The sequence below is a fragment of the Phlebotomus papatasi genome, chromosome 2 (assembly GCF_024763615.1).
Source record: "Phlebotomus papatasi isolate M1 chromosome 2, Ppap_2.1, whole genome shotgun sequence".
Lineage (NCBI taxonomy): Eukaryota > Metazoa > Arthropoda > Insecta > Diptera > Psychodidae > Phlebotomus > Phlebotomus papatasi.
This window is the reverse complement of record NC_077223.1, coordinates 107,792,852-108,066,569: the sequence shown is the minus strand read 5'-3', so window position 1 is coordinate 108,066,569 and position 273,718 is coordinate 107,792,852. Positions and strand designations below refer to the sequence as shown.

The following is a 273,718-nucleotide window of genomic DNA, read 5'->3' as shown; positions in this document are numbered from 1 at the left end:
AACATTATTGACTAAATTTTATTTTTGACTAACTAATTTCCATCTTCTACAGGGCCTCTACGCATTAGGACCAATTAAAAAAAAAATTTTTAAAGAAAATTTCCATACCTAGACAGAAACGTCAAACTTTTTTTTAATAAGCCAATTTTTGACGAAATTTGCTTCTAGTGTCTAGACGCTATTATACGTATCAAAATAGGGCCTTTTATTAAGTCTCCGACTTACGCACGGAATATCAACATTTAAGTTAGTGTGACGCTCAAAAGAAGAAGAAGAAGATAAAGAAAGGGTGGATTGGGGTGGATGATATAGATCTACTACAGTAGGCTCTCTCTCAATCGGGCATATGGGGGCAAAATGTCATCCAAATTATCGAGAGATTTGGTATCAAAATTATTGTAAATTCCACAAAAAGCGCTCAAATATAAAGAATCACGATAAAACAAAACGAACTAGAGCGAATTTGAACAAATTTGCTACAAAATCAAGCGTGAAAATTGCCAACAAAGTTTTGTGCCCAATTGAAAAAGAGCCGATTGAGCGAGAGACTACTGTATCCCAATCGAATTTATTTCCCCATTGCACACGGCTCTTCGTTATCCGTCACTTCATTATCCGGGTGACAGCTGCCAAACGCTGGCGGTTGATGTATTCAAAACGATTTTTTTACGAAACATGTAGGTTGTCCAGAGTAAATTAATGCATTATTTTCATTTTATCAAAGTTTTTGACACACAATTGTGCTACAAAATGAAACATAAATACACCACAAAGAAAATTCTGTTGTTTTTTCGACAGAACACAAATTCACACAGCAGAAAATATAAAAAAAAAGTTGACAAGATTAAAAAAACCTAAATGTCATTTTGTCCCCACGTCAGCCGGATAACGAAAAGTCGAGTGTACCTATAATCATCTTTTGAGCATCCCACCAAATTAATTTTTGATTTTAGCGCGAAAGAATAGGACAGATTGCACTACGTTTAAGAACGAAATAGATGGGAAATTTAATTTCTTGATATTCACCTGATTTAAAAGGTTAGCTAGCGGATGCATAAGAATTTTTTATTGGAATTGTAATACATGTCTTTCTTTTAATTTCAAATTAACAATACTGTTGCTTTTTTAAAACCTATTTTCCTTTGCTTTCATTAGTTCAACTTTTTTTTTTATCAAAGTTTCACCTTTTTCATGGAATTTTTTCTATTTTGGAAAATTTCCATACCTTCAGACTCTCATTATATACGATCTTTTTGTGAACAAATCAATGAAATTCCAAGATTACCGGTAACAATTAAATATATTTAATTCATTCAGATTTTTAATAATAAAATACATTTTTTAAAATAAAATTATAATATTACATAATTTTGAAAAAAATATCTTACAAATATAATGGTCATAAAGTTTAATTCGGTTCTGCAAGAAACAGTCCAGTCTTCCCCTAAATGCTGCGATCCTTTGGATAAGGAAGTCAAGATCATTTATAAAATTGTCTCTTGGAGGAAGTTTACTGAATCTCTCGGTTAATTTGTGACACCTAGACCTCGGGAAGCTCCCCCCTTGATCACCTGTTTATCTTCTGGTGATCCCCACCACCAGATTCTTTTTTTCAGAAGCTTCAAAAGCGCCACAATTGAGCAGTTTCGGTCGTATCTTTAGTCTCTCGGCTGCACTCTCAACTAGGAGCTGTATAAAAGAGAGTGCCTGGCCAGCTAAAGAGTTAGTTGGGGATTAATTGTTGTGCTGTGAATTGTGGAAAAGTGCCTTACCTTAGCACAGCACCGAGGCGTCAAAGAATTATTCTCGGGAGTAACTTTGAAGAAGATTTTTGTATGAAGTGCAAGTGACTTGAGATGCATCACAAAATGAGTGCAAGTGCTATTTTTCAGGCAACAATTATTGGAATTTTATTGTTGGAATGTGCAGTTCTTTCGTAAGTGCTTCTTGCGCAATTTATCCCACCAATCATGCCCAAAAACACGGAGTTTTTTTATTCGTGCCACATCACGTGCTGCTTAGAAAGCTCATTCAAAAGCCTCTTTGCCATTGAATATGATGATTTTAGAGTTTTTTTTGTCTCTTGGGGTGATATTTCGAAAATCTCAGCATTATTTATGGCTGGCAGAGCTTGATGATCGCTGTGACATTCACCTATTAAATTAAATTTCAAATGTTTTATCGCACTGTGATAAGATTGATAAAATAACCGTCGTTTAGAGCCATCCTCTCAACAAGTTTATATGGTATTTGCACAATTGCTCTCATAAAATTTAATTGCTGTCCGATAACAGTGGCTTTTACTCGAATCTACCTGTGTTTAATTTTATGCCACATTTGCTAGAATATTAAATGAGATAATGTGCAATTATCTCTGTTTCTTGTGACCGAAAACTCTGTAGTTTTTCTTTCAATTTGGCATTGAACATTAATTGAAAATTGAATGAATTCAATGTTGCGTTTCTCGCTGGAAAATGAGCCCACCTAAGATGGAAAAGTTGCTGGAAAAATAATTCATCATGAATTATAATTTTTCTAACTTAACCCAGTAATTAGTATGAGCAACTTGTGGTAGAGCAAGTCTATCTCGATGCTAATTGCAAGCCACACTTCTTATCTGTCTGGGAACTCCTTCTAGAAGCAAGTATCTTATTTGCTAAACAATTATATTATTTGTATTTCTTTTGCAAATTTACATTGTTGTTATTGTTTGGGTGGAGATTACTCTAAATAGAATTATTAACTTAGTAATTTTTGTTTATCTTGAGCAATTTAATATTATATGGAAGGAAGGTGAAAAGAATATTCTAATGGTTATGCTAATGATTTGCTTCTACCCCTGAATTTTTACCATATTTTGAAAGTCATTCAGCCTTCACACATCCTCTGGTTTCGAACACTTCATATTATTTCCCATATTCCTTTACTGATTTGACCTAGTAGCAATTAAAAGTAGTGGGATAGGGAATATGGTGAAAATATGAAATGTTCGAAGCCAGAGTATGTGCGAAGCCTGAAATCCTTCTCCTATGTACCGCAGTCAGATAATTGTAGTAAGAGAATAAGGTGATAATAACCCGTCAAATAATATCTGCAGATATCTTTAAGATTTCTGTAGAGAAAATCTACACCTCTACAGAATATCTGCAGATAAATTCTGTAGATATTCTTACGAATTTTATTTGGGCTTGGGACAAAATTCGTCAGAATATTTCGGCAGATTTTCTGACGAATCTCTGACGAATTTCTGTAGATATTCTGTAGATTTTTTCTACATTCCAGACTTTCCAGACAAGATGTGTCAGAAGAGATGGAAAAATTTTTCACTGAAGTTTGCAAAATTCTATAGTTATTCTTAGTGATATCACGGTGTTTATATAAAATAAAGAATTCTGCGACGCCGTGTTACAAGTAGAGAAAAGTGAAGTGAAAACTTTAAACAGAGTGTCGACCAAAATTTCGTGTTTTTGTATCATTCGATTGGCGATTTTTAAGAAATTAGTATTTTTGCTCGCAGTTTTTTTACTTATCTAAAATGTGTACTCGGTAATGCTTGTTAAGCAGAGCATACAATTTTCTTTATAACTTCTACAGTTTCTTCATAAATCAACAATATTTTTGTGAAGTAATGGAGGTTATGCAGATTTTCTAGGGAGAAATTCTGCCGAGAATCTGCAGATTTTCTCTGAATGTACTAGAATATACCGTTAAAATTCAAAAAAACCTCCGAGTAAAATCGGCAGGTAGAGCAATGATTTGACGGGAAGTTCGGAAGCTCCTATCTAAAAAAAAAGATGCTAAAAGTACCACTAAAATAGCGGAAGTGCAATACGGGAGATCCCGGGATTATACACTCAGTCCCGGGATTATGCACATTTTCGGGACCGAAAAAAAACGCGCAAAATGGCATTATGCATTGAGAAAATTTGCATACTCGCAGGGGCTTTCTTTTGAATAAATCGGCCGCAGAACGAATTTCGCGCGGAGTAAAAGTAGTTCAAACAAAAAGATTCAGTTGTTTAATAGAAATGAATTAACAAACAGTACTTTTTGGCCAGAGTTCTTCAATAAATGATTAGAATATTTAAAAAATTTACCTTAATGAAAGAAATTAAAGTTTTATTCTAGAAAAGTAGCAAAATGTTTTCAAATTTCCCGCGTCGCAACATAGTATACATTCAGGAGTATTTCAAAAATGATTTCATAAGTTGACTCCCAATGGTAGGCAAATTTTGTATAATTGTATGTGCATAATTCCGTCAGGTGCATAATCCCGAAGGACTTAATGCCGGAACTGAGTGTATACATTTTGGGACTTAAAAACCGCGACAAATATCACTGTCCACCTAGAAAATTGGTGTACGGGCAGGAGATTTCTCTCAAATAAACTACAGGAACGCCGTGATGTATACACTTGGCGCTAAACGTTCGCGTTATTTTCAGCGCCAACAGTTTTCTATAAGTACATTTCAAATTTACTCCGTAAAAAATTGCATACGTTTAGGGGTATTTCAAAAATGATTTGACAAATAAGCTCCTAATGGTAAGCAAAAACGAATAATTGTGTGTGCATAATCCAGGGACCTCTTGTATCACGATATTCGGAAACTTACGTTCGGATAGCGTTCGGTGCGGCTATTAACAAACTCAAGACCGTAGTCCGCGTTAAAGATAATTACGTAGAAAATTTCAAATAGTTCTCGAATATTAAAAAATATCTGATTTTTATCTTGTTTGCACAAATAAAATTAATTTTGAATTAAAAAAAAACAGCGTTTTGAGAAGGTTACAGTTCAATTGATCAATCCTGTATATAATCCCTTGATTATGAGTTATACATTTCGACTTCTTACCCTCTAAAAAGCATAGGTGAGCAAGAACGGTTGAAACCGAACAAATGTCAAATGAAAATTGTACGTTAATGGTCAAAACCGTCAAAACGCTACCTGGACAAAATTGTTTTGACGTTTATTCGGTTTCAAACGGTTTTTGCTCACCCCTGCTCTTCTTGCGTTTGAGACGATATTTGAGAAAAGTCGTCACTCTGTTTCTCCGTCTTCTCGTTTGTCCGTCCGGCTGTCATCAGCTCCAGAGGTGAAACGGTTATAGATAGAGACTTGGAACTTTCTTAGATCCCCCATAAGTCAGCCCAAAGATCGTTAACATGGCCCTTATTTTCCTCCCACCCCTGCCCTTCGATCCAAAATCATGTTTGTCGGGATTGATCACAAACGCGCCGTCCGATTATGTAACGTTTTTGTTATGTTGCGAAAAGAGTCCAAAAAAATCTTCGAAGATTAACTATGAAACCAAGAGGTAGACTACCTAAAAGGTGGTAAGAGTCTTGGACGTCAGAATCACAACTCCAGATGATTATAAGCATTGTCAGTATCATGCCACTTTTAAACAGTCAACCGATAACATGCAATCCGTAGACCTACTCTGGAAAAATAGGCAATTGCCTAATTAAAGTAGAAGAGGAAAAGAATAAGAAGAAGTAGAAGAAGCACAAAATTATATTCCAGAGTATCTAGGCAAATATTTCGTCCGTAAGGGAAAGTACGAACGTTTATAACTTCGAAAAATATGATTTTTTTATTTAATAATTAAATTAATAAGCTAACTAATATTTAATAGAAATGTGTAAGTCTATTAGGAAAACTATATGAAAATTCACATTATTCGAAGACGTGAGCGTTCGAAGGAAGAGTATTTTCCCCTTCGTACATAACGTTGAATCGTTCCTAATAACAATTTTTCAAGTTCAAAGGAAAAAAAGGCCTCTAGAGAACATATTTTTCAACCAAATAGAGTTATATTTTGCTTTTTGGAAAGGTCTCTAAATTGCTAACAATTGTGAACCGATTCCATTCCAATCAGTTATGAATCGGTAATGAACCGGTTTTGAATCGATAGGCAATTTTTGCCCCAAAATCCACTGTCTTACTCCGAAGTTATTTTTGGTGATCTTTTGAGTGATTTTTTAGTCAGTTGAAATCGGTAGTGCATCAATAAATGGTAGAGGGAAGTGGGGCACCTTTGTAATTGGGATTTTTCTCCTATGTTTAAATATAAATGACCCATATCATAATGTAATTTAATTTTTCAATCCGTTCAATTTTATTTAAAAATAGGCGAAAAATTCTAATTTCAAAGCTGCCCCACTTCCCTCTATATGATACAAAAGATCTTTTGAGGTATAGCATTAAAGTCAGTTCGAGCATTTCGCAAAGCACGGAACGCTTTGCTACCCCTTTTAATATGACGATGATCTCAAGATTATAGTGAAAGATATTTCACGTTCTGTCAATTAAAACGCCAATCAATTGATTGCTAAAGATTATTTATTGCTGCATAATTCGCTGTGTCCAAAAGCGAAAGGAAGTGCACTGGAGAATAAATTTTCCTTTTATGTCTTATAGCAGGATCTTTTTCATAAGTTTTTTATTATTATTGCTAAGTACTTATTCTAATGTGATCAGACCGTTCAGAATAATTAATTTTCATGACTCAATGTGATTATGTTTTTTTTTCCAGAATTCATGCTGAAAATGTCCATAGGAGATTCCCACCGGATTTTGTTTGGGGAGTGGGTAGTTCGTCTTATCAGATAGAAGGGGGATGGAATGAGGGTGGTAAAGGTGAATCAATTTGGGATCACCTGACTCACAATCATCCCGAGAAAATTGCGGATCAGAGCAATGGAGATATTAGTTCCGACAGCTATCACCAGGTGAGTTCAGATGGATCAACTGGGTCTCAGACATCACCTGCCGGCATTTTATTGCCATTCACCTTGAGAATCACCTCAAAATGATGTTTTTTTTGCATTATTGAAGAATTGTGAATGATTTTATTCTACGTGCCAAACAGATCAACTCTCCTTACCTTCCCAAATGATTGTTAGAACATTCCAAATTGAGGGTTTCAGCTGTGTACAATGGGGTAATTGCAATGCTCAATAAAAATTGTTAATATTTTCGTAAATATTCTGAAGATCATAAAAATCCCAGTAGAACACGATCAGTAATTATCCATCAAAGAATTCTTTAGAAAATATCGTGATTCTAGGAGTCACGAAACTACAAAAGCCTCTCTACAACAATTTGCAACGCAATATTTGAGGAAATTTTAAAGAAAAAGTCCCCGAAAAGAGCATAAATTCAAGTGTCTCTTCAATAGCAATTTGTACTTAAGGATTTATCAGTCAGACTGATAAAATTCTAATTACCACGGGTTTTTCGGCTGAGAATTAAGACATAAAATTAATCATGATTATCTAATGAGATTATTCTCGGATAGATTAATGGTTTCATCCAAAAAGTCGTTTTTATTTTGGGGCAAAAGGCACGATAAAAATTGATTAGGGATTCTTTTGGTGTAAAAAATTGAGATGTTCCGTAAAAACGCTAAAGAATCAATTTTTGATCGTGAAGACAAAATTGAGAAATCTGTCGGGTAATTATGTACAAGAAATTTATGAATGTATAAAATCAATTGGTTTCAATCATAGATATTCTCTTGACTTCTTGTGTTCATTGTATCGCAAATGCTGAGAATTTATGGAATATTTCATGTGAAAGAGTCTTTGACGTGCTTCAAGACCTTGAAGTCGTGCAAATAAATTTAACCCTTCATTAACTTTAGGACAATTTTTAACACACATTGAGAGAAATCCGAAAAAGTTAAAATAACATTCCGGAAATGTTAATTTTACCCTGCATTATTGATCCGAAATCGGTGTAAATATTAAGCTTTTTAGGTGTATTGGGCGTTAAAGTTACCCTTTTTCATGTTAATTTTACCCTTAAAAAGGTGTAAAATTTACGTTAATGTTGATATGTTTTTACACCTAAAAAGTGTTAAAGTTATGAGGAAAAAAGTTAATCGGACCCCTGTTTTTTTCTCAGTGCAGGAAGTCTTAATAACACTGTGCAACAATTTTGAACTTTTTTTTGTCCCTGGGTTCTCATGCTATTTTTCTATTTTCTCGTCAAATGATTTACGAAAATACTTATCATTTTGATTTCATTTGGATTTTGCGCCTGGAATCTAGGCAAAATCGTTTTTGCCGTTTTTTGATACTTGGGTGCCTATATCTCCGATTCTGCTGAACCGATTTATTTCTCACTACGGAATAATTTGGTCTCCTTTACATGCCCGATAAATCCTCTGAACAGATGAAGTTCGTACAACTGAAACTAGGGGCACTGTGGTCTCAAATATGTCAGAAAACATGGAAAAATCGAACTTTTTAGCAACTTTGATCAAATATATCTCGAAAACTAGGACTGTTCCTAACAATCTGTTTTGTGGGTTTGATAGAGAATTTAATCAGCTACATTTTTATCTATGTACAACAACTTTTCTCTCAGATTATTTTTTAACCTCGATATTGAGGTTCAAACGAAAAACGAGCACTCAGCCAACTAAAGAAAAACTTCTTTTAGAAAAACTTTTTTTTAGAAAAAGAAAAACTTTTAAAGTATTTTCGTAAATCATTTGACCCTAGCAATAGAAAAAATAGCATGAGAACCCAGGGACAAAATCATCGTTGCACAGTGTAATAAATCAAAGTCTTGATATAAAAGATAAAGCTTGCTTTTGTCTATTGATAATGCTAATTTGGGGAGGTTTTCAGGCTTTGTACACACTCTGGTTTCGCACACTTCATATTTTAATATAATTACTAAAGAAAAGATATTTCTCAGATACAGTATGACCTCGATGAAGTCAAACCCCCGATAGAGTCAATCTCCAATAGAGTCATCAGGGTAGGAAATAATTAGTTGACTCTGTCAAGGTCACACTGTAGGGAAATGTACTCTCCTTTCGAACGTTCATGCCTTCGAATAGTGTGAATTTTCTAGTTTTTATAAGAAACTTACACATTTCTATGAAATTTTAGTTGGCTTATCATCAATTGTTGATAATTCCGTGATATTTTAGTGTAGGGGAAACTGGGGCACCACCAAACACGGGGTACCACCAAACACTAATTTTTATTTCTAAACTACTTGGACTATCTCAACCATTCCTTCAGTAGACAAGCATCCCTTACCTATAAATTCCTATAGGTCTTATGCTCTGAAGTCGAATATCTGATTAAAAAATCGCAGTGTTTGGTGGTACCCTGTGTTTGGTGGTGCCCCAGTTTCCTCTTAATCTCTTACGATAAACAAAAGAAATTCACATTATTCGAAGGCATAAACGTTCGAAGGGAGAGCACTTTGCCCTACTTTAAAAAAAAGTCAAATGCATTTCACATTTAGCTGCGATTTCAATATTTCGAGAGTTCATTGAGGGTTGATCAAATATTTTTCATCCTACTTTTCTGCAGTGGCGAAGAGATGTTGAGATGGTAAAGGAATTAGGTGCTCATATCTACAGATTTTCCCTATCCTGGCCAAGGATTATGCCCACAGGGATAATCAATACGGTTAATAAAGCTGGAATACGGTACTATAGCGATTTAATTGATGAGCTCTTGCGCTACAACATTACACCAATGGTCACAATATATCACTGGGATCTGCCACAGAGGCTCCAGGAGATGGGTGGCTGGACAAATCCTGAGATTATCAATTACTACTTAGACTATGCAAGAGTAGTTTTTGAGCAATATGGGAACCGTGTCAAAGTAAGAAGTTGGAGATTTTTTTGCTGAAAAATTTAAATTTGTAATTAACGTTTTTTAATGTTTAAATTTTGCACAGATCTGGACAACATTCAATGAACCATGGCATGTATGTGAGCAGTCTTATGGACAGGACTATCTGGCACCATCCTACGATTTCCCAGGGATCCCAGGTTATTTTTGTGGACACAATTTGCTGAAAGCTCATGCGGAAGCTGTTCACATGTACAGGACACGCTTCCAGCCAACTCAAAATGGTGAGTTGAATCACCTGGCCAAAGTTTACCTTGACTTTGAGACAGCTGCTTGCCTTCCGGATTTTTAGTGCTCGAAATCAATGAGTTCCACTGTTTCTTTTATTAATGTTGTTGATTATTTTAGGTAAAATCGGCATAACTGTAGATACATCATGGCAGGAGCCAAAGACTGATAGTGATGATGATAAAGAGGCTTCCGAAATGGGAATGCAATTCTATATTGGATGGTTCGCTCATCCAATCTTCTCAGCCACAGGAAACTATCCTCAAGTAATGATTGATAGAATAGACGCTTTAAGCAAGCAGCAGGGATTCCCAAGATCCCGACTGCCAAAGTTCACTCCTGAGGAAATTGAGAGGATCAAGGGAACGTCTGACTTCTTTGGAGTAAATACCTATACATCAGTTCTTGTAACGAAAAATGATCGGAACAATACAGTTGGTCACCGAGTGCCATCCTTCCAGCATGACATGAATACCGTTGAGAGCAAGGATCCAGTCTGGCCAAGAGGTGCCTCCGTGTGGCTTCATGTGAGTACATCTAAAAAGCTACTTGAAACTTGCTATCGTCATTATGTGGGAAACGTGGGAAATTTGATAAATCAACAATGAAGTGAATTAGTAATCCAATTAATTCAGTGTCAGCGTGTCATACACCGGATATATTTGTGGCAAAACATTAATTCATATGCAAACATTCCCACTTTTTTATTTGCCCACAACTGATATTATTACAATGTTAAGAGCAGCTCAATCATTTGCACTTTAAAGCAGCTTAATGAATTAAAGATTGGCAAATGAGCTAAGATGCTGATTATAGAGACATCAATATTTTTTTCTTAATTAATCCTTTTGCAGTCTTGCAATAAATTTCCGATTGACCCTCAATTCAAGATAATCAGAGATTATTGTATTTACCTACATTGTTGTTTTCAAGAGGGAAAGACTTTAATGTTATTTATAATATCTTGCGACAATGTAATTATCTGTTGAGAAATGGCCCTCATTTTAATACAAATTGCTCTACATCGTTGTAGAAATTGAAATAGCGGTTGAAAAAATGCACTAACTAATCTGGATTTAAGGTAAATTTTGTAGCAGGTCAATTTTAGTACAATATTATATATCAAATGATTAGAAATAATGCATTGAAATTATCAAAAGAAAGAGATTGATGAGATGAGCTAGATTTATACAGTACAGTACAGTTTTTTTGCTCACAGTTTATCGAATTTTCGTTTTATTTCTTTAATTTTCTTATATTATTTTCACCTAGTGCCACCGAGTATGAGATAAGGTAATACGGTAATTGAGAATTTTCTTAAGAAATGCACTGAAAATGCGTAAATTAACGAAATACGGTGAGGCTACGGCGAGCATTTTATTGTCAATGTGATTCTGCCCTTATTCGGATTTGGAGACAAAATGACAGATGTCTGCTTTATTATTCGGATGGATTTTTTTTAATTTTATTTATTATTTGTTATATTTATTTATTAAAAAGATTTTATTAAAGAATTCTTGGTTTTTATAATCCATTTATAATCCAAGATGTAATCTGAATAACTCCAATCCGGAGAAGAAGGCGAAAACTGAATCATTTTACATTAAACCTAACCTCATTTTAGGCTTCTAATGGTAAGCTGTCTTATTTTTCTTATTTACTAAAAAGAGAGTTGAAAAATAAGATAATTTTGTATGTATATAAATAATTTGAGGGAACAAGAAAGAATTTATTATAAAAATTGGCAATATTATTCCACAGAAATGCTGGATATTATAAAAATTCTACCTAGAAGTTTTGAGCAACGTTTATAACCTGATAAAAAAAGTCTTCCCGTCACAAATTTAATTCATTCTTCACGTTTTGATGTAAACTGATAAGATTAGGTTCGGATTTTGGGACAATTTCAATTCAATCCGACGGTGTTAATTGCTTCTATATTTTAATTTTGTCAATAATCGGATAGACCGTTTTTGTTCGCAGAAAGTGATTTGATTCTTTGCGCTCCAGATAAATTTAAAATCAATTAATATTGACAAGTTTTAATAAACAAAATTCTATTTAGAGTAGATTCTGAATTAGGCTATTCTTCATTCTTAAAGTTCTTTTTAATTTTTATATTTATTAAGGTTATTTATGTTGAAAATTTGAAGATTTTATCTCTTTTATATTGGAAGATTAAATTCGTTTCAATTTTGAAAAAAATACAGTCAAACTTTAATAATGTTAAACTTTGTTTATAATTTCAACGATAATAAATTGATAACGATTGTGTTGCACGTGGTAGATACCTAATAAATTCATTATAATAACGCGTGCGAGAAAAATTAAGAGTAAATCACAACTTATGAGAAACCTTCAAGATCACCGGAAGATAAAATAATTTATAAAAAGATCATAAAATTCTTTATCTTGTAATTAAATTGTTTAATAAAAAAATAGCTCAAGGCATAATTGATATAAAAATGAAAGTCAACAGGTATTTAAGTTTACGGGAACGTACTTATCTTCAATTAGGCATTAAGGTGTGAATAAGACGTTAAAAAATCTTCGTGGATGAGTGTTGATTGAAGATAAATATTAAACTGGTTTTGAGTAATCTTCATGAAAGTCCAAAATGAATTATAATTTGTAGTACAAGCAAATAAATTAAGATAACAACCATTTTACTTGTGAGTAAATTCCCCAAATTAATTGTTGTTTAAAGAATATTTTAAAGTGACACTCAGAATTTCCTAGAATGCATATCTTGTTCTTAAGATGCATTACTGATGGGTAATTTGGATATATTTCAGTGGAAAAACGTTCTTAATATATTAAATTTGGAGCTTTTATCGTCTCTTATATTAGAAATTTTAAAGTTTCAAAGTAATTATTTGAAACTTTATAATAGAATGAAGGGTAATTATATAATATTGATGTATTATTATTAATAAAAAAATGTTGTAAATAATTATAAATCATTTACTCCTCAATTTCCTATAAAATATACTTCATTTCAGTCGTTTATTATTTAAAAAAAAACATACAGGTTTTTTTAGAACATGATGATGTTCTAAAATATATGTCATGTTCTAAAATAAATTTTAACCTTTTTACTTATTAGTGAAATTTTCTCATTCATTTAAAAATGACACAATGGACACAACGAATAAACAAATAATTAAAATTCTAGTTTTCTTTAATTTGTCAGTTTTTTTCACTACTGTTTATAACTTTATTGGTCAATATTTTATAACATATAAAATTATAATTTAAAAAATAATTGAAACATAATTAGGAATCATATAATTTTGTTATATTTTCTTTTTAATTTACCATAAAATATACTCTTTTTCTTTGATTAGTACTAAAAATACCATCCAGGTTTTTTAGAACATGTTCATGTACTAGAACAGATTTCAACTTATTGTTCAATTCAACTTATATATTTATCAATAAAATGCTCTTAGTCTTTTAAAAAGTAAACAGTTAAACATCGAATTATTATAATTCTAGGTTTTTTTTCTAATCAGTTTTTTAAATTTAATTTTAAAAGCTTGTAGGCTTGACTTCCAGAATTTTTTAGGCTTTATTGTGTACCAAGTATATTTTGAAATTTGAAATATTTTTATTTATTTTACATCAAGGGGTGTGTAACTAGCTTTCAAAGTAAACCGTGAGAGGCGATCGACAAAATTGTGCCGATATGAAGCTAAAAATCGACCGATCGGCATTATTTAGCTAAGAAATCAACAGATCGGCACAATTTGGCCAGAAAGCGACAGATAAATAAAATCGGTAGATCAGCACGATTTTAGGGAAGAATCGGTAGACTTCAATGAAGTATAGCGTTAGGTTAAACTCGTGTGACATCATAAATTTCTTAGACTTACTCGGCAGACCGACACGATATCGACGGAATATTTTTACAAGAGCTCGACGGCAATCAAGTGCACTGAGAGAAAAAGTGGGTACGATTTACTTTTTTTCCTCGTAACTTTAACACTTTTTAGGTGTAAAAATATATCAACATTTTTTAATGTTAATTTTACACCTTTTTAAGGGTAAAATTAACATGAAAAGGGTAACTTTAACCCCTAATACACCTAAAAAGCATAATATTTACACCGATTTCGGATCAATACTACAGGGAATTAATTAACATTTCCGGAATGTTATTTTAACTTTTTCGGATTTCTCTCACAGTGTGAACCCTGAGCGGCATAGATATCTACCCCTGGTTTTACATTTATTTGTTAAACTAATTCTAAGTAAAGCACTAATGAAGTAATGTGTTACATATGAGAGAAAAGACATGATACGGCTGACTATGTATAATTCTTAACATATTTTAATACACTATAGGCCGATGATAATTCCACTTTCACATCTATAAACCTGAAATTCAATCTACATGCATGTCCACGGATCATTGACATTCAGTATAAAATATATTATTTAATTAAGTTATTGCATTTCATAAAAGTCTCTCGCACTTCTTCAGATAGAGATCTTGAAAGCGTTTCTACTTTGCAATAAAGTCTTGAATTATATTGCAGGTGGTGCCATTTGGAATGTACAAATTGCTGAATTGGATCCGGAAGGAGTATGACAATCCTCCAGTTTACGTGACTGAGAATGGGTACTCAGATTATGGAGGCACGAAAGATATCGGTCGAGTCAATTACTACAATTCCTACCTCGAAGCAGTCCTCGATGCCATCGAGGATGGCTGCAATGTTAAAGGATACATTGCATGGAGTTTAATGGACAGCTATGAGTGGAAGGCTGGCTTTACGTGAGTTTAATTAATGATAAGGTAAAGTGCTCTCAAGTCGACCGGTTTTTTAATTCGACCAGTAGAGTTATTTATTCAATTTACTTATATTTGAACTAATATTTGGCGTATTATCTAACATTATAGGTCAATTGTTCCATAAATAAATACGAATTCACCATCAACAATTCAAAAATTGAACACCGGTTGACTCGAGGGCACTTTACCTTATAAGTTTGATTTTAAAAATGTATTTCTACAATTTGATTTAATTTCCCAGTGAGAAGTTTGGCCTCTACCACGTTGATTTCAAGCACCCAAATCGAACGAGAGTTCAGAAGACGTCTGCAAAGGTATTCGCCAAGATAATTAGCACAAACAAAATTGATTGGGATTATCAGCCAGAGCCAGAAGTTTTTATACCATCCGAACCCAGCAGTTCTTGCCAAATTTCTTTGAGGTTTTCTTTGCTCAGTGTCGCCCTTATTGGGATGATATGGCGAATGTGAATTATCCTCCGTCTAGAGAAGCTTTTATTGAAACAAATCGGTATTGCACTTAATGTACATTTTTGTGATAGCGTGACAAATAAAAATGTAAATTCTTTTTTTAAATTCCTTTTTTGGAGACTGGTCGTTGCTTTTAAATTCGTCACAATCCCTTATACTCCGGAATGTAGGCAAAATTTCTTTCAGGCACCCTATAACAATTTGTCTGTCCTATGGATTGTCGTGGGACGAGTCTTAGGAGGGAAATAGCGTTGAATGATCTGATTTTGCCCAGTTCGTCTCTGAGCAGAGGGTTCGTGACGTTTTTAGTTTCAGTTGTAGTTCGAAAGCCGAAGCGGTCGCATCGTTTTGTTGAATGTTCTCGTGAATAAAAAGCCCAAATATATCGAAGGGACAAAAAAAATCCCTCCAAGGATACTTTTGAGTGGATTATTCCATGCTGTGCTGATTGGTGTGTGTGTGAAGTCCTGTTTCTCCTGTAGCACTTTTCTGTGGATTATTTGTGCGTTGTTGAAAGAGCGTTTGCGTCCCAAGGAAGGTTTGTACCGTTTTTATCTTATACCAATTTTGCCCAACTTTGTGCCCTGTGAACGTTCTTGCCCTTAGAAGAGCATTAACAATTGTTTGCCCAATTATACAGTGGGACAGTGTATGGAAAATGCCGCGAAAAACAAATTTGAGGAAAAGTCAGGGTGGGAAAATTGTGCGCCATTTCCCTTTGTCGGCTTCTTCCCTCGCTTTTTTTTCCTCCTGTGACGCCTGTACTCCCCCCAAATTCACCAGGGGTGGCCAGGAGTCAGCGTGAAACATGAGCTAATGGTGCAAAGTTACTCATTTACGGTGGAAAAGACGATGAAAATTGGTGTACTGAAAAAAACGCCGCAAAAATCGATAATAGGGGTGTAATTTTTCGTGAGTGACGCCGTCACACTCATACACTCAAACTCCTTTTGGTGCAAGAAAATAGAGATGGCGCAGTGTCGTAAATTGATTCCAGTTGCCCTGTGAATTTGCTTAAAGGGTTTCCTAGGGAGATTGTTAAGTTTACGGCTCGAAGGATCAAAAATGTATTATTTATTAGGTAAGAAGACTGAGGGGATTGCTAAGTTATTGTACTTGTCAAGGATATACTCTTAGTTTTGAGTTATTAAGGGTAAACACTTGGATACACAACTGGTGTTTGGAAGATGTGAATGCAATTGCGCAATGACCCAATAACTAAAGGATATTTTGACAGTTGCATCTTATCAGCGATTGCGCCACCTGCAATTTTTAGCACTCACGAGTCACCCTTGCGGTGAGTAGTGAATGCAAACCTACCCCTACAGTTACAGGGTATTTTACAGAAAAGTACTAAAAGGATAATAGGGGTCAAGTTTTTGCGCCAAAAAAGCCAATGACTGTAATCCATATTAGGCTGTCTGCAATCCTTGATTTTCTGGTGGAAAATCCTGTTCCTCCCCCGTGAAAAATTTGTCAGAGAATTGGTACACGGTTGAAAGTTTGTCGACACGTTTTTCCCCCATCCCTTTGAACTTTGCTACCCTCGCGGATTATTTGATCTCTCGCTTGCACCCTTGCAGGATAGTTCAAAGAATAGTTAAAAAGAAAGAGAGGGGAATACCATTACTTGGTCTGCCTATGTGTTAGAGTTGTGTGTTTTTTCCGCTTTGTCCTGACGAACTATTGGTCTACTACAGGACATAGAAAAATGTTAGAGACACTATTTTCTTTCTCATTTAAAATACTTCCAATGCAACCACAAAAGGACTAGGATTTCGTGTTGACGTAATATCCATTAAAAGCGTGTCTGCATTTGTTCCCGCAACTGTACAAGCCTTGTACCTTTCCAATGCACATCTGAGCAATTGTTCACATTTTCCATCCCTTTTTCTCCTTGTTTTTCACATCAAATACGAGAGTCACAAAAGGCCACAACAAAAGGCATTTTATTTATTATCATTCTGATTTCCCTCATCGAAGTCTCTCTTTCCATCATCGCTAGTCGTTTGTATGTTTCTTTCGATTAGGACTGGGAATAAAATAGGGGTTCCAAATTGATATTTCGTGATTATCATACCAAGAGTGTTTTATTTTTGAATCTAAATCGTCATTCTCAGGATTCCAGTTTCTTCTGGAGTTTCTGTGGTCTCAGGCAAAAAAAAAGAAGACTGTCGTCTCTGGTATTTGGAAGAATATTTAGAAATTCCCTTATTTTTTTGTAAATACACCAAGACACCTTCTCCATTTCACCTTTCTCCTTCCGAAGAAGCAAGTGAAAGAATGGTTTCTCTGAATATCCCTTTGGTTTCCCAAAATTCAATTTTGCATGGAGATTTTGTTAATTTGTCCGTAGTTTCTCACAGTCTTTAATGTTATTGCACTTTAAATTAAAATGTATGGAACAATAAATTGGAATTGTGCAACGTCACGAAAATTCCCAGATTCAAGAGGAACCGTTTTTTCATCCATGAGAAAATCCATTGTATTCCTGATGCACCGAAATCTTTGCTGTATTTGCATAAGTTAACAGAGATATTTAGTGCAATTCAGTTGATTTCGCTTTCTTCTTTCATCACCTAATTTTTTCTTATGCACTTCCAACGGGACAGCTTTAACTGTAATAGCGCAAAAACGGTTCATTCAAATTCATAGAATTAGTTTGTTGATGACAATTGAAAGTCAAAAGGAATGAAAAAGGGATAGGGTAAGTGTGCCAAATTCCGGCCAGCTTGCAATTTCGGCCATATTTTTTGTTCCTCGAATTTTCATGAACTTTTAGATTTTACGTACACTCTAGAGATTATACAATGCAAAAAAAAATAACAAAAAATGTAGCTACGACAAACGAGATGACGCGAAAAAGGCATTGGAAGAATTCCCGAAGGGCAAGGAACTATGAGAATGAAGGTGGCCGAAATAGGCCACCAATGCTATGTCTACATTTTTATTCATTTTAAAATGTATTGAGAATGATTTTAGAGAAAATAAAGATGATAAATTGTCTGCAAGGCTCCAAGCAACATTCCTTATAAAAGAGTAACAAAAATATTCAATTTTTATTAAAAATATTACATTTCAAACTTGAGACAAGTCTTAAATGGGTAGATTGACATTTTGATTTGCACTGGGCAATACTAATTCTAGCAGTCAATGTTTTTTATTGGGTAGTTTGAAGTGTGCTAGAAAATATCAATAGATAAAGTAGACAGAAAAAAACAAAGCCTTTTTATCTTTCTCTATTTCACAAAGCAAACTTGTACATTTTAGTATGCGTGATCCGAATGATTAGGAGTAAAAGTGCACGTGTGAATTTCTCGTGTATTTGACAGCTGTCATTTCGATATCTCAGGGCTTAGTGTATATCAATTTAACATGAATTTTTTTATTGTTTCAATACATGTACACTCCTTCATTCTTGTTTAGAATCCACCAAGATTACGCAAACTTCTAAAATCATTCTTCTAAAACCATTCTTAATACATTTTAAAATGAATAAAAATATAAACATAGCTTTGTGTAATATTTCGACCACCTTGATCAGTTCCTTGTCCCTCCGAAATTCTTTTAAAGTCTTTTCACATCATCTTGTTCGTCGTAGCGATATTTTTTGTTTTTTTTTTGTATTGTATATAATCTTTATGAAAAAACTAAAAATTCATGGAATTTATAGGAACAAAATAAGTGGACAAAATTGAAAGCTGGCCGAAATTAGGTACAGCTACCTTATTTTTAAGGAAATTATTTATTAAAGTTTCATTTTCGATCATTTGGATTTGAAAATGCTTTTGGCTAAAGTTTTATCCCACGTGCTTCTGAAAATTTGATATGTTTATTTGTTTTTTTGATACCTCTGCTGTATTCCTTAATTTTACCTAGGTTATTTTTCAAATTACTTTTATTAAAAATACAAATTTGAAGAAAAATACAAACGGAATATAGCGAATGTTATCTCTTACCGCATGAAACGGCTATTTATCACGCAAACCGGAAATCCTAAATTATTATCCTTCCGAATGTGTCGTCATGAGAATTATTTATGACAATAAAAAAAAACCATTCGGTGGATCAATGACCCAGTCCTAATGGAAAAGTTGAAGTTTCCTGTCATTTGCCAATTTTTTCCCGCCAAAAGATATGCCAAAAGCAGTTTATGCAACTTATAACTAAACCGATTAATTATCCCAACAACTTTTTATTGTTATTGGTGTAAATATAGTGGAAAATTTTAATTTTTACTCCATTCTCGTGAAACGAACCCAGAAATAATGCTAAAAGAATCTGGCAAGATGTGTTGAGAAAAAGAGCGCCAAAGGGAAATCTGCAAGACCATTGAATAAACTCAATATTAAAGATATCCACAATGGCACTCTTATTCACAGTTTCTTACTCATACACTTCAATGATGTTGTGAATTTCTTATATTCTTTTGCCCATTTTCATCCTCAACTAATGCCAAAAGCCAAGAGAACCAAGAGAGTGAAAAAAGACTTCTTTTCATCCTCATGCATAAGCCATTTTTATATAAAGAAAAAAAAAGAGAACCTACCTAAAGAAAGAAAGAGGAAGGCAAAATAAGAAAAATTGTAAACTAGCGGCTGCTGCCGGAGTTGTCTTATTTTCTTTTATAATTCCGTACTATTAAAAATATAGTTCATTGTGTATTACAGGGGCGTATGCCGATTTTTGTCGATTTTGAGAAATTATTGCCTTACGATAGGACATTTCATTAGGGTTGCTATAATGTTGACATTGAGCTTAAATTCAATTTATTAACCCATTTGATTCATTTACAGTCGGTGGGTAAAAAAATTCGAGGATCGGTTTCGAAAGCCAAATAAAAGACATTTTATTTGTGATTTCCTTTAATCACAACTATTGTAATCCTTCGATTTTCTCAAAGTGCTCAGATCGAGCTGAAATTCACAGGGTATAGGTTTTGAATATCCCTGATTCTAAAAATCATAAGCTGGCAATTTCGGGCCAGACCGTCCGTAGGACGCAATATCTCTGGTTTTACTTCTCGTTTCGTCCGCGTTGTGGCCAAAGATAAATATATTTCTTTACAAAATAGAGGAAATGACTTTCACAAAGTTGAACCGCTCTAATTAGACATATAATAAAATATCCATTTTGTGACTTTTTGCCCCAGTCTCCTCTACCTTCATAATTACTGTTCAAGAAGCAAAATAACTTCCTTACAGAAACAAGACTTTAACAATTTTAATGTACATTTGAAAGGCTTTAAGAATATTGTTTTTAAATTCCCGAAAAAGCTCTTAAAAAGTGAACCATTGCAATTTTAGTGATTACAGAAACGAAACCAAGAGCGCTATAAGCAAATTATAAGAATTTTGGCTCTATACTTTTATCAGCTTTTTCGAATGATATTTCATAAACTTCCCCTACTTTGTGCGAAAATTTGACTAGAAAATTCGAAACTGAGTTTGAATTTTCGAATATCAAGGACTTTTTGCGCAAGTAAGGGAAAGTGCCCATGCTTGATACCATGGTAAGTTCGTAATGACTAAATATTCTACGTTTCACAATATACAGGGTGGCTGAAAAAAAGTGCAACAAACTAAAGCGCTATATTATCTTCATTTTTTGTTCAACTTTTTTGAAATAAAGAAAAAATAGTAGTAAATACATCAAAATTTTAGAATATTATCGGTTTTGTTCAATATGATCCTTTTTTTGACTTAATTATGGTCTTAAGTTTGTCGGAAGCGCTATGTCAGTTTGCACGAATGTCTTAATCTTGCACGAATGTCAGCCTTCTGAATGTCCTTCTGTTCACGAGGAAGGGCTGTCTTCAGCTCATCGACACTTTGCTACTTTTTAGTCCTAACCTTGATCAACAAAATGCCTCTTTTGGGGAAGTCAAACGATTTTGCATCCTAAAATCGTTGAGGTCATTGTACTCCCAAAATAAACTGCGAAACTTTTTTTTTAGCCAAATCTTGTTTGGCGCGTGATTTCTGCGACGTTGTCGCGTCTTAATCGAACTTCCATTACTTCTTACTAAAATTTTTGTTTGTCCACGACTCCAACACTCCTTCCAGGACAATTTCCAGAAACACATTGGCATTCATTTTGACGGTATAGCCTAAAAAGCCCAGTGGAAAGCGATAATTTGTCTTCAAGGAAGGCCAGACCTTCAAATAAGGTGTTCCTTGATTTCCGGTGGTTATTCGAACGTCTAAATTATCGTATGATCTTTCCTTCAGATAGACATAATCAGTTTGTTTCCACATCTAATGCTCAATTGAAAATTTTTCTTCTAAGAAAAAATGATATTCTGGAACTGACCATGAACGTGCAAGCGAATTTACTCCTTCGTTGATCAAGCATAACTTCTTTATGAGGATCGACGATGTCTCTTCCTTTTCAGGGTTATTAAGGCTTCATATAGAGGTCCTTTAACAATATTTATTTCATGGTTAATTGCGATCTATGCGGCTCAGAGATCGTTTCTTTGCAGATGTGACGCAGATTTTGTTCAATTTGTTTCTTCACTTTAAGAAAGATGACTAGGGATGAAGCAAATTTTTTTAGACCTTCACCAAAGCATTTTAAAATGCTATTAGTATCCCTGTACCAAGTTAAATTTCGAAAAACGGAAAGTTTAATTACATTCAGGGTTTTGAAGAGCCCTAATGTTAGCTGCTTCAGTAATTCCTGCAAAATATAGCGACATTAAATTGTCACGTTTGTGTTCCATTACGATTTAGAAAGTAGGAGAAACTAATAGAAATGTAATCTGATCATTATTTTGCTTATAATTACTTTAAACCGTCTCTCGGCTTAAGTCATGAGAGTATCTAGGGCAGAGGTGTGCAAAAACTGTTTGAAACCGAACAAACGTCAAATGACACTTGTACGTCAATTGTCATGAAACAACCTGAACCAACTTATTTTGACGTTTATTCGGTTTCAAACGGTTCTTACACATCTCTGATCTAGGGCAATACATAGTTAAAAATAAAAAATAAAGTAAATCCAGGGGCCCATCAAGCCTAATAAAAAGTGAAAATATTTTTCACTTTTCCTTGTAAAAATGTTGTAGATATTGCACCGCGACTTAAACAAATTTGCTCGTAGTTCTTGTATTATTTCGGCGAGCATTATGAAATATGTATTTTTAGATAGCTTTTAATGCACGATTTCGAAATATATCAGTCTGATAAGTCAATTCTCTTTAGGAAAAAACTTGCCAATAGTCTTCAGTGCCACTATGCAAAAACGTATGGAAAAATGAAATGTTGAGAGGCCCCTGGTAAATCTTTAAATAATATTTTCCCGTGCTAACGGAATAAAACCACCTAGCAAAGGGCATTAGACAAGTTTTCTCTATATCTTCAATAATTATCTAATTTAAAGTGTAAAATGTAGGCAGAAAATGCTGCAAATGTGTCATTAAAGTATTAGCAACATGTAAATTAATATTTAATTCTTTGAAATACTTAAGACTCATCTTGCAACTTAATTGGCTAATTTTTGAATGGTTAAACGCATTCAGGGCTTTAACTAATTAGAAATGGTAATTAAATATTTTATGTGAGTAAATATTTTATTACTTGTGGATGAAACATAAGCATTAAGTGACCGTCTTCTTATTATTGTTCCTATGCTGAAAGAGATGAAAATAGTAATGTATTTTGTTAAAATAGTTTCTAATAGTTTAGATAATGAAATTGATAATGAAATGTTTTAGAGTTGCTTCCTGAAAAATTTCTAATAAGGACGTACGTCTCTGGTATACTAAATGAGCGATAATGTACAGCTGGATTCCCGCCTTCTCATGCTCTCAATTTTCTGCACATTTTCATGTCGTGATCGAGACAGAAGTCCATGAAGAAAGATCTCAACATATTGCACATTAGAACTTTGCAAGAGAATTTTCTCCATTGTCGAGAGTTGATTTAATCATCTGTCTCCGGGTGATGACTAAAGATCTTCCAAATGGAACAAAGCCACTTGCATCTTCCATATTTTCCAAAAAAAATCCAACAAACGATAGAAAAAAGTAATTTGAAAATATCTTTCACTCCTGACATGATGAGAATATTCTCTCTGGAGGGGTATGATATCTCTCAATGTCTCGTTAAATATAGCACGATAAAAAAGTCAGCAAGTTCAATGGTGGATGTATTTATCTTTCGCCAACGCCTGGTTTAGAAATTTTGTCGCCTTTTGGTGGGTTCCCTCCAGGAAAAACAACCAAATTTATGGGAATTTTCTTCACGACACCACAAATTCCCATTTCTCACTGGCTTTTCATCAGCCCCTGGGATAGTGAAAGAAGTTCTCCAAATGTGCCATCACCTTGCGTATTAATTAACAAAACCATCTTCTTTCAAATGGGTAGTCATTAATCCAAATAGGTTCATAAATTTTACTTCAGGAGTAATTCAAAGTTTGACCTTGAAATACCCTACAAAATCCTTTTTGTTTTGCAAAGCAATTTCAATTAAATAAAAGTAAGATATTGAAATCATTAACCAATAAAAAAATAAATACAATCTCAAATTTAATTGGTTTAATTGATTTTTTTATGGATGTAACTATTGATGCTGGTTTTATAATGAAATGCAGGAGTGGTAAAGAACTTAATAATAACAAGTTCAAAGCCACTGAGGCCATCCCAGAGAAAGTTGCTCCGGTGTTTTAATTTAAACTAGAAGAATATAAAATTTTATAGCTTTTATTTCACGTGGATTATCTCTAACTTCTGAAACTGAAACTATCATCTTGGTTAATTAGAAAATAGAGCGCCCGGAGTTAACAAAATTTATCGGGCAGATGATCATGCAAATGCTCCTGATTGCACTGATCATGCATTTTCTACCTTATTAAAATTCAACCTAGACTTATTTTTACTGCTTTCTGGGGAGTTAATTAGAAAAATAAATGGTTAGGATGTCGGAGGGCGTTCTTGGAGGTGAGAAAATAGTTTTATCTAAATTTTATCGTTTTATTTGAATTGTCACGAGGCAGCATCCTCCAAAAATTCCAAATGGAATTTCTTACATTCTTAAAATAGATATATTTGGGGGAGATTTCAGAGAGGATATTAAATGATCTTGAAGCCACAAACATGAGTAAATACTAAAGAATTTTCTCACAGTAATCCTAAAATTAGCAACAATCGAATGGCAATGGCAAAAGAAATGCATTTTGATGTGATCTTTATGCGATCTTCATGTGATCTTCGGCTATGTAATGTGATCTTTGGCCCCTTGATTGTCCATCCCAGAAAAGATCTCTCACAGCAATGATGATGTGAGAAGGAGAAAATCTCCAAGTGCCATAAATTAAGTGCATAAAGTGCAATGGAGTAAATAAACTCAATTATTGATCATGATCATGAAAGAGGAAGAAACTTACCCTATAAAAAGTGGTACGCGTAGATCAGAATGACATGGACATGTCTGCAAGGAGGCGTGGAGATTTCTGTGTCGTATCCACACAAATTCTCAATCTTGTTCCGATGATTCCGATGATTGTAAACCACTTAAGGGCCATTTGCCAAGCATGGAAACACTTCACTGTCAACAGAGGAACTATAGCTAAATTCAGTGGAATGTCCATGGATTATCCACACTAATTCCTAAAGAAAGTGCGTCGGTCGTAGAAAACAATACCTAATCCTGAATTCTGACTAGAACAGAAAACGATTAAAGGTAGGAAAAATTCCTGTCTCTATTAAGGATTGAACTGGGAACACTGGGAACCTGTCGCTAACTGGGCGTGTACACTATCTACATCTTGAGCTATGAATTCATGAAAGATGACTTTCTTAAATTATAATAGTGATAAATTGTAGAGCACAAAGCAAAAGGTTGAGGTCCGTAGCATGGTTATTCGAAGGGTGAATTTAAGTGATTCAGAATTTAATTGATAGATCATTCAGTTATATAGAAGTCACCAGTTCAATTCCCCCCTTTTCGTTGGCTCCCAGTCAGAATCCTGAAGGCCAAGATTCTAAAACGATCGAAATCCCGAACGTTAAACGTTTACGATTTTGTTAAACGTTAACGATTGGACAAAAATCCCGAAAGCCAAAATACGGAAAGCCAGAATTCCGAAAAGCAAAAAACCCGATTGAACCAAAATTTCGTGTGGACTAAAATCCCGAAAGCCAAAAATCCGAATTCTTTAAAGTGACATAACTACTCCCGCGATTGCATCCGTGCTTTTTGCAGACAAACGCAATTATTCTATACATTATCTCCAGTACAATTTCGTCCTTTTTAGGAGCTTTGCCATTGAAGATTATGACTCTTCCAATTTTGGGTTTTCGAGATTTTGGCTTTTCGCGATTCTATCTTTTCGGGATCTTAGCTTTTCGGAATTTTGGCTTTCGAGATGTTGAGTTTTCGGAATATCGACCCATTCTTTCCGTACAGAAGTAGATCTTGAAAAATTCGAAAATCTATTTGAAGGTCTAAAAAAGAGACTTTCTTACGTTTTTATAATACCGCAAGGTGGCAGAGATACATCCTGTTCAAATTTCAAAGTGCTCAATTGTCAAAATGTGACGGCCTTCACATTATTGTGAGGAAAAAAACAGAACAACGACGTTTACTGTTATTGCCCCGGTATTTAATCACTCCATAATCACTGAGTAACTCTTTTGCCAGCTCTTTAGCGTGAAATTTGATAAATTTTCCCCACCTTGTTCGAAAATTTAGTATGAAAATTCGAAATTGAATTTGAATTCTTCGAACTTCAACGATTTTTTGTGCAAATAGAGTACCATTTACCTTTCATCCAAGACACTATTGGAGAATCAAAATCTACTTGTGATCGGGCTCAATCCTGAATTCTGACTAGAACAGAAAACGATTAAAGGTAGGAAAAATTCCTGTCTCTATTAAGGATTGAACTGGGAACACTGGGAACCTGTCGCTAACTGGGCGTGTACACTATCTACATCTTGAGCTATTAATTCATGAAAGCTAACTTTCCCAAATTTTAGAGCACAAAGCAAAAGGTTAAGGTCCGTAGCATGTTTATCCAAAGGGTGAATTTAAGTGATTCACAATTTAAGATAGATCATTCGCTTATAATATAGAAGTCACCAGTTCAATTCTAGGTCAGGACAGAGATTTTTTATATGTCAACTCTAGTAACAGTTGGGATTGGGTATCTTTTGCTCTTCGTGACGGTCTTTCTAAACAACAAAAACCCGATTGAATCAAAATCTCGTGTAAACTAAAATCCCGAAAGCCAAAAATCCGAATTCTTTAAAGTGACATAACTACTCTCGCGATTGCATCCACGCTTTTTGCAGATAAACGCAATTATTCTATACATTATCCTCAGTACAATTTCGTTCTTTTTAGGAGCTTTGCCATTGAAGATTATGACTCTTGGAAATTTGGGTTTTCGAGATTTTGGCTTTTCGGGATTTTAGCTTTTCGGGATCTTAGCTTTTCGAAATTTTGGCTTTCGAGATTTTGAGTTTTCGGGATATTGGTTTTCGGAATATCGACCCATTAGGGATTTTGGCTTTCGGGATTTTCGCTTTTCTGGATTCTAGCTTTTCGGGATTTTGGCTTTCGGGATTTTGGCTTTCGGGATTTTGGCTTTCGGAATTTCGACCCACTCGAGATTTTGTCTCCTCAGGATTTTAGCTTTTCGGGATTTTGGCTTTCAAAATTTTAGTCGGCACCGGAAAAATCCTGATTATTTCCACGATATTCTTGATTTCATAAAAAAAATCCTACAAAAATATCCACAAAAATAATCATACAATTGAAGTTTGTCTATTAATTAGTTGATGTATATCGTTTATTTGAGTATGAGATGCTCAAATGGATTATAGCGTTAGAATAAAAACACAAGTGCAGAATTTTCATCTTCAATACCATGGAACACTGTCCGGACCAATATCGGAAATTATACTTAGAATATTCAGGGGAAACTTTTCAGTCTATTTTAAGGGAATGTTCTTGGCATATTAGCTAGTTTTTCCATAAATTCGGATTGTGGAAAAATGGCAGAAAAATTCCATGGAGTTTCCGCCCATTCTGCTGCGGAAATTCGACAGAAACTCCACGGAACGGCATTGCCTCTTTTATAGGGCATCTTCTAGCACTGATCTTGCGATCTCCCCTCAAATTTGAATTGAGCCAAAAAAACATATCTCTGAAAAACCAAGATGATCACATTTCAAAGTTTAACGATGGAATGTGATTGCGATGGAGATCACTTGAAAAAATCAATGCCACATTGCTCCTGATGCCCTTTCTTTCCCACTAATGCACGCCCTAGCACTACAATTAAATAAACATTGAGTCAATGGGATTCCGGGTGTTATCTGAGTCATTTCTCTGTGGATCGTCTGTGATTTGTAACACAGGATTCTTTCTCCCAAGCTCTTATGTGGTGGCTCTTCTAATTGCATTAATTGTGATAAATTGCTGAAGAAATCTCTGATGTGAATACAAAAAGCCCGAGAAGTGAGAAAGGAAAATTGGTGCTGGAGACAGTGAAAGTGTAAATGCGGGCATCAAGTGTATAATTTTTTTGTTTGACGACCTATGAACAGCTCTTAAGAGAAATGTGCGGGAACATCTCTTCTCCATCGAGATCACAGATCATGGTCTTTTCCGATCAAATTAGAGAAGATATGGAATTCATTGCCTGTCATCATCAATAACGTGAGAAATGGCTCTCAGTAGAATTCTTAGTGTCTAATGAGATTTTTTATTTTGAGTTTTCGGGGAATGATTAGTTATCAGGTAATTTAGATTTTCTTCCTCCATCTGCAACAACTTTTCCGGAGGCCTTTCTATTAATAAATTTGTGGTCTTGCGGTGTGATCTTTCGTGATCTCTTCCCTCAATGAACTTTCGCCTTGAGGCCATGCGAAGATTCAGAGTTCATTTCTCTGGTTTGAGGCGGTAGAACATTCTTTGAATGCTTTATCTAATTTTAAAGCCATTCCCATTCATATGCCTTTAGCTGTGAATTAACCCTGAAGGGGAGATGCATTTCCCAGAATGAAACGACTAAGCAAGATCTAGAAGGACCTAGAAAAATGTAAAATTTTCAAAAAGGTGAAAATCCCGTTTAAAGTTTGAGGATGCATATAATAAAATACCAAAAAAAAATCAATCTTGTAAAATTGTTCACTGAGAGAAATCCGAAGAAGTTAAAATGACATTCCGGAAATGTTAATTTTACCCTGCGGTATTGATCCAAAATCGGTGTAAATATTACCCTTTTCAGGAGTATTAGGGGATAAAATTACCCTTTTCATGTTAATTTTACCCTTAAAAAGGTGTAAAATTAACATTAAAAAACGTTGATATATTTTTACACCTAAAAAGTGTTAAAGTTACGAGGAAAAAAAGTTATTCGCACCCTCTTTTTTCTCAGTGTTCGTAAATATTTGTGAATTCTCACTTTGGATGTATGAAATGCTCGTAACTCGTATAATTCACAAACAAGTTTGTAAAAGTTTGTATTCTTTCACAATTTTTGTTCGTAACATGATCGTTAGTATATTTTTGTTTGTCTGACGAAACTTTACGAATAAAGTACAAAATTTTACAAACAAATGACAAAATTTTATGAACCCTTTTGGGTATTTATGAACATTTAAAAACATGTGTTTGTAAAAAAGCAAACTATGTTCGTTAAGTGATCAAGTTACAAACAAGGTTTGTGAATAATTCCAAAAATTTACCAACTTTTGGCTGGGTTATACGTTCTACGAACATTTCATAACTCCCCAATAGGTATTCACAGACATTTACGAACAATTTCACGAAATATTTTTTTTCTGTCTAGGGTGGAATCATCACTTCTCGCCAGTAGTGCCCCATTTTTCGCCACTTATATTGAAATCGCAGTTTTTCCATTATTTGTGAAATAAATTAGCAGTAAAATTATTGGTAACTCTACTGCTGTTATTTATAGGGTCGAAAAACACTAATTTTTAGTTTTGAATTTAAATGTTTGAGCATTTTTTAGAGGAATATTTTAAGCAAGTCCATTGAATCCAATATTTCTTACCAAATATAGTAAGTGTCATGAAACTTTTATCGAATAAAATTTACGATTTTGAATAAATAATTTATCTGTTGAACAATTAATTACATTCGGCGAATACATAAAATTTGTATTTATTTAGTTAATGTTTAATTTTATATTATTTTTATATGAAAATGAGCCATGGCGGAATGTGGTAATATTATAAAATTGATTCACCACCTGTCGCCATTGCTTTTCAATAGGCGACGCTAACTTCACTTCATAGATTCTCAGTTGTCAAATCTGCTTTGTTTACTTTCTGCAATAGTCTAATAATTTGATTTCTCAAATAAAAGTGAAAAAAAAATCATTTAATGTGAATAATAATAAAGTGATCATGAGGAAAAGAAATGCTGAATGTGTGTTTTTCATAACATTGCCAAAAATAATCGAGTTTGAGTCTTTTTAAGTGGGTGGCGAGAAGTGGTTACAGAACTGGCGAAAAATGATAAAAACTGGCGACGAAGTGGTTATTTTTGCATTGTTAATAAAAATCGGTTTTTTATGTACTCCCGCGTTGTATTGTAGGACTTTTGTTTTGACGAATGTAGAGCCAATATATCTAAGTAATTTTGTGTCAAATTTGAGTTATCTGATAATAAGGGGTCAAAAGTTACAATACAGTTAATTTCACTTTTTCCTAAAAGTGGCGATAAGTGGTTACTCCACCCTAGGCTTGGAAATGATAGGACGTACAGAGTTATCCTACTTACAACCGCCAACTCTCTTCGATCACTTCTGTTTACAAATTGGCAGCCCTTTTGGGAAACTGTGTCCCCAACTTTAGTAAAATCTCTTTCATTTAGAGACTGTGGGTTTTCCAAAATGATTTACTGTATGATCTATTTGTGTGTTGTTTCAGGAGTTTTTCCTGAGGAAGTTGAGGGGAGAAAATGTGTGAAGCATTGCATGATGGAGAACCTAAAAGAGCTTTTCAAATATTTGTTGATTCAGTTGTGAACTGTTTAGAGAATCTGAGGATGATTCTCAGTGACAAGTTAATTTAGTGTTTATGGGAAAATCATATTATATGATATGATCCAATCTTCGTGCACGCTTAGTTCATTTTTCTTACATATCCTCCATGTTCAATTTCATCCTCACTCCAGGTGCAAAATTAATATTCACGTCACATGGCATATAATTCAACATCAATCAAATGAAGACCTACCACACAATAATAGGTACCCATTTCTATTGAATCTTTCTTTTGTGTACCTGGCCGATGGCAATCAAAGTGGATGGCAAATGATGGGGGACCACAGGGGGGAAAAGCAGGAGGCAATTGAAGAGGACAGAAAAAAAATGTGAATGACTGCTAAAGAAACTGATTAAAAAACCTTCGCGCTAGATTCTTTCATTTGATGAGATTATCAGTAATCTTATTTATCGCAATCCTTAATGGATTTCACGTCTCCAGATTGGGTTCAAAGTTCGCTGAAGAATGTTTTAGAACTCCTTGATCTTAATGACCTTCCTCATAACTTTAACACTTTTTAAGTGTAAAAATATATCAACATTTTTGAATGTTAATTTTACACCTTTTTAAGGGTAAAATTAACATGAAAAGGGGTAAATTTAACCCATAATACACCTAAAAAGCATAATATTTACACCGATTTCGGAACAATACTGCAAGGCAAAATTAACATTTCCGGAATGTTATTTTAACTTTTTCGGATTTCTCTCACTCAGTGTAGAACCCCTTTTTCGAAAATTATAAATCCGGAAAAGCAACTATAGGGACACTTTATTTAAAACAAAATCCTTCTTACTTACCTGATTGCGAGGTATCGAGTATTCCAGAACCTCAAAAATCCAGTAGTCCCGAGAGCCTCGGAATTTTGAAAACCCGATGTCCCAAAAATAATTTTTATCAATTTACGGGACGGGACCTTTTAACTCTAAATCCAGGATTCCAAAAATCTCGGGGCTCCTAAAATCCCAGGATTCCGAATATTCCTGAATCCTGAAAACCCAAGAATACTGAAAATCTTGGAGTCCCTAAAATCCCGGAAGTCCGGTGGATCCCTGAAACAAAATCTTGAAATAGTTAGTACAATTTCGGGGTCCAAAAAACCCGGAATTCGGGATTTGTAAGACTAAGTCTATTTAATCCCTGGGCTAAACCTTAAGTTTGAGTCTATTTTAACCTTAAGATATAAATTGTTTTTTTTTTGCTAAGCTGCAAATAACTGTATATTTTTAATAATAAAATTTTCTTTATTTCTTTTCACTGTAAAAAAGTTCTACTCAATTTTTTTAATCCTTTAGAAAGGTTACTGTAAAAAATTGACAAACTAATTTAACAATCTTCTAAGTTTAATTCGTAAGGCACAGTACGAAATGATTTTCAACACTAATATCCAAATTAGAATAGCGATAACATCCCACTTGTAGTTATTCTTAACCATGTCCATCTCTTCTAGAAGTTTATCAATGGAATTCAAGTAGCAATGGTCATTGTCGCATGTGAGGTCTTCGCGACCGAATCCATAGAGGGCCTGAAAGGATCCTTCGTAGAGATATCTAAAGAACGGAATGTAGGATAACGGTCTCATGATCGATGGTAATTCATTGTAGCGTACGAAGAATCCACAGAATATTAACATCGGCATAGATGTAGCTGGCAAGATGAATATTCCCATCTGCAGAAAGTTTAGTTATAATAATTTTAATAACCGGATTTTAAGGAATCTAAATTGCAATACCAACCTGAACATTGAATATTGAACCAACAGCAAAACCGTAAAATAGCGAATTTAGGCTCAAGAGAAAGAATATTAAAGAGATCAGTAATATTCTGTTGATCTCATTTGGTTGGCCGGATATGAAGTACGCTGGAATAAGTGTTGCAAATGTACATATCGTCAGAGTTGGTAGGTCTGCAACAATCTTTGAGAAGAAGTATGGAAAGAAGGCATATCGGTTGTTCAAGTATTCTCTTTGAAAAATATTCGATTCCGAAGGATCTATAAATTACAATTTAAATTTACAGAATTTTATAAAAAATCAAATATTATTAAATAAGGCTTACATAGCAGTATTATAGGTAGAGAATTGCCGAAGAATGTCAGTAATATAAGGATGAATAAAAGTGAGATGTTTGCCATAACTCTGCTCCCATCGTTCCCGATATTGTAAAATGCAAAACCAAATAGGATTCCCGAAAATAAATGAATTACTATTTTTAACTGAGTAACAATCTGCAAAGACAAGAGGAATCAATTCTAAAGATCATGCTTCATAATGCTTATTGCTACCTACAAACTCTCTCCTGTTGCATAAAAAAGCCCTTCCGAGTAAGATATAGAACTGCTTCCATTGGGATATGGGATAAGGGTAGGCGAAGTTCTTATTAACTGGAACATTCTTTTTGTTGTCATTGGCTGATCCTCCTGAAAATTCTAAAGTTAACAATCTGGCTTAGAGCTTCATTCTCAATTTTCTAACCTTGTTGACCTATTCCATATTCATAAACTGAACTACGCCTCTCCCTAGCTTTAGAGATTAATAGGTCTAAATTGCCATTGCGTTGCTTACTCGCGACTTCTAGTATAAAATCAGCACGATTGTAGTAGTGAGGACAAGCAAATCCGGCTTCTTCGAATGTTGAAACGATATCCCCTACGGGTCCGTTGTACAAACACTGACCCTCGGAAAGTAAAAAGACGTCATCAAAGAGTTGCAACACGTACGAAGACAGTTGATGAATAACACATATAACTGTTCGTCCTGAATGCGCCAAATCCTTTAAGTGAGTGACAACTTGAACGGTTGAGACACTATCAAGGCCGCTTGTAGGCTCGTCGAAAATCATAATTGGAGGATTTGTTATAAGTTCTTCGCCAATTGATACGCGTTTCTTCTCACCTCCTGATAGTTTCTCAACGTAGTTGTTTACGCATTTTTCTAAACCAAGTAGTTTGACTATATGAGTAACCTAGGGGTAGGATGGGTAGGTTACGTATGAAAAAATAGGCAAAACAGTAATACATTATAAAGGGATAGGGGAACTGTACCAAATTCGGAATAGGTTGTATGTAAGCTTTAGTGTCCTAAGTTTCAAGGGTCAGTTTCTGCTTGAATTCCACAGAGAGAGGATATACATATAATCCTTCTCGACTCCTTACCCCCCAAGGGGTATATTTGGGTAGAATTTTGGAATTCTGAAGTGTCGTGTTTACGCTATTTGTCCGTCTATGCGTCCGGAATTCGTTCGCTGTAGGGGCCAAACGGTTAGAGATAGAGACTTGGATCTACAGAGTACTATTCTATCAGTCGACGTAAAACCCAAGCGGAAATTTCGTTCATAGGGGAGACTGGGGCAAAACTTGTCAAAACGCATATTTAATTCTTTCACGAGCTCTGAGAAAACTTAAACGTTTTATAATGAGTATATTCTTATGGGGAAATTTACTGCTCTACAACATTGCAGAAGACTATTTTCCTCTGTCTCGAAAGAAATGTGATTTTCGAATCTTTTTCTAAAAGTCGATTGTGTGGAAATTCTCAAAATTGCTGGGGCAAATTTTGTCAGTCTTCGGATAATTTGTGACGTTTTACTCTCGCAAACGTTAAAAATATCAAATAGACATATTTTTATAGGAAATTTATTCCTCTACAACTTTGTCGAAAATAATTTTTCTCTATCTTAACGAGAAATGTGCTTAAATTGAGCTAATCAGTATTGATATTTTCTGTAAGCCAAATATTTCAAAAATAGGGCTCAAAATTTCATTATTTTTTATTTTACATAATCCTTCCTCGAATCCCTTGAAACTTTGTAAGTTTAAGAAGGTTCATGAATGCTATCTATAATAAAAATTTCAAGCCTCAGTCTCTTTTACTTTAGAAAATAGTGAATATTGAAATTTTCGTTTTGACAAATTTTACCCCAATCTCCCCTATACGAAAATATCGTTGAACAGAATACGCAAGGCCCTCAGATCAATCATGGCTGGAGGCAGAAATTTTTCCTATGTCCACTCCTGAGAAGATAGCGTAGTTTGAGTGTCACTTACTCTAGTTAACGATTCCCTGTACATAAATACTACAATTGATATGGAACAAAACAAAACTCTCACAATACCTTTGAATCATTCCTAAAAACCGTTTTTCAAGGTCAAAAAAACTCTAGAGAGCGTATTTATCAACAGAATACTTAATGATAATTCTGAACCGGTTGCAATCGGTTATGAACTGGCTATGAACCGATTAGTAGTTTTTGCCTGAAAATAAATTGCTCCTTCTATCACTTCTCAACTATTTTGAGAGCTCTTTTAAATGATTTATTTAATCGGTTTAAATCGGTTATAGGTAAAATATGCGAAAGTACTTTTAAAATAGAGCAGAGGAGTGCAAGAACGGTTTGAAACCGAAAAAACGTCAAAAGAAACTTGTACGTCAACTGTCAAAACACTACTTGAACAAACTTATTTTGACGTTTATTCGGTTTCAAACGGTTCTTGCACACCTCTGAAATAGAGCATCTAAATCACGAGTCCAAGCATTTGCCCAGTGTTACTGTCTCAAACTGTACAAAGAAAGGGAAGTTCTGAACCGGTAATGCTTAGATTCAATCAATTTTATTACACCTTGAACTATTTTGTGGGATCTGTTGAGTGATCTATGCGATCTATGAATCGGTTCAAAACGATTGAAAACCGGTAAACGCTAAATAATGAGAAAGTACTTTTGAGAGCATCTAAGTCACGAATTTCAGCACTTCAGGATTGTTATTTGAACCTTGAAGAGTTGTTCATCATCTCTGTCTTCCTTAAAATAATTCTTGATACATTTAAGACTTACTGTGCAATATGGAATATAAAGTTTCTTGAATTTTCTTGCCTTACATAAGCTTTTTTAAGACCTTTTCGTAACATCTCGTTCAAAAAAAAACTACGCTTTGAAGCCTTTTAGTTAATTCACAATCTCTAGTAAATAAAAAAATAAACAAAAATTTATTGAATTTTGAGAAACAAATAAAGGGTCCAAATTAAGCTGTCCGGAATTAGGTACAGTTCCCTTATTTGTCCGACCTTACCATTTCTGATCTGGTAGATTTTTCAACCGTAGTTGGTAATTTTAATCTTGCTGCGTATTCTAAAGTTTCTTGAACTGTCAATTTTCCGAAAAAAATAAGGTCTTGAGGGATATAAGAAGAGTTTATACGTATATAACTCTGACTGACACTTCTACCATTGATTACCAAAGTGCTATCTCCAGAAGGTTTTCTTTAAAATAATAATTAGAACCAATAAGGAACTTAATCAAAAAAATTAAAACTCAATAAAATTACTTAAATCCCGATAAGATATTCAGTAAAGATGTTTTCCCTGCTCCAGATGGCCCTACAATGGCACAGAGTCTTCCAGATTTAAAGTTACCGCTCAATTGTTTAAGGATGTCCACTTTAAAGCAATAAAAGAAAATCAATTAAAAAATGTTATATCACTTCAGATAAGAGAATTTACATATTTAGGTAAATTAACCTTTTTCTGGCTTAGTGACGGAATACGATAAATTATGAAAAGAAATATTCAATTCATCAGTGTTATTAACAGAATTCATTTCAATAACTTCTCCCATTTTAGACTAAACAAAATATTGTAATTTTCTATATCTTCACTGAACGACGTCTTTCTACTGACTGGCTTATTATTCGTCTTGGGAAGAAAGATCAGTTGCTTTTCTAATTAAAATCATGCAAAGTCATGAAACTTTGATTACGTTTTAATGTTTTGTTACTCGACTGTAGTAAAAACATATTGGCATTAACATTGGCAAAATCTTGTAGCCTTTACTAGGACCCAAGAGACCTACCTATATGAAAGAAATAACAAGGCTTAAAAAAAGACCTTTAAAAAAGTGTTAGACAAGCACATTAAAATTTTATTGCTGCGACATTCTTCTTTATAGGGGCCTCAGAATAGAAGATTAATCCCATTTAGGTTTATCTTTAACTTCTATAATAATAGTCAAACAATTTATATTAAATATGTAAAGGAGTTACCTTTGTCAAATTACTCAAATATTCACATTCTTTAATTTATCGATCACATTTTAAGGCCTTGACAGATCCGAGAATTAGTCGAGAGATGGCCTAGGGTAATTATATTCGAAATAATGGTTAAACTACTTTTCCATTATTTTCCACTAAGCCATGCCTCGGCTTAAGTCGTAAGTCAGTCAAGGACCTTAGTGTGTTGTGACTTAAGCCGTGCATTTTCCAAAAAGAAAAGAGTTTTCATAGAACAGGTGATACCGGTAATACAAGGTCAAACTTTACGAAATTCAAATCACCGGTATTTCCGTCCGATTCTATTTAAACGAATTTGATGATTAAATTTGTTTCCATGACTTAATGCTTAAACTGAAAAAATACGGTATAGTTTCATTTTTTCGTTTTTAGGTTATAATTCTTGCGAGCAATACATAGTACAATTACAATTACAAGAATGTGAAATATTTCACTCAGAAATTATGTTGATTTGAGAAAGTTTTGGGTTTAGTTTAGAGATCTACTCCGGTTTGTTCGTGATCGATTTCTGAGCACCCCCTTATTGTCGGTATGAAGTGGTCCAAGTGGACCATCTAGTCTCTAGTCTAGAGGAATACTAGTGTTTTCCTGGACGTAAGAGCTCCATCTTGCCGTCCGTTCGGTCGTGAGTCAATTAAGGGTGGTTGTGAGGAGTTGCTAGACCATACCCCATACCCTACCTCCAGAATTCTAACAGTATTATGGATCTTCGAAACGTTATATACTTGATTCCTTTCAATCGAATTTAATAACCCAAATGCACAAATAAAAGGTCTTGGAAGATAGGGGGAGGCTTTGATGTTTCGCATACAAAAATGATGTCCAAGTTAAGTAATTTTTTCTGACTACAACACGAACCGTATCAATTCACCAACTATGCCAAAAAAACCTCTTACTTACTAGGTTCAAAATCCTATCTCACAAAATCCTGGGAAATCCTCACATTTTTCTCTAGAAGAAAATGAAAATTTAATGGCGATTTATCCGATAGTTCAATCAAGTTTCTATTTTCGCATATAATTTACATCACTCAAAAACGTCCCATTTTCACCGTAAATTTTGCACCCGACATTAAAAGTTACACATCATTGTTTAGACGGAACTCTAGTCTATCTGATTAAATAGTTTATGTGAGGAATAATATCTTTTAATATTACTTTTATGAAGATTTGTAAAAGGCATAATTTTATACACTGAGGAATCCATTTTCTTTCTTTGATTTTCAAATTCCATGAAAATGTCACTTTGGCAACCCCAAAATGTATGTGGAAATTTGAAGGTTATGTTGCATCTTGACGTCCGCAACACACAAGTGAGGTTATGTTAGAACATTAAAATTATAGTGTTGCCAGATTCACTATGCGATACATAATAATTCTTAATATCCGATCGATGAATATGGGTCAAGTTTGCGAATTTTTTTCCACCCACAAAAACGGCCTTCTTCATTCCAAGAGGTTTTTATACAAATTTAAACCCTAATAACCCCTCTACATCCTGTGATAGTAGTTTTCCAAAAAAAGTGATAAAAATTGTGCAAAATTGTACAAAATATTACACATTAAAATTACAGTTTTGCACCTGTTTTTAATTTTTGTTTCCTGAAACTAGGAAAAAAGAATTAGACACCCAATTTTTTCAGGAGAGGTGGGATTTAAGAGTAGCTATTAAAATATATAGCCATATGTGAGATTCATAAAGGAATACGGAAGAAATACGAAGTGTTTGATGGTAGCGTATATGCGAAACATCAAAGCTTCCCCCTACTAAAAACTAAAACAGTTTTAACTATTTAAAGTACGTAGAGCCAGTTCTTTAGAAAATCAAGATTTTTTGATCGAAAAATAATAACTATTTAGAAATTGTCCTGTATAATTTCAGATATGACACGTTTTACAAAACTTAATGATTCTCTGAAACATTTCTAGTTTATCAGATATGCACACTAATGCTATAGTGTCGAAAACGAATTTACGTATAATAACCTCAAATATCCAAACTAGTTCTATGTAGCATTAATTTAGGGCTTAATACTTAAATAAATTTCTCCTTCAGGCAAAAATCTGAAATTCAAATAAAAATTACGGAAGGGACATGTGGACCGTTTTTAATAAAACTAGTCACGTCTCAAGTTATTGTTTAGTTATATACCGAATTTCATAAATTGGAGTTTATTGTATTGTGTTTCAGGAAAAATCATTTCATATAAAAATACCTTTTGTTTTCTTATTTCCTTAACTTCAGCTTCAAATCAAATTGTCAGGCATTTCGAGATGGTCGTAAAAATCTCAACTACAGTAACCTGATCTAGGCTTATCACTGATTTCTTATCGATGATTCTTTCTTAAGCTTTCTGGACCTCTCTCGCGATGGTCAAGCTCAACACTTGCTCTCAATTGTGGAGCCGCTCGAAAGGTGCCACAGTGATCTTGAGGTGTTTCCAGGGAATTGAAGTAACAACCCAAGAAAGAGGAAATTGTACATGTTGTCCAGTTCCTTGACCCTTTCCACGAACGAGAATTTAATTTATGTTTTTGTTCCTTCTCCTTTGCCATCTCTTTCCCTCTTTCTATGCAACCCATCAATAAAGGCTGAAGCACCAGCGATCGATCAATCTTCTCCGGAGTCTGTTCATCCCTAGAGATGATCTTTTGTCTACAATCTGTTTTTGCCCACACAATCTATTTGCCAAGATGAGGCTCCCTTCTGGCGAGCCAAATCACAAGGGTTTAGGATCTTAATTAGAAATTTGTCAAGATCATTTGTTAACACTAGTCGATGGGAAAGTCTCTGTGGTTCTTCTTACCACTTTTTATTTCTGGCTTGAGATGAAGTGAAAGAAAATTCTTCGATCATGTTGGGATCACAATTGAACATCATCAAGAGATCTTGAAAATGTTATTTCTTTCTTTGTGCCTTTCTAAACGCATTCTTGACATTGTTACATGCAGTTGGACATGAAAAGTAAATTATAAGACTCAATGAAAATGCTATATACACGATTTTACGATCTCGTGGGATTGAAACTAAATAAATTTTGATGAGTTTTTGAATCGCAACGCATGAACATTCAAAAGGCTTAAAAGCGTTGATAATCGAATTTAAATTGACAGCTTAAAATGTCAGTAATCTGTCAAGTGTTTCATGTTTCGCGTTTTTCAAAAATTAAAATGAAACTCAAATGGAAAAAGTTTTGCTTTGAGTTCTTGACTGTCAAGCTTGCTATACAAGTTACTAATCAGTTCAAATTTAAAATGACAGTTTGAAGTGTCAATAATCTGTCAAAAGTTTCATTTATTTCTTAGTCAATTGTAGAACAACTGAAACAAGGTTTAGGATCTTACGCCCGGTAACTAATCTTCTCTTTAAATTCAAGTTGACAGTTCAAAATGTTATTGATCTGTCAGGAACTACTTCATATGTAAAAAGGTTTATATTTTGTGATTCTAAAATTTAAATTAGTTATTTAGTAATTTTGCTTAAATTTAAATTGACATTTTTATGTCAGACATCTGTCAATTGGCGTTATTAGTAACGCAACCGCATCTTTTTTGCTTTAATTTTTATAACACTTAGCCAGGTTCTTTCAGCTGAAAACATACGTATTTTCAAATTTTATCTAAATCCTGCTAACCTTAAAACGACACTCGCGAGGCAGTGCCATATCCATATATTAGGTTAGCACTTTTTGTTCAAGAACTGCTAACCAGTCAAGATATTTTTGCTGATCGACTAAGCAAAAATATGCTGAAAGCTCTGCTTTTTTTTAAGCTAAATGTGCTCCTGGGTTGCGATCAAACGGCAGTTTGTCAGCAAAGAATCTCCCAGCAAAGACACAGTTTGACAGTTCAGTGACAACTTAAAGTGACAGTTTGACTATTTTCTTCGAAAATTATGGCAATTGAGATTGGTAAAATTTAATGATTTCCAGATTTCAAATCCGACAACAGTATGTCAGCCATTTTGCTACTTAAATCATCGATTGTCGTAACTAAGTCATCACTTATATTAGTTATTTATTTATGATCTGTATATTTACATGGTGTTTCAAAAATTGCTGATAGAGGTAGTGAGTAAAGTGCGACACTTGCTGATGCAAGCAACGATTTGACAAAGACGTCAAATATGTAATTTTAAAAATTGAAGGAATTGATAGCTCGAAACGTCATAATTACTGTACGTAGATAGAGGTGATGAGTAAGTTACAACAATTTCTTATTAAAGATCCTAGCGACGATTTGACAAATATGTCAAATATGTAATTAAAAAATTGAAAAACATTGAAAAAAATTAAAAACATATTTAATAAGATTTTGGTTTGCGATCAGTCGAACGACGCAAATGTAATTCTGTTTAAAATTAAATTGACAGCTCGAAACGTCATTCATTTCTCAAATGTCAAGTAGACTTAAGTGGGATAGTTTTAGAGGAATTATTTACGATTTATTTAAGAATATAAACTAATTTTGGGTTAATTTCTATACGTTTTTCTGATACAGGTGAAAAGTAACACGATGCAAATGTGATTGTCTTTAAAATTCAATTGACAGGTCAAAATGTCATTCATTTGTCAAATGTCAAATAGAGGAGGTTGGGGTAGTTTTTGAGGTGTAATGGGTATTATTTACAATTTATTCAAGATTATAAACAATATTCGAACTAACTCCTATACGTTTTCCCTTGCTATTCCTACACTGATATGAGAGAAATCCGAAAAAGTTAAAATAACATTCCGGAAATGTTAATTTTACCCTGCAGTATTGATCCAAAATCGGTGTAAATATTACCCTTTTTAGGTGTATTGGGGGTTAAAGGTATCCTTTTTCATGTTAATTTTACCCTTAATAAGGTGTAAAATTAACATTGATAAATGTTGATATATTTTTACACCTAAAAAGTGTCAAATTTCTGAGGAAAAAATGTTAATCGCACCCTCTTTTTTTCTCAGTGTAGTAATAATCTCTTCTTCGATATATTTTCTAAAGACATGTCTGTGAAACTGCCTCTTCTTCTCCTATTTGAAATTTGTTATTCAGAAAATGATGCAAATAAAGAAAGTACAATTTAATGAATTGTCGAGTCGTTTTGATGTTAAGTCTGTTTTCTTTAAATTTAAATTGGCATTTATAACTGTCATTAATCTGTCAAATTTGTCAAGTATTCTTATCCATTAAACAAATAAATAAGTAAATATGCTTAGTTATAGTGGCTTTTCGGGTTTTTCTTTGAGTCCTAAACATTTAAAGACATTTGACACCGCATAAAGATATTCCTGAGAATTTTAGCCACTCAACAACTCAACATGTAAAGAATAGGAGCACATCTCTTGGACTATAATCCTCAACTTCAGCTCTTGTGTATATTATTTCTGTGGAATAAGAGCAAAGAGATTTTCACTGTTAAACATTGTTATTGAGTATGAATAGTATACAGAGTTAATTTCTCGATTATTTTCTTTCTTCTTCTATTTTCTGTGCCGTAGAATTGTTTGTTCAGCAAAAAAAAACTTATCTAGGAGAATGAAAGAGGTGGAAGAGTATGATTCATGGTCATGGGCAAAGGATTGGGAGAATACAAAAAAAATTAACAAGAAACACTAAATGATTTAAACTAGCATCTTCGTCAAATTTTATTGTTTCTCCAGGAAAATTCCAGTTGAAATTGAAACCCCAAAAATAACCAACTCTTCTCTGTAGTTTGTATCTCATTTTACGATTTTTTTTTGTCCTGGACTCTCTGTGGTATTTTAAGAGTCATTTTTTTGGGTGATTATTTTCAAATTTTCTGTGCATCGAAGCGCAAATGAGGAAAGGGGAGGAGGAAGTGGATCAAATTCATCAATTCCCAAATGCAGAGTTTGTTTAAAAATTCCTCACCCACTCTTCCGAGAGTTCTCAATTGCTTCGTGACTCAGGGAAATTTACCCTGGAAATCGATACTTTCCATGCAGATGCTGTGGCTGGGTGCCTCTTTTCTAGGTCCATCACGAATTCTGCATTGTTGGTCAGCCACAAGTTTCTCCTGAGTTGAAAATTGTTCACTTGATTGCTAGTAAACGAAGAAGTTGAAGGAATAAAAAAAAAGAACACCCTCAACATTCATGCAGAACTCCAGAGGAATATTTATGAATAGTAAAGTCTCGATTGTAGATAGGAAAGAATTTATTTAACTGTCTGCCCATAAAGGGCCTCAAACGATTGTGGGGCATAAAATCTGAAATATCGTAGGCACTGTCTAATAATTCAGAGCAAAATTGTGCATTTTAAATGCAGTGTTGAGACCGTTGAGCCTTTTTAAAACAGATACAACACTCAGAGAAATTATTCTGGAGGAACAATCGTGGGTATTGACTTTGAATAAGAGATAAAGAAAAAGAATCCTCAGTTTTACGATCAGGAATTAATTTTCTCGAATTTCCGCTTCGTAAAGGAGCAATTAGTAGACAATGCTGAAATTCACAAAATAATGGTGTACGACGTACTCGACATTTGTTAACCCAGTCGACAGACCAACAAGGAGAAAAGGATTTGCTGGTAAAAAATTATCTTATACTGATGGTTTTCAGTTTACAAAATAAAATATAGCAGTATATACCCATTTAGGGTAAAGTGATATTATTTGGAATTAGTGTTACAAGTTAGACAATTCGCCGGTACAATTTGGACATGGTTTTTTTCTTGATAAATACAGTACAAAATTTGCTTTTAAGTACAAGGAACCAAATTATAAAACTGAAGCATTAAAAATATACAAAAAAAATGAAGTACTAAATTTATCAAGACAAAAAGCCCTGTCAAAATGGTACCATCGTCCAACTTGTACCACTTTACCCTACTGTTAAAATTTATAATCATCTGATTGGATCATATTCAAACATCCGGATGACTTATTTCTAATATTGTAAATTTAAAAACCCTGGATAGTATTTTTTTCTATTCGAAGTTCGGTTTCGAAGATCAGGAAGTTTGATACTTTTGAGAAGATGGAAATAATGCTTTTTAAGTATGAATTTTGTAATAATTTTTGGACCCTTAAAACTAGGATAATAAAGCAAAACGTACGGTCGAAGGAACACCTGTTCAGCAGGGAAAACCTATTGACAATTTCGTCAATATATTGAAATTTAATTATTAATCTACTTCTTGCTATAAGAATATGTGTTCAAATTTAATATCCCAAATGGTTCTTCTTGAATTTTTAAAAGTTAAAGTCAAACGTCAAATGAAACTTGGACGTCAATGGTCAAAGCGCTACTTGAACAAACTTATTTTGACGTTTATTCGGAATTATGACGTTTCAATGGTTTTTGCACACCTCTGGTTAACAGCGGTCTTGAAATTATTAATGAAGCGTTTAAATATCCGAGGATGACTTATCTTTCTCGTGTTTACATTTTTTGTTTGTCCATATGCTTCACTGAGAGAAATCCGAAAAAGTTAAAATAACATTTTGGAAATATTAATTTTATCCTGAAGTATTGATCCTAAATCGGTGTAAATATTACCCTTTTTAGGTGTATTGGAGGTTAAAGTTACCCTTTTTCATGTTAATTTTACCCTTGAAAGGTGTAAAATTAACATTAAAAAATGATGATATATTTTTACACCTAAAAAGGGTTAAAGTTATGAGGAAAAAAAGTTAATCGCACCCTCTTTTCTTCTCAGTGTTGTAATGACCAGCGCACAATAACTTTTGTTTGCTTTGTTTTCAAAATTTCGCATGAGAATGAGCGAAATGACTGGATCTAGATCTCACTCACTCTTATTGAAATGTCAAAAACATGTTTACTAAACAAAAGTTATTGTGCGTTGGACATAACTCATGCCAGAACAATCTAAGATCATTTCCTTACCAATTTTTAATTTTGAAATGTTTTTGTGATTTATGAAGCAATTTGATTTCTAATAGACCACTAAGCACAATGTTTCCATGCTAAAAAATAATTCACGAAGAGCTCTATCTCGTGAGTTCGAACATTTCACAAGGCTGCGACGTTTCGCCATCTTTTTTTCGGACTATTTAGAGGGCAAAATAATGTTACGACACATAAATAGAACATTTAAACTTAAAGATAAAATTCATGCGAGCAACCAATATATCAACGAGTGGGGAACATCGGAGGCAAAAGAACAAACTGAGTGAGTGAGGAGTACACGGGATACCTAGATTATGCACATCTTCTGGACCGAAAAAAACGCGCTATACGCCATTATGCATTCTGAAAATTTGCATACTCCCCGGAGCTATCTTTTAAATAAATCGGCAGTAGGGTAATGTGTGATATTTCGGGACGCTTTTTAGCACTTTGCAATTTCAAACAGCTTAACGACTTGTCAAATAATTTTTTTCTTTGATGATACAGATAGTTATGTTCCTTATGCTATCCAGGATAAGATTCTTATCGAAAAATGTTCAAAAATGCATCATATTTTATAGAAAATAGCAAAAAATGTGAAAAAGTAAGAGTGGTATATTTCGGGACAGACAAAACTCGATATTATGCAAATAAATTTCACCAAGCCTGATTATTTACCCTTAAGTAGAAGGTCTAAACTGCACTCTTTCATAAAAGTTTTGTTTAAATTTCACTTTTAAAGTTACTTAAATCGAAAAAACTAAGCACTGTTTGTGTTAATCTGCAAAATTGACCACTCTGAAGGTCTTGTAACAGGTGAAATGTGACACTCATAATTCACGCGTATTTCACGCTTTAAATCAAATAAAATTTCAGAAGTTTCATGTTTATCTGATATGTAAAGAGCTTAATATTTCATATAAAACTTAAAAATAATTAGAAAACAAATATTTATTGAATTTTTGATGTGTCCCAAAATACCCATATTATGTCCCAAAAAGCACCTTGTCCAGAAATACCACACATTACCCTAGAACGCATTCCGCGTGGAATAAAAGAAATCTGTGAATTTTTCGCAAACTTTTCAGGGGCATACAAGTTTCTTATTGATCTGAATTTGTCTATAAATCATCATAAAATCATATCGAAGTTGAAAATCATTCAAGACATAGAATTAAAAAAAAATCAATAACATTTTAATTCATTATTAGAACAAATCGAGTGAAAATTAGGCCCCTTAATCTTAAATAATTCAAGATGACGATTCAACTGGATCAACTGGGCTAACAACGAAACATATCCGAAAATGAACGAAATCGCCTAGGCCAATTTTTAGATAAGTCAAAAAATCATGCTTTGCAGTGGATGAAAAGGGCTGGGGGAATTTGGGTAAGTTAGTTCGCTAGAGAATGTTGAGTTGTATATAATCTTCGCAATTTTTAATTGCATTTACTGTATTGAAAAATGGTGTTATTAATATTTAAAATTGTATCAATAAAAATAACAATGATTTACTCTAAATATTAGACTATATTAGGTGAGATTCTTAACAATCTCACCTACTATAATCCTAACAAAATTTCATGTCCTCCGATCGCGCTCAAACTTGGCCAAAATGTGTTTCGCCACTTCCTGATCACGAATATATGGGGGGCTAAGTTACGTTCCCGGCCGGCCGGCCGGCCGGCCGTCCGGCCGCTCTTTGGAGCTTAATAGCTCCTAAACTAAAAAAGATATCGACTTGCGGTTTTCGGCAAAGGTTAAATATCGTATGAAAATTGCAACATGGTGCATTGACCCCCCACCCCCCACCCCTCCTTCCGCCATTTTGAAGACCCCCCTTTTTTTGTTTTCTCAATAGCTCCGCCCCTATGGCATCGAGCGGGCTCAAATTTTAGTATGTTATAGCTGGGCCTTAGAGCTTTCCATCAATACCAAACTTAAGGTCCCCCGACCCCCCTGACCCGAGCTATAAGGGTCCAAAAAACAATTCTTAAAATGGCCATAACTCCGGTTCTAATTGTCAGAATTTAAAAAATGAGGGCTTTTTGGAAAGCTCTCGTGAAATGCCACTTCCCCTTCTAACATTGCAAGTTCATAAAACCACCGCTAGGGGCGCTATTATTAAAAAGAAAATTTTTAAATCTTAAAAGTTAAATATCTCAAAAATTCCTTATGCAATCGGGCTGAAATTTTAGTATGTTGTAGCCGTTGATTATACCTATCAAACAAAAAAAACCTTAAGTCGATCCATAACCATAACCCCTGACCCGAGCTATAAGGGGTCAAAGTTCGAACATTGACCGGCCTCTATCTCCGGTTTTAATTAACATAGCGACCTAAATTTTACCTTTTTGGTTTCGTCTCGATGAGCACTTTCAGATGGAAGTTCAAAAAGTCACCACAGGTGGCGCTGTGATAGCGTCAAAATTCATCGAAATTCAAAGTCACTTTTCTCAAAAACGGCATTGTGCAAGTTAATGAAATTTTAGTATGTTGTAGTCCAGTCTAGGACGTTTCCAAAATGGTGCGTATGCGCGCTGTGGTTTCAATAGAACCGGAGATATGAGGGGTCAAAGTTCACGAAATTCAAAAAATCATATCTCCGGTTCTATGTGACCGATTTTGATGAATGAGGGCTTAAACGAAAGATCTCACCAAATGCTACAACTTTCTAGAACATTTGAACTTCGTGGGACCAACACCAGGGGCGCCACAGTCAAAAAACCAATTTCAATATCACATAACCTCAATTATCTCGACTGTCGCTGAACCGATTTTGATGATTGCTTCGACATAATTGTAGAGGACATTTGTCTCTACATTTCGTCCATACATCATTTTCCGGTCAGACTACGCTATCACTCCGATTTTGCCGTTTAAGTGTGAAAAAATTGATTTTTCCCATAATAACGCTTTGAAATCACTCAGATGCCAATTTGACTGCCTCTACTCCACCAAGACACTTAAAATAGGGTTTTAAATGGAAAATCTCACAGAATACAACAATTCTTTGATATAGTTGAAGTTCAACAAATGACTACTTGGGGAACTCTGGATGAAAAAACGAGTTAAGAAACAAAAAACCTCGATTATCTTGGCTTCTGAGTAATCGATGAGATCATGTTCTATGGAAAAATTATAGAGAACATTCTGGTCTACATTTCACCCATATAACACTTTTCTATCAGTTCATCCAAATCCTTGATATTTTGGTTTAAATACAAAATTTGTATAATTTCACGAATTTTATTCAAGATAACTGAATGGCGTCTCCCTACTTCAGCATCAAATCGAATTTGCATGCACTCCGAGTTAGCTCACGTTAAGAATCTCACCTACATAAGCCGGTTAGGATTATCTGTCCCTTTAAATATATCCCACAGTGTTCATCAATCTCGTGGAATTTTCATTCAATGAATTTTTCTGATGTGGAAAATATTCTCACAGTTCTTGTGCCATTCTGATTGGATTTGAAAATGCTTTTGACACAAATTCGAGGCAATTACATAAGAATAAAAAAAGCACATAGACGTATTTAATTCTCAGAGGTACAATAGTCAATTGTAGGAAGTTCAAATGATTTGTTGAACATAATCTAAGTCTGTTTCATTTCAATCTCATTGAAATCCACCGTGAAAATGTGCGGGAAATATAGAAAAATCTCATGGAATGATACTTACTGGCAATTTAATTTATTTTAAATATCTTTTTGGTAGTTTTTTCCCTGCTACTTGTGCGTGTTCTGATGGAAGAAATTTGTGAGAGTATTGAAGAATTCTGGAGGGATTTTTTTTATAGTGATTCGAAGCCCATGAGTTGTGTTCTATAGTCGAAATAATTGCGTGTTACGCCTTCTGAACACGAGAAGATCCCTTTGCTTGATACTCCTCTTGGTCACATAATTTCCATATTAAAGTATATGCCTCTGGAGGTGGTAGTGAGTTGCTGTTTGGTGAAAAAAAAAGTCCAGAGTCAAAATGAGAAACTTATTGGTTGTTTTGTGAGCGATGGTTGGAAAATATAATGCTTTTGTGCGTTAACACAAAAAAAAAGTCGAGCACGATGGCTAGAATAGGGCACAGAAAAAGAGATTAAAAAAGTTAGTTCAGGAAATAACCCGTGTTTATTGTGTTCTGAACTCTTTATCTACTTGACTCATTTGGATTTTTCATCCAGGAAAAATAATAAATGGGCTTGCAAAGCACCTGAGTTTTGGCAAAATGCTCGAAATGGGATTTCCATGGTATGCCTATACCTTTAAAGTTGGTTTTGTTTAAGGTATTTAAGGTTAATTGGCCTGATTGAACATAATTACCCAGAATAAAGAACATTTAAGATAAATTAATACTGATATATAATTTAAAGGTGAGCGTAAGACGTCAAAAAAAGATCGCCATAAGTCTAGAAACGCTTCAAGAAAGTTTCTACTTACGGCCATACCTAATTTTCGCTATAATTTTTCAGGAATGCACGTGAAATTAATAAATAAGTTGCTTTTATTTAAAATAGAACGATATTCATATGATAATATTAAGTATTTGAGATGATAAATATTGATTTTTGTCATAAGGCAATTTAAGTTCATTTCTTAAGGATTTCTCTTAATTCTTTTAAAACAATTCTCATATTTTTCATCTTTAAAACATCTTAGTTATAACTTTCGTAATTCAAATTAATTTTCAAAGGAAATAAGTTTTTTTACGTTTTATTTGATGAATATACCACCTCAAAAAGCGCCTGAAACTATGTAGAATTTAAGGAATCAATATTTGGGCAAAAAATTAATTGAATTATTTATAATCAATACAGAATCAGTCCAGAATGATTCAGGATTCAAAGGCCTTTTCAATGATTCCACATTTGTCCAATTCTGTTGGAAAATACGCTCTACAAAGCCTTTTAAACTTTGATTTTTAAAAAGTGTGCGAATGAATTAGACTAAGAACATAGAGTGAAAGGAACACCTACAGTCGAGTTCCTCAAATTTGAACGACGGTTGAGTTCAAAATGTAAAATTTGAGGTTATGTGAAGAAAGTTTTGCGAGGAGTGCCATTTTTCTCTAATGTTTCCTCAATATTATCGTATTATATTAACTTCCGCAACAAATTCCATGTATTTCACAATAAATTACATTGATATATTCTCTAAAGTTGTTTATATTAATTTAGCGAAAGTGAATTTTGCATGAATTCCGTTATGTTTTTGAAAATATTGTTCAAATTTGAGGAACTCTACTGTATTACTTTAAGAACTCCTGTCAAAACCTATTGACACCCTACTCTATTCAATTTGGAATACGAAATTTGAACAACTATCCTTATCGAAACATGTAGATTAATGAAAAAATGCCATTTTACTTACATTTTATTTGATACATTAAATAAATTTGAATATTTTGACAAAAGTGTCAATAGGAGTTCTCTGTTGAAGAGATGTTCATTCGACCCTATCTGAAGGTGAAACAAAATATTGAAACTGTTTTTTTGAGATCTCTCGAAGACCTCAAATAGTTATCTTTTACCGTTTTGCCTCTAGGTCTGGCAACTGACTGATAAACAAGGGGTAGATCTGCCGGTCACGGTACATTCCGGTGAACATTATTTTGTAATGAGCGTTCCGATCTGTCGATTTCTTAGCAAAATAGCGTCGATCGGCAGATTTTTAGCTTTTGATCTGCACTATTTTGTCGATCGCCAGTTGTGATACACTCTGAGAGCCACTTATTTACCCCGTGGGGTAGGTAACTGTCGATTTCGGGCCAAATTGTGTCGATCTGTCGATTACTTAGTAAAAAAGGGTCGATGTACAAAATCTTAGCTACATATTAGCACTATTTTGTCGATCACCGATCGCGGTCCACTCTGAGAACCACTAATTTATCCCTTGGGGTAGATAACTGTTCTAGGTTACGGTTCACTCGACTGCCGATCTGTTAATCCAAAAGGAAACTAAGGGAAAGTTTCTAATTGGAGACAAACAGTGTAAGTGAAACCGCGACGAAATGCTTCCAAAACCATGTTGAGCTGCTCCTGAGTGCAGGATTTGTTCTTATTCTTGGTCTTTTCTCCTTTCCCATCAAAAACAATAAGAAAATCTCTCCTAAAAATCATACTTCCGGAGATTCCTATTGAAGCATTTGGAGACACTTCAGGAAAACCCTTTTTGTTCACGAAATAGGTAGTTATTTCATTTGAAAACTTCACGTACCGTTAACAATAAAGATTAGCACTTAATTTAACTAAAATTAGTCAGAAATAAGACATAAATGTTAAACAAAACGAATAAACAAAAATCACCTCATTGTGTTTTTCATTGGAAAACATGGCAAATCGATTAAAAATTCGATGGTGAAAAGGTACACTTTTAATTTTTCTAAGAAATTAACAAACTAAAATTTGTGAATATGAATGGATTTTCGCTTTATTTGGAGCAAACTTAACTAAATAATGAAACTATGGTATTGAACATAAGGGAAGTGTACCAGCAATCGGCAGTGTTCCTCGGATCGTCAGGTTATTACCATATTGTTGCACCAATTCAAATGACTTTTTAAAAATTATTAGCTACTTTTTACTATTTAACTCTCACAAGAATGCGCAGTGCATTAGTTCAGATTTAATTTATAAAACCAATTTTCCGTGAGAGACCTGATTAAATTCGTGACGATCCGAGGTACAGAATACATAGCTGCACTGCAATTAGACCTATTTTTTATTAATTTACTGTAAAAATTTAAAATTCAAATGCACAGGTATAGCTAAATGGATCACTAATATATTGATTAGCATACACAAAAATACCAAATAGTATTTTAAGGCTTATGTTTTCAACTAAATATGGAGCATCTCTCTTAACATTCCGATCCGGGGTGCTCTTCCCTTATATAAATATAATAATTTAATACTGTATTTATCATGAAAACAATGACGTTTCCATTTGGAGTAGCGAAAAATTTCCATTTGGAGCAGATTTTGAATTAGCTTAATTTACTCTACTTCTTGGAATAGATATCTGTTCTAGGTCACGGTTCACTTGACTGTCGATCTGTCGATTTTTAACTCCAGATCGACCGTATTTCGTCGATCACCGCTTACACTGAGAGAAATCCGAAAAAGTTAAAATAACATTCCGGAAATGTTTATTTTACCCTGCAGTATTAATCCAAAATCGGTGTAAATATTACCCCTTCAAGGTGTATTAGGGGTTAAAATTACCCTTTTTCATGCTAATTTTTCCCTTAAAAAGGTGTAAAATTAACAATAAAAAATGTTGATATATTTTTACACTTTTAAAGTTCTGAGGAAAAAAAGTTAATCGCACCCCTGTTTTTTTTCTCAGTATAAATATGATGTCACAATTTTCCTTTCGGATTGTGAATGAAAATTTCAATGTAATGAGAAAGTAGATAGATTTATATTGCTGTTTCCATGGAGTTCGAGCAAAAATAAAGAACCCGTTTTAGTTGCTGGAACTTTTAAAACAGAAAAGGGTATTCAATTTATCATTTCAGGTGCCATCGCTGGGTGTCAGGTGATTAATTTACGCACGTGATTGTTTTTGTGGGAAGACATCCGGAGAATGGGCGAAACTGAGGAGAAGGAAAATGGGCCGAATGAGGCACAAGAAGGTGAGGAGCCCAAAGAGACTGATAAGATGCTCAATAAGGATGATGGTGGTGCCAAAAAGAGCGATGATACATCTCCCGAGGCCATTGCCACTGAATCAGCCGAAACGGCTGTAAATTCACCGGAAAATGGGGAGGAGATTGTCAAGATAGCCGAAGAGCCAAAGACAGAACAGACAAAGGAGACGGTTCCGGTGACTGCAGAAGGGCGAGAGGTGAAGCCCAAGAAGATACCAATTGGTGGCATCAAAATGCCTGGGTTCTTCACTCGTGGCGGTAAGGGTCAGGTGACCAAGAATGAGGGTGATGGAGCCGATGGTGAATTGCTGGAGACGAAAGAGAAGGACAAACCCACCGAAGATAACATTAACAATGAGAATAGGGCAAGATTGAATTTCTTCAATAATTTGCGCATTCGGAATCCATTCAAGCGACAAGCTGATCAACAGAAACTTGCAACAGAGAACGGAAATGCCGATCAAAAGCCAGAAGGTGAGTTTTTGCTTTTATTTTCTTTTGGCACAGCTATTGCCATTTGATAAAAACTTGATTTGGATTAATTTTACATAAAAGTGATGAGAGTTTACGGGTAATTGGTTTGTGTCTCATCTAACTTTTTTTAGCCTTGACTGTCAATATGTTTCGGTTATGATTAATATTGACGGACACGTAATTCCAATGGTAGTCCCTCTAATCGTTGACTTTTAGTAATTTTTGTGGTAATTCGAAGATAGAGATTTTTCGTTTACCTGGTAGGTGTCTTAGCTAATTGTTTCTTAATCTTAATCGCGAAAGTGTTTTGATTTTGAAAATATTTAGGGACTCGTATTTTCTAATACTAATTCTCTAAAAAAAACTCTCACTTCCTATTTTTTTTACATTGAATAAAAGGTAAATGTTTTCGGTTATCTGGTACTTGTCCTGGCTAACTGTTTTTTAGTCTTGCCCGTGAAAGTATTTTGACTCTGAAAATATGTAAGGACTTATAATTCTGATAATATTTGCTCACGAATCTCTTGTTGCAAATCTTACACTAAATTGAAGCTAGATATTTTTGTTTATCTCGGATATCTGGTAAGTGTCTTGGCTAACTATTTCTCAATCTTGATCGAGAAGTGTTTTGACACTGAAAATATTTACGGGCTTCTAAGAATATTTCCCACGTGAATAATTTTTTTGGAAATTTTGCAGTAAATTGAAGCTAGATATTTTCGTTTACTTGGTATGTGTCTTCGCTAACCGTTTCCTAGCCTTCATTGTCAAAGCGTTTTGGCCTTTAAAATATTGAGGGACTCATAATCCTAATAGTATTTCCCTAAAAAATCTCTTCCTGTAATATTTTAAGCAAATTGAAATCCTCGAGACCTTTGCAAAATTTCTTTTGGTAACTTGTTATGTGTTTTAGCTAAGGGGGTGACATTAGCTCTGAAAAATGCGACCAGTTTTAGTATAAATTTTTCCACTTTTCGTACACATTTCACGAGATATCTCCAAAACTACGTAAGTTGCCAATTTGGGGTTTTCGGTTGCCTATTCTATATTAAATTGGCTTTTATTTTGTATTTGTATTATTTGCTAATTCATTCTACAAGGATAGAAAACACCTAATAAACTCAAAAGTATTTTCGGCTCGCTAGAAATACATGGGAAACATAGGAAACGTCATGGCCCTGGTTTTAGCTAACTATTTCTTAGTCATGACTGTCCATGCATTTTCTCCCTGAAAACATTGATGAACTCAATAAAATATTTTAAATGCTTCCACAAGAGTCGTTCCCTAACCGCAATTTCTGTTATAAATTGAAGCTCAAGATTTGTGTTTACCTGGAATGTGTCTTAGCTAACTGTTTCTTAATCTTGAACATGAAAGTGTTTTACACCTTCAAATATTGAGGGATTGATAATTCTAATAGTATTTTCCTTTTCACAAAATTCAATCTAGATTTTTTTCGATTATCTGGTAAGTGTCTTAGCTAAAGGTTTTCTAGCCTTGACCACAAATACGTTTAATCTCTGAAACATTGATAAACTCAATGAATTATTTTGATTGATCCCACAAGAATACTCTACGACCTGCAATTTCTGCAAGAAATTAAAGGAAAATATTTTAGATTTCCTGGAATGTGTCTTGGCTAATTATTTTCTAACCCTCCCCTGAATATGTTTCAACTATGACTTAAAGGAACACATAATTCTAATAGTAATACTCAAGAGAACTATTTTCCCACTATAATTTTCGCAAAAAGATGCTTGCGGTTGCGGTATATTTCTTTCTACCAAATGTGTGTCTTGGCTAACTATTTCCTAGTCTTGCGCGTGAAAGTTTTATTCCTGAGGGATTTAAATTTCTTATTGTAATTCTTGCAAGAATATTTTACCTTCTGCAAATTTCAAAGCTAGGTTTTTTGCAAGAACTTTTCGGTTACCTGGTACGTGTCTTGGCTAACTATCTTTCAGGCTTGACCGAGAAAGGACTTCTGTTTTGAAAATATTAGTGAACTCAATAAATTCTTATGAAAGGGCTCAGAAGAATCTTTTACTTTCTCTGGCTTTCCTAGCCTCACCATTTGTTTCTCTTCCAGAGGAAAAAGTTACAGTTGAGGAGGAAGGTGCAAAGGAACAAGAACCTGCAGACCAGTCGCAAAAGAGACGAATACTCAATGCCATTAGATTGCCACAGATTAGCAACATTCTGCCGAAGCGTCTGAGATCAAGTGGGGCAAATGATGATGTGGAATTGGGCAATGGGCCTCACAATAAGGCAGGATTGGCCTCAATGGAGACCCTAGATGACTCAACAAAAGACCCCGAGTCCAAAGACACCACAGATCGTGCCGCTGTCTCGAAGCCAGCCGAAGAGGATCTCGAGACTGTTAAGTTAGATAGCAAAGATGTGAGTATTTTTTGGCAATTCTAGAAATATCATTTGGTAATCTTCTGACATATTTCAATGACTAAATTGACAAATAGGAGAAACCTCAAGACAAGGCCGAAGAAGCTGGAGCCGCAGATAAACCCAAACCTTGGCTGGAGAGAATACGATCATATCACTGTTCAATTGGTAAGTGGATATTATCTTCCAAATGGACCATTATCACTCACTTAGCACAGCAAATTGAATGCAATTAAATATGAAAAGACGTTGTTCAATTAATTCACAACAATATAAAAATTCTGCCACATTCACGCATTGCTTCCACTTCGGATGATGAACACACTAAAGTTGCTAAAGGTTTGGCTTCAATGCTTCTCTTTGTAATTCTTCTCCTCTTCTTTTTTTCTTCTTTTGTCAAACACATCACTTTCCTTTTATTTTTCCATTCATGCCTTTTTTGTGTGATCCTCCTCTTCTTCCTCTCTTGCATGCCGATTTGCCAAAAGGAGAGACATTTTGTCTCCTTTTTGCTACATTTAATTCAGTGGTTCTCAAATAAGAAGACTTCGGTGTGTTTGACGATGGTCACCATAAGAATCACTATTTTTTTGTATCCTTTAACCCATTAAGGACGATTGGAACACCGGTGTCCCATAAAGAAAATAATTTTTCATGACTACCTAAAGTTATGTTTTCTTATGTCTGTACATAATTGTAAAAAAAGAAGGTTGAAGGAATCTTGAATATTTTTTGCAAGCCTCTAGCTCTAGCTATTTGCTATTTAGAAAATATTTAAGCTCAAAAAAGGCGAATTTTTAAATTCTCAAATTCATAATTGATTTTATTTATTTTTTATTCTTCCAATTTTTTTTAAGCAAAACCCTTTTGGCAATAAAAACTACAATACTCATACGTAATATTTTTCATTAAAGCGAAAAATAATATTTATTGGTATTGTCAGAAAAATTACTTGAATTTTTGGGCTATTTTTGTCCCTATCGTTCATAGAAGCACAAAATACACCGAAGAGATAGACACCTCAAAGTTGGCACCAAAAATATAAATTTTTAGGCCTAAATTGTATGCAAATCTTTAAACGCGAATATCTCCTAAACTAGAAGAGATAGACCCCCCAAAGTTGGCACCAAAAAAATAAATTTTTAGGCCTAAATTGTATGCAAATCTTTAAACGCGAATATCTCCTAAACTAGAAGAGATAGACCCCCCAAAGTTGGCATCAAAAAAATAAATTTTTAGGCCTAAATTGTATGCAAATCTTTAAACGCGAATATCTCCTAAACTAGAAGAGATAGACCCCCCAAAGTTGGCACCAAAAAAATAAATTTTTAGGCATATTTTGTATGCAAATCTTTAAACGCGAATATCTCCTAAACTAGAAGAGATAGACCCCCCAAAGTTGGCACCAAAAAAATAAATTTTTAGGCATATTTTGTATGCAAATCTTTAAACGCGAATATCTCCTAAACTAGAAGAGATAGACCCCCCAAAGTTGGCACCAAAAAAATAATTTTATAGGCCTAAATTGTATGCAAATCTTTAAACGCGAATATCTCCTAAACTAGAAGAGATAGACCCCCCAAAGTTGGCATCAAAAAAATAAATTTTTAGGCCTAAATTGTATGCAAATCTTTAAACGCGAATATCTCCTAAACTAGAAGAGATAGACCCCCCAAAGTTGGCACCAAAAAAATAAATTTTTAGGCCTAAATTGTATGCAAATCTTTAAACGCGAATATCTCCTAAACTAGAAGAGATAGACCCCCCAAAGTTGGCACCAAAAAAATAAATTTTTAGGCATATTTTGTATGCAAATCTTTAAACGCGAATATCTCCTAAACTAGAAGAGATAGACCCCCCAAAGTTGGCATCAAAAAAATAAATTTTTAGGCATATTTTGTATGCAAATCTTTAAACGCGAATATCTCCTAAACTAGAAGAGATAGACCCCCCAAAGTTGGCACCAAAAAAATAAATTTTTAGGCATATTTTGTATGCAAATCTTTAAACGCGAATATCTCCTAAACTAGAAGAGATAGACCCCCCAAAGTTGGCATCAAAAAAATAAATTTTTAGGCCTAAATTGTATGCAAATCTTTAAACGCGAATATCTCCTAAACTAGAAGAGATAGACCCCCCAAAGTTGGCATCAAAAAAATAAATTTTTAGGCCTAAATTGTATGCAAATCTTTAAACGCGAATATCTCCTAAACTAGAAGAGATAGACCCCCCAAAGTTGGCACCAAAAAAATAAATTTTTAGGCCTAAATTGTATGCAAATCTTTAAACGCGAATATCTCCTAAACTAGAAGAGATAGACCCCCCAAAGTTGGCACCAAAAAAATAAATTTTTAGGCATATTTTGTATGCAAATCTTTAAACGCGAATATCTCCTAAACTAGAAGAGATAGACCCCCCAAAGTTGGCATCAAAAAAATAAATTTTTAGGCATATTTTGTATGCAAATCTTTAAACGCGAATATCTCCTAAACTAGAAGAGATAGACCCCCCAAAGTTGGCATCAAAAAAATAAATTTTTAGGCCTAAATTGTATGCAAATCTTTAAACGCGAATATCTCCTAAACTAGAAGAGATAGACCCCCCAAAGTTGGCACCAAAAAAATAAATTTTTAGGCCTAAATTGTATGCAAATCTTTAAACGCGAATATCTCCTAAACTAGAAGAGATAGACCCCCCAAAGTTGGCACCAAAAAAATAAATTTTTAGGCATATTTTGTATGCAAATCTTTAAACGCGAATATCTCCTAAACTAGAAGAGATAGACCCCCCAAAGTTGGCACCAAAAAAATAAATTTTTAGGCATATTTTGTATGCAAATCTTTAAACGCGAATATCTCCTAAACTAGAAGAGATAGGCCCCCCAAAGTTGGCACCAAAAAAATAATTTTATAGGCCTAAATTGTATGCAAATCTTTAAACGCGAATATCTCCTAAACTAGAAGAGATAGACCCCCCAAAGTTGGCACCAAAAAAATAAATTTTTAGGCATATTTTGTATGCAAATCTTTAAACGCGAATATCTCCTAAACTAGAAGAGATAGACCCCCCAAAGTTGGCACCAAAAAAATAAATTTTTAGGCATATTTTGTATGCAAATCTTTAAACGCGAATATCTCCTAAACTAGAAGAGATAGACCCCCCAAAGTTGGCACCAAAAAAATAATTTTTTAGGCATATTTTGTATGCAAATCTTTAAACGCGAATATCTCCTAAACTAGAAGAGATAGACCCCCCAAAGTTGGCACCAAAAAAATAATTTTATAGGCCTAAATTGTATGCAAATCTTTAAACGCGAATATCTCCTAAACTAGAAGAGATAGACCCCCCAAAGTTGGCATCAAAAAAATAAATTTTTAGGCCTAAATTGTATGCAAATCTTTAAACGCGAATATCTCCTAAACTAGAAGAGATAGACCCCCCAAAGTTGGCACCAAAAAAATAAATTTTTAGGCCTAAATTGTATGCAAATCTTTAAACGCGAATATCTCCTAAACTAGAAGAGATAGACCCCCCAAAGTTGGCACCAAAAAAATAAATTTTTAGGCATATTTTGTATGCAAATCTTTAAACGCGAATATCTCCTAAACTAGAAGAGATAGACCCCCCAAAGTTGGCACCAAAAAAATAAATTTTTAGGCCTAAATTGTATGCAAATCTTTAAACGCGAATATCTCCTAAACTAGAAGAGATAGACCCCCCAAAGTTGGCACCAAAAAAATAAATTTTTAGGCATATTTTGTATGCAAATCTTTAAACGCGAATATCTCCTAAACTAGAAGAGATAGACCCCCCAAAGTTGGCACCAAAAAAATAAATTTTTAGGCCTAAATTGAATGCAAATCTTTAAACGCGAATATCTCCTAAACTAGAAGAGATAGACCCCCCAAAGTTGGCACCAAAAAAATAAATTTTTAGGCCTAAATTGTATGCAAATCTTTAAACGCGAATATCTCCTAAACTAGAAGAGATAGACCCCCCAAAGTTGGCACCAAAAAAATAAATTTTTAGGCCTAAATTGTATGCAAATCTTTAAACGCGAATATCTCCTAAACTAGAAGAGATAGACCCCCCAAAGTTGCCACCAAAAAAATAAATTTTTAGGCCTAAATTGTATGCAAATCTTTAAACGCGAATATCTCCTAAACTAGAAGAGATAGACCCCCCAAAGTTGGCACCAAAAAAATAAATTTTTAGGCCTAAATTGAATGCAAATCTTTAAACGCGAATATCTCCTAAACTAGAAGAGATAGACCCCCCAAAGTTGGCATAAAAAAAATAAATTTTTAGGCCTAAATTGAATGCAAATCTTTAAACGCGAATATCTCCTAAACTAGAAGAGATATACACCACTTTCCCCTATTTATTTTTCTAATTAAAAGCATGCGCTAAATTCTAGTGCAAGAAGTTTTTCCTTATTTTCTCTCATGAAGAATATACGAAAGAAAAACAGAATAAATTCTGTCTTACTTGAGAACCACTGACCATTCCCAATGAATTTCACTGAGTTCTCTGGGCATTGTTGGGATTTATGGGAATTCAGTGAGAGCGCCTTGAGAGAAAAAAAGAGTCGTTCTTTCGTCATGCATTTTGTGTGTTCCGCCGAGTCGAATAAAAGCGGATTAATTTGTAAGATGAATTGTTATTCGTCTCTCTTTCAGACGACATAGCAATAGTTGCTGGAATTTTGGTCTTTCTCCTGTTGGTGGGCATTATCTGTGCATTTACATTCACCGGCAAGACAGAACTCACCTCAGCTCCCATCAAGGATGGTCGCTACGTGGAAGCTGTGACTTCCTGTGGCCCCGTAGAGGGACTCTATGACGACGGAGCATTTGCTTTCCGAGGCATTCCATACGCTGTTCCACCTGTAGATGAGAATCGCTGGACACCCTCGAGGCCCATCGACAACATCGATCACTGCTGGAATGGCACGTTCAGGGCGCACAATTCTACTCCCGTCTGCCTCCAACTCACGGCTAATGGCACAGTCGATGGAGTGGAAGATTGCCTCACGCTCGACGTGATGACCCCTCATGTGCGCTATGACAATCCACTTCCCGTCGTGGTGCTCATTGGAGCCGAATCACTCTCAGGTAATTCAATTTTGATATTATTGCAAATTTGCACAACATTTCCAGTTAGATTGATTGCGGAGTGGCGGGAATTGCCATTAGTTGGAAAGATGTACTTTCGATAACAACTTTCGAAATTAACTTCGAAATTTATTATAATTTGTAATCATTATAACAAATATTGTCTTTAGAAAAAATTAAATTAAAAAAAAACGATTGTAAGGATCATTTTCAATCAATTTTAATTGTTTTGGAAACAAATTTCTATATAGAGGAAAATCGGGAAGGTGATAAGCTCTCGAATATAGCATTTTTTGGATTCCTCCGGAAACGACTCTTAAATGTGTGGCATATAATTTCTTGATCGAAAGCAGACCACTTGCTCATAATAGTGAGTCGATTCTGAAGTCGATGCTGAAAATATACAGTAGAGTCTCTCAAATCTGAATCTCTCAAATTCGAACGCCGTTTGGATTCAAAATGTCAATTGTGAGGTTATGTTAGAAAGTTCGTATTCTAGGTGAATGAAAATCATATTTATGTGCTTCTTCCTGGATGTTTACATACATTATTATCGTTTAAAATGAAAAGGAAGTATGTTACCACTAAAACTTGCGAAAAAGTACGAGAATTTGATTCAAAGTACAATTTAATATTACACAAATTTCGTTAGTTTTGAAAAAATCGTTCGAATTTGGGAGGTGAGAAATGTCAAAAATATCCCCCGAGCGTTCGAATTTAGGAGACTCTACTGTAAAATCTTCGAAAGCTATTCGTAGGCTAACCATGTTCTCTTGTTCGAAAGAACTGTTGAATTTTTCAGAGTGAATTTCGAATGATCAAAAAATGTATTTTAAAAATTTATTCTTTTGAAATAAATATATCAAGTCATCACAGTCTGACATTTGCTGCCTTTGACTGTTCGAAAAACAGTTTATGCAATTCGCAAACTATTTTACGAGGCTTTTAAAAAAAAAAGCTCTCCTCAAAGGGTTTGGATCACTCTTATTTTAACAACCGAGAAGAAAAACCTTTGAAAAATGTAATAAATGTACTTTCAGAGATGACTTTTAAATAAAAGCACTTAAACTAAGAAAATAAATAAAATAATATTCGTTACATAAATTCAAAAATTCTAAAACATAAAAATATTTCCGAAATTAAATTGAGATATTATTGCCAAAGTAAAATCTTAAAAGTTCGAAAATCTATTTGAAAATTCGAAAATGGTCATTCTCACATCTTGATAATTCCGCAAGGCGGCTGAAGTACTTCCTGTTCGAAATTCGAAGTGGTCGAGTGAGTGTCAAAATGTATCGGTCTGCACTTTGTTATGGAGAAAAAATGAAAATAACGACACTTATACTATTCCTGTCTAATTAATAAATCCCTTCATAATTACTGAGCAACTCTTTGATCAGTCTTCAAGTGCTATATTTCATAAAATTTCCCGATCATGTGCGAAAATTTTAGTTTGAAATTTCGAAATTACGTTTAAAAACTTTCGAAGATCAATGACATTTTGCGCAAATAGAATTCCTTTTATCTTTTAGTAAGAGAATCAAGCTCTACTAGTGTGTGCACCTATTAAGTCATTACACACAGACTTTTGCTCTTTCGAAATCAGTTTATGCAATTCGAAAAGTGTGTAACAGGGTTTTTGTTTTATCCCTTTTGGATTGTCGAAGTGAATAAACTATTAAATAAAAATTAAAGATAGTTTAGTTTTAAAAATCATTTAGTGATTTATTGAAATAATATTTTATTAATAAACTGGGATTATTTGCTGAAAAAGAACTTTACAGAAAATGATAAACACCCTTTCGGATAAAGTATAAAAACAAATGTTCGTTATGAGTTCAAAAATTCTAAAACCTAAAAGTATTTTTTTTTTTTGAAATTAGAACTCAGGGATTAACAAATTAAAGGTTATCGGTATAGATCTTCCTAACGTCATTTATTTCGTTTGTAGTTCTAATTTCCTCTTAATTGGTTAAGGCTTCTTGAATGAGACATATTTCGAAAATTCGATTACCGAACAATCTATAAGATCATGTGATGGATTGTTTTTCTCTTCTGTATTTCGATATTCATAGTTTTTTTTTCAACAAAAATTATGAAGTCTTCTAGTAAAGAGGCGAAAAAACACATTTCCTATTTTCTTATGTTCCATTGATTTGAATTTTCGAACATCGAACGGTTTTTTAGTTAGTAAATCTAGTTAGTAAATTTTAGTTAGTGTCTTTCGAAAAGACACAGCACACTACTCAACAAATTATCGAAACTTAAAATAAAAAGGTCGCTTATGAATTTCGAAGTTCAACAAAGATAATTTTTGGTTTTTATTTTGAACTTTTAATCACAACAAGCAAATTTCTAAAGAGCCCATTGTTTATTACAAAATGCTTAATAAATATTTTGTGATCAGTTTTAGAAATCTTTCGTTTTTTTTCGAAACACATTCGAAATTAGTTTTCGAAAGGTAAATTTATGACGCACAGTAACGCAAAGTAACAAGGCCAATAACTCTAATTCTTTGAACATAGTGCTGAATTTTGAATGAGTTTACGCGGCGAAAGTTTATAACATTTTCACTGGAAATTCCATCACAACATCCCAACATCAGCCAATAATGTAAAATTCAAGAATTGAATTTGTTGTTCTTCCATCTAACTCCGAACATTCATTTTGCGACTTTCCTCAAATAACTCGCAATTATTTTGTCGGAGATTTGTTGAACATCTCACGTTACGCGCTGTTTGAGGGAAAACAACCATCAGCAATGCTACTGAAAGTGGCCAAAAGCGGAAAAAGCTGATAGAAACACTTTCTTCCGACCTTAACACAAGATTAAATTGCTTCTGTTTTCTTCAATATTTCCAAGGCAGAATATCTTATTAAATTAGAGAATCATTTGGAACATTTCGCTTTTCTTTTCTCGCCAATTTATTTTGATTTTTTAATCTTCAGTGGAAAGTATACACCAAGTGTTTCAGTTTTAAATTGTTTCTTTTTTGTTGTTCACTTACACTCGGTAGCCTCATTTAATAATGCGAATTAATTGTCTGAAATTGTTTCAATTTGTCTATTTTTTTATTAAGTGAAATAATAGAGATGTAACAGATTTAAAAGGAAGTTGTTAGTATTATAATTTCTTATCCGAAAAAATATGTACTTCGTATTTAAGGTAGTAAAAGTTCGTGCAATTTATTAAGGCAATAAAAAGAACTTAATAAGCTTAGTTACTAAAATTTTTAAGTTCGTAAATTTACATTTAATTTAAATGAGGACACCTAAAACACTTGTCTAAATTTTCCCCCTTACATTGTAGAAAATTTCATCAGTTTATCAAAATTTAGTTCTAATGGCTCCGGCACACCTTTTAGATCAGGAAAATTTCATGAAGTCGAAATTTGCATCCCTTTCTTTTACACATGTTTTACATATGACTATCTCATTCTTTCGCATACCAAATTTGATTGAAGAGAAGAAGAAGAAAGCGAGAGAATGAGATAGATATATTCAAAGCAAGTGAGAAAGAAAGGGATTCGAATTTCGTTTTCCTGATTCAAAAAGGTGTGCCTGAGCCATAAATAAATATTATCAGACGTTTTAAATATAATTATTTTCGAATTTTTATATTGGTATTTCTTTTATTATATGTATCTAAATTTAATCCTGAGTAAGAGCCATACATTAGTTAAAAGAAAATGGAATTCCAGTTAAGGGGTTATGTAGATCACTCAGACTAAAAAAGCAACATATTTTCTCAATATTCTTTTTTTTTTAATAAAAAAGGAACTTAATTCAGGCCCTTAAGCTTCTAAATTACAAAATTTAAGCTATTTTTTTTTAATTTTCATTGGAAAAATTAAAAATTTAGCCGTTGAGCCTTGATTTTCAGAGACTTTGTTTTGAAAAAAAAAACTGTGACGATTGTTCGAAGTGGAGTCATTAGTAGAATTCCAAAAATCAAATATTTCCCATTAGAAGATGAGCTAAACTCGTTAAATTCGTATTTAGAGGAAGGATTTTTGAAAAAAAGAAATGAAATTTCAATATTTAGGAGTATTTTATACAAAAGTTAACACTTTCGGTAATGAAAATGAAATGTTTTTTACATTTTAACTTATAAAGTATGTTGTGATAAAGGAAGTAGAAAAATCCTTAGTTAGCGTAGAAGCACTGTTCCTAAGTGCTTCTGCGTTATCGACTTTTCTTTGTATTGGTTCCTATCTCGTTCAGTCGTGACAAGCATCAGCCCAAAGAAAAATCGATTATACAGAAGAATTTGGGAACAGTACAGTGCTAAAAAAAAGATCATCATTCTCCTGAACATATTTTTTTAGTACACGACAACTCTCATATGCTTCTGCATTATTGACTTTTATTTGATTTCTTTCTTGCCACGACTGTTTTCCCAGGTTTCGTTGCATTTTAAAACCGCCAAACAGTCGTGACAGGAACCAATACAAAAGGAAAGTCGTTAATACAGAAGCACTTGAGAACAGTAAAGTGCTAAAATAAACGGTTAGGAGAAAGAATTCTCCTTTTATTTGGAATGATAACATAACTCATATTTTAACAGGAAATATTTGTTTTTTTTATTTCTTATGAATCAACTCTGAGTAATCGTGACTACCGCAAGGTAAGGTTTTTCGAAAAATGTCTCCGAAAACTCAGGTTACGTTGAAAAAACATAGGAAATATGTCGTTTTTTACTCTTCGTAGCCCACGTAACCCCTTAAATTAATTGGTTTAACCTTTAAATCTAGTAATAATGCACTTTTAGAGTGCTTTGATGATTATTTCATTGATTTTTTTAAACAAGTTTTAAGAAAGTCGAGTGAATTTTAAATTGCTTTGTCCGGAATTTTTCGTTTTTCGGAATGTCAAATTTTACCCTATAGGGGAAGGTTTCCAGCTTCGCACATACTTTGGCTTCGAACACTTGATATTTTCCCCATATTCCTTTACCGAATCTGGCCCAGTTTTTTTTCAGGAAACGTTTGACTTTAAACTGGTTATTAGAATTGCTATTGGGTTAGATTTATTGGGTGTAAACACAAGTAGATTTTGATTCTCCAATAGTGTCTTAGATAAAAGGTAAATGGAACTCTATTTGCACAAAAAGTCGTTAGTGTTCGAAGAATTCAAATTCAATTTCGAATTCTTACTAAATTTTCGAACAAGGTGGGGAAAATTTATCAAATATCACACTAAAAAGCTCGCAAAAGAGTTACTCAGTGATTATGGAGTGATTGAGTAATGGGACAAGAACAGTAAGCGTCGTTGTTCTGTTTTTTTTTTCTCACAAAAAATGTGAAGACCGTCTCATTTTGTCACTTGAGCACTTCGAAATTCGAACAGGATGTACTTCAGCCTTTCTCTTTACCAAACTCAAATTCTGTATGGAAAGATTAAAGAAGGAATATAGAAAAAATATGAAGTATTTCAAGCCAGAGTGTGTGCGAATTTTGAAAGTCTGCCTCTATAGTTTATTCTATTCAACCTAAACCCTTGCAATCTTGGGAACAAATCTTCAGGTCTCTCTTATAAAAAATAGACCACGCCCTCTATAAAACTTTCGTTATCCTGTACGATTGTAGGAACTGCTGAATGAGGTGAAATTTTGCCAAAAAACATTCTAATTAAGTCCTAAATATTTCCCACGGAGCGTGGCTTCTCGTTTGATCATAACTAAAAAAGGGGGCGTGTCCTAAAATTATTATTGTGTGAGACTGATCCCGAATTCTCATTATTCTAGTGCAATGAAACCATTAATAAAGGAATTAGATGATTCTAATTGTACTTAACGAGACTGTTGCATACTTTGAATAACAAAAAACTTGCTAATCCTTTAAATAGATTAGTGGAAAATAACGGGTGTGCCCTTATGGTATCATAGGTCTCGTCTTCATATTTGATACAAACATCTCGCATTGATACTTCATCGTACAGTTGCTTAATTCTCTCTACGCACAAAGGATCAGTCTTTCCATAATTCTCCTTGAAAATTTCTTTCTGAGAGGGTGTAGCTAACTCTAGAAATTTACAGGCTAACCATGTACACGCCCCTTTTTGAATATCTGTTCCTATCTTCCCACTGACTTTTGGATCACCGTAACAATCGATGAAATCGTTCTGAAATTGAAAAAAATCAAAAGTTTCCAAGCACAAGGACTTTGCTGTTTCAAACAGATCAGGATCAGTACATCCAGCTAAATGTAGGCCTGCAGCCATTGGAACATATGCACCGGGATATGTAGCTTTATTCTGCGTTATTTTCTTGTATTGCTCCATTGTAAAAGTCGTAACATCTTCATGTTGTGCCCGAATATCCATATATTCTCCGATAGGGCCGACAAAAGTTGTTTCTCTGAATAACTCAAGAAGCTTAACGTAGCAGTCAAGATGACTAAAATACTTCTTTAGAATCACATAAGTAGCTGCTTCAAGAATAAGTGCATCATTAATGGCACTTAATTGAATATCTTCCAATTTATGCCAACAAGGTTTCTTTCGTCTAGTGGGGCTATCATCTATAATGTCATCCACGATAAAAGCCATTCCTTTGATCTGAAATTTTAATATCTGTCACCAGTTCGTTAAAGATCGTGAAACTTCGTAATTAAATTTACCATCTCATAGCAGCATCCCAGATATGTGGCCAATTTAATATTTTCTTTAGTTTGCATATTTTTCGGCGCATATATCTCGAAAGTATGCATCACGGCGAAACCACCATGCATTCTATTATTCGGATCTGCAACATTGTAATTTAGAATCTGAAAATTCATATAGTAAAACCAATGAAAATTCTGGAATCAGCCTTTTAAATTTCAACATTACGCGTTCAAAGTGGTTTTCGGTTCTCCCAGATGAATCATAAGCTCTAGTTGCATCTTTTACATCCTCAATGATATCTGTCAAAGTTTTTTTTTTAAGTAAGTTGACATTTGAAATCAAAATTTAAGTTTAATTCAAATAAAATAGAGAATAAATACTATAATTAAAAAGAAATACCATTGAAATGTGTAGAAAGCAGGTCCTTTTTCTCTTGCATAAATATTACTTCAAGTATTTGGTTAGCACTGTCGGAGATATACATGTGAAAGGGACGTACTAGGGGCAGAGCTGTACGGACGGACATAGCGGTACGGACGCCCTGTCGGACAGGGCGCCGACTGTGGAGCCAATCCAGTGATACCAAGTTTCTTTTTAGAAACATCAATCTCTGCATATTTGTCATTGATCTGTTCAATTAAAATCGAAATGTTTTTATTTATTTATTTATTCATAACTATTATAGCGGTAATAATTCAAGAGAATTATTAACTTTGTAACTTCAGAGAAACGTATTAGGACACGAACTATATCCTTATAGAACTTTTCCATTTTAGCTTTCGTTACTAGAGGAAACTGGGGCACCACCAAACACGGGGTAGAACTGAACACTGCAATTTTTTAATTAGTTATTAGACTTCAGAAGACGAGACATGTATGAATTAATAGATACTGTAGTCATACTTGTCCACTGAAGAAATGATCGTCGTAATCCAAGTAGATTACAAATAAAAATCAGTATTCAGTGCCACCGATGCTACATCATGTTCGGTGGTGCCCCAGTTTCTCCTATAAATTTTTCTTAAAGTGAAGTGAACATTACACTTTAGACGCTTTGAAATTTAAGCAGCAAAATCTAACTATTGTTTCATAGTAACATTGTAAACTCAGCTTTCTAATATCGGAATGACAGCTGTCAAACACTGGATAAATTCGGAAATCCCTCTTATGGGTTTTTCTCTAATATTTTCACTCCAATAATCCAGATAACGGAGAGCTCAGTGTAGTTTCTTTGCATTTGCAATGCATGCGATGTTGCATTCTTTTTTTTTACATAGTCAGAATTAACTAATTAAATACTACAGGAGAAGTACCTCAAATATACTTGATCACTAAAATGTAACTTCTTCTTTACACGATTTAGTGAAACGTTTCTGAAGACTGAGATAACTTTCATTGGCTATTTTCCTTATATATAAAGAAAATTATAGTTTTAATGACTGAAAAATGGATTTAATTAGTTAAGTAATTATTTTAATATTTCACTTTTTGTGAAAAATTATGATAATGGAAGAAAAAGTGTTGTTAATTACATTGTTTAACATGTTTGTACACTCTAACTTTTCTAAGCAGATTTGCTTTAATATGCTATTTTGAGAAAAGATCTTATAAATTTTAGAACAAGTACTAAAAAACAAATAGCTACATAAGACATCTCTTAGGTCTTTAACCTCTTAATAAGGAAGTTGATTTATTTGAATTTGAGATTAGGGTTAAAGGATTGCATATTTCAAAATCCTGTACTAAAATCCAAAAAAGGAAAGCCAGTCAAAAAGCTTTGTTTTTCTTATATTAGCTTGTAAATAATTATTAATTATTTATAAATTAATAGGCTATTGATTCAAAAATACCTGATTTCGTTTAAGTTTTCAACAATGTTTTTTTTTAACTATTAGAACAAGTACGGAAAACCATTGAGCCAGAATTGGGATCTTCAAAAAGAACTTAAGTAGAAATTCAGTAGAAAAGAACTTCAGTAGAAATTGTACGTATACTATTGATACTAATTATTAAAGGAAAGACTGGACACTTTTTCAGCACGTTCTCGAATTCTGTACTAAAATTTGGAGGAAAAACCACTGAGTTTAGGTTTAAATACTGGATTAGAAAATTGATAATGGTTCATACTCCATAGAATCAGTACCAATTTTTGAAGAAAAGACTAGATTTTTCTTAAGTACCTGCTAGAATTCTGTACTAAAATTTTAAGGTCATAACAACTGATCCTGAATACTAGAATAATTTAAGAAAATTGAAAATTATTCCTACTCTATGGAATAAGTATTAATTTCTCAAAAAAGCTTGGTTCTTCTTTAACATGTTTTAGAATTCTGTACTAAAATTTTGGGCTCAAAACCACTGAGTTTCAATACTGGAATAATTTAAGAAAAGTGAGAATGGTTCATAGTCTGAAAAACAATTACTAATTTTTAGAGAAAAGGCTAGATTTTTTTAAGTACCTGCTAGAATTCTGTTCTAAAATTTTAAGGTCATAACAACTGATCCTGAATACTAGAATAATTTAAGAAAATTGAGAATTATTCCTAGTCTATGGAATAAGTATTAATTTTTAAAAAACACTTGGTTCTTCTTAAATATGGTTTGGAATTCTGTACTAAAATTTTTGGCTCAAACCACTGAGTTTAAATATTGGAAAAATTTAAGAAAAGTGAGAATGATTCATAGTCTGTAAAACAAGTACTAATTTTTAGAGAAAAGGCCAGATTTTTCTTAAGTACCTGCTAGAACTCTGTACTAAAATTTCAGAGTAATATCAACTGATCTTGAGTACTAGAATAATTCAAGATAATTGAGAATTATGCATACACCATAATATAAGTACCAATTTCCAAACAAAAAACTGAATTCTTCTTAAACAGGCCCTAGAATTCTGTACTAAAACCTCAGGGTCATAACTAATCTTGAATACTAGAATAATTCAAGACAAATGAAAATTATCCCAACTCTATGAAATAAGTACTAATTTCTAAAAAAAAACTTGGTTCTTCTTAACCATGTTTTAGAATTCTGTACTAAAATTTTTGGCTCAAACCCCTGAGTTTAAATATTGGAAAAATTTAAGAAAAGTGAGAATGGTTCATAGTCTGTAGAATAAGTATTAATTTTTATAGAAAAGGGTAGATTTTTCATAAGTACATGCTAGAATTCTGTACTAAAATTTCAGAATAATAACAACAGATCTTGAATACTGGAATAATTCAAGACAATTGAGAATTATGCATACACCATGATATAAGCACCAATTTCCAAACAAAAAACTGACTTCTTCTTAAACAGGCCCTAGAATTCTGTACTAAAATTTTAAGGTCAAAACCAAAGAGGTTAAATACTGGAATAATTTAAGAAAAGTGAAAATGGTTCATACTCAATAGAATAAACACAAATGTGTTAAAAAAAAAAATTGGGTTCTTTTAAGGCATGTCCTGGAATTCTGTACTAAAATTTCGGGGTCAAAACAATTAGGTTCGAAACTGGAATTATTTTATAAGATAAAACATAGCGACTCTTTTTAGTTTAATTTGGAATCTTTTGAAAGCTTTTAAGCCTAGAACGTGTGCTATTTTTTTATGCTCTCAATTCTTCCGCTGTTCGTCAGAAGGGTATTCCTCTTTTCAAATTAAAAGAATCTGTTTTTTCTCCATTTTTTTTTGCTTTCAACCCTTGGTATGGGTCTTCTTCAGTGGGCTGAGAAAATATTTATTTGTTTGAGAATAATTTTTAACAATTTTTCATCCTCTCACTCAAGACTTACTCAAAGAAACTTTTAAATATTTAAAAAACGTCTAACGTCTGACTAACTTTATGCATCGCCACATTATTTTTTTTTAGTACAAGTACTAAATTCTCCCAAATTTTCTAGGTGACTCTCCCGGAAAGATGCGTCCATCGAAGAGATATGCTCGAGCTCGTGATGTAATCTTCGTCAGGCCCAATTTCCGCGTTGGAATCTTTGGCTTCCTGACCCTTGATGCTCTATCTAGGTCTACCCATCCCCCTAGATCTGGAAACTATGGTCTCTCAGATATCATTACAGCTCTGAGGTGGATTAATCTGAACATTGTGAACTTTGGTGGGGACCCGAAGTCTGTTACACTCTTTGGGCATCGTGCTGGAGCTACTTTGGTGTCAGCCGTGGTGGCTTCGCCTCAAGCTAAGGATCTATTTCATCGTGCCTGGATCACCTCTGGGTCAGCAATCTTCCCCGGGAAGACACTACAGGAGTACGAGAAGGAGAATCAGGCTTTTGCTGAGGCTGTTAATTGCCGGGATGCTGAATGCTTGAGAGGGGTACCTGGAAGTGCTTTGCTAGATGCAGTTCCGGATACCTGGCGTCGTGCATCACTGGATCTGCCCTCGAGGACGGAAAATACGTCGACACGGCATGAGTATTTGGCTCTGGATGGGGAGATTTTGCAGGAACATGCCATTGATGTGTGGAAGAGGGAATTGGGACCACTGAAGATGGTTATTGGAGCAACAGCCCATGAGGCGCATTCGGAGAAACTGTGGCTGAAGCACAAAGAGTGGACACCGGAATTGGTGAGAAGGCATGTCGATGACAGTCTGATTGGGCAGAGGGGCTTGACGGATGAGGCCCTCAAGCGATATGGGGAAACTTATCAGGGATTGGTGGCCATGATCTCAGACATCCGGACAGTCTGTCCGTTGCTCACTGTGGCCAGATCTCTGACATCTGTCCCATTCTATGTGGTCACCCAAGTGGCTGAACCCATAAATGTGGCAGATGCTGATGCTGATGTCCAGGCCATCTTTGGACGCTACGAACCTCATACACCGGAACAGAGGCGATATGTTTCGGCCATTCAGCAACTCTTCTATCACTACGTGTCTCATGGAGAGATGAAACAGTACGAATCCCGTCGGCCAGTCTTTCTCATTGGCCAGGATGCCCTTCCGGCCGAAGATTATCCCAATTGTGATTTCTGGATTGAGAAAGATGTCGTTCCGCGATACGGAAGAGTCGACTAAAACCCACCGGTGAGTCAAGCAGAAATTCAGAGTTCAATTTTTTCTCTAGTAATGTCTTTTTTATAAAAAAGAACATTTTCCCTACAAATCCCTTTTTTTACAAAAGCAAAAAAACAACAAAAATTTGCATAACGAGAAATTCTTTTTGATAAATGTATAACTTTTAAGTATTTGAAGGTCCTTTTTGATAAGAAATATTTCATTTTTCGATATTTTATATACAAATCATTGAAAAAATGAAAATTCCATTTTTTCGTAGATATCAATTTCTTAAAGAGAATTTTTTGAAAGAAACTGAGCGCAACAAAAAGACAAAAAAAATGTCTTTTTTCATTATGTACAAGGTTTTTCCTTTAAAATATCTTCCTTCGGACACTCATACGTATTTTTCACTCATTTTTTTTAAAGTACTATTATTAAGTGTTTTTTAGAAATGACAAATTTTTAAAAATGATGGAGGAAGAAACAATATACGAAAGAGAATTCATTCCTTATGGCTCCGGCACACCTTTTAGATCAGGAAAATTTCATGAAATCGAAATTCGAAACCCTTTCTTTCTCACATGTTTTGCATATAACTATCTCATTCTTTCGCATACCAAATTCGATTGAGCTAAATTGAATTTAGAATGATGTTTAAGAGAAAAAGAAGAGTGCGAGAGAATGAGATAGACATATGCAAAACATGTGAGAAAGAAGGGGATCCGAAATTCGACTTCATGAAATTTTCTTGATCTAAAAGGTGTGCCCGAGCCATTAAAATCAAGAAACTGCCGTTTTTTGCGAATTTTTAACAATAAAACCTTTTTCAATAGATTAATTCAAAAGTTGTAGCCATTACAAAAAACTATTAATAAAATAAATTTAAAAAATATACAAGCAGGTTATCACTTTTGTAACAAACACTCAATTTATAAAGAATTAAATAAAAAAGAATAATCCAAAAAAATATAACTTCCAAAATAAACTTTAGGACATTTTTCTCAATAAAATAAATAAAGGAAAAAATCCCAACGTTAAAACGAAAGAAAAAAAAATCTTTTCTCATGCTCTCTAAATTATTCCTCCTTTTTTTAGATTATTGTAATTTTTAGTAAGAATATAGAGAAAAAAAATCTTCACACAGCAAAGAGATGTTAATTTAATTTATTGCCCTCCCGAAATTAAATGTTTTCTTTCTTGTAATTTAATTTTACTATAAATGGCTGTATTTTATTTTAAATTTAGTTCTTCTATTTTTCAATCTCAATAAACATAAACAATTTTAGCTTTTGTAAGTCAACACAATCCCCTAAGAATTCTTATTATAAATAATTGTATAATTTAATAATAAAAAAAAGATAAAATAGAGATGGATATTATATTTAGGTAAGATTGATACAAAGTAAAAAAAAAGAATGATATGCAATTAGATAAAAATTCACACACACCCCACATTAAATTGTTGTAATTGTAATTGAATGGATTGAGAGTAAATTTGCGCGTATTTTGCAAAAAAAAAATGATATTGAAGTAAAAGTAATTCAAATTATTACCAATAATGGAATACAAAATAAAGAAAAAAAATACTCTGTATTGCGGTTTTAGAAATTACAAATAAAATATATGATGTAATAAGAACATGGAGTTTTACTTTTTACCTAAACTTTTTGTTATTCTGTTTATTCTTGCAGTTATTTTTACAATTATTTATTTATTGTCGTCTCTCTATTTTTTTAACCTACGATGGAAAATCCATGCTCAGGATGTAGGTCACTAAAGCGTGTCCACGATAAAATTGTTCCCAAGAATAATGCTTTAAAAATAAAGTACATTATATTGAAAAAAAAGAAAAATATTTTTTCAAACTTTAATTCATTGTAGATTTATTAGATATATTAGAATTTTTTATTCAAGTATTTGATTGGCAAAATCTCGAATCTTCTTCTTGAATCCTACCATCAAGGTCTGTACATGATCATCTTCTCGACGAGATCAAGTTCTCGATGCGTTTAGCCTTCTTCTTCAGATCGTATTTAATAATAGCCCAATATGTTTCAACTGGACGGAGATTTGGAGTGTTTGGCGGATTCATCTCCTTGGGTACATAACGAACGTCGTTCTCCTTCGAAATGTCAAAGGATTGTTCTTGTAGCGCATGATCACCTTTTTCTCCAAATCTCGATCTCCAATACCCCGATTTTTTTTCACTTCCAGGTTTTTGGGCAGTGGTTTTACTGTCGAGGAATCGAAGAACCACCCTCCGGACGGTCTGGAGTGAGGTATTTGTGAGTTTTCCAAAGTCCGCGTAATTGATTCCAGGATTTTTTAGATACGTTTACACGATCAGTTCCCTTCTCTTTTCCATTATTATTTCGTATCTCAGTGAAAAATGAACAGAATTTTATGAGAGTTTCACCAAAAGCAGAGTTTGGCGAATTTTTTACATTTTACATCATTTTTTTTTACATACTAAAAAAGTCTTTAACATGTGCTACATTTTAACATGTAAAGTTAAAATGTAAAAAAAATTAAAATTGATTGATACCCATCAAATAACAAGTTCAAATTTTTTTTACTCAACCAAAGATTTCGCTGTAAATCAGTCACTGTGTTATCACACTTGCACATTAAAATTTTAATATGATTCACATTAATTGTCGCTGGTGAGAGTCCAAATGTGTAATTTGTGTGTTTGAATCATTTTATATTCAAAATTTGATCTATTTGTTGATAAAAAGGTAGACTTGGCCCGCAAAATTTGATATAAATTGATTTAGAGCATTAATGTAATTTTCTCTTTAATTTTTTAATGTGAAAAATGTTGATGCTTTAGGTAAATTTAAACTTATTTTTGCAGGCCAAGTTCACTTCTTTATCAATAAATAGAAAAACCCCAAATATTAAGTGACTCAAAGACACAAATAACATATTTAGACGCTCACAAGCGACAATTAATGTGAATCACATTAAAATTTTAATGTACAAGTGTGATAATGCCGTAAAACCCATGATGAAATTTACTGACAATCACTATTCAAATTTTCTACTACCTGGTTGAACCAATATAATAGTAACCATCTAAACAATTAATAATTTTTGAGCTTCTATCTACATGCTCAGGGAGTTTTCCAATTGTTCCTTGGTTTCTTCTAATCATAAATATTGTAATCATTGAAATTGAGATTTATTACCTACTCTCTTCATAACGATAATTTGTTTGGGGGATTTTGCTATATACCTTGTCCAAGACATCACATTCCAGAAAACAATGTTCACGAAGACAATCAGTGTCTCCTTGCTAACACTGATTCTGTGGTAATGAATGTTTCTGTGATAATATTCTAAAAAACCATTGCGCTTTATTACTAAAATGAGACTAACGTATTAAATAAAAATTCACACAGAAATTATGATATTATATCGATTTTCAATAAAATCTGCACAGAATCCGAGTAATAACGATCTAAATTGCTAAACGTTTCGTTTGAGAGCTGTGAGGATTTTATATTCAATTTTAACCGTTTCGTGCTGAAACTGTGCGCTCTTTACTTGCGATTTTAACATTTTCGTGTGGAAGCTATGAGTGTATTACATACAAGTGAAATCATTTTAAGCTCAAGTTGTGTTAAATTTTGTTCATGGTTCAACAATATCAATATTGATATTGCTTACAGGAAATATTTAAAAGATTCAAAAATGCTTAATTTTCCTTTTTTACATTTTACGTATTTTTTACATATTTACATATTTTTTACATGTGAAGGCACAACCCTGACCAAAAGAAAAGTAAAATCACGTGTTACAATGTTTACATACATCGAAAATGCTGAGCTAGAGACATCTGTCATAAAAATATCAAATCATTTGGAACAATTTTATCATGGACACGCTTTAAATAAAGAGAAAGTATTGTTGTGGATGAGAGTTTTGCAAGAGGTTACTCAAGATCGAAAATTTGTGTCCACATTCCGTTTATTCCATGGAATTCAAATGTGATTCTAATGATTCCAAATATGTGATTCTCTTAATAATTCAATTTGGTCTTCTGTGATTTTCAATTATTCCATTGTGTGATTCCGTATCTCTCCGATATCTTCAAATTTGTCGAATTTCGGATGTTATTAAATACGATCAATTTCCTTTATTTTTGGATCAAATTAAATTTTTCTTTCTGCCACAATTCGTCGCTTCCAAAATCCAAACATAAATACATAATATTGTAGGTCTAAAATGCAATTTTATAAGAGAAGCAAGTTTAAGAAGTTTGAAGATTAATATACAATATTGAGCTATATTTAAATATTTTATTACAATTAGTAATATCTCCAATTTTTGAAGTTTATCGTAGAAAAATCCAGTGGTGGGTATAAGGGGGTAGCAAAGAGGAAATGTTGACGTAACTCCTATCCCATAAAGGTGCTCCCAATGAACCGTATACTTTTTAAGTGTTTTGAATTTGATTACATATCGTCTCCTGAAAATGCAAGTGTTCTAACTCACAATAAGTTAATTCACGAGAAAAGCAATTTAAAACTGTGCTCTTGATCCACAGTTTTGACACCTTAAAATCGTTCTTTTTATGTTTAAATCTTCAAAGCAACTAATAAATATGATATATTAAATATACGAAGCTTATTCGATTTTTGGTTATATTTTGTTGTACAATATTATCGTGCCATTGTCAATATTTGCAAGAGTAAATTCTGCTCAATCAAATTTTATTCACCGATTTTGATGATGCTGACCTCATTTACCGTTATCAAAAGCTTATGATGTATTTTAGCGATCACATTGATCCTTCTCCGGTTCCTTAAAACCTATATTAAAGTACATATTGTATACGAAATTGAAATTTATTATTAGATGCTCGGTCAGTAGATTAATTTTTGAATGACAAAAAAACACGGATTTGACCTAGATCCTTCTCCTCCTTTATTACTCGGACAACGTTTCGGAGCTTGTTGGCCCCTTCATCAGGTATGCAAAGTAATGGGTGGGAAATAGGGTCTGGACACAAAATAACTACGTATATACACACTGCTGGTGGTCAGAATGCGACTGAAAATTGAAATTTATTTGCCCTTTTCACAACGTAAATGCGTGAATCGTCACATAGAACAATTTCATTTAATCATATTAGAAAAACAAATGGTTTTCGGGGAAAATTTTATGAATTTTCCGGTAATATTGGGTTAATATATTATCACTATGGCAATAACTCAAAATCGACCAAAATGTGAGTTAGAACACTTGCATTTTAAGGAGACGATATCGATCCCTCAGAATATAAACCGAATAACTCGCGAATGGCCAACTTTTCAGGAGAGCGATTTGAAGCTGAGATTTTACATGCTAATCATAGGATTTTTAAGATTTAGAACCCATATAACTTTGGGAATAATTAACTTTTCGGTATAATATTCACGGGGAAGGTAAAGGGTGTTAAGGAGTACACGAAAAGCAAAAAAAAAACGATTTTTGCAAAAAAACGAGTTGTTCGGATTATATTCTGAGGGATCGATATAAACCAACGTAATATATTTTGCATCAGAAAATGGGTAAAATATAATTTAGTAATTTTTTAAGCATTCATTTTATCTTGGTGGATGATCTGTTCTGCAGATTGGATGATCCAAGACACATGGTCGATATGTGCTTCTCTTACCTTATTATCATCTTACGAATTCCAGTGAAAAATTAGTAATAAAACATTATTGCTAGAGACAAAAAGGGTGATTGGTCAAGTTTAATTGGCTCAAGTTTAAGTTTGATTTTAAGCTTTAAGCAAAAACTAAGCTAAAAACAATAAAAAGCAATAACATGATAAATGGCATAAAAATATTTATAGTAAAGAGACACAGAATATAAAACATAAAAGATCCTAAATAAAGTAAAAAGTAGAAGAAAAGAATAAAAAATATTGCACTTTTTTTTAAATAACACTTATAATAGAAAAGTAATTATAAACTAAAGAATTAAAAAATTAAAAAAAAAATTGAAATCTTAAGACATAAATTGCATAAAACAGTCAGAGGCGTGCAAGAACCGTTGAAACCGAATAAACGTCAAATGAAACATGTACGTCAATTGTCAAAAGGCTACCAAAACAAACTTATTTTGACGTTTATTCGGTTTCAACGGTTCTTGCACACTTCTGGAATAGATGATGAACATTTCAGAAAATTTATTGAAATTGTCCAAAAAGAATTTGCATATTTTGAAATGAACTCACTTCTTACTCGCAACAGGGGATAGCTTTCAATTTATAAAAAAATTACAACGCACAAATAATCTTTTTATTGATTCTTTTTTCTTTCTTTTTAAATTCAAACATTCATTGATTTTTAGCTAATTATACTCTATGATATGTGCCTTTTAGTAAAGTCCCTATTCGCCTTTTTATTGATCAAGTTACTACAGTATTTTAATGTTTTTCCACATATTTGTGGCACGTTTTTAAAAAAAGATGCATATATGGTTTAGTTGTTTTGCTGGAAAATTCTAAATTTTTGTTTAGTTTTTCATAGATCTCATCCTCGTACTTAAGACAAATATCTACCATAGATACTTCGTCGTACAGTTCCTTAATTCTCTTTACGCACAATGGATCAGCTTTTCCGTAATTCTCTTTGAATATTTTCTTCTGAACCGGAGTGGCTAACTCTAAAAATTTACATGCTAACCATGTACATCTTCCCTCTTCAATGTCCGTTCCAACTTTCCCGATTACTTTTGGGTCAGCGTAACAATCGGTAAAATCGTTCTGAAACTGAAAAAATGCCCCAAATTGTAAGGAGAAGGAACGTGCTTCTTGAAAAATATCAGGATCAGTGACATTAGCCAATTGCAATCCTATTGCCATTGGAATATATCCTCCGGGGTATACTGTTTTCGTCTCTGTAATTTTCTTGTATTGGTCCATTGTAAAGGTCGTGAAATCCTGATGCTGTGTCTGAATATCCAAATATTGTCCGATAGAACCAACAAAAATTGTTTCTCTGAATAACTCAAGGAGTTTAACGTAGCAATCAAGATGACTAAAATGCTTCTTTAGAACAACATAAGTGGCTGCTTCCAGCATAAATGCATCATTAATGGCACTTAACTGAACATCTTCCATTTTGTGCCAACAGAGTTTCTTTCGCCTAGTGGGACTACCGTCTATAATGTCATCCACAATAAAACATGATCCAATAATCTGAAATTTGATGCATTTAAATAAAGTAAAAAGAATATAATGCCTAACGCACAATAACTTTTGTTTAGTAAACATATTTTTGACATTTCAATGAGAGTGAGTGAGATCTTAATCTAGTCATCTTGCTCATTCTCACGGGAAGCTTTGAAAACATGTTTACTAACCAAAAGTTATTGTGCGTTGGGCATAATTCTTGGACAGAATTAAATTTACCATTTCAAAACAATAACCTAAATACGTGGCCAATTTTATATTTTCTTCTGTTTGCATGGCTTTTGATGCAAATAACTTAAAAGTATTTGTCACAACAAGAAAACCATGCATTCTTACATTTCCCTCTACAACATTGTGGTTAAACATCTGAAAAACCATAAAAAAATATGTTGAAATTACAGGAGTTTAACTTTTGATTCATGAATTACGCGTTCAATGTGCTTCTCAGCTCTTCCAGATGTATCATAAGCTCTAGTCGCCTCTTTTAAATCATCAATAATATCTAACAAAATAATGTATTCTTAGTAAAATTGTGTCATGATAAAAGGGAGAAGAAATATTTAAATTAAAAATTACCTTGGCATTGTATAAATTGCTGCCGGTTCTTGTGGAATTCCTTTTGGTCAGCTTCATATCCTTTATGCATTTTGTTTGCTTTCTTCACTGTGGTATCACATATTAGTATTAATATTTAACCCTTTAAGGACGATTGGAACACCGGTGTCCCATAAAGAAAATAATTTTTCCTGACTACCTAAAGTTATTTTTTTCTTATGTCTGTACATAATTGTAAAGTAGAAGGTTGAAGGAATCTGCAATATTTTTTGCAATTCTCTAGCTATTTGATATGTAGTATATATTTAAGCTCAAAAATGGCGAATTTTTAAATTCACAAACATTTTGAATACATCAACCGCCAGTGTTATCTGAATCGAGCAATTTTCCATGAATGCCAACTGTGTTTCGGGCAGTTTTTTCGAGTAGTTTCCATGACTGCCAACTATTTACTGTAACGGGGAGGAAGTTGACAACCTGCACGCATCTCGAAATCCACGCAATTTGATTTTTTTTTCGGGAGGCCCTCCCTGCATGCGCTGGGAGCTATAATAGTAGTTTCGCCTCCGTTTTACAAACGAAAGAGTAAATACTATCCCAGCGTGACCAATGTCAACAGTCGACGCCATGTCATACGAAAGAAGAAGATTTACTGTAACGCCGGACCGGTTTAGGAAGCCGGCTTGTAATGACGTATCTTGTGCGAGTGTTCTGTATTTAAAGTGAGATCTGAGTGTATTGTGCTGGTTTTTGCCTGATTTTTAGTGCAAAAAGACTGCAGTGGATACAGTGTACACACCTGTGTTGTAGAACTTCAAGAAAGTTGCTAATTTTTAGTATAAAAGAGGATTTTATCTACACTAGATCCCGGCATTATGCACATTTTCGGGACCGAAAAAAACGCGCGAAATGGCATTATGCATTGAGAAAATTTGCATACCTACAGGGGTTTTCTTTTGAATAAATTGACCGTTGAACGAATTTCGCGCAGAGTAAAAGTCGGTAAAAGTAGTTCAAACAAAAAGATTCAAATGTTTCAACTAATTCAACAATATAAATGCATTAACAAACAGTACATGGCCAGAGTTCTTCAATAAATGGTTAGAATAATAAAAAATAAATACCTTAAAAAAAAGAAATTAAAATTTTGTTCTGAAAAAGTAGCAAAATGTTTTCAAATTTCCCGCGTCGCAACATAGTATGCATTCAGGCGTATTTCAAAAATGATTTCATAAATTGACCCCCGATGGTAGGCAAATTTGCATAATTGTGTGTGCATAATTCCGTCAGGTGCATAATCCCGAAGGACTTAATGCCGGGACTGAGTGTACTGCATCTCTACGAATCCGTCAGGGGAATTGATGTGATAGCGGTATTTGTGAGACTTCTCACAATAGGACACTACAAATCACTAAATTGCATAATTCTTGGCGATTTGGGGATTAGTGGAAGACAAAATCTTTTCTTCCTTTGAGCTCGCGATTTCTTTTAAGTGCAATCGCGCATGTCTTATATAAGACAAAGGCGACAAAGGAGACCGACGTCGAAAGTCGAACACTGGACTGTGAGAAAGGCATAAACACTTCATGCGGAGAAAAGGAGGTTTGGCGGTGGAACTCTTTGGTAGGCTAGGCGTAATGTTTCCACGTAAGGGTCTATTCAGGGGCCTCTCAACATTTCATTTTTCCATACGTTTTTGCATAGAGGCACTGAAGACTATTGGCAAGTTTTTTCTTAAAGAGGATTGACTTATCAGTCTGATATATTTGGAAATCGTGCATTAAAAGCTAACTAAAAATACATATTTCATAATGTTCGCCGAAATAATACAAGAACTACGAGCAAATTTGTTTAAGTCGCGGTGCAATAGCTGCAAAATTTTTACAAAGAAAAGTGAAAAATTTCTTCACTTTTTATTAGACTTGATGGGCTCCTGGACTATTTGTCCAATTCTCCTCACCGCTGAAGGATGCTTTCGCTCACAAGCATCCTCATCGGAGATCAGGGATATAAAGCAAATGAATTAGAAGAGTTTTATGGAAAAGAAGTGGAAATGGTGTTACAGTAGACTCTCTCAAATTCGGGCATATGGGGCCGAAATGTCAGCCAAATTAGACAGAAATTCGGGCGACAAACTTTTTGAAATGCAACGATTTTTTATTCATGTGCATATAGATATTGAGTTTGCACACTCATATATAACGTAAATTGCATGAAAATCCCTCAATAATGCAAAATCACATCAAAACTAAGACAAACCATGCCATAATAATAATTGATAATCATAATCGAACTTGAAAAATGTCAACAAACTTTTTTGAAATGTAACCGCTGCCCGAATTGAAAAGTAGCCCGATCTTAAAAGAGCCGAATTTGCGAGAGTCTACTGTATTGCTGGGAGGATTCAAAGGGAAAACCTTTTAACTGATTTTTTTCCAGTTATACAGTACCATTCCACAAATCGCAGCGCACCAAAAAAAGTTTAAAATTTTTCCACATGTGTTCAAATATTTTCAGTTGTTATGGAAACAAGATGTTTCTTGACTCCTAGCTGGATATTTGAGCCTTAAATAAAATCTTATAGAGATACTTAGAATGTCATAAGTGTGGAATATCGGAGTAGATGGTGTCTCATTTTTAGGCACTTATCTCCGATATACATGTTTATATCTAATGGTTTTCTCAAGAATGTAAATTACGTATGTGAAATAATACATAAACACAAGCTTTATGTGTGTATTAAAAAAAAACTTTACTAATATGAAATGAACTAATTTCTTACGAATCAATAATGAATAAATACTTTTCAGCGCTTTAGCTTTATTTAATAAAAAAGAAAATAATAAAATTAATTTACTTTTACAAGAAATTATATTGACTACAGTAGACTCTCGCTTATCCGTGGACTCTTTTTCCGGGTGACATAAAAAAATCCGTGAGACAGTTGAATTTTAAAAATTTTGTTGACATATTTTCCCCGTTTTGGGTTTTTTTGTTAAAGCAAATGTGCTCTATCTTGTTAATTCTTTCTCATTGTAACTTTTTTGGACAGTACGCATGTTTAGAGAGAATGTCGATTCAGTCAGATCAGAATTCACTCCATAAATTTGCAATGTAAACGAAAAATCGTTAGATTTCAAACAATTTGATGTGTATCACTCTCAAAATCCGTGTGACATTTCGGTCCCGTTCCACGGATAAGCGAGAGTCTACTGTAGTTCTTTATTTCAAGTCAGATATTTCTTGTATAAAGGATTTATTCGGAATTTACTGGCAATGATGATATTGGAATTTGGAAACAGTTGAACACATAGTATTATAAAACTGTTTTCATTCCATCCAATTGATATTAAATTAGTAAAAATAATGTTATAAAAGAAAAGATTGTGTAGGGCCTCATCGTAATAAAGACATAAGATTCTCTACAATTCAATTATGGAATTAATTATGGGATTTTTAACATAATTGGAGTTGAGATTGTCGGGTAGACTAAGGGGCTCAAAAGAGCCTAGATTTCTGATCACGTGCAAACTCAAATACACTCCGTTTTTTTTTTAATCTAAATTTGATCTTGCCTCTCCCATTCGCAATTTCCATAGTTACAAATTGGCGTTACAGCAATTTGTAACTATGGAAATTGCGAATGGGAGAGGCAAGATCAAACACTTCTTGCTATCTTTTTTTTTGTCATTCTCACAGTTCAAAAAGTATTATTAATTAATTAATCAACTTAACTAATTAATTAATTAAAAATTTCATTTTTGGGTCACCGGTGACCGAATCAAAGGGTTAACACCCCTGATGGAAATTCAACAATAAAAATAAAACTGACAAGCCAAAAGAATGAAAGGTCTAACCTTAAAAAATTTAACAGTCACATTCAGTGTTTTTATTATCTATATGGACAATTGAAGTATATTTTATAACCCATAAAATTTAATTAAAATTTCTTGAAAAAAATTTATAACGTATTTAATTTATATAATTCAAGTACTATGTAGTTTTATTTCATTTTAATCTCCTTTTTGCTAAAAGAACAGATGTTCAAACTTTCTGTCCTAAAGGGCACAGAATAGGGTGCCAATAAGTCGCGACGGGGTCTAAATGAGAGCGTTAGAGAGGTAATGCGACACATAGCCTCTTTTCTTCAATTCTTATGCTCACCTTAGTGGGCTAGATGCCTGGTAGGCGTAGGCCGCAGTACACTCAGGTGAGTGATAGAAGATTGGGTAACCAACCGTAGTGGGAATGGGAAGTCACGAACCTGAGGCTAACAAACAAGGGATCTAGTCCTTCTAGAGAGGGTTGGGCGAAGGGCTTTCACAAGTCACCACCGTGAACAGAAATGTATCGTACTTTCGTTCAAAAAATTCCAGATGATTTTTTTACGCAAAATAATAATTGAGTTAATTTTATTCAAGCCTTTAAGAACGAGAGGGTAAAAAGTTGAGGGTTAGGGTTTAGAGATGGATGTAGGATAAAACCTTTTTATTATTAAATCGTCCTTAAAGGAGTCACTAGCAAAGACGGTACTATTAATTAAGTGTGGGTGTCGAACTAAAGAATAGCCGAGCTAGAATCACTATGAAATAATACTACACTGTATGTAGTTTTCTTCACTTGATTTTGCGAATCTTGTCTAAAGACTGAAATCATTTCCGTAATTTCAATGCTTTTATATGCGATATGCGATATTACGAAATCACTATTTTATGTATAAAGTTAGTACGCACAGATCAAACTAAATTTATGGGTCATTTTTTGGATACATCTAATGGCTTGTGAAAATACGACATTAGAATACTATAATAGCATTATTAGCATCAAAAAATGTTAAACCAAAAAACACCTGTAGCGGTAGATGGGTTTTGAGCACTTAAATTTTGAAGACTCATCAACGTTTACGTTATCCTACTACAGTCAAGTTCCTCAAATATGAATGTTTTGGGGAAATGAATGATATTTCTGAATCTCTCGCGTCTGACCAAGTGAACGTAAATTAAAGCCTGAATTAACCCCTATCTTTCATACGTTACATTTAAGAAGCTCCCATAGAAAATACACGTAATATATATAGGAAATATACGTAAAGGACACTGTTTTGTGCTTGTTGCGGTGAGCATTAGAACTACGAAAATAGTGTTGCCGACCGTGTTTCTCAGCTGTCACTGTCAAAATGTAATATTTTCCAAGAGATTTTATTTGATTTCTAAATTTATGCAAAGATTTTCAGTTATTATTATTAATTGTATCGAGACGCTTTATTTGTATTACAATGTGATCTTTACAATGTTCTCGGGGGGGGGGGGGGGGGGGGGGGGGGGGGGGGCGGACTCTAACTCACCACAACACTGAGTCAAGCCGGGGATCGACCCGCCCAAGATCTTATGGTCTTGCCTATTGCGCCACTGAGATCCCCAGATTTTCAGTGATTTTAGTGATATTATTGATAATAATAAATATAAGTCGGTGCGTTTAGTGTAGAGAAGAGTGTAATTGGAATTTTTGGAGTTATGTAATTGGATTCTGGGTGATTTGTAACTTCTACCGTTTATAAGAATAAGGCCTAAAATAGTGCCTAAACCTGGAAGTTATCAGTGTGTCAGACGGGGGGCTTCGACCGATATTTTGATAAACGTAAGGGAATTTATGTGGCATTCTTACGACACTTACCAGAACTTACACTAAATTGAGAAAAAAACAACAACTTTACAGAACTTATCATTCTAATTTACTCTTTAATAAACAGAATTTGTCGACGAAATTAATATATAATGCAATAATATTGAGGAGCCACTAGAAAAAAATTGTTCCAATTCAGACTGATTCTGACTCTACGTAAAAGAATTTCTTTTGGATAACCTGAAATTTTACATTTTAAATTCAACTGCAGCTGTATTGTTCATTTTGAGGAATTTTACTGTAACTTTTTTTTTACATTCATTTACACTTTTATTATTATTTTTATTATGTTAGAAGTGCAGTTTAGATCGTTTTAAAACGCTTTGAAAAACCGTCAAGATGTTTTAAAGATGCAGCTTTTTTTTACGTAATTTGACCTAATTTTAATCTATTTTGATATTTGATTTTGAAAAGAATGCATAAAAAAATAAGATTAGGATTTATTTTCAGTAGAATTGTTTCTGTTGTAATTTTTTCCAAACAATTTTATTCGCCCAACAACAGAAATTTCAATACAATATGTCGGAAACGGATAATAGTAATAAATTTTCGGCTAAAATAAATTGAGAAAAAAATGGCGTCAGTTCTACAGAGCGAAAAACTAAAATTCCCTCTACTTACATTCTAAAGCAATTTGCTCCTCCTATAAAAATCCTATCCTTTCCCTGTCCTTGTCCTTTTCCTTTGTATCCCTAATAAATTTCAATATTATTACTTTTAAATTCAAAATTAATTCCTTTCCTGTACTTACAAAATATATGTCTTGCTTGATAAAATTTTGGACACAAAATGGCGTACGCCTATTCTCTATTCAATATAGTCCTTTCCAAGAATTCCCTTATTTCCAATAGACTTCTACAAACTTTCAATGAATTCCAACTAAATTTGAACTATAACTGACTGCCATTTCAAATATTAATTCAATTAGCAACAGTTTCGCTGCATTTTTTTTATTACCAAATTGAAAGGGTTGACAAGGCGTTTCAGCTTTGAGAAGTGCTTGAACTTGTAACTGAGATTCCAAATATAAAAAAAAACACTTGGAAAAATATAAATCAGATTCTAAATTTAAAAAAAGAAGATCATGTTAATGGTTACTGGGATGATTTACATGGATCTAGCAAATTTATAGGAGTTAATTCAGTCTATAATTCACGCTTACCTGGTCAGACGGGAAATGAAAAGGTATTTAGTTTGAAATGAGTAGGTAATGTTTTATATGAGTTTCTACGCAAAATTTGTAACAGCAGATGTCTCTGTCTCGCTTGCCTTCTAAACGTCATTGTGTAAGATCTTATAATGTATACTGCCACTCACCTGTAGAGGTCTCGCATCGATTTTATCAGTCATTCTAATGATGTCACTGCAGAAGGACGCGTGGGATAATGGCACTCCAATTTTTGTATTTTATTTCTGAGATGAGCGCTATCGACAGACGTAATGTCATTAAGTAAATACAGTACGATAATAAGTTGGTACATATGGATTAAAGAACCCAGTCTGGAAAGTTTTGTGATAGAATTTTATGCTTCAGGGAAACGATATGACGGATTCCAAAGTGCTGAACAGTGCTACATAACAGACTTCGATGGCGACGAGTCCCGAGTCAGGCCAAGAACAGGAATTGGTTGTAATATTATTAATCGAATCGACAGTATTTGCCGTCATGGATATCCCCAGGAGAGAAAGGACTCATGTTGAAGGTGAGAAAGGACAAACAAAAAAGTGATTATATATTTTTTGAAGGATTCACAAGAGCTTAATTCCCATAAAAACAACTTGGAGTCCTTGAAATCTACGGTCTTAACCAACTGACTCCTTCAACCAAATAGAAAAAAACACAGTTCAATCTCGAATTTAATTTATTGAATGTTGTAAAAGTCTTTAACAAGGGCTTCCTCCTCAAGAACAATCATTGTAAAGCGCGATGCAAAAGAAATATTTTTCCGAGGAATAAGTGTGCAATTAACAATCTCTGGGTGTCACTCAATTTTGTAGAAGCGACATTTGGTGTCAGTCAGAGCTCCGAGGTAGGTTTGTGCCTCTATCGTGAAAGGACAGAGATCCAGAATAGGATCCGACACAGAAATGGTCTGTAGCTTCACTTGATCCCGCGTTGACCAAGTGGTGAGCATCTTTGAGCTGTAAACGTAGGCTGCCACTAGTGCGTCGTCCTCCAGATTAACAAGGGCTGAACGGTACAAAGACGGCATGCTGGTGGAACCCGAGAAGCTGTTGGTGACTTTGAAGAAGATAGCGTCATCCTGTCTATCAAGTTTTCCAACCATATACTGAGCTGTAAGACGATTGATGGCCTGGCTTGGTTTCAGGGTAACCAGAATGTACTTGGTAACGTTATCGTAGACCATGGCAGCGAAGGGACCATCGAGGGGAAGCGACGTAATGTCACTGGGCATACCGTCAGCTGCTAATTCGTAAAGCCAGAGATTCTGAAGCGTACAAACGAGTACACCTCCAAAAGGCAGTGTGAAGTCAGGTGGGATGCTCACAATGTTTATCACAGGGCACCTATCAATGGGTTGAGCTCGAAAGTCCTGCGGACTACTCGGGCTTCGCATATCGAAACGACTTACTCGCCCATTCTGACAACCCACAATCACCGACTGCTCTCTAGAACTATCGAAACAGCACGACCAAATCATCTTGGATATCGAAGTATCATCATCTGGACACTTCAGCGTTGCTGCACAAAGTTTCGACGTCACATCGAAAACTTTGACCACCTGATCTGCCGATGCTGCCGCCAGCCATTCCCCCTCTCGGTCAAAGGCCACATCCCTGATCGATCGACTCGTCATATGCATAAACGTCGTTGGCTTGAGCGTTCCCACATCCACAAACCTTACACCATAGCCCGGAAATAACTCCTGATTGGATTTCTGTGATACCACCAGAGATCTTGTTTTTCTGCCAAATTCTATAACCCTACACCCAGATTCTCTGCTCAACTCAATATTCTTCTCCAGGAAGAGCTTGTACATTGACCGAATTACCAGTCTTTCGTGTCTCTTCGGCACAAGATCTTCCGAATAATTGCTACCGTTCCTCAGTGCGGCAATCTCCCGCGTCAGACGAGTATTCTCACTCAATTTCTGCTCATACTTATGCCGTAGCATAGACATTTCAGCTTGCATGCGAGTTTTCTCCCGTACAGACTCTTCCAGGAGCATTTTCAGACGCTCCATCTCGCTATTGTCCACCATTCGGAGGCGCTTAGCGTAGAGGAAGCGCATATCGCGCATGGCGGCTTTTGTTTTGCAAGAAGGACATACTCTGGCATTCGAGGGGCACTCATTCAGCCATCTGCAACATGGAATATTTATTTAACTTTGCATAATATTGCAAAGTGCAAAGTGTGAAGTGCCGAGTTATATAAACATTGGAAAGTTCGAGTAATAACGCAAAATGAAAAGCAAAAAGACAATTTTATTCTGTTATAGTTGTTAAGGAAGTGAGGGATAATAGCCTTAACGATCCTCCTAGCCGGCGTCTTCATTCCTGGCGATCTAACACAAACTGGACTCTAATTGGTCAACCTCGTTACAATACTCTTCTCAAAGGAGTAGATTTCTAACACTAGGAGCATCCTAGGGAAGACCAGTGCCACACAGTGCTTACAATTCAAAGATTACTTAAAGTAAGGCGAGGAGACTAGGTGTTGCTTCAAATGTTTGTCTATGCTGATGACATCAGTGTCATGAATCGCTGGCAGTGTGCAATCACGGGGTCGTTTATTGAAGTAGCCGCAGCAGTAGACAAAATTGGGCTCAGGATCAACGAAGCGAAATCAAAGTACATAATAATAATAATAATAATGGTGGCACAACGTTTCATGAAGAAACTTAGGTCTTCTTGCAAGAAGAGTTCGGGATATCCATTATAATTTCTCTTATACAGAGATGGGTATACAGTCCCATGCTCCGTGGAATCAAGTGCAGTGAAGCTCACTCGATGCAATACGAACACTTTTAACACCAGAAAAATTCCTGGTGATCTAAAAGGGATTCGAACCCGGGACACTTCCATCATATATGATAGAAGTTGTATATATAGATTGTAAACTCGTGAAATAGCTTGAGGTTGATGAAAGCAAACGCAGACCGTTTGAGTTTAAGTAAAAATCGCATTATCTTATTTAAGGAAATGAATTGAAATATAGGTTATATTTTAGGAACGATCAACAGCCAACACACTCGGTATTGTAATTTATTGAAATATTCAGCCAATCAGTCACCGCCATATTTATTCAAGTCCTTGCAGTCCGCCACGTGTGACATCCAGTTGATAAAAATAAATACAGTGTCCATTATCTCTTGATTTTGTTTAACACAGGGGACTTGATCCCCAACAGAGAGAGAGAGAGTAATTCTCCAGGAATGGTAGTGCATTCCGGAGGGTTACATTTACACAGCTGTCTCCGCATTTTCCGACCGATTAGGGCAATTTTTTAAGCAAAAAGTAACCGAATCAAACAGCAAAGTTCCCAATGGTGGGCAAAATTGCACATAATCCCGGAACAATCTTAACTCTTTCGTCTTCTTTGGGACTCTGGGTTCCCATGGGAAAAACAATTTTTAGACTATCTAGAATCGATAAAAATCCGATTCTTCTGGATAATTACAAACTATAAGGATGTCCAAATCTAGGATATTTTTTTGCAGGATCCTAATTAACTCCTGAGCTTAGATATTTTTGGTCAAAAATCGTGAATTTTTTATTTTCAGCTTCCTTGCAGATATTGTGACTTTTTGATATTTCTAGACCCGAATAAGGAAAAACCTCTCGGGGCCAATAAGTATGATAACTAACAATAACAGATTACATAAACTCGAAAAAATAATTTTTTCTTAAATTTTCAAAAAACTTGTTCAAACTTTATGGGTACTCTCGTCCACAAAAATTTAGAGGTCAAATGTAAGGTTATCCCGCCAATGCTCGCCATTTGCTTTTTGACACCAACCTTGTACAGTGCCTGCTCTCTAATCCGGATCGCCATAATCCGGACGAGTTATCGACGGTTACATTTAAAATCATTATGAGGTTATGTATGCACGAGTATTCAGCAATGAAAATGAATTATCCTGTGATGTTTTTGTTTAATAAATGAAGTATAATAGCATAGAATTATCTAATGATGTCTTTTTAAACTTCTTTAGAACTTTTATTCTAATTCTAGAAATAAACCTTGTATTATATTTTCGAGACGTTGAACAAATTCAAAAAATTCATCCGGATTACGAAGCGGACATCTGTCATATTGTCTCCCAATCATCCGGATTACGAAGTGGCCACTCTAACAAAATTCCAAACGGGGAACTACTTTTTTGCCAATATGGCCGATAATTTTGACATTTGGCAGCGTGGGAGATTGCTTTCGGGGAAGTTTTTCCTGTTTTTCCTAATTTTAATGAATTCTGATTGTCGATGAAGTCTTTTTTTGGCTTTTGAGAAAGCTTAATGTGTCTGTAATAACATCGTGTTGAGAGAAATGTGTGTCAAAGTATTGTTGTGTGAAATATCTTGAGGGATCTGCTGGCAAGCAGGAATTTGGTGTCTTCTTGACCACTTTCAGGACATCCCACAAGATACTGGTCAATAATTCTTCTTGTTTTAGTGATCAACATTGTAAAGGAGTCATTTGACATTCAAAAATTATTCACAAAACTGATATTATTGACTTTTGGGAAATTGAAGTTTGTCTCCTTTTCGTTCTTTTGGGGACGAGAGTACCCATGAGTTTTCCAATTTCCCAGAGGCGGAAAAGAATCTTTGTCTACAAAAGTATCATATATGACCACTAAGACTTACAATAAAGTGAGTTTTACTGAAATTCGTTCGCTGGATGTTGTGGTCCGGAAAGAGTTCAAAGGCACATAAGACAGGTAGAAATTAGTAATAGAGTTAGATTTAAAGAGAGTTTGTTTAACACTTCGAAGAACCCTAACTAAAAGTGTCACGGAAGGACCAAGTGGCAGCCGCTGCCACTTATCGGATTTTACATAATATTTTAATATTTTTACATATATTTTAACATTCGGAGCCTCAGTCAGTTCTTTTCTGGTGTCTGAATCAGAAATTTCATCTCCTTGGGTACTGTATCTAAAGATTTTTAACCATTCGATGTTTTCATTTTTATCAGAATCATGGCGTCAGGGAAAGTGGTGTGCCTTTTAATACGGCAGCCTTTGAATATTTCAATTTTTCTCTTATTTTTCAAAGCAGAAATTCTACATATGAACAATAGTTAATACTATTAACTATTTTCTATTAACTTCGCTTAACAAAATGGATTTTGAGCTTTGGTAAATAAGAGAAAAATTGAATAATTCCCATAATTATTCATATTTCATACATATTTCCCAATTCAATATTTCCCATAATTCTTCTCAATAATTTGCAAAAACACTTTCAATTTGTTCTTTTAAGGCTTTTTATACACTAACAATCAAGAAAATTACATCTGCAGAACGTCAAACTCCCATATAAAGTGCATATGGCAGCAACTGCCACTTGGTCCTTCCGAGTGCAGTTTTTTGTTTTTGCAATATATTTACACTAATATTTAATTTTTATTAAAAATTTTATAACGAAAAAATAGCCAGATAAATTCTGCACGCATTCAATCGGGTCTCCAGGCGAAATAATATATTCTTCACTATAAAGAATAAAATTGAAAATTAAATTGGCAGCGGCTGCCACTAGGGTCCTTCCAAGTGTTAAGTAAATTTTTCAGGTTATGGTTAAAATAAAAGATTGCTCTACAAATCTTTAATCCTTTGGTCTCTAAAAAGACCTCTAGGAAGAAATTTATCGCCAAAAATTGTCGTTTGAAAAGATTTTAACATTTCCCTCTTACAGTACAGTTCCTTTTACTTATATACTGATAAAATAAGAGATAAAAAATACCATGAGTTAAGGGGACTTTTTTTTACTTTATCGTGTTTGACAGTTGTAGTCCGAATATTGGAGACTTCTACGTATAATGTATATTAAATGTGCTCAAAATGTAAGATATCGGGCTTTAGGAAGTTAATTTCAACGAAGGTTAGTAAAATAAATTAAAAATTTCACATTAAAAATTAATTTAAATTTCCTAGCTAATTGTTTTTTTTTAATCCAGCATCGATTTATATAATTTCTTAGTTATCATAATTGTTCAAAAATTTCCCACACTTTTTTAAAGTCAAATATAAAAGAAATAACGTAATTCGAAAGTTTCAATAGCCGCTTAGTTTAGTGGCGCCGTTTAATTCTATTTTTGACAGCACTTGAGCCGCCGTTTGACGCCGCTTCGACTCTCACTTTCTTTATCTACGATTTTTATGGATTTTTCTTAGAAAACTGCACATGATCCTAATTTTATCTTACTGATAAGAGAACAACTTTCCAGGTCCCTTGATCAAATGCACAATTAACCTGATTTTAGGAAGAATTTTTGGCGGAAAAATGCAAACAAAGACTTGCACTTACCTCTTGATGCAAGAGTGTCCAAAAAGGTGCCCACACTTTAGTGATGTCAACCTGTGCAATCCGGACATGTCCCATTCCTCATAGCAAATAGGACACAGGACCCCATCGTCATCCCGCTCATCCTTCTTTTCCTCCACGGATTTTTGCGTTTGAGTTGGCGATGGGAGCTTCATAGCACCACGCTTTTTCCGCTTCTTCAGATTCTCCATTACAAAATCTTCCTCTGATAGAGGTGATACCTCCCGGGATTCTGAATGACGTCTCCTACTACCCCGGACATTCTCATTGTCCACGGAAGCCTCTGGATTTTGTTCTGGAGCATTTGAGGATTGCTGCACAATGTCATAGAGAATTACACGGGGACTCAAGGCAGAGGGTTGATTGGTGTCTTCCTCATCCATTTCCACTGAGAATTTCAATTATTCTTCCCAGGAAATTAATTTAATTGCGTATAAATTATCCCAAAGAAACATAACCTGCAAGGAGAGGGATTTCGCAAAGTTAGAGAAGTCCTGGGGATTGAGCTTCTTGGAATTTTGTTTTAAATGGAAGCTGAAGATCCCACTTACCTAATCTTAATACTAATTTACACTTTAATAGCCGGAAAACTTTAAACAATTAATAATTTTGTAAATCCTGGAGCTTTTGTTTATTTTCTTCTTCTTCTTCTGTTTCATACACCTGCCTGCTTGAAGTTTGCAGCAAGCAGGTGGGATTTCAAATTTAAAACCGTTACAAGATTTTTTCTGGGAAAACAGACTAATTTGAGTAAAAAATTCAAGAAAATTTTTTATTACAGTAATAAGTGAAAAAATAAGAAAAACATTGACTAAGAAAAGCATCCTTTGTTGCGGAAAACCTTCTAGATTTGATAAAAAAAATTGTTTTTTTATCGCAGTCTTTTGGGTTTGATTTTTGTAATCCGATAAAAATTCCATTTCATAGTTTTTCCGCTAGAGGTCGATAAGAGCAATTTACCTGTCAGATTTGCTAAAAAAAAGTTCACAAAAACACGCAAACTTCCCGTGAGTTTTGTAGGAAATTTGTGCTGATTTTACGAATAATAAAGTGCCGGTTTTGACGGAGAAGAAGATGTCGTGCCAAGAATCCAATAAATCCGCAGCAAAGCCTCCGCATAACCCAACGCTTCAGCTGCCTGACGGTGGCTTCCGGACCAAGAGGACCAGAACAGCTTCGACGTAAGTTTAATTGCGCATCTCTTCCTCCCATCATGCCCTCTAAAAATCCTCCAAATCTTCTGCTTCACCCTCGCAGGTCGGCTCGGGCTCTGGAGAATCCCGTGGAAAAGGGCACCATCAAGTCCTTCTGCCGGGGCAAAGGTCATGGCTTCATAACGCCTCAAAAGGAGGGCGAGGATATTTTCGTCCACATTTCCGAGTAAGTCCAATTCAGTCAGCAAAGAAAATTTTGGTTGAATAATTAAAACGGAAGCTTGAGGAGGCGTAAGTGCCTCCAAAACACGAAATTCTCACATACAAAACATTAAAAAAAAAGATAGAAATCCCAAAACGCTAAAATCCTCCAAAACTTTTCCATTCAATTATGAGCAGAAGTATATCGATTTGTCGGGTCAGGAAGCTCAGTTCAGTTAATTTATTAATGCTCTGGCATTGAGTCAGGTGGCCGGGAAGGCTAGACAAGAAATATATTTCCCACAGGGAAGGATAGAGAGGACAAGAAGGGTGAACCATCTTGAACAAATTCAGCTGAATTTTTCATGGACAGGGAGAAATTTGGACAGGATTCAACAGCTTCATTGTAAATTTATAAATTGGGTAAAATAGGAAAAATATTGGGAAGGAAAATGACAACAGTGCCTTTAAAAAAAATTAGGACAGAAGATTGACAGTCAAAACACATTTAGGGGAAAGCCGAGCTATTCGAAGATGTTTTGTTCAATTAAATATTTTAGGGCTTATAAAATAAATTCCTAATCGAATTACATACCAATGATAGAATTATAATATTTTCAGAAATTAAATATTTCTATATAATTAAAATTATTTTCCAACTGAGAATAAATTCAGAATACGTTTTAAAATGTTCGAATTCGAAAAAGAAATGAATTTTTTTCGAAGAATTTAAAGAAAAAAAGAATAATTTTCAAGATTCTATGAAACCATTTAGCGATATTTTCTGATTAGTTTCTAGAATTTTTCGTCAATTTTTGAAATAGATACCGTCATTTTGTGATTGATTTTTTTTAATAATTTCCCTGATCACCTTATGTTCGAGAAAAGAGCATTTTTCAGAATGAAAAGTCAGACTTAGTTTTTCTGATGGCCTCTAAAAACTAAAGAAATTGACACTAAAGAGCCATAGTGAGCCCGATCACAAGTAGATTTTGATTCTCCAATAGTGTCTTGGTTGAAAGGTAAATGGAACTCTATTTGCACAAAAAGTCGTTGAAGTTCGAAGAATTCAAATTCAATTTCGATTTTTCATACTAAATTTTCGAACAAGTTGGGGAAAATTTATCTAATATCACACTTTAAAGCTAGTAAAGGAGTTACTCAGTGATTATGGAGTGATTAAATACTGGGGCGAGAACAGTAAACGTCGTTGTTCAGTTTTTTTCCTCACAAAAATGTGAAGACCGTCACATTTTGACACGTTTGACACTTGAGCACTTCGAAATTCGAACAGGATGTAACTTCCGCCACCTTGCGAAAGTATTAAGAAGTAAGAAAGTCTCTTTTTTGGAACTTCAAATAGATTTTCGAATTTTTCAAGATCTACTTCTGTACGGAAAGAGTGGGTATTTAAAAAAAATGTATACAGTTTTCTTAGATGTAAACAATATGTTTCAATATGCCAAATATTGACAAAAATAATACATTTTCGCCTGCACTCAATTCGGGGCCGTATCCTCTAGATGTGACTGTGTTATCACACTTGCACATTAAAATTTTAATATGATTTACATTAATTGTCGCTGGTGAGAGTCCAAATGTGTAATTTGTGTGTTTGAATCATTTTATATTCAAAATTTGATCTATTTGTTGATAAAAAGGTAGACTTGGCCCGCAAAATTTGATATAAATTGATTTATAGCATTAATGCGAAAAATTAATCAGATTTTCTCTTTAATTTTTTAATGTGAAAAATATTTATGCTTTAGGTAAATTTAAACTTATTTTTGCAGGCCAAGTCCACTTCTTTATCAATAAATTAAAAAAACCCTAAATATTAAGTGACTCAAAGCCACAAATAACATATTTGGACGCTCACAAGAGACAATTAATGTGAATCACATTAAAATTTTAATGTGCAAGTGTGATAACGCCGTGAGATTTTGATACAGAAATTAGCAAAACATTGGTAAAATTGTAACTATGCACTATGAATATTGCTTCGGCCATATGAAATCAGATGAAGAAGATATCAGCCGATAGTGGAGCAGGTATCGGTCGAAAAATAAAACCCTTCGAAAATAATACAAATTTGAATATTTTTCTTATTGATTACGATGTACTCGAAGAAACACTCTCTGTCATCCGTCCCTTATAAGAACCGATAATTGCCCAACTATCAGGAGCAGTTTTTATCACTTTACAGGGAGATTGTTGGTGAAGGGATGTCTGAATCTTCTAATATTTCACCGTAATTATGATCCTATTCTGGACGACAAAGTATTAATGTAGTAGATTTAACGACAAAAAATCCAGTTTCGGCTTGTGTCATGATTTTCCACAAGCTTAGATTATTCTTTTTCTTGACTTAGTACTGACTTAACAGTGATTTTCCTTTTGATTGTCTTCCGGAAAGTTTATCATTCAGGGTCAGTCTGGGCACTCCATACTTTGCAGACATTTTCGACAGGATTCACTTGTCATCATTGCATCTAGCACATCAGTCAATACTCCCTCTGAATATTGTAGTTTCTAAGACACCCTTCAAGATGTTTAATATTGATAAAATGCAAAATTTAGACTGGGGAAGTCTTTTGCAAAATAAAAACACAACCTTAACTGCTCGCGAAAATGACATCGAAATGCGATGAGAAATGGCCGATGACATCTACACTTGGCACAAAAAATACTTGTTCTCAATTAACAAATTAATTCGTATTATGAGTAGCGAGACAAATTAAAAGCGTTCTGATACTAAAAGCAGAATAATTGTGTAGTATATTTTGAATCACAAAGGCTTGTAAATCATTTAAATAAGGTATAATTTCTTATTTTGTGTCACTGAAATTCTAGTATAAAATCACAAGAATTTGAGAAATGTCTCCTTTTTGATTAAGACTCCGATACAGTGATTCAAGAAATTAAATGAATAATTATATTTTCTTAAAAAAGTCGACGAAAAACTTAATTCAGAAAATTATATACGAACAAACGCAATATATTTTGCATTAGGTAATTGTTAAAACGTAGTTAGTAATTTTTAAATATTCATTTTATCTTGGTGGTCGATATTTTCTGCAAGCTGGCCGATACAAGGTGCATGGCCGATATGTGCTTCTCTTACTTTATCGCGTTTTTTAAGTTTTAAATGGTTTTTAAATGATTATTTCATTTAATAAATACAATTTCCGTATATTTATTATAATTTTCAATGAAGTTTTTTTTCTCAATAAACTGTGTAGGTATTTCGAACTTTTTTCTATTATCTATTATTATTTTTCTAATTTTTTGAGTTTGATACCAATCATTTCCCAAATTGTTTATTATTTTAATATTATTTTGTTTCAGCTCTCGTAAATAAGAAAATGGTTGTGGCCATTTATTGATTAAATCTTTGATTAACCTATTTATATTCTTAATAAATACGAAATTGAGCAGATTTTTAGCGGTTTACTTGACCGTGAACAACTCTTTAAAAGTCTTAAATTTTGTTTTAACTAAAACCGGAGAAAAAAGATCGCATAATTTTTAGGGAGCTTATCGGGAAAAGATTCTTTTTTAGTATAAATTGAAATTGTTATTTAGATCTCAAGTACCAACAAAACAAATATTTAAAGCAGCAAAATAATACCATTTATTATAAAATTAATAAATGGATAATAATTGAACAAATATTTAAAAATTGTGTAGTTACGTATTTCTTCCTTAAATTAAAAAAATATATATATATTAAATGAGATTCTTGATATTCGCATCTATATTATCCTTTTTATTTGAATTGAAATTGAAGAAAAATTGTAACTTCTCTATGAAAAACTATGCTTGCAACGCTTTTCTTCAGGTTAATGAAGTCTCTATTTGAGATAATTCCTTCAAATACTTCACGTAAAAGAGAAAAGAAAACGGATAATGTTATTCTTGAGTGATTGTATGTATATCAGTGTCTTCTAAATTTAAAATTTGCAATTTCGAGAGAAACTCTCGTAAAATCTTCTCTCACAAAGTGGAGGATACGGCCCCTTGTGGTCAGCCCCACCTTCCTCTAAATTCAAAATTATAAAAACCTCAATTTTTTTTTTTAAATGCTTCTAAAAACTTTTATAATGGCAAAATGTTATGAAGAAAAATCAATAAAGATTCTCTGTCGACAGTTGACAAGATTATTTTAACTTGGGACTAAAATAAATATTAACAATAGATATTGCTCCCGAAATATCTCGCCTTCTGACTTAATTAAATTTTCAATTTCCTCGTCGATTGATAAGAAAGGTGAAATGATTATTTTGCTTTGCAGCATCGAGGGCGAATATGTTCCTCTGCCAGGGGACGAAGTCAGCTACCGACTGTGCTTCATTCCGCCAAAATACGAGAAAACTCAGGCCATTCATGTCAACATCACCAATTTAACTCCCGAAGTTCACACGAAATGGGAGGAACCTCCCTACCATTGAGTTAGTATTTTTTCTTTCAGAAAAATCCTTCATTTTTGCCAGGAAAAAGAAAGTTCAATTATAGTGAAACTATTGCAGTGTTCTATCTCTCTCAAAATAATTCCATTCTTTCACTTTTGTAGATAAAAAATAGGTCGTAGATAAAAAAAACTATTAATCACACTCTTATGAGCCATAGAAATCATTGCAGTGCACAGCAAATGTTTAAGAGTGTTGTATATTTTTCTGCCAATCTTTCCACAAAATAAAACCCAACGTACTTAAAATTTACAAAAAAAAAAAAAATAGAAAAGAGGAAAAGCTCAGCTTTTGCGCGCTTACCAGGTTATTGAGGCACAAAATATTTACATTAAATAGAAATTGTAGAGAGAAAATGTCCTGAATATTTTGCTGTGTAGTGTAATAATTCCAAAATAAACAATAAAACAAATATTGAATTTAATAGGTGTTAAAACTTTTCTTATACAATTTTATTTGTGCAGGAATTTATAGCAACAAAAAGTATTTTTGAGATGATAAATCAGTTAGGGGATTATCTAGATTAATTGAATATTTATTCCTATAAAATATTTCAGGTGAATCCTGTTCTCTGATTGGCTAGAATTTTGACAGCTCCCAAAGCTGTCAAAGCTCCAGCCAATTAGAGAACGCGATGGAACTAGAATATTTTATAGGATTAAATATTCAATGCAGATAATCTTTCAATGAAAAAGTTATATATTTTTTTTAGTAATGAATTAGGATAAAAGCCAGATTTAGATCCAGAATTTATATAGAACAAGATATAAAAGCCATAATTTTTTGGAAGAAAATTATTAGAATTAAAATCAGATTAAATGCTGAAAGTGAAGCAGGTGTAGAATTATTCCATTATACAATTTTTGTGCACAGGAATTTTTAGCAAAAAATAAATAAAAGTCAGGAGATTTTTGAGGAGAATACCATTCAATGCAAAAAAAAAACTGTTACAATTTTGTAGTGAAGAAGAAATAGAATAAAAATGATTGAATTTACAGTGGAAAATTATTTTTCATTTATTCCTTGTCCAGAAACTGAAGCAGTTTAAGTTTGCCTTTATTTCAGGCATAAAATGGAATTTTAAAAGAGGCTGCCGCAGACTGGTAATTTGGTAAAACAAAATTCATGAAATCAATATTCACATCCCTTTCTCTCTCAAAAGTTTATATGTCTATCTCATTCTTTCGCACTCTAAATTCGATTGAGCTAAAATGAATTTGTTCTGATGTTTAAGAGAAGAAGAAGAGCACGAAAGAATGAGCCGTCTCCATAGCCATTGCCGCTCTGAATATGGATAGGGAAGTGAGTGTGTAGGACAGCCCGCTGATACGGTTTTGCGTTAGTGTGTGAGTTTTAGAATGCTCAGTTGTTTGCATGCTCCCACATTTTGTTAGTTTTTCGCTAATTTCTTAAGTTTTTGTGAAAAAATTACATTCAAATTACTTAAAACAAGTGATTTTTTTAATATATTGTGATGAAAAACTAGTGAAAACAGTCCAAGAAATGGTTAAAATTGCTAAAAGAACGAAACATAACCTAATTTTGAAGTGTCAAATAAGTGTACGAATCTCTCAAATCTGAATCTCTCAAATTCGAACGCCGTTTGGATTCAAAATGTCAATTGTGAGGTTATGTTAGAAAGTTCATATTCTAGGTGAATGAAAATCATATTTATGTGTTTCTTCCCGAATGTTTACGTACATTATGATCGTATAAAATGAAAAAGAAGTACGTTACCACTAAGACTTGCGAGAAAGTACGGGAATTTGATTCAAAGTACAATTTAATCTCACACAAATTTCATTAGTTTTGAAAAAATCGTTCGAATTTGGGAGGTGAGAAATGTCAAAAATACCCCCCGAGTGTTCGAATTTAGAAGACTCTACTGTACTTCGAAAATTGGGCTTCGAAATCGATAAAACTTGGTTGTGTTATTCATGTGAAAGTAAGTCTTCAGTGATTTTTACTCGAAATTAAGTCAATTTTTAATAGTTTTAACGCAATCAAAATACATCAATAACTCCCTGATATTTAACTCCCGGACGGACTTTATGCAAGAATGGGGCCTCATTTGTTTAGTGGATCGTCAATAAATGTTAGAAAAGTGATTCTTTCGATAATCTAAAATAGGTTTTAAGTAATTTTTGTGTAGTTTTGAAGTTTTTTCTACAAGATTGAGGCTGAGTTGCACAATTAATAGTGATTAAATGTTGAAAAAGTAAATATCTGGATAACCTAAGACAGATTTTAGTGATAAAAATATATGACGATTCTGGAGAGAGGAAATCTTGTTCATGGATCAGATAACGTAAAGTTTATGGTCTTTCACATTGCCTGTATTGTTGAAGAACTAGTGGAAAGTGACTGTAAACTTGAATTTTTCAAAGACAATACCTTAAGTGCATTGATAGAAGTTACATTAGAAAGTGTTCGGTCGGAAGCTTTTGTAACTGATATTGAACAATTCGTCAGATAAATCAGCATTTGTCGTAACTACGACTTTATAAGTTACGGCTTTATAAACGATGGAAGTTACGATAAAATATTATTGTGTTTCTTCTAACATATATCTCAATGTCTCAGCTTTTAAATCATTTTATAAAGATTTTCTCGAATTAACTTATAGTTCATTAGTGGCACTTTTATTATTTTGACTCTAAAGTATCGCATTCTAGGCTCATTTTTAAGAAAAATAATATTGAACTGAAAATTTCGTCTCCTGAAAAGTTGTCAAAAGGAAGTTACGACAAATGCGATTTAACTGACGAAATATGTTCAGTATGTGGAGTTTTTAGCATGGGCGTACCCAGCTAGGGGCAGGGGGGCAGCTGCCCTCCTGCCCCTAACAGGAGTAAAAAAAGTAAAAAAAAAATATATATATTTACTCAGCAAAAAAATTTAGTTTGACCAGTAAAAAACGTAACACAGTACGAACAGTAAAAAGACGTTTCCAAAAATTAGGTGCTAAGTTCCAAGGAGTAAAGGTTAAATAAAAATTTAAAAAAATGCAGTTCAAATGTTGTATTTATACATAAGGGCTTTTCCTTTAAATAATTTTATTACGTTAACAAAAATGAAAGAAAACATGCTACTTTTAGGCTGCGTGATCCATGTAACCCCTTAAGGGGTTACGTAGGTCAAACTGACTAAAAAAAAAGCATATTTTTCCCTAATATTTTTACAACATAATAGAAAGTTTATTTAATTCAAGCTCTTAGGAATATAAAAGCACAACATTTAAAGTATATTTTCTGAAATTTTCTTCTAAAATTTCAGCTGTAGGGATCTTATTTTCGGAATTCGGAGACCTTTTTGAAAAAAATTTACTTTTCAATGGACAAGATTGCTTGAAATAAATTCGTCCGAAATCCAAAAACCAAATATTTCCTGTTAGCTAATGAGTCGAACCAGTCCTTGATGTAAATGAGTAAAAATGCACTGTGTTCTACGGATCAGAAGGGGCTTTATCAGATGTTTCCCGGGTAGTTGATTCTATAGATTAAATATGAACTAAAGGAATGCATCCTTGCTGTAGTTATTTGGTAAAAAGTTGCGAATAATTTCTAAAAATTTATTTTATTTTTGGCCAATAATATGGGAGACAATGCACTGGTCCGAGGAACACTGATGATCGTCCCTTAAGCAAAAAAATAACGAATTTTTAAATTCTCATAATGAAAACTAATTTTAATTATTTTTTATACTTCCAATTTTTTTTAAGCAAAACCGTTTTGGAAAAAGAAACTACAATATCCAAACATAATATTTTTCATTAGAGTAAAAATTATCATTCATTGGTATTGTCAGAAAAAATATTTACATTTTTGGGCTATTTTTGTCCCTATCGTGAGAAAGCTATTCGAATTTGGACTTTATGAAATTTTCCTGATCTAAAAGGTGAGCCGGAGCCATTTTTACCATTTCGCTGAAGTCTCTTGAAATTCTCCTTATTTGATCACGCCTTGAGGGGCGTGGTCAAAATTTTATTTCTAGAAATAAGCACAAACATTGCCAACGTCGCAGGAAGAAACCAATCCAGAATGCTCTTTACAAAACCCCTATTTTTTCAGTAAGTAAAATAAATTAAATAAAAATCTGAATATTTTATTAACAATGTAGATTTTTTTTGCATACGTTTCATACAATCCTTTGTGCATTGAGAACTAACCAAAAATATTACAGAAGAAAAATCTAGTTTACAATTTTTGCACTCAATAAAATCTCTCTCTTAATAAACTTCAAATTTACCTCCTGGGGTCTCTTCCAATGCGAACGGGAATGGAAATGACTTGATGGGCAACCTTCAGTGTGATTGTGATGGAACTCTTCGGCAATGGTCCTGGAATTAACTTCACGCTGATGCCAGAGCGGTCTTTCGCATGAATTTCTCCCCCATCCTGAGAGAATTTCACTAAATGCGGTTGATTTGTTTCAATTTCGAAGATTTCCATATTCCTTGACATGGACGTCAACATGATCCTTCGGGTTTCTCTCTTTAGAAACTCCCAGACAATTTCCTGCGGTTCCACTTTGAACAATTCAATCTCCTCACACGTAGCTTCTATTTTTTCATCCTCCGGCTCAGTCCCTGGCGTTATTGTCCGGAATAGGATGGTCTCCTCGAAGTCTGCGTCCCATCCGGATGTATCCATGACTGTATCATCAGTGCTGTTGTTGAGAGTCAGAGCGATTTCTGTGCTTCGGAACCCTTGGGTCAGATCAATAATTGCCAGAGCATTCTCCTTCAATTCCTCCAGATTATCCGTCTCCTGTTCCCTCGGAAAGGTATTCCAGAGACTCGACAGAGCACTCGTGGTTGTCCGAGAATGATTCGGCATCATCTGAATGAGATGCTTCACACGATGCCGCGTCGGTTCATCTCCCGTAAGCACAATAAGATTCGCAATCACAATCACATCCATATTCTTCTGCATCTTCACCAATTTCTTCAGTTCATCCTTCTGCGGCTTAAACTGAACGGTAATACTGGCACATCCCGAAGGTGGAATGATTATTTTGGACGGAGACACAGTGACGGATGTTGTGAAGTATCTCTGATCCGGACGCGCATTCTCCACACTGACATTGACAAAGGCACTCAGTGGTCCTCGATTGAAAGCAGTAATTGTCTCCTCGAAGCACCTCATGACCTCCTTTATGTCACCCATTCGCAGGAATTTCGATCCAACTGGTCCCTGCTGCAATCCCTTAATGGTAACCGTCGCATGACCCCCGTAGCCGTACAGAGGAATCACGCGATTGGCTCGAATGTTATCAGATGTTGGAGGCTTAAACACCAATTTCCCAACAGCCGGACCTATGACTGTCGGTCCAAAAACAATCCATAGGGACCGACATTCTTGTGGCTGGAGACTGAGGGTCATTTGGGGTGCATCGGCACTTCCAAATTGAAATCCAGGCCCGTCTATAACCGCCCGGAAAGTCAATCTACCGTGGGCAGGAAGCAGGCATAAACGCATAAGAAAAATATGGTTACAGATTTATTCAGAATTCCAAGACCTTTCAAATAAAACCAATTTTGACCGAATCGGTTGGGAAATTATCCTCATTAAGAGGGCTTTAACTTTAATCTAGAAAAAAAATTGTAGTAGTTTGTAGGAAGAACAGATGGAGCCAGGGAAGTCAGATGGGTCAAGTGCTAGAGTACTCGCTCTATGATGAAAATATTCGTTAAAATCGTTCAAGTAGAACCGGAGACATGACGTTTTGAACTTCGCGAACAATTATGTCTACAATTATGTCGATGATTTTGAATCATCAAAATCGGTTCAGTGACAATCGAGATAATTGAGGTCATGTGTTATGAAAATTAATGTTCGACTGTGGCGCCCCTAGCATTAGTCCTACAAAGTTCAAATGATCTAGAAAGTTGTAGCGCTTTGTAAGACCTTTAATTTGCGCCATCATTCATGAAAATCGGTCCTATAGAACCGGAGATATGAACTTTGTGAACTTTGACACCTCATATTTCCGAAACTATTTTGACCACAGCGAACCTATGACACTTTTTGGAAACTTTATAGCCTAGGCTACAACACTCTAAAATTTGATTAATTTGCACAGTGCCGTTCTTGAGAAAAATGAGTTTGTATTTTGATGAATTTTGACGCTATCGCAGCGCCACCTGTGGTGACTTTTTGAACTTCCATCTGAAAATGCTTATCGAGACGAAACCAAAAACCCAAAATTTAGCTCAAAATGTTAATTAGAACCGAAGATAGAGGCCGGTCAATTTTTGAACTTTGAATCATTATCATTAATCGATTTTAATTAAAAAGGCTTTTAGTACTTGTTCTAAAATCCATACTAACCCTGGGATTAGTTGATAAAAACTAATGCAAAATAATTTTTGAATCATAAACCAATTACAATTTTACATAAAGCAATGTAAACAGTATTTTATGGACTAATCTTTGATTTTTTCTTTTTATTTTAGCACAAGAATGTGGATTAAGTTTTGATCCTAATGTAACTGTATTAATTAAACCAAACCTTGTGAAAAAACGGTAAAAAGACTTGAAAAAATATATTTGAACTTGTTCTAAAATCTGTATTGTTTTTCAAAGCGTTTTAAACCAGATCAGACAGCAGTAAAATTTCCATCAAAAATATTTTCTGAAACGTATTTTTTGTCATTGACATTTTCTTATCTGAAATTTTAGTACATTATTGTTGTGATCTATGATTTGATTAATCATTCTTGTTAAAAAAATGTAATGTGATTTAAAATGATCCAGTTTAAATAAATCATTACACAATTCCTGTTCGAAATAAGATTTTTAGATTTTAGAACAAGTACTAAGATATTTTTATGGTTTAACAATATTCACAGAATTACGCAAGTTATTAGCATTAGAGTAAATCCAAAAATCCTGTACTAAAGCCAAAAAAACTAATCTAAAAAATATTCTTTGCATATGGCGCTAAATATATTTTATTGTTCTAAAATTACTTTCCTTTAGTTTTAGCGTTTCTTGGTTTTTGGAAAAAGTTATCTATAAAAAAGTGTTTGAATTATTGTCTTCATTCTCAGTCATATTGGGGAAATTGTTTATTTGGACATACTAGTCGCAAATATTGAAAAATTGATCTACAGATTTTCGTAGAAGTACTAAGACATATTTTTATGGTTTAACAATATTCACAGAAAAGCATAAGTTCCCTGAAACATATGTTTTAAGTCTTTAAGCTATGACCAGGAGACATTTAGAATTGTGTACTAAAATTAAAGAAAGAAAAATTGTCTAAAAAATATTGTTTGCATATAGGGTAAATTAAGCTAATTTAAAACCTGTTCCAAATTGAAATTTTTCGCTACCCCAAATGGAAACGTCACTGTTTTCACGATAAATACAGTACTAAATTATTATATTTATATATTTTCTATACCTCAGTTTCAATATTTAGGTAATTTTGCTCCAAATAAAGCGAAAATCCATTCATATTCACAACAAATTTTAATTTGTTAACGCTCTAACGGTGTTTTCCTTAATATTTTAATGGATAATTATGATTCAATAAAGTCGAAAAAACCATCCATTCTTCATTATCTTTTTAGTTTAGGCGCTAGGTGAGAAATTATAATTTTTTTTTTAACTTTTTGCTTCTAAAATTCACATTTTTAGTTTTTTCAAATTTTTTAAATAAAATATACAAAGTAGAATGACATATCTTTCAGTAAAAAATAAATTTATTTTAGTCAGATAACTTCAAATCGGTATTTTTATGGAAATTGGAAATGAGTTCTTTTGCACCAATATTTTTTGTTGCTTTTTCTTTGACCTGTTACACAAAACGTCTGGAAATTGTTTTAATTTAGGACAATTACCCTAACGATAAAAATATTTTATTATTCTAAAATAAGTTTCTTTACCTTTCAGCGAGTTTCTTAATTTTAGAACAAGTACTAAAACTTCCAATAACAGTTATATAGTTTTAAAGATTATCTTTATTCTCAGTCATATTGCAGAAATTATATATAAATATATCTACAGATTTTAGTACAAGTACTAAACATATTTTTTTATAATTCACAGAACAACGCAAGTTCTTTTAAATATTTCTTAAGGATTTAATCACTTACCAAGATGTTTGGTTAACTTTGAGATAGGGATCAAAGTATACACAGTAAAAACAAGATGAAATTGGCAAGTTGAATTCTATTAGTTGAACTGAACTAGTTGAAATTTCGAATAACAACCATTGAAAAAATCAACTTTTAATTGAAAAAGAATCAATTAAATTGCAAAATTAGTAAAATTCAACCCTTAGTAATGGTCCAAATGCAATAAATAATGGTAATAATTATTATAATAGTACTAAAATGAAACAATAAAATAGCTTAAACTTCATTCAATTTACTGGTTGAATATTTCTACGATTATCGTGTGTAATAGAGTCAATACGATTATTGTAGTAATTTTCAATCGATTATCGCAGCAAAAAGTTCAACTTTCAACTAATTTCGTTTGAACTCATTCTTCTTCTTTTTATATTTTGTGTAATTTCAGTGGAACTTTTAAAGGAAAATTCAACTTACAGTAGAGTTCCTCAAATTTGAACGATATTTTCAAAAACGTAACGGAATTCATGTGAAATACACTTTCCGCAAATTAAGATAAACAACTTTAGAGAATATATCAATGTAATTTATTGTGACATAAATGGAATTAGTTGCGGAAGTTAATATAATACGATAATATTGAGGAAACATCAGAGAAAATGGCACTCCACGCAAAACTTTCTTCACATAACCTCAAATTTTACATTTTGAACTCAACTGTCGTTCAAATTTGAGGAGTTCAAATTTGAGGAACTCTACTGTTACTTTGCTTTTCAACTTTGCTTGCTACGATAATCGTTTGAAATTTACTACAATTATCAATGCTCTCCTATTACACGCGATAATCGTAGTAATTATTTTTTACTGTGTTTAGTACAATCCTGTACTAAAGCTAAAAAAATAGCTGAAAATATATTGTTTGCATATTACGGTTGATAGTTCATTATTCTAAGTTTCCTGGAGCTTTTAGCATGTTTCTTGATTTTAGTACAAGTACTAATTTGTTAGAAACTTTCCGGAGAGCATATTTCACAATTGATTGGGACAAGTTTATTTGAAAGGTCTTTAAATTCCGGATAATCCCCAACCGATCATTTTTTAGTACTATTTTAGTACTAGTACTTTTCAACTTTTTTTAGCACTGAAAAGAAAAACGAATGAGAAAAATCTTACCTTTTTGCTGATGTGTTCTTGATCTGGATGGACTTCTTGACGGACGTCCTGAGTCTCACACTGCCCCAGGACAGCTCCCCGTGAGTCGCCTTGAGCGGCAAGTATCCCTCTCGGTGGTTGAATTCACTGGCCGTGCTTATCTGCGAAGTGGTCCTGGTTAATCCTGCACTCCCAGCCGGACTCATTGCATCTCCCTTCACGAGCGCATAATTGGGCAGGGATATCTTCCCCGAGTCCATGGGCGTCTGGCAGAGGAACATGCGATCGCCAGTGACAGTAGATTCTGCCGAGGGAGACCCCAGAGTTCCAGAGATCGCTCTCAATTCTCGAACGTTGCTGGGTGACTTTGCTCGACGATACTCAACCACAGCAGGAGCCAGAGCAGCCTTCCCGTACACACTCGATCGGGATCTCTTGCGGGCACCAATGGGCTCAACCCGGGTGCTGGAACGTTGATTCTCCGTCTCCTGGGTGGAATCTCCGGAAAGCAAAGTTGACTGAGACATATTCCTTCTTGGAGATTTACTAGAGTTGAATTGACAGAATTCCTGATATTCCTTCTCTTCTCGGCGATTCTCCTTGCCACCTCGTGGCTTGTCCTTACTAATTCTCTCCCTCACCCTGACATTGGCATCCTTGGTAGTGATATCATCCAGAGGGGCTTTCCGGAATGGCTTCCGGGAGTCCCTCTTGAAGATATCAGCCAGAATTTTGTTTGTTGACTCTGACAGATTCAATCCCTCAATCAAATGCTCAACATCCCTGGAATCCCTTGTGTATGTCCTTCCAATGGCCGATGCTGCTGATGCTGCAGAAGCTTCAGAAGCCACAGAACTCATGCTAGAACTGAGTAGACACTGTGCTTCCTGCGTAGGACTCCCAACTCTAATGATATTCCTCACAGATTCACTCTGTTTATTGCAGAAGGCCCCCAGGGAAAATTGGTCAGAAGCAGCTGAGAAATTGTGAATAAATCCGGAAAATCCATCAAAATCCACAGGAATCTCCTGTTGTTGCTGCTGCTGCTGCTTGAATCCCGGAATGGCAAAATATTCCTTCTCCCACTCCCTCTCATCCTCTGACAGCATATTCCTCTTCATCTGGAAACCAATTCCCACCCAAAGAAGTATTTTAATACCCCTTCTGAACATACCTCGTTCTCTTATTTATTCAATAAATTAATTACAAAAGTTTTAGGTTATGTTAGACCTAACCTTTAAAATTCAAAACATTTTATTTTCAGGATGAATTCTTCAATCTGCTTTACAGTGAGTTTTTGATGGGGATTTCAAGCTAAATGAGTAGTAAATGTAGTAAATAAATCTAAAGGATCTAAAGGTTCCTAAAAATGCATGTGAAATATATTCTAACCTCAATTTCCGGAATACCGGGTTTTCTACACCTTTTGGGATCGGGATCAATTCGAAGACCAAAACATTGAATAAAACGAGACTCAGGAATCCCGAAATTCATTAAAAGAGTTGAGTTCGATTGAGAAAAGCCGTAAATTAAAAAAAAAAATCATGGCTCGAGTACATCCTTTGCAAATTATCGACAATTTCGTGATGCAAAAGTTCGGGATCAATCCTAGGTTACAGCCACTTTTTTTTAAAAGTATATTCTAAAAAAATTTAAATAAATTTTGATGTCATTCAGTGGTATTTGGTTCGGATCGGACCTGCTGAATTTGTCTTAACTTAATTAAACTAAGCAAAAATAAGAGGTGCCAAAATGGTCTGTCAATGGCAAAGTTCGTGCAAAAATAAAAGATCTCTGGATCAAATCTAAACTGCGGCGGATTTTCTTTTTCTATATTGCGATGCAGGAGCTCAAGATCAAGTCCAAGCTCTGCCAGTCCAGTTTTTTCTTATTTATTTATTTTTTTACCTCTTAATTTTTTTCTTTGCGTTTGGCTTAGGATATCTACTAAATTTACTTGGCATTGAATAAATGAGCAGTAAAAAGTCAAATTTGGTCAGCAAAAAATTCGAAATGATCAGTAAAAAATAAAAAAGGGCATTAAAAAGTTAAAAAAGTGACACATGATCAGCAAAAAATAAAAAGTGATCAGCAAAAAATAAAATATGATCAGTATAAAAAGTAAAAGATGACCAGTAAAAAATGAAAAGTGGTCAGCCAAAAATAAAAAACAAGCAGTAGAAATAATAATAAATTTATTCAAGCTCTAATATTCGAAATATTCAAGATGATCTTTTTATTTTTTACTGACCACTTTTCATTTTTTGCTGTCCCCTTTTTATTTTTTACTGCTCATTTTTAATTTTTTACTGATCGCCTCTCGAATTTTTCTTCTGCTCATTTTTAACTTTTTGCTGACCACTTTTAATTTTTTACTGACAAAAAATTTTGTTTTTCTACTGCTTTTTTTTAATTTTTTGATGATCACTTTAATTTTTCACTGATCAATTCGAATATTTCTGCTGATCAGTTTTAATTTTTTACTGACCACTTCATTTTTTTGGTGCTAATTTTTAATTTTTTGCTGATCAACTCGAATATTTCTACTGATCGATTCGAGTTTTTTACTGACCAAATGGACCAAATTTAACTTTTTACTGACAAAATTGAATATTTTTACTGATATTTATTTTTCCCAATTTACTTCAGCAAAAGAATCTGAATACCTGTTTTATTTTTTTTTTATAATTAACAAAATTAGTTCACGCTTATTCAAGCACAATATTAAAGGTCCTTTACATGATTAACGATCGAGATCAAATCTGATCTCCAGCAGCATTTATTGTTTTTTTTTTCTTTTGCGTTACGACTTACTAAGTTGACTGTAACTTTATTCCAGAAAAAAAACTCTAAGTAGGTCCTCGATAATTTCGCTATTCAAGATCAATTCTAAGCTCTGAATATTTTTTTTTATTTTGTTTTTTTTTCTTTGAATTTCATTCGAAATCTTACAAGGGAAGTACTCGAGTCATCAAATTACTATAAATCTGGGGCTTTGCTCAACTACGCAGAAGGGCATCAAATTAAACGTGATATATTCAAAAAGGGCGAAATTGGGTTAATTTTTTTTTTTAAATTCCCCAAAGTTGAAAATAACACCTTACGCAGCACATAATAAAGAAAATTCGAATGAGACTGCATGCAGCGATGGCAAATCGCTGTGAATCCCTGGGAGGGGGTATTCCTCCAGATAGTTTGTTCCAGTTAGGGTAAGTGTGCTAAATTCCGGCCAGCTTACAATTTCGGCCATCTTTTTTGTTCCTCGAATTTCAATGAATTTTTAGTTTTTACATACTCTAGAGAGCAGAGGCGTGCAAGAACCGTTGAAACCGAATAAACGTCAAATCAGCAGTGAAGAAGCGTCAAAGCAGTGAAAAATTTAAAAAAATATTGAAATAATGAGATAAGTGTGATATTGCTGAGACAGGACAAGTAACTAGAGATTGTTGAGACTGATAAAAACAATGAAGTCAACGGGACAGAGTTAGACGAGAGAATCAGAGAACCAGTTTTTAAAATAAAATACAGAGGACATTGGATATTGAATACTGGTTGACTCCAATATTGATGACGCCAGATGCATCTATTTTGGAGACCGACAGGAGATTCAAGGCATTTCGGGGCTCAAAGAAATGTAGGGCCTGCATTTTATGACCAGACCCTGGTCTTCTTTTGATGAAATTTTTGATCACTTGGAATACTGGGATCACTGGAATATATTTGAACTGAAGTCTTCTTTTTTTAGTTAAAAGTTTCAGTATGTAATTTGTACAATAAACAATTAAATTTAAAAAAATATTTATATGAAAAAGTTTCCAAACTTCATGAAGGGCATTGATGGGTTAAAGAGACATAAAAAGTAACCTAAAGGGTTAATAGAAAAATGACTTACATTATCCGATGAGACGAAGTCATCTGAATGGAAGGAAATATTGCTGCCCTGCCTCCCTCCATCGCTGATCAAACTCTCCCTGCAGCTCTTACTCAGCTCCCGGACATTCTGGCACCGACTGGTAGCCAGAATGTCCTCAAAACTCTCCTCAATGACACTAGCTGCAGTCTTCTTGGGCATCCGCCTCTCCCCTTTTGTGAGCATCGTGGAGCGTCCTGTTATCTCAGTTGGGTCAAATATGAGTTTCTCAGGGGAATCTTCCAAATCAAGTGTCTTGTCTTCGGCCAGGTCACTGAGATTCACGGACAAAGGATGGGGATCCCTCGTGTTTCTTCCTGAGGCCCCTGAGCTTGCACTACTGCGCGGACGGAACAAATATGAAATATTCCCTCTGATCTCTCTCATCGGTGACTGCGATTTTTCCAGCAATTCCAGAGCTTTTTCACGCTCTGTTCGCAATTTTTCTGCAATTTCTCGAACCGGCGATTTGGCGTCTGCCATTGTTTCTCAGGACACTACCGTTATATTCTCTCTGGGATTTTTCTTTCACTTTTATTTTCACACCAATTTATAAAAACACTTACCAGGAGAAAATTAATAGGCAGGACAATAAAATTAAATAGATAAGACAGGAAAATTTATAGATGAAATTTGCGGACTTTTTGTAATCGAGCCAATCGAATTTGACGCTTTGTTTTTGGGGTTGCCAGATTCCACTTGACTTTACCCAGCAGCGAAAGTAAAGCTTACGTTACATCTTACATGTAAGTGATAGTGATTTGTAAGGCTTCCTGTAAGCCTTACTTTTCAACGACATGAAAGCCATATAAAAACTTTGTAAGTGTATTGCTTTCAAAATGACTAACCAGAGGAACCAACATTTAAGGAAAAAGTCGTTTTTTCTGCTTTTGTAGTGGTAGTCGCCAGCATTTGAAAAAAAAACATCGCCAAGATTGCTTTTTAAAGCCAATTTGTGAAGTTTAATTAATGAAATTTCACTAAAAATTGATGTTAACATAAAGAAAATAGTTTTTAGAATTAGTTTAGTGACACAGAATTGGTTAAAAGGCGTGATTTGATAGTAAAAATAGGCTAAATATAGGTCACCCAGCGACGTTTGCAACATTTCATAATTCGTAGAAAATTATGAAAAATATGTGGAAAATCGGTGATTTATGAGTTGAAATACAAAATCGGAGAGTTTTAGAAGCATTTCTGACTATTTATTTTTTGAATTGTTCGTGGAAAATCCTCGGGAAAATGACTTAAAAAAGTGCTTGCTTTGCTCGAAGAAATGCACCAAGACGGTTCAGTTGTGAAATAGAAGATGGCGGACAATGCCCTTTTGCGACATTTGTGGTGATGTTTTGTACGCAATTTTGCACGGAAATAAGCAAATTTCCGTAGTAAGTTCATTAAAAATTATTAAAGAATTGGCCAGTAAAGAGATTTGTGAGAAAATTCTGTGATTTTTCCTGTTGTTTCTTGTGTATTTTTAGTGTGAAAATTTCCCTGCAAAAAGAGCATGCAAACAACATTTTTCATTTGTTTTGGGGCTCTTGAGGGCTTTTTTGGGGCATCTTGGCATTCTGTCTTCTCAGGAAGAGGCCCTAGAAGGTCTAAGTAGACTTCCAGATAATCTGTGCACTTGTAAAAAACCTTTCGGACACTAAAATTCATTCCATTTGATCACCATAAATGTCACTGACTGGAAAAATTCCTTTTTATCCTTCTAGAATTGGAAAAATTTCACATCCTTTGCATTGTAAGGATTTTAGAATAGTTTCCTTTTGTAGAGGAAGAAAACAATAAAAAACTTAGAAGAAACACAAACATTTCTTTTTATGGATTTTCTAATAGACCAGTGAAGCTAATTTTGGAAACTGTGTTGGAAAGTCTGTAAGAGACCAAAAGTACGAGTTCTACGACTAATTTAGCATTTCAGAAGTAGAGTATCGGCCAAAGAATTCTTGACTAAGTTATATTCGAGAAATCAGGTGGAAACAATGATAAAAAAAAAACTTTTTAAATGTTTTCTATGTTTTCAAATGAGTTGCCTGCAATCCATGAATATTATTTATGCATTTAAAAAAATATTTGATTTAATATCGTATCAAAAGTAATTGGTTTTCAATAGTTGATTATTTTTTATCAACTTAAAGTTTCTTGTAACGTTTGAAAAATTACTTAAGTAACTCTGAAAAATAGATCATCCGACAGGTCAGATCAGTGAGATGTCTTTAAGCTTAAAACCCAATGCTCCACCACACTCTTACTTCATTGCCGTTAATCCCAACCGTTCAACCACAGTACAAGATCCGGCAAATCCTGTACTCCGGAATTAGATAGATATGTCTTTTGTTAAAATATTTCCCCCAAAAGTACCAGTAATACAGTTCATAGAGTTCCTACAGTTCCCCTTATTCCTTTCAGTGAAAAGATGTGGTATCCATATATCGATTTTTTTTTAAAAACATCCAAGCTTTTCTAAATTGCGAAATACTATCGAATTATTGTTTTTCAATTAACTTTTAGATAATAATTAATAATTTCTATATCGAAATTTTCAAACCACTTTTCAATCATTTAAACACAATCTAAATTGTGGAAGTCAATCACTTAGGCGTTTCCAAAATTCGACTAACATTAAATATTATTACAAAGGCACCTTTTTGTCCCTTACATAACTTTGAAACTCCTGTAAAAATGAAAGAAAATTATATTATAATGTAAAAGACACATTTTTCATAGAGAATTAATATTGTGAATACAGCGAATACAGTAAACTCTTGCTATCAAAGGAAGCCAATATGCTGAAATTTGCAATGATTTGTCTTAGTTCTGATGTAATTTTGCATTATTAAGGGATTTTCATGAAACTTACAATATATCGTCAGTTAAATCAGCATTTGTCGTAACTTCGTTTTCACAACTTTTCAGGAGACGAAATTTTCAGTTCAATATTATTTTTCTTAAAAATGAGCCCCGAATGCGATACTTTTGAGTCAAAATAATAAAATTGGCACTAATAAACTGTAAGTTAACTCGAGAAAATCTTTATAAAATTATTTAAAAGCTGAGATATTGAGATATATGTTCGATGAAACACAATAAGATTTTATCGTAACTTGCATCGTTTATAAAGCCGTAACTTCCAATGTATGGAGATCTTGGAAGTTACGACAATTTTCAAAAACACATTATATCAATTTTAATTACTTTAGTGATAATGAGTGCCTTTATTTCACTAAATTAGTCAATTAAACTCTTATCCCTGTCCCTAAAAGCTTAAATTTTATAAATTTTATTTAATAAATTTTGTTCGCCACGTCGCTTGTTTTGTTTTGAATTAATGACAGATGGGTAGGGATTTTTTCTCAATTTTTCTCACAAATATTGAATTAAAATGATTTCATGTTACACTATTCGCACTGTATTTCGATATTTGGAAGAGTTTATAAACGTTTTGTTGAGAAATATTGCAATTTTGATGCAAATTACAAGTCACGCAAGTGAGCAAAAGAAGTTACGGCAAATGCTGATTATTGAAAATTTTGTATGGAAATTTGTCGTAACTTCCCCAAAAATGGAAGTTACGACAAATTCTGATAAATTTTTCTTAATTAAGGGCACTTACGATAATTTTTATTGGGCTTATAAAAGTTTTTTTTTCACAAGTGCTTTTAATAAACAATATTACGCTGATTTCAAATATGTATATATCTCAAAATCGCAAAAATGAAGTTACGATAAATGCTGATTTAACTGACGATATACCGTGTTAAGCGTTAAGCCTCCATAAGCGATAGTGATTAGTAAGGGCTTACATGCACTAACATGTAAAACTTATGTAAGGCATCTTTGTGCTGCTGGGTCAGGACCTCTTGCGGAATTTTTCACTTTTAAAAATCAAAGTTAACCTAGAAAATTTTTGCAACATTTCTTGGAAACACATTTTGACGGGAATTTCGCAAAATTGTGCTTTTTAGGTAGTTACAGTGCATTCAAGTAGTCCAGGATGGTGAAGGCACGACGTGGGAAGAAGGAGCTGGCCAAAGATGAGGAAGTGTGAGTAGAAATGCAGTATTTGAGCTTTGCACATTTTCCTGAGTCCTTTCACCTTAATTTTCTGGGCTTTTCCATCGGGATCATTGCAGGGAGAGTGATGTTGAGGTTCAGCAGAATGCTGCAGCATCCTCAGACACTGAGGATGCCTCGAGGAGCCGGAAGGTGAGGAAGGAGAAGAAGAAGACGGTGAAGGAGAGTGAGTCTGAGGAGGAAAACACGAAGAAATCGACAGTTTCGGGAAAGGAAAAGGGTAAGGGATGCAAAGATGAGTCGGAGGAGGACGATGAGGAGGCTGTCATTGTGCCGGCCAAGGGGAAGAAGGCCAAAAAGGGTGGATTTGCCCTGCTAAATGTTGACTCTGACAATGACGTGGACAGCGAGGAGAAAGCTGAATTGAGTGAAGAGGAGGACGTTGGGAGGAAAACAAAAGGCGGGAAGAAGGGTAAGGAGCCCAAGAGGCAGGGTAGTGTTGAGGAGGAGGCACCTAGAGAACCCCAGGGTGGGAAGAAGAGCAAAAAGTCCAAGAAGAAGAGGAATGAGGATGATGAGGAGGATATTGAGAAGCTTCTGGCAGAGTTGCAGATTGAATATGCTGGAGGGAAGCCGGCTGGATCCTCCGAGGGAGTAGCCGATGGGGAATCTCAGGCTGAGAGGAAGAAAAAAGTTGCAGGTAAAGGTCGTGATCATAAGCTGAGTTTCTCAAAGCAAATTGATGAAGCTCTTGATGATGATTTCAATGCAGACAATGATGTGGAAGAGGAAATGGCAACAGTGAAGACGGCAGCGCAGAAGAAGAAGGAGAAGAAGGAAAGGCAGAAGAGGGAGGCAGCTCTGGCCAAGCAGGTACCGAAGGAGCCGGAAAAAGTTGAGGAGGAAGCACCAGTTCCAGAGGATCCTCAGGGAGACGAGGAAGAGAAGACCAGCAAGGAGGATAAGAAGAAAAAGAAGAAGGAAAAGAAGGAGAAGGCAGAAGCAGCAGAGAAGGCCAAAGAACCGGAAAAGGGGAAGAAGGGACCGAGTAAGCATCTTGTGGCTGCGATGCAGGAGCGTCTGAAGAAGCTGAAGGAGGAGGAGGAACGGGCAAAGCAGGAGGAGGAAGAGAGGATAAGAAGGCTGGAGGAAGCTGAGCAGCAGCGCCAGGAAGCACTGAGGCAGGAGCAGGAGCGCAAGGAGAAGAAGAAGCAGAAGGAGAAGGAGCGCAAGGAGAGGCTCAAGGCTGAAGGGAAACTCCTGTCTGCGAAGCAGAAACAGGAAAAGGCACGAGCTCAGGCAATGCTGGAAGCTCTTAAGGCTCAAGGAGTTGAAGTCCCGGAGGCAGGAAAGAGAGCTCCAAGGCCGGGAACACGTGTCCGGACGAAGAAGAAGGACCAAGTGGCAGCCGATGGGGAGGAGAAGAAGGAATCATCGCCGGATGAGAAGCCAGAGGAGCCAGAAGTTGAGGCAAAGCCTGAGAAAGAAAAGACTTCTGAGGATGATGTCAAAGACGCCTGGGATGCCACATCCTCAGAAGATGAATCCGAGGAAGTGAAGCAGGAGGCAAAAGTTGAATCTCAAGTCAAGGGATCGGCTTCGGAGGAGGAAGAGAGTGAGGAGGAATCTGACGAAGAAGAAAGTGATTCTGAGGAGGATTCCGATGATGATCACCGGACAGATGCCGAACGGAAGAGGGAGAAAGCAAGAGCCAGAATTGAAAAACGTCGGCAGGAAGCAGAGAAAAAGAGGACAACAGACAATCTCCGGGCAGCTGTGGTTTGTGTCCTGGGCCACGTAGACACGGGAAAAACCAAGATTCTGGACAAACTCCGTCGGACTCATGTCCAGGACAGTGAAGCTGGTGGAATTACCCAGCAAATTGGAGCAACAAATGTCCCAATCGATGCCATAAAGGAGCAAACGAGATTTGTCCGAGGAGCCTCAGAGATGGACTTCAAATTGCCAGGATTGCTGATTATTGATACCCCTGGGCACGAATCCTTCAGCAATCTCCGGAGTCGTGGATCATCTCTCTGTGATATTGCCATTCTTGTTGTGGACATAATGCACGGCCTGGAACCGCAAACAATTGAATCACTGAATTTGCTAAAGGCTCGAAAGACGCCATTTATCGTCGCCTTGAATAAAATCGATCGGCTGTACGATTGGGGTACGATGGGCAGGAAAGATGTCCGGGATGTGATCAAAGGGCAGCCGGAGAATACTCAAATTGAGTTTCAGAAGCGCGCTAAGGAGGTAATCACGCAATTTGCAGAGCAAGGAATGAATGCTGCTCTCTTCTATGAAAATCCCGATGTCAAAAGCTATGTCTCCTTAGTGCCCACTAGCGCCATCACGGGAGAGGGAATGGGAAACTTGTTATACTTGATCGTGGAATCCTGCCAAAATCTCCTCACGCGTCGCCTCATGTACAGTGAGGATCTCCAGGCCACGGTGTTGGAAGTTAAAGCCATCCCTGGCCTGGGAACCACTATTGATGCCATCCTCATTAATGGGAAACTCCGCGAGGGGGTGACGATGATCCTGGCGGGAACTGAGGGGCCCATTGTAACTCAAATACGATCTCTGTTGATGCCGCAGCCACTGAAGGAGCTCCGAGTGAAGAATGCCTACATTGAGTACAAGGAAGTTGTGGCTGCTCAGGGGGTCAAGATTGCTGCCAAGGAATTGGAAAAAGCTATTGCTGGACTCAATATGCTTGTTGCTCAGAAACCCGATGAAGTTGATATTCTCAAGTGAGTTTCTTTTCTGTTTTTTTTTTGGGGAGGGATTGGGAACTAATCAGGAGCTCAATGAACACTTTGATTGCAGGGAGGAAGTGGCCAAGGAGCTGAAATCTGCTCTCAGCAGTATTAAATTGAGCGAACGTGGTGTTTATGTGCAGGCTTCGACGTTAGGATCCCTGGAAGCTTTGCTGGAATTCCTGAGAACTTCCAAAATACCGGTGAGTGATTTTTTATTTTATATTATCAAAAAATTATTAAATCGATTATTGAATACAAATTTTGCAAATTCTACAAATATTTAAAAAAAATATTTACTTGATTTTGTTGTAAGGATATTTCTTACTTTCAAGGGGTCATTCATTGCAATAATTTAATGATAAATGTTTCCTGTTTCTCAAAATTAGTAAATTAATTCAAGATTTATCATATTTTGAGACATTTTTCTCAAGGAAATTTGAGTTACAGAAAATCCATATCATGATTCTTTTGGGTTTCGCGAAACTATTTGTAGGGTTTCGGATAGTTTCATAAAACGAATACTAAGGTTCATGATTTCCCTGGGCTTCCTGAAACTGTTTCATGAAACATTTTATAACAGTCTTCTGTGTTTCACATCACAAAACTCAGGGCAGAGCATTCTCATACATTTTCCGTACAAAAATGTGGTATATTTTTTCTTAAGTGGTTTTTTAGTTTTGGTATAAAACTAAATGCAATCCTTTTTAAACTTTTACCAAATGAAAGAGTATGTAATGTTATGTCATCAGCACAAAATTTATAATGATTGCACGAGGATAATAGTTCCTAAAACCTTTATGAAAAAGACGTAAAATTCGTAATTTTCTTGAATTTTTCTGAAAAATTTTCTATCTAACACCAATAAAATTTTAAATTCAATAAAAATATATTCTCTGTTTATGTGGCTACCATTTCGTGTTATAATTATTTTTGTGGGATCTAAAGCTTAAAAATTATAAAGAATTTAAGAAAAATAAACCATTTGGGAATTAAAATGCTCCATTCGTTAGTTAATCATCTTAGACAAAACTAAAGATTTTTGAAATTTATTTTTCTAAGGTTTCAGGAAACATTTTTTTCAATTCAAGTGAATTTTTCAAATTTCAAGCCATTCACTTACCTCGACTCTTTGCTAACTTCTCACGCTACCCACTATCCTGCTCTGAACCTTTTATAAATTCACAATTAAAAATTTATGTAATATAAATTATGTAAATTCTGTGATTCGGTCTGAAGCAGGGTTTCCGCCGTTTACCCGTGGAAGCAGTTGTGAAGACGGCGGCGGCCGCCGCTCGAGTACCAGCGTCAGGGTAGGGGTGGGTTGTGGGTTTTTAGTGGTATGGGGCGCATTGGGCTCGAGTGTATGAATAAATAAATAAATAAAATAAATAAATAAATTTTCCTGGTGCCTAATGAAACATTTCGTCAATTTTTTTTTAGGTTTCGTTGAACCGATTAGCAAGGATTTTCAGGTTCTGCGAAACTGTTTTTGAAGATTTTATCAAAAGTTCCTGAAATTTTTAAGACTGCTCCGATTTTTCTAGAATTTTGATGATATTTTTCCAGATTGGTTTCGTTACAAATATCTAGGTTTTTCAAAACTTTATTAGATTTTTAGGTTTATCGGAACTGTTTCATGATTTCACTGGGTTTCCTGAAACTGTTTCATAAAACATTTTATAATAGTTTCCTGAGTTTCATAAAACTTCTCAAAGATTTTTGAAACTTGTTTCATAGGTTGTAAAATTTCAGGAAACATTTTTTCAACATTTCTGACGCCTAATGAAACAATTCGCCAATTTTTTTTTAGGTTTCGTTGAACCGATTAGCAAGGATTTTCATTTTATGGTTGGTTTCGTAAAACAAATATCTAATATTTCAAAACTTTATTAGATTTTTCGGTTTATCGGAACTGTTTCATTATTTCTCAAGGCTTTCCTGAAATTGTTTCATAAAACATTTTATAACAGTTTTCTGAGTTTCATAAAACTTTTTTTTAAAGATTTTTGAAACTTGTTTCATGGGTTCTAAGATTTCGGGAAACATTTTTTTCTACATTTCTGGCGTTTAAATGGAACATTTCGTCAATTTTTTTAGGTTTTGTTGAACCAATTAGCAAGGATTTTTGAGTTTTGCGAAAGTTTTTTTTTAGAAGATTTTATCAAAAGTTTCTAAAATTTTCTAGATTGCTCCGATTTTTCTCGAAGTTTAGTGACATTCTTTAAGGTTTTCCGCATTTCAAGAAATATTTGGTCACAGTGCACCTTTTCTTGAATCTTTTTCCTAGAAACTGAGTTTCGCTGAACAATTTTCAGTGTTTTTTGCGTTTTAGAATACAATTCTGAAGATTTTCGGATTTTCTGAAACTTATCACAAGATTTCTCACTTCTCTGTATCCTTTTATATTTTTTTTGGGTTATGAGACAGTTTTCTGAAGTTTTGTTGGAGTTTTTACTGTTCTTCACTGGTTTTTCTAGAATTTTGTTGACATTTTACAAAATTTTTGTCATGGATTTTCAAATTCAGGTGAAACTTTTCTGAGGATTTCTTAGCGTTCTTGAATCCTTAAGAAATAAAACGGGTTTCGCTAAATACTTTTCAGGTTTTTTCGTTTTACGGTACTTTTTTGGGTTTTGAGAGACTGTTCTCAAGATTTTTCAGGTTTTGTGAAACTTATTACAAGATTTCTCATTTTGTTCTAAATCTTTTCATGATTTTATGTCTTTTAAGTTAGTTCTCAAGACTTCTCCGGTTTTCCTGAAATTTTATAAATTTTTGGTTTTTGCGACACATTTTTTTTAAAGCTTCTGGCGTTTCATGAAACATTTTATCGCAGTTTGTCAAGTTTCGTTAACTGTTCTCAAGGTTTCTTATGTTTCTTGAATCCTTTTCTTGGATTTCACAATAGTAACATATTTTTCGAGATTTTTTAAGTTTAATTCCAGTTTTCAAAATTTCTCAGTGTTTACCCAAACTTTATTTGTTTCTCGCGTTTTGCAAAACATTTTTCAATTTCAACAACTCTTGTGTTTCACGAAACTGTTTTCGTGAAAATGTTTTCAAAGTTTCTTTAGTTCATTGAAAACTAATCGAAAACTTTTGGGTTTCGTTAAATTTTTTCAAAGGTTCTTGTATTTCATTTTGTTAGGTTCAGCAAAGTATTTTTTCAAGATATCTTGAAACGTTTTTAATAATTCTTGGATTGTCAGAAACTCATGGGAATCATGGGAATTCCCATGATTTACTAGACTTTCCAAGATTTCTCGAATTTTACGAAACATTAATTTTTCATTTTTTTAAGTTTTGAGAATTTTAACAGGGTTTCTCGGTTTTCGTGAAAGGGTTTTTAAAGTTTCTTGGATTATTCAAAATATTTTATCTCAGCTCAGTGGCAAATAACTGCTTAACAGACTAGTTCTAAACTTTAGTACTAAAAGTTTTCAAAGAAGTTACTTTGAATTTTTACATGATTTTTACTTCTCTAGCCGATTTCACAAAATTTAGGGCGAGAAATCTGAAGAAGTTGTGAATTATTTAAATAATTAAAGAGTTATTGAAAGATGTTCTAAAATTTAGAACTTCATTCATTAAGTAAAAGTCACCTAAATCTACTTTATATATTCTTCTATTCTAAACCTCTACTTAATACTTATAATATACTTTGTATTAAAGATGTGGCAATTAAATCAAAATTGGAACACTTACTTAAATTGTATATATACTGTACTTTTAATGGAATAAATATAAATAAATAAAATTTAGAACTGATATATTTAGGAAGGATATCTAATTACAAGAATTCTTTTTGAATTTTAAATGGTGTTGCAACTATTCTGACTGACAAAGTGTATTGTCCTCTGATAAATGTGATTTTAATGTTTTATATAGTTTACTTTTAGTACATATCTGTACTAAAATTGTCGGATTCGCAAAAGTTTGTCAAAATCGAGTAATAAAAATGACATTTTGTCAAGTTATGCAATAGCGGAATAATTTTTAATATCTTTTTTTAGTACTTCAGTTCGTTGTTCTAAAACTCCATATTTTTTTTAATGAGAGTTATAAAAATTTCTATAATTATTCATTATGAAGAAGATAAATTGAATTCAACTAAATTGATCATTAAGATTACCGGAAGATCATTATAAAAACTACAAATCCCTTAATGAATCCGCTTTTATTCTCTAAATTTCTCCAATTTCCTCTTTAGCAAAGAGAAGTTGTTTATTCTTCCGATCTAATTGCAAGTTTATTTCATTGAGAGATCATTCAAGTCTCAAATGAGGTGATTACGATTGGACATTATGAGCGAGGAAATTAGCATAAATAGCTTGTGCGAGGAAGTATTCTTTTTGCTCGGCTTAACAACACCGGAAAAGCTGATTTTTCTTGTACTGTTAACATTTAGCTGGATAGGAGGATGTTGAGATGTAAAAGAGAAAAAAAAGTTAGCAACTTAATTGCATGTATTGCTTCGGATGTTTGATGTTTTGAGGGAGATAGAAAATTAAAAGGCGGCCTGTTGCTAATTTCAATTTTCTTCAGTTTGTCCCAAATGTGACAAGAGAGATGTGATCTTTTTTACTTCCGCTTTTTGCTCCTTCTTTCTCGTCAATTTTTCTTGAATAATCTGGTTAATCTTGCCGACTTTGCTTGAGGTGTATTTGGCTCTTGAGAAAGAGGGACAAAATGCAGAAAGATCCTTGTGAATATTTTTTTTCTAACACTTTTTGGCTATCGTGTACATTGAGGAGAGTCCTTTCGGAGATCAATTGTTGAAACTCCTTGAGAATCTTTTGGGTTTTGTTAAAGGTAAATTGTCCAAATGGGGTGTGTAAAATTTGTAAAAGAGGGAGTTTACACCGAAGCCCTCTTAAAACTTCCTGTTTACACAGAAACAGGATTTTTTCTGCCCCAAAAGCCTTTCAAACTCCAATGTTTGACTTCAAAATACAAATCTCTCATTTTGCAAAGGTTTTCTCTTTAAATCCATTGAGAGTTTTTTTTTTGTTTCTACCTTGGTGTTTTTTTTTTTCGGGAGGTGAAAACGTCTGAAGAAATCTTCTTAAGGGATTAAATTGCAATTATTGAAATTTATGTTTGTTCAACAGGAAGTATTTTTGTTTACGGTTTCACATTACATTCATACATTTTCTCTCGGAGAGGTTGAAACTTGTGTTGAAGAATGCGAAAATCAATTGTTTTATTTTTAGTACATTTATTAGTACACAAAAAATCTTTGGAAAAACTGTGTTTTCTTTAAAAAAAGGGGACTAAAGTATAATCATAATTACTCTCATAATCATAATTTAAGTCCTTTTATTAGTACTAAATTTTAGAACTACTCCATAGATTAAAGTTCATATTTTTTGTGGTACATTTTAAATTAAATTATTAGTACACAAAAAATCTTTGGAAAAACTGTGTTTTCTTTAAAAGGAGAATTAATGAGTAATCATTATTGCTTTAGAGTCGTGCTCCTTCAAGTTCTTTTATTAGTACTAAATTTTTGAACCGCTCTATAACTCAAACATCATTATTATTGTGATACATCTTAAATTAAATTATTAGTACAAACAAAATCATAAAAAGGGGACTAATGTAATAATCATAATTACTCTTAAGTTGCACTTCTTTAACTGATTTTATTAGTACTAAATTTTAGAACTAGTTCATAGGTTAAAGTTCATAATTTTTGTGATACACTTTTAATGAAAAATCGAAAAGATACCATTTTTAAAATTTGTTTTTCACATTATAATTTTCTTTTAAGTAGCTTAAGATTGAAAGAAGTGTACTAAAAATTACTATAGCCTTAAATACCCCACCCTCATCCAGGAGAAATGAACTAAGTACCTTTTTTTTATTACTCTTTATATCATTAAAATATAAATTTAGTAAAATTAACTATAATAATTAGTGTTATAAACGAAAACACTAAAAGTCCTAAAAGTCTCTGTACAAAATTACTAAACCCGGCAAGAGATCTTCTTGCCCAGATTCTTTTCTCATGGGAAAACAAGTATTCTAATGGAATATTCCTCGACATGATCCCTATTCTGGAATATATCAACATTGATCTTTGGATTTCACAAAATTCTTCATTAAAAGAAAATTATTTAAAATTAATGAATTCTTGCAAAATATTTGCGCTTTTAGTACTCCACAAAAATTCCTTCTACTTTGTAGTTTAGAAATTTAATTGTTTTTTTTCTTTCTCATCACGTACCTTCCCTTTCTAAAAGCCAATAAATAATCGTGGAGTATTTTTTTTAGTACTTTACGAAATTTAGCAATTCTTCTTGTTCTAAAACTCCTTGCCATTTCTTACCTATAGTTCGTAAATTTTTAATACTTGTCCAGAATTTATAATAAATAGTTTAGTTTACTAAATCTCTTGTTCAAGAGACTTAATAGAACTTCTCAATCAATAAAGAATTAACTAAACGTAGGGGAAAGTACTCTCCCTTCGAAATGCTTTCGAATAATGTGAATTTCTTTTACTTTTCCTAAGAGATTTGCACATTATCGTCGCATAATTATCAATAATTCATAATAAGCTAATTAATATTTAATAGAAATGTGTAAGTCTCTTAGGAAAACTTAAAGAAAATTCACATTATTCGAAGGCATGAACGTTCGAAGGGAGAGTACTTTCCCCTACTAATTTTTTAGACCAATTCGTAACGATTCATTGATGTGTCTTATGATGGAAGTTCTCGTGGTGTTTGACAATAATTGTACAACATGTACTAATAAAATTATTTTTAGTACTTGTTGTAAGAAGGAACCTGTGCTATATTGCAAATATAGCACTAGTTAGAGCTTCAAATAGAATCATGAAAGAGCCCTATTTGTTCAAAATTTGGTTTTCAAAATTAGGAATTAGGTACTTATATTATGTACTAAATATTTAGTACTAAGTAGTATTTTTTGGAAATAATTTACAAAAAAAAATTAATGGAAAATAATTCCTAGAAAAGAAACATGGGGAGACCTATTTTGATTGACATTTTCCCGACCGAAGAGAGCCCGTGAATTCATCCAGTGATGCAGAAAAATTGCATACCAACAGGAGATATCTTTGAAATAAGTTACTGAAGTGGTGTGATGGGTGTGTGATATACAAACATTTTCAGTGAGAATTTTTCGGTCTATTTCCAACATATTCATGAGAAATGCATTCCGTTTTAAAAATATTTGCAGACACTAAGGGGAATTCCCAAATTTATGAATAGGCTCCTAATAGTAGGCAATTTATATGAAAGTCATTCTGTCTCTGACGTTGTCATTCATAGGCTGTAAAAGCGGAACTCCCACTAAACACAGTGTTTACAGCGCACACATAGTTAGTTTTAGTACTTTTCTGATTTTAGTACATGTTCTAATTTTAATTGCACACCTAGAAAGATAGACAAGAACTCAATGTCGTATTTTTCTGAGTGCAATAACCTCTCTTTTGTGAGTATTATGACCAAACCTCACGTGAAATAACTCAATTTCCTTGCACAAATTGAAAAAAAAACTATTTTAGAGAATCTTACTCAACATTTTATTCGAAAATGTAAAATGTAGAAATTTCATTGGTATTTCCACACGATCTCTCAACTGAAAGTTTTATAATTTTATTGATGTTGTGTGCTTAGAGAAGTGAAATTGAACAAAACGAAGCAATATCAGTTGCATTTTGAAATGCAATGGACATGCACTTTGGTGCAGTTTATTGAGGGGAAAAAGAGAGGGAGATAGATAGAGAGAGAGAGGGTTTTTCTTAATGGTTTTTGTTGTAAAAATTTTCTCCAATGTATATAGAGAGAGTTATATATATGCGATTTTCTCTATGGATACATTTTGCTAGTGAGCAATGGCAAAATATTGATTTTCCTCCATTCACATCGCAAAACTCTCTTGTGTAGTCTTTTCAATTCATACAAAATCATCCACTCTTCATTCATTCATGGGGACGAGATACTCAATGGTTTTCCTACGTGTCTCACCTCCAATGTTGTGTATATAGAGAGGAGTATGTTGCGTGTAAAAGTGATGAGCTAAAACTAAATAAGAGGAGTCTCTGTGGATGAGACATTATCATTGGCATATTTGCCACAGTGTACTCATAATGTACTCGTATCTACCTTCCAAACCAATATTATCTCGTGTACTAAACTTCTCTCTTGCCATTGTAGAATGTTGAGCAATTTTTTTAGTCCAAGGACTTTTAGCTATAAATTTGTAATATTATCGCCTATAGCCTCTAACACATAGTGACCAGGTGTTGTTGATTCAAACAGCAAAATTGTCTCTGTATAAAGCTCAATATGCAGTATAGATTTTATATAATTTTTCTTCTTTCATTCACTGTGCAAGTCGTCACAATGCCCTGGAGAGTCTTGTTACTAAGCTCAGAGAGATTTCCTCTATATAGTGTAATTGCTGGTCAGCTTTCTATAGTAGCACGTGAAGTTCACTTGGGCAAACATTTTTGGTCTTATCTTCTTTTATATCAATTTTGATGAAATCATTCAACTTTCGTCATTTAGCGACTTTTTCGCTCATTTTTAGCATTTCCAATTCCCCATATACTAATTTCTCTTATTGCTTTTAATTGCTGAATGTGTCAAATGTTCTAATTAATTGGTGTTAATTTTCATGGCGCCTGTGGAGATGTTTTTGTATTTAGGATATTTTATTTAAGAAAACTAATGCGAAAAGAGGCATTTACTGAGAATTATAAACAGACTTTTGAGATTTTGGCAGACTTTTTAGTACAAAGGTGTCGCCTTTGATTTTAGTACAAATAAACACGTAGTTGACATTTTGTTTTTGTTGCTGTGATTCAATTTATTCTCATTTGGCCACAATGTTTCTTTTAAAAGATGTGATGTTTTTAAGGGTATATAGGTAGCTTTCCACTTTTTAATGTACTAAAGGTATGATAACGAAATATAATAAAAGAAGTAATAAATAAGTTTTTTTATTAGAAGGTAACGCTTGAATACAGCTCAATACATCACCTATAGCCTATATAACCTTCTATTAGTACGGAAAAAACGAAGACCAACGTAGTTGGAAGATTTCGTAGTACTAAAGTGGCCCAAAGTTTTTAGTACACGAAAGGTCAAGGGTAAAAATTTGTTGCTATAATTCAATTTGTTCTTATTTGGTCAATTTTTCTTTAAAAACTAGTGGCGTTCTTAACGACCTGAAGACCTTAATAATAAGCTAAATGTTTTTAGTACACCTTGGAGAGCTTAAGAAGTACTGCGTTTGTGATGCAGAACTTGTAGATTTGTTTAACACCTTAAAATTTCGCCGTGAAAATAAACCATTTGGTAGGTTTCCATTTCTTAGTGTACTAAAGATACTACAACAAAACCTGATAAATACCTACAACAAAACCTGATACAATAAACCGCCGTATTAGGAGATGGCGCTTGTGTACAGCTTAATGAATGATATGTAGTTTTTTTTCAATACGAGAAAACACGAAAACTCATAAACAAACGAACTTAAAACAACGAAATTTATAGATTTCCTTGAGATTCTGGAAGATTTCATGGTGTTAAGGTGGCATAAGCTTTTTTAGTACAAAGACATGGCTGAAATCTTGATTTTTAAAGTATTTCTTTAAAAAGCTGTAACATTCTAAATAAAAATAAGTAAAAATATTTTAGTACAACTCGTAGAGCTTCAGTAGCTAAGTGAACATAGCACTGAGTTTGTGATGCTAGTGCACTAAAGCTGCTACAAGGAAATTTAGTAAAGAGAGTAGTAAAAACGCATACATATTAGGTGATAGCGCTTCTGTGTAGCTTAATGATCTAATACGAGAAAACAATGAAGATCAATGGATCAACGAACTTAACGATTATTAATAATTTAGTACAGCTCATCTCCATTATTTAGAACAGTAATTTAATAGATTTAATTAAGGTTTTTGGTTTATTAATATTCTAGAGAAGTCTTGTAATTCGAGCTGAAACTTATTAAACTGGAGACTGTACCTTTTAGTGTTATAGGAATATCAAATTTAGAGGCTTAGAACACTATTGCATCAATGTGATATATTTGTCATAGTCAATTATTTAAAAATTGTCTGTCAATTGTATTCCGAACAGAAAAATTGTTAAAATGTCATTCTTTTATGGTTATGATGATAACCAAGGGCACTAAAATGTGTATCTACAATGTCGAAAAAGCTAATAATACTAGAATCTCCTCAAAAGATATTTAGTACTGACATAACCTCACCTTTGCAGCAGAAACTCAATAGAGCTTGATTTATTGGTGTAAAACTTATTAATATTATTGTATCTATACAGAGCCTTTTAACTTCCTAAACTTAAAGCTGTTGGCGTAATATGTATTTATTTAAAATTTAGCTCTAGTACTAAAAAGAACTTCATTTTCCGATATTATTTCCCCTTGCCTTATTTTAAACTTGTTTTAACTGTTTTTTTTAGTGATTTTCAATCTTAAAAAAAACATATTCAAACCAAGGTGTCGGCTGTACTAAAAAGTTGTACTAAGTGTGTTTTTTTAATGAAGTGCATGGAAATTTTTGGATTTTTTCAATATTGTATTTTGTACAGTTTTGAGAAGTTAAGTTCTTGAGGTCTAGGTAGAAATATATTAAACATTAAAAGTACATAAAGATGGCTACAAATTATAACGATCAAGTGTATAAAATAAACCGATTAATAGTTATTCTGGAATGTCTCTTTGGATATTTTATATTTCTACAGCACTATTTGTCTTCAACGAAGAAAACCTAAGTAGATTTAGAGAAAAAAAATAGAAAAAATGATTTGTAAAAGTGTAGACAATGGTGCGCGTCTCAGCTATTTCATTATACCTTTATATAATTTAAAGTACTAAATATTTGAATTATAATTTGAGCTAAACTCTATGATATTACGTTTTTTTAAAGTAAAAATTACATTGTTTACCAAATCAAAGCCTAAGGGAAAAATACAAGAAAATGTGCAAACTGAACGTGTACTATATGTATAAGTTAGCCAAAACACGAACCTCGCACTTTATTTACTATAATTTTATGCTGTTTATTCATTTTATAATAATAATAATAATATATTTCTGATTCATGTCCCTGTACAAATATTAGTACAATAGTGGGGCTGTACATATAAATAGGGTAAATGTGCCAAATTTCGGCATAGTTGCATGCAAGCGCCAAGGTCTCAAGTTTTAAATGCAATATTATTAATATAAATTGAATATTTTTATTACTTTTTAAGGAATGTTGCTTGGAACCTTGTAGACAGTTTATCGTCTTTATTTACTTTAAAATCATTCTTAATACATTTTAAAATGAATAAAAATGTTGACATAGCTTTGGTGCCTTATTTCGGCCACCTTCATTCTCATAGTTCCTTGCCCTTTAGGAATTCTTCCAATGCCTTTTTCACGTCATCTCGTTTGTCGAAGCTACATTTTTTTGTTATTCTTTTGCACTGTATAATCTCTAGTGTATGTAAAAACCAAAAATTCATGAAAATTCGAGGAACAAAAAAGGTGGCCGGAATTGCAAGCTGGCCGGAATTTGGCACACTTACCCTATTATTTTCACTTAAAATCTTATAAAATTTGTATGAATTTAAGGTAAAACGGTGTGGCCAGATATTCAAACAAAAGTAAAATTCACTTTTTACCCAAAATGAGAAAAGGGAGTAAAATTTCGTGTTCTGCAGATATTAGTCAATTTAATGGTTTTTTGGCACGTGCTTAATTTTCTCCTCGAGTTCAGAGTTTTCCTTTAGGGATAGTGAAGGAATTGGAATAGGGCTTCTGCATAGTGTCATGAGGTTGAGATGCCCTGCAAAATGTCAAAAGAAAATGAGAAGAAAAAGTTAATGTTGAAAATGTGCAGACCTTCATTTATTCTTCTCAATGAATTGCGGGACAGTTGAGTGTATGAATGAAAATGGAGTGGGAGGGAAAAAATCTGTTTACTAGCCAAGTCAAGTGCCTTTTCTGTTGGACAATGTTATCGCGGTGTGTGTCTGTGTTGGATGAAAGCTGTTACAAGAATGAAGTAACAACAACGAAAAAAAAGTCGTGCACGATAGAGCAAAATTAGCACTTCTGTGATTTACTATCAGTTTATTGATCTCACAACAGTTGTGGGATTTATTCGCAATTTCCGCTTCAAATGCTTCCAATTCTCTCGCACAATTTATTGAGGGTGATTGATAGTGGCAAAGTTTCATTTCAACGTCACTTTTTTTCTGATATTGTTTTGGCCCAATATCTCGGGACTCTATCTCAAAACAACAATATTCCTTCTCAATTGCCACTGTTTTCAAATTCGCAATATCGTTCTTTGGTTGATGTTTTTTTTTTTTTAAATTCGTGCTGTTTTCACCTTCTTCCAAGTCATTCATGAAAGTCTCCCTTTCTCTTTTTTCTGCTCAACTCGTGGTTTGTAATCATCAAAGAGAATCTGTTGGACATTCATTGATTTATCAGTGTTTGTTGTACATGCCAATGAACGTGGGCCTGTCGTGCTTTCTGTCTGACAAGGTGCGATGTTAAAGTTGCAACTGATTCTTAATATTCGTAATGCGGTAAGGGTTTCGTGGCAGATCATCTGTAGTTCCACCGATACAGCTTTCGTGCATGAACTGACGTGGGCTCAATTCTCAATTTTACCAGGGGATTCTTTTCTATTCTCTGATTTGGAGTTCTAACCTATTCTAACCAAATTTTAACCTGCCTGACACAATTGCTGGAATATATCTGTCTTAAGTCTTTTGGAATCAATGATCGGATGACTTGCCGACATTAAGTTTCAATCTTATATGGGTAGTTTGAATGCAGTCAAATACTAACGTCCCATTCGGAGAATTTCTATCGTCGCCTGCGAAATCTCGAACGCTTTATACGGGCTTCAGACCTAAGGCTTAGCCATATGGCTTAACTTCTCTAATATCTTATTAGTCAAGATCTTTTGAAAAATGTTGACTTAGGGTTGGATTATTAAGGGCAAATGACCTATTACATTTTGAAAAATGAATAAAATCGGTTGCTGTTTAAGGTTTTGAGACCCTTGAGAACTGGGCTAAACCTCTAGTCTGAATACGGTCTTACACCGCTTCTTAAACGATTGAGAGACTTTCATGTTTCCTAATCTTGGTCACCACTAGGAAGCAGGTTTTCCCTTAGTTCGACAAAATCTGATGCGGAAATTTCCTTCCACAGAATGAGTCTGGCTTCCTCTGGAGAGTAGTGTAGTGGTTTCACAGAGTGCCACTTTTGCCTCGTGGTAGAAAAATCAGTTAATCCCGAGGGACCGTTCTAAAAGATTCGAAAGAGTTAACATATGTCACCATGTTAGCACCACTGTTTCCCAGTTCAGCACTTCTAATGACCTGGTTAACGCCTTGGGTGCATTGGATGATGCATCAGATTTATCTCCTCGATGCATAGTCTACTCTTCAAGCTTTTTTTTTGACTAGGTTGTCCTCATAATTGCGAACTAGAATACTAGTCCTTTGAAGCTTATCTCGCGGTACTAATCAAGCATCTCGTGGTTGTATGGGCTTTCTACAGTCGTCCGTACGACTTTGTATCGTTTAATATTTGGTTGATCCAAGGCAAAGGGTTTCGCAACTCTGACTTCTTTTCCCCTAAGCGGTCTTTAGACTAGAGGCTTAGCCCAGTTCCCGAAGTTCTCAAAATCTTAAATAGCGAGCAATTTCACTGCTTTTTGAGAACTTAAAGCAAGTCCCGAATTTAAATGACAAGAAGACAAATGACTCTCATTAAAAAACTATAGTACATATAAAAATACTATTTACATTTCTTGAAAGGGTATTTCATTGTGATTCAAATCCACTTTATGGTTTTTTTTATTCAACGCGAAATCTCGCACCATCTTATTTACTCCCCCTCATAAGGCTCTGGACAAGGTCGTCCCCACGATCTCTGACGACTGTCTTTCACTTTCGTGCGAAGTCCTGCAAATTTTTGGCTGGATTAGCCTTTTTCTTCAAGTCTCCTTTCAAAATTCCCCAGTATTTCTCAATGGGGCGGACTTCTGGAGTGCAGGGCGGGTTGACCTTCTTATCTAAATATTTGACATTGTTGTTGGCAAACCATTCCAGGGTGGCTTTCGCGTAATGACATGATGCCAAATCAGGCCAAAATAGAGCAGGGATGTCGTGGCTTTGATACAGTGTCAAAAGTCGTTTTTGGAGGCACTCTTTAATGTAGATATCCACGTTCATCGTCCCTGTCACGAACAATTCTTTGCTGCGACGTCCACAAGAGCAGATTGCCATCCAAACCACATATTTCTTCAGGAACCTGTCGTACTCTTTGAACATGCACTTGCTGGCTACCTGGCTACATCCGTACGAGTCTTCGCCGTGTAAAACTGTTGGCCGGGCAACTGAGTAAATTCACCTTTTACGACAGTTTCGTCGTCCATCAAAATGCATCCTTGAAAGCCTTTCAAAACTCGATCACTCAGATTTCTCGACCACGTTTTGGCACTTTGCTTCTGCTTGTCCGTGCGATGGGGAGCAGTTTGAGCTTTGTACGTTATCAATCCGTTATTCTCTTTGATTCTCTGCACTAAGCTCTTGGAGATACCCAGCTTTTTGCCCACATCTCTGACTGAAAGGCAAGGTTGCTTCTGGAAAAGCGCCAACACTCTCTTCTCCATCCTCTTGTCTACAGCTCCAGGTTTTCTGCCACATCCTGACTATCGAACAACAGTCTTAAGTTCCTTGAAGCGTAATATAACCCTTCGCACCGTGAATGGACACTTTCCGGTGATCCTTCCGATTTCAGAATAGCTCGCTTTTGGATTTTTTAGGTACGTGTCCACGATCAATTTGCGCAGGTTCTCCATTTTTATCACTTTTCTCAGCCAAAACACAACCTTTTTCAATATTTTTTTCAGAAATGAAAAGCTGACGAAATTCTCTTGAAACGTAAAAAACTCAAAACAAAACTCAATTCCTATTGTGACTAACTTCATGTCGAAAACTTGTCATTTAAATCCAGGACACGCTTTAGGTTACTTATCTTTCGTAATCTAATTCTAAGTCAAATTTTTCCAAAAAATTGTGATTGCTAAGAAGTTACAGCATTAAGCCATACGACTAAGCCTGTACTACGTAGATAAAGATCTACCGTCAATCCTCCTTTCAAACGTGGCTTGGAGTTCGCAATTCTCTTTGTCATTAAGGACACATACTAGTAAAAATATAAGGATCAAATTGATCCAAATTTGATCCTTTTACGAAGGGTGGATCAAATTAACATGTTCTATTATGATAAATGTGCATTCAGGGTTTGAAATTTGATCCATCCATTGCAAAAGAATCAAATTCGAATTTTTATTCGAAATTCAATTATGTTGCTATTGAAGTGTATTTTGAGCAATATTTTGAGTGATTTATAAATCGGTTCAAATCGGTTGCGAACCAGCAATGAACCGGTTGAGAACCAACAAGTAAGTTTTGCCCGAAAATCGAATCTATTTTAACACTGAGATAAAAATGGGAACGCGATTAACTTTTTTGCGTCATAACTTTAACACTTTTTAGGTGTAAAAATATATCAATATTTTTTAATGTTAATTTTACACCTTTTTAAAGGTAAAACTAACATGAAAAAGGGTAGATTTAACCCCTAATCCACCTGAAAAGTATAATATTTACACCGATTTCGGATCAATACTGCAGGGTAAAATAAACATTTCCGGAATGTTATTTTAACTTTTTCGGATTTCTCCACCGATTACCATTTAAATGGTGCGAAAGTACTTTTGAGGTATAACATCTAAGTCACGAGTTTTGGCACTTCGCAAAGCCTGGGCGCTTTGCCACCCTTTTTAAATTAAAAGATGAATATTGCAATTTTTATGATAATTCCTGTGTGTTTGCCTCTTTTTCCTTCCACAACTCGGTGACCTCCCATTGCGTCCACCCCCGCTGAAAGTCCGTGTCAATCTCCCCACATTGACGCCCCCTCAGGTTATCTTGCTAAAGTGTGGCGTTTGAGCCTCTCTTTCACCTTCTCTCGCACATGTCTCAGCATCAGATAAAATCTTGAGTAATTTGTTAATTTGGCGACTGGATTAAACGAGATGGAGGAGAGTTTGTGGCGCTGTGGAATGATTGAATTATTGCAGGTGTTATGGATGGAATTGTGAATTGAAGCTCATTCGAATGTTCACTATCGCGATTGAGGGATTGCAAGAAAGTCTCAATGGGTATCCCGTTAAACGCCTCCAATTCTTTTTTTTTTAGCTTCTTGTGTGTAAACTTTGAGTAGGTAATTTGGAAAATAACACATTATTTGACTTTCGAGATGGAATATCTTTCACTGGTGTCACGAACTACAAAATTATGTTGCCACTGGTTGGCGAAGGAAAAGAACTAAATGTAACTTTTTTGTTGGTTGTTTTCCATTCTCTTGACGATTTTTTTTCTGGGTTTGAAAAGCCCTTTCACTGAATAGTTTTACTAAAAGGTTTGCTCTGTAGGAGAACTTTTTTTTCTTTTAAATTGAACTAATTTGTGTTGCAATGCATGGAATACTTCAGTGAAAAGTTCTGATTGTGTATTTGGGGCAGTAAACAGGAGATTCAATTCCCATTTAAATGAATTTGCCTACCGGATTTATAGTTTCTTGTATGGTTTTTCCTTTCAGTTCACAGAAGTTCCTTTCTGTGACGTGAACATGACGTAGCAATCCATTGTCAAAATCGTTAGAGACCATAGAACTCGAATTGTAAAGTCTAATTTTATAACGGAGATAGATATTGAAAAACGTTTGTACTAAACATTTTTTAGTACATTTAGTACTAAACATTTTTAGCATATTTTTAGTACGTAAATACGGAAACAACCATTCCGCAATAAATGAGAAATTGTGCTATTCCAATTTATAATGAACATATTTTTTAGTACTTTATTCTCAAATGTTTCTGCATTATCGACTTTTCTTTGTGTTGGTTCGTGCCTCGATTGTTTTCCGAATCCTCGCAGTGTTCTAAAATTATCAAATAACAGTGAGTTGTGACTCGTGACAGGAAAGAAAGCAATAAAAAGAAAAGTCGATTAACTAGTTGTAGAAGCACTTGAAATCAGTGAAGTACTAAAAACCCATGTTAATTTTCTCATTGGAATAGCACCAAGGAGTCTGATAAATTGAGAATTGCAACAGTGTATCTCAATTTAATTACACCATTTCGAATGTTACGTGTTCTAAAATGTAAAGGTGGAAATATTAAATTTTTCGAACAAAGATTTTTTCCCATGTTAGGTCGTGTACTAAACTGACTAATTAGCTCTGTAGCATATCCTTTAGACAAAATATCTTGGAAGCTCTATTCAATATCTCCTGTTTTATACTGTGTTATATTGAACGTCCGTTTTTTTTTTAGTACAAGTCAGGTGAGATATCATGTAGATAAATTAGTACAAGCAAAAGAATTATAATAAAATGGGAGGATCTAATTTCTCCATCTGTGAGACTTTTAAATAATAAATTCAAAATTAAAGTGATTTACACTAGTTTAATACTAAACACTTTGTATCATCTAATTCTAATCTAATTTCGATTTTTATGATTTAAAAAAACTTGAAATACTTATTGATCTGAGTTTTTCATTAAAAAAGAAAAAAAACAATAATTAAATAAATAATGGTGCTATGCCGATGACAAATGAAAAGGAAAAATCTTTCTCCGGAACATTTTTTTTAGCACATGACTGTTCTCAATTGCATCTGTATTATCGACTTTTTCGAGTTGATTTCTGTCTCGACTTTCGAATAATTTCTCCAGACCTTGTCATATTCCAAAGTCACCAAACATTGGTGACTGGAACCGAAGCTAAGATCGATTATGTAGAAGCATTTGACAACAGTCATGTGCTAAAAAGTGTTCAAGAGAAGGATATCTTCTTTTTATTTTCAAATAAACATTGGTACCTGTCACGACTGTTTGGTGGTTTTAGAACACGGAGAAGACTGGCAAAAACAGTCGATACAGGAACCAACACAAAGTAAAGTCGTTAATGCAGAAGCACTTGAGAACAGTAAAGTAGGGTAAAGTGGTACAAGTTGGACAATAATGGTACAATTTGGACAGAGCTTTTTGTCTTGATAAATTTAGTACTTCATTTTTATTTGTATATTTTTAATGCTTTAGTTTTATAATTTGGTTCCTTGTGCTTAAAAACAAATTTTGTACTGTATTTTTCAAGAAAAAAGCCATGTCCAACTTGTACCGCAAATTGTCCAACTTATAACACTGATTCCAAATTATATCACTTTACCCTACTATCAAAAACATGTTCATTGAAAAATGAAAAGGGGAAATCTTTTTCCAGAACATTTTGTAAGTACATGTCTGTTCTCATATACTTCTGTGTTATCGACTTTTCTTTGAAAAAATAAGAACAGACATGTACTAAAAAACATATTAAGGAGAAAGATTTCTTCTTTTCACTTTTCATTATAACAGCACCATAAGTGTGTAAAATAGGATTATTTCACAAGAAATTCATTCATACAACACGTAAAGTGTTTTATTTACAAGAGTTCCACCCCAGACCCCAGACGATTTAATAAAGTAATTAATTGTGATGAATTAAAATAGCAAATTGTGTGAACGGGGTCAATTTCTTTTCCTTTTCAATTGTCTCTCTGGGGTCTGTTTTATACGGAATTTGTGATACAATTTTTTTTCTTTAGCACTAATTGGAAGTGTTATGCGATTGATGGGGGAGAGAAAGACCAGAGAGAAAATGATAGGAGAAATTGTGTAACAAGTGCAATTAGCACATAACGATATCGCAGAGTATTTCTTGGAAAAGCTTTTTTGTGAATGAAATGTTGAAGTTGAATGAATGGTGAAGCAGGTAGAGTGAGGGTTTCTGTGAAAAAACTGATATTTTCTAGTTGTTTTTTCTTCTTTTCAATCAAATTAATTTTATGTGTAAAGAGAATTAAATGGAATGGAGGGACATTACTATGCAAAAGGAAAAGAGAATGTTCAATTCAATGGATATGTTAATTTGTCTTTTTGGTTTTCTGGACTTTTGGCAAAATTCTGGGACAAAAAATAGAATTAATTACATTTTCTGTATGAATAATATTTTTATATTGACTCTGGGTATTTAATTTTCCGCAAAATCACCTTTTTGACCGTCTCCGACGTCATCAAAAGTCAGAAAGTGATTTAAGAGAAGTTTATGCGAGTTTGCATCGAATACAGATTTATTCAGTGTAAGATGTTTAAGACTTTGCTGCCTGCTTTAGAAATTTTCGAATGAAAGCTGCAGAGTACTTTCGAAAAATACTTCGAAAAATACTTTCGAAATTGATTTGGTTTGGATATAAGGTGCTATAATGAGAAGTAGAGATAATTTTTGACTTTCTTTTATATTAGAGTTTTCAAATGAAGGCATTTTAGAATTAATATTTTATTTCCATCTTTTAATTGTCATTTTCATACAATTTGTATAAAGAAATCGTCTAAGCTATAAAAAGTAATACCAAGGTTCGTGTCATTGATATTGTTTACATAGAAAGAAACTAAAGACGTCTACAAATTGGGAGCAATTTTCGTCAAAAATTGAGTTTTTGACAGAAATTTGACGTTTCACCCTACAAAGCTGCAGGGAATTTCCTTCAAAAAAGCAATTTTTGACAAAAATTTCTCCCAATGTGTAGAGGCCATAAGGCTGCGTATATACTCACCTATTTCTCCCTAAAGTGCTTATGGAATTGATTGTGGGAGTAAAAAAGTCAAAAAACAAACAAGACAATAGTAAATAAATTAAATTTTGTATATAGCATTAGTCAGTAATGTTCTCGAAAGCTAAATTTGCTACTTAGACCATATATCTCGCTTTCCAAGAACTTTCGCTTTTTTTGTATGTTTCTTTTTGGTGAAAATACGAAAAACAACACAGAAAAAACACTTAAATTGAGAAGTTTTATATAAAAAAATATCAGTTGTGATTATTTTTATGGTTAATTGGTTTGCGTCTTTGCTCACTATTTTTTTTGTCTATTTTGATTTTGGTTTTGAATTTTTACTATTCTCTTCTACTCATGTGGTTTGATTAAAGAACTGGATGCTTTAGAATATTGAAAAGTTTTTATTCCATACTGTGTAATAGTTTTTTTTAATGTTCTATCAATCTTACTGCACAAATTGAGTATTAGGTTTGTATCTCGGATTGTATGAACTATGAACTAAAATCAAATGCAGTTATACATGATTTTTCTTAATGAAATCATTAAAAGAGAGATTTTAATAAGCCATTCCATTGATTAAAATTACTTTGCCTCAGAGATTTTTTATGGCAACTTATTTATATGTCACTTTAGATACTTAGTCAAGACATAAACCCATTTTGTGAAATTGGAGCATTTTGTATATTTTTATAACCTGCCATTAAAATTGAAATCTCTTCATTAAATTATAGTAAACTTTTCTTACTTATAATTTACATTGTGAGCTGCAATGAGGAACAAAAAAAAAACTCATGGAATAATGAGCGAAACGCGCGCAAAGAAAAAGAGAATTTTAATTGATTGTACTGACGGCTTGACTTCGGTAGTTGCTTGCTAAATGAAGACAGGAATTCAGCAATTTTCCCCCATTGTTGCCGAGTGGAAGTAAATATTGTCTGAGCTGGGAAAAAAAGTAATTCTTGGAATTTAATGTTATTTTTTGTACTTGTTCAATTTCTCATATTTTTTTTGTTTCTTTTCGTTTTCTATTCTTATCTTTTAAACTATTTTTTTTGCTCGAACTTCAGAGAAAGAGTGCATATATACATAATTCATTTAGAATTTTGAAATGCTGTAGTTTTGAGAGAAATTATAGGTAAATCTGTTTTTTTGCCATTTGTGAATATATTTTGGCTACTTTTCTTTTACTGATTTTTCAAAATCGAAGTTTTAAAAGGTTCTAAACAGCGCACTCTTCAACCTATTTCGACAAGTTTAGATTCATTTGAAAGGTCTTTGAATCGCGAACAGATATGAAGTTGTTCCAATGGTTTAAAACATGTTTAATAGATTTTGATGCGAATTTCAATTTTTCTGTTTCAATTTTGTTTTGACTTAACTCTTGAAATCTTCCTATAAAAAGAACTTATTTTCTGAAGACTTTCTTTTAGTTTCTTTTATGTATTTGTTGATATTATATTTAAGGTAATACTTAAATAGAATTGGAAAATTAACTGCTACTGATATTGGATAAATCCTTGATAATTAGCCAAGACACAAACCAATTGGCTCCATTCAGTAATAACCTTTCGAAGAGACAAAGCCACTCCAAAGCCAAGCCAAACTTATTCGAAAATCTACCGGAAGCCTAAAGTGTAAGTTCATATACCGCCGCTTTAGCGCTGATTGTTCTGCCATTTCGAATTTCGATATTCTTGACACTTCAATCGTCAACAATGTCAACAACAGTGTCCAAATGTTTGCTGCAGAAAATGAATTTTTGTGTAGTTTTGTGGTATTTCAGGATGTCAGAATATTTAAATTGCAATTTTATTAAGATAAATGTCCATTCGTAAAATTGATCACTTTTGTGTAACTCGTCGATTTAAACGTTCGAACTCCTAACGGGTTTTTAGGTAAGTTCTCTCTGATATACCTTCGAATCGGTAAAACAAAAACCTCAACCGTAGAGAGCTCTCAGATCGGAAAGGTTATTACTGAACGAGAGGTATAAGTTTCTCTACTTCGAATGTTTCAGACGTAAGAGACTACTTCGAACGTAAGAGAGACATGAATCTCAATCATTCACAACACGAAATTTTTAACATAACCTCAATTTTGACTTTTTGAATTTAACCATCCGCCGTCGTTTGAATTTGTCAGATTTTGAGAGCAAGTAGGACTTTATTCCAGACTTTTTCAGATTTTCATTTAATCGAAATGATGTTTCAGTAGGGGGCAGTGCCCATGCTTCGTACGATCCCAAGCTTCGAAGTGACTAAATATTTCCTATGTTTCTCAATAAATATGACTTATCGCACTCATATTTCAAAAACTAGGGGAAAGGGCCTAGCTTTTAAAATATATTGCTGAGTCACATACACTGAGAGAAAAACGGGGGTGAGATTAACTTTTTTCCTCATAAATTTAACACTTTTTAGGTGTAAAAATATATCAACATTTTTTATTGTAAATTTTACATCTTTTTAAGGGTAAAATTAACATGAAAAGGGTAATTTTAACCCCTAATACACCTGAAAAGGGTAATATTTACACCGATTTCGGATCAATAATGCAGGGTAAAATTAACATTTCCGGAATGTTTTTTTAAAACTTTTTCGGATTTCTTTCAGTGTACACTGAGAAAAACGGGGGTGCGATTACCTTTTTTTCTTCATAAATTTAACACTTTTTAGGTGTAAAAATATATCAACATTTTTTAATGTTACTTTTACATCTTTAAGGGTAAAATTAACATGAAAAAGGGTAATTTTAACTCCTAATACACCTGAAAAGGGTAATATTTCCACCGATTTCGGATCAATAATGCAGGGTAAATTAACATTTCCGGAATGTTTTTTAAACTTTTTCGGATTTCTTTCAGTGTAGGACAAATTTAGTCATTACGAATCTTGGGATTATTATGAAGTATGGGCACTTTCCCCAATCATCAGAATTCGAGCATATCGCAGAGTTTCAGTCACCTTGCTGTTGCTTTGACTAGGTGTCAGTCTCATCGGCACATTTGCGAACTTGTTGTCTTTTTGCTGATTAATCTGGAACACATGGTTTTGGTCAATGAATGAGAAATAATCAGGGAGATTTTTTCGATTGATGAAAAAGTCACGTAGAGTTAGTGGGTGAGACAATATATTGTCGTGGAGGGAATTCCATTGATAATTTTCATTCATAGTTTAAAGGCGTCTTTGGCGTCTTTGGAAATCTAGAGTGGGTATGAGAGACATTACCATTTTTGCCGGATATTTTGTTTTTTGCTATCTTTTCAAAATATGAAGTCTTCTCGTGGGAAAAAGTCCAAGTTGTGCGAACTTTGAGTTATATCTCACGCAGTATTTCAGAAGCCAAAATAGCACTCTGCCGAGCGATCAATCAATTTTTTTGAGAGTGAGAGAGGAAAAAACGGATTGAATGAAAAATAAATTAGTGATTACGTTTTCGAAAAATTGTTTACGTGTTTCTTGCAGAGATTTCATGTTAGCCTGCGTCATTCAATTTCTTTTGCTGATTTTTTTTTAATTTTGTATTTCTCTGCAAATCTCCAATCAGCATTGTATGCAAAGTCACTTGAAATATTTCTCGTGAAGGTATTTTGTGTGTGGGGTCAAGTGCACTGGGGTATAGAGGAGGGTACCCGCAGAGAGAGAGACTTTAGTGTGTGGGAGAGACGAAAAAGCCGAGCGACAATGAAAGAGAAATTCATGTGCTTAAGCCTCCGGATGGAGATAAAATAATTTTTGGGGGTTTGGGGGTAGGAGAGGAGATACTGGGTGAGAAAAGAAGAAAAAGAGCCGCCGAGGAGTTATTTGTGAGCCCAAAGACATAAGATAGCGACCTCGGGTGTTGTTGGATTAAATAAAGCGCTCGATGGATACACCGGAAATGATACCACCTACGCAATTAGCATCTTCTGCGCCACGCAAAAGAATATTCAGAAGGAAGACTTGGGACATAGGAGAGGAGACACGGACCGGTGCTGGGGGAAATACGTGAATGAATGAATGAGAGGCTGAAAGTTGTGGGAGACACTTGATCTTGTGGAACGTACAAATCAATGACACAACGGGACAGTAGACACTCAGAGAAATCTCCATTGCAAATTCATTACTATCATTCAAGGGGTGAATAAGTGTTTTTTGTAGCTAAAACTTTTACAAAAGATCGACAGATTGGCACTCGAGTGTACTATGAGCGATACCTCTACCCTTTGTTATTATCACAATTCTTGAAAAGTGATAGAAGTAAAATTGACAACCATCAAATTGGTTTGTGTCTTGGCTAAACTATCATTCTTTCCGTACAGAAGTAGATCTAGAAAAATTCGAAAATCTATTTGAAGATTCAAAAAAGAGACTTTCGTACTTCTTAATACTTTCGCAAGGTGGCGGAAATTACATGCTGTTCGAATTTCGAAGTGCTTAAGTGTCAAAATGTGTTGGTCTTCACATTTTTTTGAGGAAAAAACAGAACAACGATGCTTGCTGTTCTTGCCCCAGTACTTAATCACTCCATAATCATTGAGTAACTCTTTTTCCAGCTGTCTAGTGTGATATTTAATAAATTTTCCCCACCTTGTTTAAAAATTTAGTATGAAAATTCGAAATTGAATTTGAATTCTTCGAACTTCAATGACTTTTTGTGCAAAAAGAGTTCCATTTACCTTTTATCCAAGACACTATTGGAGAATCAAAATCTACTTCTGTTTGGGCTCATTAAGGTCATTTAAATCGCCGCATTAGATTTAGATTTAATTGTCCAAAAAACAGATTTAGGGACAATTTAATCTCAATCTTTGGTATAAATGGCCTCGTTGAGATAATTTACACCAAATTTGGACAATAATGGCTCCGGCACACCTTTTAGATCAGGAAAATTTTATGAAGTCAAAATTCGACTCCCTTTCTTTCTCACACGCTTTGCATATGTCTATCTAATTCTCTCGTACTCTTCTTCTTCTTTTAAACATCAGACCAAATTCAATTTAGCTCAATCGAATTTGAAGAGCAAAAGAATTAGATAGACATTGCAAAATGTGTGAGAAAGAATGGGATGTGAATTTCGACTTCACGAAATGTTCCTGATCTAAAAGGTGTGCCGGAGCCATAACAACCACTTGCCAACTAAAACCGATTTTTGGACAATTCACTCTCAATCCAATGTAGCGGTGTAAATGGCCTCATTAATTTAGCCAATTTTAGTTGTCACACACTAATTAATTGTTACTTCAAACATAATAACAATAAAGAAATAAAAAAAGCACAAAAAAATCCAGTGAACTAAATTTTGCAAAAAATGGGTTCCTGTCTTGGGAAGGCTTCAAGTGTTTTGTTTTCTTGAAAAAAAAAAAAACGAATATTTATTACATTACAATTTTAAATATAAAGGTAAAATTGGTCCTATTGACATAAAGGTTTATGTCTTGGCTAAACTAACAAGAATTTAATCAAAAATTAAAAAAAAAAAACAAATATTGCATCACAAATTCAGGAAACTGAAATTAAAACTAGGCTATCTGTACCGTCCTATCCTTATATAAGAATTAAATACAACAAAAATATATAAAACGGGATAAGATTTTAAGAAAGGTTTGTGTCTTGGAGAAAATATTTTTATTCCATCTGGATATTTACAAGATGGCTCCGAAAACATTTTTATTTGTTTCAATAATCTTTTGATATTAATACATTAAGCAAACACAGATGAAACATCATCTTAAAAAAATAACCCTTTTGAGCTGTTCATGGACTACCTATTTACTGCTCGAACTCCACGGAGAGAGCAGTATATAATCCCTCGATTTTTTTTAATGATAATTAATAATTCTTCTGGAAAAAGTAGTAGGGTAAGTGTGCCAAATTTCGGCATAGTTGCATGAAAGCGCCAAAGCCTCAAGTTTGAAATGTAATATCTTTAATAGAAATTGATTTTTTTATTCCTTTTACTTAAGGAGTGTTGCTTAGAACCTTGTAGACAGTTTATCGTCTTTATGCACTTTAAATTCGTTCTTAATACATTTTAAAATGAATAAAAATATAGACATAGCTTTGGTGCCCTATTCCGGCCATCTTCATTCTCATAGTTCCTTGCCCTTCAGGAATTCTTCCAATGTTTTTTTCGCGTTATCTCGCTTGTTGAAGCTACATTTTTTTGTTATTCTTTTGCATTATATAATCTTTAGAGTAAGTAAAAACTTGAAATTCATGGAAATTAGAGGAAGAAAAAAGGTGGTCGAAATTGCAAGCTGGCCGGAATTTGGCACACTTACCCTAATTTATTGTAAATTGAAGTCTAAATTAGGTTTTCATTTTTAGAAGTTTTACAGAAACATTGTACTTCGATTTTTTCATTGTTTAATATTTAAATTAAAGTTATTCAATTTTCTTTTATAAGAAAAATAAAGCCAAATTAATTATCTTCACACATACTTATAATTGAATTTGTTATATGTTTAAAGGGTTTTTCGCTGTTGTAGGATATAGAAAAAGTGGCGCTGCATGTCATTAAATGGGTTTGTGTCTTAGGATATTATTAGAAAAGTAATATAGTTTCATTTTCAATTAAAAATGCGCTCCATAGTTTCTGAAGCATTCTATGGTTAATCTAGAAAAGCCTTGGAACTACAGTTAGAAAGAATTATTCTCGGTAGCCATGACTATTACTTGTGGTGTGTGTCTTAACTTATTGGTAAAAAATAGCGTAAATTTGTCTCTCGTCTCTCTCGTATTTTTTTATTTAATTTAATTGATAATAATGATTGGAAAGTTTAAATTAATGGCATTTATCAGCTTCTATTTTTTTCATTTCGACTCAAGATGGGTTTGCGTCTTGGGTAACTTAAATCCTTAGCAATAAGAATGGCCTATCGTATAGGTATTTTAAACAGATCGTTCTTGTTCTGAGCAACACAATTATGAAGATTCCGCATAACAATAACATTTAGAACGCTTTTATTTCAGATAAATAGTGAACAGTCTGCCAAATTTTATACTTTGTCCATTTTACATTAGATCATTTGCAATTTTCCTAAATTTCAATATTTATGGCTAATTTTTCGAGGTGTTTTTGGTATTTTTGGCAACAGGTGTTACTGTGAATTTCTCAGTGTACCTGAACTCCCAATACAATGTAATAAGATAAAATAGTAAAAGCTTGGGTGTCCACTGTAAGTTAACATGCTTAGTATCAAAGCAAAGGTGGGTGAGATACAGCGATATTAATTGAAAGCGGAGGTAGAATCATGTTTTTTTCTCCTAATCCATGATGTTTTCATTACAATCTGTGGAAGAAGGCGGACATGAAGGCGGCTTTCCACATCTTTCTCAAGCAAAATGCACTATTTTTTTTCCTATTCAGATAGCACAAGTGAATTGTGCAAAAAATTACTACAAAGTTGCAGAGAGAAATTGAAAAGTAATGGTAAATGTTCTTGGGATTGCAGGCTTTCCATGCCAAATGCTTTGATGCATGAGCGAAAGAACAAATTGATGATGGGGTTTTATGATGAAAACCGTCCAAATGAGATTCTATTCTCTATGTGAGATGCTTACATAATCCTCATAAAATTGAATGTCTCTGAATAGGCTCAAACTTTGGCAGAGTGTTTCGCGTAATTTCATTACATTGTCGATCAATTTGTCGACTGTCATTTTCTTTAAAATTAATTAATTTATGACGAAGATTCATTCCGGCAGTATCTCTGGGCGATTTTCCTTCCTTTAACTTTTGTAATTTGCAATTTTTAACCTAAATCATAAATTATCAAAAAAAAAGATTATTTCTTGTTATTTATTATTACTTTTATGCACATGTATTTACCATCTATAATTTTAGAAATGTCCAAATCCACCATTGGCTTCTCAAATAACATAAAATCAAAATATATCCGGTTTATTTTAAGTTAGTTGCATGTTTTTGACCATTTTGAGTAACATTTCAAATGAGGCAACAAACTTTTGACGCATGAGAAATGAACAACTTTTGGAAAACAATTATTTTTTTTATATGAAATAAAATGAAATATTTTTTTCGAAATACATAAATAAGATCTACGGATTACAGACAACTAATTTGCAAAAAGAAAAATTTTAAAAAGTATTTTTTTTTCTATCATTTTTTGCACCTGGTTTCCCAAACATACATGAGGCAACAAACTTTTGACACCTGCTAGAAGAGTTGAAATTGTGTCATACATAAATGCTTTGTAGCGAACAGCGTTAACTTAACACTAAGTACTTAATTAAGGCCTTTGTAAAAGTCCTTAATTGGCTCCGTTCAGTAATAATCTTTCGAAGAAACAAAGCCACTCCAAAGCCAAGCCAAACCCATTCGAAAATCTACCGGAAGCCTAAAGTGCAAGTTCACATACTCGTCGCTTTAGCGCTTATTGTTCTGTCATTTCGAATTTCGATATTCTTGACACTTCAATCGTCAACAATGTCAACAACAGTGTGCAAAAATTGCTGCAAAAAGTGAATTTTTGTGTAGTTTTGTGGAATTTCAGGATGGAAGAATGTCTTAATTGCACTTTCACTCAAAGAGATGTCCTTTTTAGGAACTTGTTCATTTTTGTGTAACTCGTCGGTTTAAACGTTCGAACTTCCAACGGTTTTTTAGGTAAGTTCTCTCTAATATACCTTCGAATCGGTAAAGGAAAAACCTCAACCGGAGAGAGCTCTCAAATCGGGAAGGTTATTACTGAACGAGAGGATTAAGTAGTTTGTATAAAGGACACGAAGTTTTTTTTATTCCTCTCTTTCACTAATAACATTCCCGATTCCTCTCGTTCAGTAATAACCTTCCCGATTTGAGAACTCTCTCCGGTTTAGGTTTTTCCTTTCCCGATTCGAAAGTATATCAGAGAGAACTTACCTAAAATCCTGTTGGAAGTTCGAACGTTTAAACTGATGAGTTACACAAAAATGAACAAGTTCCTAAAAAGGACATCTCTTTGAATGAAATTGCAATTAAGACGTTCTGCCATCCTGAAATTCCACAAAACTACACAAAAATTCAATTTTTGCAGCAAACGTTTGCACACTGTTGCTGGAAGTGTCAAGAATATCGAAATTCGAAATGGCAGAACAATCAGCGCTAAAGCGGCGAGTACGTGAACTTGTACGTGAACTATCCGGTAGATTTTCGAATAGGTTTAGCTTAGCTTTGGGGTGGCTTTGTTTCTTCGAAAGGTTATTACTGAACGGATCCATTCTTGCCGTACAGAAGTAGATCTTGAAAAATTCGAAAATCTATTTGAAGTTCCAAAAAAGAGACTTTCTTACTTCTTAATAATTCCGCAAGGTGAATGAGGTACATCCTTTTCGAATTTCGAAGTGCTCAAGTGTCAAAATGTGACGGTCTTCACATTGTTGTGAGAAAAAAAAACAGAACAACGACGTTTACTGTTCTTGCCCCATTATTTAATCGCTCCATAATCACTGAGTAACTCTTTTGCGAGCTTTTTAGTGTGATATTTGATAAATATTCCCCACCTTGTTCGAAAATTTAGTATGAAAATTCGAAATTGAATTTGAATTCTTCGAACGTTAACAACTTTTTGTGCAAATAGAATTCCATTTACCTTTTATCCAAGACACTATTGGAGAATCAAAATCTACTTGTGTTTGAGCCCATTCAGGGCTTAATTTAAGCACATGGACAAAGCCCTTATCTAAGAGAATTGTAGAGTCCCATACCAGTCTGGTATTTCCCAACTTGAGTTCCTCAAGTCGAATTTGCAGACATTTTGTCGTGGTTCATTTTAAGAATTACACCTGCAATAAGCTGATCCAGGCTTATTTTATCTAGGCTTCCTCTACCATCTTCAATAACTTTGCAGACTTAAAATTACTTCTGAGGAGATGATGAAGTGAAGAAAAAACAAAAAACAAGTTTTGTATTACGTTTAACATTCGATTGGAAATGCCAATTAATCTTGTATAAGACTTTGAGAAGATGTGAGGAGATTGTGTTTGTGACATAGATTCATGCTATTTTTACATATAAATAATCCACTAATGTAATATGAATGAATGAATGTCGATTAATTGAATGGAGAATTTCAATGAATGAACGAATGAGTGAATAAATAATATGAGAGAGAGAAAAAAAATCCAACGTCCGGTGGATGTTGTTAACATAGCAAAAGTTTTATAAAGTAGCATTAAAATAAAAAAAAAGTGAGATAGAAATACCACATCGTGCCTCGATATAGATTGTAATGTAGATGAGTATGAGAGTGAATGAGAAAGATGTTCTATTTGCACAGGAATTTGTGATTCAATTAAAATTTTACATGAGTCGCTTTTTTTTCACAAATCCTCTTCTACATAAATATATATAGGTGTATATCGCTTTTTTTTTCGTTGGGTAAATGAGGTGCGAGGAAGGGCAAGAAATTATTTCCTCTATGGTTGTATCTATTTGTGAAAAAAGCCACGATAAAATTACAAATTTCCTCTTGAGCAATTGAACGTGTGGTGTTTATGTTGCAATATCGTGAATATTGTTAGCCAACAGCACTTTTCCAATGTGGAATTGTGTTGGATCTAAAAAGAAAATAAAACTGCCACGACTGGCGAAAATTGAGCCTCTATCATTGAGATCGTTTTTGAGAAGTTGGTTTTTTTTGCTTTGGCGAAAATAATTTTATTGATATTTTTTCATCATTTCAGGCATGTTAGAAGGATTAGTACGATGTATTTGACGTATTGATACAGATTTATTTACGTGTAATTTAAGAAAAAAAGTTACATATTGTTATGGATAGTAACGATTTTTTAATAATAATTTTGTTGAGGAAATTTCATAGATAAGAGGTTATGTTGCGATGCTCGGAATTTTCTTGGAAGTTAACCATATACCTAAATAAGGAAAAGAAGCTCCGAAACTTCTTTCCCAGCTGAAGAAATGTTGTTATTCCTCTTACTTAGATTTTTTAGGTTATATCTGTATAATAATTTTGAGGTTATTTTCTAAAAAAGTACAATTATTCAACATAACCTCAAGATTTTAATATGTTTACACATGGAAAAGAATTTTTGTCAAAAAATAAATACATTTTTGACAGAATTTTGACGTTTCCACGTACAGCACTGCAGGTAATTTCCTTCAAAAAAGCGATTTTTGACAAAGATTGCTCCCAATGTGTAGGGGCCTCTAAGAAGAATGAGCTTTCTCCTGCTTTTTAACAAGAAGTTTTGATGGTCACTTCCTGATAAAGTTATTTAGTTTTGAGGCTATTTGCCAAAAAAAAAATCGAAAGGCCTCGAAAAATCCTAAAAAAATGGTGATAGGGGAGACCGGGGTACTTTTAGCCAGCAAATGAAGCTTTTTTTCACGCATGATTTGTGAAAAAATGATAAGGTTTGTCTAATGTTTTTATGCTTCATAAGTAGCATTCGGATATTGGCTGTATGAAACAGCATAGTGCAAAGCTCTAAAATCGTTGACTTTTTCTAGAGAGGATAATAAAGTATGACATACTGGCTACACTTGGCCCGGTCTGTTTTCCAGATGAAATTTTAAACAGGAGATACCAAATATTATTTCACTTGATACAATGAAGTCCACTGATGCTAAATGTGTCACTTAAACCTAAAGAAAAAGGTTTTAGTCGACTTTTTATGACTTTCTTGTAATTGCGACAGAATTATTGCAAACATCCTGAAAAAATTTATTTCATAAATCGCAAACCCAAATGACAATATTGTTAGGAATATCAATAGTATTTTTTTATCTAACAATTATCCATGTTTCAGTGAAAAATCATTGATAGTTTTAGTCCGCCACAGAAGAGTGGCTACATCTGCCCCGAGGGCTGTTTCAGTGTTTATCATCTTATATAAAAAGAAAATAATTATTATCCAAGTGAAAAATATCTTTTAATTAACTTTATTAAACCAGAAACGAGGTAAAACTATGAGATTTTGACTAACAACTTAGAAAACCAAATTCTGGTCCAAAAATTGAAACATCAAAATTACAATTTTATACCCATTTTAAAAAAATGCTTCTAAATTGTAAGATAACAGGATCAGACTTATAAGTATTTCTGGGAATATGGGGATGTGTTCACCATTAAAAAATACTTTGCGCAATGTACATTTTAAGTGAAACGAGAAAAATCCACTGACTAATTCTACCCCTGGCTAAAGGTACCCCGGTCTCCCCTATAGATAAGTTCACAAGTCGCCCGCAAGAGGCGCTCGAGGTTATCAAAGTTTTCAATTAACAAGAAATGTGTTAAGTTTCGAAGCTATTCAACCGATTTTAATGATCTTATAATATGTATGTCTGATACTTTTAATGTGCTATAGAGACAGAGATATGGCCTCATTGTATTCATCGACTTCAGTAGAATCATTGCATATTTTGACTTATTTTTCTAACTGTGATTTATTTATTTATTTTCTTTTGAAATCGTAATCAGCGTTTCAGCTTTCTATCTATTCTGAGAGAGGAGTTGTAGTGGAAAAAGTCATTATTTTGTATGGGGGCTACAAGAAGGAGTGGAGGGGGGAGGAGCCTATTTACATGGTTAAGGAACCTTTCATAAACCTTGATCCCATACCAAGTTTAAGCTTTCTACTTCTTCTCAGAGGATAGTTAAAATGAAAAAAGTCCACATTTTGTATGGTGGCTACTGGAAGGAGGGGTGGGGGAAGGGGGTAGTATCCATGGATAAAAAGCTTAAATCAGCTGATATTGAGTAATTCGATGTCAAAATAGTATTTTTCCGAAAGGATAAATGCGTTTTTACAATGACTCCCGGCAAATGTTCTGGGTTTCGGTAGTTTTTCATCCTACACCATTACCTATAAAATGCGCCTAATCCCATTTGTGGTCGCCTCATAGACCAACTCCCATACAGTTTTGGCCAATGTCCTTTATCAATTTTAATTGAGAGCCTTACTGATTTAATTACACTCTATATTTGTTTACAAAGTTTGATGTAATATAATAGCATTGATCACAAACTCCCCCATCAGTCGACAGTTGTTAAGAATTGGGGAGAATCAAAAGATCTCAACAGCAGACGTCATTAGCAAATGAAACCACATTTTTGCGGGAAACTTTTGCGTCTCACATTATAAGATATTGGATTAAATTGCTAAGAGATATATTGCAAGCCGTATTTTATTATTAATAATCGTTAAAATTCATCTTTTATGTATACCCCCCATCAAAAGATTCTAAAAGTCTCTAAAGCATATATCTATGGCTCATCTCAATGGAAGTTGATGAAACTACGTGACATGGTGGCCTCGTTCAAGGTCTCGGATGTGCGCGTGAATTTGTATCTTTTATGAATGAAATTGTAAATGTTTTTACACCACAACAGCACCATTGAGGCATGGCTTTTATTTTGGTTCATAGATTTATTTCTCATCTACTAAACGCTTTAATGGATTTTCTTTGCCATATTGCGCAAAAAAAATCATCTGTTTTTTCTCACTAAAACGATCTATTTGGATTTTAAAAGGAAATTTTATAAAGTGTCTGTGGGTCATTTCAAATGACGACCGGAAGAATCTTATCATTGTACTATATTTGTTTAAAATATTGAAAAATTAGTGCAATAGTTCAGGACTTACAAAGTAAATCTAAAGATCTTTTTTTTGTCTATTTTTACAAAGTAATTTTTCATTAAATACTACGTCAATGAATTACAATTTCAATTGATGAAAATTGATGAATGAGAAAGAGAGAGAATCATTGTGAAAAAACCAACAGACTACAATTAATACATTTATCTTGGTGTGGCATTAATGTTGTATATTTAGTCTCAAGGTTTTTAATTTCGGTTTTTGTTGACTCTTTTAATTACTTGGGATTCTATCTTATTTGTATAGATTTTTTTTCTTTAAAGACCTAAGAGAATCTTTTTTAGATGGCTGTTAATATTGTGTGTTTTTTTCTGAGTGTTTTGCCAAATGGATTGCATGCCATTAAAATTAAATTTATAGATTTTTAAATGGAATTTGATTCAATGCAAATATCTTTCGTGCAAAACCACATGAAAATGCTGACAAGTTTGAAATTCAATTCAATCTTTTGATGATGATTTAATTAATTCAATCAACGAGTTTATTCAATTATTTTTAGAGGAGTATTGTGTTTCCTTTCTGTCTCAATCTCAAATAATTAACAATGGCAGCTTTCCTCTAAGTTAGGGGAAGTTCGGGGTGTTTTGGACACTATACGTTTTCAGCAGATTTTAAATTAAGAGTTTATTCACATTTTTTTACGAAAACTATAAGAAAAGGGTTCGAACTCGTGATTTAGATGCTATACCTTTAAAGTACTTTCGCATCATATACAAAAAAAAATAAATAAATGACCGATTGGTAACTTGTTCACTACCGATTCATAACTGACTGGAATCAGTTTTGATTTGCCAGAAATTCCAGGCCCTTTCCAACAAACCGAAACGTAACTAGATATAGTAAGATACGGTAAATGGATCGTTTTCCGTAGGGTGCTCAAACGCTTGCTTTTGGACTAATGAATTTTTTTTTGATACTTCTTCTAAATCCATAGAATTATTAACCGTTTCATTCAGAAAAATAATATTAAAAAAATTTATCACAAATATTAAAGAAAATTTATAAAATAATAGTAATACTGAAATAAGTTAGCGTTCAGTAAGTGGATCGCCTGTTCGCTAATTGGATCATATGGTCATTTAATTGGATCACTTAATTTACAAGAATATTCTCGACAATTCCGAAACCATTCCGTGAGATCTTCAGCAGTAACCACAGCCCTTTTCAGTGAGAAGGACTGGCTTGAGCATACTGAGCTCTAGATGACGCTTGAGAAAATTCCTGAACCAAGCATCTTCAGGCCTTCTATCCGTAAAATAGTTTGGAATTTTGAAGGTCTCGCAGATGATTTTGACGCTATCCAGCATTTTTTTTCTTGCCGATGGGATGCCAACTATCCGCACATCCCAGAAACCACATGACAAGTTCTTCATCTTGTTCTTTTGTAAGCGTCGTTTGTCCGCCATTGGGGCACTCTTCTGGATATCTACCAGACAATTTGTTGAATGCATATGCTATGGTAGAACCATCTCGTACACACTTCCAGGCATTCTTTAGATCTTCCTTAGAATAAGGTTTGTTCTTAGGAAAATTTTCTATTGTTCCCTTCGGCATCTTTCACTAATTCACTAATTTCTTTCTAAAATATTATTATTTCATAAAAATTGATTTACTCATCTTGTAGGGGAATGATTGCACTTTACTTCTAATTAAACCTTTGGATTTTAAGTATTTTTTTCACAAGAAAAAAAAATAAATGTTTTCAATCAACCTGCTGTCATTAGCGAAAATATCTCTGCAAGGACGTTTTTATTACAGAACCCAGCCGGCACAAGTTTGAAATGTTAGAGTTTGCACTCTAACTTTGTGGAATACTCGAATTTAGTATTTTAAATATACCACGGAAAATTAGTTCTTATGTCAATTAATAGGATTATTTTATTTTAAATAAATCCGAGTCATAACCCAATTAAACCGATTTACGGATAACCTGAAATCCTGGTTAAGATTGAATATTGAATGAATATTATAATTATTTGTTGATAATTAATTGAAAACTGTTAGGAATTGTACAGAATTCAAAGACCTTTCAAATAAATCCAAATTTTTCTCAATCGATTCAGAAAGACCCCCTCCAGAACGTTTTTAATTTTTAAACTTGGAAAATCCTTCAAGGGAAATATGCAATATCATTCTTCCACATCTGTCCAAGAATGAACAAAAATGGTTGAAGCTGTTTATGAGGTATTCGATAAAATGCATGCACTGAGAGAAATCCAAAAAAGTTAAAATAACATTCCGGAAATGTTTATTTTACCCTGCAGTATTGATCCGAAATCGGTGTAAATATTATGCTTTTTAGGTGTATTAGGGGTTAAAGTTACCCTTTTTCATGTTAATTTACCCTTAAAAAGGTGTAAATTAACATTAAAAAATTTTGGTATATTTTTACACCTAAAAAGTCTAAAAGTTATGAGGAAAACAGTTAATCGCAATATTATTATTAGCGGATTTTATCTACACCGAGAAAAATGTGGATGGTAAAATTTACCATCCTCCATACAAAATTCTAATGGCCGGATAGTAAAAAAGTCACCCAGCAAACGCGATATTAAATTGGACTGTCAAAAATTGTAGAATCCATTGCATGGATAGTAAATTCTAATATCCCCGGATATTAGATTTTACTATCCGGATGGTAAATTTTACTGGCAGGATAGTAAATTTTACTAGCCGGATATTAGAATGAAAAATGTCGGAAAAATTTATTTTTCCTTATTTTCATTGATTTTTGGCCATTGTTTGAGGGCTTGGAGCCCTTCCTGGATGACATTCTCTGTATTTCAAGCCATTTTGATGCGTGAAAATCTTTTTCCAACTTTGACGACTCAGCCGAGATTTGAACACGCGACCTTTGTGATGACAGTCCAGCATCTTCCAGCTGCGCCACGAATTGCTATAATGTATTCAAAGCATATCGGGAACCGTTGCATCAGCACCCACGATATTCCAAAATGACATTCTAACAGCAGGATGGCAAATTTTATTGGCTTGGATAGTAATTTCAATCCAAATTACTATCCTCCGTTAAAATTTACTGTCTTCCAGTTAAATTCTAACATCTAATATGCGGCCAGTAAAATTTACTATCCAGATATTAGAATCTAAGAGAGGCCAAGGTAAAATCTAAAGGAGGATAGTACATTTTACCATCCGGCTGTTAGAATTTACTATCCATAGGATAGTAAATTTTGAAATGTCAAGATGGTAGATTCTAAAGGAAAGTATCTATGGAGGATGGTATTTTCTACTATCTTTTGAGGCAGTAGAATTTAAAGACACGATTTGTAGAAAATACCATCCAAATTTTTCTCGGTGTAGTTAGCGTAGTCATAACGATCCACATAGCGAAGCGTCAGGATTAGCGTACTTGATAGTAAGTGATTCAGCTTTGTTTTAAGCCAAGATGGCGGTGGACGCAACAAAAGTTTGCAATTCCAATTGTACTTTGAATCGCGTTGATGACAAATATTTCTATTAATTTATATATCGGTGTGTCTAAAACAGCTCGTCTTTCCCCTATTGGGAAAAGGCAAAACAATTTTCCCTGACGAATTAATGTCTTTGGGGAAACGAATATTTTTGATGGGTTTTTGATGATAAAGTTCATTGACATTTTAGTGAAAGGTTAAAGAAGAATTTTTGCTAATGAGTTAATAAAAATCAATAAAATTCGCATTTAATGTACTAAAGAAATTTAATTGTTTAAAAATTGCGGTATATCTTACTTAATTTCAAGATATTTCAAGCTTGATTGGTCTTTGAAGGGGTTTTCGGAAATTTCCAGTGTTTTCACTGAATTTTCTTCCACAATGACCACTTGAGTTTTGATCAAGAGTTTGTACATAAGAAATTTGCTATGATTTGAGTATTTTCTTCCTGAGGTTGAATGTGGTCTGATTTTGCTAAGGGGAAACTCTTTTGTCTTGATTGCGTGATTGAGAAAGAAGTCATCGAGCTTAGTACTAAATATGCGAATTGAGTCAATGAATTGTTTATTCAATTTTCAATTGAACGGATATTGCAAAAGTCACGCAATTTTGCGTATAGACAGAATTTATGAGGCTGAGCTGGGACTTTTTTTTTTGAGTTCAACGTGAGAATGGTGAAGAAGGTGGCTTTAAAAATGCGTATGGAATGTGAATTGAATTGGACTTTGTATGGTTGAGGTGCGTGTGAAAGAATTTGGCGGAGTAAGAAATGAAGTTTTTATATTGAAGAAGTGTTTATTAGAAGAGAGCCAAGCAGCAATTAAGACAAATACAGGATGTGACTCTGGAGAAATACTAAAGATGGTTAAGAATGAAAAAAAATTGCTCGGAGGTGGGATGAGAGATTCCATTCATTGTAGAGTTTAATGAATGTTCTTAGGTACACTGAGAAAAAGAGCTGTGGGAGGGATAGTTTGAAACAAGGGTAGAAAGTAGATTTGGGGAACTGATGTTTAGATTAACACTAGAAATGTGTTGAATTTACACAGAACCACTTAACAGAAAAATATGAAAAGTAAAAGGTTCATTTTGACATTTTTGACCCTTCCGAGATCTTTCTGGAGTGAATGTGTATCTGTGTCGATAGATCTCTTCATGTCGAACTCGTTTCTGTACCAGCCTCTCTTATTTAGGCGGTAGGTTTGTCAATGCATTCTCATTAATTTTCAATCATTCACTGGACTAATTCGATACGGCTGCTGAAAAATATGGGCTGCGACTTTTTGGTCAGTAAAAAATAAAATTTGGTCTGTAAAAAATCAAATGTGATCAGTTAAAAATAAAATATGGTCAGTAAAAAACTTAAAAAAATCGGTAAAAAATTAAATTTGGTCAGTAAGAAGTAAAATTTGGTCAGTAAAAAATCAAATACGGTCAGTAAACAATAAAATACGGTCGGTAAAAAATAAAATATGGGCAGTAAAAAATAAAGAATCTGGTCAATAAAAAAATCAAATTTTATCAGCCTATATTTTGGTCAGTAAAAAATCAAATTCGGTCGGAGAAAAATCAAACTTGGTTGGTAAAAAGTTAAATTTGGTCAGTAAAAAAATAAAATTTGTTAGTATAAAATAAAATGTGGTCAGTTAAAAATCAAATTCGGTCGGATACAAGTCAAACTTGGTCGGTAAAAAGTCAAATTTGGTCAGTAAAAAATCAAATTTGGTCAGTGAAAAATTAAAATTGATCAGTAAAAAATGAAATTTGATCGGTAAAATATAAAAAATGGCCAGTAAAAAATCAAATTTTCTGTGCTTCGGGAAGTTATCTGTATCGCCTGTTGAGGCAAAGGGAAATTTTCTGTGCTTTGGAAAGTTATCAGTAGCACCTGTTTAAATTTTGTACAAAATTTAGGAAAGACGACATGTGAAATATGAAATGGTAAAATACGAAATGTACTAAAATACGAAGTTTTTGCAATACGAAATGTGCAATACTCTTTATCCGGATATGCAAAGTTTTAACTTTTATTGATTTCCTTTTAGTTTTTTATTGAATAAATTATTATTCACTGATCATATTTAATTTTCCACTGATTAAATTTCACATTTTACTGATTTAAAAAAATTACTGACCAAATTTGACTTTTCTCCGACTGAATTTGATCTTTTACTGACCAAATTTTTATTTTATACTGACCAAATTTTATTTATTACTGACCAAATTTTATTTATTACTGACCAAATGTTATTTTTTACCGACCAAATTTGATTTTTTACTGATCAAATTTGATTTTTTACTGATCAAATTTGACTTTTCACCGACCAAATTTGATTTTTTACTGACCAAATTTAATTTTTTACTGTTTTTTTAAAAGTTTTTTAATGACCATATTTAATTTTTTACTGACCATATTTTATTTTTTACTGACCGAATTTGATTTTTTACTGTCCAATATTTTATTTTTTACTGGCCAATTTGAATTTTTATGGCTCCGGCACACCTTTTAGATCAGGAAAATTTCATGAAATCAAAATTCACATCCTTTTCCATCTCAAATTGTTTGCATAAGCCTATCCTATTCTTTCGTACTCTTCTTCTTCTTCTTTCGAATATCACACCAAATTTAATTTAGTTCAGTCCAATTTTGAGACCGAAAGAGTGGAACAGACTTATACAAATCTTTAAAGTAAGAAAGAGATTCGAATTTCGATTTTATGAAAATTTTCTGATCTAAAAGGTGTGCCGGAGCCATTACTGATCAATATTTTATTTTTTACTTACCAAAAAGATTTTGCCAAAAATATGCAGCTGCCGAGTTATAAATCCGCGACCGCATAGTTATAGACGGATCCACAGAGGCTCTGTCTTATACGATTTAGTCTCTAGGTCAAACATACATATAACGATTGATATAAAAATTTTCGTAAAAAAAATCATTTACAGATGTTTACCAACGTATTACCGATTGCGTGGTTGATGCAATCGGGTTAGAAATATCAAGACCTTTCCAAAAAATCCAAATTTATGTAAATTGGTTGGGAAATATGCTCTCCAGAGTGGCTTAATTTTGAACTTCGAAAATTCAATGTTACATTTTTTTTACAAGGATGGAGGCGGATTGAAGGATAGAGTCGGATCATCTGAAAACTGGAAGTTGATATTTCTTTCCATTTAAGCCCCAAAATGTTAAACTCCTTTGTGTCAATTCACAAGTTGAAAGAAAGCTGAATTATCTACTGCATTCTCTTTAAGTTGAACAAGGATCAGAGAAGAGGTAATGTTAAACCAGTAGGACAGGGATTCAAAACATGCATAGAAGGACATAAAATAGTTATTTTATTAACACAGATAAATTAAAACGTCAACAAGGAGGAGATTATCTTTTTATTTTTACTACTAGGTGTTATCTTAAGTGTTAAATTTTCACTTTTAAGTGTAGTTTCAATACCGCTAGGGGTAGAAGCGGTTGTAAAAGCAACACCCGTTCCAAATTTCCAAAGCAATTGTGCTGAGCTTTAAGTAAGTCTATTCTTCTAGAAATCATTTCAAACACTAAACCCTTCTCAAATAGTAAAATGTACACTCCACTAGTATTTTTTTCTAAGTTCAAAATTAAAACTTGGTGTTAAATAAGCCTGACTTGTGTATATTTTACATCCGATTTATTTAAACCTGTTTTTTTTCTCGGTGTACTCAAGAAAACACCAAAATGCCATCAATTGTTGCGTGGTATAGGGAGGTTGTAATTTTTTAATTTAATGAGTCTTGACGCAAATAATTATGTTGCTTCGTCTCAAAAACTGCATAGGAGAATATCAAATTCCCGGGTGAAAAATGGCGGAAGACGCATCCGTGAGCTTCCACCCATCTGAATATATATTTTCTATAAATAATATCACGAGACACTCATGTCGCATACTCATATAGGAGCACTTAAAACATTGTATAGAAATGGTATTAGGTACATGGTATAAGGAGATAATGATGATCAAACATGAGAAGAGAAATAATATATTAAGAGTTTTGTGCATATGAGATGGAGTGGAAGTGTGTGAATGAGATGGGTGGATTTTATGTTAGTAGCATGTGACATAGATTCACAATTGCTGATACATGAACAATGAGTGTTTTGTGTTTATTTGGCGCAAAAGAACAATTGCATCCGACTATCTTCACGTTGATTCAGTACTTGTGTGCATGTGATACTTGTCTATACTCTCTCTCTCTCTCTACTATGCCATTATTTCCCAAGCAACTAGAAATTCATTCATGAAGTCAGGCCACACTTCCGGCCTCTTTGCTCTATACCGGCCAACAACTGCTTCTCGTTGCATCTTCCGTCGCTTACATGCCGAGATATTGGGGATGGCGAGTCAGCACTTTGAGTTATGACGGTCTTCATTTGAGCTCTCTCTGCGTCAAAGATGAATTATAATTTCCTCTGGAGTTCATTTTGTGAATGAGACATGTGAACTTTCGCGCCTTTTTGCTATGTGTCATGGCGCAATTGCAGTAGTTGTCAGATTTGACGTTAATTGAAAATGTCAAATTGACATGTGTTACAGAATCCACTTTTGTTTGATAAGCAATGTGTACATTTGTTATGCAGAACTTCCGGATTAGTGGTTTAAATCCACTAAGCGAGAAAATTAACAAACAAACCTATCAATTGCAATTTATTACGGACTAATATGCCTGAGCGCTGAAAAAGTTTCTGATAAGGCATTTTGTGCCTGTACTACTAAGAGCTGTAAATTTTCAGCTAGGTAGCTTAAAATTGCACTGTAGCCTGAGTCAAAAGTTTTACTGAAAAGACCTGTATGACATGCACTGAACCCGTTATGCTTTAAACTGGGATCGGAAGACTTGTATGGGCCTGGGTAAGGACTTTCTTCAGGTTGAACTGTCAGATTTGACGTTAGATGTAAACGTCATTTTGACAGGTGTTCCGGGGTCTTAATAACTGAATAAGTCAAGCATGTTCCTTTTATTTATTGTAACAAAGATAATTTTCCTTCAACTGGATTATAAGATGCGATGAAACCTTTCAATTGCTGTCTATAACCCTTTATTTACTAAATGTTGTTACAGTAGAGTCTCCTAAATTCGAACGCTCGGGGGGTATTTTTGACATTTCTCACCTCCCAAATTCGATTGATTTTTTTGGCTATATAGACCCGAGTGAGTCCGACAGCCTTACATAAAATAGAAGAAGAAGAAGAAGAACGATTTTTTCAAAACTAACGAAATTTGTGTGAGATTAAATTGTACTTTGAATCAAATTCCCGTACTTTCTCGCAAGTCTTAGTGGTAACGTACTTCCTTTTCATTTTACACGACCATAATGTATGTAAACATTCAGGAATAAGCACATAAATATGATTTTCATTCATCAAGAATACGAACTTTCTAACATAACCTCACAATTGACATTTTGAATCCAAACGGCATTCGAATTTGAGAGATTAAGATTTGAGAGACTACTGCAAATTTTCACTGAAATTATATCCTAAAATCAGGATGGATATCACTGCCATTCAAACTGGAAACAATTTAGTACACTTAAATTAATATGGATACGTAATTTAGATCTTAGGGTTTAGATTTAAAACAAGAATTGACAGATTTTACGTTAATGAAAACGTCAAATTGACAGGTATTCCAGAGTTTGATAACAAATATTTCAATTGCAATTTATAACGAGCTAATATATTTGCTTATTCCTAGTGTTTGCTTAATCCTAGTGTTCTAACTGGAAAGGAATATGTACAAGTACGTTTAAATAAATGAATAAAAATTACTTCATTGACAGTTGAAGTTTAAAAATTCAAAGATGATTTTTGAATGCCAAAGACAAGACATTTTTACTTCTCGTTTCGTCAGCTTAGCGGCTGAGGTAATTCCTGTGCGAATTTCGTAGTGTTTCGCGTGCCAAAATGTATCTGTTTTTGCAAATCTCTTCTGCAAAAAGACGCTTTTTTCTTATAATTCCCCTAAACTTTTTCATCACGTGCAAAAATTTACTGAGCGAGTACAGTTAGCTATTTTTTAGCTGACTTTAATGCAGCGTTTTTAGCATATTTTTGCTAAAAACGCTGCCTTCTGCCTTTTTGAAAATTCGAAATTGAATTTGAATTTTCCGAACATCAGCGACTCTTTGTGCAAATAGAGTCCCATTTTCCTTTTACCCAAGACACTTTTGGAGACAAATTCCAGCTTTGAATGGGAAGAATGGCTATGCTCTCTGTTCAGTAATAATCGTTCGAAAAGATAAAGTTTCTCCGAAGCCAAGCTAAACCTTTTCGAAAATAAACCGGAAGTCTAAAGTGCAAGTTCGCAAATTCACCGTTTTAGCGTTGGCTTCCATTTAGAATTTTCGGTGTGACAATTCACAGTGATTGAATAGTCACAGTCAATCTTAATAAAAAAATGTCTTTTTCATGAATTTGTTCACTTTTGTACAATTCTTCCGTTTAAATTTTAGAACTTTAAACGGGTTTTTTGATAATTTTTTTAGATAAATAAATAGGCGTATAATTCGTAAAATATGTTTGTGTAATGTTGATAAATATTTCAATGAATAGGAAGAGAGTTATATACTTCGAATAAACAGTATATTCCTCAATATTTCTTCTAAAGAAAAATATAAGATCCTACTTATATAATTCTATTTTTAGCTAATTCTGCCCCAGTCTCCCCTAAGTTCTATGTGATATATTTTAAAATCGGTATGGTATCAACTTTAACCGAAGAGAATTCTCAAATTTGGAAGTTTGAATGTAAGGAATGAGTACTTCAGATCTTGCAATATTTGATTTGAATTTTCAAACACAGAATTGACAGATTTGACGTTAATTTAAAATGTCCAGAATGACAGGAAAACTACGAAGTTTCATATGAATTTAAGTTTTTATAATTTTACGCCATTTAATGCTAGAAAAATTCAATTTGTCATTAACTAGTAATTTCTACATAAAATGAAGATGCTTTTCCGTTATTTTTAACTGTCAAACTTAACTGTCATTCATAATGTCAAAGTGACAGATGAAATTTTATTTGTTTTTAGATGTTCATTTAAAATTTTTGGTTTTTCAAGTGATTTATTATTTTTAATGTAAATGTGGAGTAGATATACTACAGTTAAACTGAAAATTCTCATTGTGTGAATAATACAATTACCATTTCCATGTTCTTCTCTGCCCTGCTATAAAAATGTAAATTCACACAATTGTACTACAATAGGAGATAGAAGAAAAGGTTCAATGAATTGGAATGTGAATTTGAAATTAAGTAGAGAAATTGCACAATTGATCGAGTGTGGAATTCTTGTGGATTTTTGACGAATAATCTGTAATCATTCACCATGATGGAATTTCAAGAGCAAATAGATTGAAAAATAAATTTCATAAGAAATTTGTTAATTTCCGTTTCCGTTCTGTGAATGGTGTTGTGGAAATATTTTTTCTTTTAATGGCTCAAAGTGCTCCACTTGAGGGAGATTTTTATAGTCCATTGTAATCATCTTTGAGACAGTGAAACCTTAGAAAAAAAAAAGTTCCCTATCTTAGTCAATTGTTAATTGCAATGGCACTAGACAGTGGGATCTTTTTTTGTTTTATCTTTATTTCTTCTATAGTGCGTAAAATGTACATTTTCTAGAGATTATGAGCAGTGCGAGGGGATGGGAATGAGGAAATTGTGCGGCGCAGCAAGACGTAAAAATTTTCCCATTCATTTAACCATTACAATTTCAGTGAGTGAGAGAGTCATTCATATCCCCGTCATTCATTCATTCCTTTCCTCGCCAATTCATTCAAGCTTTTTTTTCATACTCTCTACATCATATTTTTTCTCTATTTTCTCTATTCACCTCGGCATTCTATACCCCGATTTCTTCGACAATCTCAATGCTATGCGTATGTTCAGTTGAATGAGTTAGGGAGTCGTCGCGACGATGAGAAATTATGCGTCTTGTGGTTGAAATGGTGATTCTATACTAAAAGGTTTATGATGAGAAAAGGGGGGTTTATGAAAATGGGAAGGTAATAGAGAAAAACGACAAAATGTACAATTAAATTTCTTGAAGCAGAACTCCTCATTCTCTGGATATCTTTGCCTTTGTCCCATTCTTTTCTATCTCTTGGTTACGCTACATGCTTCGATGGTCATTTGAGAATGGACTACAAGACTTTTCTCAATGATTCGGGAACTTGTGTGAGAATCTCTGACGAAATTCCTGGTTTTTTGTTAACCAATTAATAGTTTTCTCAGGAATCCTTAATCCAAATGGCTTCTGGGATTAACTAATTGCGGAATGTTTACTGAATTAAATAGGGGAGAGCTGGGTTTTTAATGCACTGAGAAAAAACGGGGGTGCGATTAACTATTTTTTCCTCACAACTAACACTTTTTAGGTGTAAAAATATATCAACATTTTTTAATGTTAATTTTACACCTTTTCAAGGGTAAAATTAACTTGAAAAAGTGTAACTTTAAGCCCTAATACACCTAAAAAGCATAATATTTACACCGATTTCGGATCAATACTGCAGGGTAAAATAAACATTTCCGGAATGTTATTTTAACTTTTTCGGATTTCTCTCAGTGTGAGACGATTTAAAGATTCTTAAGAGTCTTTTAAGATACAGAAAAATAGAGTTTTTCTTTGGCAAAAAAAAAATTTTCTATAACAAATTTAATTCAGTTTTATCCAGTTTTGGGCACTCAATGGTAGAGTGGTAGAGCACTCGCTCTAGTATGCAAGTGTCCCGGGTTCGAATCCCCTTTAGGTCACCAGGAATTTTCTGGCGTTAAAGGTGTTCGGATTGCATCCAGTGAGCTTCACTGCACTTGATTCCATGGGCATGGGACTGACAACCTCATCCCGTACAAGAAAAATAAATAATACTGCATGTCTAGAAACCCCTTGTGGGAAGGACTTGTTCCTTCATGGAATGTTGTGCCGGCATTATTATTACACTAGGACCTCGATAGAGTCAACTAATTATTTCCAGGTCTGTTGACTATTGGATTTGTTGACTCTATCGGAGTCCAAAAAAATCAATTAAATTGTGAAATTTTGATATAAAGGGGTATTATTTTATGTTTGTACATACTGAGAGAAATCCGAAAAAATCAAAAAACATTCCGGAAATGTTAATTTTACTCTGCAGTATTGATCCGAAATCGGTGTAAATATTATGCTTTATAGGTGTATTAGGGGTTAAAGTTACCCTTTTTCATGTTAATTTTACCCTTAAAAAGGTGTAAAATTAACATTAAAAAATGTTGATGTATTTTTACACCTAAAAAGTGTTAAAGTTATGAGGAAACAAAGATAATCGCACTCCCGTTTTTTCTCAGTGTACTAGTTCATTGATAAATTCAACGCGATAGTAGAATATTTTATTAAATTAATCCATAAATTCTATACCCTCTGGCCCAAAAAAGTCGTGTGTTTAGGCAAAAGTTGTAGATTGAGGAATGATTTTTAAGAATATTTTTATTATTAGTATTTGCATTCAGTCCCGGGATTATGCACATTTTCGGGACCGAAAAAACGCGCGAAATAGCATTATGCATCAAGATAATTTGCATACCCGCAGGCGATTTCTTTTCAGTGAATTTGCTTAAAACTTTTTTGGCTTAAAAATTTTAATTTTCTATTGCTAATTTTTGTTTTTGATCGAAATTTTCTTTTGAGATACTGATATTTTAAATTGAAAATGTAAGTTAAAATAAATTTACACGTTTTCTGTGGAAGGTTTATTTTTATGATCGTTTATCATGTACATTTTTTAAAAAGGTAAGGTCTTTAAAAAGTTCGAATAAATTTAGAAAAGTTTCTTCACTTATACTCAAAAAATCTTGCATCCTGTACGTTTTTTTGTAATTCGAGTTCATATTTTTTGTTTTTGCTATAATATTATTCACTTACAAATTAATGATGTCTCAAAATTCCTTACATTGTGATCATAGACCTAATCAAAAAATCTTAAGATAAGAGAGAAAAGACAAGAGAACTTGTAATCGGTCAAGAAGATTAAAATCACGTAAAGAAAATTATTTTGTTGGAAAATGGTTACACGGTTAATATACCTACGAATGTTATCACAAAATTACCATGTCATTACATAATTTTTTGTGTGTTCAAAGTGCTGTTGCGTTGATACACAATAAGAGTGGTTTTTATTTCGAAAAGATCATAATAAAATCGTATAATATTATTAGTTCAATATTACAAGAAAAGTTGACTCTATCGGAGTCAATTTGGATCCAAGTTGACTCTATCGGAGTCCGTAGAGTAAAAAAAATAGCTGTTGACTCTAATGGAGATTGACTCTATCGGGGGTTGACTCTATCGAGGTCCCACTGTATTATAATTAACCTTTGCCGAAAACCGCAAGTCGATATCTTAGTGTGGGAGCTATTAAGCTCCAAAGACCGGCCGGACGAACGGGAACGGTTTTTAGCCATCCATATATTTGTGATCAGGATGTGTCCAAATACATTCTGGCAAAGTTTGGGGCCGATCGGAGGACATGAGATTTTATTATGATTATAAGTAGGTGAGATTGTTAAGAATCTCACCTAATATGCCCCAGTTTCCCTATCGGCTACAATTTTAAGATTAATGCGATTCAGTCCTAGTTTTCTGAAAAACTTTTGAGTGTATAGAGGTTACACCGAGAGAAATCCGAAAAAGTTAAAATAACGTTCCAGAAATGTTAATTTTACCCTGCATAATTGATCCGAAATCGGTGTAAATATTATGCTTTTTAGGTGTATTATGGGTTAAAGTTACCCTTTTTCATGTTAATTTTACACTTAAAAAGGTGTAAAATTAACATTAAAAAATGTTGACATATTATGGCAAAAGAATCACTATGATGAGTTTGAAGGCATTTTAAGAATTATTTAGAATTGTCAAGTAAAAAATTGCATAGTCATGACAGCTATTAAATGGTTTTAAGTATGAGAAAAGATTTTTATGGCCAAGGGGTGTTAACTACATATTTACATTACTGTATTGGGCGTATTGGGTTTAAATTATCGCCTCTGGCTTTTAGAATTAGGATTGCATTGTCTGTTCGAAAGCACCCCACTCAGGTCTACCTTCAAGGGCGGGAATTTCCTCGAAGGGACAGGCATAAGGGCAATTAGTGGAGCATAGTTTGAAAAATCATTCACTTTTTTTTTTGTGCTGGTTGCCTTTAACGTCAAATTGCTAATTTTCTCATCCTGTACCATCCATCCAAACGTCTTTTCGCCTCGTTCCAATTGATATAAGTGAACACAAAAAAGTCTTTATTCATGGAGAGTCGATTTGCTCTGTTCCCACTTTATGACTTAAGGTGACTGCGTGTCCACGCTTGGATCAGCAGCCACCGGAAAGGCATTCCGGTCCACCCAAGCCAGACAGAACAAATTATCATTCTTATGTAACAACAACAACATCCATTAAGAAAAATGCCTTTTTAAGAGAGATAGAGAGAGAGAGTGAGAGGAGCAATTATGAGAGTGAGGGGGAAAGAAGATAGGGAAATCTTTAAAGAGATTTTTTCCCTCTTGGCAGGAGAATAATTCTTGTCCCATCTTCCAAAGGCAAATGATGATCATTTCTTCAAGAGAACTGAATTGCCTGCCAACGTTAAAGTTCATTGGACATCCGGTCAATTTCCATTCGTCATTTCAATCAAATTGTGACCGAAAAAAGGCGGGAAAAGGGAGTGAATTCTCTCTTATGGCAAAGATCAGAAATGATGGCATGATTTTTGACTTCCTCCTCATTCTTCTGGACACAGGGCTTCATCTGACATTAATTTGCATGTATTACAGAAAATTCTTTGATACATTGGATACGTTTATACACCAAGTAGTTCGGAATTGAAACTATTTCAATGATGAATCACTTAAGCTCTGTAAAATTAAAGGAGGGTGGGTTCATTCAGACAGTTCAAGCTTCATTTTTTAGAGACTCCTTTCCCAAACATTTTAACACTGAGAAAAAAAGAGGGTGTGATTAACTTCTTTCCTCGTAACTTTAACACTTTTTAGGTGTAAAAATATATCAACATTTTTTAATGTTAATTTTACACCTTTTTAAGGGTAAAATTAAGATGAAAAAGAGTAACTTTAACCCATAATACACCAAAAAAGCATAATATTTACACCGATTTCTGATAAATACTGCAGGGTATAATAAACATTTCCGGAATGTTATTTTAACTTTTTGGAATTTCTCTCAGTCAATGAACTAGTGGAGAACTGGCATGTTTGTGACACTTTTTTATGTTTTGATTTTAAGGCAATATTTACAAAACTAACCAAAGAATAAAAGAATAATCATCCGCGTCTTAAATATGCAGGCCTTCCCCTATATCCGGTCTTACTAGATCCGGCTATTTTCTTTTAAATTTTAATGACATAAATTAAATTCTCCATATCTAATTTTATTTTGTCATAAAGTGTTATTTTTTTTTAAAGACATGCGCGTCTCGAATTACCTCACCATCTTTAAAATTGTTTAAGTAAAAGTAAAAAAAGTAGTAAAAGTAAAAGTTTTGTAAATGTCCCTGGCGGCGAGTTAGGAACAGTTATGGCGAAAGTGAGAACAGTGCAATACTTTCAACGATGAACTTGTGCAATTAATTTTAGAGGAATATCTCTGGTGATTGCCAGTGAAAAGGTAGTTACCCTAAGATGAAAACACTTTCGGTTTTGCCCAGAGCTTTTAATCCTGATGGGGACCTTCTCGAGTGACTGGAAGAGCTTTAAAGTTATTTATTTACAACGAATCCGTTTTAACGGGTTTCGGTTAAAATCCCGAATAAACCAAAATCCCGAATTTTTAAAAGTACCATAGCTACTTCCACGATTGCACCCCCGATCGCTGGAGGCAAAGGGAAATTTTCTGTGTCTTGGGAAATTATTCTACACATTATCCTCCATATAATTTCATCATTTTCAGGATTTTGAACATTTGGGATTTTGGCTTTCGGGATTTTGGTGCCCTCCGCTTTTTAATATATTATAAAGGTCGTTTTTCCCGGACAATTTTTTCGATTCACTCAAGTAATTCACTCATGTAAATTACAGGTCTAGACAGGGTCATGACATTTCCTATGTCTCCCATATGTTTCTAGCGAGCCGAAGAAACTTTTGAGTTTATTAACTGTTGTCTGTTATTGTAGAATGAATTAACAAAAAATACAAATACAAAATAAAAGCCAATTTAATAACGAAGAGGCAACCGAAAACCCCAAATTGGCAACCTACGTAGTTTTGAAGATATCTCGTGAAATGTGTACGAAAACTGGAAAAAATTACTCTAAAACCGGTCGCACTTTTTAGAGCTAATGTCACCCTCCTTGGTCTAGAAGTGTTTCTGCTTGAATGTAAATATAAATGGCACTTTATTTGCACAAAAAGTCGTTGATTTTTGAAGAATTCTTATTCAGTTTTGAATTTTCATTCACAACAAATTAAATACCTATACATTTTGACTCAATTGAGCTCTTCGATATTCGAATATTCAGCCACCTTACGGAATTTTATGAAGTAAGAATGTCTCTTTTTTTGGCTATTCGAATAAATCTTCGAATGTTTCAAACTCTTTTTGTGAATTGTAAGACCAAAAATTTACTTCGAATTTCGAACTAGAAATATGTCTGCTAAAACGCGGACGCAATGAAGAGTTTTGATGCTATTCCTTCTTGAAAGTTAATCCGGTGTTCGTCGGATAGGAGAGGAATAGCCCAGAATAAAAGTCTTTTCTTCCCAGAGCTTTCGGTGCACTACGCATCTTCTTCAGTGGTCGAAAATGTCGCAATACATCTGGGGCAACGTCTTAATTCGGGACAGAACGGATGTCTTCATTGGGTACAGATAACACGAGTCACACACTTAACAAAAATTCTACAGCGAGAGTCTCCTATTTTTCCTATTTTCTGCCTATAATCAATTTTCTTTTTCTTGGCGCTCTATTCTGGATTTCTTTGTGCGGGAAATTTATTGATGCTATTCCAATGAAAAATGAATATAATATTTTTTTTTTATTTTACTGTTCTCAAGTGCTGCTACTTAAAATATTCACCCCGGTTTGTACTAAGGTTATCTTGTCGGGACCCCTTACTCCCGGTCACTCAAGTGATCAATCCAGCCCCCGAGAACTAAAGTCTTGTTCATGGGGTGGTCTATTTCAGGAGGAATTCATCTCTCTTTCCTTCGATCGTGAATGAATTCTATTTCGAAATGGTGATTCCGAATCAAAATACCCTGGTTTAAGAGGTTCTTTAGGGTCAGACTTTCTCAAATTATTCATTATTTTGAAAGAACTTCTGTCCTTTAATTAGCATATAAACGTAGTCATATTGAGTGGTCTGACAAGAAAGAAAAAAAAAACAGCTCTGGGGCATTAAGAATATTTTGCTGAGCGCAAAAATTGTCATGTTCTGAATGTATTTTAGTGATATTGAGCATATGTAGTGGTGAGATAAATTTAACACTTCCTTCATATATTCATTTCCGTTAAGTTAGCTATTAGCTACTTCCGGTTGTTTATAGAAGAGCGACATAACTCTGTGTACATGGTATCAAAATACAGGCAAATGTCTCAAATACTACCACATCAAATTCCCGCATGATTCTGAATTTCTAATATGGTTTCTGCTTTGCTAATTCATTCATTGGTTTTTCAAATTTAGCTTCTCATTGATATATTTTTATGTGTGACATTTTCTGGAAAAGCCATCACCAATTTATCAGGGAATTCCATTCAGGAAATCACATAAATCTAACATTATTTTTTTTAATCGTTCAAACTGATACGTTCACGGTGATAATTGAAAAAAATCTTATCTGTCTCAAGGGATTATTGGGTTCTTCTTTCCAATTGTGGAATGCTTGGAGAATGTCGTAGAATATCTAAAAAAAAGAGCTTCTTTTAGAAATAACCTTAGAACAGTTAAGAGACATTTTGGCGAATTTCCAATCTGGGGTAGATTAAGAACAATGATTTTTTTTCTCTATCATGTTGCCGCAGTTCAGTTGACCGACTTTTCCAGTTTCTCGCAGAAATTTTCAAAAAAAAAAAAGAATCAAAATTGTTTTGAGTTGAATTATTTTGCTCAGGGTTAATCGCTGATAGTGCAAAATTGCGCTAAAAGATTCAATACGTGATTACAGTCACGAAGCAGTGTTTTTCCTTCTTTAGAGAGAAAGTTTGGAATATAAATATACCTCAATATGTGTAATTTTATCAGCAATTTTCGATAGTGTTTTAAATAGACTGTTTCACGTTTTCACAGTTTAGATGTGTTACTTCACATGTTTTTCTAATGGGAAATAAATATGTTTTTTAAATGCAATATTTAAAGTTAGTATGAGATTTTTGAGGTAGAAAATTTACAAATTTGATTTCTATTCTACATTAGATATCGTTATCATCTGTCTTTTTGCTAATGTAGCTGTCAAATTGACGTTTTGACATGTCAATGTGAAATGAAAAATTGTTGCTTAAAAATTATTGTTAATCCAGTACTCAGGAATTAGATTATTCAATATTTAATCCATTTTAGAGTATACCTTGTACAGAAATGTACAGTAGACTCTCTCAAATTCGGGTATTTGGGACTTAAATTTCATCTAATTTATTCAAATGTCAACATGACAAATAGTCCCGAAAACTGTCAATTTTGTGTAATGACCACTACACACTAGTGCAGATGGCTCATAACAACCTGAGTAAGAACTTTCCATAGTTTTACTCCGGAGCTTGGTTACTAAGGCGACGGTAGCCGCTATCATACAAACATTAAATTCCTTGACAATCTGTATCTGTCAAATTTCCGTTTTCAAAAGCTCTAGCTGAAAAGCAGTATCTGAATGAATTGAAAATTGAAAGTGAAATTGAGGAAGTTTTAACCAATATTTGCGATATTGACACAACAAATTGTTTAAGTTTGCACAGAGAGTTGTTAAAATTTCTTCAAAACACAGCTCTGTCCGATATTCAGTACTTCGATATTCGAATGACAGCTGTCAAATACTGACGGTTGATGAACTCAATTTTTATTTTAACTAAGCACACAGTTTGCCCACCGTGATTAAAAGTGTTATTTTTTATTTTATCAAAGTTTTTGATACATCATTGTGATGTAAAATGGAATGGAGATACACCACCAAGAAAAATCTTTTGCTTTTCGGCAGAAAATAAATTTACACTACAAAACATAACACTATTAACCAGATTCAAAAAATCTAATTGCTATGTTCACCTTGAATCAATCGGATATCGAAGAGAGCTGCGTAATTTGACATATTGACATAATATTTGACATGTGGCCATATTAATATACAAACATTGACATTGACAGTGAGATTTTCCGAAAAACAGTTTGGTCCAAAAGAAATGTCAAAATCTTGCATTTGGACAAAAAAAAAATCTAAAAATCAATGTCTTAAGATCTTTATGTATTTTTTATTTAATGTAACATTACTACAAAATATTGATGATTGGATAAATTATTTTTTTTTTATTTTTGAATTGAACCTCTATATATCGTTGATATTTTTAGCTTAATTTCCCCTTGTCATGTTTGATTTTGTGCGTACAGTTTATATTGAACAAAACTTTAATTAAAAGGATATAGTTTTGACATATGGTTGTCAAAAATCGGATTTCGAAATGTCAATTCTGTGTCAGTTCAATGTCATATCGTGGGTTGCATCGAACATTGTCGTATCTGCATTTCTTTTGTGTAAGCATTTTATGCACGTGGCGACGTCTGTATCGTAGCTTACATCAAATGCAAATACAAAACAAATGTAGATACGACAATGGTTGATTTAACCAACAATATACCGGGAAAAAGGGAAACTGTTACATATGACAGATACCGTGATAGAAGATTATAATGAACGTTTTATTCTGACGACCGAATTTGCTAAACAAAACTCAAATTCAAAATATAACCGCTGAACAAGCTGTCACGGGGATACAGCGCCATCTGATATTCCATTAATGCGTCCATTTCAAAATGTCAATGTCAGATATTTTTTATTTTATAGATCTGAAAGCCAGGGGACAGAAAATTAATTTATAAAATTTCACTTTGTGTAAGTTGTGTCAAATCAGAGGAGCCAATACAGTATGGCCCCGATATTTTAAACGAATTTATGTATCTTTATTATTTTTTTAATTTTGTAATTTTTGTAGTTACTATTAGTTATTATTTTGTCTGTTATTCTAATTAAATGGGTATTTTAAAATGGAGCTGTCAAAGTGACATTTCAGATTGTCAATCTTAATTAAAAGCATTACAGTATTATAATTATGTGTAATGTCTTATGAATTCATTACGAGAAAGTGTAATGTCCATCCCATTACAATTATTTTTTCTTCTCCCAAATTTAGATACATAATTGACGTTTGAAAAATGTCAATGTCAAATTTAAATATAACGACAAATTTTGATGGTACGGGTACGCCAAATTAATTTTTTATGAATGAATATTGTGTGATTGTGACGTCTTTTCCACGTAGATGATGCTGCTGTTTTCTCACTTTTACAAATATAGCTGTCGTTAAGGGAAATGAGAATTAATGGCATTTTCTGTGAATGGCACGTCTCGCAAAAATACATTATACGTGTGTGTTTTTTTGGGTTGAAAACTATGTATATAGAAATAAAAAAAGGAGAGAAAAAAAAACAGAAAGAAATTGACTAGCTGAAGAAATAGAGATCTGTGCGCTATAAGATGCATTTCATGTCTACCTCTGCTTCGTACATAGTTGCTGTTTTGTGAGATTTTACGACGGGAAATTACCTTTCTGAAAAACATTCATAAATTAAATTATGCGGTGTCATTTAACGGCAATATAAAATATAAAATGTGTGTATGTGTATGCATTTAAATCCAACGCATTTTTAACATTTTGTCGTGAGTTTTTGCTGACTAAAGGCGAGTTTTGCCTGGGGGAGGTTGAAGGGGAACTTCTTTATATTTAAATCAAAATGTTTTCTCCAATGTCTTGTTTGGAGTTGGTGTCTTCTCTTGCCAGGCCTCATCAATTCCTTCACCACGCACTTGACACAATCCACAATTTTATAAAATGTGTCTTCACAAGAATGTTGACATTTAATGGGGGATTTCTCTTTTGTATTTCTATTTTTTTTTTGTTTAATGCTCGAACTCAGAAGAAGGGAAATTATATAAAACCCCTTAATTATTTGATATCTACAAATCCTTAACTCCTTCATCTTTAAATTTATGGATTTGACGTTTTGATGTCCTGATCTGCGGAAATTTAATTCCGAAGAGGGTAAGTGTACCAAATTCCGGCCAGCTTGCAATTTCGGCCACCTTTTTTTTCCTCGAATTTCCATGATTTTTTAGTTTTTACATACTCTAGAGATTATACAATGCAAAAGAATAACAAAAAATGTAGCTTCGACAAACGAGATGACGTGAAAAAGACATTGGAAGAATTCCTGAAGGGCAAGGAACTATGAGAATGAAGGTGGCCGAAATGGTTCGCGGAAACCTCGTATTTTACATTTCGTATTTTACATCTTCGTATTGCACATTTCGTATTGCGGAAACTTCGTATTTCAGCACATTTCGTATTTTACCATTTCGTATTTCACATTTCGTCTTTCATACATTTTGTACAAAAATTGAACATTTCGTCTGCCATACATTTCATTCAAGCATATCAACCAATAAAATAATAGAATTGTAGTTTTATAAGGTCAAGGGCGCTATGCGCCTCGGGTCTAAGTTTGAAGTCGAACATCATGCTTTTTAATTATTCATTTATTTAAAATTTTTATGTAAATTTCCAACTGCTTCAGCAAATATTTCAAATTTTACCACCAAGTCTGAGAAATATTGGTAAATGTTTACAATATGCTCTTAAAACCCATTTGAGCCTTTTATTCATAACTTTATCAAGACATTAGATGGAGATTTTATAAAAGGGAAACGTGACCATTAAAATGGATTTCATAATAATTCCTTAAGTTTTTTTTTGTAGATATATCTTGTGTAGCCGGGCTTTTGCCCTGAAAGATTCTTTATGGAGACCAAAGCTTTTCGCGGCCAATTGCCCAGCACCGCCCAGGCTCTGTGCCTCCATCCGATCTCTTCCAGGCCATGTTACCGACTGACTGACAGTTATCTCTTGTCTTATCTCCTGTTATCCTGTTGACCAAGGCCAAGCTCACAGACGACGAGCAACCGAACCAGTAAAAGGCCTTGCTTAGAGCGGGAGGCGGGAAATATGAAGTTGCTGCGAACAGGGAAGGGATAGCCGAGCCATTGCCGCTCTGTATTATTATTATTGGATATGAGATGGAAAACTATTAAAAATTGACTAGATTTCGAGCAAAAATCACTGAAGACTAATTGGACATGAGTCACAGAACCAAGTTTTACCAATTTCGAAGCCCCATTTAATAACTTAGGCCCCATTTTCGAAGCAAAATATCGGAGTCCATTTGACATTTCAAAATTTAGGTTATGTTTCGTTCTTTTAGCGATTTTAATCATTTCTTGGACTGTTTTCACTAGTTTTTCATCACTATATGTTAAAAAATTACTTGTTTTAAGGAATTTGTGTGGTAGTTCCCCCGACACCTAAAGCTTAAAATCTCCCGCTTGTGGCATTCTTCCGTTTCGTGATGTTATCATTGCCGGCTAGCGCCGCTTGCTCGGTTCGATCCCCGCTCACCCTCAGTGTTAGTCGATCACTAGACAGCGAGAGAAGAAGACATTCTCTCCAAAAGTTCGAGAAAGGAGTTATCTTACTGCCCATTCAGTCAGATTAGTTTCGGGAACAAGGGAAGAGGGGTTGCGAGCAAGTGAGAGCAAGCCCCAGTTCTGCCTACACGGCGGGCAAAAGTGGATTTTACCTCCACATTTGAATGTTATTTTTTCACCAAAACTTAAGAAATTATCGAAAAACTAAGAAAATGTGGGAGCATTTCGCATGCAAACAACTGAGCATTCTCAAAGTCGCACACTAACGCAGCTATCATCAGCAGGCTGTCATACACGCTCACTTCCCTATCCTTATTCAGAGCGGCAATGGCCGAGCTCAATTTCGCTATCAGGAGGAAAGTTTCTCTAACACTTAAAAATTTCTATTTTTTATCACATAAAACTGCAGCCTATTTATATGTTACGTTTTTTTGCCAAACATTTTTTTTAATGAAATCCGTACAAGAAAAAGTATGCGGCTGTCGAAAATTGCATTGAAGTAGTCGTAAACGACTATTCGAACCGATCTATAATTAAATTTTTGCGCGGAATTTCTCAAAATTTTCAGTTTTCACTATCTTAGCAATAAAATTTTTCTATATAAAGTAAAATTTACGAATTTTATTTTCTTTCAACTTCGTCGTATTCCACATTCAGATATGAAAAAAACCAAAGGCACGGAAACAAAAATATAGAAAAACAAAACGAAAGAAATAAAAAGAATATAAAATTAAAAAAAAAAAATAAAAACGACACGTCTGACACAGGGTAAGGGGACCCAGCATTGAGCCATTAATTAACGCCCTGGTTTAGGAACTATTTCAGCCCTAATCGGCAAGGTCTGAGCGGGGTAGGCCCGAATTAAGGGCAATGGCTCGGCTATCCCTTCCCTGTTCGCAGCAACTTCATATTTCCCGCCTCCCGCTCTAAGCAAGGCCTTTTACTGGTTCAGTTGCTCGTCGTCTGTGAGCTTGGCCTTGGTCAACAGGATAACAGGAGATAAGACAAGAGATAACTGTCAGTCAGTCGGTAACATGGCCTGGAAGAGATCGGATGGAGGCACAGAGCCTGGGCGGTGCTGGGCAATTGGCCGCAAAAAGCTTTGGTCTCCATAAAGAATCTTTCAGGGCAAAAGCCCGGCTACACAAGATATATCTACAAAAAAAAACTTAAGGAATTATTATGAAATCCATTTTAATGGTCACGTTTCCCTTTTATAAAATCTCCATCTAATGTCTTGATAAAGTTATGAATAAAAGGCTCAAATGGGTTTTAAGAGCATATTGTAAACATTTACCAATATTTCTCAGACTTGGTGGTAAAATTTGAAATATTTGCTGAAGCAGTTGGAAATTTACATAAAAATTTTAAATAAATGAATAATTAAAAAGCATGATGTTCGACTTCAAACTTAGACCCGAGGCGCATAGCGCCCTTGACCTTATAAAACTACAATTCTATTATTTTATTGGTTGATATGCTTGAATGAAATGTATGGCAGACGAAATGTTCAATTTTTGTACAAAATGTATGAAAGACGAAATGTGAAATACGAAATGGTAAAATACGAAATGTGCTGAAATACGAAGTTTCCGCAATACGAAATGTGCAATACGAAGATGTAAAATACGAAATGTAAAATACGAGGTTTCCCAATCCCGGCCGAAATAGGGCACAAAAGCTACACAGTAAAAAAATGTACAACCACTATCGTTGATAATTTTTGCACGAGGGAATGATGGTGAAAAAGAACCTTGTTGCTTGTTTTCCCACAACAAATCAAAAGAATATGCATTTTTAGTATTCGAGACACTTCGAAATTCGAATGGGTAGTACTTCGGCCACCATGCGGAAGAAACGAGAAATAAAAATGTCTTTTCTTTGGTTTTCGAAATCGATCTTCGATGTTTTTTTTAACTCCAGCTGTGAATGGGAAGATAAAAGCTTTTGAATTTATTCTACACGAACAAATTTCGCAACATCTGACCGCAAATGAACTCCTCTGTGCCTTTCAGTCGGGTTTCCGTAAAGGTCACAGTACTACTTCTGCCCTTCTCAAGGTAAACCATGACATCTCTTCAGCTATCGATCGTGGTCGTTTTGCGATTCTAGTTCTTCTAGATTTCACTAAGGCCTTTGATAGCCTTCCTCACGACCTTCTTTGCTACAAGCTGTGTAGTCTCTTCAAATTTTCTTCGTCTGCAATTGCCCTCATTCGATCATACTTCTCTGGTAGATCACATGTCATCAAATTTGGTGATGAAACTTCACCACCTGCATTCTTAAGTAAGGGCATTGCTCAGGGTTCAATTCTTGGCCCTCTGATGTTCTCTCTCTTTATAAATGATTTACCTTCAGTCTTGTTAAATTGCCTATTTCATCTTTATGCAGATGACCTTCAAATCTATGTGGACGGTGATCCTACTAATCCACAGGGTGCCTTCGATCTTATGAACTCCGATCTTATGAACTCTAATCTTTCCAAAATTGAGCACTGGGCGTTGCTGAATGGTTTGCTTCTAAACCCTAAAAAGTCCCAAGCTATCATCATTTATAAGAAAACCCCTTCATTTGATTTCTTTCCTCTACTCCTACACGGAGATATTATTCCCATCGTAGATCAGGTTAAAAACCTTGGAATAATCTTCAATTCTACGCTATCTTGGTCAGACCATGCTACTTCAATTTGCCGAAAGGTCAACTACTCCTTGTATACCCTTAGGCGCTTCCGGGACATCACACCTTATGACACTCGCTTGCTCCTCGCGCGAGCGCTTCTTCTTCCTTTCTTTACTTACGGAGCAGAGCTTTTCTTTGCGGCGGATAGTGACACCATTCGTCGTTTAACTGTCTCTTTCAATAATTGTGTCAGGTATATCTGTGGCTTAAATCGCCAGGACCACATCACTCCCCATAGAAATGTATTTATCGGCTGTGACCTTATTTCTCATTTGAACTCAAGAGCCGTGCTCTTTTTGTTTCATTTGCTGATTTTTGGGTGTCCTGAGTACCTGTCGGGTCTTCTGGTGAGGGGGGGTTCGGCCAGGGTTCGGGGACTCATAGTGCCTAAGGTCAGGAGTGATTGTCTGTACCGGTCACTCTTTGTAAAGGGTGTTGTGCTCTACAACGCAATTCCCAGTGACATACGTAGGTCCGCGGATGGAATTCGGAGGTTTTTTTCGAATACAGGCTGAGTGAATCTTAAAGAGGCATCTTTTCATCTTATCTTTTTTTCTCCTCTTTTTTCCACCTTTGTTTTTTTCTCTTTAACTCTGTGTTCTTTTGTTATTTAATTTTAATTTTCTTTCTCTTTATCACAATTGTAAGAGGGACGAACCCTATTTTGTGATTAAATAAATATACTATACTACTATACTATACTATACTAAAGTCTTCGATAATTGTACAATGGGTGTAAACAGAAGTAGATTTTGATTCTCCAATAGTGTCTTGGATAAGAGGTAAATGGAACTCTATTTGTATAAAAAGTCGTTGAAATTCGAAGAATTCAAATTCAATTTCGAATTTTCATACAAAATTTTCGAACAGGGTGGGGAAAATTTATCAAATATCACACTAAAATGCTGGCAAAAGAGTTGCTCAGTGATTATGGAGTGATTAAATACTGGGGCGAGAAGAGTAAACATCGTTGTTCTGTTTTTTTCCTCACAACAATGTGAAGACTGTCAGATTTTGACACTTGAGCACTTCGAAATTCGAACAGGATGTAACTTGCGCCACCTTGCGAAAGTATTAAGAAGTAAGAAAGTCTCTTTTTTGGATCTTCAAATAGATTTTCGAATTTTTCAAGATCTACTTCTGTACGGAAAGAATAAGTCGAAAGGTTTAAATCGGTTTGGGTCTAAATCGAATAAAATTCGAGCATACTGCGAATTTACTATTGCTATTCTTTAACGAAAAAAGAATTGTGATGCTGTTTCGCCAAATTGACTTACAATATGGGGAGTGCTGGGGGACGATCGTGATTTTATTGCTCTATGCCTGGGAGGTAAAAGATCCTGTTTCTCTTGTGACTGTATCGTCTGCCACGAGATGGAATACAGCCAGATGATTATTTTATTTAAATGAGTTATTTTGTGTCATAAAAAACCAAACATTCCCCCTCAAATGATTATTTTAGCATCGTGCAAGGTGAAATGAATGTTTGATGAATTTTCTCTGGGGTTTCATTCATGGTTGATGATAAAAAAAGTAAAACAGGCCTAAGAAAAAGTGTGTGAGACACGCGCTCTAAATTGCGCTAAAGAGTAATGAATGAAAATACCTCTCAATGAAAAGGCGGTGTAGCAATGAAAAATTTTTGCGAGTGTAGAAAATTGTGTGTATAGCAAAAGAACACAGAGAGAAAAGTAGGGCAATTGATATTGTGTTTATCACCTCAGTTTCTAGATTAATTATGATTGATGTTGAAGAATTGCCATGTTTTTTCCTTTCAGTCATGAAATTTCCTTTCATTTTGCCTTAGTCTTCCTGCCTTCCCCAGGAAATATTAAATTACATGTAGCTTCTGGTTTTTTGTCCTCACCCACATTTTTTTTCTTTTTGTAAATTAATTCTACGTTCTACTTCTGAGGTACATCCTCAAAAACACGTGGAAAATTCTGTTTAGTTTGAAAAGAGGAAAAAAAAATTGTCACGATGAACAAGTAGGAATTGGTGAATTTGTACGAGTGATGTCCAAATTGGCATATCTTTTCCACCTTCTTACTGAATTTTTGTTGAATGAGAGTTGGAATTAATGAATGAATGGCGAGACTCGAGTGATTTTTTTCTTCATTTGTGAATACAATGAATGTGAGAATTTTTTTTTAACCAAAAAGACAACATTTATGGCGGCAAAGTCTCTGCAACTTCCCACACACGGAGTGTGGTTTAAATGAAGGAGACTGACCAAAAGTTTATGCTAAATTAAGGGGTATTCATCGCTGAAAGTGCGATGCACCTGATTTAGCTTATATTTGAATTTTTGAATAAGTGTCATAGTGACAGAAAGGCAGTTACTCAAAGGAAATTGTCAAGGGGTTTTGACAGAAAGATTGTCATGACAGCAAGATCGTCGAGCGTAAGGCTATCATACTGACAGTAAGGTTTTCTCCAGTTGAAGAATTCTGTAACAGTTTGACAATATCATACGGTAAATTTAATTTTTTTAATTCGTAAATTCGACAAATCTACTCAAAAACTAGATTCATATCAGTTACTAAGAGCTTCATAGAGCTCCTTGCAATAGCCATTCGATGTTCATTGGGCTTCAACGCTGTCATGTTCCTAAATTTACCGCGAAATTTTGTCATTTGACATTGTTATAATGGTACAGAAATTTCACTTTTTGGACTGTTAAAGTGACAGGAAGGCTGTCATTCTTAGGAAAATTGCCTTTTTGACAGAAAGATGGTCATATTGACAGCAAGGTGGTCGAGCGTAGAGTTTTCATACTGACAGTGAAGTTTTTTGCAGGTTTAACAGATGTTTTAATTTTTGAATAACTGTCATTTTAGCTGTCAGAGTGGCAAAAAGACCGTCATGGACAGCAAAATTGTCATTTTGACAGTGAGTTTGTCGTATTCACAGCAAGGTTATGTTGGAAGAAAAATACTCTACACAGTAAAAAAATGTGTAATATTTTACTACTATGATAGTGCAAAATCGACCATTTTAGTTGTTTAATTTAAAAATGTTTAAAAAATGCACAATAATTTGCAAATTTATTGTCACGTGATTGAAAATTACCACTATTATAGTTGAAAATTTTCAACAACGTTGTTTAATTTGAAAATGTGTAAAATTTTAACACTATAATAATGTGAAATCGGATAAATTAATTATTTAATTGCGATCTGTGTAAAATTTCTCACTATTATAGTCATAAAAAAAATTTCAACAATGTTTTGTAATTTAAAACTGTTGAAAAATTCTAAAAATTACCACTATTATAGAATGATTATACTTTTTTACATTATTATAGTGTGAAATACACAACTTTATGGTATTTTTTGTCACATGATCAAAAATTAACACTATTATAGTTTGATCATAATTTTTCACACTATTATAGTGTGAAGCCTTGTGTATTTCAACTAAAGTTGTTGAATTTTTAAACAAAGTTATTGAATTTTCACAAAGTTGTTGAATTTTTAAACAAAAGTTGTGTAAAAATTGTTGAATTTCTATTTAAGACATATAATTTAGTCGAGATGTTTTTCATTGTGCAAAAGTCATATAGAAGATCAAATATTTATATGCATAATAAGTATATCGTGAAGATACGAGCATCAGATGTAATTATCTCGCATTAGGGAGGATCGCGGGTACAGGAAAAAACATTAAAAATGTCCAAAAAGGCAAAAAGAAACTAAAATAAACGAAATGAAATGAAAATTCAACAATTTTTGAGTTTACACACAAAAATTCAACAATTTTTAAATTCAACAATTCCAAATTCAACAACTTGAAATTCAACAACTTTAAATTAAACAATTTTAAATTAAACATTTTTTCCAAATTTAACACTATAATGGTGATATGAAAGATTACACACTATAATAGTGGTAATTTTTTTTACTGTGTAGAGTAGAGTGTTGACTGACAAGTTGATAATAAGGTTATCACGTTGGTAGCAAGATTGTTATAAAATTTAACAGTATTGTTTTTTAAAACTCTCAGAGTGATGGAAATATTGCCATTGACAACGAAACTATCGTATTGACAACAAGAAAAGATATGATATTGGTGGCCAAGTGCTTGAAAGTAAGGTTATCACATTGACAGTAAAGTTTAACAGTAATATGAAATTTTGAATAACTGTCATTTCGACTGTCAGAGTGACAGAAGTGGTATCATTATCTGCGATATTGCCGCAGTCTCGTTTAATAAAAAGGTAGAAGAGAATGAAGAAAGTAAGGTTAACATACATATTGATTGATTGTTAGAAAGGTTGAAAGCTCGGCAGCAAGATTTTCGACAGGTTTGACAGTAGTTTTAATTTTTAATCACTTTCACATTGACAGTAAAATAATCATATCTATATTTAAATTGTCATTTTGGCAGCAAGATTGTCATGTGAGCAGTAAGATTGTCATTTTATCAGTGAGGTTGCCGAGATTGAGGTTGTTATATTAACAGTAAGGTTATCATATTGGCGGAGAAATTGTTGCCAAGTTTGACAGTAATTCAAATTTTTCAATTATAGTCATGACGACACTGAAGGTTTTATATATCGTAGTGTAATTGTCATTTTGGCAGCAAAATTGTGATGTTATCAACAAGGTAGTTGAAAGTAAGGTTCTTATATTAACAGAAAGATCGTTCTTTTGTCACAATTGTTTTTCAAATAAAGCAACTAGGGTAAAGTGGTACAAGTTGGACAATGGTACAATTTAGACAGGGCTTTTTGTCTTGATAAATTTAGTACTTCATTTTTATTTGTATATTTATAATGCTGTAGTTTTATAATTTGGTTCCTAGTACTTAAAAACAAATTTTGTACTGTATTTATTAAGAATAAAGGCCATGTCCAACTTGTACCGGCGAATTGTCCAACTTGTAACACTAATTCCAAATTATGTCACTTTACCCTATGTTAAATTCTTTCTTTTCAAACAATGATTCATCAGAATCTTTGCGTAAATGATCCAAAATGAATGGATCATTTTTAATCTTATCCATGTTTTGCGGAAAATTTTTTTGAGGTTATGTTTATTAGGAATTTGAGGTTATGTCGCTCCATAACCATCACTTGTTTGATAGTTATTAAGTTATCGATGGATTATTGATATATTCTATATGTTCTAGACGTTCTAGAAGTCCTCAAATATTTGGTAAAACTGTTGGATTTTCTCCTTCTAAAATAAATAGAATAGAATTTTAAAATAGTTGTAACTATGACAAACGGTAAGATGCTAGGTTTATGATCCCAAGTGTTTCGGGTTCGAATCCTCTCAAGTCCTCAGATTTTTTCGCCATTATGTGTATTCTAATTCCTAGGTAATACAGGCAGTGTGCTGAACTGACACTATTTTGATTGTTTTTCCTACTACATGGGTTGTTTGACAGCTGTCAAATTGATAACAGCGCCATCTTGAGTGTAACATTGTATTAATATCTAGAATATCAAGTTCGGTAGGTTAGGTTCTGTTAGGATTTAATTGTCAGCAATTAATTGCCTTTGCGTAAGACCATGAGAGGAAGATGAAAAAACTACCAAGCACCTCAATGAATTTTCTTATACCTTTATCTCCATTTTAATCATTTCATGCACATTTATGTTTTAGTTTATTGTAATTCAGGTGGACGTTTTGCTGCAATCTTTTTTGTACCATCTGTTTGTATGTTTGCTATCTGTGGCAGAAATCTGCATATTTTTCTTCTGCCAATGTTTCTTATGATGAATTATATCTGGAAGGGTAAAAAAAAGGCTTCCTGAGAGGACAGAAGAAATGGTAATTTTCTTTACTGATGAAAGATGGCAATTTCCTGCTGAACTTTTCGAAATCATTAGAATAATCAACAGCATTTGATGATAATCTATCATGCTTGATGATTCAATTGAATGTCTTGAGTTTAAGCTGCATGGGTTCGCGAGTGCATTGTTATCTAGGCGATAAATTAGAGAATGTCACTCACGTGTGTCACCTAACAAACTCGTGATAGTCAACATTTGAAATATTGCGCAATGATCGATTTAATTTGCCATAAATATAAGCCAAAGATGTTAGACAAATGGCATCAATTGCTGACTGAAGATGTCTTCATTAATATTAATTGGTAAATTAAAAATGTGCTATTGGGAATTAAGTCTTCTTTTTTTTATTTCTTGTCTCCTCAACAGTATTCTGGCATACGAATTGGTCCCGTGGTCAAAAGAGATGTTATGAAGGCGTCAACGATGCTGGAACATGAACCACAGTGAGTATTATTTTATTTTAAATTAGTCTCCTAATCTTCATTTGAATATACAACAAACATTTTGATATATAGCGATTGGAAAGGTGAGGCACGTGAACACAGTGAGAATTTCTTGAATTTTCAAATTCAAGAATAGATTCAAAAAAAAAAATAATTTACTTGGAATGAATGTGACTTGAGATTCTTCACAAACTTTTTAATGCTAATTTAGTAAAAATTGTACTTACTGCATAAGGTCCACCCCTTAAAAATAGGCCACGCCCCTTTTATTATTTGTGGTCAAAAATGGTTGAAGAATTTGTATTTTCAAAGTGCAATAGTGATAAGCTGCAGTAGTGCACTAACAAAACACAACGATCAATTCAATCCTGGGCGTGTTCCAAATGGTTACGCCTAAAGAAAAATTGACCACACCCCCAACTGAAGTTGTATTAGTAAGAGATGCCACAGAAACGGGAGAGTTCATTACCATCAACCATCTCCCAAACAGTGGACAAAATTTAAGGGTATTTTGTGGGAATATTAAATAAGTGGAAGGTGCGCTAGGGTGGGATATTACTTAGGGTAAGTGTGCCAAATTCCGGCCAGCTTGCAATTTCGGCCACCTTTTTTGTTCCTCGAATTTCCATGAACGTTTAGATTTTACGTACTCTAGAGATTATACAATGCAAAAGAATAACAAAAAATGTAGCTTCGACAAACAAGATGACGTGAAAAAGATATTGGAAGAATTCCCGAAGGTCAAGGAACTATGAGAATGAAGGTGGCCGAAATAGGGCACCAAAGCGATGTCTATATTTTTATTCATTTTAAAATGTATTAAGAATGATTTTAGACAAAATAAAGACGGTAAACTCTTTACAAGGTTCCAAGCAACACTCTTTCAGAAGAAAGAATAAACAAAATAAATTTGTATTTAAAATATTACATTTCAAACTTGAGACTTTGACGCTAGCATGCAACTATGCCGAAATTTGGCACATTTACCCTACCGTTTTTTTTTGTTGGTTCAGCAGTAAAACGTTTTAGATCTAATGCTCATCTTCACGTCTCTTAAATCTTCTAACTTCATCAGGCAAGATTTTAGGCAAATTTTACTGCTCGAACTCAACTTGTTACCTTTTCAACTTGTTACCGTTTTGGAGCTTAAACGGTAAGAGATTTCAACTTCCAGTCTTCCGTGACCCTCCCTTCTAAAAACATTATCTAGAAAGTTATTTTCCCATTTTTCGTCCACCATATCCAATCCTATGAAACCAGGTTTATTTCTCGAAAACGATTTCGTTCATTTTTGGATATGTTTTCGGGGTAGTAGGGTGGCGGCATTACTTGTGGCCACTGTCTTTACTTATGGCCTCCCGACAAAAAACTTTACAATGTAAAAAAATGATTTCGGAAAACCTCAAAATTAAAAATATTTGATGTGTTTTAATAGCAAGTCACATTTTTTCGGTTTTCGGAATCTTTTTCTGACAAAAATTGCGACATGGCCATAAGTAAAGACAGGCCACAAGTAATGCCGCCACATGGTCATCGGTTATATTTCGTAATATTTCAGACATTTTTAGTATTTTTTTTCTAGGAGTTGTACAATGCCAAAGAAATAAAACAAAATTTTCGAAGAGTTCTGGAAGGGTAACAAGCTTTGAGAAACTTTGTGTCCGATATTAGATACAAAGCCATATCAATATTTTTCTAAGAATTTATTTTATAGAAAACAAAGACGATAAGATAACTCTTCAGGTTCGAATAGCATTCCTGAAAAAGGAAGAACCAAAAATTTTAATTTGTATTAGAAATAAATACGCTTCAGACTTGAAAACATTGGTGTCCGAAATTTGACACACTTACCACAATTATGATTGATTATTGAAAACAACTGCATGCGTTTTATTTCGAAGTGTTTATTTATTTAAAATTTCTTTCACCTATGATTTTTATTTAAATACCTAATTCCATTTAATGTCTGCCATTAGCTTTCGGGAAAGAGATATATAGTTTTGAACTTTGAAAAACCATTTCTGGTCTGCGCTGTTCTTGAATTTTATATCAATACGATAGTCACCCTTTGGTAGTTCAGGTGGAAAGTTGGTGGAATCAATGTTGTAATCCTTCACATAATATGTGTGACCCTGTTTGTAAGATTCATGATTTAGATATGATTTTTTAATTTTTTTTTTTGGATAACCTTTCGCATTGGACATCCTTCATCATGAAGGTTGGTAGCTTCCTTTAAAGTACTCCAAATTAAATTGATAACCGGTGCTGACTTTCCTTCCTTAGCCAAACCACAAAAATCTTCGGTTACATCAATTAAAAATGGCCTATACACTGTAAATCGGTAAAATAAGGTAATCCTAACCATGGGATTTATTACATCGTATTGAAAAATCACTTTAGTTTGGATGAACGTAGTTGTCCGATTTTTCAAATTAACCGTACAAGAATAATTGAGGTAATTCTCAACAAGTTCACTACATTGGGTTCTCTTGACTACGGCATCGTACATCAACTAAAATTAAAAAAAAGGAGAATTAAAAAAAAAAATAATATAATATTTTTAAATACTCACTGCCGCTTTAGCAGCAAGGAACAACACAAAAATTACTAAAACTGCTTCAACTCTTACAATCATTTTCAAACTGAAAGTCTAGCTGAAATGCTTTAAGTTTTTAAAGCTTTAAAAATGCGCCGGATAATCTATTTTTTGATTATTCAATTTAGTAGAAAAAAAATTAAATTTTACATTCATAAAGATTCTTGATGGAATAGGATTCTTTGCAATCTCAGCTTTTATGGTTTGAGGTGAAATTCAACATTGTCTGATTGGGTCCAAATTTTGGATATACACAATTTGGCACTCATAGATCACGAAAATCATATGCGCTAAAAATCAGTTTTCGTTTTTCGTGTGAGATGCTTGTATTCTTTTAAACACCCCAAATCCGTAAAATTTAATCGAAAGTCTCAATAATCGAAAAATCGATTATTGATTCTCTCTGGGCAAATCTCTGGGCTCGAATGACGGGTGCAAGAGTAGTTGCATAGGTGCCCCCCCAAAAAGGTAGTCCAGGTTACTCTATGGGCTACCTTTTTGGGGGGGCACCTATGCAACTACTCTTGCACCCGTCATTCGAGCCCAGAGATTTGCTGTCCGTTCTATCCTCCAGAAGCGCAGAAGTGATTCCTTGTGGCAAGCATTTTTGGACCTTAGGATATTCCCACTCAAATATTTATATGTTTTTAAGACTCTAAAGGTATTTTTTGGGCGTTGTGGATATTTTAGTGTGAGGGGAGGTCGTCAATCGCGCCTGGGCCCGCAGATGAACTTACCTCTTCCTAGGACTGAATTGTTTAGACGTAGTTTTCTCTATCAAGTACCCGCCCTCTTCAATGACCTTCCTAGAGAACTCAGATCCCATACTGCAGGCAATTTTTCCCTCTTTTATCTCCTGAGGAGACATCTGTGGCATTCCTATGCGTCCGAGCGCTGTTAGTATCCCGGTTGTTTGCCCCGTTGCTCCACACTCATGCATCCTGTCTGTAGGACGTCTTATAACCTCTTTAACTACCTGGGGTGTTTTCTATCACATGTTTTTTATTTTTATTTTTTTTTTTTGGCCTGTTTCATGGTGGGTCGTCACTTTTATGGGGTTTTTTCTGGGCCTTCCGGCTCTTTTTTACCCACCAATGTACAGAGGCTAGCTTTTATGATGCAGGCCATAGTTGTCATTATTTTACATTTTTACCCCATGGGACACCCTGCTGATAGGGCCTCTGACTAAGGGTGGCGGAGCGGCTCCTGGGTGCTTGGATCGTGGTGACGCAATTGCCATTGGTAATCTGTTTCCCTTAGATCCTACCTGCACGCTGCCTCTTTTTCTGGCTTAGACAATTCCTAATCCTCCTAATTATAACCCTTTCTTGTCCTTTCATTCCCATATATATGTATATATATTAGTTTCAGCAACACGTGCCTTCTTGGCCAAGCTGAGACTCACACCTCACCATGCTTGTTCCCGATTCCATACAACAACTGCCACTCACATTTTATGGTTTAAAAAATAATTGTATAATTGTTAACATATAACATGTACAAAATTTGGCATATACGATCAGTGATTCAGTGGTTTCTGCCGTTTACCTGATGAGATCGGTAGTGAAGTCGGTCGGCAGCCGCAATCAAGCATAGTGAGAGAATAAATTGAATTGAAATTGAATTGAATTTGATTTGTTTGATTTGTTGAATCGAAAATTGATTATTGAACAACAAGACTGGATTAGTTGCAGTTCTGAGATTAGGACGGTTCTAATTATAGGTGTTTTCTGATCTGAGTTTTAATCAAGAATAACTTGACCAGCAGACCGGCCCGTATTTTCGGTATTTATGAAGAGATTTCGATAAAATTTTAGTATGTTGTATCTGAGATTGAGACCTTCCTAAAAGATATTTTGCATCCATCCCTTACTTTACCGAAATTGACCTGTGTCTATCTCTGTCTTTAATGTTTAATAACCGATTCACTAATAACTTCATTCATTCCGAGTTGCAAGCGCTCCTAGGTCGCCTGTAAAAATCTCAGCTACAATAAGCTTATCTGGACTTACTACTGGTTTCCGCCCGTAATTGTAATTCATTCATTCATTTTCAATTTTCAACCGCTTATCCCTATTGGGGTCAATTGTAATATCATCATCATTAGTGACTGATTTCCTCGTGAATATTGTTAATATTTATTTAATGATAAAAGATACTAAGAGTGCCAACTCTTTTGTAATGTCAAACCAGTCGATTGTGTCCATTTGTTTAATACGAATAACTGCATTATTATTAATTATCTGTAATTTATAAAATTAATTTTGTTACATCTTAAGCACAGGCTGCAGAATACGAGAATAGCAATTCTATTTTCATTTAGAAAGAATTGCATTTTAAAAGTGATCTTTGTTATGAGCCAAAGCAAAATCCTGATCAAGCTAATTTGATGAAAGGATTATTTAAAATATTAATTTATTTTGAGTAGTAATGGTTTCAACTACGAACTCAATTTAGACTTAAATGATTCTTTATTCATAGAAGCTGCTCGGGGAGGGTCGATCTCGAGACGTTTCAAGTCAAGATCCTGAATTTCTTTAATGTCCCTGGGTCGACACTTTCTCAAAATGGCTTTCATAGCTTTTTTGAGGAAAGTTTCATTCGTTTATGCGTTCAATCGGAGTTATGACTTTGGAATTTGGTCCAGTGAGCTGTACTGCACTTGATTCCGCAGGGCATGGAACTGATAGCCCCATACTTGATGGGATTGTTTCGAACTCCCCTTGCGGGAAGGTCTCAGTTCGTCTATGGAACGTTGTCCTACCATTATTATTAATATTATTGTTTCGATTTTCTGTACTAAAGAAAGAGATAAACATATGGCAAACTTTTGGGAAGAAAGAAATGTGAATTTTGATTTCATGAAATTTCCCTGATCTAAAAGGGTTTTCAGATTCATAAAGTTGGAATATTTGAAATGGTTAAGTTGTCATGTAAATTCCCAAATTCAATTACTTAGATACTAAACTCAATTATTTGTATGCTTTTTTTTATTAACCAAAATCTATTATTAAAACATCTGGCATAGCTTTTAGATCAGAAAAATTTCACGAAATCAAAATTCAATCGCATTCTTTCTCAAATGTTTTTCGTATGTCTAGCCTATCTCATGCCTTCGCACCCAAAATTCGATTAGACTAAATTGAACTTGTGATGTTCAAAAGAAGAAGAAGAAGAGTTTAAATGAGTGAGACAGACATGTGCTAATCGTCTGAAAAAGAAAGAAATGTGAATTTCGACTACATAAGCTTTTCTTGAACTGAATTGAAAATTTATTTTATGGCTCCGGGCACACCTTTAAGATCAAGAAAATTTGATAAAGTCAAAATTCACATCCCCTTCTTTTTAAAAAGGTTTTGGGTATGTTTATTCTACTCTTTCACACTCTTCTTCTTTTAATCGCCACACAAAATTAAATTTAGGTCAGTCGAAATTTGAGTCCCAAAGGCTCTGGCATGCCTTTTAGATCAGAAAAATTTTATGTAATCAAAATTTACATCTCTTTCTTTATTAAAAGCTTTGCATAACTCTATTTTACTTTGAGATTCTTCTTTGTCTTTTAAACTTCAAAATGAATTCAATTTTATTCAATCGAATTTTGAGACCGAAGGAGTGGGATAGACTTATGCAATTTTTTTTGAGAAGGAAAGGGACGTGAATGTTGTTTTTTTTATAGTGTATTTATTCTGGCTAATTCTGCCAAAATGTTACCAACAGATGATTCTGCCAAAAAATACCTTTACAAAATCGTTCAAAATCGTTAATGGTTATGAACCTAGATTGATTAATATAGACAAATAATGCTATTTCGCATCTGTGTCAAGAGTTGGAGCATTCGGCTAAACTTGGGATATTTTGCCATTCCTTTCATTTTGTCAATAATTGCAATATCTTCAGTAATAGGGTAAGTGTGCCAAATTTCGGCATAGTCGCATATCAGCACCGAAGTCCTAAGTTTGAAATGCAATTTTTTTAATTCTTATTGTTATTTTTTGTTACTTCCTTTTCGAGTGGGTTGTTTGGAACCTTGAAGACTAGTTTATCATCCTTGTTTTCTTTAAATCACTTCCTAAAATATTGAAAAATTAATAAAAATATGGACATTGCTTTGGGCAGTATTTCGGCCACTTTATGTGAAATTCCGGACACCTTTTTTCTGACCACCTTTTGTGACGCAACGGATGGAAAATTTCAAAACGTCAAACAAAACAAGTTTCATATTCAGTTTAATACGTTTATATGACCCACAAGCCCTGAGATCTTCCGTGTAATTTGTCCTGAAGACCTGAAAAGTAGCATCTCAAATTTACGCGCAGATTCCCGTAGCAATTTGCCCTTCCTGAACTCTTCCAAGGCCTTTTCAACATCATATTTTTCATAGAAGCGATGGTTTTTTCTCTGGACATTGTAGAACTCAGAAATTGAAAAAGGAAAAACATAAAATGAATAAGAAATTTAGGAAAGCAAAAGATGTTGCCGGAATAGACAACACTACCCCACCGGAGAGACGCTCACAAAGTATATACTTTTTTACGCGAAATACAGGATCCAGCTGGGAAATTTTACCCGAAATTTAGAGATTGGTTCACTATTAACATAAAGAGAAACAATCTTTAATGAAAAGTAATCAATTTTCATGACAAACACCGAAAGAAAACCTTCTGCACTTCACCACAAATCACAAGACTGCTAGAAACATAATCGATCTGTCACATTTTTTGTAAGACTCTTTCCACACTGAGTTTTTACAATTCAAAAATTATACCTAAAAATTAACGGTCTTTGTGTTAATATGTCCTAAAATGAATAAATATTTAAAATCAAAATTAATTCATTGAATATTTGAAGATAACATACATAATTTTAATTAATTTATTTGCATGGCCGAAATTACACTCAAAGTGGTCGAAATTAGAAGCTGGCCGAAATTTGGCACACTTACCCTAGCTGATTCAGATTCAATATCAAATATTACCTTCCAAAATTCAACTTAAAGACGAATTTACAAGCATTTTGAATTGCAAACACATTGATTGTACCTTTCGAGGATCTCAGCTGCAGCAAGATTATCAGGGCTTATCATTAATTTTATTTGAATAGATTTTCTTCGTAAAGACGAATAAAACTTCTCAGCTATGTATTTGTTTAAAAGAAAAAACAAAGTTATCACTCATCAGAACCATCAGAAAGAGTTATTAATATTTTATTAACATCCATTTTTTTCCAATCACTCAATTGAACTTTGAGATGAATATTGATGAAAGATTTAATTAAAAAATCTTATAGAATTTTCTTAAAGCAATATATAATTGTATTCAATCTTGAAGTATCTTCTATTTGACTTTGCTAGAGTTTATTGACTTCAAAAAAAAAACTTTGCAATTCATAAGAGTTGAAAAAACAACAGAAATAAAAAAATGCCATTGCAATGCTGTATTACCTGATACTCACTTGGCAAAATGTCATTTAGTTTGATTTTCCATCTCTGTCTTGCACTTGTGCGACTTAATTTTGTGCCAAAGTGATTGTAATATTTAAGCAAAAAGTGTTGTCAGGAATTTCCACCATAAGCTTAGATTGCTGAAGTTATAAAGAACTGGCTCTTGACGAGACACCTACGCACTTTTTCGAGATGTTTATAGTTGATTTCTGAAATAATATTTCCATTAAAATCATAAATTATATTTTATTGTATCCAAACTGTGTGCCTGTTTACCAGAGAAAGAGAGGCTTCAGCAGCACGTGATTGGGAATGAGGGGGAGAAAAGGAAAAATTCTCAAAGGAAATGCCATGGATATTGATGAATATTTCATCTCATTTCCAACAGAGTTGGGTTCTCTGTAGATTTTATTATTGTTAATATTGAGAAAAGGCCAAAATCGAGAGAAAAATACACTATATATTTTAATAAAATCTTGGAATAATTACTAGGCCACTCTTGTCACCCCTTATGGCCACTTCGAAAACCCTTTGGAAATTCCACTAGGGAAAGGAGCCCATGTTTCGTATGATCCCAGGCTTCGTAATGAGTAAATTTTTCCTATGTTTATTCAAATTTATTCAGAAACATAGAAAAATTTTTTTGTTACAGTAGACTGTCTTAAATTCGGGCATTTGGTACAAAATGTCACCCGAATTAGAGAGAAATTCGGACGACAAATTCTTTAAATGTAACGACTTTTTTATTTATCTGCATCCACATATTGAGTTTACATACTTATATTTATTGTAAATTTTGATATCATCTGTATTAAAGTTCAGAGTACATATAAAGAACAATTGAGGTTATGTCTGGTTAGAATTTAAGGTTATATCTCTTCTGATACATATTTTCAAGAAGTAAATGCAAAATTGTATCTCTTTTCATAATTTACATTGCAATTTGAACAGACTTGTGCTTTAATTGATTTTAGGTTTTATAATAATGACAATTCATTTTGTTTTTTATATGTTAGGTTATGAGGACACAGTTAAGAATTCACAATAATGAATTTTTGTGAGAACTAAAAAAAATTTGTGATTCTGTTTTACATATATTATCACGATTGAACCTGTGGTTAGTTCTAATAAATTTGGAACGTAGTTTCAGAAATTTGAGGTTATATCGGTCTGGAGTTTTAGGTTATGTCGTTAAAGAAACGCAATAGAATTAAATTTAACAAAGAAATATACAGGAATGTATATTCTGTATTGTTTTTCATCGTTTTTTAAAACTACTTAATCTTTTGAATTAATTAGGAACGTCGCTTTGGACATCAGGCATTTACGTTTGTCTGAATTCTTAGGTTATGTCGCTAAAGATACGTCATATTATTAAATTTAACAGAGAACTTTACTAATGTTGATTTTGTTTTGTTTTTGTTTTCGTTATTGAAACATATATTTTTTTAAATAAATTTAGAACGTCAGTTTTGATATTTGACACTTACCTGTTTAAATTTTTAGGTTATGTCACTACAAAAACGTTGTAAATATGGAATTCTCTAGAAATGTATATATAGAACTATTGGTTTTGTTTTCTTTTTCGTAATTATTTAAACATTCACAAACTTTTAATAAATTTGAAACATTGTTTTTGAGGTTATGTTTGTTATTTATTTTAGGTTATGTCAATTGAAAAGCGTTACGCTAAAACAAAAATTAGTAAAATACTTTATTTTTAGATGTCGTAAGACATCTATTTGAGGATTTCGGATTATTTAACAACTCTGACATATCTTGCCTTGCAGATATGCAACAATTCTTGCGTTTGACGTGAAGGTAGAGCGAGATGCTCAAGATTTGGCTGATTCGCTTGGCGTAAAGATATTCCAGGCGGATATCATTTATCATCTCTTTGATAAATTTATGGCCTATCGTGAAGAATTGAAGCAGAAGAAGAGAGATGAGTTCAAAAGTATTGCTGTCTTTCCCTGCAAACTCAAGGTGAGTCCCATTCATAATTCTTGTCGAGACCTTTTCATTGATTAAAAAGGAAGGTGCTCATGGGGTTTTCTGGTGAAACATGGGATGCTCGAGGGGACTCTATCTATTCATTTCTTTTGCCAAACAAAACATGCAAACTTTTATGCATTTTTACAAGAACATTTTCTGGTTATTTCTTGGGGCAGTTGACTTTTTTTTAGCTTTAAATTTATTTTGAAAATGCATCAGAATAAGTTTTTTTTTGTTATTGAAATAAAAATTCCAACCTCGAGACTTTAATCAAAATTCCACGAAAATATTGAATGAATTTGATGTGATCACGAAGAGATGTTGTCTATGGGATTTCTTTAAAGGTGCTGCCACAATTTATCTTCAATTCACGAGATCCAATCGTTGTTGGGGTGATGATTGAAAATGGGATTATAAGGGAAGGAACTCCAATTTGTGTGCCCAGCAAGGAGGTAAGTCTTATATTTTTAATTTTACTTTATTAATTTATTTCGAAAATTATTTGTCAGCAAAGCAATTCCCAGCAATTCCCTATATAAAAGTTTTACCCTATAAAAACTCTGTGGAATATTCTTGGAAAATGTCGCGGAGTTTCCGCGGAAGTCAAGGTGAAGAACATTGCAAATTTACAGAGTTTTCTCGTCTAGTGATTTGATTTTCTTTTTAATGTATTCCATATAAAAATGTTTACTCTATAATAAAACCTGTGGAAGGTTCTCGGAATATGTTAGGAATTTTCCGGGGAAAGAAACATGTATTAAATTGAAAATTTACAAAGTTTTTTTTACCTTAGCGACTGCATTTTTCTTTTTCATGTATTCCCTATAAAAATATTTCACCCTGTAAAAAATCTGCGGAATATTCTCGGAAAATGTCGCGGAGTTTCCGCGGAAGCAAAGGTGAAGAAAATTGCAAATTTACAGGGTTTTCTCGTCTCAGTGATTTGATTTTCTTTTTAATGTATTCCCTATAAAATTGTTTACCCTATAAAAAATCTGTGGAAGGTTCTCGGAATATATTAGGAATTTTCCGGGGTAACAAACATGTATTAAATTGAATATTTGCAAAGTTTTCTTGTTTTAGTGGTAAGATTTTTCTCTTCAATGTTATCCCTTCAAAAAAAAAAAATACTCCCTGCGGAACGTCCTTGGGAAATATCGCGGAGTTTCCACGGAAGCAAAGGTTAAGCAAATTGAAAATTTCCAAAATTTTTTCACGTTAGCGATTGCATTTTTCTTTTTCATGTATTCCCTATAAAAATATTTCACCCTGTAAAAAATCTGCGGAATATTCGCGGAAAATGTCGCGGAGTTTCCGCGGAAGCACAGGTGAAGAAAGTTGCAAATTTACAGAGTTTTCTCGTCTCAGTGATTTGATTTTCTTTTTAATGTATTCCCTATAAAATTGTTTACCCTATAAAAAAACCTGTGGAAGGTTCTCGGAATGTGTTAGAAATTTTCCGGGGAAACAAACATGTATTAAATTGAAAATTTGCAAAGTTTTCCTGTTTTAGTGGTAAGATTTTTCTCTTCAATGTTATCCCTATAAGAAATTACTCCCTGCGGAATGTCCTTGGGAAATATCCCGGAGTTTCCACGGAAGCAAAGGTTAAGCAAATTGAAAATTTCCAAAATTTTTTCACGTTAGCGATTGCATTTTTCTTTTTTATGTATTCCCTATAAAAGTATTTCACCCTATAAAAAATCTGCGGAATGTTTTAGGAAAATGTCGCGGAGTTTCCGCGGATAGAACTATTGTAAAATACAAATTATTTTACATTATTTCCTTTTCGCTACATTATAGCACAGAACTACCGTAGAAAATCCTTATAACGTTCTGAAGATTATTTTCTATAAATCTTTTTCATAAAAATTTAGGAAAATTGTGTGAAAAAGAAAGATTTTTTCTTGGCAATGTAAAATGCAGAATCTTAGAAAATTTTTTGGTATTAATTTGAATCTATTATCTTATACCTAGTCATGATAAGAAAATGGGGACAATCTCTTTGGAAATCGTAGGAAAATTCAAAGGAAATTGACATGGAAGTTTCTATGGAATCTCCTAGGACAATTTTCCAAACTGTTTGAAAATCTTTAAATAGAAAATGTTTGTGGGGTTTTCTCGGGAAACTCGCTGATGACATCAAATTTCTAAATGGAACATCTTGGGATATAACATGGATATTCCTACGACTCAGTGCAGAAATTTGCACGTGATTTGATAGAAGAGAAACATTTTTTACAGGGAATTCTTTTAACTCACTCAACATTCACTTAAGCTTGTGATTTCGCGCGTCTTAATGTGTGGGATGTTGTCTGAAAGCACTATAAGAGATTGAGAAGCATAAGAAGAAAAAAAACGGACCGGCCCCAAAGCTGTGGTGGGGCAAAAAGTGCTGAGAATAAGAGAAAAACCACTCAATATTCTTTTTAATACAATTTTCCAACTATCAATCATCAAATTAGTTGCTGGGGAATTGTTGACATTCATTCCCAGACCACTAAATGAGGCACAATTTAAACATGTGACTGAGAGATAAATAGAGGAAAAAAAGCAAAATATGGTGGAAGTTTCAATAAATTATCTAAATGGCATCCTTTTGATGGTCTCACCAGAAATTTAAGATTGAGAGGGAGGAGATTCTGAGTCAGCGGAAGGAAGTGAAATGCTTTTGGGTCATATTTCCTTCCGTTTTTTTTCTTTCGTCTATGTCTTCACTATGGCTCATTCAGCAATTATTACGATAGAAATTTGAGAGTGAGAGAGAATGTGGTGAAAAAAAAATGAGTCAGAAAACATCTGAATTGTGGTACAATATTTATTAATGGGAATAGCAATCTTCTCTCCAATCTCACAAACTCATCTTCAAAATTAGAATGCTTTTTGATATTATTTCAGGAAGTATTTATGAATTCAAACTTTAATAGCTTTGGAATATAGCAGGATGGGGCGGTATCTTAATATCAAATTTTAATTTCTTAATCATAAATTTTTGTTCCACGTAATCTTTTCAAAGACGATAAGTCATGAACTATTTCGACAACTCAGGTATAATTAAAAGTGATTTTCTTGATGAATTTTAAATCCTTTACTGACCGAAAGTGTTTATTATAGTCCCACAATCAGTTTGTACTCTTCGATTAAATGTAAAATCGGTTTTTTGGTTAAGATACTTGAGAAACCCGAAAGTTGCATAGGGGAACCTGAAATACCAAAAAAAATTTCATTGCAAAACTCGAAAAAAACCCAAAAATTTCATCGCGAAATGAAACTCCGGAAATCCGAAAATTGCATTGTAAGCCGAAGCATGAGTAATCAAAAAAAAAAAATGCATCGTGAAGCGAAACTCAAGAAACTCAAAATCGCATCGCAAAACGAAACCGAAGAAATCCAAAAATTACGTAGTAAATCTCGATGAACTCAAAAGTTGCATTGTCAAGCAAGTGAAACTCATAAATTTAATCGCGAAACACGAAAAATTCAATAATTGTATCACGAAGCAAAGCATGAAAAGCTCAAAAACTGCATTGCGAAGCAAAGCATGAGAAACTCAAAAATTGCATTGCTAGTCTCGAGAAATTCAAAAATTTTATCGCGAGGCAAAGCACGAAGAACTCAAAAATTACATTGCTAGACCCGCGAAACCCAAAAATTACATCGCGAAACAAAGCATGAAAAACTCAAAAATTGCATCGCTAAGCAAAGCACGAGAAACCCAAAAATTGCATCGCGAAGCAAAGCGTCAAAAACTCAAAAATCATTGCGAAGCAAAGCACGAGAAACTCAAAACTTGCATCGCGAAGCAAAGCATGAAAAGCTCAAAAATTGCATTGAGAAGCAAAGCACGAGAAACTCAAAAATTGCATTGCTAGACCCGAGAAATTCAAAAATTGCATCGTGAAGCAAGAGAAACCCAAAAATTGCATCGCTAAGCAAAGCGATGCAATTTTTGAGAAATTCAAAAATTGTATCGCGAAGCAAGTCACGAGAAACCCAAAATTGCATCGCTAAGTAAATCACGAGAAACCCAAAAATTGCATCGCTAAGCAAAGCACAAGAAACTCAAAAATTGCATCGCGAAGCAAAGCATGAAAAACTCAAAAATTGCATCGCGAAGCAAAGCACGAGAAACTCAAAAATTGCATCGCGAAGCAAAGCACGAGAAACCCAAAAATTGCATCGCGAAGCAAAGCACGAGAAACCCAAAAATTGCATCGCTAAGCAAAGCATGAAAAACTAAAAAATTGCATCGCGAAGCAAAGCACGAGAAACCCAAAAATTGCATCGCGAAGCGAAGCATGAAAAATTCAAAAATTTCATCGCGAAGCAAAGCACGAGAAACCCAAAAATTGCATCGCGAAGCAAAGCACGAGAAACCCAAAATTGCATCGCTAAGCAAAGCACGAGAAACCCAAAATTGCATCGCGAAGCAAAGCATGAAAAACTCAAAAATAGCATCGCGAAGCCAAGCACGAGAAACCCAAAAATTGCATCGCGAAGCAAAGCACGAGAAACCCAAAAATTGCATCGCGAAGCAAAGCACGAGAAATCCAAAATTGCATCGCTAAGCAAAGCACGAGAAACCCAAAATTGCATCGCGAAGCAAAGCATGAAAAACTCAAAAATAGCATCGCGAAGCCAAGCACGAGAAACCCAAAAATTGCATCGCGAAGCAAAGCACGAGAAACCCAAAAATTGCATCGCGAAGCAAAGCACGAGAAATCCAAAATTGCATCGCTAAGCAAAGCACGAGAAACCCAAAAATTGCATTTCTAGACCCGAGAAACCCAAAAATTGTATCGCTAAGCAAAGCACGAGAAACCTAAAAATTACATCGCGATACGAAACTCGAGAAACCCAAAAATTGCATCACGAAACACAAGAAACTTAAAAATTACATTGCGAAAACTCGGAAGACCCGATAATTCTTGATATTTCTGAATTGTTGAATAATTTGTATGTGTTTCGACTCTATGAGAAAATTTTAGTGTCTTCTTTTTTACCATTTTTTGGAAGTTTCATTATCTTTTTGTGCCAATTATTCACTTTTTTGTCATTTATTAAAGAAGACAACCAAAGAGTTCTCTTTTAGAATTGCTCAAATTTGTGTAAAGAAAGTCTTACAGATAACGATTTTTCATTGAGGCATTACAATATTTTATGCAACGATAATATACACACGGTTAAATGACGAGGGGTCGTCGAAAACCGTACGTTGCTATCCGAAAATATTTGGCTTAAAGAATTGAATGAAATTCTACCTACAATGAAACCTTACAAAGTAATTTTAGTCGTGTTTTGACACTCTTAATTGTCTTTTAATAATAGATTTCTCATTCTTCCCGTAGTTTTCGTGTGGATTTTTCATATGCTCAAAGATTGAAATATAAATTGATATTTTATAGCAAGAAAAAGATGTTCTCAGCCAACTAATAAAAAAGAAATCATTGAGAAAGCACCTGCCAAAAAAGCGTTTCCATTGAGAAATATCTTTTGAGATCGAATTTTTCTGTTTTGGGGAGGAGTAAAGCTTGTGTGAGATTTATTAAAGATGAAAAAAATCTTTCTCTCACTCATCGAGATGATCTAAAAATTCTTTTACGATCACTCGTTAAGAGAAGTCTATTTCTCAAATGTGAAAATTTCTTCAAAAGAAGCTATTTTCCATTAATTATAAAAAAGGGGGGAAGAAACTGCATTTTCTGAAGGAAAAAAAATTGTGAAAGAAATCTGCGTGTGAGACTGAGAGGCATTTTGCTGGCTCATTTTTTTGTTAGGGGACGGTGGGGAAATTTCATTGAGGGGCGATTTCAATTCGCGTGTTTTTTATTGATTTTTTTTCGTGGATAGGTTAGAACTTGAAGGATTTTGATGGATATTTGGCAAATAGTTCAGGAATACAGTATGTAACAATTATGGAAGATGCTTGCTAATTTTGTCCTCCGCCGGCTTACGCAGGTGACCCCCAAATCAAATTGATCAGGGAAAATCTGTACACTGTATCATTATTAATAAAATATTTTTGTCTTTTTGAAACTGTCTTAGCCCCAGGGGTATGACGCTTCCTATGTTTCCCATATGTTTCCAGCGTGACGAAAAAACTTTTAAGTTTATTAACTGTTTTCGGTCATTGTAGTACGAATTAGGAAATAATACAAATACAAAATAAAAGCCAATTAAATATAGAATGGGCAACCGAAAACCCCAAAATGGCAACCTACGTAGTTTTGGAGATATCTCGTGAAATGTGTACGAAAACAGGAAGAAAATTACACTAAAACTGGTTGCATTTTTCAGAGCTAATGTCACCCCCCTGCTTAGCCCCATTCTCCTCTATCGTTTGTCGTCGGATGGTGATTCCAATTAAATGGCTGAAAATAAATCGTTGGCCATTTTTCACGCACGCCAAAACAAGAGGAGGATGATTTTGGGAAACATAACAAAATATCGGATGGTGCCAAAGGGAGGGGTCAAATGTCCATTTTAACAAGATGACACCACATCCTGCCTCAAAAAATCCATCTCTGAAAAATCTGCCGTTTTTTTTTAAACTACAAAACATCTAAAAAGATCCACTTTTTTTTCTTCAGTTTTGAAGAAAAGAAAAACCTTTCGAGATTATCGAATTTCATTCATAAATCACAATTAAGTGTTGAAAAATGTGATTTTTACACGATGAGTCAATTAAATGCGTGGTTTCTTTTGATGTTTTTTTTTCTGTCATACTTTAGTTCTGCGGATTTTTGTGGGTATCCCACAAACTTCCTCCTGGGTACAAAGAGTGACTCAGAAGAATCCATTTGCAGATGCATGGGATGTTTTGTCAAAAGACTTCTTTTCATCTTATTTAGCCCATTTATAAGCACGTTTTATTTATTTTTTCATTTGTTTGCACGTTTGTGTGACAGAAGAGAAAAAAAATCGGAAATAGTAACTTCCGATTTCTCTCAAGGATTAAACTTCCGCTGGCCCATGTGCCCTCATTTGTTTCCTCGTTAATCCCTCTGTGAAATGTGAGATGAAGAAAATTCAACAGAGCGGAAATTAACGCAGAAATTCCACAAAATTCATTCATGAGTGGGATAGAATTTGAGTGAGGATTTTGTGAATGAAACTGGCAACTTCATTTTTGCCCAAACTCGCTTAGATGTGAAGCCAGGTTAACGAATATTATCATTGGCTAAATAGAGTTTAGCTAAAAACTGAACCATATGCTTATCCTAGACACAGGTTAATTTTTTAGTACATAAATGTTCTCATGTGATTCTCTATTACCGATTCGTCTTTGTATTGGTTCCTGTCATGACTGTTTTCGCCAGTCCTAGCGGTATTCCAAACCAATCAAAGAGTCGCGACATGAACCAACACAGGATAAATTAATTACGCAGAAACACACGAGAACAGTCATGCACTAAAAGATTGTTAATACCCAGTTAGTTTTTTATTGAAATAGTAACATTACTCACTTCAACTTTTCTTACGATTACTTAACAAACGAATCTAATTGATTTTTTTTAACCCTTTAATGACGAGACAGTTTTCGCGGACCGAAAATCAGCAATAAAAATTAAATCAATGCACAAAACCAGTAAAAGGTCTTATATCTGCCCTTCGAAAAGCCAACAGAGTCTAATTTGGTGTATTTTTTGTCTCTATGAACGATAGGGACAAAAACAGCCTAAAAATTTAAGTACTCCCTCCGTTCCGAAATAAGTCGTACGTTTGGGGAAAAATTAGGGATTAAGGAATGGTTTCAGAGAATGTTTTTGTTATTTGCAAATATCTTGTGTATGAACTATCCTCCATATTCAGGGATAATATGAGGATCCTATCACGATGGTATGTTGAGGATTCGATATGTTGAAGTTGTCCATTTTTCGGGTTTTTTTCAAAGAGCTCCGGTAGATAGTTAATTACTAAAAAATGGACTGTGATTAACATTACAGGCTAGAATTTGTTCTAAATTTTTAGTATGCACAAGTAGAACTCAACAGTTATTACCGATATGACATTTTTTATATCTCAAATTTTGCAGAATGAGCAATAAAAAGAACATCCTTTTTTATGTGTTCGAATATCTGGGTGCAAAATGGTGAGAGATAGGGACTTGGGACCTTCAGCGGACCCCTCATAAGTTAACCCTGGGACCATTTATATGTTTCTCTAAAACATATCCAGAATTGAAAAAAAATCGCACGACGTGTTTTCGAGCAATCCCGAAAAACATGATTTTGGAGGGGAAGGGGAGGGGTGTTGGCAAAATGAAGGACATATTAATGGTCTCAGGGTCAACTTATGGGGGGTCCCCCGAAGGTCCCAAGTCTGTATCTCTCACCATTCTGCACCTATTTTAGATTGAAAATAAAACTAAAAAAATAAGACATTTTTAAAACATTCGTTCCTCAACTTACCATGAAGACTGGATCCCAATTTTAGTTCTGAACATTAACAATAGTCCTTTGGAAGAGATATTGTTGATACACAAAACTTTTACCAACAAACTTTCTCTTAATCCCATTTTTTTCCCAAACGTATGACTTATTTCGGAACAAAAAATTTTCCCAAACGTACGACTTATTTCGGAACGGAGGGAGTATTTTTTTTTAACAGTACTAATGAATGATAATTTTCAATCTAAAATTTGTTTTCATTATAAGAATTTAAAAATTCGTAATTTTTGAGCTTACAAATTTACTATATAGCAAATAGCTGGAGTCTTTCAAAAAATATCCTAGCCTAGATCCCTTCAACCTTCTACTTTGCAATTACGCACAAACATTAAGAACAAATAACTTTACGTAGGCAGGAAAAATTATTTTCTTTATGGGACACCGGTGTTCCAATCGTCCTTAAAGGGTTAACTGATTCTCAAAGACAAGCACCTATTTTGCAACATTTCTTATTACTGGTTTTATTTTCGAGTTTTACTGGACCAAACAACCTGTAAAGTAACTTAGAACGCATTTTATTTTTCCGTCTTCAACCTCGTGATAAAGTACCGTGCAGGGTATTCGTACTCGATGTAATAGTCTGCCACGAGTCTGTCCGTTTTGTAGTGAGGACTAACGAAAAGATGGCACTGCAATGTAGTACTAGAAAACAGCCGCTCTCGCACTAAAAATAGCGCCTACCTCGGCCCAAGAAAAAGGAAAATCCAAAGTGTTTAGTTTGACAGAGCCTATAGGCTCTGTCAAACTAAACTAGAATAACGCTATATAACTGATACAATTCGACAACTTTAAAACAATATTCGAAGTTCGATGGATCAACGCTAGGGGCGTTAAGGTCGTAAAAAGGAATTTTCATGATACATAACCTCAAATATTTTAGCTATTGAGGAACCGATTTTGATGACTAATTCGGCACAATTGTAGAAGACATTCTTTTCAACATTCAGCATTCTTTTCAGTCATGGGGAACCAATTTTTCTTTAAGATTTGAGCATTCTGCTAAGTTCAAAAACCTTCTTCCCATCGATTTTGCCGTGTAATAGTTAAATATTTTGAGAAGCAGAAGGGAATAAAATGTATGAATGAAATGGTTGAAAAATAGTGAAGGGGGACGATTGTTGTTCCCATTGAAGACTTTCAGTTGAAGATTAGTGCGTGTTTCTTCAACCCCTCACACTCTGTGTCAGAGTAAAAACTTTGTGTTATAAACCGTTTTTGTGCAACTCAATAGTTTCTGTTGTAATCGTTTTCTCTTCACCTCTTCCTTCCGGTGTCTCCCCTTGTCTATTTTTCTGGTTTGGGCATTCTCTTCTGGGATTTTACGCTATACTTCCATTCACAAAAAAAACCGCCTCATTCATTCAGCCGACATCTGTACGATTATGCCACACATACACCAAAGCTTCCGCCAAGTTCCGATTCATATTCCCTGGGCAGAAGCCATGAGAAAAAGAATGAATGTGAGACTGGAAAGAAGATTCAGGAAGGATGTACGAGAGAGAGAGGGAGTCTCATTGATTAAAAATGTTGATTCACAATTCTTAGTTACTTGTACTCTATTTGTTATTTCGTCTTATTCTTACGTCCTTTTGGTTTTCACTCCTTGGATTTTCTTTTTTTTTTTGACTCGTTCCTGGCATTACTTTCCCTGTATAAACGGTCGGAAACATATCGCACAATTGCAATTGAAGGGGCAAATTAGAATTTTCAGGAGATGTAGTAGGACGAATGACTTATTTAATCAATTATTACGCCATTTCATCTGAAAAATTCTAATTAGTTTTGTATATTGTATATGAGGGTGCCTTCGTTGGTGACTTTGCCCCACCCTGTTCGTAAGCTTTTCTTTAATTCTACACGAGATGAAATTGGCTAGTTGAATTCTATTAGTTGAATTGAACTAGTTGAAATTTCGAATAACAAACACTGAAAAAATCAACTTTCAATTGAAAGGGAAGCAATTAAATTGCAGAACTAGTAAAATTAAGCCTTCGGTAATAGCCCACATGCAATAAATAGTAGTAATAATTACTATAATAGTAATAATTTGATGCAACAAAATGGCATAAACTTCATTCAACGTCTGATTGAATATTGTTACGATTATCGCGTGTAATGGGAGAGCATCGATAATTGTAGTAATTTTTCAATCGATTATCGCAGTAAAAAGTTCAACTTTCAACTAATTTCGTTTAAACTCATTCTTCTTCTTTTTACATTTTATGTAAGTTCAGTACAATTGTTGAAGAAAAATTCAACTCAGTTTGCTTTTCAACTACGAAAATTCAACTTGTTTGCTTTTCAACTTTGCTTACTACGATAATCGTTGCAAATTTACTACAATTATCGATGCTCTCCCATTACACGCGATAATCGTAGTAATTATTTTTTACTGTGTAGCGCTTGATGACGGTCTTTATCGATCCGATCTAGCATGTCTGATCGGTGAGGACCGCTCTTAAACATTAGAATTGAAGATAAGCTTACGAACAGTAGGGGTCGAAGTCACCCGCGGCGAAAAGTCACCTGCATGTACGGTACTCTTATAAAGTGTGTCCACGATAAGATTGTTCCCAAGACTAATGCTATTAAAATGAAGTCTACATAATATTGAAAAAAAAAATATATATATATATATATATATATATTGTACATTTATTAAATATATTAGTTTTTTTCTTCAAGTATTTGATTGGCGAAATCTCGAATCTTCTTCTTGAGTCCTCCCATCAAGGTCCGTACTAGATCATCACCGTGGTTCTTGATTGTTTCATTCCATATTTTCTTGAAGTCCTCGATGTTCTCGACGCGTTTAGCCTTCTTCTTCAGATCGTATTTGATAATATCCCAATATGTTTCAACTGGACGGAAATTTGGAGTGTTTGGCGGATTCATCTCCTTGGGTACATAACGAACGTCGTTCTCCTCGTACCATTCTTTGGTTGATTTTGAGCCTTTTGAGTAATGGCACGACGCCAAATCTAGTCAGAAGATCGGGGGTATGTCATGGCATCTGTACAGAGGCAACAGAACAAGGAGAACAATTAACTTCTTTATCCATATCCCTGACAGATGTCGAAGGATTGTTCTTGTAGCGCATGATCATCTTTTTCTCCAAATCTCGATCTGCAATACCCCGATTTTTTTCCACATCAATGTTTCTGGGCAGTGGTTTTACTGTCGAGGAATCGAAGAATCACCTTCCGGACGGTCTGGCGTGAGGTGTTTATGAGTTTTCCAAGGTCCACGTAATTGATCCATTATTATTTCGTATCTCCGTGAAAAATGAACAGAATTTAATGAGAGTTTCACTAAAAGAAAGGTTAAAGCACGTGTTACAATGTTTACATTTAACGAAAATGCGGAGCTAGTGACATCTGTCATAAAAATATCAAATCATTTGGAACAATCTTGTCGTGGACATGCTTTACATCAAAAATTTACTAAAATTTATCATAAATCAATTCAAAACACACTGAACTACTAGACAGGCTACTTTAGAGACTGTGTAGTTCCACCCTTCCCCATAAGATCATCGCGTTCACAACTGCTAGAAAAGTGATTATGAATGAGTGAGTGAATCAGTTGCGGTGAAAAACTGCTAGAGTGAATTCGAAGACGTCAAAAGTTATTGTTTTTGTTCAGTAGTCATGTAGTTTTTCACAAATTTTCTAAGTTTTCCGCGATATTTTAGCAAAAATGGAGTGAAATTGGTGTTTAAATAATAATAAGTGTGTACAAACCCGAGAGCAGCGTCTGTTAACATGAGTGAGAAATTTTGCCAATCTTTTCGATTTGTCAGGAAGTGAAATATTCTATACGTGCCACGAAAACTGTGTTGCGATAAATTATATTTTTGTAATTATTTTGCGTTAAATGCTTTATAAACTCAATGATTCCGAGTCACATTATATATTAGTTATGTGAAAAAGCCTTACTTCCGGTTCTGCAATGTATATTTCGTCCTAAAAATTGCATTCACTTCCAGTTTCACCCCATCGAATGATGGTGAAAAACCTAACCTAAAAAAACTGAGTGAAGTGAATCGTTCACCGCGCTCATAATCGCATTTTAGTGGTTCACTAGTGAAATGTTTACTTTGATCTGTCAAGCGAATCATTCATCGGGTTCACTTACTTACATAATCCACCCCCTGGGCGGATCTCCATTCAGACTACCGAAGTGAGAAAAATTCTTTTCGATTTAAACTCGAACTCCTACTATCCCTTCACTTTTAATTGTGATTCCATATATTTTACTCACAAGAATTACAGCCTTAAGGTGAAAAATTGTTTTTCTTTTCGAAAAGCACATAAAATCGTAAGAATTCATTCCAATCACAAAATCAAATGTGCTTCTTCTATTGAAATACTACGATATAAAATTCAAGAGTCATTCATCCGATTCGACGCTTAGTCTAAGTTTAGAGTTATGAGGATGAATGGGAGGCAAAATCCCAAATATCCCATGCCATATGGTTTATTAATGGGGAAATTGGTATAAATGGGAAAATTTTTCCATATATAATACACCCAAAAATAGGGGACCGATTGCAAGGTTCCTCTTAAGCTGTCGTGCGACAGTGAGGAAGGAGTGGAGAAATTGTCTGTGACGTTTTACTTCCAATAGAGAGAGCTAAAGATATATAATTTTCCATATAACATTCAGAAGAGAGAAAAAATTGTCTATTTTTTGAAAAGTCATCGTACCAAAATAAATTCCAGACTCCTAAAGTCTTTCCCATAAATTTCTCATCTTGCATCCGTAGGACGGAGATTTTTGTACATTTTTTTTTTCATTCATTCATTCCCATCTTTGGATTCTTCCCCCATGTTATTGGAATTTAACAATGAATGTGGGATTAACTTACAATTAATAATTCCTTAAAGGGTGTACAGAGAGAGTGAAAGAGAGGAAGGAAATTTCCGTGGGAGGAAGATTCGTGTTTCCTGTTAAGAATTTTCTTATTTGAGAATATTCTTAATTCAGAAGATGTTTGATAAGAAAGAATGGATTTAGGCTTTAGGAATTTATCTGCAAATTAAAATTCGTATGGAAAAAATGATAAATTGTATATTATTCAGTTACTAGAAAGGGTAATAAATAAAGGGGGAATGAATTAATTTTGGATGCTACAGAAATTGAGCTTCTATAACGAAACAATATTGATACAGCAAACTCACTATCAGAGGATATCTTCCAAGTCATTTGAAAATATTGCATTTTTAAAATATAGGGGAAGTCTTTAAGGCTTCGCACATACTCTGGCTTCAACACTCCTGGGAAATATGTGTCTTAAGACTAGTTAATAAAATATATTGCTTCTAGGTCAGATTTATTAAAGCAATATGGGGAAAATACGAAATGTTTGAAGCCAGAGTATGTGCGAAGCCTGAAATTTTTCTAATTTACGGAGAGATATCCAATCAAATCCTTTCCACACTGAGAAAAAAAAGAGGCTCCGATTAACTTTTTTTCATCATAACTTTAACACTTTTCGGGTGTAAAAATATATCAACATTTTTTAATGTTAATTTTACACCTTTTGATGGTAAAATGAACATGAAGAGAGGTTAATTTTAACCCATAATACACCTAAAAAGGGTAATATTTACACCGATTTCGGATCAATATTGCAGGGTAAAATTAACATTTCTGGAATGTTATTTTGGCTTTTTCGGATTTCTCTCAGTGTTTGAATTTACACCGCTTTGAAATATGCTTTCTACGTCTTTTTTTATATAGAACTAGATCTAATCATGATCCAAATGTAAAGCTAAATTACAGTATGATAAGGCTTAGTTCCAGTAAAAAAAAATAGAAGACAAGCCTCATTTCAAAGGCAACCCAAGTCAAAGATACCCCACTTTCCCCTGGCAACACAGTTTCAAATTTTGGTCTTTAACAAATTTTGGACGCTTTTTTAATTATTTTTTTTTATAAAATTTATCATGGAGAAAAAAATAATTAGAACGTTGGATGTGCAATACTTACAAAGTTGTATCTTTTTTAATATTCGGCCTTCAATTTTGAATGAATTAATGGATTTCATTGATCTCTCTAATATCATTTATCTGTCTAATTTAGAATTTTTGATCCTATTATCCCTTATAGTTAGCTGATTTCTTTCTTAAGGCTCAAAAACAAGGTGTTTAGTGGTTATAACAATAAAGAATTGCCTTCTGTTCCTCACGTCCGTTTCCTTTTTTGGCCGCAGAAGAAGAAATTGACAAAGAGGAAGACATTAAAAGCATCCGAAAAGAGCTCTGAAAAAAAATATTGTGAAAAATTCTCTCTTGTGGCATTAAACTATATCCGCTTAAGTGAGTCATGACAAGAGGTATATATCGTATGGCGATTGTGTGGAATGAATGCCTTCCGGTTCTGTGGTGCGGATTTGACCACCGAAAAGCCGGAACTAAAATTAACGGACGACGGGAAGTGTGATGATGTTGTTGTTGTCGTGGGTCCTAAACAAACCAACTTCCTATTGTATTATAATTTAATAGGGAGTAATAACAGAAATTCATATCCGTGTTTTTCATGCTGTGCTGACCAAAAATGCATTGAAAAAGAGAATGGTGCGAAGGTGTCACAACTTTGAGGAATGCTCGAACAAATGACTTTAATGCTATGATCGAAAAAACCATTGAATTGGGATCATTATCATACACTTCTGAAATGCATATGAATTTCAAGACCTTTCCAATGAATTCATAATAGTCTTAATCGGTTAAAAAATGCGTTTTCCAAGGCTTTTTAAATTCTTGACCTTGAAAAATCCATCAGCAAGAGTGATTCAAAGTCACTGCCATGTAGGGCCAAATATTCGTTTACACTAAACCTACCAAAACTCGGTCAAATTGACCGGTTTCAAATTAATATTTAAATTAAACGGTACAATGTCGCTATCAAACTTTATAAATCACTTAAAATATGCATGTAATATATTTTTCAGTGTAAATTTTAATTTTTTTCTCTTTTCCGAGACAAATTTGTTAAGTATACTACCCTACCGCGGTTTGTCATTTGACCGAAAAACGAGCAAAACGTTCGGTAGGTTTAGTGTTAACAAATTACAAACAATATTTTGACATTCATCTTCTACAATTCGTTTGACAGTTTTATTTCAGAATAACTCAAAATTGACCTCACAGCCGGGATAAATTAGTAAAAATTACAGATTACAAAACACTTTCTAATAAATAAGATTTAAAAAAAAAATCAAATCATGAGGAAAGACTTTCTTTTTTAATCTTTAAGTTTTTTACAATCTCTGAACGTGAAAATAATATTCGTAATTTGAATACCTTGTTTTAGATGGGAAGGCGAGGTTTTAGCAAAAAAAAAAAAAAAAGTGGAGGTTATTTTGATGATCCCAAGTTTGACTTATAATAGATGTCCTTTAACACCTCATGTCGCTATCTCAAACTGTTTAGCTTCTGTATTTTAAAACATGAACAGTTGAATACAATTTTTTACGTTCTGAAAGTGTTTCTACGATTGTACTGATAGTGCAGGAAGTGCTAGAAATCCTTGCTGTGTAGTGCTGATAGTGCAGGAGGTGCTGGAAATCTTTGTTAAGTAGTACTAATAGATCAGGGAGCGCTGGAAGTGTTTGTTAGGTAGTGCAGGAAGTGCTACAAGCCTTTGTTAGTTTGTTCTGATTGTGCAGGAAGTGCTAGAAGTCTGTGTTGGATAGTTCTGGTGGAGCAGGAAGTACTGGAAATGCAAGTAGTGCAAGAAGTGTTGGAACTCTTTGTTAGGTAGTGATGATAGTGCAGGAAGTGCTAGGAGTCCTTGCTATGTAGTGCTGATATTTAGTGCAGGAGGTCCTGGAAGGTTTTCTTAGGTAGTTCTTGTAGTGCAGGAAGTACAGGAAGTCTTTCATACGTAGAGCTGGCAGTGCAGGAAGTGCTAAAAGTCTTTGTTAGGTAGTTCTAGTAGTACAGGAAGTATCTTTTATAATCAAAAGTCATATTTGCAAATTGATTATGAAAATTTCGTTGTTTCAAAAACCAGAAGGATCATATACATACACTGCTGTCTCCGTAGACTTCGAGCAATAAAAGAGTAGGATTTCTGTCTTTTGGGAAATAAAATGCAAAAAGGAGGTGGAAAAAGGGCGACAGCTGTTTCTCGTCAGTCTTTTTTTTCAACTTCCAAATTGCAGGAAGAAATTAACACAAGAAAAGAGTATAATTTGATGCCTCTGGGCGCAAATACATTTTTCTGCATTGAAAGAGGGCCCCAAAATTTCAGGGCATTTGACAAAATGACGCCAAGTTTCTTCAATGAAACAACCCACAAAAAATAATAATGTGGAGATTGCTGAATGAAAATTCTTCATCAAACAGAAAAAAAAATAATAGAAGTTGAGAAGAGATTTTGCCTTTCCACATGCAATTATGTTGTTATTGATAATTTTGGCACGTAGCGACTATTAGTTAGGAAATCTCTTGTCTTATTTTCTTTCTATAAACGCTTTTGGCAGCTGTTTGCACAACATTCGACTCAATTTCCTCTGTTCACAATTGACGTCGGAAGTCCTATTTTATTTTATTTTCTCACACACTTACACTAAAATCATCTTATGGAAGATGATTTAATTCTGAGGAATAGAGAAAATATTTGAGGAATAAATTTGTGGTGTTTTTGGAGGACGCAAGAAGCTTTTAGCGATATTAATGAATTTATTGTTATTTTGTGCTAATTCTCATACTATAAATCGCAGACAATATGTTAAGCACTGTTTATTGATTCGGTGAATTTGTCCGTTAATTTGAATCTGTGGGTCTGCTGTTTTGACAGCTGTCAAATTAATAATTATTGGAAAGCTCTTGACAATCTACATTTACATAGTGTTTGAATATAGAGTGAACGTTATTCAGGCCGAATATTAAAGAAATTAGATTGATTGTGTTTCTTTAACGGGAAAGCTTTCAGGCTTCGCACATAGGGGAGACCGGGGTACCTATAGCCAGGGGTAAAAGTAGACAGTGGATTTTTCTCGTTTTTATTAAAATGTACATCGAGCAAAGTATTTTTTAATGAAAGTAGGAACACATCCCCATATTCCCAGAAATATTTATAACTCTGATCCTGTTATTCTACAATTTAGAAGCATTTTTATAAAATGGGTATAAAATTGTAGTTTTGATGTTACAGTTTTTGGACCAGCATTTGGTTTTCTGAGTTTCTAGTCAAGATTTCATAGTTTTACCTCGTTTCTGGTTTAATAAACCTAATTAAAAAATATTTTTCACTTGGATAATAATTATCCACTTTTTCATATAAGATGATAAACACTGAAACAGCCCTCGGGGCAGTTGTAGTCACTCTTCCGTCTCGGCCCAAAACTATCAATGATTTTTCACTAATCCATGAATAATTGTTAGATGAAAAAGTACTATTGATATTCCAAGCAATATTGCCATTTGTATGAGCAACTTGAGAAATAGATTTTTTCAGAATGTTTGCATTAATTTTGCCTCAATTACAAAAATGTCATAAAAAAGTTGGCTAAAGCCCTTTTCTTTAGGTTTAAGTAACATATTTAGCATCAGTGGGCTTCAGTGTATCAAGTGAAACAATATTTGGTATTTCCAGTTTAAAATTTCATCTGGGAAACTAGTGGCAATTAGTACCCCAAAAGTGGCTATTTCTACCCAGGCAGGGGTAAGTGTAGCCAATGTGCAGTACTTTTTTCATTATCCTCTCAAGAAAAAGCCAAGGATTTTAGAGCTTTGAACTACACTGTTTCATATAGCCAATATCCTAATGCTACTTATGAAATATAAAAATATTAGACAAAACTTATCATTTTTTCACAAGCCACTCGCGAAAAAAAAGCTTCATTTGCTGGCTAATTCTACCCCTGTCTCCCCTACTCTGGCTTCGCACTCTTAATATTTTTCTCATATTCCTTTAATGAATCTGACTTAATGTGACTATACTCTGGATTGAATCCATTTCCACTGACGCTTCCGGAAGAGACATTTATGTCCTGCCTTCAAATTTGGAAAGAATGTTCGAAAACCGGTTGTTATTGTTCTTTTTACATCTGTCAAACTAGGCTCTTTATTTTGTTGTTCGAAAACAACTTTTGAAGTAATATTGACAGTACGAAAAAAAACAATCTACTGTAAAATAATTTCAGATCAGTTCATCAATTGATTCGATATTTAGTCTTTTGACAGCTGTCAAATACCGTTTAAGCTTGAAGAATTTTAGAATTTGGGGATTTCTTTTAAATTTCGTTCCAAAAAAATTGAATTTTCTACAAAATTTCTAATATCACGGTGAAAATGTGTTTGACATTAAATCAAAAAATGTCATTGGGATTTTGACATCTGCCAAAAAGGACAATTTAATTGACTGAAAGTGTTTTGAAAAGGCAATACAGCAGAGTTGTCCAAATTCGAACACTTGGGGGGGGGGGGGGTATGAATGACATTTCTCACTTATTCGAACGATATTTTCAAAAAATAACTGAATTTATGTGAAATTAAATTTTACTGTTAATCGAATGCCCGTGCCTTTTTACAAATCATTGTGATGACGAATTTCCTTTTGATTTTATACGATTATATGTAAATTAAAATGCGTGTAAATATTCAGAAAGCAGCAGAGAAATATGGTTCTCAATTTTCCACAACACGAATTTGTAAACATAACCTCACATTTGACATCTTGAATTCAACTATCCACCGTCATTCGAATTTGATAGATTCGATTTAAAATACTCTACTGCAATTGGTTACACATTTTAATTTCCTTTCTAAATTCTTTCAGAAGAATTAAGCTAATTTTTCGAACTTCAAAGTGACAGGTGTCAGATGGGTCTTACTTTAAAAAGAAGAGAAAGATGAGCCGACGGTGGATGATACTCGTATTTTTAGGACATGAATGTCCTTCCGGTGAGCGTCGGTGTATTGGGTGCAATCCAAAATAAAAAAACACACAATGTACCAGAGCTTTCGACACCTATCGTGTCTTCTTCAGTGGTTCTTGGTTAGTCTTTCTTTGGATATTTTGTCAAGTTTTGGTCTACTTTTTTACACATCAGTTGTTTGAAATTAGTTAGGAGCGAATTTCTTTTCTTTCTTTGTTGTCATCAAACGGCTTGGCACTTGAATATAGAGTGCCAAGCCGTTTGATGACAACAAAGAAAGAAAAGAAATTCGCTCCTAACTAATTTCAAACAACTGATGTGTAAAAAAGTAGACCAAAACTTGACAAAATATCCAAAGAAAGACTAACCAAGAACCACTGAAGAAGACACGATAGGTGTCGAAAGCTCTGGTACATTGTGTGTTTTTTATTTTGGATTGCACCCAATACACCGACGCTCACCGGAAGGACATTCATGTCCTAAAAATACGAGTTACTTTAAAAAGGCTATTATATAGAGTTTTTCGAAATGGCATTTTATATCAATTTAATTATAATAAAATGTCAATTCAATTTCTTCAAAATTTGATTTATTGTCTATCATCTTTGTCAAATAATATCAGAAACCTGTAATTGATAGCTACAGAATTTTCGAAAACACAACGAGCATTTTCGAAATTAAGTTTTGAAATCGCATTCCGTGTATTTCTCTATTTCAAGCAGATGTCCGATTTTTTTGGTAATATTTCGCTAAAATCAGCTATTTTCCCACACTTTCGGCTTCTATTTGAACTTTTGGGTGTCTAAGAAATTCCAGTAGCACTTGAGGTGACAAAATTCTACCATATGGTCAATTTCTGGTGCAAATGTTTCAGGTTTGTAAAAAAAAATGTGAGTGTCAAGAGTGCTGGGGAGGGAAAGAAATTAATACTAAAAATTGCTGTATGGAGGCGAAAATTGTCGCCCGCGTGCTCCAAAGATCTTTTTTCCTTATGTCCAAACAGCTCTCTTTTGTGCCATCAAAAACACTCAAGAGTCCGATATATATATTTTTTAAAAGTAAAAAACATGCGAGTTGAAGTGAAATTTTACAATTCAGTTTCCAGTCAATTGCGAGTAGGAAGTAAATTCTTTGGGACTAAAACAAACTGTGGGATGATGGGTATGTCTTTTACTTCATCGGAATATATAGAGGAAAATTCTTGATGGGATTTTATCGGTGTTGCAAGAGGAAGAGATGATGATAATCCCAAAAGGGCGTTTCCCTATCATTTGATTGCTCCAACTCTGGAGAGAGGGCAATGTAATCCTTCGATTTTTTGAGATTTCGAAATTGTTAATTGTTTGACAGAATTTCAAAAATCTAACGTTTCGCGGAAAATGGCGTTAGGTTATTTGTCCATGTGTCCTACATAAGATCCAGCGGCTAAACAGTTAGGGATAGCGACTTAGAGTCCTCAGAGAGTCAGTTCGAAAACCAATCCAAGGACCGTAAAAATTACGTAACACAGACTAACCATCCTAACTTTACGTTGTGGGTTCTTAAATTTTCCCCACCTTTTGAGAAAGTTTTAATTTGAAAATTCGAAAGTGAGTTTGAATTTTTCGAACATTAAGGACTTTTTGTGGAAATACAGGTCCATTTACCTTTTAGCCAAGACACAACTGGAGAATCAAACTTCATTTGCTTTGCACTAAGTAGGCCCACTTAGGCATTACATATTTTTGTAAATAAAAATAATTATCCAGGAATTGTGCTTTGTATTTTTTAGATAGCCAATGTCCAAGATAAACTACTTCACCCTTCCCTACGAATATATATCTCATGAATAGGATAATAATAACTTTCTCGATTTGAGAGCTCTCTCCGGTTGAGGTTTTTTCTGTACCGATGGTATATCACAAAGAACTTACCTAAAAACCCGTTGAAAGTTCGAAAGTTTAAACTGAAAAGAACTGAAATTTCACAAGACTATACAAAAGTCACTTTTTACAGCAAATGTTTACAGACTGTTGTTGACATTGTTGACGATTGAAGTGTCAAGAATACCGAAATTCGAAATAGCAGAGTACAAAAACTTGAACTTTAGGCCTCCAGTAGATTTTCGAATACGTTTGGCTTGGCTTTGTCACTTCGAAAGGTTATTACTGATCCGAGCCAATAGTTCACTTTCGCATTTCGATTTTTTCGTTCTAACATTACAGGACTTCTCTGTAAACGTTTTATATTAAATAGTTGCGTAAGATTTACACGAAAAGTACACAAGAATATCTTTTGTGTAATATGGAAAAGATTGAAATAAAATTGAATTGAATGATTGTGTAAAAATTTTGTGTAAATGTTAACTATAAAATAATTATACTCTGAAAAAAATGTTTTGTCAAATTAACAAGACAAGTTTGTAGAAAGGATGTTCTTCCATACAGAATATGAAAAAGTTTTGTCAAATCGGTGACCAACTGGATCTTGTTAAAAGTTTGTCAAAAGGGTGTTTTTCTATATAAAATGCAAGGAATAGTTTTGTCAAATTGGTGAATGACATTCGTTTTACAAAATTTCAACAAAATCCGTTTGTTCGTTTAACAAGACCTTTTTTCAGAGTATAAATCCAATTTTAAGTTCATGTACACAGAAAAAAAATATTTTGGAAAAATGTTCGTAAATGTTTGTGAAGTCCTATATGGAGGACTTACGAAATGCTCGTAAATCGTATTAACCACACACAAGTTCGTAAAAGTTTGTACTTTTTTCACAAAGATTGTTCGTAACATGATCATTAAACGAAATTTTTTTTTTACTTTTACAAACATTTCTTTGTGATCGTTTGTAAACACAGAAAAAATGTTTCAAAACTTTGTTATTTGTTCGTAAATGTTAGTAAAATGTTCGTCAGGCAAAAAGAGTTTACGAACAACTGACAAAATTTTACGAACATTTTTTGCGTATTTACGAACGATTACGAACAAAAGTTTGTAAAAGTACAAAAAATGCTCGTCAAGGGATCATGAACCCTTTTTTCATGAACAATGCTTGTGAAAAAAGTACAAACTTTTACTAACTTGTTTGTGGTTTATACGATTTGCGAGCATTTCGTAGGTCTTCCATACTCTGAAAAAAATGTCTTGTTAAACGAACAAATGGATTTAGTTGAAATGTTGTCAAAAGGATGTTAATTACCAATTTGACAAAAATTTTTCTTGCATTTTATATGGAAAAACACCCTTTTGACAAACTTTTAACAAGATCCAGTTGACCGCTGATTTGACAAAACTTTTCTATATTCTGTATGGAAGAACATCCTTTTTACAAACTTGTCTTGTTAATTTGACAAAACATTTTTTTCAGAGTAGGAATTCACAAACATTTACGAACATTTTTTTCAAAATATTTTTTTCTATGTAGGGTAAAGTGATATAATTTGGAATTAGTGTTACAAGTTGGACAATTCGCCGGTACAAGTTGGGCATGGCTTTTTTCTTGATAAATACAGTACAAAATTTGTTTTCAAGCATAAGGAACCAAATTATAAAACTAAAGCATTAAAAATATACAAATAAAAATGAAGTACAAAATTTATCAAGACAAAAAGCCTTGTTCAACTTGTACCATTGTCCAACTTGTATCACTTTACCCTAGTATCGAAAGATACAAATGCAAGCACTCTGCAAAGCTGTCAGGCCTTCCTATTTCTTTTTATTGACTTTTGCTGGGTAACATCCAATAGTTGAGCGCATTTTTCTCTAAATTCCCAATTTATCGACATCCGGTGGGGGTTTTGTAATAAAATATTTATTGGTTGAATTGGGTGGAAATTTTATAGTATAGTGATTAGGTGAAGTGTTTATGTTTTATCAGAGAAAGAGAGAGTCTTGGTGTCTTCCTCATTTGACTATCTGTATATGAACAAAATTGCGACTTGAGCCAATTGAAATGCGAGTGAAAGGTTTAAAAAGAACTGATTGAAAGGTCACTAAAACATAGGAGAAAAATTATCAAGTACACAGGGAACATTAGAAAAAGAAATATAGTTGAAATGTAAGATGTGACTCTTGACCTCCTAAATTATCAATTTTAGTCAAAATTATATGTTTTCTTTTTTTATTTCAAAATTTGTATCATTCATGAATGAGCTGTTTGTTGGCCTTGACTTCCATTTTGGCAATTTTCTGAGCTATATTTTCTTTTTTTTTTGTATTTGGAAAATCTGCCATGGATTTTCTAATTAGTGTTGGAATGTTATCGGATGTCGGGAGAAAAAAGGGTTAATTTAAAAAATTCCTAACCAATTTATCACTTTTTTCTGGGGTCTCGTGCAAAAAATCATTATACTGAGTAAATACTCAAGTTTTATATTTTTTTCTCTTTTTGAGTAAATAGTTAAACAACATTTTTATCTCTGAATTTGCATGAGTGTCTTCTTGTGACGCAGAATTTATGGTTTTTTTCTTGCCATTCTCAACCCTAAAGTAAAAAAAAATGGCAAAAATATCACCCAAAAGTAACCAAAAAGTCTCGATATGTTTACACCCGTGATGAATATGATAAGATTTCCTCATAATAAAACTGGACATTCAATATCATTTTCTTCAAAACCTTCCCTGTGGGTTTAGAAAAGTGTCTATGTAAGCAGAAAAAAAATAGTCTTATCGTTTGGTTTGTAAATAAATGAATCTGTCTTTAACTTGGTGGTCAGGGGAGGAAAGGGCACGAGTGTTTGTGGACAGAAGATTGAGAATATTCTGTGTCTAATTTGAAGAAGAAAAAAAAAATTAGAAAATACACAAAACACTTAACTGTGAAGCAGAAAAATTAGAGAAGAAAAAAAGAGGTGACAGAGCACTCTAACTTTGTGGAATACTCGAATTAAGTATTTTGAATATACTACGGAAAATTAGTTTCCGTAGTATATTCCGTATAGTTTAAATAAATCCGAGTCATAACCCAATTAACCCGATTTACGAATAATCTGAAATCTCGGTTAAGATTGAATATTGAATGAAAATTATAATTATTCGTTGATAATTAATTGAAACCCGTTAGGAATTGTGCGGAATTCAAAGACCTTTCAAATAAATCCAAATTTTTCTCAATTGGTTCAGAAAGATCCCCTCCAGAACGTTTTTAATTTTTGAACTTGGAAAATCCTTTAAGGGAAATATGCAATGAGCCCGATCACAAGTAGATTTTGATTCTCCAATAGTGTCTTGGATGAAAGGTAAATGGAACTCTATTTGCACAAAAAGTCGTTAAAGTTCGAAGAATTCAAATTCAATTTCGAATTTTCATACTAAATTTTCGAACAAGATGGGGAAAATTTATCAAATATCACACTAAAAAGCTCGCAAAAGAGTTACTCAATGATTATGGAGCGATTAAATACTGGGGCGAGAACATTAAACGTCATTGTTCAGTTTTTTTCCTCACAACAATGTGAAGACTGTCAGATTTTGACACTTGAGCACTTCGAAATTCGAACAGGATGTAACTTCCGCCACCTTGCGAAAGTATTAAGAGGTAAGAAAGTCTCTTTTTTGGATCTTCAAATAGATTTTCGAATTTTTCAAGATCTACTTCTGTACAGAAAGAATATCACTCTTCCATATCTATCCAAGAATGAACAGAAATGGTTGAAGCTGTTTATGAGATATTCGATAAAATGCATGCACTGAGAGAAATCCGAAAAATTTAAAATAACATTCCGGAAATGTTAATTTTACCCTGCATTATTGATCCGAAATCGGTGTAAATATTATGCTTTATAGGTATATTGAGTGTTAAAGTTACCCTTTTCCATGTTAATTTTACCCTTAAAAGGTGTAAAATTAACATTAAAAAATGTTGATATATTTTTACACCTAAAAAGTGTCAAAGTTATAAGGAAAAAAATTAATCGCACCCTCGTTTTTTTCTCAGTGTGGTTTTGGAATGGTAGAGAATGTGTGAGGTTATCGAAAACCCCATGTCACTATCCCTAACCGTTTGATCTCTAGATTCTATTTCATGTGGACAGACAAACAGCTTTACGTCATATTTCACCGAACTTCATATAATCCATTAAAATATTGCTCAAAATCAACAAATAATGCATATAACTCTCTCAGTAGAGTTCGAGCAATAAAATTTGTTGAAACGCTGATGTGAAATTTATTACACTTTTTTTTCGTCAGAAGATTCTTGTGTGTACTCTCGAGTTTCGCATGGCACAAAACCACACAATTTCTAGACTATGTGACGACTTTTCCATAACACCACGACGGGAAAAAAGGCAATTGTGACTCTTGACTATTTCATATATAACAAAATGCAATGGGAAAACATGTCACAACCATATAGATTTCCTTTTTAGAGTGTTGAGGAAAAATTATTACGCAACTATGACAGAGCTTGAGGCACAAGCAACATAAAATGAGAGTGGAAATGGTGATAATTCATCTAATATCAGTCAATTGATGAATGAGTTTCATTGATACAATCGTATTTTGTCTCACTCAAGACAAATTTGAGATAATTAACCTTTTTGACGGACAGTATTTCACTGGGGGAATGCTTTTCAATGAAAATAAAAGAGAAATTTTCGAAAGAAATAAAAATAAGTTATTTTAACTATATTTTTCAAGCTTTAAAGAGGTTTACTCAAAAAAAAGTTGATTATAAATTGTGGTTATAGTAACGGTATTGTAAACCACATATTGACTTGTCTTTAGAAACAAAGTTTTTTTTTTAATAACAGATGTTTTAATTGTTATGATACCTGGTATTAACAAAGAATTTTAGTAATTACTAAAACTACTTAGTTACTATCAGTTGTTTTTGCTCCATTTTGTGATCATAGTGAACGTATGCCAGAGTGAACTTACCTAAAAAGACGTTGAAAGTTTGAAAATTTAAACACTGAGAAAAAAAGAGGCTGCGATTAACCTTTTTTCGTCATAATTTTAACACTTTTTGGGTGTAAAAATATAAAAACATTTTGTTATGTTAATTTTACACCTTTTTAAGGGTAAAATTAACATGAAAGATGGGTAATTTTAACCCCTAATACGCCTAAAAAGGGTAATATATACACCGATTTTGGATCAATATTGCTGGGTAAAATTAACATTTCCGGAATGTTATTTTAAGTTTTTCGGATTTCTCTCAGTGTAAGAAAAATCTAAAATTTTCAAAAAAAAACACATGATTCAGGATTACCCCATCTTACCATACACTGAGAAAAAAAAGAGGGTGCGATTAACTTTTTTTCCTCGTAACTTTAACACTTTGTGGGTGTAAAAATATATCAACAGTTTTTATTGTTAATTTTACACCTTTTAAGGGTAAAATCAACATGAAAGAAGGGTAATTTTAACCCATAATAAACCTAAAAAGGGTAATATTTACACCAATTTCTGATCAATAATGCAGGGTAAAATTAACATTTCTGGAATGTTATTTTGACTTTTTCGGATTTCTCTCATATCAGTGTAGTAGGGCTATATTATTGCAGCAGATTAATCTCTCATTTTGAATCAAATTATTATTTGGAAACGATAGTAAACTGATGTTCTTCCTGGACATAGGAGTTTGTCTTGTTGTCCGTCCTTTCCGTCCTTAATTGAGGGTAGTTGCTGGATGGTTGACAGATCATACCGGTCATACCCTACCCTCAGAATAGTCACCGAAGTTGTTACTACAATGCAACTCTTCACTAGAACAAGATTCTTTTTTTCTAAAAAAAAATGTACTAAGAAAAAGTGTCGTATTCATCGTGAAAGAATGTTCTTATGATGCTCTTCAAAATGTAGAAAGTGCAAGATTCTAAAATAACTCTGGGTAATTTTTCCTTTAGCCTGAATTGAGTAACGTGAATTTGGTTATTTGAGTACAGGAAAAGACTAGAGATTGAGATTTATTTTTAGAAAGGTAGAAGTTGTGTGTTTATCTTTAAGTTGTTTCACCACTAAAATTGATCGTGATTTTTTATTGATATTTCCCTGGGTATTAATGTATGTGTATGTGTATTTGGGAGATGATAAAATGTTCCATGTGTTCTGTAAGTGAAAATTTCCTATATAGCATTTGAGTTGCAACTGTTGAAAATTCTCTTAAACATCTTGCTTCTTTTAGAAGGTACATTCAGTGTCCATCTTCTAATTTATTTATTGACATGAAGAGGTGTTTTTCTTGAACATGAAGATTCTGGACTGACGATTCCAAAAGAAAAATATAGTGGGATTTGTACAAAAAAAAAATGAAAATAGAAAAAAAAGAATAGATGTGGAAGAGGGAAAGAGGATATTAAAGTAAGTGTGAGTGGGCAGATGAGAGGGAAAATTTATTATTATAACAATAAATACACATTTGAACAAATACAAGAGTGGTAAAGGGTGAACACTATTGACACAGGTGTATTTGCCTAATGAGCATAGCCAAATAAATATGCGTGAGGGAGAGAGAGACAAAATCCACGATATTATTGAGCTAATAGTAAAAATGATGTTTGTACGCTATTTCGTGCTTTTTTCCCTATTCCCTATTTTTTTTTTTGTACTTCCCTCACAATCAACACAAGATGTCGAAGAACCTTTTAGCATTTGAGTGGTGCTTAAGAGGAAATTAAAAAGCACAAAATTATATACAGTTTAAGAAATTAAACAAAAAAATAAAATAGGGAAGTTAAATTCGCAGAGTGCTCGTCAGCATGGGTTCACATATTTTAATATTTCTTTTTCATTTAGATCTTTAAACATCATTTATCATTCTGCAGTAAATTTCAAGGCCTTTCAAATAAATTTAAATATAACCAAATCGGTTAAGGAATTCACCCTCTAATAGAGTAGTTTGACTTCGATCTTGAAAAATTCCAAGATGGAGTATGACTTGGTGATTTGCATTTATAGGGAAAATGTCCATCTACACTGTTTTTTAAAGTATTTAAAAATAAAGAAAATCGTGCGGTTGATAACTGAATAACTAAAATGGGTGTCATTGAAGCCTAATATTCGATATCTCTTACCGTTTGACCTCAAGTCCAGTAGCACAGAAACAGAGAAGACGGACATTCAGGAGAAATTAAACTACAATAACTTAAAATCAATGAATTCTACACATTGACTTCTCTTTTAAAGTTGGAGCAATAAAAAGTCGCAGTGATTGGTCTATCTTCAAAAGTTTATTGCACTTGAATTACCCAAAGTGCTAATATCGCAATTGTCTCTGACAAAACACTCAATGTGGAAATTACTGAATCAATTTACTCACCCACTAAATGTACGATGAATAAAATTCCTAATTGAAGCGATAATTCGGCAATTTTAACCTCTTTCATTTACTTGGGAGGATAGCGGGTGGTCTTAATTGACGATTAATTGTGGGAAAATCCCAAAATAGGGCCAAGGCGCCCTTTGAGCACTAGCTCAGACTACACAGAAAAAAATATTTTGTAAAAATGTTCGTAAATGTTTGTGAATTCCTATGGGGGAGTTACAAAATGCTCGTGAATCGTATAACCCACAAACAAGTTCGTAAAAGTTTGTACTTTTTTCACAAACATTTTTCGTAACATGATCATTTGACGAACATTTTTTGTACTTTTACAAACATTTGTTCGTAAATGTTCGTAAACACACAAAAAGAAATTTGTCATTTGTTCGTAAATGTTCGTAAAATGTTCGACAGAAAAACAAATTGTGAAATTGTAGAGTTAACTCCGCACTGTTAACTACATTTAGTAAGTGAAAACCTAAGAAAATTATACTTAAATAGTTTGCCATTTGGATCAGAAATTGTTGTAACTACCTCATCACTCATATCACTAGTTCTTTTTACAATATGGAAATGCACAGATTGTGAAAGAATTGCTGATTTAGGTGCAGAGTAACTTACGACAATTGCTTATTCAACCGACGTGTTGTTTAATAAACAAATAAACTTCTGAATAGAAGAGTTTATGATTAAGAAAACTCTAGTAACATGAGATTTAATAATAATCTGAAAATTTATTGAAGTCTCATTACCCGGCTACCATATTAAGTACTTATTAAGTATTATAGTAAGTACTTAAGTCAATGACTTAATTTTAAGGAGTTGTAGAGCATCTTAAAAGATGTATTAAAATGAGACAATCATCAGCGCTTTGTGTCGAATAATAAAAATAAAATGGCATGACTCAGCCTTAACACTAAGTGCTTAATAAAGGTCCTCGTAAAAGTTCTTAATTAAGTAGTTTGTGTTAAGGATATAAAAGGTTTTTTAAGTATTTAATTAAGGACTTTCGATTAATCACCTTTTAAGTAGTTACTCAAATGATTATTCATCTTTTTTTAATTCGTCATATTTGGTTTATTTCTCAAAAGAGTGAAAAGAGTACTTTCATAACTTCCATACACTTATCTTCTTGCCATTATCAATACGTTTCTCTTAGCTCTATTGGTCCGGAACACTCGTCTAAAGTAGGTTCAAGTGGTCTCAGATGAGTTTCAGAAATTCCTCTGCGGAAGTTTCAGTCGAATTTAGAACAAGAAAATAAAAAAAATAAAATTGTGGGTTAATAAGGAATAATAAAATTTGGAGAATATTGAAAGACTTCCAGAAGACCATATTGTAGTGCTCAAGGATTAAATTTCCAGATTTAAAGCTTCTTGGGCTAAATGGAGGGTCCTTTAGGTAAACTTTCCAAGTCATATTAAGTAACATAGATTTAAGTAATTTTCACTTTGAATAGATTTATCAATAAATGTCTAAAAAATTTGGGAATCAAAATTTATTCCAGTTTCTTCTTTTTGCCACCAGAAATCTCTAATTTAGTTCAAATAATTCCTTACTTAAGGACTGATTAAGTACTTATTAAGAACTTATTTTATGTCATTAGACAAGAGTATTTTTTAAGAGCATGGTTAATGCCTTTAATTATAGCATTGCGATTGTCACAACTTACCTTGAGTTAGTCGGGTTATTCCCTCAAGGACTAGAGGAAGTGCCCATGCTTTGTACTATACCAAGCTTCGTAATCACTAAATTTTTCCAATGTTTCTCAACAACAGGTTTATCGCACCCATTTCCAAAACTAGGGGACAGTGCCTACACTGAGAAAAAAAGAGGGTGCGATTTAATTTTTTGCTCGGAAATTAACACTTTTTAGGTGTAAAAATATATCAACATTTTTTAATGTTAATTTTACACGTTTTTAAGGGTAAAATTAACATGAAAAGGGTAACTTTAACCCCTAATACACCTAAAAAGGGTAATATTTACACCGATTTTGGATCAATACTGCAGGGTAAAATTAACATTTCCGGAATGTTACTTTAGCTTTTTCGGATTTCTCTCAGTAGTTTTTAAAATCTAAAAGCACATTTATTGAGCAACATAAGAAAAACATAGTTATTACAAAGCTTGGGATCGTGCGAAGCATGGACTGGGCACTTTCCCTTCCAGATTTTTCTATTTTTTTTTTAATTCTCCTAATTTACCCAGGTCTAAGGCCCTAGGTCTGTTATTACCAAAAGCCTACACGGTAAAAGAAATATATACAACATACAATAATTTAAAAATAAATAAATAAAAAAATAGACAACAGTGTCTCACACACTTTTAAACTAAACACTATTTTTGAAGTATTATCTCGATATTTTCACAATTTCTGAATTTATTTGTTATTTTATTTATTATTTTGATACAAGGTGGCCATAAGTGGTTCCTTGAGTGGCGGTATGTGGGAAAAAATTACAACTAAAAAAATTACAGTCAGAAAGTGTCTTTTGTTAAGAGATAGCATATTGTAAAAAATTAAAAGTGAATGAGTTCCTAAAATAGCAAAAATGGGTGCCACAAACCTACTAACTCACGATGAAACTTATTGATAATAAACCCACGTTGGAGTGCGCATTTTTTTTTTGGGTGAACTTTGGAGGTTGTAAAGCAATTAAAAGTGTGGGTGACAATAGGGTTTATTTAGATAAGATTTTCAGTCTTTGGAGTGTCATTTCCTGACCACCTTTTTATCGTCTGGCCCTCCTGTAGGCTCTTCAAGCCATTTGGAAAAATATAAAATCCCCACAGAGACACATTTGACAAGCAATTCATCAATTAAGAGACATATTGGGTAGTTAAAGAGACAGAGAGTTGATACGTGGGTTGTAGACACCTTAAGGTAATACCCTCTTAAAGAGCTATGAAATATTTTCTGAAAGAGAAAAAAGAATAACAATCATTTAAATAGTGTTTTCGATACTGAGGGAAAAGTTGGGTGAAAGAAGAGTGTTTGCGGTGGTGAGGAGGATATTATAAGAAAAAAAAATAAGGAAAAAGAAATGACGAGGAGTTCTTTAACGACTTGTCTGACAAGATTTTGAGTCAGCAAGCTGGAACGGAAGTCGAAGGCGGGTACCAGCCATGTCTGATCGTTAGTATTTTATGCGGGGCATCATTATTACCCTCCTTTTGGGACCATGAACCAAAGAGATGTTGACAGTGAAAAAAAAAAGAGTATTCCGTGTTAAACTGACGCCCTATGTGCTAAAATTTTACCTCGACATTTGCACAATTCATTGCAAATTAGTCACCAGAAGCAATGCATCTCTGTGGGTGGATTCTGGGAAAAAATTTAACACCCCTTCCGGTGATAATTCCTTCAAGAGTTATGGTTGTGGCAGTCATACAGTGTAAACCTTAAATAACAATAAGACTAAATGTTAATAAAATTCTTAGTAAATGCAAAAGACATAATCTGTTTTAGTCCTTGATTCGTAGAGGTATCAAAGTTTCAAGTTCTAAAAAATTGCATGTCAGTTAAAGGCCAACTTTATCCTTGTGAATAATTGAATTTTGGCATTTAAGTATGTAAAATCTGCAAAAAGAGTTTTTCCTGGATTACAGGCGAAAAATCAATTTTTAATCAAAATTATACATGCATTTTCGTATACCACTGGATCGTACAGTAACAGCTACTAGGGTAAAGTGATATAATTTGGAATTAGTGTTACAAGTTGGACAATTCGCCGGTACAACTTGGGCATGGCTTTTTTCTTAATAAATACAGTACAAAATTTGTTTTTTAAACAAGGAACTAAATTATAAAACTAAAAGCAATAAAAATATACGAATAAAAATGAAGTTCTAAATTTATCAAGACAAAAAGCCCTGTCCAAATTGTACCATTGTCCAACTTGTACCACTGTCCAACTTGTACCACTTTACCATACACATTGAAAAAAATATGTCAAAATGTAATATTTTGATGCAAATAGCCGGCGAATCACTAGCGCACTGAAGGCTGATAATTTTAAAATAATAGGTATTTTGTAAATGTCCGAAAATTTGTAGAGAACTTAAAAAAAAGCAGCGTAACAAATTAAGTTAAGTAGTGGCAGCCAAAATCTCGAAAACCTAAAATCCCGAATCGGTCGAAATTCTGAACAAATTGAAGTTCCAAATAGTCTAAATTCCGAATGGGTTATAATATCTCGAGGAAGCAAAATTTCGAAAGATTCAGGATATCGAAGAGAGAAAAATCTCTAAAGTATCGATATCCCGAAGTTCCAAACGGTGAAAATCTCGAAAGAACTATATTTCAGAAGGATCGAAAACTGATCAAAATCTCGAAAGGATCATAATCCCGAATTAGTCGAAAACCTGAATCGGTCTTAATCTTCAGGAGTCAAAATTCCGAAAAACTGGAATGTCGAAAAGGTTGAAATCTCGATAAATTGAAATCCTGAAATCATCAAGTTCTAGAAAGGTCTTAGAAAATTAGGTCAAAATATTGAAAAGGTCCAAATTCCGAGTGGGCCAAAATTTTGAAGGTGTCATAATCTCCAAGAGACAAAATCAAGAAAGCCAAAATCTCGAAGAGCCAAAGTCTTGAAAAGTCAAAATTCAAAATTTTCAAAATACTGAATTGTCAAAATTCCAAAAGGCTAAAATTCTGAATGGGGTTTAAATCCCGAACAGTCACAATCCCGAATGGGACAAAATTTTAAAAACCTGAAATCCTGGAAAGTTCAAAATATTTAAAAGATCCAAATCCCGAATGGGTCAAAATCCTGAAGGAGTCGTAATCTCGAAGATCCAAAATCCCGAACAGCCAAATTTTCGAAAAGATCAAAATCAAAAAATGGATCGAAATCTCGAAAAGGTCAAAATCTTAAAAAGCTGAAAACCCGAATGAGTCGAAATTCGAAATATTGTTAAATTGTAAGTCTTTTTTAATCCAAGCAGAAAATGTCAAGACAGTTGAGATTTCACTTGCTTTAAGTATTTATAATTTATATTTTTCGTTTTATTCAAAACTAAAATGTAAGGTATACCATTCAGGATTTCGGCTTTTCGAAATTTCGAATATTTGGAATTTTGACTAGAACCCAAAAATGTTTTGTACCCAATTTTTGGGTTCTAGTTCAAAATTGTTGCACAACGCTATTTAATTTATTTAGTGTAATTTTAACCAGTTTTGAAACTTCTTTAGGATTTAAATATCATCCAAACTAATTGCAAAGTTTTTATGATTTTCAATCTTTGATTTTGAAAAACGAAGAATATAATGGCGTACAAAAAGTAATTTCAGTTTAGTTTTTACTTATTTCAAAAATGCTTTTGAAAAGTATGAAGAAGTTATTGACATAAAGATTAAAGATTAAAGTTAACATGATTAAAGACATACATTCGATATCCCTCACCGTTTAATCCATACGTCTGATAGCGGACATTTTTGGGACATTTTAAATAAGATTTTGGTGTCAATATCTTTAAAGCGTTCTCAAGATAACAAGATGAAGAGCGCATTTCCTGGTAATTATATAATTTAATGCTGATTGATCGTATTATCCGAGAAAGAACAACCAGTTAAGATTAGATGGAGTAAAGTACATTTCAAAACTTCGTTTGGATATTTTCTTTTAAAAGTTTCAGATGTCGAACTCAAATCCAAACCGATCTAAAACCGTTTTTAACTTCAATCGATTACGTTATCTATGACTATTTAAAAGTCATCCAGGAAAAATCAATTAAAAGGGTTTAATTTAAAACATTATTTGCGTTTACTTTGTATATAATTTCATTATCTCATTCATCACGATTAAACTTTTGCAAATTAGTTATTTATTGTTGATATTGAAAAAAATGAATTATCTTCTTCCATCGATTTATCGTCACATCGTGAATTGCAAGAATGCCTTATGACGACTTTTCAGTATCATTGAGAAAATTTATTTTAACTTCTGTTTCATGTCTCTTGCAAGAAAGAGAGAGACTTGACACGGCGACCCAGAAACTCCCAATTTGGCGCCTTTGTCCATTGACAAGAATATTTCAACAAAAAGTTTCTCAAACACCCACGAATTCAGCTCATTGCTTTACTTTTCCAATCGCGCTCTTTTAGCTCTCTACATGGTAATTTTTCATCGGACCAATTAACAAAACTGAGATTTATTGGATTTCTAAGACATTTTCGAAAGAATTGAGTTTCAGTTAGAATTAGTTTCTTGCATTGATTCTTGCAAAGGAGGAAATTTATCTAATATATTGAGAGATTAATCACTGACAGGATTTGATCCAAATAAACAATTGTTGGTTTGAAGAGATTTATTATACATTATTTGTCTGTTAGAAGTATATCTAAATGAAATAATATGCTTTATAGGATAAACGGTTTGAGATACTACTTGGATTTTTAGAAGGACCCCCCCCCCCTTCAATAATAAATTCAAAATCGTTATACATATTTTTTTAAAATTAATTCTACGGAAATGTCAAAAGAAATGCAAATGGAAAGAGTGTCTCCAAATTACTCCCGTTTTCACAATCGTACTGCTCCAATAATCACGCGAATTTGTGTGACCTGCCATGGTCTTTCAGCGCTTCTTTTTTCTCTGACTGTAAAATTATAGTAATTAGAGACCTTTCCATGGGTTTCACAAGTGAATTTCCATTTCAGATTATTATTTATTGCCACTCACAGTGTATCAACTTTAATATGCTGGATATGATAGCCGGAAATTACGACAATTTGGTGTTGAATTTCTTATGTGTGACGCCGACATCATCAAACAAGTGCTTAGATTCTCATCTCTAGATCTCTTTTTTTTTTGTCTTTCTATCCAGAAAAATTATCATATATGCGTTACACTTTTAAAAGTTTTTTTTCCCGGATTATTTCTTGTCCAATTTATCACACGATTGGACTTGTTGTTTCCCATAATTATAGACTTTCTATGCAAGTGATAGTAAAACAAATTACACAAGTTTTTATAAAACAATAAAATATCACATTTTAGGCCTTTAAACACTTAATTTTATTTATTACCGGATTTTACATAATTCATCTAATGAGTAATATTAAAAGTATTTAGCAGGAGGTGTACGTATACACGATAAGGGATTTTTTGTGTTATATTCAGAATGCTCTAAAGACTAGCGCCACAATTTTAATTTAAACGTGCAGTAGAATTATAAATTTCTTTTATTTTGGTAAACTCACGGGAGGCAAACTTTTAGAATGAGCCTATGGAACATCTTACCTGTTTTCTTCCGGTCTGTGTACCTATACGAATATCAAGTTGAGGTCCCTGTGAAAATCCCAAAAAAACCAAAACCCGAAAAAGGACAAAATCATAAATGAGTCGAAATCTCAAATAGCCATAATCCCGAACGCTAAAATCCTGAAAGGACCAAATCTCTAAAAGTCAAAATACCGAAAATTCTAAGGTTACAAATGTCTCGAATTCCGAAGAAAAACAAAGTCCTCAAAAGCCAAAATCCCGAAAGTCAAAATACCTCAAAGTCAAAATTACGAAAAGGCGAAGATCCCGAATAGCTGAAATCTTGAAAAACCTAAGTCCTGAAAGCCAAAATCCTGAAATCCAAAATCCCAAGTTGGTCGAAATCCCGAATAGCTCAAATCCCTAATTGGTCAAAGTCCTGAAAAGCCAAAATCCATTAAAGAATCAAAATTCTTAAAGTCAAACACCCGAATTGGACGAGATCCCAAATAACCCAAATTTTTGATGGGTCAAAATTTTGAACAGCCAAAATCCCGAAAGGCCAAAATCCCAAAAGCCAAAATACCGCAAAGCCAAAATTCCGAAAGGCCAAAATTCCCAATAGACAATATCACGAATAGCCGAAATCTTGAAAAGCCAAAGTTCCGATAGCCAAAATCCTGAAATCCAAAATCTTAAAGCGAAAGTCTTGAAATCCAAAATCCTAAAAGCCAAAATCCTGAATAGCCCAAATCCCTAAATGGGTCAAAATCCTGAAAAGCTAAAATCCCGAAAACCAAAATATCGCAAAGTCGGTCAAAATTCCGAAAAGGCCAAAATGCCGAATAGATAAAATCCCGAATAGTCGAAATCTTGTAAAACCAATGTCCCGAACCGATAGCCAAAATTCCCAAATCCAAAATCCCAAAAGCTCAAATCTCTAATGGGTCAAAATCCTGAAAAGCCAAAATCCTGAAAGAAACAAAATTCTAAAAGCCAAACCCCGAATTGGTCGAAATCCCGAAAATCAAAAATCACGATTAGGTTAAAATCCCCAAAGCCAAAATCCTGAAATTCAAAATCTCAAAAGCCTAAATCTCGAATTTTGTCGAAATGTCAAATAGCCCAAATCTGTAATGGGTGAAAATCCCGAGAAATCAAAATCCCGAAAGCCATAATCCCGCAAATGCTAAAAATCGGATTGGGTCGAAATTCCGAATTACCAAAATCCCGAAATTTTAAGTGTCATAGCTATTTCCACATTTAGACTTCCCCTTGCTGGAGGCAAACGGAATTTTCTGTGTTTTGAAAAATTATTTCATACAATATCCTTTGTATAATTTACTCCCTTATGGATTTTGGCTTTTGTGGTTTTAGCTTTTCGGAATTTTAGCGTATTCTGGATTTTGGCTTTCGGGATTTGGACTTTCAGAATTTTATACGGCACCGACCCAATTCCATCCGTTTTATCCGGGTTGATTACTATTATTATTCATATGAGGATCGTTTAATTCGTACGTTTTCGGTCTTTAAACCTCATTTTAAAAGATTTATTTAGGGTCGAAGGAATACCTGTTCGGCAGGGAACACCTATTGGCAATTTTGTAAAAATATTGAAATTTATTTAATGTATCTCATAAAATTCAAATAATATGAAGTTTTTTCATTAATCTACTTCTTCCTATAAGGAGAGATGTTCAAAGTTCATATTCCAAATGGTACAAAATAGGCTGCTAATAGGTTATGACACAAGTTCTTAAAGTGCCAATAGGTGTTCCTTTGACCCTAATTGGATTTTCAAGGAGGCAAATTTGTTTTAAGAATTGAGACTAGGACCTTTATAGTACACTGACAGTTTTTCGGAGGTTTAACTGTCCACGTCTCCTTTTGTCTTAGGGGATAAGTGCAACACTTAGATGGCAATGACCGCTGATGGGCAGTCGACTTTAATAAACTTTTCTACTACGATAAATGTTGAATCCCAAGTACCATAACCTCTGCAGAGTCTATCGCCAAATCCTTTTGTAGCCTTGTCCTGGGTCGATTGAATATCCGTTGAAGGTCTCATGCTCTCAAGTGCGTCCATATCTCAAAAAATCTCCCTGTTTGAGACACCTTACTCTTAAAATCATTGTATGGTCTTGTCTTCGTATTTCATGGTGCTTCATTTTGGGGAGGAAGAAGAAGATTTTGGCGTCGCTCATGGAGCATAAAAACCACTTTGGGCTTCCTCTTGTTACATCTAATTTGATTTATTACAACCGAAAAATCACATAATTTGTGATTTCCTCCGTGTTTCTAAATTCAACTTGTTTTCTTCATGCTCCAGACTTCTCCAGGAACCAAAAAAAAAGTAACATCTTCGCCACGTTGATTTTGGCCCTTTGATCACAAAGTAGAAAAAAAGTTTTTTTTGTCTTTTTTTTACTTAAATTTTTGCCTTCGAATCTTTAACTCTTTCATGTCTCACCTTTTGGGAAAGAAATGTATTCTGGGAGTTTTGTGTGTGTAAACTGACACCTTCTGAATTAATCCTTAAACAGGAAATATTGAGGTAGTTTCTGGAGCTATTTTTATGATTTCGTGTGGCTTCATTTTTTCAATAAAACTGCTTTTCTCTAATTTTAATTAGGGACAAAAAATACGCTAATACTATGAGAAAAAGCCCCCTTAAATCGACTGTTGGTGCTTTCGGTAAAAACTCTTTGACTACGTTTATATGCGTGAGATTCTAAGATGAAAAATATAGAAGAGATTACAGTTTGAAGTATTAGGTGACGCAACTTCCTTGAATTTATTTTGAACAAATTGAAGTTATTTTTTTATTGTATGTATTTAAAAGGACAAGAATAAAACATCTGTAAATCATTACCTAACTAAAACTTTAACTGTGTGTTAGGCTATAGAGCCTACCTCTTGAAAATTAAGCCACGCCCTCTACGGGGCCTAATGTTAGATAAATTACATTAATACGTTTATTCGTTTGCATTGTTCTCACTTGAGGTTCCCATGTTTTGTCCAGTATTTCCTAAGATTACTCAAAGTAAAGAGAAAATAGAAAAAAATGGAAAATTGTTGGGCCCCGCCCACTAGTGTAGTTCTTTATTTTAATAGAATCCCTAAATAGCTCTTTTTAGTAATAACCTTTTGAAAAGACAAATTTACTCCAAGGCCTTTGTAACCTATTTGAAAATCTGCCAGAAGCCTAAAGTTCAAGTTCACGTACTCGCCGCTTTAGCGCTAGTTATCCTTCTATTTCGAATTTTCGATATTCATGACACTTCAATCATCAACAACAGTGCGTATACATATGCTGTAACAGTGAATTTTTGTTTATAGTGAATGTCAGAATCGTCAGAATAGCAGAACCATTGAACCATCTTCAACTTCAATGAAATAAATGTCCTTTTCATGAACCTATTTAGTTTTGTGCAACTCGTTGATTTAAATTCTTGAACTTCCAACGGGTTTTTAGGTAGGTTCTCTTTGATATACCTTCGAAACAGTCCAGTATTAAACTCATTTAGACAAAGCTCTCAAATCGAAAAGGTTAATAATTCGAATTTTACCAAGGATCGAAAACTGGCAAAAATTCGAAGTGTTTTAATATGAAAAGAAGCGAATTCTCTGGTGAACAACGGAAGAACTGCGACTACATGGTATGAAGGTATTTTACCAGAGCCATATAATTGAATTTAGAATAAAAGCTTAGTACCCGCAAACTATTGGTTCATAATCCATTGAAACTAGTTCAAGTTTGTGCATGATAAAAAGACTTTTCAAATAAATCCATACTTGTTTAAAACGATTGAGAAATATACTCCTGAGAACTTTTTTAAAATGTTACCTTGAAAAAAATCTAACAAGGCATGATTAAAGGCAGGGGTGGAATGATAACTTTTCGACAATATCGAATCGATAGTATCGATAAATCTATATTTGTAAGATTATGTGAACGTCGACTTTTTACGCTTTGTTGGGCCATTCATTGTGACATTTGAAAAAGAATGTGACTGTTGATAAATATCTATATGAGCTACAGGAGATGTAGCTATCGTTTAAATTTTTCATAATCGACAGTCGATAGTATCGAAAATAAGTTATCATATCGGTGCAGTATAAACCAGAACCAGAGAAAGCTCTCAAATCGAGAAAGTTATTACGGAACGTAAGGATTATTTAAAATTTCTATGTTTGTTGGATATATCACAGAATCACTCGTAAGAAAAATTTCTGTGAGAAGCATATTTTCATCCTGTATGGCTTGGGGGCGTGGTCAATTTTTCGTGGGCGGGACTCTGCGGTTTATGCACAAAATTAAATTGATACTAAAGATAATTTACTAGCTTTTCATCATTCCATGACACTCAAAAGGGGCGTGGCCTATTTTTTCTGGGACGTACTTACATTTTCTTTAATTTGAACTTTCTCGTTCGTTATTTTGAAACAAATCCAGTTTCTTGTTAACGTATAAACGTGGCTGTGATTTTTTCTCCGTGGAGCATCGAAAAGTAGCAAAAGAGCATCTTCTGTTAGTGCCTGAGGATGGTGTACCAAAGGAGGAAGAATAAATGAGAACCATGAATTGAGAAGAAAAAAAAAAAAACGAACGGATGGCCAGGTGCAACATCTTTTCATCTCTTCACATTCATTTTTGAATCATCGAATTGCTTCTCTCGCATTTTTTTGTACATGTCGTTGTTTTCATCATTCACCCCTCTTACGTATTCAAAGGCAACCAGAAAACTTCCTCCAATTCGATTAAATTTTCGATCTTTTTTTTTCTCCTTGTACCTTTAGCCAGAATAATGACACGAAATGAAAAATATCAACTCTCTCGGGGAATTGAATATAAAATTTTTTTTTTGGTGTATATCGAACAAATATGCGAACAGGATTGAAGCATAAATTTCTGTTCAGGAAATTGCCCATTTCAAGGCCTGTAAAATGTCACAATGCCCCCTAATTTCTTGTCCAAAATTGCCAATTTTATTTGCATTTTTTGCTGGGTAAATTAAGGGGTTCATGGATAACCTCTCATTTGGACCAGAGCAAAATGCACCTAAATTTGCATGTTGCACAGCCACCAGAAATACTGCTTCATTTTAAATCGCGCATTTCGACCTCATTAACTTTGCTGAGAGTTTCGAGGGTGCAGCTTATTGCATTCGATGGAAAATGCAAGAAGGCTAATTTGGATTGATTTTCTCAGAAGATTGAAATCATTTTGTCAGATTAGCCAATTAATTTCCTTTGTACTATTTTTTGTTATCAATACTTATTATACGAAGTTTGACAAGACGGTGCTATTGGCAGTGAAGCTACGGACTTCCAATGTTAAGACAATGTTTAGACAATTCCAAGACCTTTCCAAAACCGTATAACTCGTCCAAAACGGTTCATAAATAGAAAAGTTATACAAGAATTCTGAGAAAAAAATGAAAAACCATTACTCATTTAAACACAAATATTTGAAGTTATATCTACACCAGGCTTGAGTTAAAATAAAAGCCGAAGTGGATTTGGTGGTGCCCTGTTGGCATTCTTCGAAATGTCACGAAAATTCACGTAGAGAAAATAAAAGGTCTTTTTAATATGAAAATTGCTTAATTCCTTACATTCAAATCATTTTCACAAGAAAATCATTTTTATAATTTAGTTGAATTCAGCTATTTGGGTTAATTGTAAATACTTGTCGATATTACAACAAAAACTTTGGGATGAAATTTTGAGCTGGAAGACTCATATTCTTTTGAGCTGTCTCAAAATTCAGGATAGGTTTGAGGAAAATCCTTTTGTACAACACTATTTTGGTTAATAAGGAATGCAAAAGTACGTATTACAAGAAGGGACACGACCTGCTAATAAGGATAAAATAGAGAAGAAAATATTTTGTCGAATTTTAGAAATTTTTACAACCGCAGCGCCACCAGACGTTTGTTAAGTGAGTTATTTATGTCTCTATCTCTCTCTTATAGTTGAATCACGCGCGATTTAAGAACTTTCAATTTGAAGTGATATTTGTATTTAATTTCTTTGTATTTCTGCAAGATTCACGTAAAAGGGTGTGTAGTGAAGAGCTACCTGTCTTCCGACAAAGATATCAAGAAGACAATTTCTTTTAATGTGAGTTTTTCTTTCTATTTATGTCTTTTTGGCGCAAAAATATTTATCGTGGCACCGTGAATAAGCGGGATTAGTGTTACCATTAGAACTATCAACACAAAATTTCCGAAATTACACGATTTTTAACGAGCTCAGATCTGCTACACTGGAATTAAAAGTCGTTATTTTGAATTTGAAAAATCGTAACGTATAAGTTCAACTGAAAATTGATTTAATGCCCTTCGCTGTTTGATAAAACCTGAAACGAATCTTTTCTCCATCTCCTAAAATTTACCAGAAGTTGATGTATGAATTGCATTTATTATTTTCAATTTAGAAATCCAATTTTGTGGATTTTCCTGTCCTCAACCACACGAGTCTGTTTCACTTTGTAATGGCAGTTCAGTGTAAACATTAAAATCGCAAATTGGGTGCGGTTCATCAATTTGCGCGCCAATTGAATGAATAAAATGTCTCATGACAAGTCATGCAATATTGAAGTGAATGCCAGGAAGTGTTCTCATATGTTGAGGTGTGTATCAGCATATTTGGAGATATATTTTTTTTTCTCTTTCTGAGCATATTTTCATCCCGAAATATTGGCAAAATATTCATGAAATGCAATCTCTAACCACCATAAAAATTTGTTTCTGATTGATTTATATTTATTAACGGTGGAAAAAAATGAATGTTCTTTTTCTTTTAGAACACCTTAATGGTGGTATATTAATAGAATAATGGAAAATTTCGACAAAAGAAGCCATGTGACAAAACATCCGACAAATGAGTTGAATTATTCATTAAAATGAATGATAAGAATTCTCTTGAAAAATATCTTACAAATTCATTATGTTAATCCTAATGGTTTCCTCTCTTTTTTTTCGTCAAATGCTTCAAAATTCACCTGAGATTAGGTAGAGGTTTAAAATTTGAATTGACTTTTTCCTTCTCAATAGTATTGATGCGTAGATTTTAATATTCAAAATACAATAGTTCAATGGTTAAGAAATTTTAATGATTTTCCCTCCACACTCCTCGGCATTTATAATTCTTCTTTTTTTCCTTAGTGATACGTAAATGTTTCGTTTTTATTATCAAATGCATTATCATGCATCTCTCGGTTGAAAGAGAGACTAATAAAAATATTATTGGGGAATCGATATTGTGGCGATTGCGACTCACCGTATCAATGAGGTTGATTCATTTGAAATATCCAATTTTGATTTCAAAAAGTCTGTGAATGTCTTAAGGCCTCTACACATTTCGACCAATTTCGTCAAAAATTGCATTTTTGACAGAATTTTGACATTTTCACCCACATCAGTGCAGACAATTTCGTTCAAAAAAGCAATTTTTAACGAAAATTGCACCCAATGTGTAGAGGCCTTTAGGTATTCTGCCAGAAGCATTTCGAATTTCGAAAATTGATTGAATAATTTCGGAGAACGTGTCCGACCAAAAAAGTAATGGATTGAATCTCAGCTAAAATGTCTAACAATCGTTTATTTATTCAAATTTTGAAGATGATTTTTTTTTATAAAAAATAAATGTTAACATGTAGAGTAAAGCAGTGACATTCTTACTTCTTGATAATTCCGTAAGGTGATTGAAGTACTTTTCGAAATTCGAAGCGATGTAGTGTCAAAATATGTCGTTCTTCACTTATTTTATCAAGAAAAAAATAAATAAAACAACGAAACTTACTTTTTCTGTCCCATTATTAAATCAATTCATAGTCACTGATCACTGAGTAACTCTTATTCCACCTTTTTAATATGTTTCGAAAAATTTTCTTCACCTTTTGCGAAAATTTTAGTATAAGAAATCAAAATAACGTAAGAATTTTCGAACATTAATGACATTTTGTACAAATAGAGTTACATTTATACCGTTTAGCTGGAGTAAACGGTAAATGGATAAAAGGTAAATGGAAATCTATTTTCTCAAAATGTCGTTAATGTTCGAAAAATTGAAATTCATTTTCGAATTCTCGTACTAATTTTTCGAAAAAGGTGGGGAAAATTCATGAACACACTAAAAAGCTCCCAAAACAGTGATTAAGTAATTATGTAGTGATTAAATAATGGGACAGGAGTGGTGTCGTTCGAACAGGATACACTTCAGCCACCTTGCGAAATTATCAAAAACTAAGAATGTTTCTTTTTTAAACTCTACTGGCTTATAGTAGGATTATTGAGAATGAATTTGAACATCGAAAAAGATAAAGAATAAAGTATATCTTATCCAAGTGTTTAGCCGGCAGTTCTCAAAGAGAAAAAACACCCAAAGATCGATTTCGAAAACCAAAGAAAACGAATTTTTACTTCACGTTTCGTCCGCGTGGTGCCTGAGGTATTTACTGTTCGAATTTCGAAGGGTCTCAACTGTCAATATATTTGTCAGATTTTGTTTTAAGAAAATATCAATGCATATATCAATGCAAAATATCATAATTTTCCTGTCCTATTACAATTCCTCTCTATCATTCAGAGATATCTTAACAGTTTCTTAGTGTAGTAATTTAAGCATTGTTACAATCTTTTGTGAAGATTTAAAAAATCGAAATTAAGTTTGAATAGAGCGACATTTATCTTTTAGCCAAGATACTTCTGAGGATTAAAACTCTGGCTATTAATGTATTCTACAATTTATTAAAAACATATTCGGATATTGACAAGAGAAGTTAATATATTTCGATAGCCAAAATAATTGTAGTATTTGTAAGTATAGTTTTCATGGCGTTCAAGTATATGGTTTCAATTTTCAATTAAATTCATTAAAATGTCATTCAAAATCTAAATATACAAGGAATTTATAGAAGATACTTCTATATTATAAGCATATTTCGGAGATTAATGAGTAAATTCGAAAATTAATTCGAACACTCAAGCAATGACATAAGATATACCAAAGGTGACTATTATGATAGAGTGTCAGGGGTACATATTCTTTTAAGTCAAGAAAATTCTTATTTTTTTTAAATTAGGAATGCTTTGACTATTTTTCTTTAAGGATATTTTCTTCCTGAAAAGTCACATCTATCTAATACATCTAAAAAAAAGTTTACCTCTATTATTCTCTTGAAAATTTAAATATCGAGTTGTATCTATTAATCTGATAATTAATTTGACGAATTTTAGCATAATTTTTCTATTTCCAATTATGATTTGAATATAGAATATCATCCGAATAGCCTCTATAATTCCGAATATTGACAGAGAATCCCAATCCTAATGGAAGTTTCGATAATTTTAATAATTATTCACTCCCTGGATCATATGATTTCCTATGTGAATTTCGAATTGTCTCGAGTAGTGGTACCAGTGTCAATTTTGTTCCATGAATTTCTAAGTTCAAAATTTGGTTAAACTTCTTCGAAATTACACGGTGTTCGAATGGAATGAAATTCATCTTTTAACTGAGATCCTTTTATGTACAACAAAACCCTAACTGCGTTTATACTGTAACAACATGTAGTTCAAATTTGACTTTTCCAATGTGACATTTGTTGTCGAATTTGACAGGCACTTCATGTATTTGCATAATGAATTTTTCATCAAATTTTTGGGCAGTGAAGGAATTTTGACGGAAGATTCTATAATGTTGTGTAGCTTTCGTAGATGTTCTGGAAATCGTCATACGAACATTCTTATAGTTTATGTCAAATTTCCGTGGAAAATTCCAGTTGAATATGAGAATTTTTCATGAGAAATCCAAAGGATTTCTTATGTGCAGCATAAGTCGAAATGGTTCTGGAATTGTTCTGCCTTAGAAATAATCAATTCTATTAAAAGCCCTATGCAATTCCTACGGAAAATTCGCATATTCCACTGGAATTTTCCATAGAAATTTCATAGAACTTTCAATAGAATTCATTTTTTCGGTCATTTTTAGGTCTTTATCTTAACAGAATGTTATTCTAGGGCCGAACGAAAAGTTCCAGAACTAATTTCCAGAACTATTTCAACTGATGGTGTACATCAGAAATCCTATGGAATTTCCACAGAAAATTCGGGTATTCCACTGGAATTTTCCATAGAAATTCCATAGGACTTTTAGTAGAATTTATTTTTTCGGTCATTTCTAGCCCATTACCCTGGCAAAATGTATTCTAAGGCCGAAAGAACAATTCCAGAACCATTTCAATTGATGCTGCACATAAACAAGCAAAAGTATATTTTCCTTGAGATTCTTGGCAAGGAATGTATGTGTGATTTGGAAGGAAATTCAATGGGAAATGATCTAAATATTGAAACAATTGCTCTGCCACATTCGTGATATTGTGGGAGGGTGAAAGAGGCACATAACAGTGTTCGGAATGACAAATAATGTCTCTATGTTTCATGCGCGCGTTGGATTGTGAGAAAAAGAAAATGTGAGCTCTATGTGTTGGCTTAAATGGCAAAAAGGAATGAATGAATCGTCCGAAATGTTGAATGAGAAGATTCAATACAGTATGAATGGGAATTATAGTAGCAGATGTACGTTTTTTTTTATATATTCAACTTCTTCATCTTAAGCACAAATATTCAATTGTATTGGGGAGTTGTTTGCGTGCCTTGAGAAACATCGCAAGTTCTCTTATTTTGAATTACATGAGACAATTAAGTATTTTCAATCATGTCGCGAGAATCGATGGGGGAACAAATGGATTCAAGGTTGATATGGTTTGAATAGAACGCTCTGTTATATGAGAATTTATATTTCAACACGCGTTGTGTGCCATTCATGTTCGATTGGAAGAGCTTTTCGGGTGGTTTTTTTTTGGTGCAAGAAGAAGGAGAAAAAAATAAATAAAACTCCATTGATATAGAATATTTCTGATGACCTACATTGAAATGAAATGGAGTGTGTAGAATATTTTTATTGGCACTTTTATTGGCCAAGATATGTATCCTTTTACTCCTCAACGAAGACACACTCCTCATCAAAGTCTTTTGTTGTTCTTCCTAACGAGGCCACACTACAATGTCATTTACGACTCTGAAATGATGCAAAGTGGTTTAATGTTGGAAGATCGTAAAATGGGAATCTTAGCCATTTTAATAGATTTATTTTTATCTGACTGTTTTTACTTTGATAGCTCACAGACAGGAATTTTAAACTGCATAATAACATTTTTTTTCCTCTTTTTAAATGATTTTATTTTTTTTTTCAAAACTTAAATTGAAGCTTTTGCACTAAAAGTTTATTGAGCATTGAGTATTTATTAAGAGGCTACTAGTGACACTGCATTCATTATAATATTTTATATGTGACGTTTAAGGTTTATTCTTCGATAATAAAGTATAAAAATAAACTCAGTTAGATATTTAAATGTTTAAAGAAATAAAAACACTTTAAAGTTTGTTATAGGAGTATTCTAAAAATTCTCCTGAATTCTGAGTTGAAGCTTCAAGACTTTTATACACTCTTTCATTGAAAAAAAGAGGGTGCGATTAACTTTTTTCCCTCATAACTTTAACACTTTGTAGGTGTAAAAATATATCAACATTTTTTAACGTTAAATTTACACCTTTTTAAGGGTACAATTAAAATGAAAAAGGGTAACTTTAACCCCTAATACACCTAAAAAGGGTAATATTTACACTGATTTTGGGTCAATACTGTAGGGTAAAATTAACACTTCCGGAATGTTATTTTTGAACTTTTTCGTATTTAGGTTTAAATATTTTTTCTCTTAAGCTTTTTTGACGTACGCTGTGCATATTCGTCAATGCGTCGATTTAGCAAGATTCCACGGCTTTTTCTCGTTATTTGCTAATCTTGAACTACCAACCATGCTACTCTACAATATTGTGGATATGTAAGAATGTGCATGTTTTCTGGGTGCAAAAAAGCGCGACTCCCGCGACTCCTGCTTTAGTGGCGACTCATTGAAGTTGCATATGGTGAATGTTTCTTTTTATTTCAGGCAAAATTGGCTTTTTAAGAAGCTGTAAATAGAGTGAAAGCCTTATTTCTTTTCATTAAATCCACTAAAGTGCAGATTAGATCTATTTGGTATCATTTAACAGTAATTTCGAGAAGAATTTACGAATAGATGTGAACAGGTTTATTCCATCTTTAAGCCAAAAATTATACCTCCGAAATTGGGGGTCTAATTTTTGGCTTAAACGTTAATCCACTGTTTACATTTATTCTATTTCTCGTTCAAACATAAGAAAACGGTGGATCATCCTCGAATTATCTTTATACTTCGATTCAACATTCAGCTGTAAATATTTAACTTAATTTTTTGATTGTATAATAAAAGCAATTATATACATAAATAAAAGTTTCGACCAATACTGTAATTTTTCCTGATGATGGCGCTCCATGTTGGAGTTAGAAATAGTATTGCCCGATGCAATATGTTCAGATAACGCCATACAACGTTTAGTGATATGAACTTAAAGGTAAATGGGGCAAATGTAATGCCGGCTTCAGACTGGAGGTTTAGCCCAGTTCCCGAAGGTCTCAAAAATCTAAATAACAAGTAATTTTATTGATTTTTCAAAATCTATTGGATCATTTGCCCTTGATATACAATTCTAAACAACAATTTCCTAAAAAATTGTGCCTGATAAGGAATTACAGGCGTTAAGCCAAATAGCTAAGCTTTAGGTCTGAAGCCCGTATAACACATTTCGGCATTCGGCATACAAATTTTTTAAACAAATTGTATTTTTTTAATGTCTACTTTATAATGAGCTTTTCTTAGAACCTTCTAAATAGTTTATCGTCTCTGTTTTCTCTAAAATCATTTTATCTGCTCAAAGCTGAAACTCCAAGAGAGAGTAGTTTTCACAATCCATTGTTTTTCAACTCTTCACCATCCTGGACGCCAAATGGTAAGAGATATTGACTTGTGGTCCTCGGTAACCCCCCATTTAAAATGAAAAAAAAATATAGAGATACGTGCAGGTAATATTTCGGCCATCTTGATTCTCATAGGGCCTTGCCCTTTCGGTATAATGCCTAACTCTTTTACACATCATTTCGTTCGTCGATGCGAAATTTCTTTAGTAGTTTTTTATTGCATTGTATACAGAAAAATTAAAAGTGTACCTTTTCACCATTGAATTTTTCATCGATCGACCATGTTTTCCAATGAAAAATTCAATGAGGTAATTGCTGTTTATTTGTTTTGTTTAACATTAATGTCATATTTCTGGCTAATTTTAGTTAAATGAAGTGCTAATCTTTATTGTTAACGGTACGTGAAGTTTTCAAAAGAAATAATTACCTATTTCGTGAACAAAATAGGTTTTTCTCAAGTGTCTGCAAATGCTTCAATAGGAAACCCTGGAAATATGATTTGTTTTGGAGAGATTTTGGAGAGAAGACCAGGAATGAGAACAAATCCTGCACTCAAGAGCAACTCAACAAGGTTTTGGAAGCCTTTCGTCGCGGTTTCAGTTGCACTGTTTGTCTCCAATTAGAAACATTCCCTTGTTTCCATTTGGATTAATATGTTTCCAATAGAAGTATTTTACGCTCGCGTATTTTTCTTGTATTTAAGAAGTTTTCAAATTATATCTAAAGAATTAGCTAAAAAAAAGGGAGCGTTTTTAGCAAAAATATGCTGAAAACTCAGCATTTTTTAGCTAACTGTGTTCGCTGGGAGGTCCGCTTTTTTCTTTCCGTGTCTTTTAATCAGACATAATTTCCGTTCTAATTATCCGAATTTTATCATCGTTGGCGCAAATGAAAGGTCTTTTTAAATATACTACAAATTTTCAGGACATTATAAATTCATGCGACAGCCGTTAGAGCCACTCAAAGCGGGAATTAGATTTTGAACATTTTGTTATACAATGAATGCACTACTCGTAAAAACTTCGTGATTGCAATGATATCGCACTTTTGCTGACGAAATGGCACATCTGCCAATTTCTCAATGAATTTTTCTCTCTCTATTTTTTGCAGTTTGTCGAATTGGGCATTGTGACGTCCATTGAATACAATCACAAGCAGATCGAATCGGCGCGAAAAGGACAGGAAGTTTGTATAAAAATCGAACCAATTCCAGGAGATTCACCCAAAATGTTCGGACGACACTTTGATGAGACTGATATGCTTGTTAGTAAGGTAAGTTCACTCATATTTCATCCATTGATCTTTATACTACTTCTTTTTTTTTACACACTGAGCGTGTTTGATCAACATAAAAAACTTTTCAAGTCCTTCTCCTTCTCTGAATTTGCAAAGAAAAAAAGACATGATATATTGCACAATTGGCGTAATGTGTGTTAATAATAAAATGTGCGAATTTGATCGCCATGAAAATTTATATAAATAAATTTCACGTCACGAGACTGCGTTTTGAGGATGAGTGCATTTTCGCAAAACCAAAAACAAAAAAAAATGAAAGAAAAACGCCCAAATGTTACGTGTTGAGTGATTTTAATAGACCTTTGTCACGCTTATTTAAATTACCATCTGAATGAAAATTGTTGTTTGTTGGGTGGAAGAGCGAGAGGAATAAAATGGTACAACATGAAAAACTTCCCAATTTAAAATGAGTAAATAAGAAGAAGTAAAAAAAATGCAATTTTCTACAACAACAGTGTGAAAAATTGTGGCAATTTTTCTCTCTTATGCCGCATTTAACATGCAAGTGGATTTTGTGCAATTAAATACATTATCCCACGTGCGAGTTTGAGCATTATGTGAAATCCCACCGAGACATTTGGATCTCCTTTTCACGTTGCTTTTTCTTCACGTAAATGCGAATGTGCCACGCGAAATGAAAACTTGTCGCGCCCACAAACATCTCCGTCGTTTGCCAAGTAACTCAATTCGTGTGTGCAATGTACAGTCAGGTTAAAAGTTCTCTTGTCAATTTCTAATAAAAAATTAATGGAAATTATGTTAAAAAAAAATTCGAAAGGAAATTAAGGATTTTTCTCATGAAAGAAACAGAAAGTCCGTTGTGGTCATTTGGAGTGAAGCAGAGGTTTGACAGTAGCATTACTGACTTATAAACGATTGAAATTACTTTAAACTTGTGGAAGATTTCAAGACCGTTCCAATGAACCCAAACTTATCCCAATCGGTTGAAAAATACGTTCCCTGGAACCTTATTTAACTATTGACCTTGAAAATCATTTTTAGGTTTGGTTGTGCCCAATAATAATCTTTCGAAGACACAAAGCCACTCCAAAGCTAAGCCAGACCTATTCGAAAATTAACCGAAAGTCTACAGTACAAGTTCACATATTCGCCGCTTTAGCGCTGGCTGTTCTTTAATTTGAATTTTCGGTATTCTTGACACTTCAGTCATCAACAATCTTAAGATCCACAATTAGATCTTGAAAAATTCGAAAACCTATTTGAAAAGCCAACAAGCGACATTCTTACTTCTTGATAATTCTGCAAGGTGGCAGAGGTACATCCTGTTCGAATTTCGAAGTGTTCAAGTGTCAAAATGTAATGGTCTTCACATTGTTGTGAGAAAAAAACAGAATAACGACGCTTACTGTTCTTGCCCTAGTATTTAATCACTCCATAATCACTGTGAGTAACTCTTTTTCCAGCTTTTTAGTGTGATATTTGATAAATTATCCCCACCTTGTTCGAAAATTTAGTATGAAAATTCGAAATTGAATTTGAATTCTTCGAACATCAATGACTTTTTGTGCAAATAGATTTCCATTTATCTTTTATCCAAGGCACTATTGAAGAATCAAAATCTACTTGTGTTTACATCCAATAGGTTGATAATCTTGGCTAAATGGGCCTCACTAGTACTTAGTTTATATTATTTTGATCTTTGATGATCGGGAAACGTATCGAGAACGGAATCCCACCCGGCAAATTCTGCAGAATTCTGCAGAAATTCATCAGATTTGAAAATGTAACGGCCGAAAATTCTGCAAAATTTCTGCAGAATTTTGTTCTAATGGTGGATCCGATCGTTGTATGAAAATTCTGCAGAATTTTCTGCAGAATTTCTACAGAAAATTTTATTTTAACTACATAAAAATATATGTATTTCAATTTATTTAAAATTCGATTTTTATTCAACAATTTTACGTGAATACTCTCTTTTTTTACAATATTATTATAATGTTATAATACAATATTATTAAATCAGCCATAATAGAAAATACGAAGGGGAAGGAAATGGTTAGAAAACACGAAAGAAGTTCGCGATGCTCACGAAGTCGCACGACTATCCCGAAGCCACACGAAGTATCCGATTGAATGACAAGAAACGTTAAAATTTCAAAAGTGCAGAATTGCAGATCGAAGTTTTTCTGGGAATTCGGCTCTTTTAAGATCGGGTACTTTTTAATTCGAGCAGCACTTAAATTTGAAAAAAAATTGTTGACATTCACAGTAAAAAAAAGTGTAAAATTTTACTACTATAATAGTGCAAAATCGACCATTTTGGTTGTTTAATTTAAAAATGTTTAAAAAATGCATAACATTTTGGTAATTTATTGTCACGTTATCGAAAATTACCACTATTATAGTTGAAAAATTTTCAACAATGTTGTTTAATTTGAAAATGTGTAAAATTTTAACACTATAATAGTGTAAAATCGGATAAATTAATTATTTAATTCCGATCTGTGTAAAATTTCTCACTGTTATAATCATAAAAATTTTCAACAATGTTTCGTGATTTAAAACTATTTGAAAAATTCTAAAAATTTCCACTATTATAGTATGATTACAGTTTTTCACATTATTATAGCGTGAAAATATACACAACTTTATGGTATTTTTTGTCATATGATCAAAAATTAACACTACTATAGTTTGATCATGATTTTTAACATTATTATAGTGTGAAGCCTTGTGTATTTCGACCAAATTTGTTGAATTTTTAAACAAAAGTTGTGTAAAAATTGTTGAATTTCCAATTAAGACTTATACTTCAGTCGAGATGCTTTTCATTGGGCAAAAATAAAATAGAACATCAAATATTTATATGCATAATAAGTATATCGTGAAGATCCGATCATTAGATGTAATCATTCCGCATTAGGGGGGATACCGATTACAGGAAAAACCAATTAAATTGTCTAAAAAGGCAAAAAAGAATCAAACTCTTCGAAATGAAAAGAAAATTCAACAATAAACAGAATTCAACAATTTTTAAATTCAACAATTCCAAATTCAACATCTTGAAATTCACCATCTTTAAATTAAACAATTTTAAATTAAACACTTTTCCAAATTTAACACTGTTTATTAACACTGTTTGATTCTGATTCTAATTCTGATTCTAATTCTGATTCTGAATTTAACACTGTTTGATTCTGATTACCAAATGAAGCAAATATGCTCAAATTTGCTATGGTTTGTCTTAGTTCTGATGTGTTTTTGCATTATTAAAGAAAATTTCACTAAATTTACCATAAATATGAGTATATGAACTCAATATGTGTATGCAGATAAATAAAAAATCGTTGCACTTCGAAAATTTTGTTGTCCGAATTTCTCTCTAATTCAGGTGACATTTCGGTTCCAAAATGCTCGGATTTGAGAGAGTCTACTGTACACTCAACTCCCCACCCGGCAAATTCTGCAGAATTCTGCAGAAATTCGTCAGATTTGAATTACTAACTGCCGAAAAATCAGCAGATTTTCTGCAGAATTTTGTTCTAAGGTAGATCCGATCGTTGTATGAAAATTCTGCAGAATTTTCTGCAGAATTTCCATAGAAAATTTTAAAATTATCGGCAGAATTTCTTTAGAGTATTTAGATGATTTCTACATTTCTTCTACCCTTTCTAATGTTTCTTAACATTATTTTAACTACATAAAAATATGTATTTCAATTTATTTAAAATTAAATTTTTATTCAACAATTTTACGTGAATACTCTCTTTTTTTTACAATATTATTATAATGTTATAATACAATATTATTAAATCAGCCATAATAGAAAATACGAAGGGGAAGGAAATGGTTAGAAAATACGAAAGAAATTCGCGATGCTCACGAAGTCGCACGACTATCCCGAAGCCACACGAAGTATCCGATTGAATGACAAGAAACGTTAAAATTTCAAAAGTGCAGAATTGCAGATCGAAGTTTTGCTGGGTCTTCATTATCCGGCACTTCGATATCCGGGTGACAGCTGCCAAACACTGACGGTTGATATATTCAAAATTATTTTCACTAAACATGAAGTTTGTCCAGAGTGAATTAAAGTATTATTAACATTGTATCGAAGTTTTTAATACATAATTGTGATAAAAAATGAAACATAAGCACACCATGAAGAAAATTCTCTTTTTCTTTGTCAGACAGAAAATAAATTCACACTGCACAAAATAGAAAAACCGTTGATCATTCAAAAAACCTAAATGTCATTGTGTCCCCCAGTCAGCCGGATATCGAAGAGTCTACTGTACCTTTTATCCAAGACACTATTGAAGAATCAAAATCTACTTGTGTTTACATCCAATAGGTTAATAATCTTGGTTAAATGGGCCTCACTAGTTCTTAGTTTATATTATTTTGATCTTTGATGACCGGGAAACGTATCTAATACGAAATATTGTTAATAGAAAATAAGAGGGCCTATTTCCTGCTGAGCTCTGACGTACAGTGTGAATTTGAATTTTGGTTAAAGAAATAGAATTCAATGTCATGCTTGTGCAACATTTTATGGTGAGAGGAAAATGGCAATGATGAACCAGGGATGTTTTTCTAATCTGTACTAAATTTTACGTATTTTTTAGTACATCCTGAGATCAAGTAATAAATGCAAGCCAATGCAATAACACTGTAAATTTCTAAGCATAGATAGAATATTAAATTTGAGGTTATGATTCTGACAAGAGCGCGCTGAAAGCTTGAGGTTATGTCTGTTAATTTAAATGCAAATCTGACATTAAGTGCCGCTCTTATTTAAATTTTTCATCTTTCTCATGTAATAACATCATAATAAACCTTTCTGTAATTGACTTTAAAAACTTATAATGATGGAAAATTTATTTCTGAATAGAGAGAAAAGTGGAACAAGAACTGGAAGTCAAATGAGTTGGTGTGAAATTCTTTGCTTGAGCTATATGCATTTTTGCAATTATCTCTGCATAAATTACACCTTGCAAATTTCACACTTTAACGACACTTTGGGTGAACTTTTCATTAATATTGATGAAAGCGAGGTGGCATATTCAATCATTAAAACCATCTGTCAATTATTTCTCTCATCAATTCACCCAGAATTATGCTAAAATCTTTTTGGAATGTGGTGAGAATGCCCATTTTTGTTGTGGTTTCTCAAAGGTTTGAATTTCATAGTTTTTTAATGATTTCTGCTTAGGTCTTCCTTTTGATTTATTCACTTGAGCAAGAGAGTGAGAGCTTATTTTTGGGATATCGCTGTATCATATTAAATATATATTTATAAAAAAAAAGATTGTAAAGGCGTTAAGAAGAGGAAGAAAAAATCGGAGGAGAATGGAATTTAAAAGTGATTAACACCTAAACAACATAATTTTATTTGTGACTTTCTTACTTTTGACACATGAACATCATTTTAAAAGTGTTGGCGGAGGAGAATATTGGCGAGATTTTCTCCCATCTTAACTATACAAGAAAAAAAAATTCCGGCTTTTTTTATTGTCAGTTGATACTCAATGTTTTGTCTCTCCTTAATTGATAGCAATTTTATTCATAGTGACAACTTTTATGCCTCTCCTCATTATGCAGCCATTAATTTGATGAAATTTCCAAATAGACTCTTAATTAAATTATATTGTGGCTGGTGTGTAATTGCTCAAATAAACCCAGTGGGGGAGACACCCTAGGTTTATTATTGGTGAGGTAGAAAATACAAGAAATAAAAAAAAGTAGTGAAAAAAATTCGCAGAGTGCTCGAAGTCGTATGACTGATTCGTTACCGATTTAAATCACTTCGAGCAGTTCAGAATTTCAAGACCTTTCAAATGAGTTCAATTATAACATAATTTTTGCAGTTTCCTGGATGATTTTCCATATGAAAACTTTTTTTTATCTTAAGGCTATAATTCTTGCGAGGAACACATATGCAAATGCAATTGGAATGAGTGAAATACTTTAATAAGGAGACTGAAGTACGTCTCGGAGTTTTACTCCAAAATAGAAAGAATTCTTCTCTTATGTTACGATTTTAACCGTCAGAGCGGATTTTTCCGAATCTTATGGGAGAAAGGGGGGAAAGCTCCCCTTTCAGCGGTTTCTGAAGTGGCCAAATTATTGGGCTTCCGAATAAAAAAGAAGTCATGCTTTTCAAGAAAGTACCCCGTTTGGCTCCAGGACCTTCTGACTAAGGGATGCTCCCAAGCCGGGAAAATTGGAAAATTTGTGGAGCGCGCAAAGTAGTTCCTAACTGAATTGGAATTGGTTCAAAAATCGTCAGAAAACCATTTCAAAACGATTCCTTGTCGATTTAAACTAACATCGAGCTATACAGAATTTCAAAGCCCTTCAAGCGAGTCGAAGCTTGACATAAATTTGTGATTTTATGGGTGATTTTCTACAAAAAGACGATTTTTCATCTTAAAGCTATAATTCTTGCGAGCAACACATACACAATTGCAATAACATTAAGTGAGATATCTCACTTGAGAGATTGAGATTGTGTGATCAAAATAACCGACGAGGTGTTGGAAATCGGGCATAGTACAACTAGAGGTGGCGGCCCGACAAGATTTCTCTTGTTACCCCTTTAAGGACGAGAGGTTTGTCAAAAATTGAGGGTCTGAAAAAATCACATTTTCTGACTTTTTAGAACAAAGCATAGCTTCAGAAGGCCGTAGGAAAAATTTCATTTTTGGGTCACCGGTGACCCAATCGTCCTTAAAGGGTTAAGGGTGTGTTGACGTACTTGTAGCTCGGGATCAACTAACTGTCGGCTTTAGAGCATTATACCATCGGAAGGCATGATCGCTTTCTGCCCTCTCAGAGGGCTAACCCTAGGGACAAGGTACTTTGTGTACCCAATCGGTCTTTGGGAATTCATAATAACGGTAGGGACTTCAGCTACGAAACCGAATTGTCTTACAAGATAGTGTTCGGAGTATCACCCTAAAACAGAAAGAATTCTTATCTCATTTTGGTATTCTAGAGATTCATCTAGGTTTAACCGAATCTTGTCGGAGAGACCTCCTTTTCACCGGCTTCTACAATAGCCCATTTGGCCTTTGGCTTAAGAAGTAGTCATACTGCTCTGAAGACTGGCCTATTTGGCTCCAGGACAGGGAAAAAGAAGCACCTTGTATCTAAAGCGGTCTTCAGACCAGAGGTTTAGCATAGTCCCCGAAGGACTCATAATCCTAAATGGCAATCAATGTCATTGCTCTGTCAGAACCTAATAAGTCATTCGTCCTTAATAATCCAATTCTAGGTTAAATTTTCCATGACTGGTAAGAAATTATAGCAGTTAAGCCATATGGCTAAGCCTTAGGTATGAAATTCCTTGGACCACGAAGTTCATGTGGCCTTCCTTTCCGTTTCAAGTCCATTGAAGGTAGTTACAAGAGTTCGGAAGGTTCCACCATCCCTCCAGAATCGTAAAAATATCTATATTAATTGAAGTAACCGTGTTTTGGAGGACTTTGATATTTGACCTTGAAATGCCCTTAGAAGAATTTTGTGAAGGTCATTGGAACTACAACATATTCAAAAATGAAAGAAATTTTAGATGTCATTTACGAACTATCGCGAAAAACATGGAATTCGATATCACTTACCGTTTCGCCTTCAGGTCCATAACCGATAGACAGAAAAACGTACAATCACCATTAAGTCACTTTTCTTAAAACTGCAGAATCTTTAAATTTGATCTGTTTGAGGCATTTGAGGGCAAAGAATAATCATAAAGTATAATAAACCCAATATCAATTGATTACATAAATTTGATTCTCTTTGAGATCGAGCAATAAAAAGTCCAAACCACATAGAAACTGGAAGAGAATGGAAACATTCACTCTTGAATGACGTGAGACTCATTCATAAATTTCCACCCTCACATCAGGCAAGTGAAGAAGTGGGTAGATGATGTGAAAAAAAACCAAGCTCGAATACGCCCTCAAATTGGGATATTAATTTATTTAATTGCAATAAACTTAATGATTTTATGGACACTTTTTTCTCTGGTTCTTCTCCGTATGAAAGATATATTTTTATTTTTATTCTCATCAGCAATTGCATGAAATTCTCAGTGAGTTGTGAATTAAATTTTCCCGAGGGTTTCATTGATTTTCTGCAAACGGGATATTGTGGAAAATTCATGAGTTTCCCGAGGGTTCGGATCTTTCTTGCGCATGTCTGACCTGGTTTTCCATGAGTTTTCCAGGACCTGAAAATTCTATGTTCCATTGATACGTTGTTATGGATCAATTACCGTTCTAAAAATAAAAGACTATTTTAGATTCATCCAAAAACTTCTTCATTTTTTATAAATTAAATGGAACTTCACAGGAAAAAGGACAATTTTAAAACTAAAATTAATTTAAGGGTCGGTTACATTGTAACATTTCCGGGATAAGAATGTAAATTCGATAAGCATACCCAATGTACTTTTTTGTTGGAGAAATCATCAATACAAGATTTCTTCTTAACGAGAAATTACTTTTTTGAGCCATGTACTATATGTATCCTTTTTTTCTGAGGACAGACAGAACATAACCTCATATTTTATTAGACATTAAATTTTGAAAAAGTTCTAGGTCTGGGGATTTAGGATATTTGAAGACACTAGAATGCTCCAAAAAATGTATGGCCCTGCTACTTATTGCTTTTGGATTCATTATTGACACTGTGTTTTAATATTTAAATTGAAAAAGTATGCAGAGTAAGTTTCGTCATATTTGCAAAATTCGTCATAGTTGCATGCAAGCGCCAAAGTCTCAAGTTTGAAATGTAATTAATATGTTTAATTCAAATTGAATTTTTTGTTATTTTTTATAAGGGGTGTTGCTTGGAACCTTGTAGACAGTTTATCGTCTTTATTTTCTCTAAAATCATTTTAATATATTTTAAAATGAATAAAAATGTAGACATAGCATTGGTGGCCTATTCTGGCCACCTTCATTCTAATAGTGCCTTGCCTTTCCTGAATTCTTCCAAGGGCTTTTTCAGATCATTTTACTCATCGAAGCGATATTTTTTTGTTATTTTTTGTATTATAATCACTAAAGACTAAAGTATTCAAAAATTAAAAATTCGTGGAAATTTTAGGAACAAAAAATGTGGCCGGAATTGTCGTAATTTCCGATAATTTTTATTTAAAATAGTTTTTATGACAAAGAAAAAAATATTTCGTAAAATTGTTCGTAAATGTTTGTGAATTCCTATTGGGGACTTACAAAATGCTCGTAAATCATTAACCCACAAACAAGTTCGCAAAAGTTTGTACTTTTCACAAACATTGGTTGTAACATAATCACTTAACGAGCATTTTTTGTACTTTAACAAACATTTGTTAGCAATGTTCGTAAATATTCAGATTTACTGGTTCGTAAATTTTTCCCTAATAAAAATATACGAATAAATATTTATAAAAGAACAAAAATGCTCGTTAAATGATCATCTGATGAACAATATTTGTGACGAAACATTTGCGAAGTTCGTAAATTCGAAACAAATTTACCAAAAATGATCAGGACTTTCAAAACTCCGTACTAAAAAGAAGTTAAAGAAGTTATTCTCTAATATAGAAGGGCAGGGGAATTCTAATTCGACTATATTATTTTAAATTTCCGCACTGTGATAACTTTGAATTTCGAATATTCAAATTTCGGAGATGAAGCACCTTCTTTCCGTACAGAAGTAGATCTTGAAAAATTCGAAAAACTATTTGAACATCCAAAAAAGAGACTTTTTTTACTTCTTGATAATTCCGTGAAGTGGCTGATGTACATCCTGTTCGAATTTCGAAGTGCTCAAGTGTCAAAATGTGACGGTCTTCACATTGTTGTGAGGAAAAAAACAGAACAACGACGTTTACTGGTCTTGCCTCAGTATTTAACCACTCCATTATCACTAAGTAACTCTTTTGCCAGCTTTTTAGTGTGATATTTGATAAATTTTCCCCAACTTGTTCGAAAATTTAGTATGAAAATTCGAAATTGAATTTGAATTCTTCGAACTTCAACGACTTTTTGTACAAATAGAGTTCCATTTACCTTTTATCCAAAGCACTCTTGGAGAATCAAAATCTACTTCTGTTTGGGCTCCTTATGTCACTTATGAAAAAAAGCCATTTTGTAGAAATTTTTGATTTATACAATTAAATAGGAATATTTAAAGAAACATGGAATTTGTGACTCTTTTCTAAAACTATATAGGGGAAGGCTTCCAGGCTTTAAACATGCTCTGTCTTCGAAATTTCATATTTTTTCCATGTTTCTTTAATGGACTTGTATGGGAATTCTGCAATTTTTGTGGAGTGAGTTCGTGAGTTCGAAACTTGTTAATGCTAGTAAAGCTTGAGTTCGAAAATGAAATTGACAATTTAAATGACAATTCATTGTCAATTTAACTGTTAAAAATCTCAAATAAGTGACTTTTGACAATGTCACGTGCACTGAAATGACAATGTCACGACTACAGAATCGCATTTTCGAAAAAGCTCTCCTGAGATTCGAACGCGATTTGTCATAATGGCATTGCCAGACTGTTACAGAATTCCCCAACTGAATTTATAAAGCATTCAACCGTAATCTAATTTATTTCTTTAATTTTTTTTTGCAATCTATTAACTATTTTGCTTTAATAAATCGTAATGAATATTTCATTGCTCCAAATTCCGATTTGGTAAGGTGATTTTTTTAAGCAATCTCCCATGAAAATTAGAAAAATTAAATGTTAAATTTGCTCATAACTTCCTCAATAGTAAATTCAAATGTTACGTCATAAAACCAAGTTGAAAAAGCGTAAAAATGTTAAACTTTCAATAAAGTATTGTGAGAGAGAAATATCTAAAAAAGACAACAAAGTAATATTGCAACTTATTGGAAGATTTTCTATGAAGTTCTTTGAAGCAGAAAATTCTTTGATGAAACATTGTGAATTGAATTTTTCCCAAATAAAAGAAAAAAAAATATCCTTGAGGATTTCCATCCTCTTGGAACTTTCCGTGTGAGTTGTGATAAAAATATCCCAATGATTTCTCGTTTAAACAAACATCTGAGTATTGATGAAGAATGATTTCCGCTGAATTTTCATTCTACTTAATTGAAAATTCAGCTGTATTTCTCTTGACAATTCAATATCCATTTGTAATATTAAAATTCTTTTTGTGGAGGTAAGGTAAGAGGGAGAGAAAAGTCGGGGTGGTTTGACCAAAAATAGAATCCAATGCCTGGCACGTGTGTCAAGGATATCTCTCCCTTATTTTGCTGGTGGAATTGTATACTGAGTACACACCCAAGTCCTGGGGATATTATTCCATTGGGATCGGAAGGGAGTGGACTCATTCACAAAAAGCCCCGCATGACCTACTTTCCCATGTTATCCTTGGGTGGATTTCCATTGGACACTCCTTGGCATCGAGAGTTTTTCAATGAAGTGTTCTCAATCAATTGTTTGGCTCATTCAATCCTTTCGTTCTGTCTCTCTCTCTGTCGGGGAATTATTTTTGTTTTTAATACAAAAAGCAAAAGTTCTCTCTAAATTCATCGCGAAACAGTGGATATTAAATGGATGATGGCATATTCAAGTACAAGGATAAAAGACACTTTATCACATGGAAAATTGTACCCCAGGACTTTTCATACTATAATCACTCTTTTCTCCCACGCAGTATTTGCCAGAGACAAACACAATAAAATTACCGAGAATTTGATGGAGAATCCTCGTTTAGAATTCACCTGAAACTCTCGTATATGATGCTATTTTTAGACAGTCTTATCTATATATTTCCAAGAATTCATAGTCACCACTCGGAAAATCCTGGGGACCAATTTATACACCCATTAATGTTATTTAAGGGAAAACTGGGAGGGTAATAGACTCTGTATTCTGGACACTTTTGAATAAAGTTTACTCTCGATTTCTCAGGGTTTTTTTTATGAGTTGATTTGGCATCTGAAGTGCTCTTGGAATTGATTTTGAAAGACTTGATTTTTAATTTATTCTAAATTTTTCAAATTAGGGGAAGGCTTTCAGGTTTCGTACATACTTTGAAAAAAAATATCTCGTAAATAATCTCGTAAAAAATTTGTAAAATAAGTCAATTTATATCGCTCCTTGGAAATTACAAGGGGTCAACTCACTTTTTTGCGATTTTGAGAAACTTTTTTTGCACTTAGAAAGACAATTTAATAAATTTTCAGATGATATAAGTCATTAAATTTCGTTATTAGAAAAGTTTTTCAAAATTTTAATCTTTTTAATTACTTGCATAATTTTGTTTGAAGTAAAGGGGCACAAAATATATTCATCGCTCAAATTTTTGTGAAACAGAGGACTAACTCAAGCAATTTGATCACTTGTCATTCTAATTTCAGCAAAATTTGCACATCATTTAGAACGAAAAGGAGCTAACTCATTAAAAAGCCTATTTTGAAAGGTAAAAATATAAAAGTTTCGATGTTTACATTAGTGCTCATACAAATAGAAAAGAAATAAATTGTTTTTGTTCAGTCATTTAATTGAGATACTTATTTACACAAAGTTGAATCTTTCATGCTGTCTCTTGAAAAATGCCCAAAAATTAGTTGGCCCCTTGTAATTTCCAAGGAGCGATATGGAAAAGTAACAAGATGTTTGGCTACCCCTGTCGCCATAGGGATTCTCGTAAAATCTTTTCATTTTCAACAAGATTTCTTGTTAAAACCGAATCCACCAAAATTAATTAATAAAATTCTTGTAAAAGTTTTCTCAAAATCTGGTTTTCATGGTAATTTCTCAATAGATGGCGTTGCAAAATATATCGTTTTCTCTTTCATTTTTATCCCTTTCTCTCAAAATGGTCTTGGAATATTTTCTGTCAAATTGTTTATCAATTTGGTGGATATAATAGTCACGATTTTCATGCTTTTTGTTATATATAGCAATTATAAGCCGGTAAGCTGTCTGCAGGAAATGGTTAAATAGGACTTTAGAGACCATTTCTGACTACAAAATCTTTATTTTTTTTTGTGAATAAAAAAAAGAAAACTGACAAAACTTTTACAAGATTTTGTATATTATTAGTAAAATATGTTCAGTATCCGGTATCAATAAGATATCTTGTTGAAAATGAAAAGATTTTACAAAAATCCCTATGGCGACAGGGGTAGCCAAACATCTCGTTACTTTTCTATATAGGACAACGAGATTTTACATAACTTTTACGAGCGATTTTTATCAGAGTACTCTCTGGCCTCTGGTTTCGAACACTTGATAATTTTCCCATATTCCTTTAATTCCTGAAAAACGAAGGTCAGATTCATTAAAGGAAGATGGGAAAAATATGGCGTGTGCGAAGTCTGAAAACCTTCCCCTGCTTAGACAATATCCTGTTGAAATTTTTAAACATTTCAGAGGGAAATTAAAGAAAATTCTGAAATCCCCAGAAAAGAGTAGAAAATGTTTCTTGAAAATAGCCTTGGACATATTTTTTTTAGCACTTTACTGTTCTCAAATGCTTCTGCATTATCGAATTTTCTTTCAGTTGGTTATAATCTCGACTATTTTCCCCAATTTTTCTGTGTTTTAAAAACCACCAAACAGTCATAACAGCATTATGAAGCGCCATTATGATGCTGTTCCAATGAAGAATGAACATGTTTGTTTTAGCACTTTTCTGTTCTGAAGTGCTTCTGCATTATCGACTTCTCTTTCCACTAGATCTTCTCGCGAGTACTTTCCCCAGTCTTCACTGCGTTCTAACACCATCAAACAGTCATAACAGGCCTATGGTGCTATTCCAATGAAAAATGAACGTTTTTTTCTAGCACTTTACTGTTTTCAAGTGCTTCTGCATTGCCGACTTTATGTTGGTTCCTGTTTCGACTTTTCCCCAATCTTCGCCGTGTTCTAAAACTGCCAAATAGTTATAACGGCATTACGGTGTGCTACTGTAGTGCTGTTCCAATTAAAAATGAACATGTATTTTTAGCACTTTACTGTTCTCAAGTGGTTCTGTATTATCGACTTTTCTTTCTGTTTGTTCTTGTCTCGACTTTTTTCCCCAATCTTCGCCGTGTCCTAAAACTACCAAATAGTTATAACAGCATTATGGTGCCCTATTGTGATGCTGTTGCAATGAAAAATGAACATGTTTTTTTAGCGCTCTACTGTTCTCAAGTTCTTCTGCATTATCGACTTTATGTAGGTTCCTGTCTCGACACTTTTCCGTAGTCCTCGCTGTGTTCTAAAACCACCAAACAGTCGTGACATGAACCAACAGAAAAATCTGTTATGTGGAAGTCAGATCCAATAAATACTAATCCTTAGCGATTTGTAACACTAATGACTTTATTATCTTCTTCAAAATAATTGTGCCAATTTTGCGTTTTATTTTATTTCTGGTTTTTACACAGAATTAGTGAAAAATTTCCGTGAAATCAAAAGATTGCAAGTTTAATTTGTCTCTCATTTCCTATTGCCGTGTCTATTCTGTGAAAACCACGCGGAAAGCACAAAAAACAGTCCATTTAAGCTCTTCTATAACATTTGTGAGGTCGTGAAAATGGCAAATGATAAATCAATTCGCATGTGATATCGAGGGGTAGATTGATAGAGCAATTTTCTCCATGTGACAATCAATTGAGAATGTTAATGACTCTTGGCAAAGTGCTCTAAATTGTTTTTTATATCACCTTGTTTGTCTTCATGGGCGCGCACATTTGTGGGACTGGGGCCAAGTAGAAGAGGATCCTCGTGGTTGGAGGTTAGTCAGGGCAGGGAATGACGTCAATGGAGCCATTGAGGACTTCATGAGGGGTGCTTGTGTTTCCATGTCCCAGAAAACTGGGTCATTCAGGGATAATTTCGATGTATGTGGCAGGAAAAGCAGAGCGAGGTCGTTGGCATCCTTCATTGATGATTTTGCCATGGGATTGGATGGGAGAGAAAGTAGGGCACTTGTGACGCAATTCACTTCCTGATGACGTCACTGGGGTAGCTGGAATCCGGGAGAATTGTGTCAGTGAACTCTGCGAGAAAACTGGGTTAAACTGTTTGCATGAGTTGGGGGAGTTTATGGAGTAGGGGAGGGTTTGGGTTTTGGAATGAATGAATGGGAATCAGTTTGGTGATGACGCAAATACTCCTGGAGGGATGGGGATTTCTGGAAACTGGGACAAAAGCGTTTGCTATCGGATGCTATTTTCGTCAACCACCCAACCATCCTGGCAGATAATTTTATTTGGGAACTAATACAAGGGGGGCGTTTAGCACCACGGGACTAGAAAAGCGTTCCCTTAGTAGCCTCGTTACGGATTTTAGTACAATTACAATAATTACGGAAAAAGCGTAATGATGCAACATGATGCTTGAAATTGAAGGGTTTACTATCGTGAATTAACAAGTTTACAAGGCTAATGACAAAATACTGGGTCTTGATATACCAAAGACTTTGCCGGAGTGACGAAAACTACCATCCGTAGCATAGTTCTAGGATGATAGTTTACATTACTCCTGCAAAATTCTTTACTACATCACGATCCAAAATCTTGTCACATTCCTTGGAAACTTGATAAATTCTTCTTAGAAACCAGAAACCCTTAAACTTCAAGCATGTTAATTGCAAAGTTTAGAACAGACTTCACAGCTTGTACCGTTGCTTGGATTCAATCTCTGTCCAGGAGCGCCATCTCTTAATTGAAATGTTTTTTTTCTGTAATTTGTGTAGTAAGTTTCATTGCAATTTTTATGAACAGTTTGGTGTTTCTGGTATTTCTACTACTTACACACGGAAACCTACCAAATACATATTGATCGTTTGATATTACAAGGACAGGTATAATCTCATGTCTCACCTTGTGGCTAGAGTTATGTTCATTTTTTTAATATCGATTTGCGATATTAGATGCGAAATTCCAAACTAGGGAAAAGTGCCCATGCTTTGCACGGTTCCAAGCTTCATAATAGCTAAATTTTTCCTATGTTTTTAAATAAATATGACTCCGCAATATATTTTAAAAGCAAGACACTGTCCCCACGTTTTAAAAATATCAATTCGAGGAGTCATATTTATTGAAAAACATAAGAAACCTTTGGTCATTATGATGCTTGGGATCGTGTAAAGCATGGGCACTTTTCCCTACCTTTGAAAGATTTTAAATTTTTTTGCGGTTTTCGTACGAAAATTGAACTAAGCATTGTAGGTTAATTTCATTTCTGAAGCCACAATGGTGCTTATCAAATAAAAAATTAAGAGGGAATATTTTTCTCCTGTACATTTTTTTTAGTACATGAATGTTCTCAAATGCTTCTGCATCATTGAATTTTCTCTATGTTTGTTTCTGTCTCGACTGTTTTCCTCAGTCCCCGTCGTGTTCCAAACCAACAATGAACCTACAAAAAGAAATGTCGATTGCATAGAAGTACTTGAAAACAGTCATGTGCTAAAAAAAAACTGTTCAAGAATGAGATTTCCTCTTTTCATTTTTCATTGGCATAGCCAGGGGCATGACATTTCCTATGTTTCCCATGTGTTTCTAGCAAGCCGAAAAAACTTTTGAGTTTATTAGCTGTTTTCTGTCATTGTAGAATGAATTAACAAAAAATATAAATACAAAATAAAAGCCATTTTAATATTGAATAGGCAACCAAAAACACCAAATTGGCAACCTACGTAGTTTTGGAGATATATCGTGAAAAGTGTACGAAAACGGGTAAAAATTTGCACTAAAACCGGTCACATTTTTCAGAGCTAATGTCATCCCTTGGGGCACAGCACCATAATTTCTTTCTAAAAATTCTTTTACGAAAAGTATTTAAAAAAGTCATTTTTGCATAATTTGCTATTGAATTTTCTGTACTAAAACGAAGACGTATTAGTACAGCATGAAAATCATTAGTACACCTGTCTTTGGATTATTTCATATTGTTTAGATATTGAATAGTTATATATCCGGATTTTTCACTATACTGAAAGGAAGATGGATGGTACAAAAGTAGAATGCATTCCTTGAGTCTTGTTTTAGTACTTCCTTTCTTCTTCTTGTATTTAAAACTTCTGAGCACTTCCTGCCAAAGTTGAGGTGTTTCTACAATTATAAAGAAATAAATCAAAGTTTCGTACGCCCTGAATAGGGATGTCTGGGAACTGTAGAGATACTCCAGAGAATTATCTCTAATATAGCGGTTTAGTACTCGTCTGCCTCGTACATTATATTTGAAAGATCTATAACTGAAAGTTGTCAAAATTGTGTGATCGTCCTTAATTACCCTGATGAATGCAGTTATAGTTTCTCATCATATTTCTTCCGTATACTATTAGTACTAGTGAGTACTAATTTTCAGTACTAAAAAGCCTTTATTGACCTACCGAGTTATCGATTTCTGATATCTCCCTATTTAGACCTTCATGAATTTGTAAGTTTGAAGTGTTCATACATACACTTTGCAAAATGATGAAGCTATTTTTAGCACCGGAACTAGGACAAGGGAACAGAACAGCTCCAAAAAAGAAACTTTTCCTTCAAATATGGGAAAAGCTGCGATGCTGGAGGAGTAAACATATTAAAAGCTCTTTCTCTCTGTCTCGATAAGGGTAAGAAAATTACATTTCATCATTTTCTGGGGGTGTTTTTGCTGATTCATTCTCTACTTTGGGGTTTTTTTTCTGAGGGTAGAAGGGAAAAGGGTTTCTTTTAATTTTAATCAAAAGCACAACTTTCTGTTTGATGATGAATTCTAAGAGGAAGAAAGAAAAAAAGAACAAAACTGCGATAAAAGAATTCCATTGCAATTTATTCACAATTTGGTGTCAATTTAAATGGATTGTAAATTGAGTGGTTGGAAAATGTGTAGATGGGTAGATATATTGTTGTAAAATGGAGAAAAATTAATTGAATTTCTTACCATTGACAACTTCTCACGAGATGATTCTATTTCTGGCATGTGAGCACACATTTAGATGATGATTTCGAAAGAGAGAGTCTATTTTTGGGGCACATTTCAAAATTTGCTCTCTATGCTTCATTCATTGATCTCACGAGTTTCACGCCTAGAGATTATTTATTAAAATACTTTATTTGCCATCACTTCATTGATCAATTTTTATTTTTGCTGCGAGAGGCTACTCTAAGTGATAGCAATTCAGCATGAGTCTTAGAAATAGTCTTAGAAACAAGACAATTGCTTCTATTATTGGAAATTACATATATTGAAATTAAACTTTTTGTAAAATTTTACCAATTTTGTTTTGAATTAATTCCTTTATTCGCTAATGTCCAAACGGTGAGTGATATCAACTTAGGGGCTTGATGATATACCCCGCTGATCAAGCCTCTACTTAGATACTTGATCTTAATTTTCATTGCCTTTAACTTTTTATCATCAGGCTTTTTTCATGCTTTACTACCTCTTAAGTCAAATGATTTACGAAACAAATCTGATCGTATTTCTGGTATTTTTCAATGAATTGGAACACGAATGGATTCATTTGAAAGGTCTTGGAAATCAGGAAAAGTCTAAACCGCTGTCAAAGGATAACGAGTTGATAATTCACTTTAACCCTTTAACTACGAGAAGCTTTCCGCTGAGCGAAATTCAACGAAATCAAGTTTCCCTCGATATTTTAGCCTAAATAAGAGATTTATGGTTAAAAAGAAATTTTCTCATCCCTAGGAGTCCTGGAAAACTATGGGTCATATATGACCCAATCATCCATAAAGGTAAAAGAGCACAAAATTTTCCAGACGACTAGTTTACTCGTTTGCTCTGTTATTTTTGAAAGATAAATAACTTGAATATGTTTGTAATAGTAAAAAACATATTTAGAATACGAGTAAAAATTAAAACGATCAAAAATTAATTTTGAAAAATCTCATTCAATTTTTCGTCTCAAAGAATCATGAAGACTGGTGCACAAAAACAATAATTTTTATGAAAAAAATTATTATTGTTTACTTCATTTTTAATTTTTATGATATTCATCGACACTTCGTAAAAAGTTAAAAAGTTATTGTGCGTTGGGCATAATGCTTTAAAAATGATGTCTACATAATATGTTCATTTCACACCTTTTTAAGGGTAAAATTAACATGAAAAAGGGTAACTTTAACCCCCTATACACCTAAAAAGCCGATTTCGGATCAATACTGCAGGGTAAAATAAACATTTCCGGAATGTTTTTCGGATTTCTCTTAGTGTACGAAATGGAACTAAAGAGTAACTCATAAGCAATTAGAGTTACTCGAATTCCCGGTTCTCCGAGATAATATATGCATTATGGATCCCTAAGTTCCTTAAGGGGTTACACGGGTCAAAATAGACTAAAAGCAGCACACAAAATACATTAGCAAAGTCACAAAAAAATCACGAAAAAGAAATCGTTGATTTCGGAAATTCTGGTAGATGTTACCCCTTAAGGGGTTACGTGGGTCGAGAAAACTAAAAAATTATAATTTTTACAGCATAATAAAAAATCTATTTAATTCAAGCTCTAATGCATATAACAGTACGACATTTAACCCTTTAACGACGAGGCACTTTTTACGGACTGAAAATCAACAATAAAAATTAAACTGAGAAACACAATCAATGATAAGTTTTACATATAACCTTGAAAAGTCCAACAGAGTCTGATTCGGTGTATTTTGTGCTTCTATGGCCGATAGGGACAAAAATAGCCCAAAAATTTAAGTAATTTTTCTGACAATACCAATGAATAATATTTTTCGCTTTAATGAAAAATATTACGTATGCGTATTGTTGTTTTTATTGACAAAATGGTTTTGCTTAAAAAAAATTGAAAGTATAAAATATAAATAAAATCAATTATGAATTTGAGATTTTAAAAATTCACCATTTTTGAGCTTAAATATTTACTACATAGCAAATAGATAGAGATTTGCAAAAATATTCTAAATTCCTTCAACCTTCTACTTTGCAATTATGTACAGACATAAGAAAAAAATAACTTTAGGTAGTCAGGAAAAAATATTTTCTTTATGGGACACTGGTGTTCCAATCGTCCTTAAAGGGTTAAACTATATTTTCTGAAATTTTCATTTTAAAGTTTTAAAATGAGTGAGTTCTCCGGGTACCTAAAAAATGTATGAGTTCCTCACGTTCCTGAGTTTTTTTTTTGGGTTCCCATGAGTGTCCCGGGTCCCGGGTTCCTTGAATAATAATGTATAAGTTTCTCAGATTTTCTGAGAGCTTCTTGGGTTCCCTAAAAAATAAATGAGTTTCTCCACTGAGAAATAGGGGGTGCGATTAACTTTTTTTCCTCGTAACTTTAACACTTTTTAGGTGTAAAAATATATCAACATTTTTTAATGTTAATTTTGCACCTTTATAAGTGTAAAATTAACGTGAGAAAGGGTTAATTTAATCACTAATCCACCTAAAAAGGGTAATATTTACACCGATTTCGGGTCAATACTGCAGGGTAAAATTAACATTTCCGGAATGTTTTTAACTTTTTCGGATTTCTCTCAGTGTCAGGTTTCCTGTGAGATGCCCGTGAGTTCCCTAACTGAATGTATGGGTCCTCAGGTTCCTTGAATAATGTATGAGTTCTTAAGGTTCCTTAGGTTTCCTGTCGTCCCATGTGAGTTCCCTGAAAAATATATGGGTTCCTCAGGTTTCCTGGGGGTCCTCTGAGATCCCTGTAAAAATATCTGGGTTCCTTGAAAATACATGGATCCTCAAGTTTCCTGTGGATACCACTTGAAGTCCCTGAAAAAAAGAATGGACTTCCTAGCCAGGTTGGCTCAAGTTCTCCGAAATGAGTTACCCGAGTTACCCCTTTAACTGATATACAATTTTGCGGAAACCTCAAAATTATGCTAAAATTCTTCACCCTTTTGATACCACTAATTGACTTTCTACATCTCAATTATAAGTAAATGTGAAGAGAATTTTGAGGGCATATCAAGTTACACTGAGAAAAAAAGAGGCTGCGATTAACGTTCTTCGTCATAACTTTAACACTTTTTGGCTGTAGAAATATATCAACATTTTTTAATGTTAATTTTACACCTTTTAAGCAAGGGGGTAGCCAGTTTGAAAAAATGTGAAGTTACTTCTCATTTGGTCTCATTCTTGCAATTTTCTAACTCATTTTAAGTAATTACATTAAAAAATTTCCTTAGTTCACTGAAAAAAATGAGAACTATACCAAATAAGTCAACGATTTTTAATTTGCATTGAACTAAGATATGTAAAGCCCGTATAATAATGTTGTTTTACTTCTACAGTCTGAAATTTTAATTATTTATAGCAGTACACAAAAAGAATCAATTGATTTATCAATTTGAAAATATTTTAAAACAAGGTATTTTTCGAATAGTGTACTAACGGTCAATTTCAATTAGGTAACATTTTGACTTCAAGTAATAACTATCGCTGAGTCACAGTTTTCTTCTCGATTCACATAAAAAAATAGTCATAATTCTGTTTTAATTTCCGGGGATACCATAAGATACACCTTTTTGGAACGCTTAAAAAAGACACTTTCGATGGACATATTTTATATGACTCAAAACTCTTAGGGAAAAAATCCCCAAACACTTCTATACAAAAAAAATTTCACTTGCGAGAGAACAATTTCATCGTAAATTTTTTAGACTTTCTACGGAAATTATTGCACTACACAACATTTCATAATTGAATTTGTACTTTCAATTAACTAACTTTTCACAATCTTTGCTTTTAAAATTAATAATTTATATTAAATAAAACAATTTTCCAAGACCTTACACAGAGAATGAGATGGTCGATATGTCTTCCAAAGATCTCTTTCTCTTTCAGTAGTACCTTCACTGTCTTTCATGAACCTCCATATAGAAAAAACAAGTGGTTACCCCCCTGCTTTTAAGGGTAAAATCAACATGAATGAAAGGTATCTTTAACCCATAATACACCTAAAAAGGGTAATATTTACACCGTTTTCGGATCAATACTGCAGAGTAAAATTAACATTTCCGGAATGTTATTTTGACTTTTTCGGATTTCTCTCAGTGTAGGACTTCTATACACTTTTTGAAATTTAGAACGGTTCTTCATGAAACTGAATATACTGAAATGAAGACTTATCAGGATGAAAATTGTGTATAAAATTTGAATGGAATAAATTTATTAAAAGAATTAAGCGAAGAAACGCCACAAGTCTCGATAATTCATGAATACTGACGTTTCATGTAAATTTTTACCGATAATGCATTGATGTTGGGACACTTGGAGGATAGAAGTCAGTGAAAGATGAAGCAGGAAGGATGAGATAGAATGCAGATTTCCACATCATTTCCTTGCGTGATTGTGAAAATCTCAATTTTAAGCACTACAAAATAGCAATTTTCCTCTCACTGGGGCACTTTTATTCAAATTATGAGTGTCTGACCTTCGGGGTTTTTTTTGTGTCCGCAAATGAAAGAAATATAATCCAGAAAATACATTTTCAACAAAATTTCCAATTGATCTGGAGAATGTGAATGAGAGACTTCATGCAATATTCAATTTTTCACAACAAATTCAATTCAAATTAAAAGTCTTTTGCTTACAACTTTGCTGTCTTTGACACAAAAGACAATCATTTAAAATTCCCTCTTTTTTTATTTTTATTTTTGCAGATTTCGCGACAGAGTATCGATGCCTGCAAGGATTACTTTAGGGATGATCTTATTAAAGCTGACTGGGCTCTGATGGTGGAGCTCAAGAAGCTCTTCCAGATTCTCTAGAGAAAAAAATCTTTTATTTCTTTTCTTTTTGAAAATATTCCCCCTCCACGTACTTTTGCTCTTTTTTTCAATTTTTTTTTTCTGTGAGCAAAATCCTCCTGAAAAATCTTAAGGTAAAACACTCGATTTTTTAAGGTGTAGATTTTTGTTCTTGTGACATTTTTGATGGTGGTTTGGAGAATGCAGAAGTCGAGTGAAAATTTGTTAAATTGTATGAACATTTTTGTAATTACTGTAAAACAATTGTAATTGATATTTGAAGAATATTGCTATATTTTACATGATTGCAGGAATAAATTGGGTTCTGCGAAATAATCAGAATTCATAGGAAAAAATGATATCTTTCTTTATATTTTTTTTTGAAAATTATAGGAAATTTATGCTTCGAAAGGTAAGTGAAAATCCTGTTTTTTTTTTCATAATAAAAAAATAATAAAATATAATTTAGTATACCATGGAAAGATTAACAGATATTTGATGTTAAATTCGAAACACACTGCAATTTAATTTAAATGTTTTAATTCGGCATAGGTTCAATTCGGTTCAAACGGTTTCAATTCAGAACAATATTTTTAAATTATTAATAAACCGCCTTTATTTTTTACGAACTCTTAGGTTAAAATGCATCAAATTTTGGAATACCTAGAGAAAAGGTAAGTACTTTTCGTAAATTTTAGCATTAAATATAGGGAAGACTGGGGCAAAAAGTCACAAAACGGATATTTTATTTTTTTTACAAATTACTCGAACACCCCAGAAATTTCTAATTAGCGCAGTCTTATAGGAAAGTTACTGTTCTACAACTTTGTGAAAGTAATTTTCCTCTATTATGTAAGGAAATACGTTTATCGAGCCGTTTTATAAAACGTGATTTTGTAACCATTCTCATGAATGGCACCATTCATGACAGAACGTTTGAATTGTAATTTTATTAAGATAAATGTCCTTTTCATGAACTTTCTCTACTTTGTGTAACTCGTCTTTGTCTAACTCGTCTCTACTTTGTGTAACTGCTCATACTGAAATTTTAACGAAGCAATTTTAACTCAAATCATATTCAAAATTTAACGAATTTAGTGTTAAAATCTTCCAAAAAGAACAAATATTTAGATACAATTTATTATTCAGCAAATATTGAAATAATAATAATAATTTATTTATTCAACTCTACATTGTCCACCTATACCGTGCATCCGCCGCCGTCTCAGCGTTGGTGACCAGCCTCCGAAGCCAAACGGCGGAAATGCTTCTTCTTACTGTGTTATAACACTTGCACATTAAAATTTTAATATGATTCACATTAATTGTCGCTGGTGAGAGTCCAAATGTGTAATTTGTGTGTTTGAATCATTTTATATTCAAAATTTGATCTATTTGTTGATAAAAAGTTAGATTTGGCCCGCAAAATTTGATATAAATTGATTAAAAGCATTAATGCGAAAAATTAATGCGATTTTCTCTCTAATTTTTTAATGTGAGAGATATTTATGCTTTAGGTAAATTTAAACTTATTTTTGCAGGCCAAGTCTACTTCTTTATCAATAAATAGAAAAACCCCAAATATTAAGTGACTCAAAGACATAAATAACATATTTGGACGCTCACAAGCGACAATTAATGTGAATCACATTAAAATTTTAATGTGCAAGTGTGATAACGCCGTTAGGCTGTATAGTCTTTTGTCGTTATAACGATCTTTTCTTTGCATACAATATGTGTCCCGGCAGAGAAAGGCTTGCGCAAAGACACGGAGTTGTAGAGTGCGATTTTGATAAAATCCATAATTTTTATCAATTTATTTTTAGTGTCCAATTTTACCTTGAATGTGTCCAAATTTAGAAACTGTCCAAAATTATGAGCTCTTCTAATAAATCCACCAAAATATACATTAAGTTGTTCAATTTTGTTTAATTGCAAATATTTATTTACTGTATTTTATAGTTGATGATTTTGCTAATCTATATTGATAAATTATTGTTTAATTGAGAATGAGTTTTTAGCAATAAAATATTTTTGCTAGGGGGAAATGGGGCATCTTTGAAATGTGGTACCTTTGAAATTGGAGTTTTTCTCCTAATATTAAAATGAATTGAGGCTTATCATAATGTACCTTAGCTTCGAAATTAAAGCTGCCTTAATTCAAAGGTGCCCCACTTCTCCCTATATATATCATACATTACCATCAACAATTCCAGCTTTAATGAACAATGTTGATCAAGGCTGTTAGTTTTTTGCACCTATTTTCCTCTCTGCAGAAATCCTTGCAGAAAAATGTTTAAGTCTCCCTGAAGGGTTAACTCTATCGTTGTCTCCTAATTGAAATACTGTCCTCCTGGCAGACTCTGACAGTGCCCCATTGAAAAGAGAGTGACCCATTTGAATTGGGTGTGTTTGCACATAAAATGGGCACATGGCAAATATGTGAATTTGTAATTTTTCCCAGAGTGTGCGACTGAGATGGCCACAGTGTTTACGCATCAATTTCCACTATCAGTGAATCTTATCTAACGAGAGTGGCATGTCGCGACCGGATGTTATTCCCACCAGAATATTAGTTCGCTCAGCGCAAGGGAGAGATCTCTTTAAAAAAAAAAAAAAAAACTTCATCCAGAACACCAGGAAGCCCAGTCCCGGAAGTCTTATGGGGGCTTCCTCTTGGCTGGATGACTGTGCCCTCTGCCGGAGGAAAAAATGCACGGGCGTCGGCCGGAGTGACAAGCTGCTGTGGGGGACCGATGGCTCATTGATTAATTGACAAGCGTGGGAGTTACTGAGAGCGCCGGCGCATGTCCTTGACCTTGACGTCACTTGAGAACTTCCCCACGTGCGAGAGTGTGTGAGTGAGGAAGTTCTGAGGAGGCTCGCAAGGGGTTCCCATGGAAATTTTGCGTAGGTGGCTGGGTGGTGCCCAAAAATTGCACCCCAATGTCTAGGTCACGCCCGACAGCCACCCCTTCTTGGGCTCCGCATTCGTCCCAGAATTTGAGGCCTCCTTTTGCGTGGGTTACGCGTCCTGCCCCAAAGACGCCATGCCTGATGGACAGCCATCTTTCGCCATCATCAGCCTCAGCTTCCGCACTCACACTCCAGGATCAGGCCAGCAGGAAGGCCTCCTGGCACGTGAAACAATGCCATTGGAGCTGCTAATCTCCACCTCGATTTGGAGGCTCAAGAAGCCTTTTAACTGTGGATCAACCCTTGGAGGAGGATTCCATCCAGAGACCCACCAAATTTGGCTAGAGTTGGTCGCGTGGCCAACGTGTTTTTTTCTTGTGCATTATTTTAGTGATTCTTTGAAATTGTTTTTTGTTTTGATAAAGAATCAAGTAAGTACAAATTGATTAACTTCATCATTTATTTATCATATTCTTTCATCAATTACATCAGTTATACTTTCTTTTTTTTTTTTTAAATGTTTCTCAATTATTTTTAAATAATCTCTGTGTTTAAACAAAATTCACGAACATGTAACCAGAGTCTCTAGTCATCTTTAATTCAATTTTAATAATAATAAAAGATAATCTTAATAAAAGAATATTTCATGAACTAAAAACTCTATGAAAGATCAATATCCTAGGATTAATACTAAGGCCATCCTAAAGACTATTTCTGAAAAATTTTAAAAAAAGATTACTATGTTTTTTTTTAAACAAAAGAACTTATACATTGTTTAAAGAACGTGTGGTTTAATTATTAATGCATTGCGCACAGAAATTTATTACACACAGAAAAATGGAAAATATAAACAGAAACACCCAGGAATTTAATTTCAAATCCCATCCAATGAATGCCAATGCCCTAATTCTAAATCCTTGATCATTTAGTTTTAGTTGCAATTTGCAAATCTTCAGACATTTTTCATTTTCCAGCTAATGCTGAACTTAAGTTCTCGATCTCTTAACTTGAAAGAACTAGGGATTCTAGTCCATTTCTTTCGCTCAGAGCTTCTAAACTTAAACGCCTCGGGGATTCACGTCCAATTTAAGTTCCCACGATCTTATATATATTCTTAAATTTAGAGTCAAAATTTTTCTGTATGTACCGAAACATAAGTGAGTATAGTATAAAATAAAAGTCTGAGTAAAATAAAAGTAATGAGTCTGTTAAAATCTTAAATTTCGATCAGCAAAAATTCTAAATCTTTAATAATTGTCTGTTTTATTTAGGATAGAGTCAGACCTTTGGCCATGTAAGCTCTTTTGGCCACCTAAAGTAAAATTACATTGTAAGGCAATTATGCCGGGGATACATAATGGGCCCAAAAGGAGGCCCGGGTGCAGCGGTTTCGCGGGGAACCGCCCCCCCCCCACTGTAATCTAATCTAATCTAAAAAGGCAATTATGAGTTTATTTAAAACAGGAAAATGGGTCTTATTTCGTTATTAAAAGAAATTCTCGACAAGGTAAACAATCACTAAAAAAACATGGGATTCTTAAGAAACTTGCTAATGTTAAGAGAAATTGTTTTGCATTATTTCATATTTTTGATGAAAATATTTGATGTTATTCAATGAAAGTCCATTTCTTAATTAACTAAATTTTATTGTGATATCATCCTTTGTAAGATTTTCTAACAAATTAAATGAAAATCGGATGTGGCTAGAAGAGCTTACTTTTTTCGGCTGAGTAAGTACTTTTGGCCATTCATTTTCCCATACATTTTACACGTGGCGCACCTCGCGGATTTCAATAAAAACAATCGCGACTTTTGACTGATTTTTACATCAAATACAAAATGTGCAAAAAGTCGTTTAAAATACTCTAATAAATCACATAAAATTAATGTTAAATAAGAATAGAACTTATGCTGTGTATTTGTGAAAGTTTTCGAAAGCTATTTCTTGTTATTTTATTAAAATTCTATTAGAAACAAGTGGCCAAAAGTGCTTACAAAGTGGCCAAAAGTACTGAAACATGCACAGTTGCATAAAATGCATTTTTCACTAAAATATCCAAAAAAATTTTGGGATTTCTCTTGGCTTATTAGGAAGAAACGGCTTTAAGGTATCTTTGTATAAAATTTCATTTTATTTAAATAAAGATTATAAAAATTACAAGCACATGAAACCTTAAAGTGTCCAAAAGTACTTACTCCACCCTAATTAAGAGGGGTGCCTGAATTAGAAGTCCAAAATTTACCAATTTTTCGCGATTTTTTTTGGATAATCTGTGAAAATCATGAAAACTGAACTTTATAATAAGCAGTTATTTTAATGCATGTTTTTGTATGAAATTTTGACTTTATCATTCTGTAAAATTAAAAAGAAAACTTTCAAGGATCATTGAGATTTATCTAAAGAGAGATATTAATTCTGAAATTAATAAGCTTTGGTTTCATTCGGTCAATAACTTGTTTTTTTTTAAATATTTCTTACCAATTCGAAAAATATTATGAAAACGAAAAGTGGCAAAAAGCGCTTCAAAGTTAGCTGAGATTTTCGAAAAACGATTACCCATTTTGTCCTTAAAGAGTTAAACCTTTAGTCTGACTCTAAAACGGTCTTCGGACTTGAGGTTTAGTCCAGTTTCCGAAGGTCTGAAAATCCTAAATAGCGATTAATTTTATTGATTTTTTAGAATGTAATGAATCATTGAAATTGTTTTATACATTTTGTCACTTGGATCAGCAATTGTCGTAACTTCAGCAGTTCTTGTATAGTGTGTGTATTTCCACGTTGTTAGAAAAAGAGCTGATGAGGCGATGAGGAAGTTATGATAATTGCTGATTCAACTGACGATTTCTGTCGAAGGGTTGAGCCATTGTCAATGTCTTAACTTTGAGGTATTTTGCTGGAATTAGTCCTCTGTGCAAAAAATCAATCGCTGAGCCGCTGCGGCTGTCACGCCCGGAGTCATCCGTGTACATCGCTCCAAAAGCCAATTCAAATGCACCATTGAGTCGCCACAAAAGTGCTCTTGCCCAGAAGAATCCCTCCGGTGGTACATTCCACATTCCACGCCGATGACTCCACAATCCGTGCTCCGAGTGGCGTGTGCAGCGGCCCCAAAAGGCCTCTGACAATTTTTATTGTTTCAACTGCTCCAACCCGAAGACAATGCAATCCATTGATTTTCAATTAATAATTCTACTCCTCATCCCAGTCCCCAAACTATCATAATTTCGTACAGAAATTTGGCTATTTCTTTTAAAATTAAAATTTGAAAAATTCAATCGAACTTAGAAAATTCTTCGGCTGGAATTGCATTGAATTGAGTATCATTCTCCAATTGTTTGTGAAGAAGCAAAGCCAGAGTGTATCCAACATTCTATAACATATGAGACATAAACGCTTTAATTTATTAGGCCCCGTGTATTAAATTGCAAGAAAGTGATCTTTGCTGGAAGAGGGCTGCATTGGAATTGTACACGGTGAAAAATTATTGCAACAATGATACAAGTTTAACAATGAATATCATGTTTTCTAAAAAAAAACTTTAGAATTAACATTGTTAGGATCTAAACCTTCTCCGGAGCTGGGACTAGGTTCATTTTGTAGGCGTTGGTATTTGATTCGAAAATTACCGAGTTTCAAGTCAAAAAAGACTCTCAGTCCTTGGGAAATTAACAATATCCTACTGAAAATTCACAAATTTAAGATTTTTTTTCTCATGATAACGACTTAACCGATCTTAATGAAATTCGTCTGAAAATCGATGTAGGGTAAGCGTGCCAAATTCCGGCCGGCTTGCAATTTCGGCCACCTTTTTTGTTCCTCGAATTTCCATGAACTTTTAGATTTTACGTACTCTAGAGATTATACAAAGCTAAAGAATAACAAAAAATGTAGCTTCGACAAACGAGATGACGTGAAAAAGACATTGGAAGAATTCCCGAAGGCCAAGGAATTATGAGAATGAAGGTGGCCGAAATAGGGCACCAAAGCTATGTCTACATTTTTATTCATTTTAAAATGTATTAAGAATGATTTTAGAGTAAATAAAGACGGTAAACTCTTTACAAGGTTCCAAGCTACACTCTTTTAGAAGAAAGAATAAAAAAAATCAATTTAAATTTAAAATATTACATTTCAAACTTGAGACTTTGACGCTTGCATGCAATTATGCCGAAATTTGGCACACTTACCCTAACTTTTTTTCCTGGAGAATATTTTCGTAAAGTAGACACGTCCATACATGCCGTCCTTTTCATGAATTTAAAGGAGAATCAAGGATTTATGAGGAAAATCTGGAAAACTACAGTGTAATGAAGAGATAGGGATATGGTTTGTTCTAGGAATCTTAAGCCCTCCTCTATAAAGTGTTCTTTGACACCGGCAACGTAACATAAACTGTTATTGTGAATAAGAACTTTTATAAGATAATTCAACTCATAAGTAAATGTTTTATGCTCTAGTGCTTTTCCTTTTTGAGTTTTTTTGAGTTTGACTTTGCCACCTTCCTTTAATTCTAGCACTTAAGAATTGTCCTTACCTTTGCCTATTCTAAAAGAGCCAAGAATCTGGCGTCCTCCTCGCTTCACTGGTGATGACCGATTGA

General features: G+C 33.7%; 8 protein-coding genes across 10 annotated transcripts; 4 read left to right on the top strand and 4 right to left on the bottom strand.

Moving 5' to 3' along the window:
- Nucleotides 1–1,639: 1,639 nt before the first annotated feature.
- On the top strand, nucleotides 1,640–15,271 carry LOC129800720 (myrosinase 1). The gene is made up of 7 exons (XM_055845319.1): nucleotides 1,640–1,936; nucleotides 6,538–6,733; nucleotides 9,341–9,640; nucleotides 9,717–9,894; nucleotides 10,019–10,425; nucleotides 14,440–14,678; nucleotides 14,938–15,271. Exons 1-7 carry the CDS (start codon nucleotides 1,857–1,859, stop codon nucleotides 15,164–15,166), a joined length of 1,629 nt encoding a protein of 542 aa, XP_055701294.1. The 5' UTR covers nucleotides 1,640–1,856; the 3' UTR covers nucleotides 15,167–15,271.
- Nucleotides 15,272–15,467: 196 nt separating this feature from the next.
- Nucleotides 15,468–71,486, top strand: LOC129800716 (neurotactin). The gene is made up of 6 exons (XM_055845314.1): nucleotides 15,468–15,704; nucleotides 51,627–52,232; nucleotides 54,323–54,633; nucleotides 54,711–54,801; nucleotides 59,313–59,747; nucleotides 70,234–71,486. The coding sequence occupies exons 2-6, from the start codon at nucleotides 51,695–51,697 to the stop codon at nucleotides 71,361–71,363; spliced, it is 2,505 nt and encodes an 834-aa protein (XP_055701289.1). The 5' UTR covers nucleotides 15,468–15,704; nucleotides 51,627–51,694; the 3' UTR covers nucleotides 71,364–71,486.
- Nucleotides 31,120–48,553, bottom strand: LOC129801119 (ATP-binding cassette sub-family G member 1-like). Its single transcript, XM_055845883.1, has 10 exons — nucleotides 48,548–48,553; nucleotides 42,182–42,305; nucleotides 35,517–35,628; nucleotides 35,427–35,451; nucleotides 32,669–33,158; nucleotides 32,483–32,613; nucleotides 32,253–32,421; nucleotides 31,931–32,187; nucleotides 31,610–31,863; nucleotides 31,120–31,246 (listed from the first exon to the last, which is right to left on the bottom strand). The coding sequence occupies exons 1-10, from the start codon at nucleotides 48,551–48,553 to the stop codon at nucleotides 31,120–31,122; spliced, it is 1,695 nt and encodes a 564-aa protein (XP_055701858.1).
- A 6,270-nt stretch (nucleotides 71,487–77,756) lies between the features above and the next one.
- On the bottom strand, nucleotides 77,757–79,183 carry LOC129801118 (farnesyl pyrophosphate synthase-like). Its single transcript, XM_055845882.1, has 4 exons — nucleotides 79,114–79,183; nucleotides 78,966–79,039; nucleotides 78,757–78,903; nucleotides 77,757–78,543 (listed from the first exon to the last, which is right to left on the bottom strand). The coding sequence occupies exons 1-4, from the start codon at nucleotides 79,181–79,183 to the stop codon at nucleotides 77,770–77,772; spliced, it is 1,065 nt and encodes a 354-aa protein (XP_055701857.1). The 3' UTR covers nucleotides 77,757–77,769.
- Nucleotides 79,184–86,618: 7,435 nt separating this feature from the next.
- On the bottom strand, nucleotides 86,619–93,133 carry LOC129800718 (E3 ubiquitin-protein ligase RFWD3). The gene is made up of 3 exons (XM_055845316.1): nucleotides 92,835–93,133; nucleotides 92,266–92,741; nucleotides 86,619–88,098 (listed from the first exon to the last, which is right to left on the bottom strand). Exons 2-3 carry the CDS (start codon nucleotides 92,664–92,666, stop codon nucleotides 86,757–86,759), a joined length of 1,743 nt encoding a protein of 580 aa, XP_055701291.1. The 5' UTR covers nucleotides 92,667–92,741; nucleotides 92,835–93,133; the 3' UTR covers nucleotides 86,619–86,756.
- A 90-nt stretch (nucleotides 93,134–93,223) lies between these two features.
- On the top strand, nucleotides 93,224–99,112 carry LOC129800724 (cold shock domain-containing protein CG9705). The gene is made up of 3 exons (XM_055845323.1): nucleotides 93,224–93,464; nucleotides 93,541–93,663; nucleotides 97,933–99,112. The coding sequence occupies exons 1-3, from the start codon at nucleotides 93,358–93,360 to the stop codon at nucleotides 98,087–98,089; spliced, it is 387 nt and encodes a 128-aa protein (XP_055701298.1). The 5' UTR covers nucleotides 93,224–93,357; the 3' UTR covers nucleotides 98,090–99,112.
- Nucleotides 99,113–102,190: 3,078 nt separating this feature from the next.
- Nucleotides 102,191–111,977, bottom strand: LOC129800714 (uncharacterized). The gene is made up of 3 exons (XM_055845313.1): nucleotides 111,235–111,977; nucleotides 107,364–108,463; nucleotides 102,191–103,555 (listed from the first exon to the last, which is right to left on the bottom strand). Exons 1-3 carry the CDS (start codon nucleotides 111,733–111,735, stop codon nucleotides 102,352–102,354), a joined length of 2,805 nt encoding a protein of 934 aa, XP_055701288.1. The 5' UTR covers nucleotides 111,736–111,977; the 3' UTR covers nucleotides 102,191–102,351.
- A 3,154-nt stretch (nucleotides 111,978–115,131) lies between these two features.
- On the top strand, nucleotides 115,132–266,507 carry LOC129800713 (eukaryotic translation initiation factor 5B). Of its 3 annotated transcripts, none has more exons than XM_055845311.1 (8): nucleotides 115,132–115,302; nucleotides 115,392–118,031; nucleotides 118,108–118,240; nucleotides 183,433–183,509; nucleotides 193,336–193,531; nucleotides 193,885–193,992; nucleotides 243,355–243,516; nucleotides 266,115–266,507. In XM_055845311.1, exons 1-8 carry the CDS (start codon nucleotides 115,253–115,255, stop codon nucleotides 266,220–266,222), a joined length of 3,474 nt encoding a protein of 1,157 aa, XP_055701286.1. In that variant the 5' UTR covers nucleotides 115,132–115,252; the 3' UTR covers nucleotides 266,223–266,507. The 3 variants fall into 3 exon arrangements, with proteins under 3 accessions (XP_055701286.1, XP_055701285.1, XP_055701287.1); XM_055845312.1 differs by lacking the exon at nucleotides 266,115–266,507 and having other exon boundaries at nucleotides 115,149–115,302; nucleotides 115,392–115,972; nucleotides 116,045–118,031; nucleotides 243,355–243,696; XM_055845310.1 differs by lacking the exon at nucleotides 266,115–266,507 and having other exon boundaries at nucleotides 243,355–243,696.
- The last annotated feature ends 7,211 nt before the right edge of the window (nucleotides 266,508–273,718 follow it).

Bases quoted from the DNA above. Each gene is read 5' to 3' on its own strand.
- LOC129800720 (XM_055845319.1), top strand. From the start codon at position 1,857: ATGCATCACAAAATGAGTGCAAGTGCTATTTTTCAGGCAACAATTATT. The intron at 9,895-10,018 runs GTGAGTTGAATC...TGATTATTTTAG, and splicing joins CTTCCAGCCAACTCAAAATG to GTAAAATCGGCATAACTGTA. The intron at 10,426-14,439 runs GTGAGTACATCT...ATTATATTGCAG, and splicing joins GTGCCTCCGTGTGGCTTCAT to GTGGTGCCATTTGGAATGTA.
- LOC129801119 (XM_055845883.1), bottom strand. The intron at 35,452-35,516 runs GTAATTTTATTG...ATTATTTTAAAG, and splicing joins AATATCTTATCGGGATTTAA to AAAACCTTCTGGAGATAGCA. The intron at 31,247-31,609 runs GTGGGATGTTAT...ATTTTGTTTCAG, and splicing joins ATGGTTAAGAATAACTACAA to GGATCCACCGGACTTCCGGG.
- LOC129800716 (XM_055845314.1), top strand. From the start codon at position 51,695: ATGGGCGAAACTGAGGAGAAGGAAAATGGGCCGAATGAGGCACAAGAA. The intron at 54,802-59,312 runs GTAAGTGGATAT...TCTCTCTTTCAG, and splicing joins ATCATATCACTGTTCAATTG to ACGACATAGCAATAGTTGCT. The intron at 59,748-70,233 runs GTAATTCAATTT...CAAATTTTCTAG, and splicing joins TGGAGCCGAATCACTCTCAG to GTGACTCTCCCGGAAAGATG.
- LOC129801118 (XM_055845882.1), bottom strand. From the start codon at position 79,183: ATGCATAAAGGATATGAAGCTGACCAAAAGGAATTCCACAAGAACCGG. The intron at 79,040-79,113 runs GTAATTTTTAAT...TTATTTTGTTAG, and splicing joins GCAATTTATACAATGCCAAG to ATATTATTGATGATTTAAAA. The intron at 78,904-78,965 runs GTAATTCATGAA...ATGGTTTTTCAG, and splicing joins CTGAGAAGCACATTGAACGC to ATGTTTAACCACAATGTTGT.
- LOC129800718 (XM_055845316.1), bottom strand. From the start codon at position 92,666: ATGGATGAGGAAGACACCAATCAACCCTCTGCCTTGAGTCCCCGTGTA. The intron at 88,099-92,265 runs GTAAGTGCAAGT...TCCATGTTGCAG, and splicing joins GGACACTCTTGCATCAAGAG to ATGGCTGAATGAGTGCCCCT.
- LOC129800724 (XM_055845323.1), top strand. From the start codon at position 93,358: ATGTCGTGCCAAGAATCCAATAAATCCGCAGCAAAGCCTCCGCATAAC. The intron at 93,465-93,540 runs GTAAGTTTAATT...TCACCCTCGCAG, and splicing joins AGGACCAGAACAGCTTCGAC to GTCGGCTCGGGCTCTGGAGA. The intron at 93,664-97,932 runs GTAAGTCCAATT...TTTGCTTTGCAG, and splicing joins ATTTTCGTCCACATTTCCGA to CATCGAGGGCGAATATGTTC.
- LOC129800714 (XM_055845313.1), bottom strand. From the start codon at position 111,735: ATGGCAGACGCCAAATCGCCGGTTCGAGAAATTGCAGAAAAATTGCGA. The intron at 108,464-111,234 runs GTAAGTCATTTT...ATTGGTTTCCAG, and splicing joins ACTTCGTCTCATCGGATAAT to ATGAAGAGGAATATGCTGTC. The intron at 103,556-107,363 runs GTAAGATTTTTC...TGCCCACGGTAG, and splicing joins AAGAACACATCAGCAAAAAG to ATTGACTTTCCGGGCGGTTA.
- LOC129800713 (XM_055845310.1), top strand. From the start codon at position 115,253: ATGGTGAAGGCACGACGTGGGAAGAAGGAGCTGGCCAAAGATGAGGAA. The intron at 115,303-115,391 runs GTGAGTAGAAAT...GGATCATTGCAG, and splicing joins CTGGCCAAAGATGAGGAAGT to GGAGAGTGATGTTGAGGTTC. The intron at 183,510-193,335 runs GTGAGTATTATT...CTTGCCTTGCAG, and splicing joins ATGCTGGAACATGAACCACA to ATATGCAACAATTCTTGCGT.